The sequence below is a fragment of the Trachurus trachurus genome, assembly GCF_905171665.1.
Source record: "Trachurus trachurus genome assembly, chromosome: 16".
NCBI lineage: Eukaryota > Metazoa > Chordata > Actinopteri > Carangiformes > Carangidae > Trachurus > Trachurus trachurus.
The window spans coordinates 6,332,985-6,552,754 of NC_139902.1; the positions used below are offsets into that span (position 1 = coordinate 6,332,985).

Here is a 219,770-nt window from a genome sequence, read left to right on the forward strand (position 1 = left end):
GGGAACGAACAGTAGCCTATCCTTGTGGATAAAAAGGCTGTGTAGAAGACATTCCTCAGGCACCATTACATTACAGAGCAGAGAGAAAAGCTACATGAGAAGCCTTGATACTGGCATCAAGGGTTTTCATCAGCAATAGCAGTTTTGAACCAATGTACCTGGTCTTGAATGCAATTTTTCTCCTATTACGTGTCGTTTATGGCATTTTTGTGTATTAGTGACAGCTGATGCTGCTGATGTCAACTGTATTCAGAAGCATATGACGTCCCTCAAGGACAGCAGTTATATCCCAGAGAGACTCACATGACAATTGTTTTTCTGTTTAGAGTCACATTGTGTGTCAGCTCTTCCTCTTTATGTGGACAGTGCATGAAGGCGATGGGCTAATCTCACTGATGAAGTAACAACCCCAACAGTCTCTTGTGCTGTTGCATCAGGGGGTCTTGTGAAAATGAACCCTCCCACGTGAACAGGCAAAGTCATCACAAATCAGTTCTTTGGAGATTGACAAGATCATTGAAATGCTGGTTACACGTGGTATGGACATGAGGTTCATAAAGCCAGAGACTACAGCCTAGAGACAGAGAGAGTGAGTGATGAGGCGTGTTGTGATGCTTTTTTTTTCATGAGCCAATTGGTTCAGTCGAAGGCTGAGAAACTAAATATTGTGGGGTGCAGAAGCAGGTGTGATGATTTGTGCAACAGAGCCATCTGCTGGAATACAAATGTTATTGTGCAGCAGAGCTTATTATCTGTTGTTCTGAATGTCCTTCTGTGCTTTTAATACCCAGTGTGACCTGTAATGCTTCTTGTTCCCAGTGCACAGTATGTCTGCAGGTTGTGAAATCATCAACCAAGTAGACAAAAAGAGACATAATTTTCTGTAGCATATAGCTGTGCTTTGTTTGCTTTCTCTGTGGTTCACGTCTTGTTCGCTATAGTGAGCACCCAACCGACGAGTTAGACTGTGACACACACGGTATAGATTAAGAAATACTTTTTACACTGCAGTCTTAACCGGAAATTATTTTAAAAAATGGTGAGGAAACCAGTGTATTTACCCTGCTTTTGTTTATGCGACATTTGAGTATTTTAAACCAATATACGCAAAGGTGCGTGTATACGTGTGTTATACTGTGTAGACAATATCAGCATGTAATATGCAGTATCATAACACAAGTGTTTTTTTGTTGTTGTCAGATTGTACTTCCAATCAGCAGGAACACTGAGCACTCTGAATTTAGAAATTAGGCTGATTTTAAGGGGAAGGTATATGAGCTCCCTATTATAATATTGAAGATGGGACATGGTGCTGTGCGTGTGTGCGTGTGCACGTGTACTCAGGGCCCCAGAAAGACTTGGCTCAGCTCCGGTCGTCACAGAGGACTTGGCACCAAACCTCTGCTGGCAACTGTTATGCAAGTCACTGCACCAAAACAGTTTCCCTCTAAATCTGTATGCTTGAGGATGATGTAACACTAAAACTGGCCCATCTACCTGGAGATTCTCAATGAGCTTTTCTATTGAGAGAGGGTTTGTTTTTTAGTTTTTTTTGTCAGGCTGCACCTGTTCTGGCTGATAGTGTCAGATCAAGGCCACATAGTTGTAACTTACTACTTCATTAAAGCCCCACAGTGTTAATCAATTGACCGTCTGATGAGCTTTATAGCAACAAAGCAGCTTCAACATTAACCATAGGTCAGTGTTCAGTGCTGCAGCAGTAGAAGCCTTTACTGCTGGTGTCCAGGCAGGCACCATAAACACAACATTCACATAACACATGTTAAAGGATAATTACCGTTTTTTACATTCTGAAATACGATCATTTACTCACCCAGATAACTTTGGTGTCATTACAAGTCGCTCCAACGAAATTAGATCCAGCCGAGAGCCGCGTATATCCATATAATGCGAGTACACGGGGCAGCGCAACGCAGCCTCTAAATAACACATTATCAGCAGAGAAACTCTTTCATTTCACCAATATTTTGTTATGATACGCTAGTGCTATTCCCCTCTGAGGCCGGGGTTAGCTGTTATCAACATCCGGGTTCTGTAGGTTGACCTACTGACCTCTGACCTGGATGATGTCATCTCCGACGACAGCGCAGCACGGCTTGTTGCTACCGCTAATGCTACGGTTCGTTTCTGCGTGTTTCCGACTTGTCAGAACAAAATGAGCAGCTGGAACGAAGCTTCCTCTCTACAACCTGGACTAAAGCTCTGACTAGTTGGGCTAAAAATGGACCCGAATGCTGAAGTGGAATCATTATTATCAGAATGAGCCGTGCAGCGGTCGGAGATGACATCATCCAGGTCAGAGGTTAGTAGGCCAACCTACAGACCCCGGATGTTGATAACAGATAACTCCGGACTCAGAGGGGAATAGCACTAGCGTATCATAACAAAATGTTGGTGAATGAACAAGTTTTTACGGCAGATAATGTGTTATTTAGAGGCTGCATTCCGCTGCCCTGTAGACTCGCATTATATGGATATACGCGGCTCTCGGCTGGAGCTAATTTCGTCTGAACGACTTTTAATGACACCAAAGTTATCTGGATGAGTAAATGATCGTATTTAATGCTAGAAATAGGGTCCAGATTGTAAAAAACGGTAATTATCCTTTAACAGGAGTTTAAGTTATGAGTTCAATATAGTAAAAAAAAAAAAATCACTCTACTGTACATGTACCAACCCCTGAGAAAATAACTGTCTGTTAAGCTGCTAAATTCTTGCTAAAAGTGCACACCCTGTTACCCAGTTTCCTCTCTCTGCCACTTGATGCAGTGAAGTCATTGTGGGTTTATTGTGTCTTTTTACCCTGAAAAAGGCGGCTTGCTGTTGCTGGAGAAGTCCTTCAGGGAAGTGGTGACAGAAAGGCAAAGATATTAACGACATAGATCTGTAGAGCAGAGGGAACCTGCACTGTCAGATGATAATCCTGAGCAATTTCTTTCACATTACACCTAGTCACCTGGCACTTTGTTAATATAAGAATATTGATTGGTGCAGCTTTACACACAGGAGAGGTTGATAGTCACTCAGAGCAGCAATTTGTAACATTTACAGTATATACTGTAGCAGCAGGTGGTTTGTCGGATGTTTGAAGTAGATTTTTCTTGTTGCTTTTAGAAAAAATCCCCCAGACCAACATCTCTTACAGTAATGTCGCATCTGCAGCCACGGTTACTTATTTTTCTATTTTACCATTCACAGATGGCTGTAACAAAGACTTAACAGGAATAAAGAAACAACATATGATAATGTTTGCTCTGACTCTGACCATCAGTCACAAGGTCAGGCAGTTCAGAGGAAACCTTTACGTCTCTGAGGTAATAATCCTGCCATATGTGGAGCAAGGTGAGAGGGGTGACATAGAGAGGAGGAATAAAAGAAAGAGAAATACATCATGGCTCATCTGTTCTTTGATTTGTCTTGTTGCCATTCGTATATAAAGCATGGTCATATCAGAGTATGGTCTCATTTATAATATTTTATACAGTATTTTACCACACATGGTTATAGCAATGATACAGTAGAACATATGAATTAAAGACTTACTATAAAGTAAAGAATCTATAGCTCTACATCTTCTTGCATTGATGATGAGTGTGGCTCATATCTTATGTGCTAATAATAATCCCAAAACATCCTCCAAACCCAAGTTTTCCAGTCATATTCTGTGAAGCTTACATGTAACTAGCACCAAATTAGTACCAAAAAAGCATGAAATCTGCAGACTGGAGGGTTTCTCTTTAGGCTATTGGGATGATTTCAGTGGTGCATTGACATTCTGCAGGGCACGAGCCAGCCACCAGCTTGTCTTTGCATCCATGTATGACTTTCAAGGTTGGACAGTTCAGGTACTTGTTTATGTAAGGACACGGGTTGGCTGAAATAAAAGAAAAAACAGACACGGTAATGATGAGGTCAGCCAACTGCCTATTTTCTACTTAAGTAAACAATACTTCTTGTCGTATTGTTGTTTGCCATGCAGAGATTGCACATTGTGTGTTTGTCACGGTGTGTTTCTTACTGCAGAGGTTCTCTTCACAGGCGTCGGGGCAGGAAGCACATGGAGGTCCAGCCTTGTAAGGTGGCCATGTATTGAAGTTTCCTCTGTTAAATAGACAACAGTGATAACAAAACTTACAAACAGCTCCCTTAAGCCACCCACTAATCTACTGGTGGGACACAATGTAAAACAAGTTTATGGCTTTTGAGTGTGTGGAGGATGAATGAGTGGCACATACGCTCGATAGTAGTGGCAGGCATATAAGTAGATGTTGTTTGGACACAGCTTCATCCCACAGCCGACTTTGTAAGAGCTGTTCCACACCACCTGACAGGAGAAACACAATGTTGTTGTTTTATACATATATATAGCTTGAGAAATGCCTTTTGTAACACTTTCCAGACTGGTAGATGTCAGTTTTTTCATCTTTTCGTGAATTTCTTGAGATTGCAGCATGATGTGTTGCTTTTTTTTTTTTTTACAGTAGATCTCTTAGTCTACTTCACCTTGCAGACAGTTTCTATTTCTTGAACCAACAGGTCTGTCAGTGATCAGGCCTGGGTGTGGTAATTGAACTTAGCTTTCCAAAAAGAATAGGTTTATCACAGTTAGTTCATGATTTAACTTTTTCACACAGGGCCAGGTAGGTTTGAATAGCTTTTTTGTTGCATTCAAACTGCATTTTATATTTACTTGGGTTATCTGTGTCTAATATAAAAATCAGTTTGATGATCTTTAACATTTAAGTGTGATAAAATATGCAACAAAAAAAAAGGGGAAGGGGGCAAATACATTGTCATGGTACTGTATCTTTTAATCTATTATTTACAGTTGCTTATTCACAATCAGCCTTTGTTTGGAGTTGTGTTTCTGCCATTCACTCTCATTTTACCTCTGTTTTTGGCCTGGACCATCTCTGACAGAACTAGCTGCCATATTTAGCAGCTGGAATAAAGGGCAACTGGTGTTATAGAGCTTTTTTTGTTAGAAACAGCTGCCAGCCGTGGCCGATAAAACAATGAGACCAACAAAGCAGAGTGTGAATTAAACACCGAAGCTGTCGGCAGTAAAAATCAAAACAAGGGCTTAAAGATGCTAAAATCCACCATGGAGGTCAGATAACTGGAATGACAGGTGATAATTCTCTGTGTCTCTTCATCGCTACAAGCAACACCTTTCTCAAACAAGTGGTGATTTGATCCGTTGTTATTATAGCTGCTTTATTTAAAAGAAGACGCCATGAGAGTATCACTGCGACCAAAAATACAGCATGCCTTTTTGTCATATCTGCCATGACAACATTTCTAAGCCACCACATTTGTCTTTGTCAGCACATTAGGGTTGTCCTTAACACAACAGCTAAGTGTTACCTGTGTGTAGTGGCCGGTGGATTGGCCAGTGGACGATCCTTTGGGATACGTGTAGTGCAACACCTCGCTGTGCCAGCTGCTGATCACATCGGCCCATGAGTAGGGTTCGGATCCATAGAACATATTCTCACCCAATTCATATCCTGCTCGATGGTGAGAAACACATGGCAGCACTGATTAATGGGTGTCTGCAAATACACAGTTTTGTTTTCATGTTTTAGTAGATTAGATTATTTAGATAAAACAGGGTTCTTTAAAATGCCTATTGATGATAATCTCCTTAATGATAACACATCCTACTCTGTGTAATTCCTCATTTAAAAGAAGGTATGATGATTGGAGATAAGATAATGTTCACTGTGACTCTGACCATCAGTCACAAGGTCAGTCGGTTCACAGGGAGCCTTAATGTCTCTGAGGTAATATTCCCACCATCTGTGGAGCAAGGTGAAAGAGAACTAAAGCAATAGTAGGAATAAAGGAGTGAGAAACAGCCCTTTGTACCGTTTAGCATGCGGGTGTCCGGATCTCCATGAGCCAGAACACATTTGTCAACCCAGGCCTGAGCACTGACTGCGACCTCCTCACTGTACGCCTGTAAAAGAAAACTAAATTACACAACAAATTAAAGTTCCCCAGCTCCTATGTTCCCCGCTTTGTATGTGACCAGGGAACATAGGACCCTTTTTTAGAAAAAGGGTTCTACGTTCCCCCCCTATCTCCCCCAAAGGACCTGGGGAACATGCAATTTTTTTCCCATACCTGGAAGTGGAGTTGTGACATTGCAGATTTTTGCCTATTTTTGAGTGAGAAGTTGAGTTGTGACTTTGAGTGAGAAGTGGAATAACTTTTTGTTTATATCTAGTGAGTGAATTGTTATTAACTCATAAGTAAAAAAGTCCTACACAGTGGCCTCCATATAAAACCATTTTTTGTGAAGTCATAAATGACCTTGACTTTTGACCTCTGACCACCAAAATCAGTCAGCAGTCAATCCTTGTCTCAGATGAGGAATCTCTGAGACTGTGGCATCCACAAGAACAGGATGTATGTACCATACAAAATATTCCCCTGGCTTTGACTGTCAATAGTGTGGAGGTAGAGGAAGTTGTTTTATGACTGTCAGGTGTCTTGTGCAGGAAACGTGACCCACTTGCTGTTGTTTCCTTCTAGGACAGGTTAATGCAGGGGATTATGCACAAATATTGTCTCAGAAGCTAAATGTTGCACAAGTATAAACAAACCATTTTCAGCATGTTAGAGGCCGTAGGCTGCACCGCTCTCCTGAAGGCATTGTGCTTGTCAACGATCTCGGCCTGAACCGTTGTGCTCTCTGGGCAAATGTCTGCACACACACAGACACACCCAGACATCCAGACACACACACACACACACACACACACACACACACACACACACACACACACACACACACAGAAAAAACACCAGATTAAAGACATAATCATGGTATTTACTCTGGTGGCTTAATGTCCACAATATGACTCAAACGTATCCTGGTTTAATTACTATGAAATGACTTAACATAATAATAGAACATACAAAGAAGACTGTGCCAAATCCCATAATCTCAGTGGGAGATTTATTGGCATGGTCTCAGGATTGATGCTGGAAAAGAAAATACCTCTGTAAAGTTAAACACACTGATGCATTTCACCTGGTGCTTACCTTTCTGTGTGTTGACACCATGAAGAGCAGCGAAGAACATTTGAAAATGAGAGGAATTTAAAGTAAGTTCTCATCAGTGAAAAATAGGAGTTCATATACAAAACTTCTGCAATAATTTGTACTACTACTTATAATAATAATAACAATAATAATACTTCATGCACAAAATGTATATATATCAAATGTATGTGTTTCATACTTTTCAAAATGCAAGTTTGCAAAAGTCCTCACATACATAAAAAAGCACAACTGCCATCATGAACATGAGAGTAGAAATGAAACACAGTGAAAAAAAAACATTATGTTTAGGCTAACCCTTCATTTGTATGTTTCTAAAACATTTGTTAGCTTGTTTGCCCATACTCTCTACTCACCACATTGCAGGCTGACTGCACTTGATGCAGAGTCAAGATGCAAATCACAAGTGCAAACATTTTCCAGTTAAAAAGCAAAATACCTACAAGGGGGACGGAGGCAAACAGAAGAAGAATCGCCATGATATTTTGAAGTGCAATGTGATTTGATAATAAATCATTCCAGTCTTATTATTAAAATAAAAGTCAGTCCAATAATTAATTTGAACCCATTTTCTTATTGTTGAAATGTAATGTCCTACCAAAGCAAAAAGGGGAAAAATCATTTAATAAAAAAAAAAAAAAAAGTTAAATTCAAGAGTTTTAAGTTCAAGAGCAGTTATTTGTCACATGCAATAATACAAGATCATTGCAGTGACTTGATGTGTGCATACACTCCTGTGCAAGTTAAAAAAACAACAACATTACGATTAAGATTACAAATATATTGTTTTTTCCCTCCTGACTGCTAATTTTTAATTGTATAATAAAATAATTAAAAATAATCAAATTAAATTCAAGGACACCTTTGAAGTAGGAAACATACCTGCACCTGGGTCTTCAGGAGGTGGAGGTGAGCTGGCGCTTCCCTCTCCTTCCTTTTATAGGCTCAGCTCAGCCGTCACTGTGTTAAAAAAACACAGCCCATTCCCTCCGGATAATAGACAGGGGATAACAACAAGTTTATTACACTGTAGTAAAGACGCCTTTTTTTTAAAAGATGGCAACTGACAGGGGAGTAAACAAAGTATTATTAAGCCCAAGGGTGTAGTGACTACCTGTATTAGGTCAAGTTTACACATCATAAAATAAAAAGGGTGACTGAGGAAAAGGTAAATAAAAGAAAAGGAACACTGCAGATTACAAGTCAGAACTGTATAGTTTTGTATGTAAATGGATTAAAGTCATGCAGCAAATGTTGGATAAAGACACACCCAGAAAGGTCACTCACATGATGTGTGTGTGTGTGTAGCATTAGGGCCTGGAAAATGCTTCATAGTCTATTCATCCATTAGATGTTTGTCTGTAAGTAACCAGTGTGGTATGACTGTTGCAGAGAGTTTGTCTCTAACATAGCAGCAGCAGCTTAGAGGTGTAAAATGTAACACCAAGTACAAATAAAGGACTAATGCTGAGAGACAAAATGCATCACTTTAGTGATGCCAGGTTATGAAATCACTGTAGTTGCTCAAATCACCATGTGTGTTATACAGTTGTTTCTACTGGAATTATCACCTGTGTCTCTGTAGCTCATCGCTTCAGACTGCTTTTGTACATTTGTTACGCGCCCCAGAACTTCATTGGCCCGGAGGAGCATAACACTGGACCCAACAATGACCCCAAACACAACACAAAGACGCTAAATTAACTAAAAGGAGATTTAATACAAAACATTAAAGTGATACAAACAAAATAACACAAACTAACGCAAACAAAAGCCAAGATGGGAGGCAGGCAAGCCCAGTAGTCCCCACGCACTGCCCCCCATCTTCCAGTGCCAGCTGCAGGGTTTTAACTCTGTGGACCAAGTGAGCCTCATTTGGCTGATTGAGGCCTGGGTGGAGCTGTGGGGGAGAAGGGAGAGAGAGACAGGTTGTGTCCAAAATCACTCACTCATTCCCTACTCACTATATAGTGAATTCAATATAGTGGACTATATAGTGGACTCACTGGTCAAATAAAAAAACACTTTCGGACACTACTCTGCCGCACAGTTTATGACGTATTACGTCGCGTAATTAAAACGTTCCGACCGCGATCGTAGCGGCCGGCGTAGGTACCATGGATACAACCATGGTAACGGCCGGTGTAGCATAGACCTACGGATGTACCAAGAGGAGTAAAGCAATATATTAAGCGGTAATATATATATTTAAGCACCAAAGATGTTCAATCAAACCCACATAGTTTGAAACAACGTTCACAACGACGTGTCACAACTAAGCATAAAGTCCGCAAGCTTAATGCTAACATATAATGTAAAACACCATAGACGGGCTAACATAAATTAGCCTCGCTATCCAGAACGCTTGTAAATTTGGAAATTTGCTCTGACGTTTGTTTTGGGAGTCTGTGGAAGCTGCGACCAGACAACTCTGGCAGCCTGGACACATTTATTGAGAGGCTGCTGCACTACTTGCATTTATTTGGTAGCTACACCGGTCGCTCTGGGCCGGTGTGGTAACGGCGATCCGTCACCGCAATGCATGATGGGATATCTTGCTCCGGTTAGTGACCATCAGATGTTCACTACATTTCGCGGTGAATTGTGGGATAGATTCAGTGCACTATATAGAGCTCCGGGAGATGACGTCACGCAGCCCCGAAACTGACAGCGCCGCTATTTTGGCAGTAATCATCAGATTTTCGTAGAGTAGATACAGGGGAGAGCCGGGTGCGGAACGAGAGTAACAAAGCGATTTTCTCCGAGCCCATACAAGTTTTACATATATAACTTTGTCAGCATGTAGTATGACCTAACAGAACTGCAAAACATATTGAGGATACGTCTTACTTTGACCGAGTTACGTTCAAGAACCAGCCGTTTTTAGTGACGGAAAAAATTCACTTCAGCGTAATTTTTTTTGATCGATCAGGTGTCATAGTTATGATGGTTAGACAGATAAATTAGTCCTCTAATACACCTAAAGCTTGACATGTCAGAGTTTGTCAGTATAGAAGCAACTAGGTTTATGTGTCGGGAGTCACTGTGGGGAGTAACAGCTGTCAGTTCGTCCCTCTGCACATTAACGAGCCTGTCTGTCACTCTGCCGGTACCACGGTCACACTATGTGTGTTAACAGGATTAATTAAAACACACAACGTACTGTAACGTAAACAATGTGACTGTACATGTACAGTAGATAGTGCGGGAGGAGGGCAGACGTGGATTGGTGGACCAGGAGAACAGCTGCATAACATTTTGGTAGTAAAATGGCCAGCGCTGAAGATTTTAAGCCGTCTGAGTTCACATCTTACTTTAATTCCAACAACAGTGGACTTCATATACTGTATATATATAAAAAAAACGAAATAGATTAAAGCAGAAGTAAGCGAAATATTTGTGTTAATATAAGTCTTAAATAGTTATATCTTCCTTCTATCTTTTTCTCACCTGCAGCACTGTTTTCTATGAAAACCCCCCCGATAAACCCACCGTTGTCTGTGTACTAACTGTCCAGAAGTAACAGCAGATAAAGCTAGAAAGTAGAGAAGTACGATGTAGCCACTAATCAAATTATTTCACTAACTAGCTTGTGGAGCTCAAAACAAGTCTAAAACGGCTGTGAATGTTGCTGTTTCTGCTGGATTCATAAATACAGTGACAAACTTGGTTTCATAATTTCTACATTGTGGTTAATAAAATAAAAAAATAAAATACAGGGTTCACTGTACAGGCCACCCAGTCTAACAATGATCCGTTGCAAACAGACAGCAAACCACACTAAAGATGGAGCGATAGTGTGTCATGTAGAATTATTAACGATCAATCTAAATCACAGAGATGTGTGAGGTAAAGTAACCGGGTTGCTGACAGTGTAAGCAATTTTATCTTGCAGGTTCTCAGCGCAACACATTTATCTCTGTTGATCCTTGATTACGTCTTAATGCACAATAAACATTACTCTGCTATCGCCTCTTTGCTTAATGCATTTTTGTGTTATATGAACAATGGGTGGTTGGAGGCAAACAGTCCCAATGAGAAGTTCTCTCTCAGCCTGCGTCATGGAGAGCACTCAGAGTAAACTCCTATGCATGATACATTATTTCTGTTATCATAGTATATACAAGAAACATGAATGTTTGACATGATGTATCATAGACTTCAGTCCACACAGATATGTTTAAAGGGATACGCCAACATTTTTTTTTTTTACGTGTCTTGCCTCACCCCCGAGTCCATGACAAGCAGATAGACACCATCCTTTTGACTGTGCGTGCAGTAACGAGGGAGAGCCCGTATCGCCCGTAATTAGCTTAGCTCAAACGCTGGAAGTGTATCGGTAGTGTTAGCCTCCCTCCGCCTAAAGTCATCAGAGACACTCTTAAGCAACTTAAATGGACCGATCTCCAGTAAGGCATCTTGAGTGGTCAAATGCCGGTCACAGGACGAGATCGGTCAAAACGGAGGGTTCAAGCAAAGACGGTTTATTTTGGTTCAAGCTAGCTACATCGAGGGTAGGTTAGCTTCCTATTTCAAAGTAAAAACACTTCTGTATGTAAAGGGCAACAGGTGTTTTATTTTGTGGAAGTAACCGGAAGTGCGTTGGTCACAACGGCTAGCTTGAGTAGCGCCGAATCCTTCCGAACAAAATTGTAAACAGCTGGTATTTAGACAAATTAACGACACACTGCTGATCTAAACGGCTACTTTCTCGCCTAAAAATGTTTGAAATGTTGATAAAGTGATATAGTTTAGAGCTAAAATGAAATCAGCTTCTGACTGCTGATTTCGGCTCAGGTAGGAGGCAGGCTAACCCTTCCTATACACCTCCAGCGTTTGAGCTAAGCTAATTACAGGCGATAACGGCTCTATCTCTAAAGGATGGTGTCTATCTGCTTGTCATGGACTCGGGAGTGAAACAAGACACGAAAAAAAAAAGTTTGCGTATCACTTTAAAGAAGCTCTCTAAAAGTTTTTCTTTTGGTTTAGTATAATCTGACAGTCGTTGGTGCCCTTAAGCTCTTGTTTTGTTTGGATTTGAATGCACTTACTGGAAGGTGCTTAGACAAGTGTTTTCATGGCAGCTCAGATATTTCACTTAAAATATCAACTTGGGCGGGCGGTGTTTAGCTCAGTTGGTCACCCGCCCCATGTGTAGAGGCTAGAGTGCTCACTGCAGGCGGCCCCAGTTCAAATCCTGCATCGAGTGGCCCTATCCTGCGTGTCATCCCCCCCTCTGCCTCCCATTTCCTATCTCGCTCTCAACTCTCCTATCCATTAAAGGTGAAAAAGCCCCCCAAAATATATACTGTATATACGTATAAAAAAATCTACTTGGTGGTGTTAAATGAAAAGTTAGGAAATCACTGAACAACCAACACACCAAAAACATTTTTTGATGCAGGAAATGTAGTCTAAAAATGCTTTACAACAAAGAAAGTACGATAATAAAGTATTTTTTTTATCGTATTGTAACCACAGCCACCACAACTGGCACCACCACCAGAGCAACATAATATACTTTATTTGTACATAGCACTTATGATACAAGAAATGTGGCATAAAATGCTTTAAAGAAATTACATGCACCATGCAAAGACATAAAAAGAACATAAAACGTCTTTAAAATGTTATTGTAACAATAGTTACATAATTTTTTTATTATTATTATTATTTTTGCAGAAATCAAAGAACAGAAATAAATGCAAAAAAAAAAGTTAAAAATGATAAAAAGGAATTAATCATCAGGATTTATCTTTATCTTGAGATCTTTTGCGTTGTTTGCCAATCCATCAGGGAGATATGACATTTATCTATGGTGTAGCACATCCCTCCCTGACCTACAGAATTAAACTCTTCCAATAAGGATCATAAGCCACTTTCCAGGGAGGGTAGGTGACAGTCACTAAGATATATACTGTACCTTGTGGTGGTAATCCACCACAAGGTATATATAGCAATGCAGACAAAAAAAAGGGAGATATGACATTTAATGTATAATGTATAGGATAATTAAAAAGAAAAAAACTATTGATGTGATAGTGGAATGTGGTGGTTGGACAGACCAATTGACAAATAGACATCGCCACCTCTAAATATATAGATTGGCGCAAGTCCATAAAGTGATGTCATGTAAATTTTAATTTTCAAGATATCTGATCATGTTCATGAACCCAACTCCAAACTCTCTGAAGCAACACGGTATAAAATGGAATCTACAGCCTCTTTGTTCTCCCGTCAGTGGTAATAAATGTTCTTGATGGATGTCATGGGTGTAACGTTTTATGTACCCATGGCTTTGTATACATTCAGATATGCTTTCCTTTGGAACAGGAGGTAAGAGAAAAGAACGGAGGTGCACCATTTAAAGTAATAGTAGCCATTACAGAACAGAACAGACGAGCACCCTGGGCAGCAAAGTGCCCACCTAATGCAGTGTTTCTAAAAAAATGAAAGGGTAACGTCTTTTGTTGTAAATCTCTCTTCTTGTTCACCCCTGCTGATGAATCAGGCACTTAATCAATAGCAAAAAGAAAAAATACACATATTACCCCAGAGGCCATACAGCCTACAGATTCTGTTTGTGAATAATAAAGCCGTCTCCATAAAATAACACCAGAATCATAAAATAGCTTTTGCAGCTTCATTCTTTCATCATGTCTAAACAAACACTATGTTTGATGTAAGCAACAATACACCGAATAGTTATCAACATCTCGTTAAAGGACCTCTTCTGCTGGTGCTAATGTGCTAATGCTAGTCTGCTAAGTGCCTGAGCTTTGTCCAAAAGCCCTTTCTCAAACATAGTACAATAGATAATTCATTCAGTTGCGTAAGGTGAACACAGGTTTTGGATATCCACATGTTCAGTCATCCTGTGTCATTACTGTCAAAAGTGAAGCTCTGTGCAAACCTTCTGAGCAAACAGAAGCGTGCATGTTGTGAATATTTGTCATTGCATCGTGGGATTATTCTTTAGAATTCAAATTGATACAATTTTTTTTCTCACACTCAAACAAAGGGGAGTGTTACAACCAAAAACGTAATAACTGCCAATAACGTAATAACTGCCAATAATGTAATACTTTTGGCCATTTCAAATGTAATAAAGCCAATAGTGTAATAATGTGCCAATAATGTAATAAAACTTTTGAGCCAATAACGTAATAACTTTTTGCCGATAATGTAATAAGGCATTACATTATTGGCTGGTTATTACGTTATTGGCCTGGTATTAAAAAAAAACTTTCAAAATGTAATAACTGGTGCCGATAATGTAATAATACATAAAAATGACAGCAGCTCTTGGAAATAAAGGGGTTTTTTTTGCAGTTTTTGGGCAGTTAGTGGATGACATATAGTTGTCATACTTATTCATCCAAGATATGCTCTCTCTCTCTCTCTCTCTCTCTCTCTCTCTCTCTCTCATAATTGTGTGGTCTTTCCCCTCTTTAGCCAAATAGATATTCATAGATATTCTTGTCTAAACGGGCAATTTTTCATGTGTACCATGCATATACCATAAAATCAGTGTCTCGTTGAGGGTGTTGAGGTGTCAAATGAATTCACCATATATTTTCCTGGACTAGCATTATTATTTATTTCTAATCCCAAAATCTGAACTGCAGTGTACAATACACAGGATAGAACATGAACAATCAAAATTAAAGCAGATATCAGCTTCACGGCCGTTTCGGCTAATGCTGCGTTCAAGGCAGGCTTTTGAAACCGTAAGTTACAGCTTCAAGTCACAACTACGACTTGGTAGCGTTCCAGGTAACCCGTAGCTCGTGTTTTTACCATCCTGTTGTCTGTGAAAGTTCCCTATAACGGCCACTCGTAACTTCCGACCCGTGAACTCGTACCAGATCGAACTGGTATGACTTCACAGGAAGGAAAAACACAAAGTACGAGTTTCTTTGAACGCACCATGAGTTAGCAGCCCCCGCCCTTGTCAGGCATCAATTGGTCCTCGTGCTACGTCACCACATTCACGCGCATCCCTTGGCTGCACACACAGCCCTTCATGCCGTTCTCTCTCCTCATTGGATAACACTTGTATCCCACAAGGAAAATTTTCTCCTCGGGTTACAGCAGAGCAGAGTGACGGAGAGACTCGTGTTTAGGCTGAAATACTTCATGTAAGTGATTGCTGACGGAAAATAGGACTATTTAGGACTTATATTAACAAAAACATTCCACTGATATCTGCTTTAAATTAAAACTGTTCCTTCTCAAATGAAAAGTAGCTTTCACTCATTCACAAATGTAAAAAAAAATATGGAGCAATACAAACATCTACCTTTAGACTTTCACAGTATATAGAACCTAAAGCTGCTTTATCATTACTGTAAAAAAAACAAAAAAACAACAACAACTTTGAAACGTCACTTATCCAACATGGGGCCTGTATGCTCAATGTGTTGATGTAGTTTTTAATTTTCAAACATGAAAAACAAAGTTAGACATATGAACCCTGCAGAGATTTAATTTTAGATCTCCAACAGCTGGTTTCAGTAGTAATCTATTTGTTGATTGGTTAACAGTTGCAGCAACAGAGGTGTGTTACAAGCGTCCTGAGGCTTCCTCCCTCTTCTTCTTGTTAGGGCCACGGGCAATCGCACCGGGCACTGGTCCCAATAGCTGCAGGGACCAGTGCCCGGGCAAAACTGCGCAAAATTTTGCATTGAAGTCCATGGGACGGACGGGAAAAAAAGAGCGAAAAAGACCAATCATTGGAGTTTAACAAACGTCTACTGCTCAGGCATACTTTCACCTAGAGACTCCATTTAAACTTTAAACAGTAGACACAAGTCTTGTGTATTGGCGTATTACTCCACGTTTTGATAGGTCATATAGTTTTTGATCAATCCCTGTTCAATGACCATGATCATTTTTGGAGAAATTATGAGATTATAATGGGTGTGTATTGGACGGAATGTTCGTGTCAGAGTGCGTGACATCATCGGTTAGAGTGGGAGAGATGCCAGAAAAACTCCAGATTTTTTCTCTTTCCAAACTCGGCCCGGCCACAATTTACACTCTACACACATAATTTTTTCAGAATTTGTAAGACAAACTTGTCCTGTCACTCATCATCTGCTCAAAATATCAGAGAGACTTACAGAATTTAAACTCTGAGCCTCTAAGTGCAGCCACGTCTGTCTCTGCTCCTCATTGAGTCCAATACAAATATTTTCTGAGAGGAGCAGAACGGCCTGATGTTTTAAAACTGCCAGCGTCGCCAAAATATTTACTGTAGAAACACCAAATCGTACCAAAAGTTTCAGTAAGTCCTTAGAGCAACGTTGATCTGTGTTTTGTTTTGTAGATTGTTGTTACCGTACCAGTTTGTCACCCTAAGCCTAAATGTGAGACCGGTGCAGAGGCAGAAAATGGCTCTTTTTCTCCACGTTTCTGTCTGTCTCAGCCTGCGGGGGGCCCTATCGCCGTGGTAACCTCTTTGATCCTCAGGCCAGAGCTCGTTAACTTCATAAACAATCCACCTGGCGCTCGTTTAAATGTTTATAAACACCGACACAGCTAAATCAGACTGACACAGGATGCAGCTACTAACTAACTAACACACACACACAGACTCTAGAGCCAGCTTCATGTGATTACAGTCACACACACACACACACACACAAACCTTCATGTGATTAAAACACAGTTAACGTGCAACAGAATTTAAACTTAAACCATGATTTAATCTGGTTTTAAAGTTAAACCTTGTTGGTGTCAAATGCGTCAAATGCCTCTGGTGGGAGCAGCTGATAGAGTCCCCCCCAGCTGAAAGCAGCCCACCCCACCAGCCAGAGGGTCCAGGACCATAGGGACTGCAGTGGAGGAAGGCTGCCTTAACACCCTGCACAATGGCACCCAGTACACAGAAGTTAGACAGGACCAGTCAGCCCATCACCTGGTCCGTTCAACAAATCAGTTTATGCTACTGTGATTTATGTAGCCTAGTTAAATACTACAGTAATCATCATAGTGTATTGGCAGGAAAGACCATTTAAATCTGTATCAAATATTGATTAATGAATTAATCGATAATTTGCATGTTGGTCTTGGTTAAGTACCACCTTGAAAAAAAAAACAATGTTTTGTTGCTTAAGCTATTCAGTCATTCAATGGTATACTAAAATCCATGTGAAAAAATGCTTCTCACTGTTCTCAGGTCAAATATTTATATGCGATTAAAATGCAATTAATTGCGATTAATTAATTACAAAGCCTCTAATTAATTAGATTAATTGTTTTAATTGAGTCCTGGCCCTATTACACAAGATAAACACACACACACACACACACACACACACACACACACACACACACACACACACACACACACACACACACACACACACACACACACACAGTTAACCTAATGTGATACAGCTCCTCCATATCATTGCTTATAGAAAGATGATCATGTATCTGTCTGATCAGCTCTGTCTTGACCTTAAGATCGTGGGTTTGATTCCCATGTTGACAGAGATGGCAAAATCGGCAGTAGCCGTGGCCCATTCAAAATTTCCCGAGAGGAAATGTTCTAGTTTTTATGTATTATTACATTATCGGCACCAGTTATTACATTTTGAAAGGTTTTTTTTAATACCAGGCCAATAACGTAATAACCAGCCAATAATGTAATGCCTTATTACATTATCGGCAAAAAGTTATTACGTTATTGGCTCAAAAGTTTTATTACATTATTGGCACATTATTACACTATTGGCTTTATTACATTTGAAATGGCCAAAATTATTACATTATTGGCAGTTATTACGTTATTGGCAGTTATTACGTTTTTGGTTGTAACAGGGAGGAAAGTAAATATGATGTGGTAGCAAAGAGGAAGTGGTTTTAAAGATGCACTCAGCTTGTATGCTTGTTTCATCTGAGAGAAATTCTATGAGATGATTTTTAGATATTCTCTTTCCAATTCTGTTCCCAGAGGAGGGAACACATGCATAAAGATAAAAGCATGAATCACTGACGGAAAGATGTTTATATTCTGTTGCATTTGACATTTCAGAGGCGTGGAACATTTTCCACTGTAAACACTAGGGGGCACTGTTACATCTCTAGTGGCAGAGGAGCCTGGGGAAGCAGCCGAGGCCCAACGACACAACACAACTGGGGCCTTTGTGAGAAATCTTGAATACAATAGAGCCAGTGATTGAACAGTGTTATTATTTCGGAGCAGAATGAGGAGACTCGTTTAGGTTTCCCTCAGTGATGTGTCTCTCGTTCCACTCGCTCTCCCGTCCTATCAGCTGTGTGTCGGAGTCCTCAGTCACTCATGTAAGACTGATGCTTCCACAAACACCAGCTTGCACAAACACTATGCTTGGTTGCCCATCTTTATAACTCGTTCCAATGTTGTTTGTCCCATTTCAGTTGTTCTCCAGTGAGAAAATATCTGGATCCAGAGCCGTGCCCTTAGTGGCCGTTTTTTAGCAGTGAGGTCAGGTTTTCTCTATGTTATGGGACATTAAACACAACTAATTTGCAGCCAAACAATAAACCCACTGAGGTGAAGATTTAAAGATGACATCATGTAAATGTCATCCGGCCCCCATGTGTATGTTTTTTTGCACTTTTTGGATTGTTTTTTTTAGCTATTACCTAAAGCTAAAGAATGTTTGCAATTACACCACGGGTGATCATTAGTGTCATTCAAGCCTCAGCGCCAGTCCAGCCCGTTTCAGTGTTTTGGCATCTACTTGATTTCATTCATTTTAAAGGGCTGGAAACCAGTGAAGCATCCACCCAATGTCAACAATTCCACTTTCTTTTGTTCTTAAATTCCAACCTCAGGTCTCTCCACGGGTGTTTCAAAGATATGATTTTCCCAGATTGACTCTTTTCCCTTCCAGCACTGAACGTTTTTTTCATTTGAAGGCGGTTTAATGCAGGAAAAACGTCCTTCCAAATTCGGACTTCGTTGCCCAGATATAGATATGTGCTGGCAGTTTCCATTTGTTCAGGACGGGTGATTAAAGCCTAATGGGGGCTCCTGATGTGACAGCAAACAGAGGCCGGAAATCTTCATCTCTAAAAGAGACATATCATTAATTTGCAGCCTGGAGTTAGATTGTCGTTGTAGCGTCTGAGCGACACAATGAGGACTCCCCTTGAAAAGGCAGCTACAACTGTGGCAAATGAGTGGGTGAAGCCCCTATTAGGCTAAAAATGACTTTGAGAAGAGCCCAATGTCATGATCACATTGAAAAGGACTAGTAAGTCTAATCACAGTACGAGGAGCTCTCACCAGTAATTATGGCAACTCATCAAAAAGCAAGTCATCTTTTGACTTCCTCATTATGAGGTTGGGTTTTTTTTCTTTCCTCTTCTCAGCTTGTCAGTATATTTCTGACAGGCATCATTTTATTTGCATATGATCATTTGAATAATTTCACACATTGCAGATTTTTACCTCATTCAAAGAGGACATGCTGTCAGCTGCATTTTTTCGTTTTCATGTCAGACAGTATTCTTTAAAAGGCTGCTAAACAACAGTTTATATAGATTTTTAAAAATATTTGAACAAGTCTATCATATCCCAATGTATCATAATGTATTTGCTGGCTCACTTAAATGGAAGAATTTGGAAAATGCATAACATCATACGGACTATAGAGATAAACAAAAGAGTCTACAGTTATTATAGCAAATGGAAAGCAGGCACCTAGTATAATGTTCAGCATATTCTCAGTATTTCCCAACACTGATAGGAATGCTATCAATCTTTTTTTGTTTGTTTTTGGTCATACAGCTTGGTTATGTTTTGTTATGTATGGTGCAAGCAGGGATAAATGCACTTATTAAGATTCATGTGTGGGGGATCATGAACAGTTGTCTCAAAGTTTATGGAAATCCGTCAAACAGTTGTCAAAATATTTCTGCCTGAACCAAATGTGTGTGCTCTATGGATAAAAAAAAAACTCTTTGTGTTTTCAGTGGAACAGCTGTGTACTGCTGTCTACACATTTTTTTCTCCAGAGATTTCTCAACATCCTTGAGAAACAGATGCCAAGACCTGCTAAAATAGTCACCCTTGTAAAACTAGAGGGGCACTCAGAGAGCGCAGACCTCCGCCAAGGCCAGCGCCAAACAACGTACACCAGAGGAGAAAACTCAAATGCATGGTAAATGATCCAGATCGGCCCCAATTTAAAAGGCTCTTCTCTGGTACATGGTCCTGCACACATAAACAGACACTGGTGTAAACATAAAGGAAGAACAGAAACTCCAGCGTTTGCCTTCGAAGGTGAAGAATGAACCTTGTTTCATTCTCTGAAAGCCCAACTCGTTCTGCTTCCTCCCTCTGAGGATATAACTGGGACACTGGTCGACCCATTTCACCTACCAGGATCCAGTCCAACATATTTGAGCCTCTTTCCAAAGGGGCAAAGAAGGTTCAGTGTGTCATACGTTCTCTTTTTGTAATATAGATGCATGAAAACAAATGTTACCATCAGTATGCTTTACCTTGGGTGTATTTTACCCATAGACTGTAAAAAAAAAAATTGGATATGCTACATCCGTGACGTCACCCATTGGTTTTGGGGAGTTGTTTTTGTGACTCAAATATGGCGGCCTGAACAGTGCCATGTTGGATTTACCGGCCGAGAACCCGCCCACTAGCCTCGAAGCAGCTGTCTCCGGACCTGTCACTCAACGTTTCCGCGCCCTAATTGGCGAGAATTTTAAACCTAATAATAGTAAAACGGTAGAAATTTTTTTTTCCCCCCTCAGAGTGTGTGCGGGGGTAGAAACTATCGATTGAGACCAAAAAACGTGATGGCACCAGGCTTTGATCATGTTTATTGAGGATGTAAAATCAGGGTCTATGGAGAATGCTGCTTTCTGACACCAGCCCCCAGAGGCAGCTGAGAGGATTGCAGTTTTTTGAACGCGGAAGTGAGCTTCACTTCTCAGACTGACAACTGCCCCCTTGATTTTACCTGATCTTTAAACATGCAGTAGCTTTTTTGTCCATTTGGGGACTGCAGAAACATTAACGCTATTATGACCTTTTAGTTGATGTTACCAAATAGTTCCTTATTTTTTACACCTAATAGATTTGGCTGTATATGTAAGATTTCAACTCTTTTGGTTTGATTTGGCCTCCACCAACTTCTCAGGGAAAGACATGGCTCTTTATTCCAATGTGATCACTGGCCTGTCGCAAACTTTGCTTTCAGTAAGACTTTCAGTTCTTTTGGTTTAAAGCTTCAGCTGGTAACAATTATTCAGTCATATTAGCTGGAACTGTCACTATATTCTGATCGTCGGACATTAAATGGGTAATTTGGGACAAAATCCAACTCCTCTGGCTCCACCTACAGCCTGTAATCATATTTGGCAAAATCCAACGCGACCGACGATTCTCCACCAGTCAGGTAGAGGGAGCAGGAGGAGCAGTCAATTGCAGCTCGTACACGTCGTAGTAAGTTGACGAAAGTGAAAGTGAAGTCCGCGACTTGGTCGGACATTTCAAGACGATACACAGTCAGCTCCCTCTTTTCACCTGTCAACCCCCCCTAAGTTTCATGGTGAGATCGTTGTGGAGTCTCCGGTTGCTGTGGATACGGTACATCTTCTGTCGGTGCGTTTATGGCTACTTTGTGTGCGTGTGCCTGCACGTGTGTGTCTGTGTGTGTGTCTGTGTGGGGCGCTTGGCAGAGGTTCATAAAGGGACCTGACGTAGTATTGTATTGAAATTTCCGACCAAGTCGCAGAGTTTACTTTCATTTTAGTCAATTTACCAACCGGAGCTTTAAAGGTGCAAGTCCTTTGGCTTTTTCGCTGTTTTGCTAACAACCAATGTATTTGTTTTCAACGAAGCCAGCAACAAGGCAATCCATGGAGCGGTGGATAACGTTATATATCATTTTACGCTGTGTAGTTGTGTAGTCAGAAACAAGAGATTACGGATTACGCCGCGTGTTTGAGTCGTGGTGACACTGAGACAAGAGCTGGGACACCGAGTCGGAGGCGCTGATCTTCCAAAGTTGGTTTTTGGCCAAGAGCGCTCGGTGGAAGGGAGAGTACCTCCATTCTCCGTGTAAAGGTGCGTTCACACCGGGCCTTTTTTCGCTGGCGATGAGTTTACGTATTAGGTCAATGCAAACAGGCGATTGAGCGAATAATTTGCTCAGGCTAAAATGGCTGGGGCGCCGAGCGGCAGCGACAGAGCGATAGAGTGAAAATTCGCTCATCGCTTGAGATGAGAAATCCCAAGTCTACGTCATTTTGCTGGTCTTCAGTCGCTTGCCGCTCAACGCTGATTGGCTGATACAGAGAGACATGGCAGTGACACCAACAAAATCGAGACTGTTGAATTGTACCAAACTGACGAGAGATTGCAGCTGAGCGAAACATTGATAAAGGGGTGATACGAACAGCTAAAAAAATAAAAGGCCCGGTGTGAACGCACCTTAACAAGTCAATGAGTGAATGAATGAATTTAACCACCACAATTACTTAGAAACTGTTTAATTAGGGGAAAAAAAATTGCATAGTTCCTCTTTAAACAGTATGCTGTAGCCAAACAAACTACAGCATCAGTGAGAGTGAATCGGAATAGTAAAGAGGGAAGACCAAAACAATAAGCTGAAAAACAAAGCGGCAACCGGAAGCTGCAGTTCCACTGAAGGCCACTGGAGGCCGGCTCCAAAAATGAGTCGATCTCTGCAGACTTCTCATGTAAAACCTGACAGTTTTACAATAGAAATAAACATGTTCACAGACTGGTACTGTGACTTTCACGTCACCTGTATAAATTTAAAGCTCTGGATGATTGTGGGTGCAGCTGCTTTGCCTCTTTGCCCATTTTGAATTATACAGGCAGGTGTCAAATGAACAAGCACTTTCACATACACCCAATCACGTGATCCATAGTTAACTGAAATACATTTCGTGTAGTCAAGTTTCCAGTCAGCACAAAACTTTTGGTGTTAACCCAACCACACGGCTCTTTCCCGTAACCATCAATAGATTTTAAGTGTTGCTGAGAGTTAATGGTACAGACAGACCGTGAGCAGAACTTCCTCCCTGATGTCAGCAGGATTATGGAGTTGTGTTCATCTCTAGCGAGGATGTTCTGATACCAACGTGGATTTACCCTGATGTTGTTGTTGAAGTAGCAGCAGTAGTAGTAGTAGTTGTTGAAGTATCAGCAGTAGTAGTAGTAGTAGTAGTAGTAGTAGTAGTTGTTGTTGTTGTGTTGTTGTTGTGGTGGGAACAGTAAATGTACCAGAGGTCTGGTATTTCTCCAGAGTGGTGGTCCCTCATACAAACTGGCTTTAATAATAAATACAGAGCTATAAGGGGTCCTGACTCTGACATATTAAATATGCATAGAGAGGAGTGAAGTACTGAGGATCTCACACACACACACACACACACACACACACACACACACACACAAACACGCATGCATGTTCAAAACAAACCGAGGACCTTCCTTCCTTTTTTTTAGTCAAATTAATCACCAGCTCATAAAAACACAGCAACCATTTCCCCTGTGTGTGTGTGTGTGTGTGTGTGTGTGTGTGTGTGTGTGTGTGTGTGTGTGTGTGTGTGTGTGTGTGTGTGTGTGTGTGTGTGTGTATTGACTATGTGGCACACCTTTCTACTGCTTTCTGTCCACTTCTTTCTCCCAAACAAACTATTGATTACTATTTCTGTCCACCCATCTTTCTTTATTGCTTCACTCCCCAAACAAAACCCACCACCATTCCTCCTCTGCCTCCTCCTCCTCCTCCTCCTCCTCCCTGTCTCTGTAACTCTGGTATTTCCCAGCGAAGCCCCCTTCCCCTCTTCCTCCTCCTCCTCTCTCCTCCCCCCCTTTACTCTCCTCAGATGGATTCTTCAGTCAGTCGAGTGGAACTGGTGCGGCTGCCGGAGAGATAGACAGTGAGGCAGAGAGGCTGTGCTGAGCAGACGCTGGGTCAGAGCGCTCAGTTGCTTCAGACAATCACAGGGGAGCGAGAGAAAGACACGGGGAGAAAAAAAAAGAAAAGAAAGACAGAAAGAGAGAGAACACCACACAGACAGACAGACAGACAGACAGACTGAAAAGAGAGAAAAAGGAGGGAGAGACAGGGGAGGGGGAGGTAAATATGTGACAGGATGTGGTTTCCCTGAGCTTGCAGAACATCAGTATACAGGCATACTTTGAGCATGACCTAAACACACCAAGCGTACAAGTGTGTTTGAGCTCCGTTCAGTGGCGAGGGGGGAAGACGAAGCAAACCGCTGGAGCTGCTGCTGCCGCTGCCGCCACCACCACCGCCGCTGCTGCTGCTGCTGCTGCCGAGCCTGAAGAGCCGACAGACACTCTGGTTTCTCTGCTGCCTGCCGGAGGATTGTGTTTCCCCTCCAGCCAGCCAGCCAGAGCTCAGTCGGCTGGTTGGACAGGATCTGAACCCTGTCCTCCATCCTCTGTTTGTGCTGGTCTCTCTCCAAGTAGAATGCGATTCTCTGCTGGAAGCTCTGGTCCAGTTGCTGCCTTTGCGTCTAAGCAGTGAACTTCTCAACTAGATTGTGAAACAGGTATGTTTTTTTCTTCTTCTCTCTTTTCCTTCTCTGCTGTCTGTCTGTCTGTCTGTCTGTCTGTCTGTGTGAGAGCTTTTCAACTTCTTAACAAGACGCCTCGCCGCCAGGACTCGCGCTTTTGATTCTCTGGGCAGCAGACCCACTGTAAACTTGGACTGCACGCCGGTGGCAATTGTTTACCACAGGGACTTGATTCATTAGACGGCGCCGCAAGCCACAACTTTGGCTTGACGGGCAGCAGCGTGTTCGACAACAAGCTCCGAATCCACTGCCGCCGCTGCAAACACGTTCACGGATTCACATGCTCGTCCATTCATCACGCACATCAATAGATCTGCTTGTTTTGAAGTCACATGCGTGATGGATGGTACAGAGAGGGGCTGAGAATGCCAAAAATGTCTACCTGGATCCAATCACGGACTGAACCCTGATAGCATTTCAAGATGTGCCTGGCGTTACAGTATCGCAACACTCCCACTATAGTGAGGAGAAAGAAATACAGCGGAGTGTGTGATTTGCGAGCTGCTGGACTGTACATGTGAAGGGTAAAAGTGTGGGTTTCAATGTGTGTGTGTGTTTTCTTCTTCATCTTTTGTGCATGCAGCGTGCGTGCAGATCTTTAGCCATACATGTGGGATGTTTACATGCTTAGGCTGTACATGAGTTCAACCAAGCGTGCGTGAGTGTGCGAGATATGAGAAGAGGGAGGTTTAAAGGGAAAAACAAGTTGAAGGGGATGGCAGGAGGTGAAGGAAGGGCGGGGGGATGTCAGGGAGGAGGAAGACGAGGGCATGAGAGAGAGGAAAAGCCGGGGGGGAGGAGGAGAAAAGAGTGTGTGTGTGTGTGTGTGTGTCTGAGAGAGAGAGAGAAAGTGAGGGAGAGAGCTCAATCTTGACTGAGCTGCCGTTAATTAGTTTCAGCTGGTGAGATGTGGCGCGTCGGGCTGCGTTAACTCTACATTGTTGGTGGGTCAGGAGTTCTCGCTGTCTCAGTCTGTCTCACATGCACACACAACACACCCACGGAGACACATGCATGAAAAAACACACATACAGAGACATCACACAGACACACACACACAAAAAAGGAAAAAAAAATCCCCCAAGAGAAAATCCAGCATGGAGGCAGCACCACAAACGTTGAAATGTGAGATACATAAATTCACACACACACAAAGACGAGAACAAGCACTGACGCAAAAGATGAAAGATGTCAAAAAAACAAAACAAAACAAAAAAAACACACACACACAGAGAACACACATTAAAACACAAGCACGCAGCCTGCATATTATTCACTGACAAAAGCAGACACAGTAAAAATAGCCATGTGCTCTATGTCAAGTGTGCACATCAAAGGGTAAATGTACTGTATGTGTGTAACATGCAGTGAACACATGTCGTACCCACATGCGAGCATGCATGAGCACATAAACATGACCACATACATGGACACACCACCACACACACACAGAGGACACACTTCTCCATAGAGATCCCATATGGCTGTATTACAGACCGGCCACCATGGAGTGCGGTTTGTTAGAAATGTGGAAGCGATTGTGGTTTGGGCTTCATTATGCTCTAATATCACATTGGAAATGGAGTCATTACTCAGGGCAAAAGGTGAGGAAACCAGAACCTCACAACTTCATTAAGAAAAAAACAACAACATCATGCTCTAGTTTAGTTGTCAATGGTCTGTAGCCATGCACTTTGTTTTGTTTTTATTTCCCCAGGTATTAGACATATCTCTTAGATTTTTGCCTCCACAGGGGTGGGGGTTGGGGGTTGGGGGGGTCAGCATTCTCTAATAGGGCGATCATTATAGAGCGTTTCCATTCAGTAATGGCTTTTGTGAAATAATTTCCTAATGCTTTACTCTATGAATCAGTTATAAGCCTGTAATAGAAATAGTGTATGGGTTGCCAGGTTTGGAAATTGCATGATATTTATTGTGTCCCTGCTCCAATGGACTGGTGGCGGTTTGAGCATTATCTGAAAAGGGCTGCAGGGCATCAAACTCCATTTATGAACAAGTTATTAAAGAAGTGATTTGGTTTTCTCATGCAATCATTCCACCTCTCCAAACTGACCGTGAAGAGATGCCTCAGCAGCCTGACTGTCAGACAGTCAGACAGTGGATATCTGCTGAAGTTACAGTCTCTCCTTTTTTTTTCTCAAATATGAAATCAGCATCTTTTTGTTTCTCTGACAGTGTTTCCTTATTGAGCTGCAGCAGAAGGACAGTTAGACAAAGAGAGAACTCAGTGCTTCAAAAACTGTAAGACTGTTTGAAAGATACCCACTTGATTTGGCTCACACAGGCGGCTGAAGTTCCTCCTTTCTTCCTTTGTAGTCAGGAAGGATGACTACAGGCTGTGGGCCGGAGGAATGATTAAAACATCCAATAACTTTTTTTTCCCCATATATGTACATCTCTGCAAGTTTTGTAATGAGTCTGACCTGGTGGAAAAACTCCCCTTTATTATTTACAACATAGCACTTGATGGATTGTTGAAAAACCTTTCACTAATGATTTATTAACATGCAATTTTGAAAATGACTTCATAACCTTTGGCAACGGCTTATTAGAAAGTGAAAAAGCCCAGACTCTTTATAAATGACTTTATTAACATTTGCTCTGCAGGAGTGATGCTTCTTTAGAAAGTTAGAGCCATTAACCTTTATTGATGACTCACTAACATTTAGATTTATGACGTTTATCAATGACTTATTATCATTTGAAAATAAATAATCCGCACAGCTAAATACCACTGTGGCGAGTGAGAAAATATATTTTGTGTAATTTCGACAAACAGCCAATTTTCTTGTGTGTGCCACAGTGAAACACATAAATCTGCATACAGTAGCAGTCGCTGAGAGTGTGTGTTTTTTTTACTCATTGATTCCCTGAATCCTTTTTCAGTTTGTGTGTTTTCTGAGCCTGTGTTGATTTTCTTTTCGCCCCAGTCCTTTAGCAAACATGTATTTTAATCAACTTTTGTTTGCTATCTGATCCGGGCACAGTGAATCCCCCTGTGTGGTGTGAAATTTGATTAAGGTAATTGGCAAGCGTTGGCTATAGTGTAAACCGTGACGTGTGCTCCTCTCCACTCAGCATGTATAGACAAACACCCACAGACAGACGCAACAAAATACCGGAACGTTTCATATTCATAAAATTTAGGGTACATCCGATTGAAATGTGGCTATTTTTAAACTGTCTTAATTTTATTCTACTCCCATCTCATTCCATGCTTGTTAGACACCGGAGAGAGAAACTCGCACAGGCTCCATATTTGGGATGTGGTGAACTGTATATTGAATGAATTTGATTCCAAACAAGAAGCTGCAATGTAACAGAAATTTAAAATTTAAAAAAGCAAATTCAACAGATAGATAATGAGAGGGGAGTTAACAGATATTCAGGCCGTAATCCCAGGTATGTCTTTCAAGGTTTAGTGTGTTTTGGATACAAAGTCTGGTGTCATTTATTGAACGCACATCAGATTTGACATCTTCTCTGGCACCAATATAAACTTCAGGGGGCTGAATGACGGGCTGGCAGATAAGTTGTGAGTTATGCAGCTCTTGTGACAGGGCGTCATCTTGATTGCAGCCTCTGCTGCAAGTCTCACATCTTTCCCCTCAGAAATGTTTGGTTACAAGATCTCGGGCAAAGATTATTTCCCCCCGCGCTCCCCTGCATGGTGACAGTGATCTCGCTTCTGAAGATACTAAGTTATTCAAGCCTCTGGCGTTGCCCTAGACCTGAAATGGCATATTAGGACGAATCCTCCGGGCGAGATGCAAAACACAAGAGCCAATATTCAGACGTAGCTTAGCCTGGAACCAAAGAAAGAGAAAAAACACCCCCCTTGATATTTCTATAAGGAAAATTGACTCCTGTTGGAGTGGGTGGTCAGGAAAATTGCAGCAGTATTGATTGGGTAATGTTCAACATGGACACATCGATAGGGTGTCTGAAAACCTAAGAACTTGGCTTCGGCTGGCTTTAATAAAAAATGACCTGCCTGGAGCAAGTTCACAGAAAGCAATGAGTCACTCACGGGAAATCTCCTCAAACCCCTCCGTGTTTTCCAGAAAAATAGCGAACGACACACAACCAAAGAGTTTTCTATTTTTAAACAAGTATTTCTCTCTCATTCGCTTCTGATATCCTCACTTCAACCGTGTCTGTCTTTGGCTGCGGCTCCGAAAACAACTGACGCAGTGTTTGTGCAGGTTGGGTTGAGCTAATGTTTTGCCTTTCGCTTTGTGAGAACTGTACAAATCCCAGCGTGGCCAGATTATGCATGACAAATCAAACTCACGACTGTCAGAGACACGCAGGGGAGAGAAGGAGTGGAACAGGGGCGACAGCGGGGCGTTTGCTACTGCACACGGAGGAGAGGAAGAGGAGAGAGGGATGTGGGGAAGGGGGCCGGATGCTTGTAGTGACCAGAAAGAGAGAAGAAAGAGAGAAACCGACAATGAAAAGAGAGAGGTTGAGAAAGATTGCTGCCTATTATTCCCCTGAGAAGGGAATAGTCATAGAGGAGTTGGTTCCCATGGCAATAGCTCTCTCAATGAGTGCGTGCGTGTGTGCGTCTGTGCGTGTGTGTGTGAGACTGTAACTGGGCCTTGAAAGACGAGGTTGGCCGAGGCCGCAGCGAGCCGCCGAGCCACCCAGAGCCTTGAAACGGCAGAGAGTCTCAGACAGACACCATTGTTTACTTGTTCTCTCTGCATCACTCATCACTTCTCATCCTCCATTTTTTCTCTTTTCCTCCCGCGAGCCTGCCATTATGTGTCATCCTTGGGCATTCAAAAGCAGATATAACAAATTCAGTGAGTTGAAAAAGCTGTTCTACCCCTGGCATCCATCCACTGCCTCCTCGTTGAGAGAGTGTAGCCTAAATGTGGAGAAAGCTCTGAAATATTTGAAGCTTCCGCGCTGCGTTTTCAACGTCGAAACGTTTGCTTTTGTTACCTCTGGGTGGTAAATTATTGATTTGAAATGTTCGCCAATAGAGAGCAGAAACCATCTGGGTTATAACCTCTGTATCATTAGCTTCTGTAACTCAGCAGATTTTCTGTCATGTCTCTCTGGGTGTGTCCACAGCAGCGTCGGCTTTGAGTGATTTTGATGCTGATTTCTTGGTGAGATCAGGAAAAAAACTACAGGTCACATGAAAATGGCAGCATGGATGCCATTTTTTACATATCCTGTCTAAAATCATGTTTGAACTAACCTTGAGCCCTTGACTTGTCCGTGGACTTCCATGGCGTCCGTTCGCTGTCAGAGTTTACTTGTAATGCTTTAAGGCAGTGGTTCTCAAAGGTTTTTACATCAAGGACCCCTAAATTGACACAAAGTGGACCATGGACCCCCATTAGACAAAATTTTGAAGCAAATGCCAGAAATACAGTACACATATTTGTTCTGAGACTGAAGAATGTTACATTTTTATTAAATGTGCGTTCAAATTAGGGCCAATGGAAGGAAGGGAATTTATGGAAAAAAGTGGTACAATTTCTCCAAAAACATTTAAACATTTCTAGAACAAGTGGTAAAAATTCTCAAAAAATATATATATTTAAAAAAAAGTGATAAAGATTTTCCAGAGAGAAGTGGTAAAATTTCTCAAAAACAATTCTAGAAAAAAAGTGGTAAGATTTCCCCAAAAAAGTTTAAAAAAATTCTAGAAAAAGTGGTAAAAATTTCTCAAAAAACTTTATAAATTCTAGAAAAAAGTGGTAAAATTTCAGAAATAGTTGGGGACCCCTTTGAACCCTCTCAAGGACCCTTGGGGGACCTTGGACCCCACGTTGAGAACCACTGCTTTAAGGCTCAAGGGAACAGATTCCAAAAGTTCAAGTTTCTTTTGACTCTTCACTCCGGCAGCGTGCAACAAAAATTTCTTTTTAAATTAAGACACTAAAAATAATTTCCTTCTCATACTGATGGCACAATGGCTACAACACCACCATTTTTTCTCTTTTCCTCCCGCGAGCCTGCCATTATGTGTCATCCTTGGGCATTCAAAAGCAGATATAACAAATTCAGTGAGTTGAAAAAGCTGTTCTACCCCTGGCATCCATCCACTGCCTCCTCGTTGAGAGAGTGTAGCCTAAATGTGGAGAAAGCTCTGAAATATTTGAAGCTTCCGCGCTGCGTTTTCAACGTCGAAACGTTTGCTTTTGTTACCTCTGGGTGGTAAATTATTGATTTGAAATGTTCGCCAATAGAGAGCAGAAACCATCTGGGTTATAACCTCTGTATCATTAGCTTCTGTAACTCAGCAGATTTTCTGTCATGTCTCTCTGGGTGTGTCCACAGCAGCGTCGGCTTTGAGTGATTTTGATGCTGATTTCTTGGTGAGATCAGGAAAAAAACTACAGGTCACATGAAAATGGCAGCATGGATGCCATTTTTTACATATCCTGTCTAAAATCATGTTTGAACTAACCTTGAGCCCTTGACTTGTCCGTGGACTTCCATGGCGTCCGTTCGCTGTCAGAGTTTACTTGTAATGCTTTAAGGCAGTGGTTCTCAAAGGTTTTTACATCAAGGACCCCTAAATTGACACAAAGTGGACCATGGACCCCCATTAGACAAAATTTTGAAGCAAATGCCAGAAATACAGTACACATATTTGTTCTGAGACTGAAGAATGTTACATTTTTATTAAATGTGCGTTCAAATTAGGGCCAATGGAAGGAAGGGAATTTATGGAAAAAAGTGGTACAATTTCTCCAAAAACATTTAAACATTTCTAGAACAAGTGGTAAAAATTCTCAAAAAATATATATATTTAAAAAAAAGTGATAAAGATTTTCCAGAGAGAAGTGGTAAAATTTCTCAAAAACAATTCTAGAAAAAAAGTGGTAAGATTTCCCCAAAAAAGTTTAAAAAAATTCTAGAAAAAGTGGTAAAAATTTCTCAAAAAACTTTATAAATTCTAGAAAAAAGTGGTAAAATTTCAGAAATAGTTGGGGACCCCTTTGAACCCTCTCAAGGACCCTTGGGGGACCTTGGACCCCACGTTGAGAACCACTGCTTTAAGGCTCAAGGGAACAGATTCCAAAAGTTCAAGTTTCTTTTGACTCTTCACTCCGGCAGCGTGCAACAAAAATTTCTTTTTAAATTAAGACACTAAAAATAATTTCCTTCTCATACTGATGGCACAATGGCTACAACACCACCATTTTTTCTCTTTTCCTCCCGCGAGCCTGCCATTATGTGTCATCCTTGGGCATTCAAAAGCAGATATAACAAATTCAGTGAGTTGAAAAAGCTGTTCTACCCCTGGCATCCATCCACTGCCTCCTCGTTGAGAGAGTGTAGCCTAAATGTGGAGAAAGCTCTGAAATATTTGAAGCTTCCGCGCTGCGTTTTCAACGTCGAAACGTTTGCTTTTGTTACCTCTGGGTGGTAAATTATTGATTTGAAATGTTCGCCAATAGAGAGCAGAAACCATCTGGGTTATAACCTCTGTATCATTAGCTTCTGTAACTCAGCAGATTTTCTGTCATGTCTCTCTGGGTGTGTCCACAGCAGCGTCGGCTTTGAGTGATTTTGATGCTGATTTCTTGGTGAGATCAGGAAAAAAACTACAGGTCACATGAAAATGGCAGCATGGATGCCATTTTTTACATATCCTGTCTAAAATCATGTTTGAACTAACCTTGAGCCCTTGACTTGTCCGTGGACTTCCATGGCGTCCGTTCGCTGTCAGAGTTTACTTGTAATGCTTTAAGGCAGTGGTTCTCAAAGGTTTTTACATCAAGGACCCCTAAATTGACACAAAGTGGACCATGGACCCCCATTAGACAAAATTTTGAAGCAAATGCCAGAAATACAGTACACATATTTGTTCTGAGACTGAAGAATGTTACATTTTTATTAAATGTGCGTTCAAATTAGGGCCAATGGAAGGAAGGGAATTTATGGAAAAAAGTGGTACAATTTCTCCAAAAACATTTAAACATTTCTAGAACAAGTGGTAAAAATTCTCAAAAAATATATATATTTAAAAAAAAGTGATAAAGATTTTCCAGAGAGAAGTGGTAAAATTTCTCAAAAACAATTCTAGAAAAAAAGTGGTAAGATTTCCCCAAAAAAGTTTAAAAAAATTCTAGAAAAAGTGGTAAAAATTTCTCAAAAAACTTTATAAATTCTAGAAAAAAGTGGTAAAATTTCAGAAATAGTTGGGGACCCCTTTGAACCCTCTCAAGGACCCTTGGGGGACCTTGGACCCCACGTTGAGAACCACTGCTTTAAGGCTCAAGGGAACAGATTCCAAAAGTTCAAGTTTCTTTTGACTCTTCACTCCGGCAGCGTGCAACAAAAATTTCTTTTTAAATTAAGACACTAAAAATAATTTCCTTCTCATACTGATGGCACAATGGCTACAACACCAGCATGAAATTGGAGTGCAGTGAAGAGTCTGGTGAATTTGTGTCTTTATAATTAACAAAAATTGAACAATGGTCACACTGTTACAAGTGTGTTTTTCAACAGGCAGCAGAACCCCATCAAAAGTGCAACAAACTCCAGTTAAAACTTCTGAATATCTCTCCAGGGCGTGTCCACCGTCCTCACATAGAGAAATGCACTGCATCGAATCCCTTTAACCCCCTGTATGCGTATAAAACAGAGGCTCTAGGAATTTTTGTACTTGCTCTATTAAAATGGAATCCAACAGTGACAAAATTTCACAGAGAAAATAAGCAGTAAAGCATCAGTTAACTTTTCAAGCTGCTCGTGCAGCATAAACTTCTTCTCCATCAGTCCATTTGGAAACTTTTTTTTATCATCCAAGAAATCATGTGTTTACCACAGGGATCCAAAACATTGCCTAATGCGGAGCTAATGTTTGTTGCAAGCTGAGCTTTTGTCTGTTGTCGTGATGTGCAGGCAGGTATAGAGCGGGTAACAAGAGAAGTAAGTGTGTATTTAATCTCATAGAAGCAACTTTCAGTCCTGCAGACAGGCAGTATCATATTCAAACCATATGGGCTCTCCAGTATCTTTACATCAGTTTGAGTAAAAGGCTCCTGTAAGTACATGTAGCTACACACTGCAGGGTCCTCTCTTAACTGGATTGTCTAATCACTAAAGGTTACAGCAATAACATCCTGCCTCGGTGTCCTCCTCTCTCTCTCTCTCTGCGTGGTCCCTCTTCCATCCTCTCTGTTGTCCAACCTAATTGAGGATTGAAGGTGATAAGGATGGAGGAAAAGGAAAGGAAGGGAGGGGCAGGGGATTTCCAGCTGCAGCGTGTTAACATTTTCAGACATGTAGTTCAAGCTGTCACCTGAAGGACCGAGATGCTGAGGCTGAAGCTCAGAGTGTTAGTGAACGTGGACTTTTTTTTTTCTAAGCTGTGGCCTGTTTGACACGCAGGTTGTGTGTGTCCTGTGACCTTCTTGCCTTTTTTAAGAGCCGGTTCAGCTCACATGAGCATTTTCTGCTTCTCCGCTCCTTTGGTTCAGGTCTGGCAAATTTCAGGTAACTGGCCCCTTTCACACGTAATGTATTTGCTGCTGTTCAATCACACCCCGGTGAGTTTTCCCATTAAGTTCATTCAGATGATGTGAAACCTGTCAGTTGACCCCTGGTGCAGACTGAACAACTGAAATGAGGCGGCCTGAAAAGAAGAGGGAGGGAGGGAGGGAGGGGGGAAGGGGGAGGGCCTCACTCTGGTTTCAAGCGAACTCTGGCGTGATGCATTTGTGGTGTGAAAGCAAAGCAGACGGACCGCGGGGTTTTATGACAGCACACGTTTGATTTTTAGCATGATTTCAAATGCTAAACCGCTGTTAAAATCCATCTGCTGAATCGTTACAAAAGCTCTGCAGGCTGTAAGCGAAGTATAGGCCTATATTTATGCAAGGTAATTTGGTAACAATGGCAACACCTACGCTTGTCAGCACATGAGGGATTTTCCCTGATACAACAGAAAGACCAGAAGTGTGTTGAGCGTTGTGTCCTACTTGCCTATTTTAGCAGATCCACTGCACGAAGCCAGTTAAATGCAGCAGCCACACTGTAGTATAATATGTAATATGAGACTGTGAAATGTGTATGAAGACAGACAGGTCTCTCTGTTACCTATTCCCATGTGTTTGTTGCAACTGATTGACAGCATGATGCATGAGGACCAAGAGAGCTCATAATCACGAGCTCATCAGATGAGATGAGTAAACAAATACGGGTTAGTAAAGAGTAGCGTGACTTGATGTTAGTCTCAATTTTGATTTCCCTTCATTAGTCCATGGTGGACTAACAGCTGGATAACAGCTGGAATGACTGTCTGGTAAATGAGGTACCTGTCAGTCAATGAGAAAAGAAAAAGACAGGATTTCTTTTTTTTCATGGTGGGGTTTAAAGAATAATACATGATGTACTGTAGCAAAAATAATATACAAATAATGAGATTCATTTGCATTTTTAATCTAAATGATATCACATCAGTTATTATGACCATTAGATAAACACTACATGAGTATGGAATTACCAAGTTTAATTCAACTTCTTCTGCCGAACGACGTGCCTCTCTGCACACCACTTGAACAGCAAGGCTGTGGGTTGCCAAGTTGTGGGAACAGATGGTTTGACACATATGCGTGTGGATTGCGTGTGTAACATCTGGAACCTCGGATAACATGGGGCGTGCAGCATGAGGATGCATATCTGACGATTATTTATAATAAAGGTCGAGGGCCGTGCAAATTAGCGCAGTTCCCAGGGAGAAACAGCCAAACAGGAGTACGACGGGAGATTACCGTGATATATGGGAGACTCCTGGGAAAAAATGGAGAGTGTTGGCAGGTATGGTCTGGAAGAAATGAACCAAACTACAGATGTGACAGCGCAGTAAAACATCCTAGACAAAGATTGTCTTCATGCATACAAGAAAGCAATGATGAGTGGAAAAAGAATGTGAACCAAACTCGGATGTGTTTCGGTAGCAGACTTTATAGAGCCACTGATCCACAGTGACTCCTTCCCTCTGCAGTTCCGTAACTCCCTGCTCAGTCTCTGGACTTACACAGATGCCATTTCAAAGAATGACCAATAGTGGGGGTTTTTTCTCAAGAGGACGTGACCACAGGACGATGCTTGTCGAAAACTTGAACATAAACACGAGTCAAATGAAGCAGTTCAGCCAGAAAACCGCAGCTCTTGTTTTCCTCTCTGCCAGGTCAGTCTCGTCCTCTCCGTCACGTGACGGTCTCTCTCTAACCACTTTGCCTTGGAGAGCTCTTGACACTACTCCTCAGAATAAACTATGGATGATGCTGGACCCACACACCACCCACCATCAAATACAGCCCAGTGCTCCACTTTACTTGTCAGATTAAGAAGATCAAAAGTCAGAAAAAGGCAAGGAGGGTGAGGGAGATAAGCGTGAGAGAGAGCGAGAGAGGAAGAGAGCGGGCTTAAAAGAGAGACTACATGGAGAAGAACACAAGAACACAGTGTCCTAATTAATGTCTTCCTCCATTAATCCACTCTGAAGCTTACCATGCTGCTGGGTTTGATCTCAGCAACGTTGCTATCAAAGCCTTGTAACGTGGTCTTGTATTATGGGGAAGATCTCAGTCAGGCAGCATTAAGGAAAGCCAGTTGTTGTAGCTGCTGCCTGCTGCAGATGCTGTGGTGTCTGGAAGTACAGGTGGAGGTTTGTGCGGTCATCCACCATATTGATGTGCCATATGGGACGATAAGAGGCGCAGCTGTAGCACAATTTAAAGCTCCTTTAGTCAGTATTTTTAAATGACGAGTGGATTGAATGAACATGCATGTAAAGCTGTCATTTCTACTGACAATGTTTGGTTTTATGACTTGGAATTCTTTGCTTCAAGGACAAAAACTTGTCCTTGTCGTACGCTGCCAGCTGAACACCAAACACCAGACAGACAAGGTTAACTGACTTTACCAATCAAGGATCTCCTTTTTGTCTTGCACTGAAGGACTCATTTTAAGTCAGTTAAGCTTTTGCACGAAGATCTTTAGTGTCCATTGTAAAGAAAACACAGCTAAAGGTGCCTATGACCCCACCTTAAAAGGATAGTTCAACATTTTGGCAAATTGGCCCATTGCCATTAGGTTAGGTTAGTAGGTTCATACCTTTAGTTGTCGGTGCGAGCTATTTTTAGAATGGCAGAGCAGAACCGCAAGCTGCTCAGAGCTACGCTACGGAGGCTCATGGGATTTCGTGGTTTCCCTCATCAAACTCATCAAATACACAATCCAACAACTCCAAAACGCTCTGGTGGACAAGTTGTGACCTGCACATTCACCACGCTATGAGATAATAACCGAGCAAATCCCATTAGCCTCCGTAGCGTAGCTCTGAGCAGCTCACGGCTCTGCTCCGCCGTTCTAAAAATTGCTTACACCGACAATTAAAGGTAACGAACCTACTCCTACCACTAGGGATAATGGCAATGGGCCAATTTGCCAACATGTTGAACTATCCCTTTAAACTCTCTAAACTCTCTGGCAGCATTGTCTCGGGTGAAAACAGGGGCCTGTTTTCAGTAAATGCTCTGATATGCATATGGAAGCTAGCACGTAAACCGAGTGCAGGATTTAGCATTTCATCAGTTGATAGAAGCTACAACAGAGGTGAAAGGAGAGTAGATATTAGACCTGAATCACTTAAGATTCCATAAATGATTTTCTAAATGACTGCCAATACCTAAACCAGCAACTGTTTGCTCACACAATAGCTATAATAACCTAATATGGTGATCATTTGTCTGGCTTTTGAGTTCTCTGGCTTGCAGCAGAGTTCTTTGGCCCAGAGTGACCGAAAAATCAATTATTTCAGCTTTAACAATGAGCCAAATCAGAAGCAACAGGCAATGACCCCAGTAATCAAACCTTGGACTCAGAAACTGCTGCTATAGCGACGGAAAGAAACTGTGGCAGTGAAAGACAAACACCTCCCTGATGTTGTCTTTCACGTTCAGGCTAACACAAAGAGCTGCAGGATGTTTTGGGTGTAAGGGCCGAAAGCTAAGTGCATCTGAGCTACAACAAAGCACCTGAACGTCAATCTCGGCTTACGCTGAGGGAATCTCATCGAATAAAAACCTCTTATCGAATAAAAACTCAAAATGCCATTAGCAAGAGACAAAAGAACAAAATGGCAAGAGGATCGTTGCTAATTCAGCAAAAGGGAAATCAATGGCCCTCTTCCTGTTTTTCCCATAGCTACCCCCGGTGTCTATCTACCCTGTCAGGCATCCCTGACTCCCCACTTGTCAATCTCAGGAAAGAAACTATAGATGATCTGAGACGTGGGCACGTGGGGGCTGAAACTGCCTGCCTCCTTCTTCCTCTGAGGAGAGGTGCAAGGCAACAAACGGCAAAAAACAAAAAGAACTCATAAACCTCTCACGAATTCTCTGTCAGTTCAGCTCTAAAAATACTCCTGTTCTCCTTCGCCTCACATCGCCTCCTCTCTGGTCTCATGGAGCTATGTAAATACAAGCCCCTCCATTTTTTCGCTCATCTACTTTGTTCTCCTTCCACAACCCTCCCTCAACCCTCCCTCCAGCTCTTATTGTCTTGACTACCTCTTCTCCATCTCTTGCAGACTACATGACAGAGCCTCGCCTTCCCTCTTGTTGTTCCTGCTCTCTCCAGGGTAGGGAGAGAAATGATAAAAAGCTATTTACAAGTAACTGTAGGCAACAGTGGAAAATCCAAGACTTGAAAAAATTCAAGCTTTTTTCTCCCCTCCTGTTTTCTTTGATGCCAGAGCCATATGTGATGCTGTGTGGTGAACTGCAGCACAGTGCAACGCAGTCCTGAGTGACAATTTAAGGGAGGACTGAAGCGCTTTCAGGGACTTTGACTGTACCAGCTCCTGCAGATTGTATTTGACTTTTCTTTTTCTTTTTGTTGTTGTTCTGGAAAACGGAAGCGTCAGTCCTGCTCGGCACGTGCTGCGTGGCAGAGGCACAACTTCCTCGGCACATCCTCACAGGGTGTTACAAACCATTTAGAGATCCTCTGAAGCATTAAAACTGAGGCTCAGAAGCTGGCAAAGACTGGGCTCAGTGTGTTCCGGTGTAATCACAGCGTCCGTCAGCCATGTGGTTCATCTCGGAGAGCGGTTCTGAAGCTTGCAGAGATGTTGTGATGCATGTTGAGATTCATAAAACCAAACAAAGACATCCATGTAAGTGCCACTGGAAATACACGGCTTTCATGACAACCGTAATGAATCTTTTTCATCTCTCACTCGGTCTCCCTCCGAGCTCCCTCATCATACAGTGTGTTCATCACCTCTTTTCTATTCAACGGATTCTAATTGCACGCTCTTTTTTCTCTCCAGACTCTACTTGCCATGCATTACCAGCTGCCCCCCCCCCCTCTCCCTTTTTCCAACGAACAATCACCAACCCGGCCACCCCCATTTCCTCTTTCTCTCTTGATTGATTCTCACCTTTTCCATTCTTGCCATTCACCTCATTAACAGAGCGGCCGTCTGCTCGTTTCCTATTTCGCCTCCCTCTCCTTCCTACATCCCACCCACGCCGCCCCCCCCTCACTTCCTGTCCTGTCGTCTCTGAAGCGACGGCCCTGCTCAGATTCCTTGTCTCCGGCCAAGGCCTTCACGTTCCGTAATTAGAAGGCAGCATAATAGAGAGGGTTCCTCATCAGCCGAGGTGGAAGGGGAGGGGAGGGGAGGGGAGCACGCCGCCGCCGCCATCCATCCGTCCATCCGTCCATCTATCCATCCATCCTTGAGCTTAATCGGTGGGACACAATAGGATGTCACCTGCTCCCGGGCGCAGCCACTGGAGAGAGGCAGCGGTGCTGTCAGAAACCATTTAGGCTGAGGTGGCCTCCATGGCGTCTGCTCTTTAAGGTCCTCCTCTTCCTCTACGGTTGTCTCTGTTAATCTGGTCTCCCTGGGAACGAGGGGCGAGGCAACCCCGTGAAGAATCAAGCTCATTTAGTCCTGTTTATTTATTTATTTGCAGACACTTATCCAGCATGTTCTTCTTTATTGGTTTTCCTTCTGAAATCCCAGAGGAATCATGGATATCTGAATGTTTGCTTGCCTATTATACTGTGTGTATACGTGTGTGTGTGTGGTACACTCTGTCAGAGAGAGAGGTTAATGTGACCCCTCAATCAATGGAAGGAAAGTAAATAAGTGCTTTTAAATACTGGACCACAGCACAGTTTAGAGAAGCATTTTGACTCATGCACTAGTTTGTGTACTTGTGCATGAATTTGACTTTAATTGATTTCTGTTTACAGATTACGATTTTACCTGAAAGCTGCAATATGATGCACTCAAATGGATTCAATAATAAGCATTGCATTTGCATTGCTAATATTAATTTAATAACACAATAATTAACATTCTTTAACCTTTTTCCATGATGAGTACTCTGATTTGAGACAATAGTGTGCATCTGTATACACAATAGCCTTTGTAAGTCTACATGATGTAGCCTACACTATTAAATAGCCAACATTAGCATAAACAGCTGTTTAATTAGCAGTCTACAAAAGATGTTGTCAGTTCAGCATCAAACTTCATTCTTTTACTCACCAACATCTATATATCAGATATGTCCAGAAGTGGAAAGCAACGAAAGTGGCAAGTCTATCATGGGTATGAGTATGAGAGTCAAACACAGTCTCTGTTTGGTGTGGTTGACAGGATCTGTGGACGGAGTCGCTGACAAACTGAGGAGCCATGGGCTGCGGGCTGCGTAAAATGAAACCAACATCGGAGGAGAGTCCGGGGAAGATTTACTCCACCCTGAAGAGACCACAGGTGGAGACCAAAGTGGGCGTGGCCTACACCTACCGCTACCTGGACTTTCTGATTGGAAAAGATGGTAAGACATGGACTTTTTTTGAAAGTTGCAAAACTGTGATTTTTATGTTATTGCTTGTATTGTGATTCTGCAAGCACAAACACACACAAGCCTTTTCTCATCTGTAGGTTTCTGACACAAATGTTGTCGATCAGTAAATCCTCACAGCCCCCTGTTGCATATGTACTAAACATTTTGTGGTTTGGGGTCATAAAAAATCTAAATTATTGCCCCTTCTGCATGCACAGTTGAAATCATATGAATACCTCAAGGACGTTTTTCCATTTTGCTGCATCATGCCTCTGCATGATAAGACAGTAATGTGCCTCACAAATTTTGCAAGTGTCTGAGCTGCACTGCAATCCTCAAATCTGTGCTGTGCGTAGTTTACGGTGGATGCTACCTCCAGTGTGATTAATCTGTCCACTCCCCCCTCTGAAAAAGCCCATTATACCTGCATTGAACATTAAGGATTCAGATGCAGAAGAAATAGATCATTCATATATGGTATAACGGCACGCTGGCTGTAATTTTCATCAGGATTTTCTTGTAATGATGGAGTGTTAATTAGTGCTTGTTCCCTCTATAGCAGCAGCCATTTTAATTTCTTTTCTGACAATTAGTCAGTCATGCTTTCACATTGTGCTAATGATATAGAATTTTCCCGTCCAATCCATGCCAAATATCCTGCTGGCGGCCATCAATTATGTATGGTACCAAGTCCAACCCACTAGAAAGGGGGATGCAAACAAAGTAAAGGGTGGAGACGGTTTTGTTCTAGGTCACAGTTTTGATCTTCACAGAACAATGTTTCAGCTGCTTTCGGTCTGTTCAAGTCGGCGAGACAGTGACCTGGCTGGCGCTGTGCTGTGAACCGGCCCGGTGAGCAGCTGCCCAAACACCTTAACTAGGAAGATGTAGCCCACAGTCAAACAGAAACCGCAGCCCCCCTGTGCTTTGCATGAAAATATGGAAATGAATCAGTTCCTTTTGCAAAGATAGCATCCCTCCACTGATTCTCTCACACACAGATATGCAGACAACCCCCACACACACACACACACACACACACACACACATACACATACAGAGGAGGCCGGTGGAGCCTCTTCCTCTCCTTCCTCTCCTCAGTCTGAGGTGTTTATGAGATGGAAGGTGGGCGTTGCTTCCTGAGACCTTAGCTACGGCTTGGAAGCTTCTTTTTGTGCGTCTGTGTGTGTGTGTGTGAGTGTTGATGTGTATGGAAAAGTGTGTATGTGTGTTTGTGTTAGGAACTTAAAAGAGCCTAATTTTACAACAAAGACAGAGAGTCTGCCCAGAGAGGCCTGTGGCTTGAGTTAAACCTTTTTAACTCAGGACAGTTTTATGATGGGTCAGGTTTGTTTAGATAAATGATATGGAAGAATTTAGGTTAGCTTAATTTAGTAACTTCCTTTACTGTAACGCACTATAAGACTCTTTAGTTTTGGTTCATTCTTATTGTCCTTGTGTCATATCAGCTGACTGTTCACAGTGGCCTAAAACCTCTCTATTCACCACCTGCTCAATGTCAAACATAGTGAACAGGAATGTAATGGGGAATTTAGCAGCTAAAGAGTCATGTTTTAACCAACAGGAGTTGGTAGAGAACAAACACAGAGCTAAAAGAGAGGGTTTTCTAGAATTTAATTATTGCGGGGGGCAGCAACACAAATGAATGATATTTACCCATAACTGCAAATGTGTCAAAAGGTGTTTGCAAGACTGATCGTCAGATTAAAAGTAGACGATGTCGGTGTTCACAACTTATATCAAAGCAGCTAAAAGTAAATAGATACTGTATAAGAAATGTGATTTTTTGTTGTTAAATAGATGCAAGAAATGTGGGTTAATCTTGAACAGTAATAATGTTTATGTATTGACTCCCACTCATTCCGTGCAAATTAGCATGGCTGCATGCTGATACTCATACAGTTATACAACATGTTCTGCTTGTCTGATGAGAAGCCCTCAGTATGTTTACACTCTCAAAAATAGGTTGTTTACCTGGAGTTTCCACATCATGTGTGTGAGTCTAATCAATTCACAGAGGACCTTAAAATAACCAATATTCCTGCTGCTGTTAGTTACAACAGGAGAGTAATTTGGCATACCCCCCCCAACAAACACAAACACAAAAGTAGAGCCCCCAGCTCTCAGCCGCACCACTCATTTTTCAGACACACTGCTTTCAGATTCGCCTCCCTCCCATGACAATCTGCAGCTTGCACACAGGATCAAAACAAAGACACAACACAGGAAAAAGCCAGAATCATTTGAAAGAAAAATCCAACTCCATTATTAGACTTTTATTTAAAAAAAAAAAAAAAAAGAAAGAAAAAGAAAGAAAGAAAGAAAACTGTAAAGGTGACAGTTGTAATAATCAGACATTTTGTGCTTACAGTGATTATAATTAAATTATTAGACTGCCTGTAAACACTGAGCTATGTCATTCTACCAGGAATAAGATATATATATATATTTATTTTTCAAAATAAAGCGCCATCTCATCAGCCAGGTTTATACATTTTAAGCAGCCAATAGCTGATTAGAAGACAGACAAAGCACTGGGATAAAGGTCAAGGTTAGTTTTAGATTAGGTGTAGAATTAGGATTAGATTAAGGTTAAATATATAATGGGGGTCATTAGGGTGAAGGTGAGCAAATGGGAAATTAATATTCTCCAGGAAGACTCTTTGTGTGTGTTTATGTATATACGTGTGTGTCTGTGTGTGTGTGTGTGCGTTCCTCCAGGCCAGGGAGGAGTCATGGAGCTATATATAGCTATCACTTTGTTATTTCTGCTCATGACAGTTATAGCTGAAATGATGATGGTGAGGGAGCTTGGTGGCAGCGGTGGGAGTGGTGGTGGGGGAGGAGGAGGAGAAGAAGGGGTGCGGGTAAGGAGGGGTGGGTGGGGGGGTCGGTGGGGGTGCGGGGAAGCCGGGAGATGTAGTGCGCTGCGTGTTCAGCCTGACAGTTGATTAGTCTCCATTAGTTTGTCAGGCTGACTGGACTGGATGGATGGCGGAGCCGGGGAACGTGGGTGTCTGCGGGGGCCAGGCCGGCTTCTCCATCCTCCGCCGTAAGGGACCTGACACCAAGGCGGGGCTGGGGGTGGGGTGGTGGTGGGGGGGGTTGGACGACGGGTGCCTCCCTTTTGTTGAACTGTGTTAGTGTGTGTGTTTGGCTTGTGGCCACATTATTATCTTAAAGTATATTCTGTAATGACGGGGGTTGGTACTTACTGTAATCATTTTCCTCTTGCTCAGTCGCTCTGTCACTGTCAGTTACACCTCTGCCTTTGTGGATGTGTGTCTTCATCTGTGTGTGTGTAGCACTTAAGATACCAAACAGAATGTATTTAGAAAGATACCAGAATTAACCTGTGGATGGACTAGTGGCAATAAAAGGTACGACTCCGGGAGCTGAGGAGAATTAATGAGACATACACGACAGATTTGCAAAGATAAAGTTGTATTGACAGTATGTACTGTACACCACAAATACTTTAAGGTGAATTAATAAGTAATGAAAATAAACCAAAGAGAAAATATGAGAAAATATTTACAAATGTGCAAGGTACTAAACTATAGTATATTTATTTTATATTTTAGACTACTCACAGTTCAGTTCAGCTGTAAAGCTTGGCTGAAGTTAATCAACTCAGTATTAGCAAAACACACTCACTCAGTTATATTCTCGTGCAACACAATACAGTTCCCAATACCCCATTCATTTAAATAGACAGGGATTAATGCACATGCATGTGTAGTGTACGCATGCGCCGGTCTGGACATAAAGTTTGAGAGATCAGAGTTTCTGAGTGCAGCCCCAGTGGCTGAACCGTTTCACCGCATCAGCAGATTTTCAGGTTGAAGGGTTAGCGTCTTACCCGTGGCTGTAATTACCTTGTACCAGGTATGTAAGTGTAAGGAAGTGATTCATGTGTCTGGCTTTTTACACTGGAAGCCTGTGAAATATTTAAGACAGATTCAAAGATTATGCATATGAAAATAGTCTGTGGTAGAGCTGTAGGGCGAGCACATAAATATAGGTACTACAAGAGCGGCTGATCATTTTTTACATGATCATTTGAGTCATTAATCATCTCTCAATAATAGCCAGTTAACTTCACTAATGGTACCCTGTGGGGATCTCTTCTGAACAAACACATGTTTTGTTCACTCACTGTTATTGCAACATAGGGTGTGATGAATGTGTTTCCTTCCCTATAAAACATCGACCTAGCTGACTTTTAATAAGAATAAGTCAGACTGGGCTGCCTTTGCTCAGATCTATATTTTATAACAGTGATGTGGTCTGTCAAAGATCAACAACGCAAAAACCTCAGCTGTGATTTCACCAAGTTATTTACTTATATAACTGCAGCCACTGTGGTAAAGACAAAGAATAAATAACACATGAAAGTGAAATCTATCTATCTATCTATCTATCTATCTATCTATCTATCTATCTATCTATCTATCTATCTATCTATCTATCTATCTATCTATCTATCTATCTATCTATCTATCTATCTATCTATCTATCTATCTATCTATCTATCTATCTATCTATCTATGATGTGATGAAGGTGAGGCTCAGTGTGTTGGAAGTCCTCCTCCTCTTCCCTGCCTTTCACTAATGGCTCAGTAAATTGCGGCTCCCTACTCCGCTGATCAATGGTGGAAATACCGTCACTCAGTCAGTCACATTTGCAGTAACAGAGTTGCTCTGCTGTTGCACTCGAGACAAAAAAGAAGCTGAAATCTGCAGTGTGTTGCATCACCCACACATCCTCAGACAAACAGCAGGTAAACCCTTCATCAAAGCATTGAACTGTGGAGCGCAGTCAAAGTTTTTGTTGCCGCAGCCTAACTTAGTCTTTTATGACCAGGAGTACATGACTTATATTAGGTAACACTAGCAAAGTGTTAGACATTCCTCTCATGCTTAGGGAACCATATGATTATTTCTGTATGGCTGCAATTCAAAAAGTAATATAATATTTCGTACTGTTATTGGAAAGTAGCAATATGATATGATTGTATTAATGAATTACCTCCAGTGTATCTCAGCACACTACATTAAAAAGATCATCCATGTTTCATTGATTACTTGCGCAAAAACAAGAGCTGCTGAGAAAGGATTACTCTTTTTAATTCAGGAACTGTTATCACTGTTATTTGTGACAACGTTGTGCGTAATGAGTGAAAGCCTCTCTCAGTGAGATAATGTTCCACAAGCAGCATCAATGTGCTCTGAAGCAGCATTTTCAGAAAACGAAGGCAGACCCTTTTCTTCCCCATCGACTCTCTCTTGCCGAGAAGCACAGAATGCCCTCATGCTGTTGAATGTCGAGTTCGCCTCACTCTGACTCTTGCACTGTGAATAATGTTTGAAATAATTCCTCGCCACAGTGTTAGATCATAGCTCTCTACAACTGCCACCACAAAGGCCCTGCAGGCTACAGACCAGCCAGCAAATGTACAAAAATAACACCTTTCACCACAGAAACAGTGATGAAAGGAAGAGTAAATCGGTGGTAAGCTGTTGGTAATAAACCTCCTCCTCTGCGCTAACTATCAGCAGGCCGTCCACCAATGAGCTGCCGCCTCGTGCTGCTGGTATCGTTTTAGCTTCACGGTCACTGTGCTACCATTCATTCACCTCCGAAAGAGCTGCAGAAAAACAAAAGCAGAGTCTGTTTGATATTGAGATCATGACCCCGAAGGGAACAGGGAAAGTGCCACTTGCTGTGTTAGATGGTGTGGAAAGAAACCATTTCATTGTAAACACAAGCGCAGCAGACGCGAGACCGTGTGGCAGGAATCTTATTCCCGAAAGTGCGATTCTGAAACGCTGGAAAAGTGTCGGGGAGGAATGAAAAATTGAAAATATTCTCGATGCGTTGCGATGAATCCTGGAAATATAAAGTTGTCGCCCTTGACATCAAAGCCGGCGAGCAGATATGTGAGGCCTCCACACACACATACACACACACACACACAGGCCCAGGCAGACACACACCGCTTGATATCATCTTTGGGAGCTAGACACATCATTTATATGCAAAACCCCCCAGAGCCCTGAGTCCCCTTGTTAATATGAGCTGTAGCAGTGGCGGCAGGTGAGTGACACACAGGAGCAGCCCCCCCCCACACCTCACTTCACTCAGATATGAGACTGAGCTGCAGGAGAGGTCAGCAGGAACGCCACACGCCGGAGTAGCTTTCCTAGGGGAGATTAGTCCTTGGATGGCGGCGGGGGGTGGGGGGGAGGGCTGGGATTTATCCCCTGGCTCCTCAGCTTGAGAGGTGGAATTGAATCGCAGTTATTGAAGGGGAGAATGACATTGAAGACCGAATTCACGGTCATCTGGTGTTTTTTTTTCTTACATTATATTTCCATTCTATCCGCGGTGCCCAGGGTGTGGCGGCGCGGCTCAAATCAAAAACATGATTGTGAATTAGATGCAGGCCGAGGGGAGCCGAGCGGCCGAGACGTGTTTCTGATGCTGCGAGAAATCAAACCGGGCAAATGTCGGAAAATACTGAATTAATAAAAAAAACCAAGATCCCCCTTCGGAGCTTGCGGGCCCTGCCGCTGCTGCACGCTGAGCGCTTTCTGATGAAGGTATTCAGCACGATTACCATTGCCAAATTGTGGAATCTTCCAGAAATGTGCATGAAATATGCATCAGCTGCCCGTCCACTCCGAGCTGACGGCACAAATTCAGACTCGTGTCGCCGCCTCTTGTCTCTGCCTCCGTTCACAGTTAGTGGCATGCTAAGTGGGGTGCTATACTTTGTATTGTTTGGAGCCGCTCAGGCAGCAAAATGCCAAGCCATCGTTTGCTTGAGACAAAGATGTCAGAGCAGCGTTTTAGGCGTGTGACAGAGCCAGAGCTCCGTTCGTTAAGCTTCAAACGGCTGCATCTGCTGACAAAGTTTTCAGCAACAGGAAACGCAGATTTCTGCTCGGTTCCTTCCTCTTTCTCCCTCCCTCCCTCGCTGCCTCTGTCTCTCAGCGGTGCGTTTAAGATTAGCCCTCCTTGTACTGTAATGTTTCGTATTCTGCGCGGACTGTTTCCTGCGTCTGAGGGGCTTTGTTATTGCAGTTAACTGAACTCGGCTTCCAGTGAAAGTTGTACGGTGTTGCAGCAAATGCAATTTCCCTCGCTCAGAGAAATATTCTCCCTCATGATTCGATTCAAGTTGTCCGAGGCCCCGCGCGATGAGCGTTACAGGTTTCCCCAGCTGGATGCCAGCGCCAGCTCTTGTTGTGTAAGATGAGAGGTGAGGAATAGGAGATGGAGGGTCAGGAGGGGGCGGGGAATAACAGGGAAGCAAAAACAAACAAACATGCATGCAACAGCCAGTAAAACCGAGTGAGACATTTTTAAAGTTTGCTGAATCTTCGGGGGAATTTGGATCTTAATCTTAAATCCCCTGAGATTTCCTGAGATCTCAGTCATGACTGTGCTTCATAAACGACCCATTTTATCATCCTTCCCAGTGCTTCGGCAAAATAACACATCCCGCGGCTCTCTGGGTTTTATTTTTGAGATATGCATGCTGCATGTGGGTGGGGAATGTGCGTGCGTCATTAGCTGAGTAAGTGAGTGTCTTGAGGAGGGAGGAAATGAGGAGAGAGAGATATAAACCGAGATAGAGGCCGCGGTGTGTGTGTGTGTGTGTGTGTGTGTGTGTGTGTATGGTTGGTTTGTGTGTATGTACTCATGTAGTTGGGTGGCATGTCTTTTTCTGACTTTACTGTAGAGTCTGTGTCTGGCTCTGTGTTGGTTTATCTTGCGTTTAGGTGTGTTTGTACACTGCTGTGTTTTTATCCAGCCTGTCTGCTTATTGCCTCTTCCAACGTGGCCTCCGCTGTTTTCCAGCCCGCACCGACAGACAATACGCCTGAGCGCCCCCTCAAAGCTTTATTGGCTCTTATTGCCCTCTCACTCAGATCCAATATGCCAGTATTGATTGTGTTGAAATGCAATCAGGGTCTCCACAGCAGAGGAGCAAACAATCTAAATTTAACAAAACACCTCCGCCGGCCCTCAGCCAGGCCCTGATAGCACCTCCCAAAGAGGAACAAATGTATTTATGTGTGTGGCGAGGAATAGAGGATCCGTCACGTGGTCACGGCTATTGTTAGCCGGCCGCTCTCCCCCATATAGCCGGCGAGGCCGCACAAGCAGAGAGTGCAGGAAGTGTCCTCAGCCTTGACCTCACTTCCCGCTGCGTAGGGTGTTTACAACGTGTCGTCAACGCAAAAGGTTCCAGGGTTCAAAACCAGGTCTCGCATGTCTCTTCGCAGGCAAACTTTTAGGCTTTGAAGCGTCTCCAGAGTAATTCACATTTGCTGACCTGAGATCTAAACAGGCTTCAGAGAAATGCACACTTCTCACATTCCTCCAGAGGTGGTGAAATGATTTTTATGAGCTCAAGGGGTCGGATAATTTTCTCAGCTCATGAAGGAGCCACGTGATCACTCAGCTGAACCGAAAACAAACGATCATCAAAATCCGAGTTATGAGTTTTTTGCCCTGAAGTCGGTATTTGCACAATGACATTACAAAGCACGCTCTCAGCATTTCCACACTTTATCTTGAGAGGAGGAAAAAAAAAACTGTTGTATAATGAAACTCTCTGCTGCCTCCCCGCTGTTCAAAGTTATGAGGTGCTCCCTCTGTAAAACTGTGTCCCTGTCAAATCAATCTACATACAATAAGAGAGGCTGCGTTTTAATATGAAATGTTACAAACATTTGTATAAAAAATGCAATTAATTCTTTCCTTTTTTGCCTGGAATACTGCAGTTGCCAAACAAAACATGATCCAAAGTTAGATTTTGTTGCTAGGGCAAAGAGTGGAGTGACAAGCTGTGTCCCAATCAAGGGGGGAGTTGTGGGTTTTAACAAAGAATACCACTTCTGCGTTCAAAAAAACTGCAGTTCCTCAGCGGCCGCTGGGGGCTGCGACCAGAAGTGAACAATTCTCCATTGGCCCCCATGTTAAAATAGCCGACATATTTACAGCCTGGTACATTTTTTGTTTTTGGTCTCTACCGATAGTTTCCATGAACACTGTGGTGGTTCATGGAGGTACATAAATTGGGGCGTGATTACATTGAGTGACAGGTCTGGTAGTTAGCTGGTTGCTTCGACTTTAGTGGGCGGGTTCTCGGCCGGCTGACCCCCGCATCCCCTCCAAATATGTGGCGCAGTTCAAATTCCCGTTGTAGGATCACAAAACACAGTGTCACGTCAAGGCCTGTCCCAATTTTAAGGCTCCTCCAAATGCAGCCTTCCTTTGCCGGTTCTAGGAGGACGCACCGCACCTATCTTTCGTTGCGGTTGTGTGGTGTTTTTAATCATAATTTTAAAAAGAATAAAAATTAATAAAAAAATATATATATATCAGTAATTTACTAGACATTCCAGGCGACCCCATTTGAATTCCAGGCGACCCCAAATGGGGACCCGACCCCAAGGTTGAATAACATTGCTTTAGATTCATATGAATCAAAGGAGACATTTATATAAAAACGACCTACAGTATGTGGTTATGAATGATCGTTGGAGTAGGCTACTTGTTGGTAGTAGCTAAGACACTGGAGAGATTCCCATGTGAAACCACCGGTTTACAATGTTACCATGACAACAGTGATGGTCTTATGTCAAGGAACCAAATCTTTATTTGAACCAAATATTTTCCTAAACCTAAACTGGATTTTTTGTGTGAAAACCTAAACAAACCGTGACTGTTGTTATAGTAACTATGGCAGCGAAGGTGGTTATGCCACTCAGGGTACAGTTGGCATGTTTAATCTTGCTCCCATGACAACCAAGGTCTGTTACACCTGCAGTCTGCGGGGCATTATTTAAGGAGATGCTCTTATGGGCTGCATCAGACGGCTGAAGAAACGACCTGTATAGAGGACTAGTTGTGGTTCAGACTGGAGACAACACAGCTTATGTGCACTATTGACTTTGTCTGTTGTGGTCATCAGTAAGGACATTTTGAATAAAATTGTAATTAAGATGCATTAGGTTCAGTCTCTACATCTTCAAAACAGGCACTAAATGATGAATCCAGCCAGTAAACGATTCTTGTATTGATTGGAGAGGATGCAGGATGCTCTTAACATCATGGTTCAGTCTGGTCCAGTGAGTGAGGGCTCTCATACATACGTAAGAGCATAAAACAGTGATTTAGAGATATCCAAACTGTCCAATTCCAGACAGTTGTGGTTGCATTTCTCCTTGTGTCCAAAACTATTCCCACTCCCATTAACCAGCTCCAGCTGAGACTTCCAAACCCTCTGAAGTTGTTTGAATCCTTCTCAGTGGACGTGTTAGGAGTTGGAAGCCTGACATTTTTTCAAAAGCATATTTGAAGTTTCCCCTTATTAGCATGAATTGGCAGAAACAGTGTCCCTCTTTCTGCTGCACCGCCCCTCGCTAGGCCGCTCTTTCTCAGAAACCAGCTCCTCTACTGCAGCCCAGAGGACTCACGGCATCAATAAGTGAAAAATACTGCTGTTTTATTTAAGTGTATTTGACAAATGGGGAGAGATATTCATGGAAAATGTTTGTTGAGAAAAGCCGGATCGACTCTTTGCAAAGCCCCACTGATGAGAGCAGTGTCTCTGTGAGCCGTGTTTCAACTAGCTGAGTGTCCACCGGCCTCACACACATTTAATGCGATTTTATTCTCGCAAGCATGGACTGACAATTTGCCCGAAGCCGTTGTCAAACAGGAACGGAAACACTTCAAACCTGCTTGTGTTGTCAACCCATCACACGAAGGGGTGGCATTCAAAAATAGGGTGCTGATTGGGGTCGATTTGCGTGCACGTTACACTTTGATTGCACTTACACCCACATGAGATGCAGGGAGCGATTTGTTGGTGTGATGAATTTGGAGTCACGGAGGAGAGACGAGGGAGAAGCAATCAGGGTTCACCGTCCCCGCTGCACCGATGTATAATTCTCTGTGACGAAAGGCAACAGCACCCTGATTAGGCAGAGTTTACACTGTGTGATGGTATGTGAAATCACAATGTGCACAAGCTTCCACCTGCTGTGAAATGTAAGTGGTCACCTATATTCAGTGCTATAGAGGATTATCAGCATGCGAAGGTAAACTAGTCATGTGCTAGATGCAGACTAGACCACAGTCTCCTCATTCTGAGTTACAGGAGAGGTGTTTGTGCAAAGTATTTTGATTTCACAAGGGTGGCCCTTTGGATATAAAATGTTATTATTCCATTTTATCTTATTTGAGTTAGATTCTCTCATTTAGTGCATGCGATTATTCATTCTCCCAGGTGTTGCCCTCACAGAAATGCTATCGCAGCATCAGGTGCAAGAGCACAAGGCTGCTGAACAGCTTTCTGCCACAAGCTGGGAGACTTTTAAACAAGAACAGGACTCTAATAACTGCTGCACTTTAAATTCCAGACACTGTCTGCTGTAGCTCTTTTATTTTATTTTTCTTCTTACTTATTCATCTATTTTATTCTATTTTCTGTTTTATTGATCTCAGAGAATTTGACTTGGGAAAGAACAAAATTACAATAAAGTTTGATTTGATTTGAGCTTGACCTTTGACTTTCTAATGAGTTCATCTTTGAGTCCAAGTGAATGTTTGTGCCAAAAAATGTTCTCTCAATGTGTTTCTGAGTTTGTTGTGTTAACAAAAAAGGGACAGACAGATGACAGACAGATGAACCAAAATGACTCTAGCTCTGTTGTTGATTCAAAGACATAAAAAGGGTTTTATTACTGTAATGTGGATTTCGTGTCCACACGCACCCAAACGTTTTGTTTATTGCCACAAAAAGTACTGATCACCATGGATTACATCAATCTGTGTTTAGAACAAGTGAGACTTGGAATTTTAAAAGGCAAAAGAAACCAAAAATATTGAGTTCAGAGTATAGCCTGCACATTGCCACTCACCCATTTGCAGCTGCTGTTTTGGCTTTGTTTCACACGTACATCACGATGGCTCGAACTTTCTGAACTGTAGAAAATGCGCAGCAGCCATTTATGAGCGTCTCTTTTGTCAGCCCATTGTTATAATCACAGACAAAAGACAGAGACAGGTGTCACAGAAGCACAGTAGGTGGTTAATTATGAAATAGATATCGCGCTCTTGCACTCACTCTGTCATAATTACATATCCGTCTCATATTTCACTCCGGTGTCTGGCTCTTTGCGTCCACCATTGTTTCCATGGATTCAAATGACAGTGGTGGGATGCAGGTTTGTATGAGGAGAGGCCACCTGTTGCTCAGCAGGGTCCCCATCTGGAGGGAGATTAAGGTGCGGGTGCTGGGGGGGGGCGTATATAATTTAACTTAATTACTTCTGAAGAGACTGGGTGATGGATTAGCACCGTGTTTTTATTAGCATACGCTCAGTTTCTGGTCCCCAATGGCCCTCCAGTGCAGCCCAGTGAAACTCTCAATTGTCAAAACCCATCCATCCGTCCCCCTCCAGTCTGAAGTAGGATTAGATGATATATTGTTTTTATGTGCGCCTGAAATGAACTTCTTTGAGCCACGCTGGCGGTTCTGCTCTAAGGATGAAAAATACTGATTGATCATTCCCCTAGTTTGGTTTTCACATCAATATCTGGATGGATTTGTCATCTGAGTTTTTACAGGACAACCCTCTGACCATTAGCAAGTCTGCACCTGCTGAGAGGTTTCACTGTCATATTTAGTAGCAGCATTAACTTGATTGCCTGATGTACAGTATCTCAAAGTTACCACTGACCAAGGGGGGACCTCATTTTTAAAAGAGATGCTAACCTCAATAGATGAATTAACTTGTTTTTTGAAGGTTTAAATAAGATTAAAGAGCAAAACATCAGCTCATTTCAGCCAGAATTTGGTGCTTTCACTGTCATGTATCTTATGGTGCCGACTTTACATAGGCAAGGTTAAAGGTCCCATATTGAATAAAATGACATTTCCATGTCTTTTTTGATAAAGCAGGTCAAAGCTCAACATTAATACTGTGAAAGTATGAAAGACTCAGTTCACAGAGAAATGCACACAGGCTGTATTCAGCAACTGAGCCTTAAAACCAGTCAGTAGGATTTATGTCCCTTTGTGATGTCACAAAGTCATCAGCGCTCTCAGCCGCACCCCAAACTCTGCCCACCTGCTCCCACCACTTAACCTTGCATGATGTGGTTTATCTGAGCGTCTGCCTGAAATTTGCTGTATTTTTATTCGATCACTCACAGCCAATCAGAAGACAGGCTGATAACCTACTCTCTTCTGACTGGCTCACTATCCTGTTATTGCCAGAGCTCCAGAGAGCAGCATGAGAGAGGAGATGGAAAAACTGGGGGGAAACCCTCATTCCGACATCCCACCAGTCCGACATGGGGCTCTAATTGTCTAAATGGCAACACTTAATTTTCTACCAAATGTCCCATCATTCCGACAGTTTTTGCCTCCTATGGTTGGAATTATGGTATTTTTGTTCTTTTTTTAAACGTCCTGCCTTTCCGACAATTCCTTTAATAGCGTATTTTTTCCCCAAAAAGATTTTGCACTGGTTGGGCTTAGGCAATGAAGAAAGGAGTTGGTTAAGTTTAGTAAAAAGAGGCTAGACAGGCAGACTAGTCCCTGTCTGCGCTCTGCATCAGGGTATTCATCTATCAGCATGTCTTAAAGACAACTTGTTAACCTGTTGAGTAACGCATGTTTCCTTATATTGAAAGCCTTGTTGGAATGGTGGGATGTTTGCATGTAGTAATAGCAATGGTGGTATGTCTAAATGGTGGGATGTCGGAGTGGTGGGATGTCGGAATGACAGCATGTAACCAGAAAAACTACACTGAGGTGGTTTTTGGTTCTTAAAACCAGAAATATATCTTCTATCAACACTTCAAATGGGAAAGTCTAAAACATGGAGCTTTAACACCTGACCAGAGGCTCTGCAGTATAAATGATTTGGTTTCAGCTGCAGTAACAATACACTGTGACAGGTGGCTCATTTATTTTGGCAATACGCTTCTGGACAGCGAATGCACAATCTGACAACATTTGACAAACCAATCAGAAACAGCCATGTTATTCATTGGCACATCAACGGGATAATTCACCTCTGCTTGGACCACACAGCATCTCTATACCTCACACACTCTCCTCCACTGCCGGCGCACATAACAGGAGCATTTGGCTTGTTTTCCTCCAGCACAAAGGGATAGATTGAAGGATTAGGTGTGAAGGTATAGACTGAATAACCGGAGACTCTCCAGATATTTCACAGTCAAACCCTATTCTGAGAGCAAGGCCGATGTGGAATAAAGGAAGATAATCCCGGGGTTCTTCTTGGGATTGTGTTTAGAGACTCCAGGCAGAGAGGCCCAGATACCAACTTTAAACTGCTCTGCTCTGCAACAAACAGGTCACCAGAGCCCTTGTACTGTTTCACAGTCAAGAGCAATTTGCAAGCCTGGAACCATTTCACACTTTGTTGTTATTTTTAGGCTGACTCCTCATCTTGTAAGTGTGGAACAGACTGGAAAGAGAAACATATTTAGTGTTATACTGAGGGTAATGGAGCCTTTGATCTGTTTTTTTCTTTTTTTTTCAGGTGTAGTCTCATGAACCTATAGTAAAGCTGTCTTCATTCTCTGCACTTTACATAGGCTTTTGCATTAATAGTTGACTTTTTGTTGACACTATGGTTTGTGCAGGTCCTGCCTCTCTCAGTGCTGCCAGCATCAATCATCATCAGTATATAACTGTTATTTTTTTTCATCAAAGAACAGAATAGTAGAACCCCCTTATTTCTAATTTCATTACATTTGTTATGCCTGTGGGGCATTTTTACCTGTACAAAAACAACCCTTTTCACTTTTCATTGCCCAAATGCTGAACATTAAAAGCATTGCAGGCAGAGGGGATTTCAGGTAGAGCCCTACAACTCTGTGGTGTAAAAGTCTGGCTTAGATGTCAGAGGAAAAGAGAGAAATGTGACAAGCGAGCTCCCTAATGTACAAGTTCCCAGATGTTTCCTTGAATCCAGATCACAAGACATGCAGCGGTAAATTGTGATGTCCCAGAGCTACCTTTGACACTCCCGCTCGCTCACGCCCACGCTCGCCTCCACTCCAGTCTGTCACTGAACCTCCTTCCAGCCAGGTGTTTGGGACAAGCTCTAGGCTGCTAGAGAATCTGAAGTGACATGTCAGGTTCATCTCCTGACTGTGCTGAGCTGAGCTGAGCTGAGCTGAGTTAGCCTCCTCAATTACTACTAGACGTTTCAACAAGTGAACTGGAGGAATGTCAAGGGCTGCAGGCTGGGTGTAAGAGTGGCTTTAGTCAAGTTTTTTGGAGGGTGCATGTGTGTGCGTGCATGCAAAAGTGTGTTGATTTTCTTTTTTTCTTCTTTTCCCATGTGTTGACTTTAAACACACATGTACATAATTAGATAAGCCCCCACCAACACTCAGTGATCAAGTTCTTCTCCCCAGTATGTAACTTATTTGGCTTTTTATTAGCAAAAATCAAATATTGCTTGTCGAATCACACCCGCATACAAATGAAAGCTTTCTCGTACCTTAGAATGAGTTGTTACAAGTCGTTACAAATACACAAGTGGGCAAGTGTTGCATCGCCATTTTTTACGTTCAGTACTGTGTAGTGTGAGGAAGGACGGAGGCACTGATGTTGCATTCAGGTGCAGTCAGGCACCTGAATGACGCCGTCAGCAAACCAACCGGATGTCATTTTACTCCACGAGAGAAAGGCGGTAAAACGTGGGTCATGTAAACAATACAACATCACCATGACAACATATTGTCACGCCTGTATTGTTTTGCCTCGTGCTGGCGGACCACTTGTTTACATAGACGCTTGTTTATCCTGTTACATGCAGCGTCTGTTGTCTGTCTGACGTCTGCCCCATTTCACGTGAATGCAACATCAAGAATACGTTCAGATATGCAACCGCACAGCTAGATGGGGGGAACTCCTACACATTATACCTTTAAGTAATCTACATTTACATACGTACATGCACAGCTTTTATGCACCTCTTCACTTCAACTTTACTACATTTATTTGCCTGACTGCTGTTGTTTTTTTAGATTTGGTATTTAAAACTATTACCTATTATTTAGTACACAGAAGGATGTCACCCTGCTTCCCTTGACAAAAATCCCTATGATTTGTACACAAACTTTTGAATTAATGCAGAAAATAATAAAAAATAAGATCTGAGACAAACAAAAGTTGATGATATTATGCAACCGATCTTAAATGCTTTCTGGTTGGACTGGTCAGCTGCACCCAGTTATAACTCTGTAGACCAGGACCTGAAGGGAGACACAAAACCCCAGCAGCAGCCAGTCATACAAGATACAACCCTACAGAGGCCATGGTTGCAATACTACACACACATTACTTCATCAGGCTTAATCATCTCTAAATGTAACAGTAATAACACAACACAGAGAGGTGCTGCTCCACCTGCATAATGAGTGTGTAAGTTTGATATGGAGCGGTAAATGGACTGACTCCACTTAATATTCTGCTCCTATCCAAAGTGTCATAATATCCCCATCACACACATACACACTAATGGTGAACCAGTCTGAATGATTACCAAGTTTACTGAGTAATTTAGGGTTCAGTGTTTTGCTCGAGAACACTGGAGATTAAACTGCCATCCCTGCAGGTAGTGCAAGGTGACAGGTGCTGATATTACTTAAGGAGCTTTCAGACAGTGAACAGCTGCTGCAACAGCCTCCATTGTTCCCTCAACCAGAGAGACACCAGCTTCCAGGTCTGACTATCTGGTCTGGGTCAGTAGTCTGTGATGACATGAGCGTAGGACAGCAGAAACCTGTGGTACAGTACAGTGTGTGTGTGTGTTGCTACTAAAGGTCCTGAACCACCATTTCAACTAATCATGGGTAGCATCTGTGTCGAGCCCTCCGAATGTTTCTGAATTCATGAAACACTCTAATCCTTATGGACTAAGTTGTTTTTTTGCCCGCAAGGTGACAATGCCAATGAAAACCGTTTGTTTGCCATGCCTGCAGTCTTCGGAGTATCAGGCAAATTATGCGCCACAATCAACAGCCAGCACAAAGCATCTAATGGCAGACCCCCGGTGCCACCAAAACATCACGAGCCTGTCAGAGAGCTTAATCATGGCAGAACCCCGTGTTTTAAAATTCAAATTTAAACTCTTTTGCAATGCTAATGGCAGAAAACCCCCCCAATCAAGCCAGCACATCTCAGCAGAAAGTGCTTCAAATGTGATTTTCGACAGGAGGCTAATGTCAGGGTGTACAGTACTGGAAAAAAAAAAAAAAAAAAAAAGCACCGCAACTTGTAGTTAGCAGAGAGGACAGGAAGTGAGAGCGGCGTGAGACGCTCTGTTGAAAGCGCAGCAGCGGAGCCGTCGTGGGCTTTGATCAACAACCTGCTCGTTTACCACAGCTTGTCTCTCAAGCTCCGTCTCCAGGCAACTGAGGGCCGACAGTGGAGGAGGTGACGTCGAACGGACAAAACACACTCCGGAGGCCTCCTGTCAGCCTGAGGACCGCTGATGGAGGCATACTTTAATTCCTGAGAGAAAGATACAGAGCCCTTTTTTTCTCTCTATATATAAACCTTTTTACTGGCTGAACAAATTACAGGTAGTTTTCCCCCATCAAGACATCTGGCGCCTTTTCATTTAGCTGCGCGCCTTCAAAATACAGTGTTCTAGTCATTTAGTGAAGGGGAACAGTAGATGACTTCAACTTGCTTTTTTTTTTCCCCCCATCTCCAGTAAAAGCTTCCGCCCGAGCCCTGGACACAGATTGAGAGATGCATATTTATTTAGAAATGTATCCCAGACAGCCTTAAATGTCGCGTCTAGACAAACAGCGAGCAATTACATTAGCATTTAGTTGGCCATCAGGGCTATTTGTTTTTATCTTCATATATCCAGAAAAGCTCTGCAGTGTGCTTTTATTCAGTGACGCCCTTCACACTCACTCAGTTCCGGACATTAAGACCTAGGAGCTGCCCAGTAGAACCACAGCCTGCTGCCTGCCAGTCAGCAGCTCCATCAAAGCAGCCGGCCGTTAAGCACCTTGCTCAAGGGCATCTTAACTGGAGTTGTTGAAGGAGCAAAAAAGCGTGTCTCATTCACTTCCCTGTCCAGAATTTGTTCGCTGCAACGGTCACGAGTTTGCTTTTCTGAATTTTTGCCCGGGGGCAGATGTTCCACCAATTTCCTAGTTACCATTCTCCTCCTGTTTTCTTCCTCTCCAAACCTGTCCTCTGCTGCCCATTACCCTAATGACAGGATTTCCTAAGGGAGCAATATGAATCTTTCAGATGTCAGCATCACACAAAGTGCAGGGAGCAGGATTTGCATGCAGAAAAACTTTACACATTTGATGTAAAAGTCTACATTTATACGGAAGAAAACCAGCTCTAAAACAGACAAAGTGCAGCTAAACTCACACATCTTAGTTTTCATTCTGACTCCGTCAATAGAAGTGTTTCAAAGTGTATTTTCAAAAAGATATGAAAAGCAATATCTCTCTGAAAACATGCTTCAGTTTTGTTTATTTTCTGTCTAACATTCATGGTTGAACTGGTTTAATATGACACTCCATCGCAGTGGGATTCCAGCCCTGACAGCAGTTCAGTCCCACATTAACGACGCGGCAAGTGTCATCATGTCCAAGTGCAGCATCTGGGAAGTGAACGGGAGCAGACTGTTCTGCTCTACATGCAGGTGTGATCCCATCAGTCTGAGCGCTGCTGTGGGAACGCGAGGCGGGAGAGCGCAGGAGGTGTGAAGGCGCAGGGAGAGAGAGTGTGTGTGTCTCCGGTCCGTCTGCATGCGTGTGTGTGTGCGTGCAAGAAATCGTTCTCTATAATATAATGTAATTTCATTTCAATATCAGGGCGCAAATATACAGCGTTATGTTTGTGGATGTGCTGCATCTCATTTGCAGGGAGAGCAGGTGAAGGCTGGCTGTGTGGAGGAATACTCTGCGATTGTCAATGCAGTCAAATATGGTTGTTATTACAGTCTATTTAGGTAACTATAATCAGAAAATGGTGATGTGCTGTACGTAGAGTTAGATCCAAAAGTGGATTCAGACTTTTGGATCATACTGTAACTGCGACAACAGCGGGATTTACTGTTCGCCCGTTGGACAGGAAGCATCTATGAGCTGAGATCACATCACTTTTTTAATGCTTTTTCCACTCAGAACAGAAATAGAAACATATGTACACGAGAACAACAAGTATATTGTTAGGAGGCTGCATTAAAACACAGTTTAGAGCGCACAAGAGGATAGAAGAGAGGCTCTGTCCAGGTCCGTACCATATGTTGGCTGTGATGTAAGGTTTCATTATCAAAGGAAAGAGGATGAAGAGGAATAGATTTATCCAATTTTGCCTCAGTAACTGTTTAGGTGTTTGGGTGTGGATGGAGAGCTTCATGAAAACGATCTGAAAATGAAGTGTGGCTATGTCGTTTTCATACCTAAAAGCCATTGTGAGATGTAAGTGGCTCAGTGTGGCTGAAGGACCAAACAAACAACTGAGTGAGGAAATAAATATATGTGTGTGTGTGTGTTTAAATCAGGGAGCAAATGGTCGAGCAAGGCGAGCGAGTGGGTGAGCGAGTGAGTGACTACAACTGCAGTCATTAGGTGGATGCAGCAAGGGAAAATGTGTGAAAGTGTGTGTGTTTTTGCCATTGAGTGAATGAGTGATTAAGCATATAAGTCAGCAAACACAAGTATGTGTGTGTGAGCAAAAGAGAAAGAGAGAGAGAGCGAGAGAGAGGGAAAGGATAGGGCACCAGCAGGCCCAGTGAGTTTCCCAGTGACTCATTAGGTGGGTAATTAAGGCACAAAGCTTTGGCCCCAGGGCTCCACCGAGCTGCACTCTGAGCCTCGACTGCTAATGACGCCATCCTGGACCTTAGAGAAAGAGAGAGAGATGGCGAAAGAGAGAGAGAGAGAGAGTGCAAGATAGACAGACACACATAGATTGGTTCACACAGTAGGTTCCCCCGACTGCTCCTCACACACAGAGAGGTGAAAAGACGGAGGGGTCGATACTGTTCACACCCTGCAGAGACATAATGCACAGTCAACCAACCTAAACTGTTTTTATCTACGGAATCATCTGCTGTTTACTCACCTTTATAACATTAATAATGAAATGTAACAAATCCGTATTATGTTCAGTTTACCCCCAAGTGTCCCATATGTTGTAGGACGGTTAGGTTCTTTAGAGGTGTCACTTTTGTATCGCACCAGGAAATTACAATAATTGTCATTCGCAGCTTTTGTTGTCGCCGTACCAGAATTATAGAAGAACTTCACAATCTGATCACTCGGCTTCCTCTTGTTCTTCTTGTGCTCCAATCAACACTTTCTGAGGTGAAATCCCATCTTGCAAGACACATTTAGTGGAGATATTGAACATGCAAAACAAAATATGTAGTACTGTTGTAGTTACAGTAAAGCCAGGTAATGAATAATATTATGATTTTTTATTTAATACTGTTTAAGGTTTAGTTTTTAAATCAGGTATACTATAACTAATATTTTTCCAGGCCCTAAAAGGTGCTATAGGGAAGTTTTCTCTATAAGATCAGCCATTGTTGCATCTACAAGACAAGAGGTTATGACATGCCTTCTAAGTAGTGTCACATCTTCATGTTCTCATCGTGGAGGACACTGTGATTCACTGATTCACTATGGCAGACCAGGACTACTGTATGTGACAGGCCCTGCAGGCTCGGGTAAGCTGGTTAGCATGCTTAGTTTGATACAGTAGTAGCATAACAAGTTAGCACTGATGCAGCTTTCCATTGGAGACAACTAGTCTCCTAGTAGATGCTGAGCTATAAAGTTTTCTTTTACACTGGTAACAGCTGGTAATAGCAAAAACCTTTACATTTAGCACCTTTAAAGGCTGTAAAATTTCTCAAGCTTTCATATCATCATTTTACTTCCTTTGGTCATCAAAATATGTCATATGTGTCAAATATTCAAGTTTGTCAGTAGTCCTCAGTGCTTCTTCCCAACTGGTTATTTTTGGTAGAGTGGTTGATAAACAAAGATTGATCAGTTTCTTGTTGTTAGGTTTCTGCTGATGTGTCTCTGTTACCTACAACAGCAAATGAGCTCATCAGTGTGAAGATACGCTATTTCTAAGTAGTCTAATTCTATACCTCTGGAAGGCATGGTCGGGTCGGACCACTGACGAAACGATATGAATAGATACATTAACTCATCCATATGCATGCTGCAGATAGCTGCTAAAAAAAAGTTTTCAAAGTAAGTCTTGTCTTCTTTCTCAAAACCATGAGGTCAGAACTATGAAAATTGGCGTGCTAAACTGAGATGGTGAAATAAATATAGTCTACCTGGTAAACATTTGTCATAAGCATGCTGATGTTTGCATAAAGCACCTGTAAATGTATGTGTATACTATATCTCTCAGAGCTGCATGGCTGTAGACTCAGCTGCTTCTTTATCTCTTGTTTTTTTTTTTAAAGGAACGCATGATTGCTCTTTGGCACAGGAGACGCCGCTGATGTATAATGATTACGAGAAAACCAATTCAAAAATATATACAGGAAATGAGGTCTCAGCTCACTTAGTGTTTTCACTTCACCATCACTCCACTGATACCTCGGCCTGCTGTCTTGACACTGAGGAGGAGAGATGAGAGAAAAATACAGAAAATAGACTCTCAGATGTAGAAGCAGAGGAAGAGGTTAAGAGCAGTAGAGACCCTTCAAAGATTTTGCACTTCTCAACGCACAGCGAAGGGAACGGATGGAGGGGGTTTGGGGAGGTGGGGGTGGGGGGCAGGCAGCAGCAGCAGAAAGCAGCGGAGGAGAGCTGAAGGCAGAAGGGGCAGGTCCCCCGCAGAGAGCAAAGGCTGAAAAAATAGGCTAAATGGGCAGAGGAGCCGAGCAGAGAAACTTCCCCCTCCTGTGGCAGAGGGGTGAGAGAAATCGGAGCTGAGGGAGAGGAGAGAAAAAATAAAGGAGGAGGCGGCAGAGAGAACAGAAGAGTAACTGGCATTTCCATTTTGAGCCTGTATGAAGGCTAATGACTCAAGGCAGGCTGCTGAGACTGAGCGAGGCTTCTGCAGGTGGTCCTCACAGGAGTGGAGAGCTCCTGAGGAGACTAAGGCCATTTTAATTGGACACTGAATAACGATATGACTACTTCACAGAGAGAATAGTGGGGTGGTGCTCTCGGTTCCAAAAGGCCAATTACAGTGTATTCATGTTGTATTGCTTTTATCAAGACTTTATGGAGGTGAACTGGTGCATTCTTGTGTGATATTATTTCTAATTCTGCTAAGGAAATATACATTTGGGGTATTACAGAGAGGTTGCGTTAGAAATGGTAACTATTATTGATTTCTAGTGGGAGCAGTGTTTTCATGAGCCAGTCCCAATGTTGTCTGCATCTTGGGCTCTAATAGCATGTGCATTAGAGCGTACAGTATATTCACTTGTCCAGTCACACAGGTTAAAACAAGCACATTGTTGCTGGAGGCAGCTCTGTGTAGTGAAGGAAAGGATTTAATGTCTTTCAGCTCATTGTTTCTGGTTGGCACCATAAAGGAGACATATTATGCCCCCTTTCCAGAAATTAAAATAGTTCCCAAGACATGTCTATGACATGATTTGGTCAAAATATTCCATGGATCAAACATTACAACTCTTTTCATCCTCTCAAAACAGCCCTGTTCAGAATGGCTGGTTTCAGTGTCTGTCCCTTTAAATGCAAATCAGCCACTGCTTGCCCCGCCCCTTCTACTGGTCCCAGGTAGGGGTGGTATTATGCAAATTTGAATCCTAGTTACATCACTGGAAGACAACTGAGGGAACAGCTTGTAAAACCACATGGATTTCAATCTAGGGAACCTGCACATTACAGATTTTTTTGTCAATTCTCACACTTTTGGGGCCGGAAGGCAAAACAAACACCCAGATATATGTTAAAGAGCCTTTAAATAGTGATATTTCCATAATATGTCCTCTTTGAGAGCGATTATTGAAATCTGCAATAACTGATCCTCCAGCCACATGGAGGGAGCAGAATTAAACTGACCAATTCTAACGTACACTGTATCATCTTCTTAGCAAACTGTTTCCTATAGACATCCTGAAGGAATGGAACAGCATTATAATGCTTGGGGAGTCTTTGGCAGGCTTGTAAGTATAAATCTAAAACTCACTCGCCTTTTATCTCAGTTTTGGTCTCCACCACCACTACCTACAAGGGATGGGCATGTCTTTTTTTTTTTTTTTTTACAATGAAAATATATTTGAATATAATCCGCGAGTTATTAAGTGTGTCTGTTGGTGATGAGCAGGTAGCGGGCAGTGCAGTGTATAATATGGTAACAGTAACGGTAAAGCTTTGAAACCAAAACAATGTGCTGAAAAAAGCTAAAAAAAAAAAATCTTCTGATTCTCTGCTGGTTCATCACTACAAGCTGCAGCTTTCACATATCAGTAGTCTGTTAAGATGGTACATATTATATAACCTGAGGCAAAACAGCGATGCACTTGAAATCTTAAGATTGAGTCAATGTACGTGTTTCAATCCAGTGCTGTCAGGTACTGAAAGTTCTGCTGTGTCGTACCAGAAATACCCCCCCCCCCCACCGTCGCCAGTGGCACAGCAGCGATTTCCTAACTTCTTTTCATTGGAAACTAAATAAAAACACTGTGTCCTCTAAGATGCTGTACACCAGTGTGAGCACATCACCTGCTAATGCAGCCATTATTATTATCAGAAACAAACAATTCTCTAATCATGATTAGACGGGGCTATATCACCGAATGAGCGATGCGGCGGATAGGAGCAGCAGGATCAAAATTTCGGTTGCAGTGGGTGGATAATATATGCCGGGCTATTTTCTCCCCCCCATGCAAATGTGGTCGAACCATTTCTCCCAGAGGTGGTGCATGGCGTGTGTGTGCAGAGGCTCAGCGCTCCAATCTTTCAGCTTATTAATTTCATATTTACTCATTTATTTTTAAATGTGTTGAGTGATGGAAATGCAGCAGGCTGCAGCTCAGAGGTGCTTACATGGCAGATGGATTTAAAAGGGGGAAGTGAGCCAGTGTCAGAGGCAGGATTTCAATTCAAAGTTGAAGGATCTTTTTTCGTTTATTATTCATGGAAAAATGAGAATTATCTACGGGAAGTTGAGTAAGCATACATGATGTGTCACTGTGCTGCCTGTTCAGTACAAAAGCTACACTTTCCCTGTTTTGGGTTTTAAATGCCATGCTCAAGGGCACATGGCTATTGGACAATGGGAAAATGTTTCTAATGTTATGTCTGATGGATTCACATTTGGCAGCTTTGGGGTTGCGAGGTCTTGTCTGCATTAACTTCATATATCTCGGCAAGACCATAAAGCATAAATGCAGGGAAAGAGTATTAGAGACGGTGTAAGAGGATGTTGAGTGATTGAATCTCTTTAAGTCACATACATGATGCTGCTCCCAAGGGCAACAGTGTCTGTAGAATGAGACACTTTAACAGTGATGGCCTGCCAATAAGGGCAGCAAGTATACACACACTTGCATCTAGTGTGGGTAAATTAATTAACAATTGGTCATGTGACTGGAAGCCAAGTGTAAGGCAGCTTTGCTTAACCATAACACAATGTATAACTGCTCACCACAATTAAATACATGTCGATTCTGCATTTCCACCATTCCACCTCATGATGATTTGCCATGAAATGTGACCCAGCTGCTGCTGCGATACCTTCCTGTCCCTGTCTCACAGTGTTGTAAACTGCTGTGTGATGATTTTCAGGGGTCTGTTTCTAACTGGACTTCTCCGACTTTGTTTTTTTTTTGTGGTATTTCCAGCCTGAAGCGCCGTGTCCCCACCACTATAGAGCAGTTAATTCAACCGAGACATTTTGAGGATGCATTGCTATCCAGCTGCTGAAACCACCTAAGGAAGTAGTTTAGGGATGAATACTAACCAGATGCTGAAAACGTCTGAAAGGACACGAGGAGGTCATGTGTAGCAGCAGCCACTCGCCGGGTGATGCCAGTGTAATCATAGCAGATTTTTTATTTTTTTTTATTCTATACACTCAACTTTATCATTTGTGTCCACTTTTATGGTCCATTTATGTGATTTGTCATTGTTTGTGTCAGTTGCTGCTGAGTTCAGTCGTTTTAGCCCGAGTCATTTCCTCCAACTTCTCCTACTTTTTCTTCATTTTCTTATTATCCTCCCCCTCCTCCTCCTTTTCTCTCTCTCTTATTCTTGTGTGTTTCCTCCCTTTTTTATTGTCCTCCCTCTCCTCCTCCTTTCTATTCTGTCATCTTTACATAATTGGCAGACAGCTTCAGTTGCACTCCCACCACCTGGACCGTACTGTTTCTTATAGGATCTAACTATTCGCAGGGCAGGAAAACACAGGCAGATGCGATCAGATTTGTTAGTGTAAATATACATCTATTAAATCATATCTGGACCCGCTCCAGAAATGAGACATGTGAAATGAGGGCTCACTGTTAATTCCAAGTGATGAGTCAGTTAAATATGTTTGGCCATGTGCGGAGGGTCAGCATCACAGGAATAAATGGAACGGGTGTTTATTATTTATTCTGCTCCTTAGATGAACTCTCTCATGCATGCATATTAAAACCTCATGTTTACATATTCACTCTGAACTGAATGTAGAAACAGATTCGTTCACACACTTTCCCCTGGAACAACAAACACACAACCACAACCTGTTTCGCACTGCTCAACTCTTTCTCTGATGTGTTGATATATACTGGATATATTGTGTTTTTGATTTGTATAATCAACTTTATCCTTCTACATTTGTCATCCTGATTTTTTTTTTTTAATTCTGTTTCACCCAATATCACTCATACCTCATTTCCATGTTTTAACAATTGGATAAACAAGTGGTCAATGTGTGAGTGGATTTTCACCACAGCTGCTCCAGAGCTTTCGATCATTTTCCATGATCCTCCTGAGCAGATGTTCAAGTTTTCACAGAACTGCAGATGTTCAACTTTCCAATTTGCCTGACCACTTTCATGTTCTCATCCATTCTGACTCAAAATGTGACGTAACCTTGGAAACGTCACCATTTGCTAATGAAGATCATGTGATATGACAGAAAGCTCCAGAACAGCCTCTAAATGGACCCTGTGGTGGGACTTTTTTTTTCTCATTTGCTATTTCAATGGGCAGGAAAGAATGTAGCTCATTTCAAATGTTAGTATAACAAATAAATCCATGAAGAAACACAATGTTATGTTTGTGATGTGAAGAGATGGCAAGTATTATTCTTTACTCTTTAAAGACATCCCATCCATATGGTGTTTTTTAAATAGGTAATACAAGACATAAGACCAAAGTAAGCAAACAACACCATGGCTACATTTTTCCACCTTAAAATGCAGTTAACAATGACAGTGTCAGTATAACAGATTCAGCCGAGGTTTCATATGTTTCATATGAACCAGTCCCATTAACTTGTAGGGGTGAGATGGGTGCTGCAAAATAATCCTGACACCTTGTCAGTACAGTGAGAACAGGTTTGCATTAGCACAACACGATGTTAGCTATTGCTGGTTTCAAGCGGGAGCGTACCTATGTTCCCCGTTTTTTCCAAAATGGTCCTATGCTCCCCGGTTGCAATACGTACTGGGAAACATTGGACTCTTCTTCTGAAAAAGGGTCCTATCTGGACTCTCCATATGCCTGTCTAGCCTCTACCTGGTCTTTTTCCTAAACTTAACCAACACCTTTCTTCATTGCCTAAACCCAATCAATGGGACAATTCCACTTCTCACTCAAAAATAGGCAAAAATCTGCCAAGTCACAACTCCATTTCCAGGTATGGGACCAAAAATTACATGTTCCTTTTCAGGAAAAGCGGGGAACATAGGACCCTTTTTCTAAGGTCACATACAAAGCGGGGAACATAGGGATGACCCCGTTTCAAGCTAACAAAAGGCATATACAAATATCAGATGCTAACTGTGCTAACCAGTCTGATATAAGTTTGCCAGTTGTTGTTGTTGTTGATTTTAGCAACTACAGACTCGTCATCAGAGTCTGGGTCTGGCTCAGGCTCAAACATGTGAATGAGTCTCTGATGTTTCCTCCGGCCTTGAACCATTCTGATGCTCTTTTTGCCTGTCAGCAAAAGCAGCAGTGGTGGGTGATTCACAATTTCACAATGAGGAAATAAGTGTTGAAGTGCTTTCAGACCCCTTTTTTCACTTTTCTTAAGAAAAACCACATTAAACAACATTAGTCATAGCAGTCAGGGTGTTTTTACAGAGTTTAAACATGAAGAAGAAGCTTGAATGTAACCGGTGCTAGTGTTTGTCCATTGCTCTGTTCAGGTGGGCAATACAAATCTGTAGAGCATTGATTTAAACTGCCGGCGATGTTCTCACAACAGTAAAGTTATTGTAACCCATGACCTGTCATCCAGTACAAACACTGAGCAACAGATCAAACGTCTTTCATTAGCACGGAGGCACAGCTATCAGTCCCTCTTCATACATTCATACATACATTGCCCCTCTTTTGCCTCCTCCTCTGTGTTTAATGTCAGCGTCTCTTTGATGGCTCCGCACTAACACAATTTTCCAGAAAACCAATTTGTTGGTTGTCAGCCAGAAGCCCCCAGTTTTTTTTTCTCTCTCTCTTTCTCTCTCTCTCATTATTTGTCACGAAGCGATTTGTTCCTGTGAGTTTAGGGCTCCTCTGTTGATATGTGCAAGAATTTTCTTCCAGGGTAAACAAAAAGACAAAGTGAAGTAATTGGTTGCCAGTTTGCCATGTAAGGTTTACCAGATTGCCTGTCTGATCGACCACGGGCTCCTTCAAAGGCCTGAATGTTTGCAGTATGATACATCAACGCTGACACTCACACACGGCAGTTATGCGGCGGCTAATTTGCTCTCATCTGCGCAAACAAAGCAATTCTCCTTGGATAACACGATTTTAGGGCAGAGTAAACATCTTTACAACAACAGCAGACCCTCAAAAAGAAAAAGAAAAAAAAAGTCCACACCAGGCGACACTTTGCTCTGGGGGCAGCATGATAAATAAAATTTGGTCTGATAAATAAATGTAGAGCCTGTGTATTTAAAGGCCTCTGGATGAGATTATTAGCAGCTCACACAGCGATTAAAGCCAACTTAAGTCGCCAGCGGCTGTGTTCCCACTGCCTAATTGAAACCATTCCTTATTTACTCATCTCAACTAAGGGGATGAGAGAGCAAGCAAAGACGGTTTCATTTTCCACTTAATATCCACCGCCTCGTGAACCGTGCGCACACGCTCCAGCATCCCTCTGGGGAGAAGGACAGGGTATTCATGTTGCACCGAAATGAAAGGGGAAGGGGAAAAAAAAACCTCTGATCACAGAAGGATTAATTCCAGATCTGAAAGGCAGTCACCGGTGGAGGAAGAGGAGCGAGGAGGCAGGAAGGAGCAGATGAAGGGGGGAGGTGGTAGACGGCTATATTTCACCAGTTTGTGATGGCGACCTATTTCTTTGTGTTAATTCCTCCACGCCTTTTAACTTCTAAAGCTCCTGCATTGTGGCGCAGTAGGACAGAGCGTGATTGAGAAATTTGGAGGAGTATTTTTAGCCAAAGCACTCACTTTCCCTGAGGGGACAGCATTTTTCCTCCCCTACTTCTTCTTCTTCGTTTTCTTCTCCTGCCTCTTTAGTGGTTTCACAATGAACCGCTGGATTTGTGCCTGGAAGGAAGTGCTGGGATCCGAACTGAATCAGCTCTCTATCTACATCTCAGGAGCTGCTTCCTGATTGGCGCTGTGCAGGCTCCTACCAGAAATCCTTTTCTCCTCTGCTGCAGCCCTGATGATGTGGTGTAGCAGGCTGAGAGCACGCTACACCATTGTGTTGCAGCCTGCAGAAAATGATTGGACAATGTCACGCATATGAGCTTCAGTTAAATACGTCTGCCAGGGGGAGAGCAAGGTGTAAAGGGGAAGGGGGAGAGAGCTTCCATGTATAGGGAGGAAAATAGTCTGACAGCACAATTAGAATTACAATCAGTTACAGATATTGCAAAGACACGAATCTCATTAGATATAATCTTATCTTTCCTTTTCAGCAGCTCAAAGATATTTAAAGAAGACGTCCAGAATCTAAGAGGTATAATAACATCAACAGTTTCTGAAAATGAAGTTCTCAGGGTGTATTCAGATTTTCACTTTGTTCATGTTAAACGGAGCATCTTCTGTGGGCTGAAGGTATTGCAAAGTGGGCTGAGAAATCATTAGCAAAACAAGTATAAAAAGATTACATCCATGGCAAAAAAACTGGAGTACCAAAATGGAAAGCTGGTTAGCAACAGGAGGAATTAATAGCGAAGGGAGTCAAGAGACAGATGGTGAATCGACAAGTGATCTCTCCCCTGTTAGACATGAAAGAAAAAAAAATTACCTTCTCCTGCTTTCAGTTCAGCCCTGAGCGTTCAGTCATTATCATTAAAATGAAAACAATGTTTTAGTCTTTTCATTCGGCCTCCATAAGGTTTCTGATGAAGCTAAAAACATCTTCGACTCATGTGGCTGCATTGGGATTGCACTTTATATGTCTGTAATCGTGTCCCATCTGAAATGCTTTAGCACTACAATAAAGCATTAAAGAAAACATATGTAGCGCAAATCAAGCTTTGTAAGTGAAGTTTATGTTCAAGACACCAATTTCCTATTCATATCCTATCCGTCATGTCTCAGAGTTAGAGCAAGTCCAAGTGCAATAAACTGCTGTGATGCTTCCTCTCACTTTATTGTTTAAATATATGAATAATGTATGAAATATAAAGACGCAATATAACATAACAGATGTCACGGTGACGCATGGATCAGTCAACGTCAGACAACAGAAGAGCATGTCAAATGTACACAACGGCAGCAGTAGATCATGCACTAACATATTACGCACGGCGGAACCACATGTTGTTATCACAGGAGCTTGTTATCCAAAAAAGCTTTGTTTGTACCGGACGGCCATATGTAATAAATCACACAGATGTAATGCAGAACAGCACGGACACGTTTCACAAGACTTTACCGCGGCACAGGCAGCAACTCTCCGTTTGTTTGACCGACCAGAATTTGGCTTCCTGATACTCTCATGTTGCACCATGGGAAAAAAAAAAAAAATCCAAAACAAAACATTTCACACAGCTGGAAATGATGTTTATTTATACAGTGATAATAACCTAAAGAGGCTGGACTAAATCAAACAAATATGCTCAGGTTCTGCAGATGCCTATACAAGAGTCTACATGCAACTCCAACTGTATTAAAGAGATAGTTCAAAATTCTGGGCAAATTCGCCTATTGCCATAATCCCTAGGGGTAGGTTCATTACCTTTAATTATCAGTGCATGTTGTTTTGAGATCACAAGATGTGACCTGCACATTCACCACGCTATGAAATAATAATGTAACATTACGAGACGGAGTTGTTCTTAAGGCAAATGCATAGCCGAACTACATTCCAGTCACGGCTGCTGGGTGGAGTGATTTCAAAAGCAGTTCTGAGTATTTGCTTCATGTGTCGTAATTACACAATTATATATGATTATTTCATAGCGTGGTGAATGTGCAGGTCACAAATTGTCCACGAAAGCGTTTTGGAGTTGTCGGATTGTGTATTTGATTTGTTCAATGAGGGACAGGGGACCTGTACCATTCATCTCCATTGTATTAGCTGAGCAGCTCACGCCTCTGACCCGCGTTTCTCAAAACAACACGCACCAATAATTAAAGGTAATGAACCTACTGCTATGACTATAGGGATTATGGCAATAGGCCAATTTGCCAAAATGTTGAACTATCCCTTTAAAGACTATACAGCTATTTATACTGGTGTTCAGTGCTACCACACACACACACACACACACACACACACACACACACACACACACACAACAATGACAGTCTTTTGCCAGTCAGTGCTGCCCTCACTCGCCTCCTGTCTGACCGCCCATTGAACTTCTATACTTTGACTTTTCCCATGGATCTGAACCTTTTACTCTGTATAGTCTCATTGACTCTAATTAGCCATAGCTGCATTTCCCACGTCTTGTGACAGCTCGCACAGACAACTAGACCTCCGCTCCTACCACCCCGCCCACCCCGCCTCCCACCCTCTCCTCAGTCTCTCGTTGTGCATCCAGTTTTTTTTTTTTTTCTTTCTTGGCTCTTTCCCATGCTCCCCAGCTGTTTGGCCTGCAGTAAATGTCGCACGGTACAGTGTGCTGCTGGGATCCCAGCCGTCAGACATCCGGGGCCAAGCGTCAGTCTCAATTGTACTCTCTCTAACTTTCCCCCCTCTTCTTCCTTTTTGTTTTGACCGCACCTTTCTGTTTCTTCCTCCATCCATCCCCCTCTCTTTCTCTCTCTCTCCCCCCTGCTATAGAACTCTCCATTTTCTAATCTAATTGCTCCCACTCCTGAACCTGAACCACTCTCCGCTCCTGTGCTCATTACCATACATCCTGATTGGCTGATGTTGCCTGACAGAAGCTGTGTGTGGCTTGTTGTAACACAGCTGGTTGCTCCCTGAATAGGGCTGTCACCAGCGGCTGTCTGCTGCAGGTTTCATCCCCTCAGGAGGGAGGCCGGGGGAGACTAAAGTCCATCTCTACCTTTCCTTTTTTTTAAGCAGCTGGCCACTCACTGATTGCAGCTCATTAATGTCAGGCCCTTGTCCGCTCTACTTGGACAGTTGAGTTGAGCTGAGAGGGAATCAAAGCAAGTGTCAGAATATGGAGAGCCGCTGTGATACATAGCCTGAGCAATCAACTCTGATTGGATTTTGATCCACTCTTATTAACTCCCAGATTGAGGGGATGGAGTGAAAAGCGTGATTCTAATTGCCAAAACAAACTGGGAATGACTCTAAAATCAGTGTTGGTATCTGAATTGCAAATCTTCACATCGTGTCTCTCTGTTTTTTTTTTTTACCCCCCCTCAGCGATTTTCTTTGTCTTCCAGATTGGTGCCTCTTCATCTCTGTTGTGCTTTATCAATAAAAGTGTGTGAAGTTATCAAGGTCTAGCTGTACCACAGCCTTCCTACAATAATCATCAATCAGGCACATACATGAATTAAACAGAGGAAATCAAAAGGAGGCTACCTGCTGTGAAGTGCGGCTCTAATTTGCATCATTTGTGACAGAAATAGAGACCTGCAGTGGAAACTATTTCTAGTGTGGTTTCCTTTTGTCGCTTTACTTTAGAATCAGTCGAATCAGTTTGCTCCGGATATTACAGAGATGAAATCATTGCTGAACTATTCTTATTAACATTTTTTTTTTTTTTTTTTTTTTTTTTTTTTTTTTTACATAAATGTCACATCACAGGTGCAACACGGGAAATAAGTCCAAGTGCAGACACAGGCAGAAAGATGGTAGAATTTAAAGGACTTACAGTAGATAAAAGTCAAAAAGGCAATGAGGGTCAGGTGCAGAGAGGTTTGGAAAGGTCTGTGAAAATGCTGAGGTCAGGGGAAAAGGTTATGAGGCTGAATTACTCATCATTTCCAGCTGAGCTTTGTTTTTCTTAACACAGGAGACAAATTCTCTGTTATAACAGAAGCTACAGCTTTGGAGACTCAGCAGTGATTTGTTTGGAATAAACAGAAGCGTAAGTGCAGTATCAACATGAACAGCCACCGCCACCATGGCTTCACAGACAACACAGAAACCCAAAAGGAAGCATTCAGAAAGTGGAGGAAAAAAACAACACGACGCAGCAGAAATGTGTCCAGCTAAACCCAACAAACGAGAAACGATCTCAGATTACACTTGAAGTCGGTCCAAATACAAACAGTTTTTTTTGTGTCTCCCTCCCTGTTTGGTGTCTCTCAGGTGGGACGTCCACGCTGCGTCTCTCGTCGGTGCGGGAGCTGCCGGGTCAGCTGCAGGAGCTTTACCAGCAGGGCTTTGTCCTGGCAGCCGTTCACCCCTTCATCCATCCCTGTGGTCCAGAGTCCAACAGCCCACAGCACCAGCTCTACCGGGCCATCCTGGTCCGACTCAATGACGGGTAAGAGCCGGAAGATGAGACAGCCATTTTTGAGTTTATGTTAAATATGCAAATTGGAAAACTGAAATACAACACTGTTGCTGAAAGGGATAGTTCAACATTTTGGCAAATTGGCCCATTGCCATAATCCCTATAGTTTTAGGAGTAGATTCGTTACATTTAATTGTCAGTGCAAGCTTTTAGAATGGCGGAGCAGAGCCGCGAGCTGCTCAGAGCTATGCTATGGAGGCTAATGGGATTTCCCTCATCAAACTCATCAAATACACAATCCAACAACTCCAAAACACTCTCGTGGACAAGTTGTGACCTGCACATTCACCACTATGAAATAATAACGGAACATTATGAGACGGAGCAAAATGTTGAACTGTCCATTTAAAATGTATTGTTTTTGAGTTTAACTGAGCAATACCTCACAGATAGCAAAACAAACATTCTGGCGCAACATATGCCCGAGTCTGGCCCATATACTTCAACATCTGGGCAGATGCTGGCTGTAATCCTTACTGTGTGACAACTGCAGCCTTTTCTGCATCCGTACCAAAATTGGTCCAGATGTGGAAGAAGCATCTGAATATGATGTTGTATATGGATCAGATCCAGGCTGTGGAACCAGGTTTATTCTGGGCCAGAAGATAACAAGCATGTAGCCCAAGAATTGGGCCCGATTTATTTCATTACTGGGTTTTATAAAAGGAGCTCATCAGTAACCCTAACCCAAATGTTTTTATTATTTAAAACAAAAATGCATTTTTTTTCTATTTATAATGTTTATAATTAAACAGATGCATTGCATAAGTTAACATGCAGCTGTTTTTAGTACAAACCCACATCGAGGCTACGGCAAACAATAAAGGAAGGGGTCTGTTATTAAAACAAATGTATTTTACTAAAGAATGACGGGGGCCTGGCCCTGAGGCAGTAATCTTTCAGGGGCCTCAGACGTCTGAGCTGCACCGCTGGGAATAAGACCTTTGTTATCACGAAGAGATGAAGCCATTATCGTCACTTAAGAAAACATGCTGAGATTACTAATGCACTGTAATTGGTGTCATTATGCAGGAAAAAACACTTGGTGGGAATCAGCCGCTGCTTTATCTTCATGTGTTGCAACGGTATGAAAATGATATACTGTCTGCTTGGTAGGCGACATCAGGGTTTATACAATAATTATATCGCTTTATATTCAAAAGATTATTTTTTTATGTGGGGTACATGCAAGCAGAACATTTACCACACACACAAAAAAAAAACAATGACCTGAAGAAAAACAGTGTAGGTTTGTGTAACATTTCCTATCAGTCATTCAACCTTTCCGCATCGCTTCAGAGCATCACAACATCTGCTTGTGGTTCAGCAAGCTGTCATGTGGGCAGCTGCGTTGGATGTGAGTCAGCAATAGTCTCAACCCTCCATCTCCAGGCCTTTCAACAGTCCGGCCAGAACCGGCTGTATGGCCCAAAGTCACTGCCGCCCCCCCGCTACATCTGCCCTCCAGCCCTCCACGCCCCGTGCCCGAGCCCGAGCCCAAGCCCCCCCCCCTGTCCTGGGAACTGTGGGGGTGGGTCTGCACTTGAGTGAGGGCATGACGCCAGGGAGCCGCGCCAAGGGTGGCTGAAGGGCATGGAGTGGCGGTGATGGACAGTGGAGGGTGGAGGTTGCTATTTGTCTGGTCGCTTCCCACTAAAAAAAATCACTTTCAAATTCAGGCCCCAAGCCGGATCTGCTCATTCAGGACCAGGTTCTTTAAAGTCAGCTCGAGTAAAACCATGACAATCAAAAAGATTGAAGCTATACGAGCAGAGACTTTATTTTTTCCTGGTAGCGGTGACATGCAGACAGGCGGAGTGGAGCGGCTGAAGCCCCAGCGGATGCTCTGTCTGACTCTGAAGCCCAGAGAGCATCCAGGCCTGTTTACCAAAACACTGTTCCCTGGCTGCAGGGCATGGATGTGTGTATGTGTGTGTCTGGCCCATTCCTGAAGGCACTTAAAGGGATAGTTCACCCAAAATTGAAATTTCTTCTCTGAGTTACAGGGGGTCTCGGCGTAGCAGTGCATGTCCATATAACGGTTGCAAATGGATACCAACTGTCTTCGTAACAAAAAGACACACCAAAAAACATCCAAATACCTCCATGCTGCTCGTATGTAATGTCCGTCTTGTATTGAAGCCCCGAAATGCGAAATTGTCCTGAAAAAAATTAAATAAGTCTATATCTCAAGCTTGTTTTGTAGCGGAAGCTTCTCGAAGCTCCTCTTCTCGGTTCGTCAAATTTGGACAAACTGGGAAGAGGACAGACCATGGTTCGTCCAAATTTGACAATTTCGGGGCTTCAAGACAAGACGGACGAGCAGCATGGAGGTATTTGGATGTTTTTTGGTGTGTCTTTTTGTTACGAAGACATTTGGTATCCATTTGCAACCGTTATATGGACATGCACTGCTACGCCGAGACCCCCTGTAACTCAGAGAAGCCACGGAGGACTCTGAAACTTCTCCCAGCCCTTAATCGACATGAGGGTGAGTAGATAATGAGTGAAATTTCAATTTTGGGTGAACTATCCCTTTAAACTTTCACCTCATCGTTTTGTGAGCTTCACATTCTGGCTTCGTTTTTGTGTGTGTGTAGTATCTGTGAGTATATGTGAGATTATTCTGGATTCCCACACACCTTCAAAGCCATTTCTGCACGCTGAAGAGCCACGGCTGTAATTTCTTCACAGCTGAGCATAAACACGGCACCGCTGCTACTAATCTACATTGACATTTCAGTCATTTAGCTAACGCTCTCACCCACAGCGACAGTACAATAACAAAAAACCAATACCCGATATTACAAGCAAACCAGAGTAAGGAGTGTAATAATCAGAGCCGCTGTGGCCTGACAGTTTGTGCTGCAACCAAAGAGGGATCATGCCAGAAAACACAACACAAAACATAAAATAAGAACTAAAGAGAGGCTTGCTGTGGAAGGCTTTTGTGCTTGTTATTGTTGTTGTTAGTCTCCCACCCCCCCCCCCCCCCCCAAAAAAAGAAAGGAGGATCAGGCTGCAGTTCGGAAAGGGAGAAGGATGATGACCAGGGGGAATTTAGATGAATTTAAGATGAAATAAAATAAGTTGAAACTTTCTGGGTGCTCGTGTGAGAGTTGTGAGAGAGTTTTCAAAGTAAAAGAAGATAAGTATAATAGGAGCAAAGCAAGGAGTAAACAAAAACCCAAAAGATACGAGTGGTAAAGTGAAAAAAAAAAAAAAAGTCAGAAAGTATTAAATTAGAAGAGAACCAATTAATTGGTTTTGCAAATGTATGCCGATGATAATTTAAATTCCTGTGTAGAGTGCTGCAATTATGTCCTGGGGGAAAATTGTTTTTCAGGTTGGTCCCCACTGCCTCGCTCTCCTCTGTCTTCTCCCTCATCCCTGCTGGTGTTTTGTTGGAGATATCAGAGCTTGTTTTCTTTCCTTCAAAAGAGCCTGTCCGCCGCGCTCCTTGTCTTACAGCATGAGAACGCAAAACCTCCGCAGTTGCGAGATAATTCATCACAGAAAACATGACAACTTAATTTAGGTTTGTCAAACTTCCTGTTTTATCACTATTTACTGTAATTTTTCCAGAGTTGAGCGGCTCAAAGCGTCACAATATTCATTCCCTGCCTCCTGTCAATCATCTGACAGCTGGAGGAAGAAACAGGACAGGAAATAAAAAAAAAGATCTTTTAAAAACTTTTACTCTTCTCATCCAGGTATCTGAGAGATCTTTTTTAACCTGGACAGCATTCGGTTCAAGCTTAAGTTCAAAACATATTGTAGTCTAATTTGAATTCTGTTGCATAATTGAGGGCATGGTTGTTTTGAATGACAGGTGGATATGCACTTAAGTCTCAACTTCACACAAGCTCCGCCTATTTTTGGGATTAGCCAGGAGTTAGGCAGAGCCAAGTGCTAGCAACAACTTCAAAACCACCTTTTAGAAGCCTGTGGGTATCGTTACAAAGGTTTCAGCCATCTTTATTCAGCTTCTATGGTTTGAACAAAAGACCCAAGCTATGTCTGAACCAAAAGTCCAGCAAATAAAACATCAATGTTGCGTTCAAGAGCAAAACTAGAGACTAACATTGAATAATTAATCCTGCCTGATACGTCATAGCGTTTCATTAATGTGCTCTACTTGGTGGTGTTCAAGTTGTTGATTATTTTTCCTGGTTCAGGGTGGCACAATGGTGCAATGGCACTGTCACCTCACAGCAAGAAGGGTTCTGGGTTCGAACCCACCAGCCGGCTGGGGCCCTTCTATGTGGAGTTTGCATGTTCTCCCAGTGCAGCAGTACTCTGGCTTCCTCCCACAAACCAAAAATAATGCAGTTTATGTTAATTGGCCATAGGCGTGAATGGTCTGTATATGTTGGCCCTGTGATTGATTGGCAACCTGTCCAATACCCCGCCTCTGACCCAGAGTCAGCTGAGATAAGCTCCAGCTCCCCCGAGACCCTGGTGAGGATAAGTGGTACAGAAGATGATGATGTTTTTCGTATTTTTGTTCAACTGTCAATTTTAACTATTTTGTAAGTTACAAAATAGTTAAAATTGACAGTTTTGTAACTACAGAGGAGGAGAGCTGTCAGTTTCATCCATCAACTGAACCAAATCTGAAGAGAAGTGTTCTAATCAAGTTCCTGCACAGTGAAATCATCCAGCTCATCATTTGTGACAAATACAGAGTTTAAAGTTTCACTCTCTGTTTCTGATTGAACTGGTAACTTTTGGACTTACAGCTTTACATTATGCAGATAATGATATGAGTTTATACCCACTCAGCTCAATTTCCAGTGGCTGTGCAGACACAGCTTTACTATAAATGTGCATAGAACAGGAGACTGGAACACTCCTATAGCAGGGTGAAATCAGGGTGGTGAGCCACATTTTAGAAGGTCATATAGTTGAAATGCAGGGCACCTTATCTGCTCTGCCCTCCCACAGATTGTGTCCATTAGTAATCCCCTCCCATGCTGTTGTGTAGAACACCTCAGATTCACTTTGAGCACGCAGAGACAATCGTGCAAACAATACAAACACTCCTCAGCTCTTCACTGCTGCAAAACCGGACAACAGAAATATTGATTCAGTATTAAAAAGGTACAGCTGAACGGACTAGAGATCTCGCTTCTTTTCTATTCTCTTTTTTGTAGGTTTTTCTTTTAAAGACGTAGTTGCCTTGCATTAGAGAAAAAGACACCATGAGGGGGTAGAGAGGCAGCAACGGAAATCACAGCTGAGTAGAGAGAGCAGGGAAGACAGAAAGAGTCTGGAGAGAGAGAGAGAGAGAGAGAGAGAGAGAGAGAGAGAGAGAGAGAGAGAGAGAGAGAGAGAGAGAGAGAGAGAGAGAGAGAGAGAGAGAGAGAGAGAGAGAGAGAGAGAGAGAGAGAGAGAGAGAGAAAGATTGAGTGGAAAGGGCAGAGGAGTCTACCATCCTTTGATAGCCCCGGCCGAAAGCGGGGCCAGGGCTTTATCTCCAGCGTCTGTCACCGTGGAGACAGCTGCTCACATCAGCACCAGCCCAGGGGAATCCAAATCTCCCCCAGGGAAAAATGAGGGAAGAGAAATAAGACAAACCAAAGAAAAGCGGCGCATCTCCTCTTCTGCTCCCTTTTTGCTGTCAGACCCGAGAATCACGAGGAGAAAGGGGGAGGGTGGGCGGGGGGTGGGGGGGTGGGGGTTACAGTGAATGGGATTGAAAGCATGACAGTGAGCAGCCATTCATCCGTCCCTCCAAAACCAACTGCTTTTTCACCACTGTACAGAAAACAAAACTGAAGTCAAAGGCAGTGGAGCTGACTGGTGCACACAGCAGCTGTGAAGACGTCTTTATTTAACATGCACGGTGTCGGTGCGCCTGTGGACACGATCCCAGTCACGTCTCTATAGTGTTAGTGAAAGGCTCAGCCAACAAGGCAGCTTACACGGAGGGGGTGACACTGCAGGAGCCTCACAGCCAGGAACTGCACGGAGGTTGTGTACATACAGCGCAGTGTCATCTGCAAATGTTAAGACACTGTCACCCGACTGACACATGTGGTTAGGTGGGTTATGACTTTAGAAACCTTAAAAGGCCATTTGTCCCCGGTATCGGCGGCCGCTTCCCCGGTACAACCTGCTGCTGCCGGAGAGAAGAAGAAGTTAAAAGAAAAACTGCAACGCAGACAGAATGGATTGGACCGTTTGAAAATTTAAAATGTCAACTGTCAAATTTCTCAGTGTTCAATTTGGTTGCGACGGAATAGGGTTACAGTTCAGCAGGCAATGTCTGATGGGATATATTCATCATTATTGGGTAATTGCAAGGAGCTCCCGTGTGCTCAGGCAGAGAAAGAGAGGGATTGAAAGAGGAGAGATGGGTTGAGAGGGAGGAGAAGGGTGGAGAGCTAGAGCGAGGGAGAGGGAGATGGAGAAAGAGGAAAATAAAGAGGTACGGACTAAAAACCATTAGAGGGGATTCGCTCTGGTGGAATTATGCAGGAATGTGTGAAAATGTGACATTAGGAGAGGTGTACTGTATCATTAAAGCCCCACGGTGACAGAGTGCTAAACATGGGCTCGGATGCTCCCTGACTGTGTCGTCATAGCAATAGATGAGAAGTGTGAGAACGAGGTGGGTGAGAGGTCTGACATGACTTTGTTTATGACGCAAAAGGAACAGGAGTGAATTAACAATTTTCACTGATACTCACCGGCTACAGCGTGAAAAGGGTTTCACTCGCATATGAATAAAAGAAAGGTTTTTATCATATACAGTTTACCTCCCCTCAAGCAACTCAATGAAACAGGAGCCGTTACAATAAGTAATGACTGAAGACGTTTTACTGAATGAACACTTGACTATGATTAATTCAAACAGTATAACCTGATATGATGTCTTGTCTCAGGTGTACGCTTTTCTGTGAGAGATGGTAAGAAGAGATGCAGCTTTGATTTGCGCAACAGAAACAGTTGGATAAAGAAGGTGGTCGATGGCAGAGTGAAACCAATATTCACTATCCAGGGTCAATTCACAATTTGTCAGGTTTCTATAAACTATATAAACTTTATCAACATTTGTCTTGATGCTAATGTTGGTCAGTTGTTCAGTCACTTTGTGTCATCCAGACAGAAACATCTCAGTAACTGCATAATGGCTGTACAGACGTTCATGATCTCCAGGATTCAGTTTACGGACTGTGGTGACTCTTCTGGTTTTTGGGGGTTTTCTTTATACTTTTTTGGCTTTTTGTGCCTTTATTAGATTAGGTGCAGTTGAGAGAGACAGGAAATGGGAAAGCAGAGAGAGGGGGAATGACATGCAGGAAAGAGCCGCCCAATGCAGGATTCGAACCAGAGCCTCTACACATGGGGTGCCTGCGCAACCTACTGCGCCACTCCACCCGACTCTTCTGGTTTCTGAGTAAAAACTGGATCAGTCTCAGGTCAGCTATAAGTTTCCTTATAGGCAGGATACCGAACCCCAAATTGCCTCGGATGGTGGCCTGACTTTTCTCTTTAGTGCCACTAACGGACCACAGTTTTCACTTCTGCAGTGAAATTATAAAACATCTATGTGAATTAAATTATTGTAGCGATTGTAGTGATTTAGTAAATGTAAAAGTGACAGACAGACAATGAGAATCCTGAGGCTACTCTGTGTTCATTGTTCTGCCAGAGGAAGCACAGGGAGCTGGGAATCAAACTGCTCTACCTGCTGTAGCGAACCATCTTAGCCACAGCTGCAACCACCATGTTGCCATGCTAACAGTTTAAAGCATGCTGTGCTTAAATACAGTATTATAGATCCACTAGTTTGGCGCTAGACACATTTTGTTTTCATTTTTCTGTCGTTTTAACAGTAATGTTTTGTTTCAAACACTTTAGTAGATCAACTATTGAGTTGTCTACAGCCCTGGTAGTTATAAGCAGCCACCGTAGAAACTCAAATAACAGAAGACCCATAGAATTGATTATTTATTGCCACGTGTTTGTAATAAAGAGAGAAGGTGAAAATGATGTAAATTTCTTCTACATATCAAATTCAGATGGATGAAAAATAAATTTAAAGCAGAAGTGAGTGATCCGGTCGTTTTCGCTAATGCTGCGTTCCAGGCAGGCTTTTGAAATCGTAAATTACAGCTTCAAGTCACAACTTACGACTTTGTAGCGTTCCAGGCAACCCACTCGTGTTTTTCCGACCTGTTTTACCGGTGAAAGTCACTATAACGGCCACTCGTAACTTCCGACCGGTGAACTCGTACCAGATCGAACTGGTACCACTTCACGGTCGGAAAAATACGAGTTTCCTTGAACGCACCATAACAGTCCTCGTCGCTACGTCACCACATTCACGGCGTTCCTTGGCTGCACACACAGCCCTGCATGCCGTTCTCTCTCCTCATTGGATAAAAACTGTAGGATACGATAAATGTTTTCTCTTCGGCTCAGAGCAGAGCAGAGGGACTGAGAGACCCGTGTTTCAGTCCAAACACTCTATGTAAGTGATTGCTGTCGGAAGATATAACTATTTAAGACTTATATTAACACAAATATATCACTCACTTCTGCTTTAAGAAACAAAAGAAATTTTTTTGCAGCATTGTGAAAACACAACCGTTATCATCACAATCTATTTTCATACCTCAGTGACCGCAATGCAATTGGAAACACATTTACAAATGATGTGGCCGCCACGCTGCGAAAGAAAATCCCAAAGGAAGCCATTAACAGGTGATACGCAATTAGTTACCATGTGAACGTTCAGCTCCTGAGGGAGTGATTACTCCAACACAAGATGTTCCACAGCGAAACAAAGCATGTGACCCATCTGTGGGCAGACAAGAGGAGAGGGAGCTGAGCAGGTGTATACTCACCCGGGAGGGGAACTCCAGGTAGGTGGGCGGGCGGGCAAGCAGCCGTTTGACACCCGTCTAACCACGCCAGGCCTCGCAGGGTTGACAGCCAGCGCTGCACACTGCATGAAAAGTCACCGTTTCACACTGAGAAGATGGACTGCAGGTGCTGCAGCTGCTATTTTTAACCCGAGGCCTCGTTCCAGCGCTCAACGCACTTTGAATCTCTCTCTGACGATGAATGAAATCAAATTGTAATGCTTTGTTCCATTTCTTGATTCAAAACTATCTCCCAGAAGGACTGAATCATTTTTATTATATTGGTCGATGATTCTGAATGATGAAATGGAGTTTTAATTTCTATCATTATGAAAAAAAAAAGGCTGCTCATTTTATTATCCTGTGTAGTTGCTTCTTAATTTGCAGAACACTGGAGCACCTCTCTGTACAGTATTACCAAAACATATTGCATAAGGTGCAAGTACAATGATTCATGATGTGAGAAAGGAAATGACGCTCACAAAAGCGGGCGCTGGCTCCCAGCTCCTCTTAATGAATATTTCACAGAGCGTATGAAGTTTGCACTTAACGAGTCACTCAGCCCAGTTTGTGCTCGGCTCGGCTGCCGCTGATATACGCAAAACGACGGGTGTCAGTGACAGCGGAGTAGCAGCGTGGCGGTGTGGGGCTTTCTTCTTTCTGTGAATGGAATGACATGAGTCAGGGACGTTACTTGTGATGTGAATCCTATAACTGAAAGACTTGGCTGTGGTTTCTGAAAGTGAATCACATAACGACTGTTTCAAACTGTGTGATTCTGGTTCATGTGGGGAAAATAGTGTTTTGACTCCAGCAGAGTCAGGGTTTAGGAACATTTATTCAGATAGTGAAATGATGTAAATGAAAAATATAGGTGCGTTTTTGACAAAGACGAAAGGTGAAGAAGCTTTAAGAAGAAGCTTAAAGAAGCTTACTTTGCTGTCACGTCTCTGTGATTACACAGTGGAAGTGTCTTTTGTGCCGACAAACTCTTTTGGGCAAACTTTAAAGGTGCACTCAAGAGGTTTGGAGCCTAGACTCTCTTAGTGAAAGCCTGTGTGACAAACGAGGGGCTTAAAGTTTGAGAGGTGGGTGTTCACCAGGCACTAAGGGCCTAATGAAAGAGACCGTTGAGTTGCATCATGGGAATTGAAGGGTCTAGTTTTCTTGTTTTTTGTTTGTCCTTTTTCAGTTTGATTCGGTCTAAGAGCAAAATGTCAGGATGTCTCAGCCCCAGATTTCTACCATTTCATCTTCAAATGTCTGTTGCAAGCAGCTTAACTCTACAAGAGTACAAACCTAAAAGGTTTCCAATTCACTGATGTAAAATCAGTAAAATGGAGTAAACATCTATTCACTTTCTTGCTCAGAGTTACTAGATGAAAAGATATACTTTCATATCTCTGTGCTTAATATAATTATAGGAGGCTAAAGCTGCTTAGTTATCTCAAATAGTGGGAAAAAAGGGGGTAAAAGCCACCGTCTTTCCACTGCTTGAAAAACAACTCCAACTACTAGCACCTCCAAAGCTCACTAATTGACACATCACACGTTGTTTGTTTAATCTGTGCAAAAGCCAAAATGTAAAAAGGAAAATCTGGGCTTTATTCACGGTTCTGCAGCTCAGCTGGGTGCATATTTCCCCAAAAAACTACTCCTTCAAGCTGTTGTTTTGTTACTAATTTCTCACATGTTGTTCAAAGTCGATACATAATTTGCTCAATCTGCATCCAGTAACAGAGAAATCACTGTAATAATGCATTAGGAACACATACAGACAAACACACACACACACACACACAGGCAGGGACATGAATGTAAACTCGGAGTGAGTCTTTGCGTGAACTGGGAAGCTGTAACAACAAGCCTCTAACACACACACCAGCATGCACACATGCATCTCCTGCCCTCCCTCACATCAGGGGTCCGTGTAAAGTCAGAGCCCACACAGAGCATACACACACACACACACAGATACACACAGCCTTGCACACATACACACACATGCCTACTGCAGTGCACACTGAGGAAAAGGGTGTGTGGGGCTTCCTCGCCTTGTCAACAGGATGAGGAGCAGGGAGATGGAAGCTGGGGCATTAGTCTCCTCAGGGCTAGCTCTGGGATTTCCTCCAGAGGACAGAATAGGAAAATACAACACCATATAAATAGATTCTCCTCACTCAAAATACCGATGGCCTCAACAGAGAGAACTTGGGGTGGGGGGGGGGGTTGTGGGCCAGACGAGATTTTCATTGAATTTCGTGCTCTCCGTGCTCCCCATGTGTTCGCTTTCATCCATGTGGATCTTTGTCAAACTTAAGTGTTTTATTGTATTTTTCTACTGCCTCCCACAGGGCAACAATAACATTAACAGAGCTTCTAGATGCTGTGTAATTTGTTGATAGTGGGTTATTTTTGTGTTATAAATTTGATGCCTGGGCCTATGAATGGGACCGTGTTTGTGGATGTTTTATGAATATAATTTTATAATTCTGGGCTATTTGTGAATGTGTGTGTGGCTGTGTGTGTGAATGCATCATGTATCCTAAGCGTTTGTCCAGCAGGCTGCCTGGCTGCAACTCATTGTCTTCTCTCCCCCACTGTGGTTGCCTGCAGGGTGGAGAGGAGCCAGCCGGTCTGCCCACCGTTCAAACTGCAGCTGGAAGAGTGTCTGTCGGCCGAGCAGGTGCCCACCCCAGAGCTCATCCAGGGCTACGTCAAGAAGGTAGGTCTGCTTCACAAATGCCAGACTGGAGGTTTTGCACAGCTGGAAGGAGTGGATGCAGGAAGGAAGGAAGGTGGGAGGGGGAGGGATGAACCCAGAACAAACAAGCAGAGTAAATGGCTTAGAGGGAGTGTTCAACATTTTGGCAAATTGGCCCATTGCCATAATCCCTATAGTCATAGCAGTAGGTTTGTTACCTTTAATTGTCGGTGCAAGCTATTTTTAGAAAGGCGGAGCAGAGCCGTGAGCTGCTCAGAGCTACGCTACGGAGGCTCATGGAATTTTTTGCTTTCCCTCATCAAACTCATCAAATACACAATCTAACAACTCCAAAACGCTCTAGTGGGCAAGTTGTGACCTGGACATTCACCACGCTATGAGATAATAACGGCACGAGACGCAAATTCATACAAAACTGTTGATGCGTGTTCCTGTTGGGGGCAGTTTTTCAGCAAGCAGTTTCTGCATTTGCCTCGAAAACAACTCTGTCTCAAAACGTGCCGTTATTATCTCATAGCGTGGTGAATGTGCAGGTCACAACTTGTCGACCAGATCGTTTTGGAGTTGTTGGATTGTGTATTTGATGAGTTTGATGAGGGAAACCAAGAAATCCCATTAGCCTCCGTAACGTATCTCTGAGCAGCTCGCGGCTTGGTGGTTCTAAAAATAGCTCACACTGACAATTAAAGGTAACGAACCTACTGCTAAGACTATAGGGATTATGGCAATGGGCCAATTTGCCAAAATGTTGAACTATCCCTTTAATGTTCTAATATCATACACTGAATGAGAGCATCTGAATCAGACCAAGAGGAGCATATATTCTACAGGGCACCATGTCCTCATTGTAGAATATACAGTACAACTTAGTCTGCAGCCAAACTAACATCACTTTGTTCAGAGTGTCACTGTGACGGCTCAGAGAACACGAGGTTTATATGTTTTTAGTGAATCAGCCACATGACTAAACCTGCGAGCACACTGCTGTCAGGCTGAAGGCTTTTAATAGCAGCTTGTCACAGAACGCTCAGAGCGCAGTTGTCAGTGGGGTACGCCATGTTGGAGGAGTGACAACAAAAAGATGTTTTAAAAAACATAATTGCCACTTTAAAACATAATATAGAGAAAACATAGGGGTGGTGACAGAGTGTGTGTATTTCAGGAGATGTCAGGTATAAATTAGTCGTAACTGCACAATTAATTGATAATAAGTAATTTTAACCAGAAAATTTCCTCACAGAAATTTTGAGAGTGCCACGGGGGCCGCTGCTGGGGGTGCCATCTCTGTCAAACCCACGACCTTAAGGTCAAGACAGAGCTGATCAGACAGACACATGATCATCTTTCTTGAGCACTGACATTAAGGAGCTGTTATCACATGACCTACATGTGTGTGTGTATGTTTTTGGTGTTTCTAGAGTAAATATTTTAGAAACACAAGTTAAAAACAGGGATCCCTTCTGCTTGTCTCAGAAAATCTTTGTATTGGAGTCAATGGGCAGCAGGAAGGGACATGACTGCACTCTACAACCATGTGTGTAGAGTGTAATTTGTGGCATGGAGTAGTATATAAAGAGTAACATGTAAGACCGTTTCAGACAACTTCTACCACTCTAGCCGATTATGTCACCCACTCTAAATGGTAAATGGTCTGTATTTATATAGCGCTTTACTATACCTGAACGATACCCAAAGCGCTTTACAGTACATTGCATTCACCCATTCACACACACATTCACACACTGATGGCGGAAGCTCTTGCCTGAACATTCTACACACCCATTATAATCTCAAAATGTATCCAAAAATGATCATGGTAACTGAACAGTGATGAAGTGTCTAAGTGAGAGTATGCCAGAGGAGTTGACATTTGAAAAAGTCTCAGAGTGTTAGCCCTGCAGAGCTACAGTAATAACATGAGTGGAACTGAACACATGACTTTAGCATGTGCAGCTGGAATCCTAATTTGGGGGTTGGGGGGTCAGCCGCACCGCCAAAATCACCAAGTTTGCTGATGACAGTGGGGGGTCTGATCAGCAACAATGATGAGTCTGTATACAGGAAAGAGGTAGAGGATCTAACATACAGTATATCATGGTGCTACATTTGGAAAAAAACAAAAGAGATGGTGGTGGACTTTAGGAGGGCCGGTGAGCACCATCATATGCCGCTGACCATTTGTGCCCCCCCAGTGGAGAGAGTCAACAGCATCGAGTTCCTGGAGATCCACTTTGAGGACGACCTGACCTCCACCACAAACACTACAGGCATTGTTAAAAAAAAAGCCCACCAGCGGCTTCAACCCCGTCGTTGTGTGAAAAAGGCAGGCCGACCCGCATCCCATCTCACCACCTGCTACAGGGGCTGTGGAGTCTGTCCTCATGGCCTCACCTCCTTGTTTGGAAGCTGCAAGGCCCTAAAAAAACATCAGCTGAGCAGGATTGTGTCACTGATGACCAGTGTTGGGTGTAACGCGCTACAAAATAACGCGTTACTGTAATCAGATTACTTTTTCCAGTAACGAGTAGTGTAAGGCATTACTCTTCTGAAAATAGTAATCATATTACAGTTTTCCAAGCTCGTTACTTGCGTTACATTGCTAGCAGCAACTTCACCACAAAGACATCACACAGAACAGAAGGGAGGGGGAGGTGGGCGTGAATGGGTCAGTGATTGGTTGGGGTTTGGCACGAGGAATCATTTACCATCACCGATTGGTCGCCACCCGGCAGCCGGCACCCGCAAGGACAGATGAGAAAAAAATGGAAGCGTCAACAAGGCCAGAACATGCTGCTGCTAGCTCTTTTCAACGTGGTGAAGGATAGCGGTGGACACAGAGAAACCGGGTAAAAGTTGCCAAACTGAGGTCAGAAGGACTCGACAATCCGTACGTTACGTTGTGTGTTTTAATCAGTCCTGTAACACACACACAGTGTGACCGCGGCACCGGCAGAGAGACAGACAGACTGCAGAGGGACGAGATTACTCGCATCCCGACAGTGACTCCCGACACTTAAACCTGACTTGCCCCTCTTCTGAAAAACTCTGACATGTCAAACTGACCCACGGATGTGTTAGAGGACTAATTCATCTGTCTAACCATCAGAACTATGACACATGAAACTGTAAACACAGCTGATCGATCGAAAAAAATTACCGCCCGAGTTAATTTACTTTCCATGATTGAAAGCAGGTTCTTGAATGCAATTTGAGAATTAGGCTAAGTAGAAAAAAAATGTAACGGGTAATATAACGAGTTACTTTCTCTAGGGAGTAATAAAGTAATGTAAGGCATTACTATTTTTGAGAGTAATATGTAATGTGTAATATATTACTTTTTTGAGTAACGAGCCCCAACACTGTTGATGACATCACTAGGTTCAGTGATGTCTTTGATGACATCACTAGGCTCAGTGATGTCATTGATGACATCACTAGGCTCAGTGATGTCTTTGATGACATCATTAGGCTCAGTGATGTCATTGATGACATCACTGCCTTCAAGCCTGAACATAACACTTCTTGTAGAGAGGTTGGACAGCAGCTTGTCACACTAACACAGCCAGTTGGTCTGCACTTACTTCAGTTTGATCATAAATATTCAGTTGCAGTTGCGTCTGCACAATGGAAGATTCAAAATCACATTCATGGATAGACGAGGAAGGCAAAAAATATAATGTCAAGCTCTTAGTGGCGTTAGTTTTAGTCAGGGTAGCAGAAAAAGCAAAAATGGATATCACACTCTTTGTCCTGGATAATATTGCACAACGTATACTCGACAGAATATGGACTGAGGTTAAGGACATAGAGTTTGAGATGTCACAAGAATCCTTTCAAAGGTACAAAGAACTACTGTGTGAGCAGATAGTTAAAGACTTTGGCGGTGCACACAGAGTTCTACAACGTGTGATGATGTCTGACAACTCTGCAACTATTGAGTTAATTGCAGGCTATTTCACGTGTGCCCTGAAACTGTTAGAGCAGCCCAGTGATCTTAAGAGTCCGAGCAAATGCTTTTTAGCAGATAACTGGAAAATACTCCTGCTCACAATTGTCACAATTGCAGTTGCAGCTTGGAATTTTAAGGTTATTTATAGATTTATGCCACCACTATCTAAATTTAGTTTTTTTGTCTGATGATACCAGACACTCGCTGACCTCCAGAAGTCAATCCTTTAACATCATTGTATCAATGCCTTGGGATTAGAATAGAGATCTTAACTCCTGCCCCAAATCCAGTTTACCTTCTGCCCTGGTGCAGTGGGTTACCTGGATATGGGGCAGTGTGGTGGCATGGGGTTTTCTCCGGGTATTTCGGTTTTTTCCCACAGTTCACTTGGTTGGATTCAATAAAGTTCTAATCAAGTGTCAAATTCTATTTTGAAATGTGTCTTATCTTGTAAATGTGTCTTATCTTATCTTTAACTCTGTTAGTTCAAACTTCATTCTGGTTTTATTTATGTAGTGGGTTTTTTTCTTTTTACAATTGACAGACAAACAAAATGAACAATGCACACAAATTACACAATTGAAACAATTGGAAATAAGGACACAAAAAAAGAGAAGAAAAAAGAATTAACATAATGCCCCTATGCTCTTTGCATAACATGTCAGTCGAGAACTCTAATAGCAACCAGAGAGAGAAAGAGAGAGAAAACTTACCTTGGTAAAACTTCACAATACTTGCAGCATATTTGCATTTGACAGGTCATGTCTGAAGAGAACATTTTCAAATTTGTGTGTGTAATTGTTCAAATTATCTATCACATTTTTCAATAGAATGCTGTAAGGTAATATAGTTCAAATACTCACTTATTGGAATATTCAGTAATTAATTCATCAAAAGTTATAAACAACTATTAGATAATATGTGATGAAGCTTAGTTGCTCTATTGTCCTTCCTTCTTTTTTTCAATTAAAGAACTTTTCACTATTATATTTAGATTCTGCCATATTGTCTGGTTTATTGAAGTCTCTCTGTTAATTCTAAGGATCTCTGTACATGACACTTTGTCTCAATGTTTAAGCTTTGTATCATTTAGTTCGATTAGGTTCATAATGTATCCCAGTACATTATCACTTCTCATTATTCTTTTATATAAATATATATGAAAGATTGTGTTGGACTGTGGGGGGAAAAAAACATGTGTAGAGAGTGTAATTTGTGGCTGCAGGAGCAGCGTGTAAGTAAAAAAAAGTAATAATTTCAGACAACTTCACCCACTCTAGCCAGTGATGTCACCCACTCTAGCCCAAACATTCCAAGCAATATATGCCCATTAAGGTCTCAACATTTCTCCAAAAATGATCACAGTCATTAACAGTGATTAATTGATTGATACAAAATGTTGTATTATGTAGTGTAGAGAAAAGTAATAGCACAATAATTCCAATCAAGCTGCAAATTTGTCACGGAAGAGGAAGAAGAAGCATTGAGGATACCTAGTGCGCCAGGGGCTTTTGTCCTGCAGCAGTGACCGGTCATGATTATGGCCACTGAACAGCAATCAAAATCTAAAATACCTATTGAAACATGGAATAATACATCAAAAGACTTGTGTCTACAGTGTTTGGTCACCAGTGTCAAAAGACAACTTGGAAGAAAAAGAGAGACAGTCTGACCCAACCAAAAATAATCATACCCAGTTCCAAAATTTCCAAAATCTACAGACCCAAATAGAGAGACACCACCTGGGGCATGATGCACCAGTAATGAGCAGAAATGTAATTTCCACCTGCACTTCACAGTTCACACTCTCCCTCTCACCTCTAAAGAACACATTTTTCCCCTGCAGTAATTTTAACACTGCGAGGTAATAGCGGGTCCACTTGGATCCATTTGAGTATTATACATATTAACACAGAGATGCCAGACACTCGGCAATACTACAAGACCCCACCTGACCTTATTACACTGGATGAAATCTGGACCTCCAGGGTCAGCTCTTGGATATTAGGACAAGTGAACCTGTGGAAATCCTTAATTACAGCGAGTAGTAATATAACTCTGTTAAAATATTCTATTATTAAGAAAATGTGTTTGCAGCAAATTGTATAAGTGAAATTCTCATTACACACAGTGGCCTATTTGAGAGTGTTAAATCAGTGATACATTAATATTGAAAAGCATGTTAATGTTGTAGTGGACCCAGGTGGAACTAAATCATGCATTATATTTTACAAGATTGGTGTAAGTTTGACATTTCAGATTAACTTGCATATGAAACCTCTGATTGGACAAAAGTAGATCATTCATATACAGTAACTATGTCAGTTGTTGTTTTCAGCTCTATCATCAACCTCAACATCTGTCACCGACAGCACAGTGTGAAAGAAAGCACTTTAGGGTTCATACAGAATTCACATGATTTGCATGATTTCACATTTTACATTGTTGACTTGCAGTGCTTCCCGGTTGTTTGATGTATGTGTGCAATATACTAAAAGCTATACTTCCCAAAAGGGTTCAGGGCTAATGTTAATTAGCAAACCAAATAACGCAGCATATCTGTACTTTCCATAGAGAAGATGAAAGCAGCAAACACGAGCCACAGATGTGAAATCACATTCCCTGATCTGATAATGAATTGGCTCTGCGACATATGTCACTGTTACGACTGCACCGCTGCAGAAAGCCTGTTTTGAAATGACTCTTCAGATGAAATATAGGAACACACCTTCCTCTCTTGTCTCTGGTTATGCTGCATCATCACGATTCAACCCTCCTGCCTAATCTGTATATTACCGAACGCCTTTGAAGCCTCGCTCCCGAACCTTTCTGTACATTTTGCCCTTCGATTAGTCATGCAACCGCAGTCCTGTAGGACCTCATTACTGTTGGTTATCATTTTAATCTACTGAGCTGCTACAGGCCTGCTGCACGAGAAGGAGGGCGAGGAGGAGGAGGCCTTGCTGGAAATCTATTAAAAAGAAAGTGGACATGGATGAGTGGTGGAGGAGTGAGCAGAAGTCCATTCCCTTCAGCCCATCTCTTGGTCTCTGTTTTTCTCTCCCTTCGTCTCATTTTCTTTCCTTTATCTTCCACACCGTCTCGATCTCTGTCGTTATCCCTCTGCCTCTCTTTCTGTCATCTCTGTCCTCCCTCTTTCTGCCTTGCCTAATCTCTCTCTCCGGGGTTTTCATCTTGACCTTCAGACACCTTCTCCTGGTGCCACTTTAATAACTTACGGGGGAAATAGGAAATGTAGTCTCAAGTCAAAATTGAAATGGTTTTTTTTCACTGCGGGCTGTTGATATTCTGGTGGCAGAATAAGAGAAGCAGTTTCTGGAATATTTTTCATTAAATTTGTGCTCTGCATCATTTCAGTTAATGAAGAGAAATTATGTGATGTAAAGTTTCCTTTTTGACCTCGAAACCTCATTTTCTTGACCCGAGGTGGTTTCTTTAGAGCTGTAGCGACCCGCATGTTCATTTAGATTGAGAAGTTCAGAAGAATGCTAATTTTTGATGTTATCTTGCCATTTATTTGATTATTCCCGCTCATGTATATGAGACATTGCTCTTGAAAGGCTGCAGCTAAGAATTATTTTCATTTTCAACAAACCCCTCAACATCCTGTTTTCCCTTTAGATTCTCTTTATTATTAAGAGTTATTAAAACTTGTCTCATTCCACATGACCTGACATTATATAATATCTGTATCCTCTTGTTCCACTTTTAATTTAAAATTGTTGTTGTCTAAATATTGCAACCCAAGGCTTTTGTGGTTTTATTACTGAATTATTACATCAAATATAAATACACCAGATGACTTGTGCATCATTTGGCCTGATTGCACTGTGGCTCTGGGGGTGGGACTGCTGCTTCTACACTTTGGTTCAGGCTGAATACCTCAGCAACAATTAGATGGACTGACATGATATTTTGTGCACATGTTTATTTTCCCATGAGTACGAATCTTAATGACTTGAATGAGCTCCTGATTTCCTCAAATGTCACCAATGGATTTTTTTTTGTATTTTAGTGAAATGTCTCACCAGCTATTAGAATGATTGCCTTGATATTTGCTTCACACATTAATGTTCCCTGAAGATTAACTTTATTAACTTGAACTTGATGATCACTGCACTAATCACGACAAACACTTAATATGTTCAATAGGAAAGTTTGATACCTAAATAGCTGCAAAACTAATGACATCATCCTCAGGCATACTGTCTGTTTAGTGCTAATCAACAAAGTATGTTTTGGATGTATTTAGAGGTCATTTCTCTTTTAGTTGCGTATTTCAAGTTGTAACTTGAGCCAGTTTGCTACAACAAGGTTAACATTGCTTAACCCCAGCATGCTCTCATGTGTACCACATTTTAAAGTGTCTGGGAAAGTGTTTATCGTTTCGTGCATGAAAAAGATGACATGGATTGTTGTGTCATGAAATTAAAGCAGAAGTAAGTGATATATTTGTGTTAATATAAGTCTTAAATAGTTATATCTTCCGACAGCAATCACTTACATAGAGTGTTTGGTCTGAAACACGGGTCTGTCAGTCCCTCTGCTCTGCTCTGAGTCGAGGAGAAAACATTTATCGTATCCTACAGTTTTTATCCAATGAGGAGAGAGAACGGCATGCAGGGCTGTGTGTGCAGCCAAGGAACGCCGTGAATGTGGTGACGTAGGGACGAGGACTGTTATGGTGCGTTCAAGGACACTCGTATTTTTCCGACCGTGAAGTCGTACCAGTTCGATCTGGTACGAGTTCACGGGTCGGAAGTTACGAGTGGCCGTTATAGTGACTTTCACCGGTAAAACAGGTCGGAAAAACACGAGTGGGTTGCCTGGAACGCTACAAAGTCGTAAGTTGTGACTTGAAGCTGTAATTTACGATTTCAAAAGCCTGCCTGGAACGCAGCATTAGCGAAAACGACTGGATCACTCACTTCTGCTTTAAGAAAAGAGAACTTAAACAATATATTGCACTTATTTTTTTTACATTTACTCATTCGAAAATAAATTCATCCAAAGTCACTTAGATGTGAGGGACACCACTAAAGATTAAGAACAAAGGTCTATATTTATCTAATAAGTGTACGCAGAGCAGTAAATGGCATCAAAAATAATTTGACCCTAGGAGGTGGTGTATATTGCAAAGAGGAGGAGTCCCAGTATTCATCCTTGGGGCACTCCTTGTCGGGGCAAAGGGTGTTTCTGACAAGGTATACCTCTGCCTCAGACACACTTCCCCAGAATTCAGCCTGACAAGCATGTGGAAATTTTGAACATTCAATTTACAATGACAAAAATGCGTGAAAAGGAGAATATTATCAAATTTGGGAAAATAAAACCAGCAGTACTGTTCAATAAATGACCAAACAGTTATTAAAACTGTTTGTTTTCAGGTAATTAATTAGGCAACTAATCATTTTAGTGCCAGACTCTTGTCTGTCTGAAGTAATAATCTGCAACTCATCCACAGGAGACTTCGAATTCTTTGTGCTTATTCAACAAAATCAAGGTTAATATGGACATTTTTAGTGATTGACTCATATTGTTTACTATTTTTTGTTCATATAATCATGACATTTGTCACAATGCGGGCCTGTTGGCTAATTATTTGGAAAAACAAATAAAACCTTAATGGTTCTAATGTGTCATACAAGGGATTTGTAATAATGATAATAACAATAATAGTAATAATAATAATAATGGCACTAAAAATGAATTCTGTCATTACAGCCCACCATTTGAGTCCTCTGTGCTATCAACTGCACCAGCATTAGACAGTGGAAGCCATTCATCTCTCTCTCTCTCTGACTGCCTGCATTACCATTAAATGAGATACAACAGTTGCGTTCTTTTATCTCTGCAATTCCATTTCAACATATTGGTATGGGGAATGTGATGTGGAAGCACCCGGAGAGCGTTCACTGATATTAAACAATGTGGCTGGAAACAATGTGACTGTTTTCCAATTTAATTTCATAGTGAATAACCTGCAATTTGATTTGATTTTTATTCTCTTCCCTCACTGTGGCTGGAGATAGAGACGGGCGCCGCCTCGGCTGGTGGGTGGGGCGGGGATGGTTGGGGTGGGAGGCAGAAATGGAGAATGGCATCATTAACATTCTCTGACAGTTAATGTTTCAATTTCGCTCTGTGGCAGAATCCCAATATTGACATAAAATGCCAGATGACAATAAGAAAGAGGGGGGGAAAAAATTAAAGAGTGGACGATGGATTTGGGACGTGGCCCAGGCCTGACGGGGGATGTGGCCACTCCAGTCTAATCAACAGCTGTGTAATTGGAGAAGCTTCTGGGAAGGAATGAGAAAGAAAAAAAAAACTTAGATCCAACAGATGCAGAGGACTTGACGATTCTCCGAAAGTTTGGTTTCAGACTCAGATCACATGGGAATTAACTTGTTTCGTATGTTGTGCTTCACAGGTTCTTATTTTGCATACTCAATTTGCATTTTTGGTATTTTCCTGATGCTCCAAGTCAAAACCCATGGCTGCTTCACATCCAAAATATCCAACAGCATCTGAGGATGCAGCTTACAATTAATTCTATCATTTGATCAGTCACTTTCCTGATGGTGACTAATCCTGAAGTCACAGAGCTCAGGGTGGCATCATCAAGTTTTTTGTTTTGTCTGAGCCCACTGAAGCAAAGCAGCAGTCTGTGTCAGTTTACTGATCATTTCAGCTCCAAACCCAAAATCAGAGAATACAAAGTTGCATTTGTTGTCATCATTTTAGCTTTTGATTAATATTTTCTTGTTCTTGCTCCCAACAGCAGATCCAGGATGCCGCTGACCAGGGAGTGAAGTTTGTGGGATTTGTCCAGGAACCATATGGGGCCCCCTGCACCACCATCAGAGAACCAGACACCCCCTCCCTTTCCCTACACTCCAGCCCCAGCTCATTGCTCGATTCCCTGGGCAGCTGCAGCCCCTCAAACCCCTCGAGCCCCAGAAACCACGCAGATCCCGGAGCTGGAGTTGGCACAGCGGTCAAAGAAGGAGGCGAGGAGGCCGGGGAGGGGGCGCAGAGTGGGGAGAAGAATCAAAGTGAGGATGCTGGGAAGCATTCGGGGAGGAGCGGGGTGGAGGGGGGTCAGGACGAGCTCTCGCCTGCAACATCGCCAATATCAGAGTTAGATCTGGATCACAGCGAGGAGCTGACGGAGGAGAACTCACCATGTCACAATAACAACAAAGACAGCGGCACAGAGACAAAGGAGAGGCCAAGATACCGGCTGCGGAGAGGCGATGGTGAGTGGTCTCCATGGTTACTATCATAAACTGAAACTAAGATGGAAATGATGCCTCGCACAAAAAAACATGGAAATTAGGGATGAGAGTCTTTCATGTGCTGCCTCAGTAGAATGGATGTGGGTATTTATATGTAGCAATTTTATTATTACATTTAGTAAAATTGATAAATCAGATTCTACTATTCCACATTTTACAAAACTCACATGGATTTTCCATATAGATACTTGAAAGGGTGATTTCATCCAAATTTAAAAGAGAAAGTATAGATGTCTCAAGCCTGTTGATGATTCTTGGGTAACACTTTATTTGACGCCTATCTAATGCATTATAACCATACTTATAATGAGTTATAATGCAGTTATAGCACTGTATAACTATAGTTATAAACACTCATAAATTATTATAATGCTTTATAACAATAATCATAACTCACTATAAAGCATTTTATCATGACTTATAAGGTCAGGTATTATAATACGTTATAATTGATAGTAAATCGCTTACATTGCCCACATCGATAATGCATTATAAATATAGTTATTATGTGTTATAATTGTCTTATAAACATGTATAACTGTCATTAAAACACTCATAAATTATCATAAGGCTTTATAACAATAACCATAACACATTATAGAGCATTTTATGGCTTATAGGGTCAATTATTATAATAGAGTTATAATGCTCTATAATGTGTTATGCTTATTGTTATAAAGCCTTAAGGTAATTTATGAGTGTTTATAATGAAAGTTATACACATTTATAAGCCAATTATAACACATTATAACTATATTTATAATGCATTATCGATGTGGGCAATGTCAGCGATTTACTATCAATTATAACGTATTATAATACCTGACCTTAAGTCATGATAAAATGCCTTATAGTGTATTATTGTTATAAATCATTCTGATCATTTATGAGTGTTTATAACTATAGTTATACAGTGCTATAACTCATTATAAGTATGATGAGGGTTAGGGTGATAATGCGTTATAAAGATAGGCATCCAATAAAGTGTTACCGATTCTTGTTTTACTCATCCAGGTTTGAAATATCTGTCTCTCTGTCACCCCAGTCACTCAGAGGAGCAACAGCTCTTTCCAGACACAGTGACCCTGTTCTTATAGCTAATCCCACCACGCATGCTGTCAGCAATTTCCGTCTGTGGTCCCAGTGACCCAACAGCTCACAGTGAGGTCAATGGATTTTTGAAGACTTCACCTCAATTGTACAGTATTGTGCTGGGTGAAATCCCAGCAGCAAATATCCAAAAGCTTTTCTTTTGTTTATTTTTTTTTATTTTTTATTTTTTGTGAAGTGCTTGAACTGAACCTTTAAGAGAAAACGGTACTAATTGGCCCAATGGGTGGGCTGTAATTAAAGGTCAAAATTTCAGACTTTAGAACTTGACAAGACTTTTAAATCCAAATGGCACGAGACCTGCGACTGGTACACAAACCCAGCTAGCCCTACAAATTACACAGAAAGGCCTAATGAGGAATGATAATTAAGATAATTAAAGGTCAAAGCTTCAAACTGTGAAAGGCTGGAGCTGCTACGTTGGGTGAAGAAGATGAAACCCAGGCCGGTGGCAATGGATTAACGTTGCTTTAGAAGAATTGAGCTGAAAATGTGTGTTCTTTTTGTTGTTGTTGTGTGTGTGTGTGTTGCATATTTGTACACATCCACACCTGTGAGTACACACAATCAGCCCCTGATCCCAGAGGAGCGAACGCAGCTGGGGGTGAAATCAAACACTCAAGGGCATCCTCTAAACTGCAGCTTCATGTGTCAAATATTCACAGGGATTCAGAATGACAGCTTCTAATCTTCAGCCAATATCTGTCTACATATCTGTGTCACTGTGGTTTTTATGTGAAGCCATACCTTTTGGCTGTTTAACTAAGAAAACAGCGTGGCACCATAGATCCCTCTTGAAACACTTGGCAACTGCGGAGGTGTCATTTCCTGCTATTGCCTCAATGTTACACAACAATGTGCTGCCTTGGGATATAATCCTCTCTATCCGTTACACAAAAAGAATCATATTATAGCTGCGGTGCATACAAATTCGCACTCGCACTTAGCTGATGAAGCGGGGAGTATGTGAAATTCACCAAACTTTTTTTTTTTTTTTTTTTTTTTTGGAAGCTGCACATTTCATGGCTGGCTTGCTGTTATTCCCAGAAAGTGAGCCGCACGTAGCTGCACCTCCATGCGTTATTCATGGTAGCCTTCCTGCTTGTCTGTGGGAGAGGCTGTTGAAATTAGCACAGACATTTATAGTTTCGCTTTTATTTGAGCATTTTGGATTAACAGATGGAGACACCCCCCACCCGCTACAACTCCCCCCCCATTCCCCTCCCACAGTCCCTCGTCCTCCCACAGAACCTGAATCCATGATACGTTTCGGTGCAAACTGTGCATTAGACGCACGTCCCAGTGGGAGTGTCAGCGTCTGTGCGCTGTACTGTAGGTAGAGTGTGCGGTCTGATTGGGTTCAAAGCACCTAATACTAGGTGGTGCATAATGAATGCGCTCTTTGGTCGTGCATGTTTTCTGCTTTTGTTTGCCGCGTGTCTCCGTGTATATGTGGTGTGCGGTAACACACTCTTGGCACCAGAGCAGACCACAGCCCACTGGTCCATCTGGGCCTCCCTACAGTGCATTTTGCTGCGAGATAATCCCCCCACTGCCTCGTCCTCCACCTCCCTCAGCTTCACGGCTCTCTCTCAACCCCCCACCACCTTCATCACTCCCCCCACCCCCCTGAATTGAATCTCTTCCACAATGCCAGCAGCGCCAGGGAAGCAGCCAGCCGGGGTGGTAAGGGAGCCTGCCAAGCTCCCATGTCCCTCTCTACTAATGCCCAGTCTGCTGAGGAGGCCCCGGAGTCTCAGCTACCGCTGGCTTGTCCACGCTAATCCTCAGATCTCAAGGTGAACATTGTGCAAGCGCTGCCAGTGGAGCTGGTGAAAGTCTGCAGCTTACGGCCGATAGAGGAACCTCCATCCCTGAGACCGGAGCTCCGGAGAGAAACTGAGCCCTTAAGTTTGGAGACTCAGGCGCTGGAGGAGAGGGATTCTGGTGGTACAACATGGCTGTGACAGCTGTAGTAGAGGCCAGTCGATTAGACAACTCGTGTCTCATACAAGTTACTCTCAGATGTGATTAATTCACACGAGCAAAAACATTTAGTAGGAAATGAAATGCCATCTCCATTATGTTTTATGAGGAAACATTTATGCTGAAACCACTTAAGCATCATTAACATTTGAATGGTTATGTTTAGGCACCGCAAAGTGGCAAGCAAGTGATCGGACACATTGACTTTTTGGTATCTAATCTAAAACTGCATATTTCAACAACTCCAGGCTTCTGTGTTGAGGGGTTTAAAAACTTCTTTATAAGAACTACACACTTTTTAGAATTAGTTAAGCATTATTAAATACTAAATTCATAATTTATAAAGCATTCTTACTATATTGTTTCTTATTAATCTGTAATTCATAAACATAGTCATAAATGTTTAACTGTTTATTATTAAGCTCATTTATAATGGGTCTAATGATTCTGTTTTAATTATTAATCATGCATTTTACTTTTAAGTGTTGATAAATTGCAATAATGAAATGGAAAATTAGTATCAGTGTAAGGAATCTGCTTTACAGGTGATGGATTTTAAAGTATTTAATAAAGCTTACCCACAGTTTGATATTACTCATTATGAAGTTGCAGAAAAATATTAAATATAATACTGATCAGTTGCATAAGTGGATTTTGTCAGAAATTCAATTGGGAGCATGTTGGAGACATCATGAAACTGAGATGAAAATTCATAACAAGCTCAAAGACAATCAACATTTAATGGCCTTGAGGTGTCTGTTCTGTTGTCACCGTGTACATTTGCCAACACCACAAGCACCACTGAGCTCTAAATAAACCGAGTGACTTCACGTTATAAAACTACAAAATGAGGAAAAGACTTTTATCGTAGCAGTAATCCTGATGCCCATCACTCTGACATCTTGTGCATAGGAAGTCTTTTCAGCTGCGTGGTCTTATCCCTCAGATCAGTGTTATCTCTGTGCTGATGGGATCAGTGTCCAGCGTCTCAGATTATGGAGATGGACGTTGAAACGACGACATGTCATGTTGGAGAGCTTGCAGTGCTTAGATCACGGCAGGTTCAGTGCTGCTGACCTCGTCGGTCTTGGGACAGCCGCGCTGCGATCAGACGAGCCCTTTGATGCGACATGCTTTCAACAGACTAACGACGCTCATGCGCTCATTTTCTCGTTAGCTGGCCTTGCCAGTGATGAGAGTCAGGTTAGCTGTGAGGACTTTATTCTGAAGGGCGTAGCTGTCATCTGTTAGTGTAATGAATTCATGTGATTATAGGTTCAAAGGAGTCTGTCTTCAATGAGTGTGTGTGTCTATTTGTATACACATCTGTGTGTGTACCAAGAGATATCTTATTATTGGGACAGTAAGAGTTTATTTTTAATCCCTAAAAAGTATTGGTAACACTTAATTTGACGCCAATCTCTATAACGCATTACAACCATATAATGAGTTATAATGCAGTTATAGCACTAAACACTCATAAATGATCATAATGCTTTATAACAATAATCATAACATACTATAAAGCATTGTATCATGACTTATAAGGTCAGGTATTATAATATGTTATAATTGTTAGTAACTTGTTGACAATGCCCACATCGATAATGCATTAACCCCATAAATATAGTTATAATGTGTTATAATTGGCTTATAAACATGTATAACTATCATTATAAACACTCATAAATTATCATAAGGCTTTATAACAATAAGCATAACACATTATAGAGCATTTTATAATGGCTTATTTGATAAAATAGTGTTTATAATGATAGTTATACATGTTTATGAGCCAATTATAACACATTATAACTATATTTATAACACATTATCGATGTGGGCATTGTCAGCGAGTTACTAACAATTATAATGTATTATACTACCTGACCTTATGTCATGATAAAATATTATAAATGCTTTATAATGTGTTATGATTATTGTTATAAAGCATTATGATCATTATGAATGTTTATAACTATAGTTATACAGTGCTATAACTGCATTATAACTCATTATAAGTATGGTTATAATGCATTATAGTGATAGGCTATAGTCAAATAAAGTGTTACCAAAATATTAATAAAGGTATTGATCAGGACCAATTACTTTCTTAAAAGGTTACATTAATGTCTTCCATAGAACACTGTTATGATAGTGTTATGACACGCTTATAAAGCGAATTCAAGTAAAGTGTTACCGTTTGTTCTTCTAACGAAGCCAGCGGTTGAATGACACTGCTCATACTGTTGTCAGTGAAATGACTCCTCTCCTCCAGATCTTGGCTCTGAAAAGAGAGAGCGTTTGCTTGTGTCATTTACAAGGCCTCTTAACCACAAAGGAGCAGGAGAGTGGTGAGGTTGAGCAAGAAGCCTATTGTAGAGATTTATGTCAGCCTCCTAATGGAGTTTGTTAAAGACCTATAATTACTTAACCTTATGTTCCCTCTGACAATAAAGTATCTGCTCCTCCGCAGTTCACACTTAGTTTTTTTTTTAAAGCTTGTCATGGTCATAGTGAGCATGTGTTTGCGGGTCACTGGTTTAAGTTCAGAGCTCTTCATCATCGTCCACTGAATTTTATTATTTCTTTATATCGTTTCGTGAAACGTGGTCCAGCTGTTTGTCGTGTGGGTTTAAGCTACAGAAGCAGGACTTTGATCCGATTTGTATGGAAGGATGCGAGTCAAAGTGCAGCCACCACTGACGCCCATTTGAAATTGAAAAAAAAGCTTACTGTGCAGTGTGGCCTTGCAAAGGTCAGCCACTTTGACATTTACAATGCAACATGCAGTGGGAAACTACTGTAGACCCATGCTGTGTATGTTTTTTCCCCTTTATGTATCACTGCAGCAGTGCAACCAGCCAATCACAGGCCAACACTGAACCAAAACATGTTTATGAAAATTAGATATTTATGAAATTGATGATGCTTTAACTTTTTAGCTTTTCAGGTCATTCAGGTGCATAATGTCTGCACATAAATAAACTGAATTCTGTCAAAAATATTTTCTGAATAGAAATAATTGAGGCAGCCAGATGAAAGCATGGCCCCAGACTTTTTACTATTTCACAGCCCACACTGGTGGACATCAGCCAGACTGTTTATGCCTATGCCTTGTCAGTATCTGAAGGCAATTTTCTTATCTTATCTTCTATGTTGGTTGGTTTCCCTCCCTACTTTCCCCTGCTGAAGTTGCCCCAGGGCCAGGCACTTAATGCTCCGTGTTCTCAGTGCTGTGTATCTCCAGTGAGCAGTACACTGCCGAAGAGATGTTTATAGACAAATAAAGGTTAGAAAATGAGCTACCTACCCTCTGCCTGAATTACAGGCGCCTTGGTGCCATAATCACAGCATAATTAGACTGTAATGAAATATAATGCACAGAGAAACTCTCAGCTATTACACAGAAAACAGCTAATATCATGTAAAGGATAGAGGCCGAGCGGCATGTTTCTTGCTGGTGGCTGTTATTTTACGTGTGGCTGTTATGAATTTGACCACTGTCTATAAAAGCCCCATCAGTAGAGCTGGAATAATCTGTGTCGAATATGGTTTAATGCTGTTACTTATCTAATTACACCACGATTACAGGAATTTTAGAGCCATGTCCCAGAGCCTTCCTGCATTTCTAAATCAGTTAGTGAACATGACACAATTTTTCAAAAGCAGCCTTCCTCACAACCTGCCTGCAGCTCTCTGAGCTACAGAGAGGACGAACCAAACTGATGCATCATCTCAGGCTGGTGCACATGAACAGTAAACCAGTTAATGTGATACAAATAACTACAGAATCAATCACAGTGAGGAAATGTGTCGTTTTGGCAAGTGGAACGAGACATTGTTTCGTTGTCGCCTGTTGCCCAAGATTTGTTTACCATATTGTCCTCGTTGTAACACGGGTAACACAGTGAGGACGACGAGGGGAGGGTGTGTGAATCTTCGGCTGTGATACGACTTTTCTCGGGAGTGACAAACGACAAGATTATGGAATTTGGTGGCCAGCTGTCACATCAGTCAGACGAGCCAGACAAGGTATGGTTTCTATAAATGATTCATTCTTCCGGGGTGTCTGCCGGACGGATGGACGGATGGAGGAACCAAAGCAACTGAGCCATGACTCCCTCCTTTACCACCACCTCCACCACCCCACATCAAAGTGTGTGTGTGTGTGTGTGGGTGGACAGGCGGGTGGCAGTGCTGCACATTCTGCTCATCCATCTGGTTCACTTGGGGAATGACAGTTCGACATTTGCATTCAAAAGAAAAGAGGAAAATGTTACCAAGCTCGATTTGAATTGCTTTCCGCCCGACTCCAACCTCGCTTACATCTCACGTTTGGATTTTTTTTTTCTTTCTTTCTTTTTTCATAGCCAGGCAGAACAAATATTTCACTCGCTCACATCACGACAAATGAAACTCCTTCCACTTTGATTTAGTGTGATTTGAGCGTGGAGAAGTGACATACGTCCTGTGGGCAGATTTCCAAGCCTGTTTCCCTCTCCTGAGGCCCAATGCATTATGTATATTTTTGCTTGATGTAAATAACGGTTAGCTGGGAGAGCTTTGAATGCATCATTCAAGGTTATTCTATTAATTAACTCAGTTACGAAGAAATGGTTCCTTTTTAAGGTCAGCCTCAGTAGAGTTATATCACTCTTACAAAACGTTAAAAGAAATGTGAGGATGACTTGTGGCATGAATATGATCAAATTGCTTCTGATTCACCTCACGTTTGTTGTTGAAAAAGAACCAATTGGAGGGAGAAAAAAAAAGGTAGGCAGCATCCTTGGAAAAAGATTTCCAGCGTTTTTGTGAGTCCAGCTTGGGGCAACACAAATCTCATCTTGTATTACTTTTTCATTTCGCGTCTATTTTGCACCTGCCAGGTGAGAACTTTTGTTCATGATATGATAATGATGCTGAAGGATTTATCCCAGTATCTAGCATACAGATTGGGCCCCGCCAGCAACAAGACTCCAGAAATTAATATGAAACTAATGCAGAATGCAACACAAACGATTGTGTCTGTAAATAAAATAATAAAATAAAAAATAGTGTCCTAGAAGCTACATAATAAGATTCTTAGAAATGTAATACCCACAGGAAAATCAATGCACTGAAGTTTTTACATAAATATTCATACTCACCAATCACTACATGCAAAAAGTAAATCATAAAATGTCCTATATTGTTATTTTTCAGACAAAGTTTGCTAAAGGAAACATAAAGCATCAACCAGACAACTGACACTTTAGAGCCCAATGCATTTAAAATTCTCTGTTTTTATATCTTTATATTTTTGTGTCTCATCTCAATTTCTCAATGGTGCTCAATTTTCCGGTGACCAGTTTCTTGAGATTTTATAATCACATGAAGGTTTCAGCATATAATCTTCATGCCTGAAGGTTTATATCTGACCTCTGGTGACCTTGAGAGCCCATTGATCTCCGTATTGTAATTGTCCTTTTTTTTTTTTTTTTTTTTACTTCATCCGTCTCCATTATGATCATTCTGTCAAAATTGTATCTTTAGGGGCGGCGATTAGCTCACTTGGTAGAGCTGTTGAGGCTACAGTCCTCACTGCAGACGGCCCCGGTTCTTTATCCTAACACAGTATCATTCTGAGCCTTTGACATTAACAAAACATCGCTTCTAACTGTTGCCATAGAAACTATTTTTTGACAACTTCCGTTTTTATTTGGAGCTGCACAGTCATTCACTGGACCTCATTTAAGGAAGAAAGTGGGTGAAATAATTCAGACAGAAGAGATGTTATGGAGAAAAAATTACAGTCACTATTTATGTGGAAAGCTACAAGGACCCATGCAATCTGTCCTCTTTTCTGCTATATAGTATATTCTTTCAAATCTTACAGTACCAGAGTTTTTCACAGCACAAGAAAATCAAATTGGTAGCAACTCTCAAGTAAGTACGCTCACAAATTGGTGTTTTCCTTTATGGCTGATGACCATGAACGCAGTGGCCAACTTTTCTTGGCCAAGAAGTTTGTTGACTGTCCACATATTGGCTGCAATTTCCCTGGTTGCTTATCTCATAGAAAATAAATTTGCTTCCAATTGACCATTACCACGCTGATCACAGTGGGGACGTGTGGTTAGTGTAGAAGAATCCCAAGTTCTCCAAAGAACTAAAAAGTCGAGAGTGAATTAATATAATTTTGCAGCTTGATACTGCAGAGAGTTCTTTGCATTGCATGTAGACGAGAAGAAAGTGCGCCTGTAGATCTGTGGATTGCAACCAGCAGTATTTCAAGTGGGACTTCCACCAAGGCTGCGTTTGTATTGTCTCGCCACACACTGGGTCAAATCTCTGACAAGGTCTTTGTCTTGTGTTGCATCTCTTCAGGAGTGGAGCTGCTGGCTTTGTATAACCATCCACCCGTCCGAGAGGAGCAGGTGAAGTACTACACCGTCAAGGTGCCGCTCCGGGTTCAGAACTGTGACGAGGGAGTGAAAGGCGTGGAGGCCAACTGGCTGGACCATATGACCCAGCACTTCAACAACGGGGCCTCGCTGGTCGATGGATATTTCCATCTGGGCAACATGAAGGGTAAGCCCATGACAAAGATCACAGCTGACCACAAGCTGTTATCACACTCACACAATATTAGAATGAGAGACATGTATAAAACAAATAACACGTTGGCTCTTCCTGGCTTCTTGCTTCAGGACTCTTCCTCTTCTTCTTTCCTATCACACTTTTACCAGTAAAATTGTCAACAACAGGCAGATGCAAAATCCACATCAGCCTTTGTAAAATAAAAGGCCTGTGGCAGGTAATGATGCTCTTTGGCCTGTGTGGCATTAATTATGCATTGGTTGTTTTTGTTTTCTTAGCAGAAAACAATCAGATCATATTTGAATAATACTTACTATAATGTGACTTTGGTTATACTTCCTCTGTTGATGTCAGGCAGTGGAGAAAATGTATAATTCAAATCCGGTGTCAGCTCGTGTTTGCACAGATTTTAGCCAGTGTTTTCTGATAATCTATTAATCAAATACTTTAAAAGAAAACATGGAAAAATGAAGAAGGAACACAACAAACAAGAGTGTAAAGGAACTGCCCATTCCATTTAATAAAAAGTGGATGAAGAGTCGAGCACCTTCCTCTCAGGAGCTTGTGGACCAAACTAGAGCCAGATATAAGATGGATATTAGACATTTTGCATGAGTCACAACAAAATAATAAGATGATGATATATTTGATTAAATATTATTCCTGGTTAATGAGCATGTTATTGAAATGTAGTCTTCCATTGTATTTAAAAAGGCAGCTCAGTGTTTAGACTGTTGTTCTACCACTGCCTCCGCCCGTTAAACTGAATTATTCCACTGCTATCAGCTTGGATGACAGCAACAGGAGGGATGTTCTGCATTGCTAGAAGTGTTGGGCAAAACTGACATACTGCATCTTTTACAAAAGACAGGAGGATGAACTTGATTTCACTGATATGCCTCCTTTGAGTTCAAGAGGCTGTTTGGCATCCTCCTCTAAACTATTTCCTGTTTGGGTTTCCCTCTTCCATCAGACCCCAGCGGCTCTGTGCTTCACTCTGACACTGGAGAAATAAGCCAACCAGAGTAAATAAGAGTCATAATTCATTAATCTGGGAAAGTGAACGCCTCAGCAACTCTGAAACACAGATAATTAACCTGATAACAAATTAGTGCCTCCTTGCATATTTTATGTCCTTAGAATGGAGTAATGAAGTGTATTATTATGATTATATTTTTTCTGCCTATTAGAGTCCTCTAACATATTTTGCATTTTTCATGCACTGCTAAGACTTGGGTCTCATGAACAGTGAAATTACTGGCTAGGATAGGAAGCAGATCAGCTGCATTATGGAAGCGCCTCGCCCCTTCACTGATTTATAGGGCTGAATTCAGCACACGGCTTAAGCTCCACCACTTTAGAAAACAGACAACTTTACAGAGGTGAACGCTGTACTTTGTGGATTTTGGTCTCTGGAGAGCAGCTGGCAGTATGACATCAAAGCGGCATCCCGTTTGTTGTTAGCAGCTAATTACACCAAACAGCCGTGCAGCTCAGGGCTTTAGAATCAGTATCCATTCCTGCCGTCTCCATTTTTAGCAACTTCTTTTCAGACGAGTTTGCTGAATTCGTGATGAGACGCCGAACATGATGCAGGGCCGACGATCGCAGCCCTATAAACATCAAGGACATATCTGACAGCAAAACAACACACTAAAGGACATTGGCTGACAGAGATAGAGACGCATGCAGTAGATGGCAGCGACAGTGACAGTGACAGGCTTGTTTTCAGATATAGCGTGCTTCAGCTTGTCAGGCATTGACAGATACATGTGTGGTCTAATGAGTGTAATTGTGCTTTTTTCCAAGACTGACCTTCTTGGGTTGTATTTATTTATTTATTTGTACCCTTTTCCTGTTGTACTATTGCTGTTTATCACTATCGCTTTTTTTATTGTAGATTTCAACTGTTCCAACACTTTGACACACAATGAAATAGGGGAGACTGGGGATGATTGTAACAAGGGGAAGGTTGTAACAGCATCACATAAGGGATAACATTAGATTTATGTGATCAATATCCACTCACTCCCTGACATTGCATGTGAATTTGCATGGCTGTGTCAATAAGTGTGTAGGTTTTACAGCCAAAAAAAAAAAACTGATATTTTGGACCAAGCCTACATTTTGACTAGTATCGATACCGTTGAAGTTTCAATTATATAACTTGTATAAGATGAAAGAGCAGGTTCTTAGGTAAAATATGAGTCATTTCATCAATGTTTATTTCAAACCACCATGCTGGTACAGCCATAGTCAAACAATGGCTGACAGGGGTGGGGGTGGTTGTTGCACCTTTTAACTTCGTTGTTTTATTACTGTAAGTGTCATTAAGTGTCACCATCTTTCCTGGAATTATACATGGACTATGAGCTGCTTCTGACCTCCTGCTGAAGGTTTCCATTCATACATGTTCACCATTCACTGGTATTATCAGAAACATTTAGCCATCAGTGATGAGTTCTTTTTTGTTCATATTGAACCATAGGAAGATGCTTTAGTGTTGGAACATGCACAATAAACTTACATAGATGCATGTTTTTTTGATTTGGTCTCAGTTTTTAGTTTTTAATCTCACTGAATTGACCCCAGGTTGTGTTACCTCCCACGGTAGCGGGGTATAGGTTCTACCAGTGGTACTCCTTGAATTTGACATCAAATAGTGAATTTTGTGATATAGTTTGAGAAGTTTAAGGCACTGCTATTTGTAGAGGACACATGTGGGTACTCTGTGTCAAAATTTGGGAGCCCTACTATGAACACTCTGCAAGTTATGGTAGCTGAGACAAAAAAGTGTTACGACGACCATCCCCGGTCTCCCCTATCTCAACAGCAGCAAGAGCAGGCCTTGAGTGAAATGACTATCAAATGGATTGCCATGAAATTCACTGTAAATATTCATGTTGGCTTTTGAGAGGAAGTGTAATAACTTTAATAACCCGCCCACTTTTCATATAGTGCCATCGTCAGGTCAAAGTCTCCCATATTTTGATGTATGACCTGTCATGACTCCTGTTCATTCTGGACACTCACCAGCCACCAGATATCCCTGGTCCTCTGTGATCAGACCCCCCACCCCATCCCCCACTCCCACCTGACACCTGTTCCTATTTTCCCTCATCACATCCCTCCATATATACTGTACAGCTCCAGTCCCTTTGTTTCCAGTTGAATTGTCTGCCTGGGTTCCTGCGTTTGTCCTGCTTATGTTCCTGTTGTGTTTCCTGCTACCTGCTATCTACGGTCAAGTCCCTGTTCACTGCTGCCTGGATTCCTGCCTCCTGCCATATTGTCCACCCGTGTTCATCCATGTGGGTCCTTTCTTGTGTCCCTGGCTGAAATGTCCAAATACTTGCTGAAAACTGATGATGATCTTCCATATTAAGTTCTCAGGACCTCGGCTGGTCCTGGTTTGAACTACACACTCTGAGCTCAAAATCCTGCAAACCTGCCTGATTGGAAAGTTTTAAGAAGTTGTAATGCTGCGTAATCTGAGGCAGATTATAAATTCCAATTTGGCGTCTTTGAGAATACAACAGATTTCCCACCAGCCATCCAGCTCCAGATACAATAAAGATGGGATCCTGTGAGCGCTGTGAATCAACGCGAACCACTAGAGATAAACCATAAAATGATAGTTATCTATTATGACACTATTGTTAGTCAGAGACCATAATTCAGTATTAGTTTGAAATTAATTAACCATGCAGCTCTTAGCTTTACTTTATAATCAAGTTGAAAGCTCTCGAAGATATATGCATCTTTCATATAAAGCACTTCAGTGCTCTTCCTGACACACATGGTGTCCCTCCTTTAAATACAATAAGATTAATTAATGTGATTACTATATATTATCTGCTGTTAAGTTAAAACTTTTTAAAACTGAATTTCAGAGTTAAAATCCCCATTGCTTTTATTTCAAGGAACATGAAACTAAAATAAAACCTTCAAATGTGAAAAATAATAAATAGCACATATAACTTATATTGCTACTCGGAGTTCGTAGATTATTTACATTTTGTCTGAATGTATTTTCCTGAACATGCCACCTTTCTATTGTCTCTGATACTCGGCTGTTTGACATGGTCCAGGGGGACACAGATTTAAGTACACCCTAAAACACATGTGGCCCTGATGCTCCATCTTAAAGATGGGTTCCCATGGTGAAGCTGGATGAAATAAAAGCATTAGCTTGCCATGTTTGCATACACTACACATTTGTGTACAACTGAGTGTGTGACTGTGTGTAAGTTTGGTCCAGCGTGGCAACAATGAGCACGCACAGCATCTGAGCCACAGGGTCAGATATTAGAGTGATATTGAATTTTACAGATCCAAAGCTGCAAGGAGGCCCCGATGTCATAAGACACGCATTAAAGATTCATACACACTGTGGCACTGCCAGCAAACACACACACACAGAAGTATCCATAGATATATTTACAAAGGCACACAAATACAGTCATTTATACACATGGTTTCTCTCTACCTGAATGTGATATGAGGTGCAGTGTGGGGGGTGTTGGGTTTGTTTACTAAAGAACTGACAGTAATGGTGTTGACGGGGAGTTTGCCTTTGTTACTTGTATAGCTTAAGCTATCTCTAGAGCCACAATGAGGATTTGTAGCACTGTTGTGAGACATTGAGCTATTCATACGCATGACAGTCAGCCCTCACTGGTTTCTAAATTTGGGCAAAGCCAGTGAAGGGAGACAAAAAGAGAGAGCAAGAAAGACACACAGAGAGAGAGAAGGAGATGCAGGGAATATGAAATTCCAATAAGGTGTTTTTCTTTTCTTTTTTTTTCAAACTGTGAAATGAAATTCAGGGAAGGGAAACGATGTGCAAGCGTTTCTCTGAGACAAAAGTTGACGAGAGGTGGAATTAGAAGTGAGAGCTCTGGGATGTCTGCACATGTCTCTGTAACATGCATGTGTTTGTTGTGTGGTAGCGGTTCTGTGTATGGGGTCTGACAGCACAGCATGGGCTGCAGTCAAGAGACAGGTTGACAGTGTGTTCACTTGAAGAGTATATATTTAGGCTCTTACAAATGCAACCAAGCTTGTATCATAATTTTGTTTAAAGGGATAGTTCAACATCGTTACCTTTAACTGTTGGTGCAAGCTATTTTTAGAACGGCAGAGCAGAGCCGCGAGCTGCTCAGAGTTACGCTACGGAGGCTCATTGGATTCATTGGTTTCCCTCAACAAACTCATCAAATACACAATCCAACAACTCCAAAACATAACGCTCTGTTATTATCCCATAGTGTTATGAATGTGCAGGTCACAACTTGTCCATGAGAGTGTTTTGGAGTTGTTGGATTGTGTATTTGATGAGGATTGTTGAGGGAAACCAAGAAATCCCATCTCTGTAGCGTAGCTCTGAGTAGCTCGCGGCTCTGCTCTGCCATTCTAAAAATATCTTGTACCGACAAATAAAGGTAACTTTATTCTACTACTAAGACTATAGGGATTATGGCAATGGGTCAGTTTGCCAAAATGTTGAACTATCCCTTTAAAATGAGGAAGCATCTGCAGGAATCGCTGCACGTTAGTTCGGCTAAACGCTCACAAAGGTTGTTAAATGGAAGAATATGGTGGAGCTCCAGCGAATGGCAAGACACTCACCTGTTCCCACTGGACGGTGTAAGACAGTGGGCAAAAGTCCAATAACATTGGAGATGATCCTCAAATACTGATGTGGGTTTTGGGGGCAGGCCGTGCACTAATGACAGGGTGGGCAGTTTCATAATGTCAGTTTGACCTTGACCAAGACACTGACCCTCAAATTACTCTCCTCCCGTAGGTCTGCCCATGCAGCACCACCTGGTGAACAAGATATGAGCTCCATTAACTATTTACAACACATTACACTCACAGACTCCCCTCTGGAAGTTATTTTTCCCAACACAAGCTTGACTCTCCCAAATATGTTTATCTTGAAATTGCACCATGCTAAAAAATGTAAAAATCCTGCACGGTGCAGCGTGGATGCAGGATAAATCCCTTCCACGGCTGTAACGGAGCAGATTTCTCACCGTCTATATTTCTGCGTCAGCTGACTCATAAGTGCAGTCGAATGCGTGAATGAACACCTCCTGCTTCACTCTGGCCTGTCACGGCGCTGAGCTCGTGTAGTTTGAGAACCTATCAACTGTAAGTTAGCAGAAAATGGAAATTAATGCATATTAATGCGGATTAAAAATTCATATTTTGGAATTGTATATTAATAGAGCAGACGTACGGTTGCTTACGTGTTTGCACACACGGAGATTTCGCTCCCGGATCCTCTGTATTCAGGCCAGAGCCAGTGGACTATACATTTGCAAACACACCCTGGACTCCAGCGGCCATGCTGTCCATCCTGTGCCCTTTCAGCTGAAGTCTGCCCAGTAACCCACAGGTACCAGCCGGCAGCTGCCAAATCTCTGGCTCCGCTGGGAACGGCCACATTCAGTCCACACACATTAGACGCCCTGGTCTCTTTCCCTCTCTGTCCCTCTCTCTGGATGTCCACTCGTCCTGTTTGAAATATAGATAAGCTGTCAGCAGCCTGTCTCCAGCTCTCTGAGGCAGTTCCTGGCACACATGTTTAAATCATGTCAGCAGACGTGACCTGGGGCAGGGTCACTCTCCAGCTCGGTATAGCGGTCAGCTGGACTCCAAACACAAACCCGCTCATCTGTGCACAGCACTTTGTGAATGCAGTTCCATTGGATTCAATCATAAAGAAAAACAAATTCAAAGCCATACTGTGATATTCATATACAGTATATATCTGGTTTAGTGCGCTTTCCTCTTTCAGTGTGCTCCATTTGCAGAGGACAGCAGCTGTAGTCAGCCTGAATAGATTCACAGCAGTTGCTATGGAGCCCGATGCTGAGACAGTCACAGCAGGGAAAAAAGAGAAAGGAAAAAAAACATGAAAATGTACATGGAAACTTCTCCAACCACTCAAGTGGCATGGGAGGGATTTCTAACACAGCCAAATAGTATAAGATGTTTTCTTTTCAGAGGTATTTTTTCTTTCAGTACTGAGGTTAGGAGGTGCTTTAAAGGGGACATATTATGGATATATCACTTCTTGAAGGCTCTTTAACACATATTTAGGTGTTTGTCTTGCCCTCCGGACCACAAAATGTAGGAATTGACAAAAAATCTGTAATGTGCAGGTTCCCTATTGAAGTCCACGTGGTTTTACGAACTGTTCCCTCAGTTGTTTTCCAGTGATGTAACTAGGATTTGAATTTGCATAATACCACCCCTACCTGGGACCGGTAGAAGGGGCGGGGCAAGCAGTGGCTGATTTGCATTTAAAGGGACAGGCACTGAAACCAGCCGTTCTGAACAGGGCTGTTTAGAGAGGATGAAAAGAGCTGTGATGTTTGATCCTTGGGGTATTTTGACCGAAGCATCTCACAGACATGTCTTTAAGACACCTGGGAACTATTTTAATTTGTGTCAAAGGGGCATAATATGTCTCCTTTAAACTTCCTGTAGTCCATCACAGTGAAATCTCTTCCCATCATGTTGATTCAGTTGTTTGAAGGTACTGCACTGCAAGAATCATTTAACTTTGACGTTCACTCGGGTGGATTACACAAGGTTGGCTGTTGGGAAAATACATGCTGAAAGTCACATACGACCCTTTAATCAGCAGTCACAACTTGTAGATGATATAAATGAAGTCAGACTGTGCAGCGCTGTGTGATGCACAGCTGCAGCCGACAGCCTCGGTCCTGCATGTGTACTCTCCGTGCTCTTTGCTCTTTCACAGCTCTGTGTGCTGGGAGTCCATGTACAGCAGCAGGTTTGCGAACACGTCCATGAATATTAGGGACACACACAACTTCCAGAGGTTGTCAGTCTGTGTGTGTCAGACTCCGGGGTTGTCCGTTGTTGATCCTCTCTTCTGTCACTTGGGTGCTGACTTAAACTGCTGCGTGTCACCCCGGTGTCACTTGCTGTCACCCTGATCTCTGACTCCTTCCCCCCTCCCCCCACTTGCTGCCGAGCCTTTCAGTCCCAGCGCTGTCACTCTCTGTTTTTAGTGCGACTGTATTTGCATGCCTCGCCCTGCGACCTTGAGCATGTGAGTCACGGAGGGATGGAGACCAATTTTACTGAGGGTGCACAGTATTTTTTTTTTTTGCAAGTGTAAACAACTTATTCTCAGTCGGCCTGCCGGCTGCTCTGCTCAGCTCTCAGTCAATAGGCGCAAGATAATGTTTATTTGTGCACGCAACCGGTGCATTCCCCTGACGGACTCGACGCCCCCAGCTACCAAGTCCTTCTCTTCCACTTCCCTCCTTCTCTCTCCTCTGCCGTAGCATCTGTCTGCATTATCACCAGAGACAGACTTGCCCCCCCCCCACCCCTGTAGAGCAGCGACGCAGCCCCATGTCGATCTCACCTGAGCGATCCCTGTTGCTCCGGCGAGGAAACCGATGGAGGGGCCTCGTCCTCGACGCCTAACGTTTTTCCAAAAAGAATTCTTTCCAATTTACACAGCAAGCGAGGAGGCCTGACGAATGAGGTAGTGGAGCGTTGGACTGGAGGAGGGGAAGGAGGGAGGGGGGGAGAAGTGGAAGAGAAAAGGCAAAGGGGCGGGATGGAGGTGAACAACGACAATGTCTGTGTTTGAGAGAGCCAGTAGATGTCTGAGAGATGTCTTCAATTGAGCGCACACGGGCCCTAAATGGGTTTTCAGGGAGGGGGGAAATAAAAGAGCCTGTCATCCCTCCACTCTGTCTCTCCCCGTGTCTCGTTCAACCGCTCCTTCTCTCCCCACCTTCCTCTCTTTCTCTCTCTCCGCAGGCTCTCCAGCCGCCTCTCATCCCCCTATTATTAGGGCCCAGTAATGAAATGTGGAGTGTCTCGTATTGGTGCCTGGGCCCCGGCAAACTGTATTAGTGTGTAAATGGTGTGGGAGTAATGAGAAAGCACTAAGGCCAGCCGGGGAGACCGGACCACGGGGCGTGTATTGTGTGTGCGTAAGTGTGTGTGCGTCTAAATGTAATGTGCATGTGCATCAAAAGGAATAACAAGAGACATTGGGTGCAAAGGGGTCCCAGCTCACGGGGGCCAGATGCCAATCCCGCGATTGTTAGCATCCAACAGAGGAGAAGCTTAGAAAATCTATTTGGTCAGCAGCACACAATCTCACTAGTGGCCTAAAGCATCAACGTCAATGTCTTTATGTGGCTCACTTAATTCAAGTCTTTTTAAGGTGAATTATGCAGGCTTAGCAAAAGGATTTATGCTTTAATGCCTTACGGACTGACTTCATTAAATCAGCGGCTGCATTTTGCCATCGCTAAAATCTGTCCATCTCTTTGAAAGCAATGGTTTTCAGCCGTGATCCCCGGGACACAGAGTACTGCTGGTTTTAAATCCTATCAGCTGCTGCATTCACCTTGCTTCCTAGTTGTAATTAGCCTCTGTTTGGCTGTCAAGCATGAAAACCAGCAGGGCTTTGGGGTCCAGAAAAAACACTGATGTAGCGCATAATGTCTCCTCTCCTTTTTTTTTTTTTTAACATCCCAGAAGGGGAATACCTGCCCCTTTCTTTTACACCGTCTCCCTGCATAATGTATAAAGTGCACATTGCTCACACAAATGGCCCACACCACTGGCTATGTAATAAAGGGTGGTGTGCGAATGTGGCTGACTGATATCATTCCATTTCCTCTGGCCTGGAGGGCCTGACGGAGCGGCAGAGACAAGACAGACACACTCCATCCAGTAAATACTCTTTTTCACGGCTGGGTTTTTTTTTTTTTCCCTGTCCTCCTTCCTTGCAGATTTGCTGCCTAAGTCAGTGGAAAGTGTCTTCATCTTCCAGGAGGCGAGCGAGGGCGAGCAGAACACGGCCACGCCGACATTCGACGCCATCGTAGTGGAGCAGTGGACCATCATTGACGTGAGTGGGGAGGTTTTATCTTTTTGTTCCAGTGTCACAGGTTGTGTTGTCTCTCAGGGAATTTCGGTTTTTCAGGAAAGCCAGGTTTTCTAAACATGACGCTCGTATTAAAAGACACAGTGCCACATTTTAGATATAATAATAGACTGATATCATTTTTCTGTGATTAAAACGGTATCCTACAGGGATTACATCCACTTTGGATTTGGAATTTGGACTTTTGAATTTCCCTTCTTATCAAGCTCCCTGTCTAGATAAGGTGTTATATAAATATATATGTTTCTTTTATAAAGAAGCATTTTATGGAGCTAATTAATTCCTTCATTCTGGGAAAGATGTAGTGGTGTGGGCGGAGTTCATAATATCATAATTCCTGTTACACGCTTGTATTTTTGCTGTTTTTTTTTATTTAACCAAGTGTTAACCTACCCAAGTTTAACCATATAAAACCAAAACCAATCAGTTAATTTACATTTGATATATTGCATCAGTGCATCCAACCATCCATCTTCAGCCACTTAATCTGGGTCAGGCCGTGGTGGCAGCACATCAGTCAAGGTAGCCCAGACAGCCACCCCCTCTCCAGAAACATTTTCCAGACCCTCCAGGGATATACCAAGGAGGTCCCAGGCCAGATTAGTCTCATAATCTCTCTCAGTGTGTTTTGGGGGTTCTATCAGTTGGATGAGTCCAGAAAACCACCACTGGAAAGAGCATCCTGATCAGACGCTTCCTGGGCAACACCTCAATTGACTCCTTTAGACATGAAGGAACGGTGGCTCTACTCTGTGTGGCTTCTTACCCAATCCCTCCAGCTGAGTCCAGCCTCTCTGTACAGGAAACTCAATTTGGTCACTTTAAGTCTCCCAGTCACCACCTATAGATGAGGATCTAGATATAGATGGATTCATAAATCAAAAGCTCAGCCCTCTCTTCACCACAACAGTCCAATATAACCCCAACTTTACCTCTAACACCGCTCTGATCCACCTTTCAATCTCCCCCTCATTAAGAAACAACCTGAATGATCTATCCATCTTTACCGCTTATCCCTGCAGGGTCACAGGGGGCTGGAGACAATCCCAGCTGACATAGGGCGAGGGCGGGGTACAGTCTATCACAGGGCCACGTATAGAAAAGAGCAATGCTCACACACTCACACTTATGCAATATACTGTAGAGACCCCAGTCAACCTAGCGTGCATGTTTTTGACTGTGAGAGGAAGCTGTTGCACCAGGCACAGCGAGACCATGCAAATAAACCCTGGTCTATGAATCAAAACCAAACCCTTCTTGCTGAAACGCAACAGTGCTAACCACAGTAGTACCATGACAATACCTCCCCTAACCACAACCTCCTCAGGCCTCAGATCTCACCTCGATTAAACTCCTGTGGGAGATTTTGAAATCAAGTGTTAAATAACACACCACCGTAACCCTAACCCAAATGAGGGAGTATCATTGTGTACTTAAAGAGCAACTAAACCCCTAAACCACTTTTCTCTGCTGAAAACAAATGTATTTGGGTATGAAGTAGTGTTGTTGATTGATTCTGGTCCAACTTTTGACATTTTAGTAAAAATATTTCAATTTGGTGTATTTTGTTGTAAAAATGTAGAGTGATTGCCCTCTATAGGTTGAAACACGGCTATTACAATCAAATTTTTCTATTGGCTGAGATGGAGGCAGATGACGTTTTGGAGGCAGCTTTCGTCACCGGCCACCAGCTCCCCAGCCAATCAGCACCTGCTGCTTCTTGCCGCTAACGGTTGCTAGGCACTCTAGCTGCTCTGCTGCGGCTAACGGCTGCTAACAGCTGCCTGAATGGGGAGCCGGCGGATCGACTGTAGATGCAGTGTCACGGCTCCGGCGTCCGCTCCTAGTAGTGTCCATGCTACTAGTGCTGTTAGAGTTGCTCGTTAGTAGCTCATGTGTGTTTACAGTATTACTTTTTTTTTCTCCTTTGTGTGATTTCGCGGGTGTGAATGCAGCGCGGGGGAGGGGGACCGGAGAGTGCTCCTGGAGCCCCGCCCATAATCAAGGCATTTTTTGAATTTCCAGCTTATGGGTCGTTCAGACCAAAAGCGTCAAAAGCGTCAAAAGACGCTCTTGACGCTTTTCCGCGACGCTGGTGGTCTGAACACCCTGGCGTTTTTGACACGCGTCAAAGAAGTTGACGTCGGTTATGGTTGGTTGAGTGGGGGACATCTACACTCTGATTGGTTGCCGCTGCTCCGCATCATCGCTCATTAGCATAAAGTTCAGGAGATTTCAACTTTCTCCCGACGCTCTCGACGCTTTCGGTCTGAACGCACAGTTAGAGCACGTCATCCAAAACTGAGGGGTTTAGTTGCTCTTTAAAGGGGAACTATGTAAGTTCGATCACATCACTTTTACGCTGTTTTGCTAACCCTCATCCCAGCCATGTGCATTTGTTTACAACAAAGCTGGCAAGAAATCAATCGATAGAGTGGTACACAATGTTATACGTCATATACTATGTTACGATGTGTATATTTGTGCATAGTCGTATCTGTCATAAACAAAGAAATTACGGGTTACAGGGTGTATTTGTGTCGCAGTGTTGCAGAGCTGGGAGACCGGGCAGCGGCCTTGTTCTTACAAGGTTGGTTTTCAGCCAAGCGGAATGTTTGTGTTAATATAAGTCTTAAATAGTTATATCTTCCGACAGCAATCACTTATATAGAGTGTTTGGTCTGAAACACGGGTCTGTCAGTCACTCTGCTCTGCTGTAAGCCGAGGAGAAAATGTTCCTTGTATCCTACAACCTTTATCCAATGAGGAGAGAGAACGGCAGCCAAGGGATGCGCGTGAATGTGGTGACGTAGGGACGAGGGCGGGGACTGCTCCATCGGCTGACAGGAAGTTAGCCAAAACGACCGGATCGCTTACTTCTGCTTTAAGCTAGAGATCCTGCATCTTTAATGTTGGTTCATCCTATAACTCCTATCATTAATGCTTATCAACATTGCGATATTGAACAAATATATTATCTTACATTGCTCACCCATTTTAGAACACAAATCCTCTGCTCGTCTTGTATTGTCACTCAGATATTGTGCCTTTCCATCCTCTCCCCACTCTGCAGCCAACTATTCTCCCAACAACCAAAAAGCAAATCTGGCAAATCTCAATTTATGGGACATGTGTTGCAGTTGCTTGTCTTATCTGGAGCAAACAAGCCCTTATCTGCCCGCCGATTAGTGTCTCTCCTCAGCACAAGTTCCAAGTTGGAAATTGATTTCTGTCTGACTTGAAGGGTTTGCAGCCATTTCATTGCCTTTCATCTCATGTATGTGTGCGTGTATGTGTCTGTCGTTGTATGTGCATGTGTTTGTGTCCACTGAAGTGTGTGCGGATGGGTTGAGTTTGTGTGTCTGTATGTGTTTGCTGATGCTATCTCAGTAATTGAATTTAGACTTTTTGCGGCCCGTGGCTTTCCAAGTGTGAAAGGAGACTTTTGTCCCCAATATGTGGCTCTCTGATTGTCCAGCCCGGCGCTGATGGCCACATGTGCCAATAAAAAAAGACTCAGTCGCCTGTCGGCTGCAGCAGTAGATCCTCCCCTCTTCTGATATGCATGGTAATGTGGTTACAGCTTAATGGATTTCAGGGCATCCTCAGAAATCGTCCGCAAACGACACCGAACCGGCACCCAGTGTTCCAGGAGATCCAATCAACCGTTCCACCGGGACTTCATCAAAAACTGTCTCACCCGAGCGATCTGCACCATGCCAAATCAGATTGTCAACACACTCTTTCACAAAGGCCGACCAGGGTCTCACATCATCACCATTCATTCATTGTGATAACTGCCGAAAATTGATATGCAAAGTGTCCTCACGGCTCATTATTGTTCCAGTGCTGGGATAATTACAATGAAATATAAGGCTGAATATTGATTGCGGGTATTTCTTTTTCTTCTATCTTCCTCCTCTTCTTCATCTTCTTCTTCTTTTTCTTCACATATGTAATCTTCTTTCCTCCCCAATGCTCTGCACTTTCATTTATCCAAAAGTCTGACAGGTGGTTGGATGTATGAAGCTTACGGATGAGGAGGGAAACAAGCTGTTTCACAGATCATGTGCAATCATTTACACTGTTGCTAAGTGGGAGTGAATCGTCCTGGGGATGGTGTCTGTTCTTTTTCGAGGCCTTTAATTGTTTCTTCTATAAACGAGTTACAACTAATTGGAAGATCTGAATGTGAAAAGTGTCTGAGGTTTGATCAGCAACAGAGCTAGAGATCAGAACATACAGTTAAAGGGCACTGTTTGTACTGTCGCTAAATGGCTTGAGGAAGGATTATACAGAAGTGGACATTTTTAAACTAATCATTGACACAAATGAGCACTGTGGTGTGATAATATCCATGACATCGGTGCATGTGTGACCTGAAGTTCAACTCCAGATCATCTCAAAGCCTTCTTTTCTTTTAATTTTAACACTTGAATGAATGAATGAATGAATTTAATGAATGAAGGCATTATTTCAAACATGTGAGCAATAACATATTTAAAGCACTTTAGTCAATACAGCTTTCAATCAATCAATTAGTGTTTTACGAGTAACTCTTTTTTGTGCTTAAAGGTTAAAGTTTTTGTATTTCTACATAGCCAATATTAGCTGTTTATTAGCAACCTTGTGATTCAGCATCAAATTTTGCTCATTTAGTCACAAGGACTGTCCCGAGCAACGCCAGTGTTAATGGTTTCGGGCACTTCTTTTCTTCCACTAACATTAGCATGCTAACCAGCTAGCCTGGCACATCTCATCACTTTCCAATCACGACTCAGTGTGGCCTGCTATCTGCCTTGAGAATGTATCATTATTATTACATGAAGATAAAACAATGGGTGAAGTTTGATATTTTTCAAAGACTACAGTAAGATGTGAGCTGTTATTGATTACATTCTTTTTTTCAAGTAGCTTTTCCAACACCAGTGAACAGAGGCTGCATAAAGTTCGACATCATTTAAATCATTAAAGAACAATAGTTAGAGTTACAATAGGTTTTCACTTCAGTAGGTATAAATATTTTTAATTTGATAATGGTACTTCGAGGCTCCCATATAGAAATAACATTCTCATACATTATATCACATTGAGTTTATTAGCAATGAGCCAAAAAGTCTAGTTTTATTTTTCTGGACTGTGATAAGACAGAAATGTTTTTATAAGTACTGAAGTATAATGACAAACAGCAAACAACAGTGACAAAATCTAGACGTTGTTACGTGTCAGGAAAACAAAACCCCGTGGGTTACAAATATCTGACTTCAAAACAAATCATTTCATAAAAAGAAAATTTAAGAGGAAGACAAGCAACAAAAATAAATGTCCAACTGACAAACTAAGATGTAAGAGTTACGGGAACAGTTTCTGCTAAATGACAGCAGCACACAGCCAGGAGGAAAACAGCACAAAAACTGAGAAATGCATGCCATTACAAGAAACTGAAAGCATACATATGGTTTGTTCAGCAAGGAAATGGCAGCATATTCTGCACAATAATGCCATCAGTGTTAAAGAGCTTGTGCAGACTTTTCTTGTAACTTTTGTTTCCCACAAGAAACAAAACTATTTTAGACAGATGTCCTAAATACATTAAAAGACTGCAACAGTCACCTGAACATGGCTGGTTTGGGTTTTGGCTGTTGTTGTTTTTCTGAACAAAATGACCTGAATAGGAAACATAGATGCTGATGACGTATAGTACAGTACCTTAGAATGAATAACTCATCATGGGTCTCTGCTATGAAACTCCAATTAGGACCAGCCTCTCATCTTTTTATGTCCTGTGGGGAAATCAATGGAGGAGCTACCATGGAGCTAATGTGCTGAAAGCTTTCACTCCCTATATCTGAGCTTCACATGAGCCACACAACCAAACAAAACACGTCTTCAGACCTCAGCAAGAACTGGTTGAAAAATGTTTGCTCACAATGTGCTGCTGCAGGAGAATTTATTTATCAGGAGGGGACAAAGTGCATTAGCAGGATGGTGTTGTGTTTCAGTCTTTGTGTATCCAGATAAAATAGCAAGAGTGCACTAGAGTCACAAAAAAACCTGTGTGTGTTTGCGTGTGTGAGTGCGCATGCATGTTTTTATTAAAAGATGAACTCACATTCACCTCGGTGCAGCTGACGTGTACGAGGCCTCTGATGTTTCTAAGACTCTTTTGAGCTTCTCTTTCATATCATCTTGAAATGTTGTCTATAGCACCATTACCCACTCCAGCTCTGCCAGGCCGAGGCGGTATAAGTCCATTATGATGCATCCAGCACATGTTGTGCTGTATTATAAATTCTTAAGATCATAACAAAGATTGTGCAAATAGATCTTACACATCCATCTAAAGGGGAAATTTAGAGATGATTAGATTGTGTGCAAACATGTAGAATCGGATCTGCAGCAGTGTGAGCATCATAAGCTTCAAAGAACTGTACATAAAAAGTATTTATTCACTGAATGGCCTCAGTGGAGTAATTAAAGTGGAACTCTAATGGCTCTAGAGGGAGCAGCATGAGACGGATCAGCGGGGCTGAAGACTACAAGTTGGAAAATGATGTGTGGAGTTAGAGAGAAGTGAGTTTACCACATATCTGCAGTCTGCGCCTATAACCTCTGATAGCAGCTCAAGGCTACATTAGCCGCGACGAGCATAAAACACACAAATCTGTGACTGAACCGTCGACAGTCGAGTGGGTAATGTTGGGAACAGATTATGACAAGGAGGGAGAATGAGTGGAATAATAAAGATGATAATATCTCTGAAACCGTTCAGACGCATCTGTGATCACAAGAGGACGGCTTTAAGTTCAGATGTGAATGCACCAAAGACACATTGAGGACACATTTAAGATTTAATCATTTCACCATCAGACACCTCCTGGAGTGGGCTGCAATGCATGTGGCCTTGTTCTTTTAGCAGAACGGACACGTGTGTTGTAAGCCACACTGATGGACAGCTGTAGTTAAAGGTCCCATGTGTGACATTTTCTGGTGTTTGATTAATTAAGTTTTAATCCATAACACGATTTATTTTATGAATCTAAAACCACCTCAGTATAGTTTTACATTTCTCTGAGGTTGCTCTAACAACATGGCACTGATCTGATCACATAGAAATGGAGCAGATTTCTGGTGAACACCAAGAACCAACTAAATCCTGCAAGGTTGGAGGGTGAGCCCAAGTGGGCGGGGCTTGCAGAGGTTTGTTGTGACATCACAGTTGCAGAAGTCCTAATGGCTTTTTTTTTTTTACAGCTCAGTTTCTGAATACAATGTGTTACCGTATTAATATAGAACCTAGACCTTCATAATCAAAGTCTCACTTCATACAAAATGAGACCCTTAACAGACATCCTCTGCCTCAGTCTAATTAGTTTCATTATGAATGCTCATGAGTGAATGTAGGGAAGTGAGATGGGGTGATAAGTGGTCACTCCATGTGCAGATGTATTTTTATATGACCTGACGAACTTGAAGCTGACCACTTATGACGTTAATGCCAGATCTCAACGGGGCCTCTGTTTCTGCTGCATCCCTGTTTGTCTTTTTTTGAAACTAATGTGTTTTGGCCACAGTTACAGGAATGCAATGTTAAATTGGTGCAGCACTCAAGCAATTTAGTATTGCACATTAATAGTTGGGGGACTTGTCAGTGACAGATTAAAGTCAGAGAGCCTCACGTGGAGTGTTTTAATGTCTAAACTTAAAAAACACTAAATGCTTTATTTATTGCAATGTACATGCAGTAACACTAAATGCAGACATAAAACTGTGCAGCGCTGTCCGTGATCGGTTAATTAACTTTTATATATGAGCTCAGTGAAGTGCCCCAGCTCAGGAGGTCAAAAACCCCACTGTATTTCAATGGCTCTGTAAAGAATCACCCAAACAGCAAAAGGGCATATTCTCCCTTGGTGCTGTCCAGCCATGCTCATAATTCTAGGCTTTATGTGCCATGTGTGACTGTGCCGCAACCGTTAGGGTGAGTGGCATCTCAGCAGCACAAACTAAAGTCAATTTACCTCAGTTTCAGACTCAAATCTCTGCATCGCCTAAAACCTCAAGACATAAAACTGGAAAAACAATGCGGCTCGGTCACACACACAGTAATTACTGACCCTTTGAAATATTCTCTCTCAGAGCAATAACACTAGCAGGTGTGTCTGCCGCTCTAATTAGGTGCAGCAGAGATGCAGCATGGCCGGGCTACTGTAATCACAGTTCCTGGAGACAATGATTACTTCTGTGCTGTGGTTACCAGAGCTTTATACATAACTTAGAAAAATGGTTAGAGCAGAAAACAAGATAGATTGCAAACCAGCTCCCTGTTTACCACAAAAAAAAGCTTTGTTTATGGGTTTTATTACTGTGCGACTAGAACATTTTTTTTTTTTTTTGCAAAATGATTTAAAGCTGAAACAGTTTTCCCTTTCTCAGAACTCAGATGGATCTGAATGCAGATTTCATAAATGCTTTGTTTACTGAGATGTGCATCTTTTTGAATGCACAGCACACTGTCTGTATAGTTTTTGATCTTCCTCTTGGAGACTATAGATATCATAGCATGACTGCCAGAGAGTGAAATGTTCTCCCAGCCACTTCCAGCTCCGCACGATCACTCCTTGATCTTGACGACTCAAACCCAAAAGGCAAAAACCAGGAAAAAACCACAGGGGGGAGTTTACAGACAGTGTTCCGCTCCTGCAGGAAAGACGTGCTGAAAGTTCATATCAGCAGAGTTCAAATTGAAGGGATGGCAGTCCAAAGTCAGTGCAAGTGAAAGGAGCTTAACAGAGCTGACATTGTTGTCACTCAGTCCCAGAATTCAACAGCATCCCACCGGCTTTGAAGAGCAGCACTTCACAGTCTTCAGAAACTAAATTATGTCTAAAACGGGATTAGGGCCCCACATCACAGCACTGGTGGTGTGGCAGGGAGGAATCTTTGAAGGAATAGTTTTAAGGCACCGAAGAAGGACACGTCAGATCCACACATGGAGATAGTAAGTGTGTGTGTGTGGTGGCGTGTGTGTCTTCTTGAAATCAGGTTCACACAAAAGCCACCTGCTGCAGGGCGTCTTCCTCCAGTTTCACTAGAACCACTTTAAGCAGCCGGTGCAACGAACACAGGAAGCAGATTGGTACTTTTTTTTTCTTCTGAGACCTCGTGCATCGGCCACAGCGTGCAGCGTATGTCGTGCTGCATGCTCGCCGTCTGTGTGTGCATGCCGTGGCCCGCGCGTCTCGTGCAGAGAGTCGATCATCGACGTCAATTGCCTGTCCACCATATCTCTATCCCCCCTGACTGAGGTGAGACAAGAGGTGACCTAGATAGAAGGAGAGTAATTTGCACTGTCCGTGCAAGTGAGAGATCACGGCCCGCTCTGTCAGACAACGTGACGATGATGCTGATAGCTGTGGAGTGGAGAGGAAGGCTTTGGTTTCATAGGGTGCAGGTGTTCATGTGCAGGTGTTGGTACATCTATATAGAGAAACAAGCAATAACATGAACCTAACAGCTTTGGCAGTTTTGTTATGAATGTTCAAGCATCACTGGGTGAAAACACACAATGTGCATTCCCTCAAGTGCTGTGCTGTATTTCTTAGTGTTTCTACTTTAAGCTGTTACATATATTTCCACGCCTCTGCATTTTGGATTAAAGAATTATCTTCTTTGCACAAAAGCTTATGATAAACCTTGTATATACAGTACGATACTTTTAGCTGTGACCCCTCAGCAGAAAGTAAATGTCCCCAGGGTCTTGTCATGTTTAAGATGTTTATGACACATGAGCAGCTCCACCAAGGAGAGATTTCCCTTTTCCACTTTTGAGGATGGTTTAATTTAAACAACCAAAAAGGAAAAATCATAGTATATTCCTCAACAATGCATAGATTATATAAAAGTGAAAAATAAATGAATGCAAATGAATATCTGTTAAGAGCCTATGACCCCTAGGTTGGGAAAAATTGGACTAACTCAAATAAAGTGATTAAAACAGGCTCCACCTCATTATTCATCGGTAATCTAATGTAATATTGAGTGTAAAGAATATCAGTCTCAGGGCGATTATTCTGCAGAGCAAGTAGTTTAACCTTGGATGCACTGTGCATTTTGCTAATCATACTTACATAACGTAATTAATAGCATTCTAAATGCAAGATTTGTATTCCTGATTCATTCATTTCACTTTTTTTCATGCTTTTTCATAAGTAAAGGATCAGAGAAGGCCTTCTGCTGCCTGGATACAATATCAGCGCCTCAGAAAATGGCTTGTTATAGAGAGGGAATGTGAAAGAAACCACTGTGTTGTTGTTTGCAGGTTTTGTTATGAGTAGAAGTGAACGGTCTGATCAGGCAGAGCTGAGTCTTAAACTTGACAAAGACGCCAACATGTTTTTATCTCTTGCTCTAAAGTAGGTTGTGGTTAAAAGAGTCAGCTCAGTTAACCTAAAAAAAAAAAAAAAAGTAGTCTGGTATTTACCTAACTACCTGGCAGGCAGATTAGAAAAAATACACACACAAAAAACAGTAAACACAGATGCAGAGAGGAACACTGGGCCCCCTTGTCAGAACATTGCTCCTGGCCGTGTCTTTTATTTAAATAAAATAATTAGGCCTGCTGCTTTAAAGTCGATGACTTGTCTGGTGATCCGTCTCTGAACCCTCCCCCTCCTGTTTGAATCATCACTTTCAAACATCAAATGCTCACATTTTTATTCTCCCTGCAAAAGTGCATAATAAAAGCTTTCACTGACACATGATGAGGAGTATAACTCCATCATCCCCTGGCTGAGCCTTTGTTTTTCTAACTGCCTCATCATGTGTTATCAGGCTGCATAGTTTAGTCTTGACTCAAAAGAAGGCTGATGCCTCGTAAACGTCTGAAGTTAGGATGTTCTCTGTATGTCTTCTATTAAGGTTTATTATTACTGCAGGAATGCAGGGTTTAAGCCACAAAAACAACCCCTGATGCTGGTATTCAAGTTTTGGACAAATTAAAATTGTGAGCTGATAATACGTCTAGATGAAAGGTAGATTCATGGTGTGGGCACAATGGATGTCTATATCACATTTTATGGCAGTCTGGTCAATGTTTGTTGAAATGTCTCTCTGAACCAACCACAAATGTAAACCTGTTGGTGGTGCTGGAGGAAAAGTCAGCACAGTACATCTGCTGAGGACCAAGAGTCAAATGTATCGTGGGGCTTCCAAACAATAGTTGTTGAGATCATTTCAGTTTGGACCAAAATGTTGGACCAACAGATGCTACATCACCACTCCAAAAGCTAAAAACACAGAATCAATATAAATAGAAGAATACAAATTAAATGAATAGATAATAAATTGAAGTAAATTACTTTAAATACCCCATATCAACAAGTTGCAAAGGCTATAGGTCTATATAACTCCATGTATAGCTGTATATAATACTGCTATTTTTAGACCTTGTGAGCTATACTGGATAGTGAGATTGCTCCTCTCGCAGGCCGACATGGGCATTAAGTAAATTTAAATATCTATAATGACAAAAATGTGATCTGACTGAAAGCTCCAGAACATTTATTAAAGGGTCCATGTGATGAGTGATGAGTCAGCCTGTCTAAACAAAAGCGAGTGGATGCAACAACAAGAAAATAAATGCCTAAATTGCACAAATATAAAATGGTATTTTAAAATGTTTTTTTTAAAAGAACTTGGAGAGGGATGCTGCACTGCTTTAAAGCACAAAGGATGCTGAATTTTCTGTTGCTGTGACAACGCTCCAGGTTGAGCGAGCCAACCAGGAACAATATCTGATTGACCTTATTCTTTTTTCTCTTTTTTTTAATGGGTATTTGCTTCATCAGTACTGGACTCTGACTGAAAACCGATTGACCCCAAATTACAGCTACATTCAGAACTGGTGAAAAACAAATTATGGTGTGTTATGTCTATCGTGCAGAGCTGGAGGAGGGGCTTTAAATAAAAACAACAGACTTGTGTTTTTGTTGAGCTGACTCTCACAGAGCACTATGAACTTTGCATTGACCTGCAGCTGCACCCTCCTTTGCTGTGGGGCTGAAAATAAATTTCAGTCTCTGTATCTTTTCTGAAAACGATAAAGAGGAGCAGCAGCAGTAAAATGTGTGTGATTTCACCTGATGTTTTAGCCGTCATCATCAGCTGGGAGGATTACGAGAGTGCAAGTGAATAACGGTCTCTCTCCCCCCCTGCTGAGAAGCCTTTTAGCAAAGGGCTTGTCTTTAACTGCGTGTAGATCTTAGAAAAAACACAGATTTAATTTAAAGTAGCTTTGACCGAGGTGGTTCCAGCACAGCTCCGCTCTCTTCTTTTATGGCGGTCCCTCTTTGTAGTCGCTCAGATAACATCGGAGACAAAGATGGCGATGTGATTACTTTGTTTTCAAGGCTCACAGGTTGGTGCTGGAGTGCTGAGGCAGCAAGATGGCCCCCGCATAATAAGTCAGGAAGAGTGGAAAGCCACACTCCAGGGACCGTGATTACCTCTCACCTGCTCCAAAGAACAGCAAGCCATTACAGAAAAATTATTTCTCAATTTACTTTCCGGGAGGGCTCTGGGAGAGCAAATGTTCCTGGGAGTGGTTCCAACATAAACCCTCGAAAAATGTAGATGCGCACCGCTCCCTGTAGGAACTTATAAAGTAATGCTTGTGTAAATAATGTCTGGAGCAGTGTCTTGTGCTCTAACGATTAGGCCTGTGCAACCTACAGCTTAATATGCAACTGCTCAAACTCTCTCTCTCTGCGCTCGCTCTCTCATCTTGGTCGATAAAAAACTGTGGAAGAGAGATGAGGCGTTGTGCAGCAGAGTGGGTATAAGTGTTGTGACTTACAGTGTCTCTCATGGCAATGAGACAAAGGGCACTGAAATGCTGATCAGTCTGTCTCTCTCTGAGACGTTCTCACTCTTTTTTCAGGCTCTCCACTGCAGAATGAGACGCAGTGGTAATCATGGCAGGATGAGCTGGAGTTACAATCACAGACTGTATAAAGATGGTCGTAGCTTTGATGACATCACCCACAGGGTTAAAGCACTTAGAGCTCATAACTCCCAGCTCATCAAAATACCAGTTTGCTGCAACCATACCGTAGCTACATTAATTCACCTGGAACTGAAGCAGCCACGCCCTCAATTATACCCGACTTAAAGCCTTAGCAGAGTGAAACAGGTGACCAGGATGTATAAGTGTTTATTTCTGCTGTAAAGCTGGACATGTTATGGTGCATTCAATTTGTCTCGAAAGTTCAAACCAAGAAGTTGACCACATTCTAGTTTGGAGTTGGTAAGAAATCAGAAAAGTAATCCTTTTGTTACCTATCATTGTTAGCACTGGTTGCTGATACCAGCCAATAACTACACACTATGTTAGTAGTCAGTACAACTAATATATCATCATATAGCCTAAGGCCAAAATATCTAATAAACAGTGTAATGTACAGCCTTTGCTCACCATTGATGAATGGAGCAGCCATCTTGGATAACAAACTCAGGGTTACTGAAGTTTCTCACAGTTTCCAATTTTTTAAATTCTGACTTGAGAAGTTGTTTTTGATGATGCAGCTGACTGGGAACTCTGGAAATCTGACTTCTCAGTGCTAAGGGAATGCAAGATCCCCCGAGGAGTTTGCTTTTGGTTGTAAAAGAGTCTCATATTAATGCATTGTCCCGACTAAATAAACAAATAAAGAAAAGTAAAGTAAAGTTAATGTGGATGAATCTACCTTACCCACACTTGTTAATTGGTCCATTTTCGATAAATATATTGTTTTGTCTTTATAGTTATTTTAATATTATTATTACAGCATTTCCTGGTTTCCAGGTTCCCCGGACACTGCCCAGCAGGTCATGGGAATAACGCCGCCGGATCACTAGTTGCCATCGTTTATGGTCAGAACTACGACGTAGTTCCGAAAGTCCTCGTAGTCATTGACCCACTTTGGGAACCAGCCTCAAGTGGCTGTTCAGGAAACTGCAGCTACTCTGGCGTTTGGTTCAGTGTTCAGTTTTTCAACCCTGGTGGTTGATCTGGTAGTTTTGTGCCTTAAAATAACCAAGCCATGACCGTTATTATAGTAACCTTGATGACAATGGTAAGCACCAGTGTTGGCACAGTTTACATGTGTATTATTGTAACTGTGACAACCAAGGTCCAGTACACCTACCACTGTTGGGGCTGGTCGACCTGTTGTCCTGATTACACTTCATTAGGTCGATGTACCCCACAGGTTGATGGCTATAAATGATCTGGTTGGAGAAGTCAAAGGAACAGGGAGGAGACTAATAGCTGGTCTTTCTTGCCTTGGCTTTGTTATGATGCTATTTCACACTTAAAGTTTTGATGTGGCACCAGATGTTCATAAGTCTGTGTGTGGTGTCTCCTTCGGGGACAACGGGGACACTTGTATAACGCAGCCTCTCTGTGGTAAGAGGCAGATGAAGGTGTTTGTTCAGAACACGCACATGAAACCTTTGGCTGGTGCAGCTTTAATTAGAGGAAATTTTCACACTTGGCAATGCAGGGAAAGCTAATGTAACATGTGTAGGTGTGATGTATTCTCAAGTCTCTGTTCTTGAGCAGTTGATCAGTGCACTATGAATAGGCCCTGTGAAGTTCTGGGGTGTACTTCGTTCATGTCGACTGCCTTGTGTAAAAAAATAACGAACAGCTTCAATGTTGAGACATTTTGTCTTTCAAATAATCTTTATTTTTGCATGGTCCAGAACTTTAGACAAGCTTTTAGGAGTGCAGAGCCGTTCCCTTTATGTCTCTGTGTGTGTGTGTGTGTGTGTGTGTGTGTGTGTGTGTGTGTGTGTGTGTGTGTGTGTGTGTGTGTGTGTGTGTGTGTGTGTGTGTGTGTGTGTGTGTGTGTGTGTGTGTGTGTGTGTGTGTGTGTGTGCGTGCCAATAGAAATGCTGTTGCAACGGCAGTGCGACTGACTCGTGTTGTGGTTTTTCATTTTCGGTAGGTGCCAATAAGATTGGCAAACCACATGCACACACACACACACACACACACACACACACATACTTCCTCTCCAAATGGGTGTGTTTGTGTGTGTGTGTCTATCACTGTCTGTCTTGTCTGAGAGTCCTACATGAAGAAGAATCTGTGTGTATTTCTGTTTGAATAATAAATTGTTGTGCTTCATCCATTCTCCGTTTAAATCCATCACAGAGACAATGCGTGGCTGTGGCTCATTTGACGCAGCTTTAATGGCACTAACCGCATTAAAATGTTTACCACAAAGTGAGCAGTTTATGAGCAGTCTATTTACTCAAGGACTTACTGATCTGACAAATACTTGTCACGAAGAGACGGTTGCCATGTTGACTCACGGCAAACTGGGAGTTTCTGTAACAGTTGATTTGTGTCTGGGTTTACCAGTTACCCGTGTGCACCGCCGTCGAAAACAACCTCTCAGACACCACACGGTACAACAGCCATCATATCTGAGCGTGTTTTGGTCTCTTTTTTTACTGAGATTTGAGTGATGCTGACAGCTCTGATTACATCTCATAGCTGGAGCTGTAATCACAGTGAATGCCCTCTGCAGCATAACATGCGTGCGTATTGCGCTGTGTTTGTAATGTTTAAGGGGAGCATGCGAGCGGGTCTGAGTTGACTATATGTCCTGATGCACGTCTGCTTTTCTCCACAGGGTTTGCAGGTGAAGGCTGATTACGTTCCTCTGCTGCAGTCCCTGGCCACGTATGGATGGAGACTCACCTGTGTGCTGCCAACCCCTATAATCAAGACCAACAGGTAATCAGCCTCAGTCATGTGACTAGTAAAGGGGCATTAGGTAATGTGTAACCTCTAAGGACCTCTGTCGGCAGCCAACAGGAACTACAAGAGCATACAGTACAAGATTCCTCTTACTGATTTTATGAGTGTCCATAAAAAAGTATTGACCAGTGAACACAACACAGAGTGATCTCCATTTCCACCTCTAAAAGCTATTAGCAGCTCCAGTGGGGATTTAAGTGTCTCCTAAACCCTATGGAGAGAACACTTATGCAAAATATACAAATGTATAACTCATCTGTGCAGGTCTGTTTTCACTTTCACAAACTCTTACATTGAAATATTTTTTCTGTTGATCAGGGTAAAAGAAACATCCACAAATCCTTTGATTCAGAGTTCGGTAACACTTTATTTGACACCTACTTAGTTATAATGCAGTCATACAGTAGCACTGTATAACTGTAATTATAAACACTCATAAATGATCATAATGCTTTATAACAAAAATCATAACACACTATAAAGCATTTTATCATGACTTATAAGGTCAGGTATTATAATATGTTATAATTGCTGGTAATTTGCTCACAATGCCCATCGATAATACAAATAAAGTTATGTGTTATAATTGGCTTATAAACATGTATAACTATCATTAATTTATTTAATAATGTATGAGTGTTTATAACTATAGTTATACAGTGGTATAACTGCATTATAACTCATTATTAGTATGGTTATAATGAGTTAAAGAGGCATCAAATAAAGTGTTACCCAGAGTTTCAAAACAACAAACGTTTCATAACTCTTTTTGAGCTTATGTAGGCACTACACATATTATATAAATACTTGAAATTACATCAAAATTGTTTTATTTTTCGTCATAACGGTGTTAAATAGTTTCCCCCTCTATCCTGTAACTATATACTGAAAATAATATGTCATTTATGGTTACTGATTATGATTATGACTATTTATGAATTGAGGATCTGTTCACTTGTTTCTTCTGCTCTTGGTCACAATGAAACTTAGGACATCCTTTGATCCATTAAAATGAAAGCAGTAACATCGTAACATAGTACTTTAGCCTCAAAGCAATGTACACTTTTATGCAGCACCTTGCATGTTCAAGAGTCAAAGTGCTTTTTTATTACAAAAAACGTCTTATTTATTTAGTTATTTGAATAGGATTTCAAAAGAATAAAAAAAAACTGAATATAAGAAGCATTCTGCTACAATAACCTGAAGTAACAGTTCTGCATCACTGCATGTTCAGAGAGACTGCACAGAATATTGATTCTTCTGTTTTTAATTAAAGCCCTTCTGAATAGAAATGAAAATGGAAAATGTCACCGTTGACATCTTTGAGTTTTGTTGTGGAGGGGAAACTTTTGATTAAACCTGAATTCACACAAGTAACGGAGCAAAACTGACAACTGCCTACTGTATATGCTACAGCTACAGTATACCTACAGTACAACCTGGTGTAAATCATAACACACACACTCAGCCTGTCTGTTATTGTTCAAAGAAATATGACAGCTTTTAGAAGGAATTGACCTAAATCTGAGCCAATTTGGACTGGGTGTTGAGCCGACCAGCAGCAGCAGCAGCAGCTGTGAGAGTTTAAAAGCAGCGGCTCTGACTGTTTGGTGGAAAATCTCTTCACAGAAATGTAATGGTTCCTCGGTTAAGCTCGTGCTGACTCATCACTCGTGGCTGCTAGATGAGTGTACATCCGCTTATGGTCAAAGGCCTCGCTTGTTCTCAGACGCACTGAAGAGCTTCACTTCAAAACAGAATTTCTCCTCGACATGCTGATAATGTTAAACCAGTGGAATATTTCACTCCACTATGGTCCAGTAATGTCTGGTATGGCTGTCTGTGACTCTATAAACCACTTCTATATTTTAAGATTTGAAATACAACAGGGGCAAATATAGTAAACAGGTTTTAGGTATCATAATAACGTAGTGTTTCACACTGAGATAATTAGTCGACATGTACAGATGAACACCAAGCTAAAGCTTCCTCAGGGCTGCAGGCAACAATTGGGCCTTTACTTCAAACGACTGTGAAACTTCTATAGTAATTGCAAATTAGAAAAAGATGAGATCTCATAAACAAGAGTTTAGCAATAAATATTGTGACAGTGAAGTAGCAGAGTAATGGGGAAACTGGATTCTAGATTAGCTGTCAGATTAGTTCATTGTCTCCTGGTTAGAGACCAACATTTAGTCCAAAAGTGAAGTGTTAAATATTTATGTAACAGTAAAAGAAAAAAATAATAATAACCTGTCGGATTGCTTTCATAAATCAGCTGTCAGATTCTGTCAAACATGACATTTGCAAAAATCCTCCACACATGTGACATCTCTTGACTTGAACACATATGGAAACAGCAAACAAAGGCTCAGCAGTCTGACAAACAAGCAGCCCTGCAATTTGGAGGGATTAAGTCTAAGGTTCGAGACTGTCTTAAAGCAATACTCACATGCCCCAAATGTATGTTGAAAGTGCTCTTGGTTGCTGTAATTGCCCCTGAAGTGCAGTGCATGATCTGTGGGGAAAATGACTTGTAATATGAGAACAGGAAAGCAAGTGTCTTCCAGACCCACGGTCCCACTTTCTGTCCTTCTGCTGCAACCTGATCCACAGGAGGGAATTCAAAACTAAAACGAAATCTGTAACTACGAAGCATCCAATTAGTAATGTAATATCCAGAGTGATGTTGCCATACATGTCACCTATAGCATTATCACACATAAACATCCTCTGGATATATGAAAATACAGGTTTAAAAAACCATAGTAGAATCTGTTTATTAATATATTGATAATATATTGAAAATATCTATATTGTGATGTCCCTACTGTATACATCTACTGTATACATGTTGGCACTTTGTCATACAGTTCATGTATGCAAGTTTATTAAGACATGTCTTAATGTCTTGGTACTATATGTTTTTATTTACTCATTAATGTTGATGTATATTTACAATCCGAGGAAATGGCTTCAGACCCTAGAACCTACTGTTTAAATAATATCAACATGCAGGATATTAACAGGCTTTGAGATTAGTATTATGTAATGTATGTCTACAATATAAACAAAAGGCCTACATACTGTATGTGCTGATGTTTCAATGTTCCAATTTCCAATAGGTTCCATTCATAATTTTACATACCTGTTATTATTTTATATGTCCATATATGTCATGTATAGAAATTCAATATACAGGATGTATATTACATTTGCATGTTGATCTGAAGTGGTTCTTGCTGCAGTTTTAATCTCCCTTCACTTACATTGAAATCACTTAAGCAGTGACCAGTGACTTTAGCCACCTATGAAATAATAATTTCATTGCTCGTTCAAGCATGTAAATATTGTTTTGAGGTTGACATGATGAAATCCTTTAATAATACATGTTGCCATGTGTCCCTCTGATGGAGTGTGCTTGTAGTGTTTCCGTGCGCTGACCGATTGTTTACTCTGCCCCCACCTCAGCTGGTCATGTCTGCTGCTCTTTGGGAACATAGCTGATTAATTACCTCTCTATTTTCATCCTTTATTTTTCGCCGCACTCCCCCACCCCTCTCCTCTCTTTCAAAATGCCACAACGCAACAGCACAACATGGCTAATTAATCAGACTCAGCCTAGATACAGTACAAGACGGAGCTCATTTCTCCCCCTGCCTGCAAAACATATTTTTTGCGCACCGAAATAATGGTTGATGATCTATTTCAGATTAGCAATACTCATTACACTTGTTTTTGTGGTGTTGACTCCTCCATTTTTAAATAGCAAATTTGTAAATGCACGCTTTTTTGTAGTCTGAGGGTTTGCAGGCTGCACTTCATCTGGAGGGGTCGGATAAGTGTCAGTGATCTCAGCAGCGTCTGAAATTAATGCTAACTGGTGCTCAGCGGCTTCTCCACACAACATTAATTCATGTAGTTGTCTCAGAGCACGCATTCATGTTCGCCGCATTCAATTAATGCGGATGGTAATTACGTTTCAGAGCCATTTACTAGAGCAAATGTGAATTTCTCTGCATTAACTATGATAGGAATGAGCATACAACAAGAAAACAAGAAGGTGGAGAAAAATTAGTTAATTATCTCACATCTCACTTTGCCTTGGACTAAATAATGATCAAAAGATACAACATTATAGAACCTCCATCTTCATTTTTTTTGGAAGGAGGATTGCAGTTGTTAGGTTTTTTTTCTTTTTCTTTATTTCTTCTTTTGTGTGTGGCAATTTTCCTCCAAAGATGAAGCCACCAACAGGTACATTCACCTATGAATAGTTGCAGGCTATTGCTGTACTATATGGCTTCAAGTGATAATAGTGTGGCTGACACTGACAGCCAAGAGCAGGTTCAGTAAAGGCCTGTAATTTTCTAAGCCATCCACCCCTTTCTAGCTTAATGGGCTGGGGCTTTTGCTAGGAAGTTTTCAGCTTTGATTCGCACAGGAAGCCGTCCAGCATTCTTGACAGCCTAGAAAATAGCATATGGGTAAACGGTGGAGGGAAGGGGGGTAATGGAAAAAAATATATAAAAAAGGAAAAGTTGTGGTAGGCTTTGGGTGGACTGTAAGCCCTGTGCTGGAGGAGTCTCAAGTCCATTTGATGTTGAGAAAGGGAAGATTTGTAGCACGCTTTAAGGGTTCTGCTGCCATCATAAACCTGCCATCTTTCCTCATGTGCAAGGTTGAGCGGGCAGCTTAACTTCAGACAGCATGTAACCTTTGTGTGTGTGCATGTGTGTGGGCGCGTGTGTGTGTTATTGGACTTGTGTCAGATAACAGCACAGGAAAACACATCTCCTTTTAAGTCATGTCCAATAATAGCAAAAGAGAAAGAGAAGAAATAAAGAAGAAGCAAACAATAAAACTGTCAGACATCAGGCTGTCGTGCGAGATAAGAGCCGAGAGGTAAAACTCAACGGGTAGGTAGTTAGTGGGAGCACATTGGGTTAAAAAAAAAAAACACATGGGGATGTTTATGAGAAAGATGAGCAGACGAAAGAGTGGGAGTAAGCGTGAGAGACAGGAAGCCCACTCAGAAATGAATCTGCATTTCCTGCCACGATTAATCTGTCAGCGCGAGTAGTTGTGCAGATTATCCCCCTCAGAACACAGGGGTGTGACATGTGCATGGGATGGAGGATTATGTTTGGGGAATTGAGGAGGAAAAAGGGAAGAAATACATGTTCTGAGAAGTGGAAGATGCTCACACATTCAGGCAAACTTCAAAATCAGGGCTCTTAGTATCTTGAACGGTCTGTTTCCCTGCAGGATTCAAAGGAAAAGTGGGGGTGAAATGATACTGATAGACAACAGCAGTAAAGAGGTTGGGCCACAAATGTGAACATACATCCTTAAACTGTCAGATAAGAGCGTGAAGCATGGGCAGTGGCCAGCAATCATCTGACTATCTCGAGGGAAGGTCGGTAGGAGTGGGGATCCCAGTGTGTTATCCTAGGATTTAACTCAAAGAATTGCACACATATATCTTGGAGGGCTGCCGCACAAAAAACAACACTGAATTATAAATAGTCTGTCAGTGTTTCTAAATGTTGAAACCTTGAGAAGCAAATGGGAATAACATATTTCCCTCTCCCATTCCTGTGTTGTTTTAAATCATTTCTAAATAAATGAGTGCCAAAAAAAAAAAGCAAAGGCAATGGATTGGAGGAATACAATTATCTCAGAGTCTTGTTGAATTGCCAACTCAGCTGATGTTGTCTTCTCTTTGCTTTTCTCTCAGTGATGGAAGTCTGTCCACCAAGCAGATTGTTTTCCTGCAAAGACCCGTGTTGGGCCGAAAGAGGAGGGAGTCCAAGGTATTTGACCCCACATTCTTCTCTGTATTTCTTGGCCAGTGTGAGGTCTCCCACCAGCCCCTTCTGTCACCTGCTTGCCATATATCCAAATCCAGCATCACCTCAGCTGGTTTTGTTTTAAGCAGGCAAACACACACAGCGAGGGACAAATGTGAAGACGCTGTTCTCTGTTCTGCGACTGAGAAATGTGTTTGTTTGGGGGAAGCAACGATTTGTAATGCTGTCTTGGCGACTCTGAATCATGGTGATAAACTCTAAAGCTAACCTTTGTCTGTAGTGGAATGAATCCATGTTGATTCTTTATTTGACCCGAATTTAAACAGCCATCACAACAACAAATTTAATAGGCTCCAAGACTCTGGGAATAGCTAACGTTAACAAGATTTTCCTGACCCTTTCTTTGGAGTTTATCTCAGTTTTCTATATCCCTGCAGTGTGGAGAGCCCTGCACAATTTGTTTGAGTTATTAAGGACATATTGCATTAGATTTTGCGTGTTTGTTTGGTCAGACTGAAGGCCTCGAGGCGGCCAATAACTCCTTTCAAAATCGCCTCAATTTCCTTCCCTGCATCAGTGAGACTCATTTGAATTAGCTAGTTATCCCAGCGCAATATTAGATCCACTGTGATCCATTCTTAATTAAGTCTGTGTGTAATGCTTTGTGCCCAAAAGCATATTTAAAGACTTGCAATGCACTAACCACTTAAATCCACTAACAACCTAATCTAAATGTTTCAGAAACTGATCTTCAAGCCCCGAGGCAAGTCCAACAAGAACTGCATCAAAGACACGGCTAAGACAAAGAAGAAGAAGAAAACAAAAACCGAGAAGGACGTGGAGGATCCCAAGATTGTTGGCGACAGACAGAAGGTTGAGAAAGATGAAGACAAGAGTGAAGATGAAAGGGTGAATGCAACAGACATGGAAGCAGTGAGAGAAAGCCAGGCGCCGATGGAGAGGGAAGCAAGGTGCGAGGAAGAAAGAAAGGATGATAATGGGATTGAGATCAGCATAGAGACTGTCGAAGAGAAAGAAGTAGAAGCTGCAACAAAGGACAAAGGAGCAGAAAATGGCACTGAAGATGAAGGAGAAGAGGAGGAAAAAACAGTAACATTGGAAGGAGAGGGATCAGAAGAGAATGGAGAGCCTTTGGAAGACAAAGAAGTCCAGGAAGTTGCAGAAACGGTTGCTACTGTAGAAACAGAGAACGAGACCAAAGAAAAGGAGGGTGAAGGTGTAGCAGAAGTTGAAGCTGTGATCGAAAACGGCGTTGAGACAGATGAGGAGAAAGACGAGGGAGAAGAAAATGCGATCAAACACAAGACAGAAGAACCAGCGAGTGTGGAAGTCATCGCCAAGGAGACAGATTCGCAGGCCGCACTGACCAATCAGAGCCCAGAGGAGACTCAAGAGTAGCCCGGAGTCAAGGTTTTTCCCCACCCTACCTCTCAAATTCCCCATCTTAAAAACTGGTTCACGGTGTTGTCCCTGATCCAAATTACCGGGGCCTGGATCCCCACCGCTGCAGCATTGTCCAAACCTGCCATCTTTTCATGAACAATCCCCCCCCCGACCTGCCACAGTGTAGCTACAGAATGATTTTGTGTAAGTGCATCATATAACCACACATACTGAATGTATATATCCAAAAACGGGCAGTGCTGGTGCGTGATAGTCAATGTGGAGTCACTGGAATAACTGATTGAGGTCCAACAGGAGAGAGTGAACATCTACAAATAGAACGAGTTTTTGTTTTCCATTGGAAAAAAATGCCACAACTTAAAGACCTGGTCACATCAGCACTCAAACTCAGTGCAGTGAGATTAATCCATCAGCATAATTGGCTCTTGGGGACAATAATTCTTTAAATTCAAATTAATTGGCGTTTGACAACCAAATTTGTGCCGTTGATTGAAAAGAGGTTAAAAATGGACAAAGCTATCGTAGTTTCGTTAAACTGTCCTGCTATTGAGAGGGGATATTGGTACAAGTTCTTGAATAAGTTGTGTTATCTTTTGTGAGCTTATTGTTCCATTAGCAATCAGGCTTATTGTCATTGAACAAGCTAGCTTGCTAACTAAGATCTTCACCTCTTCAGTATTTCTTCACTGAATTAAATGAATGAATGAAATGCTAGCGGGAAGAAAATGACCCAGTACAGAGAAAACTAGTAGAAGAGCTACTGAATGATGCTAGCATGTTAGCAGTAAGCTCAAAAGATACAGACATTTATCAACTTGATCATCCCTATGTCACCAAGCTGCTAGAGCTACAAAATTAGCAAAGATATGTAGCCTATATGAATAACACTGTGGTGTGATCAGGCCTTTAAGAAGGGTGAGGAGCATTACATCTTTCTCATTGCAGTCTTACTCAGAGTTTGATGTCAGCTTGCAGTCTGTCTAATTGGGGTTATTTCAATAGCCTAAAAGAACAGTGATGCCCTTGAAAGGTCAGCACTTTCCTCTGAAGAAAACTCTGAGACCATCCACCTGCCCCCTTCACCTCTTCTCCTCTTGTCTGGGAGTTGTACCCAGATATAGCATCTGTTACAAGAGGTACTTTCACCTGACTGCTGAGCAGCTCTCTTTGGGGTCTGAAGCTGAGGAAAGACAAGTCAGCTCCCTAATCCGAGATTCAAGAGAATCCTGACAAGACACAGGCCTGACTCTTTCGAACGACTCACGATATAAGAAGCAGGTAAGCTTCGGAGAGTGTCCTATGTGATCACAGACTATATCACCACTTCCCGTTCCTTCGTTCTGTGCACCGTAGTAAGTTGTGATGTGGAGGGAACTTGGAGGAGAACGCTGGTAGAGGTGATGGGAAAGGCGTTTGTTGCGACAGGCAATCCAAAGTAGGGTGAAGAGATAATTGTTTACGCTGAGCTCTAAGCCGTCAAGTGCTTCAAAGAGAGCCGATAATCACTCTTTGGTGTGGTGTGCTAAGCTCACCTTGCATACAGAATGTCCCACATTCAAAGCCAAGTTAGATAAGGATGTGAAATTCAGCTGAATGTTTGCAGCTCAAGGGCAGCACTCGCATTTTGATTCTCCTACTTAGTTTTTACATACAGGAGTGAGGATTTGTTTCCGCGCAAAAGTTGCATTTTTAATTACATTTCCAGTCAAAGGCCAGGGAGTCGCTTCTCAGTGCGGAAACAAGGTTAAGCCGCATGGTCAGGGCAGAGGCTTGATGTTGTTTACTCGGACCAAAACCGAAGACTGAGAGGGAGGAATGGAGACAAAGGAAGAGGTTGAGAGACACCACAGAGCATAAGAGAGTCAAATAAAAGAAATGAATAGGCTCATTTACAGCAACGTGTGTTTGTGTCCCGCATTCCCCGTTGAGATTTCCATCATTATTTTACCTCCAGCTCTTTAAGCAGGTCTTACCAGACATCCTTTCTGACGATAACCAAGTCATCATGTGTCGTTTCATTACATCGTGTGGCTTTCCATTTGAGACAAGGGGAAGGTGAGGGAGGGAGGTGGCAATGTTCACGGTGCAGAGCTCTCATTAGCTCGCTAATGGGTTTTGTCAGTGGGGTATCTGTCAGGAATCATGCATTTATAATGGGGGTCACTTATTGGGGGATGTATTGACAGCAAAACACCTCAAGAAAATAGCCTTTAGATTTAACGGTGATGTCATATAGGGGATTGTTTGCACTGAAGGGGAAGATGTCGTGTTAAAAATGCAGAATTTGCAGAGCAGTCAGACACACTTTGTCATAAAACACGTCAGAAAGCCTATTTATTAAAACCTTAGCATTTGGATATTCAAGAACTTCAACTACCTGCTGTCTCGCTTTATACAGTCTATAATTTGTCCTAATTTGGATCTTTTGTTTTATGAGAATAGATGATACCTTGGTCACGTCTCCTTTTGGAGATGAAACTCTTCAATTACACACAAGTAAGATTGATTATGCCGAATAAGTGCTCTCCTTTTTGGGGGATTAATCCACCCGCCGCTGAGATTCTTTTCAATGTAAAATGGCAAATGTCTTTGTGTAGAGTAGAATATGAAAAAAACTGTGACCAGTTTAGCCTTATTACTATACTGTAAATGGCCCACAACCTGCTATTAGAAATGTCCTTTAGAGGCACAGTGGTGATTTCAGTGTTATATGTTTGTTATAGTCAGACAGGAGAGTTTTGCTACAGTCAGTGTTGGTATTTTGAAGCTGTTGTTCCCTGTTTTATTACTGGAATTCACAGTGAGGGGATAAAATCTGAAGTGTTTGTCTATATGAAGGTAATATGTTTTGGATTTATTTCTAAGATGTTTGGAACATGTTCTTTTTTAATATTATTATTATTATTGTGAATGTTCGGTTTATGAGTCCAGAGATTTTTATTGTGGGCTTTGTGTTGCCTCTGCTGTTCCGCTAAAGCTTGCTAAAAATGTATTTCTGACTGATGCTTCGAGCTACCTCCCGAGGGCCGTTGTTGGTTTTTACGCCAACAGGGGACGGGGGTCACGGCCTGTGTGTCCCCCCTCCCTAAAACATATGCTCCCTGTCCTCTCGGCCTCCACTTTGACGGAGCCCAGACCCTGTGAGCGTGAGTTCATCACTAATGGCAGACAAGGTTAAGGGTCACATTTGAGCCAGAATGGATTTTCCACAGCTGTACACAGGAGTTTGCACGAGCACAAGACAAATAACCACTCTGATCGAATTGAGATATGAAGTCATATCATAGTATTCTCTGTGGTATTTTCTTTTTGTCAGTTTTTTTTCTATAAGCTTTCGGCTGTTTGAGCTTTAATAAGCACTTATTGTATTCAAGAAATATTTAATGCTGCTGGGGAGCAAATAAGACTCAGTTGTCACTTTCACACTTGTCAAATGTGACAGATAGTCCTATGAATTATGAAAGGCGATACCAAAATATGCCTTTTGATAGCCGACGTGATCACGATGAATATTTGAGCAATTTCCCCATTGAATCCTGGTCAGCTTCTTTAATCAGATTTAATCAATGTCTCCATTCTCCCCAGTGTCAAGATAAACATTTTAACTGTCACCTATCTGTTTCATGAATATGAATATATCGCACTGTTCCTGCCTCTTTCCCTTTTTTTTTTCTTTCGTAATTTTGAATGTGAAACTGTGACATTTATTCCCCTTTGGCATCCTGAAAACAGACACATCATGTTCCACTTTGTCTAGAAGAGAAGAGTTTGGAAAATCAGTTAAAGCAACGAGGTGATGTCATGTGACACGACAGTTTTTTTTTTTTACCAACTCCCACTTCATTCCGGTCGGACATCCACAAACATGATTGTAACCTTGGCAAAAGTTACAAGCGGCCTGTTATCCGGCCCGTCCTACCTGAGGCCGTGCCCTTCGGGGCTCTAACTTTCCCTGATAAGGGCTGATTGGTTACAGTGCAGTCTAACCTCTGGCACGAGTACACTCCAGGGACTGTGGGTAATTGTGTTTTTTCTTTTTTTTTGTCTGCTATTGGAGCGGGGAAAAAAAGAAAAACACAGACAGGGAGGCAGGATCTGACACTTCATCAGTTAAATGATGCTGAACCATGTTAACCTATCCGTCCGTGAAAAGAAGGAGACCTTTGTCTAATGTTTGACTTAAATACATTTGCAGCCCTGTACTCATCTGTGTTAAAAAGAAGAAAAAAAAAGAGGTAATATACAGTTTCCTGTCTTTTATCAGCATAATTGTCTCTGAGCCTCAGTAGTGGCGCTGGTGCAATCGTTCTTGGTAACGCTGTAAAAATTGAACAAAAAAAAGAAAAAAAGAAAAAAAACATAATGGTTCATTTCCTGTGTGCTACTATGATGTGAAATGGGCAGCGTAGAAATGACAGAACATGATACAATAGGATGCCGTCATTTTTATTTTTTTTTCCTTTCTGTATTGTCACTTTAGCTTGCTCACAGCCTCTGGAAAACATATTCTCTTTTTTTTTCTTTTTTGTCTCTGATGTTAGTTTTCTATCACCTCAGCTGCCATCTTGAATGTTGAGTATCTTTGATCATGTGCTGTTGTCACTTGCATAGCAGTGTTTGCTATCGAGGAAGAAGAAATATTCTTTATCTTTGCTATCCTCAGTATGTCCACATTCCTATTGTTCATGACATCTGTACAATTTGTATATTATAAAATGATTTATATTTAATGTGTACACGTGTCCTTGCTTCTTTTGTGTCAAAGGGAATAGAACAGCGTCTTCGTTTGAAGTAACTCAGACGTTCCAGTGAAGTTGTCCTTCAGATCTGTTTTACTCATGACCTTCAGTAATTAAAGGACAAGTATGCAATTTCTCTACCTTGTGTGTAGTCAGATGTCCTTATGTACACTGAAGCATTTCTGCGTGGTGTAATCGTTCCTACCATCCATACATGAGGACATCAACATACACTAGACACTGGAGCCTCGTATTGACTTCACATGTTCAATTCTTATTATTTTTATAAACAATAAGTCGCCTGATTATTTTCTAAATTAAATGATCAATCATTTTTATTTTTTGGTCCAAGGCAAGCAGCAGTTCAAGGTTTTTCAGAGAACAATGATCTAAGACAAAGGAAAGCACATTGTGACACTTGAACCATCAAAAATGTTTGTCTTTTTTTCGTGACAGTGGACTTTCAATTATATACAGTTTCTGATTCATTTTCTGGCGAACGACTACTTAGTAAATTAGTTGTCAATTTGTTACCACTGGCCAGTATAAATAGAAGGAACTATGAATCACATGCATGTGACTTATTGTTTTAAGACAGACTTTTCCAGCCAAATGAAATATGCACCTTCTGCTTCCAGGCCAGTGTCTGAGTCTGAGACAAGTCCAAGAGCCAGCGGTTTTGAGATTAAGTCGAGGTCGATGATGTATATTTTTGATATTGATTTGCTGACAGAGAACACAACAATACAAACAAAATACTCCTCCTCACTGTTGTAAACCACAGCCAGCAGATGAACTCTGTGACTTGATCTGAGGATAACAAACAAGTCTCTACATGGAAAACAACTATTACCTGCACTTGTAAATGACATAAAGGAATTGGTATTAATTTGGTTTCTCTACAACAGAGCTGCCTCTCCAGTCTGCAGATACTTTGGAGATACAAACAAGTTTCAAGTACCAGAGGCTTACCTGCAACCTTGGGAATCAAACAACACTGGTTGTCCCTCATCAGGTGCTGCAGCAAAAACAAGCTCTTAGAAATGCTTTATGTAGTCCTCCAAGGGCAGCGAGGACTGTCCTTACAGTGCTACAAAACAGCAAGTGAAAGATGAAATGAAAAATTCAGTCCAGTGAGCACAGTGGAAATAGAGAAAGAAGCAGGGAGCAGCAGGAAAATGAGACTCGCAGACCCAAACTACTATTTTCTCTTAAGAGGCGAAATAAAAACCCTGCTCCATCTGGTTATTACCTTCATTACTGTGGGAACCTAAGAATAGATCAACTTTATAGTTATTACGCTCCAACACCACAACAACACCATTCATTTCGTCCTTACATCAAAACAGTGCCATTCAGCCCCAAAAAAGGGGACTCGCATCACACGCATCAATATTTCACATGGAGAGCCAGGCAGCCACACATCATAATAACCCTACAGTGTTCATGAACTGAACTATATTTACAGTTGAGTCAACACAGCCGAGCGTGATCTATAAGTCATGAGCCCACAGCCCAGGGGAGCGGAAGGTCATTAAGAAGAGGGCTTTGCCTTCAACCAAGACCAGTAACACCATATCCATTCTGTTCACTACAGGAGGCGTTAATGGCTCTGGAGGCAGAATGGGGACCGCTGGCCGGCCGCTAAGCTGGTCAGAAACACATTGAGCCTGTGGTTTGGATATTAAACTCATGACCCGGGGCGTTACATCCCCGAGGTTCCACTGAAGGGGCTCCGCGGTTAATGCTACACGACAACTTGCTGAGGGCAGCGCGTTTTGAATAATGAACTCCCTTTGTTTTCATAATGATTGCAGAGCGGGATGCTGTTAGCCGCGCTCAGGACAGGACAGGACAGGGCCCAGGTTGATTCAGTGCAGATTTTCAGGCCCGAGTGCCCAGAGGGCTTCTCTTCGATGCACTGAGAGGTGGAGCTGCTCGGCGGTGCCAGCTGTTGAACATTTCTGAACTGATTGATCTAAAATTCATTGCGCTCATAAACCCAGTTTAAGATGTTCATACTGGATGTGTTGCGCCATAAAAAGTCACAGGTTGTGGTGAGAGACGTGGGTTCAAGTTCCACTTGACGCGGCACTGCCATCTAGTGGACCTCCAATGTCCCATGTACACTGAAATAGACTTCATGATAATAGGCTTTATGCACAGCTCCACTACTTCCTGAACTTAATTAAACAAGCTCCTTTATTTCCTGTTTTACATTATTGGACAAACTGATTAATCCAGGTGTGTCTAACCTCACAACAATGGTCAGACACACCTGGATTAATCAGTTTGTCCAATAATGTAAAACAGGAAATAAAGGAGCTTGTTTAAATTCAGGAAGTAGTGGAGCTGTGCATAAAACCTATTGTCCCTGCTGTATTTAGGGCTGATAAGATTGGCCAGTTAAAATAACATTTGATCAAAAGTGATATAAAGCAAAGGCAAGGCAAGGCATCTTTATTCATATAGTGCATTTCATACCAAGGCAACTCAATGTGCTTTAAATACTACTCTTGAATATTCTGCTACTTTCTACTACTTCAAGACACGTTAGAGTAAAATGTTTGTACTTTTTGTACCACAGTTGCAGCTAAACAAGTCTTACTGTTTGAAGCTTGACTCATAGTAAAAGTCAGGATATCTCATCTTTCCTCTTCCTCCTGTCAAATTGGAGGTGAAATAGCTGAGGTAGAGTAAGGTCTTTATAAATAACCTGACTCAACACTGTCTGTATCTGTTACTGTAGTATCATGTGTGATCTGTATCAGCTTGTTTCAACCCTTCATTGAGGTTAGATGATGCTTTTTACTGAGTGAATTATTTAAACCCAGGATGTGAGTGTGTTTTTTTTATGTTTGCATCATTTAATTTCATCAAAATATTCATAAAGTATCTTTGAAAATTGGAATCAACTACAGTACATTCTTGAGTAAAGTTCTGGTTTGAGCTGCAAAGGAAGAGGCTGTAATGACTCACTGTGGTGATTTGAAACATTGATTTGCAATTCCTTTGGGTGATAGAGCTGTTTTTTTTTACAGTACTAACTTGAGCTCCCCACACAGCTGTTTTCCTTGTTGACCCTCTGCCTGCTGATATAAGCATATCCATACTCCAGACAGACCAACAAGTGCACTTGAGAGTCTAGCTCCAGTGAGTCCACTTTGAGCTTGGATATGAGGTCAGGTTGGAGTGTATTTATTACCATGGAGGAGAGGAAGCCTGTAGCCGTGCGCTGAAGACTGTAATCACTTTGCCTTGACTTGCAAAAATCTTCTGAAAACCATTACAGCCGAGTTTGATAACGTCCTCCAGTTCCCTTCACTCCCAAACCAACACGCACACGCTAGAGCAGATTAACTACTCACCGATTAATTAACACAATTACCTCTGTGTGTGCCAATCGGTGTCTTATCAACCTTTGTCAGGCCTTAAACTGTAAATTAATTAATACCCCCCTCTCTTGTCATTTCTTAATTACCTTAGTTCCAACAGGAATTCTGGGAAATGCCTGTGTCAGCGGCTGTGTTCAACGCTCATGACTTTGCTATGAGCTCATTGGTCCGTTAGACAGGATATGAAAACATGCCGCTCTCATGCTGACGGGAGGTGAGGCGGGGACGTCAAGATGCAAAAAGTGGCTCCTCAGATGAAGCCTTGATTTGAAGCAGCGCTCAGTTAAATCGTGTTGTTTTTGCTGCTGAAGGTGACACTCTGCTTTGTCATGAGAGCTTTGTGTGCAGCAGGTACCTGTCAGTTTATAGGAGGCTGCTGGAAGCTCTGATCCCTGAGCATGTTTGTATTTTTAAAAAGGGAAGAACTGAAACTGCATAAGTGACTCCAGGCTCTGGGAAGCATTACAGAGACAGCAGCTACTGAAATGTGAACTTTATTATTTGTTGTCGTTGAGTTCAGAGTCGCAGAGAAGGAGCAGATCAAGCCTCTCACCCGTCAATCACTGTCAATAAGAAAAACATAAAAGCACAACATCAAAAACAGAAAGAACAGTTTCAGAGATTTGAGTCACAAACTTATTCTATGTTCAAATGTACAAAGTGATTTCATCTCCAGGGTTTGTTATTAGTCAGACTGAAGCTAAAATCAATGAAAATCCATAAAGAGGACACATTAATATTACATCTGCTGATGAAGAGCATGTAAAATGTTTAAAGTTCCACCACAGCTACATTGCTTGGTCAACAGTTGTCTGAAGTGAAAAAATAATTTTGAAGCTGTAATTCCCACAATCACACAGGTCTAGTTTTCTAGATTGTTCCTCCTTTGGAATTTTATTTTTAATCAAAATGAATAAATTACAATACAATAATATAAAAGAAAATAACATTACACATTTTTGGTGTTTTCATTCTCTATTCAGAAAGTAGGAAAATAACTCAATAAAAACACAAGACAAAAATCTCTGGTGGGATTGGATTTCTGTTGAGGACGCAGTCAAACCTGAGGTTCGTTTTCTTTGATCAGAACCACAATAAAAATAACAGCCTCTGCTTTGTTGTATTTTTGAGTTTGGTTCAGCATGATCAGAAAATTAGGACTTGAAAAATAAATGTCTGAAAGTAGTTCAGTTAATAGATAGTACTTCATAATAATCTGTCATCTCAGGTTGAAGATGAACATGACTCCAGTCCCAGTAACTGTGATTAAATGTTATATAATGTCCATCAGAACAGAGTGTCCAGATGAAGTGTTGCAAAATTTATTCTGAGTTTTTATTATTAGCATGCATGAGCTAATCACATTTCTTAACCCTGCTGTTCTAGGCATGTTTCTCCATTCTAATCACCAGGATGTCAAATGAATCTGCCTCTGTGTTTCCTGTCTGTCAGTCTAATAGTGATCTCTGAAAGACGCCTGAACAGCTGGCACTTAAGATCCTCACGTAGCCCGGCCGGCATCTTTATCGTCTGGGAACATCTGGAGAAAATCTCATGTCGTCATGAAAAACTCTCAGCGTAATGAGAAATCCACAGGCGCAGCCATTCGATTGGCTGAGAGTTTGACAACACGACGGATATGATTTAGTTTACCAGATGGCCTCTTGTTTTGTGACAGTCTACTTCAAATCTGATTTTGGCTTTTGTTTAGGAGCCCCTAGAGTAGTAGAAACTAGCTACATCTACTCCAGTGCACTTTTGAGGCCTTGAGTACTTTGAGCTTTTAGATTATCGCTGCAACTCTGCGGGAAAAATAGGAATGCAACGATTTTCTTTTGACTCCAATGATGACATCAAAGTGTTAAGACTAGAACAAAGGGCCTCTTTCTCTCAAAAAATCTGTGTTAAGGAATTATTTCTGCACAACACGATCCTTTCACCTGATAGGTGGGACACATCCACACAACAGGCCAAGTTCTGCCTTGTCTTGGCCACAATAAAATACCTAAAATATAGCTACTTTATTTTGAAACATTACTTCAATGTGCTGAAATGTGGATATGACTCGCATATTTCATCTTTGAGGGGGAACAGGGGATTGATCAGAAAAAGGGGTTCCATTTAAGTTTTGCACAAAATAGAAGCAATCTTTTAAGAACAAGGTAACACAACTGCAAACTGTTCAACCATTGTTTTAGGATTATATGATTATTGTGTGAATAAATGGACAAATAAACCTCAACATCATTCCATTTGAACATGATGATGGCTTCCTTAGGTATGATATGGTAGGTACCACCACATTTTTCTTCGCCACATTTGAGAGTATTTTCGAAGTTCTTGTTTTCTATTACATCCAGTGGAATGGAAACACTAATTTTCCATTCCAGACCATTTGTCTTTTTTGTACAAAGTTGACTGGGTTGATGGTTGCACACCATAAGATTTTGGACTGTTCCTTGTGAGTGGCTGAGCAAATTTGCTGGATGTTGGCATTGCAACAAGTTGTCTTACATGCAGATCCAGAGCATGTGAAACAAGCTCAGGGAGTGACACGTCCAGGTCATGGAAACAGAGCTGTGTTTGAAGCTTGTACACATGTGTTGCCTACATTAGTGGTTCTCAAAGTGGGGTCTGGGGACCCCCAGGGTTCCTTGGGTTCAAAGGGGTCCCCAACTTTTCCTTAACATTTTTTACTACCTTTTTTCTAGAATTTTTAACTTTTAGAAATGTTACCACTTTTTCTAAAATTTTTAAAAAAAATTTAACTTTTTTATTCTATTTTTAGAAAACTTTTTTCTAGAATTTTTTTTTTTTTTTAATGTTTAAACATTTTTGGAGAAATTGTACCAGTTATTTACAGACATTTCTCTACAATATTTCCAAAAGTTCACACCATCCGCCCTAATTTGAACGTACAATGACAAAAAAAAGTAACGTTCCTCAGTCTCAGAACAAATATTAGTGTATTTCTGGTCTTTGCTTCAAAATTTTGTCCAATGGGGGTCCGTGGTCTAATTTGTGTCAATTTAGGGGTCCTTGATGTAAAAAAAAGTTTGAGAACCACTGGCCTACATCACATTGCAACATGGCAGCAGAGCAGTGACACAGTAGTGGGCCTAAGGATCCCATCACAGAACCACTCGTCAAATGAGTGTGATCGAAAGTGTTTCCTTATACTGTAGGTGTGTGTGTTCTATTTGAATACTTCTTCCATCACCCTGTAAAACAAGGTGGGCTTTCCATGCATTTTACTTCAGCAAGAGTTGAGGTTATTGTTTTTGGTGTCTGCGTGTTTCAGGCTGTGAACAGTGTGGAATCAATTTGTTTCCACCTACTGTAAATAGCCAAAAAATAACCATCCAAAATTCTAAGCTTTGGGTTTTGGTTCCCACTGCTGAACCCTCCATCTTACCTGCTGACTCTTGGAGCAGCAATGGAAGCGCACATCGTTGAGGGTGGAATCGTCCAGGCCGTACTGGTACTCCTCCATCTTGGTCTCGATGCCACAGATTCCTCCGGCACCGCAGTCCTGGCTCCAGCCGCCGTACTCTCCCCAGTCCATGCCGGGCCCCTCCAGCAAGGGGTTACTGCTGCAGCGGAACTTGATGTTGTTGACGGCCGTGTCGTCGCCAAACATTCCCTGATGGGGCTCCACGCGAATCTGGAAAGAGCTGAGCACCCCGGTGGGGCAGTACTGAGGGTGGGACCATTCACCGAAGCTGGACAGGAGGGGAGTGGAGGGAGGGAGAAATATATCAGGAAAAGATCCAAGGCTTTGGTTGGAAACACTGGAGGGAAGTCAAGACATTTCAACATGTGAACACCTAATTTGCAATCCTGGCAGAAACAGTGTTTTCATTTTTCCTCTGAACATGATGGGAAACTGCCAAACTCCAGATCCCTGCTGCCTTCAGAGTGCATACTCCCCTTTTTTGTATCTAATTCTTGTTTAACCTTTAAAACACAGCCAGGTTAGTCCCACTGAGATCAGGGATCTTTCCCAAGAAGGAGCTGCCCACAGCAACAAACATCTGAACATTTAAAGACGTCAATAAAAAACATTTGTGCGGAAGTGGCAGACGTTCTCAGTGGGTGAAGGAAAGCGTGTCTACTGATATGTTCATTATGGTCCAACATTAGATTTCCTGCTGCTAAGTACCAGTTCTCTGCAAAACAATGGTTGCTTTTTTTAAAAGGAGCAAACCACATGCAGATGTGGCTGAACAGTTTGCCTAATGTTCATTTACTGCCACAACTGAAAAGCAAGAAAAAGCGAGTTCATTTGCATCTGGTAATATTAGATTACAGAATAGTTTCCCCCATATTAAAAAGCAATTTCATCATTTTTGTTCGAGGGGTAAAGCTCTCTGATAAGACGCCCTTTATGAAGCATTTATAAGCTGTAACAATAGTGGCTTTTGAGATGGTTAAAAGGCATTTAGTAAAACTATATAGATCATTCATGAGGTATTTAAAACAAAACCAGATTTTCTAATTTCATTTAATTCAGTTTAGTAATTATTCTCTTCACTCTTATTGTCTGGTGCTAATTTTAGATTTTGGTTTTGCAATAAATTACTTGACACCGGTAACATATCTAAAAAGGTGCTGGGCTCATTTAAATAAGATGTGTTAATTTTATTCTCATTATTAAAAAAGGCTGCAAACAAACTATTTACACCACTTACAACTGTTAATTTGATTATTTAAACTGGTTTTTATAACAGGTGACTTAATGTCTTATTGAAGCGACAAAACCATGAGCATTAAGTATTTATGACTACCACAACCAAAAATAAAGGATAGACAGCAGTCATTTGATGATTATCATTATACAACATTATATAAGGCTCTAATAAATGTGGCCTTATTAAGAGACTGGTACTGCAGATTTACACCTACTAGCCAGTGTGGGACTCGATATAGTACAGGAAGCTTCGGCTCTCGTCTTTGGAGCAGATGAGGCGGATCCCGTTCAGGGCTGTGTCATCAGACATGTACTGGTTGGACTCCACCTGAGGAAACAGAAAACAGTTCCCAGACACAGTTTAGCCACACAGCTTTTGTCTCTATCGCTCTCTCTCTCTCTCTCTCTCTCCCTCCTGGCAAATTCAGTGTGAAAGTTGGTGTGAACAGAGGGTTTCTTGCAATCTGTGTAGACAAGTGTGGGTTTGTATCTGAAACAACAGGGGGTATTTGTCTATTCAGAGAGCATCTCTCTTTCGCTGAGAACTGTTACAATATTCTTGAAAAAAAAAAAAAAAACAGATGGGAAAATGAATCCAAAGATTGTCATGATGATTAATGATTTACAATCAAGACCTCAGGTCACATCTCCACTTGACCAAGATAACAGGCACAAACAAGAAACAAACATGAGGCCATAGTTATTGATAAGAAATGATTCATTGATTAATTCATTCATTAATTCACAGTATGATAACTTTCATTGTTGACAGGAAATCAATTAGTAGCCTATGTACTGATCAGCACATTAAAACCAGTTTAAAACCTTTTAATTTTATGTTGAGTGTAATTTCCAGTTGAATGATTTTTGTTGAAACTCTAAAAATTACTCTTTCTAAAAATGTTTTATGCATAAAGATGATTAAGATTGTACTTAAAAAGTATAATATATTCATCCTGAACTTCAGAAACAGTTGGGACAGAGTTTTATATCAGAAGGTTTATGTTGTGTAGCTAATATGTTGGTGTCTGAGTCTTTACCCTGAGGCTGAAGCCAACAGCAAAGAAGTTATCAGGACACATCTCAGGCCAGGTCCAGTTCCCAAACTTCTCTCCGTTGGTCACAGTGATCACAGAGTCGTACTGTCTGTTGCTGAAGGCCTGACCGGCTCTCTGCAGAAAGACCTTCTCCTCACACAACACGCCAGACAGCACGGCCAGCACGGCCACAGCGGTGAACAGACTCGTCATCTTGTGAGTCAGGGTAGAGTACTGAGGGCTGAGAAACAAGGCTCTTATAGTTTCCCCGTCGATTCCAAAAAAGGGCAACGCGTATCAGTGTGAATCATTCACAGAGCCTCAGAGTGGCCTGGGAATTAACAGCTGGTGTTGGTAAGAGAAAAGGTGAAGTTCAGTGACATAGCTTCTCCACTGCGCTGCTCAGTTCATCCATTCCTATCACTAGAGAGCAGAGAATCCATGGGATCAATAGGATAAGATTAGCAGCAGCAGCAGCAGCAGCACCTTCACAGTCACGATGTCCAATAATAATATGATATAGATTGGTAAGTGCTGGACCTGTTAAGAGATCAGGAGCAATATTGGAAACAGTTAATTTGTTTTTGCTCTGACAACATATGATATGACTGATAAAAACTGAGACTGTCAGTTTTTATTGACCTGATAAGACTGAGTGTAGGTGTGCGTATAGACAAAAGGAACATGTCTTCAGATTGGTATGGACCTACCAATCCATACCAGTGTGATTAAACTCGTTCACACTGTTTGGGGTGAAGTCATGAGCTAATTCCAATGAGCCCTCCCAGAGGCTACAGTAGTCTCTGTAGCAATAGATTAATGCTTCCTGGAATCTGATTGGCTGAAAGGCTTGGGTAATGCACAGATATCAAACCTGCTGCCAGACACAGAGAAGTTATCAACCTCAGTCCAGGCATATTTTTTAGATGACTCCCTCTCCTCTGTTACCTGAACTGCTCAGCTCACAAGACAGGTTTTTTTTTTGGTTGTCTTGAGGGCAGGACATCTGGTAAGTCCATAAGGGAATTGTTTTAGAGCTTTCAGCAGCTGGATGCTTCACTTCCCTGATTGTTAATTGTTAACAGTGCATGTCTGTTGTTTGGTGGTAGTCAAAGAGTGTAAAATAGGTTTGAATGTTTTTGTGACTACTACAGCTGACTGCTGTATCAAAACACAAGCAGACAACTACAGCAGAAATAAGTGATGGTTTTCTGTGTGTTCAAGACTGCAAATATGTAAAATGTGTTGCTCCACTTATAAAATAAAATGTAATGTGAATACTGTACATACCGCACCAAGTAAAAAAAAAAAAAATTGGTCCGCACCAAAGCCCTTAAAATTGAATAAATCTACTTTTTTTGTCAATCTAGTTTCTCAGTTACTCATAATGACCAAGTGAAAATATGTGTGCAAATTCATTAAAGATAAAACAAATCTTGACTCTCCAGTCAGTATTTGGGATGATACAGCCATGATGACAGAGCCTGGTTTGTACCATAGAGTGTTTGGAGTCCTGCCCAAAGACTTCAGTCCTGCAGAGTCCTTAAAAAGCTATTTAGCAAACTCAAAGGTGCCAACTACCAGATGTCTTTAACTCAAAGTGGCTTCTGTCAAAAACAACAACAACGGAGGTCTGATTTTGGTAGCAAATCAAAAGTTTCATAGAGGTGTGGGAATAAATACCAATGCACAGCATCAGTTATCAGTGCATGACCCCAACTTATCTGAGGTGTTTAAACAAACACAATGTTATGTAGCCTCTTATTCCAAGGTGAGAACTACTACAAATGATTGTAACACAATGATGTGTATCAGTTGAGTCCAGCATGTCGCTTTCCCACGATGCTGTTTATCTCCTTCCACTGCAGCTCAGGCAAAAAGAGAGTTTTTGGAGGTGGTGAGTGTGCATGAGGAAAGCTGAGGGTGGTCACCTTGAGTAAAACTTCATTCAAGTCTTCAGCAGACCTTCGTCCCAGCAGCCCTCTGTCAAAGCACCGCAACCAAAAACACACCTGTGAAAGGACATGAAGATGTTTGGCCTTGTCTGTCAACAGAGCTGAATCGTGAAAAAGAAATTGTTATATTTCATAACTAAACCACACCCATTCCCACAGTCTAAGTGAGAGAGACTGTGAAATCTGAGGTCCAATGCTTAATAATTGAAACCCTTGTTCCTATTTATACACACACAATTCCTTACAGAAATAAATTGTGCTGGAAAAATACTGAGAGGATGAAGAAGAAGATTTTCAGACCCAGAGTTTCTCCCTTTTATTTTATCATTTTTGTGCCTCTGCTTCCTCGTACTTGTCAAACATCCTCTCATTCAAGAGACTCACATCCACGCAGCTGACAAACAATTTTTCATTTAAATTTTCACCGTCACGGATTGCATAACAATTCTGGTAATGTTTTGACCTGAGATTGAGCAGGCAAAGATTCACTGAGATTGAATTGTGTTTTAGAGCAGAGGTTGGCAAGAGGCAGCCAATCAGCAAAGGCAAACAAAGTCAAACTGGGACCAAACAGGCAACAGAAAATCAGGTACGCAAACAAGAACAGCAGCTGAAACACTATCTGGAAGCAGAGGCACAACAGACAGCCTGACTGGGAGTAGGTGTGGGTGCTGGGTGGCTGATATCAAATCAAATGGGGGGATGTGCAGCATGTGAGAAGGTGGGAGGAAGTCAGATGTTGTGGAAACATGGGAATACTCCAGAGATAGACAGGGTGAGGACAGCAGGTTTTGGAAAATTACACAAAAATGCAGTTCAACGCGCAGGGGTATTTCCATGGGGATGTGAAATCTGTTTTCCTGTCTGTATGCGTCTCCCCTTGAACGTAACCTTCACCTTAACCCTAATCAGCTCTGTGTTATGATGACTCCAGCCCTCACCAGTCATCTCCACCTACGCTCAAGCTCTGGAATCCAGGGTCAATCCAGAGAATCAAGGGTGGAGGAAGCAAATGTGGAAGAAGCTATACTGTAGGTCCACAGTTCTATTGATTTAATGATTTAATGATTTAATGATTTAATGCCTATACTGTAATCATTTGTCAGAGTCTTTTTGAGTTGTGAGATGCTGTTAGTGTTTGAGAGTCATTAATATTTAAACATTTCCCATATTTACTGCTCATCCCATGTGATGTGAATGCAGCATTATCTTCAGTGTTTCAGCAAATCCAACCAAAGAGGCTCCATCTTTTGTCTGCTCACTCACAATCACACACTAGAGAAAAATCCATTGGAGATCAAAACTCTATTAAATTCTGAAAATATCAATAGTCATTATCATTTTTTTCATATCCTCCCTGAACTGCATCTGAAAAATGGTGAGTAAAAAAAGGCACTCCTCTTTAGTTCCAATCCACCCTGCAGGTGACCTTCTCCCCTCTGTGAGGTGTCAGCTCCGGGTAAGAGTGAGGTTGGAAATCTCCTGGACATCATTGGTGGTGACCTCCACCCCGTCTCTCAGACAGCTCACCCTCACCTCCTGAGGAAAAAAAGCCAGAGCGCAGCACTGAAGAACAGACCGTTCCCTGTAGTTAGCCAGCTTGCTCTGATGGAGCCAGACAGCACTGGAGTAGAGACATGATTACTGCAAAAATAGAAAAAGAAGAGCTAAATGGCCTGCTGGACATAGAGCCTGCTTCAAGGTAGAGGAGTCATGGGCTATACACTTTTCCTCAAGACATTTAATTTAATCTTCTTCTTTTTTTTCTTGATGAAGCAAATTAAGCCAATGAAGTGGCACTGTTAGGAAATTAATAAGGTACATTTCTATCAAATGTGCTCCTTGTGAACAGTGCTGCATTAATCTACACACAGTTACTTCAGCTATTCTCAAGGCTATTTTTTAAGCCTGGTTGTTGTAATGGTCCATGTATATTGTCCAAAGCGAACATATTACCCAATCTGAGAGTGTTAAGCGTCTGGTTAAATATGATTATATTTACCGGTATATGACTATAACTTATATATCATTTGATATTTGTAGCCACCTTTATCAGTAGGAAAATCAGTTAATACAGAAACTGCAATGACAGTAAAGTCAATCATTTTATCAAAGAGAAAGTAGGCTATTTGGCAAATGATTGTAACTTTTCATCAGTTGATCTAACTTACACTTAAAACATAATCTCTGTGATCTTTGTGTCATGTTCAGGGACAGGAAGCTGCAGTGACTCGCTATCGGAAAGTGGCGAGGGCTAGCTGGTTAGCATGCTAACTTTAACACAGGAAAATACGTGATAGAGACAAGCTAAACTGGCATTGCTTTCCACTTCTGGAGACAGCTCATGGTAAGTTATGGAATTAAGTTTGATGTTGAACTCTCTGGACTGTTGAGTAAGTAGCCTATATAGCTTCTAATGCTGGCTATACTATAGTAACAGCTAAACTTGCAAATAGCTCCTTTGAAGGAAACATAGGGCAACTGGCAGTGGCACAAATAGGCCACCTAGTTATACTGCCTGTCAAAAACACACTAGAATTATGTGGTGGTGCAAGTCTCTTTAAAAACAGTGATGACATAATGAGGACAAAATCTGAATCAGTTAGCAGCAAATCGGTTGTACATTATGTGTAACTTTTTTTTCTAAACTTTACACAGCTCATTAAACTATTATATGTATTATATATTATATACTATATAGCTGTCTATACACTTGAGAATAGATTATGTGAAGATACTGAACCTGTTGGTGTACTGTAGGTAATGCAGAGGCAAACAGCAGAGATTGTAAGATTGTACAGAAAATAAAGTTCCATCATCTTTCAAATGCTGAAAACCAATTGTAAAGTTCATGTCTTGCTGTCATGCAAAAGATTACTTAGTGAATCGTGCTCCTAAAAGCTCTCAAGCTCCAAAAACAGCTCTCCACTTGGCTGCACAATAATTAATGATGCAAATGTTTATGCATGCAAACCTGGGTTTCAGGTTTTATCAAGACTCTGTTGTTGTCATGTTCATTATTTAGCAGGGAGGCATTCCCCATAGTTACAGCAATTACATGTAACTGAGCAAAACAAAGATATAGTTTGGTTCTTCCCATGAAAAAGCGCCAAGCCTGCCTGTTACTGAAGCAGTCAAAGCGCACTCCCATGAACTAATTCATCACTCAGTATTTGGTCTCTCTACTCTGTAATTTGAGTCCAGTTGCAGTGTTAATACCCACAGAGTCCACCAAGGCATGAATTATTTCTACACTACTGAATATACTGTTATTACACAATCAGAGCGGCAGCGGTTTCAGTGTTGAGGATCTAAAATACGTCCCCCAGAAGCCCAACACACTTCCATATTAAAATGTGGCAGCTATCTCATCCATCACTGTGAAAATAATTAGATTCAGGCTGGAGACAAATAAACCAGCAGCAGACAACAGAGGCAGTTTGGAGCATCTGCATTTTGTGAGCCAGTATTAAAACACAGGCGAGCAAACATGACAGGCATTATTTCCAGATCATTCATGTCAGGCTGTCACTGCAGGAGCAGCGATTTGCCCAAACGCTTACTCGCTTAGTCAGTGCAGTGATAATTGATGTTGACTTTGTGAACGTGCCAGTGATCAGCATGGGCGATGAAAGGGTTAACAAACCCACAAGCAGGAACTTAATGGATTTGTTCTCTTATATTCTAATGTGTTTTGCATGTACTTTGACATCAAACAGGAACAGACATCAGATTCATGTCTGTTATGGACGTTGAACACAGTGAAGTACAAACCCATTATGGTGCTACATACTGTATACGTATCTCCTCTGCACTTCCTCATGATTTATTATAATATATATTTGCTGATGTAGAATGAAAGAATGTGTGTTTCAATTTTGTCTGGAGCTACAGTCGTTTTATTTATTCAAATAAAAGTTTAAAATTTAGATAACTGCTCTCTGGCATGGCAGAGTTAGATTGGTGGATTGATGCCACTGTCATATCTGTCCATCTGTCTCCAAAGCTATTTAAGCACATGAAAACTCATTTGTTTGATCCAAACAGCAACCACAGTGTTAAAATGTAGATTTGCTGTTTTTGTAAGCGACAATTTCATTCCAATCAGTGAGCTTAAAGCCTGAACCATCAAATAAATGACAGAAAATTCAAATTTTTTGCAACTTTAGTCGTTATTGGACCTTCTAAACAATTGCAAGTTGTATATATTTAATTTCCATTTGTATCGTACTTGATACATCCAGCATTTTTAAAATGTATTGCTCACAGTTGTGTTTAAATGTTATGTTTTATATAAGAAAAGGTATGACGCTGATGATGTAGAGGTCTCAAAGACTATGTGCATCAAATATGATACACTTGTTGTAAAGGGTTAAAAGGTGCTGGCAGGTGGGTTGGATGGAGCTAGGCTAGCAGTTTCCCCCTGTTTCCAGTGTTTGTGCTAAGCTAAGCTAAGTGCTGCCTGAATGTAGCCATGTATTTACATTTCACATGGGAGTGGGATATTTTTATCAAAGTAAGTCAACTCCATGGAAACGGGATATTTGTGCTACAAAGATTCAAAGGCTTATATAATAAACATGTTGCACAGGAGTGTATCAAACTTGTTTGTTTCTCCTCTTTTTTGTATTTTTCACTGTTTTGTGTGAGAGAATATACCTTTAAACCCTGGATTTAAAAGAAAGGTGATCATAACAATTATGATCAAACTGGTTTCAGTGTCCTCCCAGTCACCAGATATGAATCGAGTAGATAATAAGAATAAAATGATATAGATATGATAATAATAGTAATTTAGCCTAATTAAATTCAATTTCTCATTCACTGTGTTATTAGAGCCAGTGTTGAGTATCTGCTGATCAGTTTCCAAATCTGTTAATTAAATGTTCTGGCCACTATAATGTTCTCACATTAGGCCTGCAAAACAAAAAGTAAATAATCAGCTTCATATGGCACTGCTGGACACTGACCATAACTCAACAGCAAATAGTTCTATCTCACCATGAGGGAAGAGCTGTACGGTGCAGCATCTTCATAGTTCTCCTGTTTTACACTGAAAACATCCTTTGACCAACTCGTAAATGTTATTCATATCTGTTATGGCTGACCCATAACTAGCCTGGTTATGGGAACTAACCTGGTGAGAGGCGCCTGCAGGCTGATGTGGTCCAAGCTGCAGGAGTAGATGTCGCCCTCCTGTGGCGTGAATTTCAGGTATAGGGGCACTGAGGCTCGCTCTGGTCCACCAGCTGCCCACTCCTGGTCCAGGTGGTGTTGACTTCAGGAGGATGGAAGTTGCTGACTACGCATGCTGGGGACAAGCAGATCAGTGTTACAATAGTCAAAAGTACATGTGATTGTTCAACTAGGTCTTACTCCTAGTTATGCACAAAGGTGATGTGAATAGGGGCACAACGTTGGAAAAACACACTAATCACATTCTGTATTTGCACATTTTGACCTGTGCTGGAACTATACAGTACATGACCCAAAATGTTAAATTAAAAGCACAAGAACATTGGTGTCTTTTGGCCAGATGAGCCAAAAACTGACTAAAACTGTTAATTATCCTACTTTTGAGAGGTTATACAGGCCACCTCAGAGCCTATTGTGCTCTGTCCTCCACTCCCTGACATTAACCATAATGTCAGGGAGTGGAGGACAGAGCACAATACACAATTACAATGTTTACTGGTGCTTTGATTTTGTTCAATAATATGATATATTTAACATAAAGTTCATTCATTTTTTCAAGTCAAATGGCAAATCATGGGCTGTGACCTTCTGTTGAGTCTGGTTTCAGGTTTCCACTGGAGCTGACTGAGAGGAAGTGATATAAAAGATATCACTGAATTAAGAGATAAAGTGCAAATCACAGCTCGAACAGAGGAAGGCAGACAGACCTGGCGGTATCATGGTATGCATACTAATGACTGGAAACTCCCTTGTGTAGCGCTCCATAATAAACAATGACAGACACCTTAACCTGCACTGACAATACAAGCTGATAATTATACACCCTGAGAGGTTAATTGCAGCTCACGGGGATTTTCCCTGCTGGCACCTGTTCTTTTCTTAAGAGCAATCTTCTCATTAACTTGTGTTTAATAACACGGCTTACACTTGCTCCAATACACCTATAGTTTGACTGACTATTGGTATTGGGAGCAGGCTGTAATCTGTGTTTCAAGAGGATGAAGTCAGGGGAGATATAGCTACTGTTTATCAGTGTTTGCAGTGGTTTTGTCATTTAGCTGCTTTTATCTGCATTGAACAGGGATCTACTGACCATTCATGGATCCTGGTCCAAGACCAAAAGCTACAAAATTAAAGTTAGCTTACTTATAGCTTATAGTCCATTGTAAATTCAGCATCAAACTTAATTCCTTTACTGTCCATGAGCTGCTGCTTGATGGGAGAGAACTTACACATAGCACCTTTAATAAATAGAAGATAAAAAAAAAAAAAAAAAAGTAAACCTCAATTATATAGTTTTCTAATTTAGGGCCCCACAACTCAGAGGTTCACAGATTCAGTTATATTGTTGCTATCAGTCAAAACAAAAATGTAATTCCAAAAGTCCTAAAAAGAGAAACTCAGTAATTCATCTTCCTCCGAGTCCTCACCTATGACCTTTGAAGGACTATCATTCTCCATTTACGGCAGTCAGTGCAGGATCAGGGTTCCAGTCCTCTGCAAACACCGGGAGCTGCCTGACAGGTGAGAGGGTCAACATACAGAAGCTGATCAGCATCATCATTGGAAAAGCAAAGCATTTCTCTGCAAGCAATACATATTGCATGACATATTGGTGTTAAATTGCAACTAGCAGTTGATAAATGGTCAGTTTTGTGTGAAAGTCTGGTGTGAACAGCCTGACATTTCAACTAATGTAGAGAACTGACACCAGAAAGCATCCAAAGTTGCTGCTGAAATTTTGGCTGTGCAGTTTTTTTGGCTCCATCAGACACACTGGCAGGTGACCAGCCATGATGGCTTCTATTGTAAAAGCGTAGTTGTCTGGCAAAATATTTAAATGGAAGGAAACGGTGGCTTTTCAGAATCTAGAGCCACAGAGAAACTCACCTCGACTGTATTTTAAAACCAATAGGAAGCAGCTCTGGGAGCAGGTTCCTCACCGTGCTGCGTTTCAGGTAGCACAACCATTAGTGTGGGCAGGTGTCACTGTCTGTAGCTCCTCCCTCCCAAACATCCTTCATGCATTCATGTACTGATGGGATTTCTTCAATACAGGAACCAGTGAAGGCCTGTACTGTAACTCAACAACAAATTTCCATATTGAAAAAAACAGAGATTGAAGCTGTGACTCAGAGTTTAACACGACTCACTGCTGCCACCTACTGGACAAAGGTGGTAATCACAACGTGTGCAGCCTGTGGAGAAAGGTTGGTTACAGATGTTCATCAAGCTGTTTATTTATAAAGCACCTTTGCAAGTGAAGAACAAAATTCAATTTAGGAAAAATCTGGGTTCCTCTTAATGTTCACTGGTGTTAATGATCAATCTAATCAAATGTCCCAAAAAGAAATGTATTTTAAGTGCTTTTAGCTTTGTGTTTTTGGTTTTATATGACTTAAGAATTTGTCTAGTGCTGCAATTAACGATTGTATTCAACACCCCAACCTTTCTTGTTAAATATTTCATTTTTTTCCAAACAGTATCCTGCATCTTTTACATGTGTTTTTAATTAATGAATTTATAACTAATAAATGAATCTGCTGTTGTTGTTTTTTTTTAAACTACCGTACTCTTTCTTTGCTCACATATAACAGAGGCAGCGTCTTTTGATTTGCTTTTTGAGTCTAAAAACCAGAGAGTTACTGATAGAAAGACATTAAATCCTAAATTGGCTAAGAGTAGAGGCTGTAGAGGCCAACAGTAGTTTAGTAGAAAATGCCTAAAATGCTTATTAAATGGGCTGCTGATGAATCTTCTGCAGAAGATGCCTTGATAAATGATTGGACAACTCCTCGGACTATGAAAACTGTTTCAACTGTCCCTTTATCAATAACTTCAACGCTGCATAGCAAGTTTTAAAAAATAAAGTCAAACCATCAAACAGATCCCAGGCAGCCAGACAGAAGTCAGAGTGTTTCTACAGAAGAGAATAGTTTAATAAACACAGTCTTCAAATGAAAGGTATGTTTCTGAGAGGCAACATCCTGCTTGACCAGGGGCAGAGACGCTGGTGTGAAAGCTCTTCAGGAAACAACTAAGACAGTTAACTGACATTAGAAATAATTATGTGTAAAAAAAAAAAAAAAAAAAGGAAACAAGGTAACTCAAATAAAAAGACAAAAGAAAGAAAGACAGGCAGAAATACAAGTTTGTGCAACAGCAAATACAATTTAAATATATACAAGCATATCTTCTTTCACTGAACATTCAACAACAGCTTTTAACTATGCATGGACTATGAGTATACTTTCTGTCTCTCTGGAGGAAACTCGCAGCGCTCTAGCATCGTCTTCAGTTTATTCAGTCAACTCTTTGTTCCAGTAAGTGTCGAGCAGCTGAAATATTCCTTTTGTGAAACTGTCACTGAGTTTTCAAGTGCTACAGATGTCTTCAAGACTCGGTAATGCAATACTTCACAGGTTAAGGAGATTAATGTGGGAATGAGAAACCTGCATTGTAATCTGATAACATTCAGCAGTCTGTGTTCAGCTCCTCGGAGACTGATGCACACTTAAAGTTACTGTTTGATATGATGAGGAGAAATGTTGAGAACAATGTCAAAGCTGAACCGATTCCAGAGACAGTACTTCCATTAGTGTCGTGTTTTATAAGACTGGTCAGTCTTAAACGGCTGGTGGGCTTTTGGAGGAATAGTGCAGCCATAAAAATTTATACAAAATGAATACGCAAGGTAACAGCAAACTTTGTACTTACAGTACGTTTAGCCATTTCTATACTGTAATGAACCCACCACGTTTTAACGCAGGCTGTGAAACAGGCCGCGGCACGAAGCTCAATGAGAACAATGCGTGTAAACATAACTGTCAATATCCAGAACTCAAACTCAAGTTTAAATTTTTGACCTGAACATGGCAGAGAAACATTTGCTCATTAGACCTGTGAGCTCCTTAACAATATCAGATTCTTTTCTTTTTTTTTTTTGTTCCCCTCCAAATGACCTGGATCATTCAGGCCGACTGGAGGGGCAGGTCTAAAATTAAGCGTGGCAGGAGTCCAGATGTTAGAAAAAGCAAGGCCTGTGACCAAAAGGTTGCTGGTTGAAAGTCCAGTAACATGGGAGGAAATGTGGGTGAGGAAAACTAATAAATAAAGACTCTTCCATTCCCCTCACCACAGAGGACAGCCTAAGGCCAGCCAAAACAGATTTGGAGTTAGGCCCATCTTTCCACATCCTGTATTTTTTTTTTTTTTTTTAGTACTCCACTTCCCTCTTTGGGGGATCACCATAAAATTCTTCTTTATAAAAGAAACATAAATTTGTACAAGTATTTACAAAGGGGGAGGAGGGGGAAACCAAGGCATTTAGTGTTTGGGTTCTACATTTATCCACAGAGACTTTGTTTCACATCCCTCAGTCCCACATTCAAAACATTTTACGAGTCCACGTGTAGTTTTTTTTTTTGTTTGGTTTTGTTTGTTGTTTTGTTTTGCCATGGTGTCTAATATCTCAGCCAACTAACTGTTTCAGGGTGTGTTGCGTCTTGGGCCAGCCCAAGTCCCTGAGTTATTAGTGTTTTCACTCCTAGCCGCTGCTAAGGATCTCAACCCGAGTCTGAATCGCTGGTGTCTGAGGACGAGGACGAGGAGGACGAGGACGATGAGTCGGAGCTGGAGCTGCTGCCGCTGAGGCGTGAGGGCTGAGCCTGAGTCTCCGCGGCGCTGGGCTTCTCCACTGTGGACAAGAAGAGGAGGTTAGAGTGAGCAGGGCTGTGGATGCAGCGTGTCAGACGTCCTCTGCAGTGAGGGTGTGTGAGCTCACCTTTAGGCTTCGCAGGTTTCTTGACAGAGTTGAGTTGTCCACTGACGTCCTGCAGCCTCCTCTCCAGCTCCCTCCGCTTCTCCAGAGTCAGCTCCTCTTTAGACTTGCCAACGCTGCCTTTCTTTCCAGCTGCAGGTGAAAAGACAACACGGCTGTAAATCACCTGGAATCCACATGGCAAAGCAGAGATCTGTATAAGCTGCATGGGTGGAGGGTCTCAAAGCACCAGGGGGTTTTTTTCTCACCTAAGTCATCTTGTGGTATTGTGTCAAATTCATCGATGATGGCATGAAAGTTGACAAAAAAAAAGTGAGAAATGCATGTTATATTGTTGTTATGTTGTCTTGTGGACCTACAATCAGGAATTTAGTTTACTGTTGCATAAAACAAAGAAAAACAACAAATGGTCTTCCAAAATGTTGGAAGAAAGTTAAAAGTTTAGAATTTTTGCTTGAAAAATAATCAGGTTCCCACTCTTCTCTTGAAATCATTTTCTAGAACTTTTCCAGGACATTTTCAGCTGCTACAGTCAGACAGACATGACACCATACCATACACTAATACATCCTCCATCCCATTCATGCTTTGGAGAAATGTTCTTTTCCACAGTTGTATTCTATTTTGTACATTTAACCAGTTTTTTTCTATGTTTATTCTTCTCTCAACCCCATTATTTTGATTTAAAGGTGTGCAATGAAATAATCTCATAAATTGTAAAAATGTAATCTCTTAGATCTTAATCTCTACATGCTTAGAAATGATGACAAATGATGACAAATTTCTAGAACATTGCAAACATGCGGCCTAATACTGAAAACACTCATCAACTCAAAGTTTTCTCACAGGGCAGTTTTTGGGAAAGAAATCCTTGGTGGGGTCTGGAAAGGATCAAATAGCGCTCTGGTAGCTGATGTCACAGTGTGATAAATAATTTTCCAGGACAACTCAAGCTTTTCCAGGACATTTGACTTTTTTTTCTCATTTTCCGTGTGTTTTCCATGACTGGAAAATTGGTCAACCATTTTCCAGGTTTTCCAGGACAAGTGGGACCCCTGATAATGATTGACAATAGTTGCAGATTCATTTTCTGTGTAAAGACAAAAGAACAAGTTGCATCTTCAGTCTGACACTTGGCTTCCTGAGCAGCTGTTTTGCCCATTTACTAAGGTAAATTCATTTAGAAGAAGTATAGCTACAGCTGTCAGTAACAGCTTCATGACACTCATACAGCAAGGCCGGGTAATAAAGAAAGACCCCTACATAAATCATATTCATTCAACTTCCACTTCACATTTTCCCTTGGTCATCCACGCCCACATCTGCAGTGGCTGAGGTTCACCTTGCTTCCCCAGATTTGAGAACCGCTTTATGCATCATGCACAATGTTGCAGCGCAGCGCATACCAACTCTGCAAATTCATAATTCAAACTTCCCCCATTGCTGTACTGAAGCTTATCCAGCAGCGTTTACTCAGGAGGAAAACTAGCCCTTCATTCACTGAGCCACAGAGTGAGGAGAGATGAATAAAAGATACGGCCGCAGTGCCCGAGTCAAGTGTGTTAACTGGCTGAGAAAAGATGACATTACATGCCTGTCAAATTGGTGGAGCTCTCTGGTGACAGTCTTATTACTTTAGTGGTTTTTTCAGAGAAAAAAACAACAACAGTTTAGAACTGCTCCTTTGTATTTAAAGGGATAGTTCAACATTTTGGTAAATTGGCCCATTGCCATAATCCCTATAGTTTTAGGAGTAGGTTCGTTACCTTTAATTGTCGGTGCAAGCTATTTTTAGAACGGCGGAGCAGAGCCGCGAGCTGCTCAGAGCTACGCTACAGAGGCTCACAGGATTTCTTGGTTTCCCTCATCAAATACACAATCCAACGACTCCAAAGCGCTCTGGTGGACAAGTTGTGACCTGCACATTCACCACGTTATGAGATAATAACGGAACGTTACGAGACAGAGTTGTTTTCGAGGTAAATGCAGAGACTGCTTACTGAAAAACTGCCCCCGATGGGAATGCACATCAGCAGTTTTGCATGAATTTACTTTGAAAACAACTCATTCTCGTAACGTTCTGTTATTATCTCATAGCGTGGTGAATGTGCAGGTCACAACTTGTCCATGAGAGCATTTTTGAGTTGTTGGATTGTGTATTTGATGAGTTTGATGAGGGAAATCAAGAAATCCCATGAGCCTCCGTAGCGTAGCTCTGAGCAGCTGACGGCTCTGCTCCGCCGTTCTAAAAATAGCTTGCACCGACAAAAAACTCCTAAAACTATAAGGATTATGGCAATGGGCCAATTTGTCAAAATGTTTCCCTTTAATACTGAACAGTGATTAATAAGCAGCCTGACCGCCTTCATGTTTGGCCTTCCTTCCCCATGTTGTAACTTTATATGTAGTTTGTTTATAGCTCTGTTAATGATTAAGTCAACATCTGGCCAGTGGGGACAAAAGTTGACACTTGGTCTTTTGTGAAATAAAATCTAAATAGAAAAAAAACTGCTTAACAAGGCAGTGTGCTAATCAACACTCACCACAAACTGTAAAAGTCAAGTGCAAAACCTTAAGGCCTGTAATATGAAGAGTAACACAAAAACAAAACAAAGCTCAGCTGCTCAGAGATGGAGAGAGCTGCTGCTTGAGGGCGGGAAACTGAACTGTAATTTTTTCGAGAGATGAGAAAGAGAGAGAGTGATGGAGCCAAACAACCACCAGTGAAATCTAATAGCACTGAAGTAATTGGTGCATTTTTACAGCAAAGGTCTAAACATTAGCAAAGTGGGTGTTATCAAATCTGGCCTACATTAGCTCTATCCCTGTATTATTTAAGTACGTATTATGTGTAAAATGGTGCAAAAGCTCAAAACTGAGTTTTTTTCCATTTACCTTGCTCTGCGTAGGGCTTGCGGGGCTTCTTCCTCAGACAGGTCATGACGTAACGCTCCAGCTCCTTCAGCGTCGACGGTTTGAGCGTTTCGAAGTCGATCTCGATCTCCTCCGGGTTGGTGTCCCGGAGCGAGGGCTCCCGGGACTGGATGATGTGGACCACGCGGCCCAGCTTCTCCCCCGGTAACTTGTTGATGTCGAGGCTCAGCTGGCGTTTCTCGTCGTACGTCATGGGCACGATCTCCTCCTCCTCTTCCGAGTCGTAGTGCGGCAGCATGGAAGGAGCCACTGGGGGGTAGAACGGCTTCTTTGCGGCCCTGAGGAATTGAGAGGAAGCATATTAGAGGCTTGGCATTGAGAAAAACACAGAGACACAACATTATTATTAATCTAAAAAATAAATATGTGGATGATATCGAGCTGAGCAGTAAGTGGTGTGATGACGAACTGTTTTACTACTAACTTGCTGGTCTTGTTGCTCTTCTTCCCCTGGGCTTTCTTTGCCTGGGAGCCACCCACTCTGGCAGACTTGGTCTTGAGTATCTTGCCAGGCATCTTCCATTCCTCAGAGCCAGCTCTGCTTCTGCTGACTCGACTGCTCCTCTTCTCCAGCTTCTTCTTTTTCTTCTTCTCTTTTTTCTCCTTCTTCTCTTTCTTCTTCTTGGGCTTAACAATGGGGCCTTGAGAGAGGGCAGCCAGCTGCTCGTGCATGGCTCGGAGCTGGGAGGAAAATTGCATTTTTTTTATTACAAAAAACAGTCACTGTGAAAATGCTTTTATTGTTTCTATGTTGGATCATAGTCAGCTGGATAAAGAAAGAGAACCGGAGGTGCTTACTTGTGTGCACACCTGGTCCTGTAACTCCGCCAAGCGATGCGCTCGCTCTTCCTCGCTGTCCGAGGTGGGGCTGCTCTCGCTCTCTTCACTCTCGCTGCTGGGTTCACTCTCGGAGGTGGAGGAAGAGGAGGACGAGGAGGAGGAAGAGGAGGACGAGGAGGATGTCGGGTGGCCACTCATTGACAGGGTTGTGTGATCCATGTGCGGTTCATCCGGCATCTTCGCGAAGCGGAACTCAAACACATCCTGGGTACAAAAAAGAAAAAAAAGGTCAAATCAATCAAGTCACACAAATGTTTGTTTTCATCATGTGAAGCAGGAACGGACAGCTGAGCTCACCTGCAGCTTCCGTGCCATGCCAACGACATCGTGGTCAGGCGGGTTGTACTTATAGCAGTTGGAGAACATGAGTCTGACATCACTAGCGAACTGCTGAGCATCCCTGTATTCACGACAGTCCATCTTCCTCTGATGAAGAATTAGCATAGGACAATGTTGGTGCTTCAAACAGACACATTTTAAGATTCTGGGTGTGTTCTTTTTTTTCTTTCTTAAAGAGGAACTATGCAGGATCTTTAGCTTAACTATGCTACATTTTTACCTTAAACCAACACTAAGTAACTTTTCAACCTTCATATAATATTTTCAGAACTTTTGTGATGGTACATCGCCTTGCAACAGGTTGAATGACACCTCTGTCATGGTCTGAGGGGGTCTATATTGCCTTCACTGGCACTAAACAGCTTCCAGGTGGATGGTAGGAACCCCTCCACACAAATGTGCTGACTGCTTTACGGCATACGTCACTTCCCCCTTTCCCCATTCGTTGAAAAGACGGAAGTCGAGGTGAACGCCTATGTGGGATTACCGCTATCATGGCAGAAGCAGCAAGAAAACAAAAGAAATTAAAAGTTTTGTCTGAGGAGACTAAAAAAAAAGAGTTATGCGGAACAGCTGCGGCTCCGGCACGGCGGCAGAGCCAATACGTTTCTATACTGGTCAATGTGTGAAGCTTCCACCAGCTGCTGCTCCGCTGCGTCACGGCTCCAGCATCCGGAGCATGGTGCATAAATTCAGCACATAGTAGCTCATGCGGGACAGGAAATCATAAACAAAATACAAATAAAACACCGGTTAATTTTCAAAATAAAATATACCGTGTTTACAGCAGGTCATATTTCCCGCACTCCACCTTGAAAACGTTGTAAGAGGCCGGCCTTGAGACAGCAGGTCAGAGGACACCATGAACGAGGAGATACTGATTGTAAAATCACAAAATAGGCAGATCAACTGAAATCAATTGAATGTTTCACATGTTGTATTGCTTTAATTAAACAGCTTTGGAGCAGTTATGAGTGTTAAATATATGACTTGTAACTTGTTACAGGAAGAATGGAGGCTTTCCTTCCACTTCTCTTGGCTGAAAAATAACTTTGCAAGATCAGAGCTGCCGCTCCGGTGTCCCAGCACCGCGACACAAACGCGCCCCGTAACCTCTTGTTAATGACAGATAAGACTACACAAATATACACAGCGTAACACGTATGATATAAAAAGTTATGTACGGCTCTATTGATTGATTTCTCGCCAGTTTCGTTGTAAACAAATGCACATGGAGGAGAGGAGGGTTAGCAACCTCCTCAGCCTTGCATAGTTCCCCTTTAATAACAACACAAATCTATAACATTTTACAGTGTACTGAAAATTTCAGCCCCAATATTTGAATCTGTGTGGCTAAACAGGCTCCCAAAAAAGTACCTCATCAGTCAGACTATGTACCATCAAACATAATAAGTCATCTATAGTTATGTTATTTATTGTCTTAGTCTACTCTGTTCTTTCATTTATGCATGTATCTTTATTTTTTACATTATTCATTCTTTCATTTATGCAGTATTCACTGTATAATCACTCAGTTGATTGCTTCTTTTTTCCTACTCATTTGTGTTATTTAATTGTTTCTTATTTTTTGCCTTTGTTTGTAACAAATTTGGTCTTTGATTATTGTCTTCATGGGTGAGGTTTTATATAAGCCCTTTCGGGTTTCATACCTCTCTTTTGCACATTCCAAATATTGTTTATATATATGTATATGTTCGAGCAATTTCCTTTGTCCGTTATTCTTTCCAAGAGTTATAAGAACATGAGAAGTCACCTTGATGGTGTTGAGGTCCATGGGACATTTGATGATATCGTGGTAGTCATGAAGTCCCAGTGCAGCTGCGTCCACAGGTGTGTAGAACGGCCAGGCGTACGCTGCATGTTTCTTTGACAACATGTCCTTGAGCAGCCCGCTGCAGTACCTCAGCTGAGGGCTCAGTTTGCTCTTCTTCGACGGCTGAGTCTGGACAGAGTCGGGTAAGTCCTTCTTGGGGGGTTTGATGGGACGTCCGCTGCCGACCCTGCGTCCGGCGTTGGCCATCATTGGCTGCAGGAGGACGGGGCCTCCGGGGCTCCTGACCAGGCCCATACCGGGCGGAGTGTCTAAGCTCATGCCCCCCATGGAGGAGATGTTGTGCATGGACGTGTCGTGGACTTGGCCCCCGTGTCCTCCTTTCCCCAAGCCCACCATGTGCGTTGGTCCGGACATGCCCACGCCTGATAACCCCACAGTCAAGCCCATGGTGGACGGGGTGGTGGTGTCTGCCTTTCGTTTAACACCTTTCTTCTACGGAGAGAAATAAAGTGGTTAGACGTTACCATGATCACAGTATTGTACCTAAATCTTTCATGGTTTCTTTGCATAAGGTGCAAACTTATTAGGGCTGTCAATCTTCCCCCCAAATCAGATTCAAATTTCTAATGCTTCTCATGTTAAATATTTGAATTACATTTGAATATTTAATGTTCTTTTTTTTTTCTTCAACTCTCATAGGACCAGCTTAATATTACGTCCCACGTCCACTAAAGGTCATTCCAACCAAATCTGTTCTGTAGGCCTAACATTTGCAACACACTTAAGTTTTACCAACTCAATATAAAACTTCAAGAAGGGAAATCGAAATATTTTAAGTAGTGGTGCAATGGCTCACAGTTGATCCGTGGCACATTAGTGGTTCAAGGATCGATCGATAAAAATAAGAAAAAATTTGGTGTGCGTGTAGTGTGGGAACACGTAGGCCACCCACTCCCGTATAGGCAATTAAAAAAACTGGTATATTTGAAGCTGCAGCTACAAGAGTTGCTTTTTCACGCTAATTTGCGCCGTTGCAGAAGGCACATGTTCAAACGGCAGTTTCCACCTTCGAATGTTTAGCAAAGTTCGTTCTGACAGCCCTGAAAATTATATCTCAATTCTACCTTCTAATAGACTGGTACAAGAAAAAAAAACATCAATTGAACAGGTTCAAATCCAAACTAACTACTCAACTAGGGATGTGCACGGTTACCCGGGTACTCGAGTACTCGAGTAGCTATCTGCTACTCGGTTATGAATTTATTACTCGGGTACCCGAGGATTAAAAAAAACGGCACGTCAGAGCGCAATCTAGTGTCGGATCAGACTACATTATCATGCCCTGGTTCGGCTTTTTGTAGTGTTAAACAGTTTCGGATCAAGCAACGTGATTTTCTGCTGTGTAAAAGCGTTTTTGGATCGAGCCTCGGACTTTCAAACCTTTTACAATAATTCTCCCTCCCTCCCTCGGCGACGTACGCCGTCGGGAGGGAGACGACAGGTCTCAAGTCTGGTAGAAAATATACTTTCACTTTACAAACACTCTGAAACCTTCCCTGTTATTTCCTGAAACGATGCGAGGCAAAGAGGACCGAAGGCACCAACATGTAGTGTGGACTAATAAATAAGCACCGCTAATGATTTAAAAAAGAAAAGAAAAAAAAAGTTTTCTCCTCCTCCTCCGAGGCAGCCGCGGCATAAATGCGCTGCACGCAGCGCTGCACTCAGCGCTCAGAGCGCATGCAGCGCATTTATTCCCCGGCATAAAGATGCACATCTGCCTCGTATGTGCATCTTAAACTCCAGTCTCTACTCTTATTATCCACCTGACATTGTGTGTGACGACGCTGTGTGTCAGTAATGTGGACTGTCTGACGACAGAGCGCATTTATGCACCGGCTGCGCTCTGTCCGTCAGACATGACGTCATTTTATTTTTTATTACAGTACTCGATTACCCGATTAGTACCAGCTTCGGTTACTCGATTAGTAAATTAGTCGAAATGCCCATCCCTATACTCAACATCATTTTCCTGCATCTATGTACCTTGGTTGTTGGCTGTGTAGGAGGCAGGCCCATGATGTTTGCTGGGGGCAGGCTTTTGGTCAGCACCGTCTGGGGAGAGTTGGCTAGCATGGACTCCCCAGTGTCCGAGGAAGAAGGAGAGTAGGCTGACTGTGACACTGCTGGCACCTGCTGAGCCCTCGATGCTGAGGGATAAAGCAAAGACAGAGAGTTAGAGGAGGAGGCACCTCGTCACAGGAGACATTCAAATGGAAACATAAGATGAAATGTGAATTCATAGCAGAAAACTCCAGAATACATTTGATTTCCAAGGGTAAAGCGATACATCATCTCCAAAAAACTTCATTCACAAAAGACTTAATTCAGTGACTTTGTTAGCGACTCACAGTTGGATTTTCGGCCTCTCCCCCTGTTGTTTTTGTTTCGAGGAGCTGGAGGAGGAAGCTCGAGCTCATCCTGCGGCATCTGGGCCACCTTCTGAAGAAAGATCTTCTCTAGAGACTGGGCCATCAGTACAATGTCATCATTCGGCTGGGAAACAATTTATAAAACACATTAGTCAAATACAAAATAAAAACATGTTGTTCTTAGGATGTATTTCTACTATTTCAATATTTTAATTGTTATAACTCAGATTACTTGTTTCATTAGTGCTGTAATTCTTATCCCACTATTCCATGTGCCAGCTGATGAAATTATCAATGCATTATCATTTCAGCTGTTGTGAAATAAAAACACCAGACATTCGCTGGTTACAGCCTGAAATTCTTGCAATACTCATGACATTTTATAAATGACACGAATAACAACAAAAAAGAAATGAATAAATGGGATTGATGATGAAAATTATTTTTACTTGCACCCCTAGTTACAGCTGGTCAGCACATCTTGCATTTGTGTGCAAGAGAAGTTGTTTGCAGTGTGATAAAAATCCATTATCAAATGCAGGTACATTATCAAATATGGCAACACTGCAGCACAATGCTTCTAACAGCTGGATGCTGTACACTTGAGATACTTGCTCTGTTATTACATGGGACAGAAGAATGTCTCAGACAGGTTTCTGTTTGAAAAGTGTCATGAAGCTTTTCTCATGGAAATGGAAAGGGGCCCGTACCTGGTCCTGGATCGTAATAGAGGGTTTTGTTAGGTCTGTTCAAAGGTAGACCACATCTACATGTTTGGTTTTCACCACTAAACTGGGTCACTAGAAAGTAGCAGGCACTTACTGTGGTTTGAGAGAAAAATCAAACCTCCAACACATATTTTCAAGGTAAATATAGCTGTTTCCTGTGCTGCCCCAATTGCCTTGAGCTTTATATAACCCTGCAGTTATCCCTGCTGTCACTAAGGTCCACCTGATACCCAATCAAATCATGAGTAGTTGCATTTTACTAGGAAAGAATAAGGGAGAAATCAAAAAGAAAGTGAAAACCGGATGGATAAATCCCTGGTTTTTTATCTTTGTACCGACCTTGTTGTAAATGTAGCAATTGGTGAACATTGTGTTGAAGTCCTGTATGCACTCGCTTGCACTGCGGTAGAAGCTGTTCTCCAGGCGCTTTTTTATGGTCCCCATGTCCATGGGTTGTTTGATTATTTTATGGTAATCCTGACAAAGACAGAATAAGAAACTGTTATTTTTCTATTTTCATCCATGGATTTACAAAAACACCCCAATCCAAATAGGAAATGTTTAAGTCTGAATGTTTCTTTCCAGCGTAGAGCCAAATAGTTAAAAAAAAAAAAATTGTTTAAAGACAGAAAACAGAGACACATGTGGGAATTTAAGAAAACTGTCGACAAGCCAAATAATAAATTGAAAATTTACAAACTCTGTCAGAGATTGAACATCAAATAGAGGGACATTTCTTTCATCATCTGCGCCTTGGCACTACCATGAGTTGCACAAAACATGAGCACAACTCATCAACATGAAAGTGAAAGTAGAAAGTGAAAGTCTCTTTATTTAAACCTCCAGTGTTTAACCTACCGGTAGATTGAGCCTGTAGGCGTCCACGGGCTCATGGAAAGGCCAGGCGAAGTGGTGCCTCCACAGAGACTTCATCAGGGTCTTCTGGAGGTACTGCAGCTGGTTGGTCATGCGGCCTGACCGGCTGGGGTCCTTGACCGCGGGCTGCGGCGGGACAGGGGGACCTTGAGGCAGCGTGTGCGGTAGAGACGGGCTCTCAAAGTCCTCGTACAGCAAGGACGGCTTGCGGATGCGTTTGCCCGAGCTGCTGTGTTGGTCCATCCCGCCGCTGGACAACCCGACCAGGGAGCTGGAGTGAAGGGGACGGACAGAACAGAGGATGGGGGGGAGGGAATATAGCACACACTTATATATATATAAAAAAAGGAGAACAATGATCTATTTATGTGTGGGATTACAAAGACACACAATGTCCACACAAATACACTGCAAGGAGGAGAAGCCTGCTCGTCAAGGAAACGGTCGTTTTATGTTCACTGTGCTGCGTGACTTTTTCCCATCCGTTATAGATCAACTGATCAATTCGGCGATCTGCCGTCCAATGGGAACAATGACACACACTCATGGAAAATCTGCCGAAGTCAGACAGTGCAGTCTATACATGCTTCGTTCACATAACCATATATGACCAGTGTAACCACAGCTCTGCCTCATGGTCAGCTAGGAAACTAGGCCTCTATCAACAGGCTGCTACTTTTAGCACAGACATGGGAACCGGCATCGCATGGGTCCGCACCACCTAAAAAGCAAACATTAACTTATAATAAGGCTGGGTGATAAGACCCTAAAGCTACATACATATGATATACTATCATTTAGCTAGTGGGAAAATGGGAAACAGCTGTATTTTTTAAACCATGGCTCATAAATACATTATGACTCTTGGGCAAAAGGCAGGCTTTGAGTTGTGGCACTCATTCAATACCTGTAACCATGTATTAAATCGAATTGAGTGCACCCTCATAATAAAGCTACAGAATGCTTTAAAAAAACAAAACATAATATTTGTGAGCTGTCACACTCTTTGTCTCAGAGTTAACCTCGCAGTTGCAGGTGGCAGACGGAAGACTATCTAGATCTGAAAATGCTCCCACAATCCTCTCTGCCTTGGCTGTGGTGCAAACAAGACTAGAGGCATGTTGCATGTAACAGAGGTCCCTCGGTGCATGTTGTCAAAGAAAGGCCCTCTAAGCAGAGTGGAGCACATGCACCAGATTTAGAAGAAGTTAAATCTCACCCCAGCGTTCAGGACACACACCTGCCCCACTGACACACAATCTGTGGCAAAGCCTATGAGCTGATTTTCGAAATCAGTCGCAATCCAGGCAACACAAAGAAAGGCTAAATGGTCTGTATTTATATAGCTCTTTTTACTATACCTGCAAAGATACCCAAAGCGCTTTACAGTACATCACACATCGCATTCACCCATTCACACACAAAGAAAAACATGAGCCATTGTGTAGTGAATGCATTCAATATTATAAACTTTCTTTCACTGCATTTTCACTGCACCTGTGTCCAAGTGGGAAAAAAAAAGCCTATTTACAGTCCACTGAATGTGTCATGTGGGTTACATTATCCTTAAGGGATTTCATTCAATAAAATAAAAGTCATACAGTTTTATGAAAATGCAAAATGGAACGACAAACCATCAGAATAACAATAATACTTAGGAACCATTAAAATCCCATTCAGTTTTATTATTATGTGGCCTAGTAATGTATTATTAGAAAACACTGGCACAGCTCCATGTCTGTGACAAATGTGGCTTTGTTTTTGTTTAAAAAAAAAAAAAAAAAAAGCTGCATTGAACCTACTTCTGCTTCCTCTTAAATGCACCAGTCCTGAAACAGCACAGTCTCACACACACATATACACACACCATCTTTATCATTTAATCTGAGCGGTGAAAGAAAAACCAGACCCTTGCGTTTGCAAACCAACAGCTGTGGATCGCGTGGTTCGGACGCCCCGCCCTCCCTGTTTGTAAACACTACCTCTCAATGACAGAAACCAGAGTATGACTGACGATTTTCTGTCAAAAAAGCAACATCGCAAGGCTTTTAATAAACAGTGTGACTTCATAAAAGCCTCAAAACTCAAATCGATAGACCGATCCCTCCCATTTAAAACACCACACAGACAGTCCGATGTTTGCTAGCCGGGTGCTAGCCGCCGTTAACGTTACCGGACCGCAACAATGCCAGACAAAGCTATCCGAGGACCGCCGCCTTTATGGATATTAAGCTCAGCGTGTAGGAGCATACTGGACACTGTATTTACTACCAGTTACCTAATGTGATTGTCACATGAGCTGCAGGATTAGCGCTAGCATGGTGCCTGAGCAATGAATGACAGAGAGCCCCGGCGGGGGAGTAGCCGGCTGACCCGGCCGGTGGGCTGCAACTGTCATTTGTTTCCCCGCTGCGCTACTGGCTCTCTTGTTCAGATAAAAGCTAAAAGAGACAAGTCGGGACATTTGGAGAAAAAAAAACCAGGTGAACAAAGCTCCAGCAGCTAACGCTCCGCCATACTGCTTTAAAACCAAGCAAAAATGGTGCGTGTCCAGACAAGCTAGCGTTGTTATGGGGAGGCTAACGGTAACATCACAGGGAGGCTAACGGTAACGGCAGCGGAGCAGGATGATGACATTTAAATGTTAGTCCGCCTCCACCGCCGCTGCAGGGGAAATAAATCCAGGGGTTAATTTCAGCTGCTGCAGACGTTACCTGTCGTGAGGCGGGTTGACGGCCGCTTCCATTGGGCTGAAGGCGGGGTGTTAGTACGGTCCAATTTTTTTTCCCTCTGTTGACGCTGCACTTCCACAGAAACGCCACTGAGCTGCTCCGCAGTGAAATGGCGCTCCGACGCTTCCGTTTGACGCTATATAAACCCACCACGTGGCAGTTTGGCGTATTTCCTGTCACGTTCTCGCCGACTCCGCTCTCTGATTGGCTGCGGGCAGACGTCCGTCAAACTGTCAAACAGAGCACACACCCCTCATTCTCCGGTCGGTACATCTTGTCCTCTGTCTTGCATTTCTGAATACAATGGGAGCAAGCGTCGCACTACGTTCAGTTGTATTATTTCTTAGATTTTGGCTTCGGAAAATCAATAACGGATTCACTTTTACAGACGGATGTGCTCCTGTCTGCAGGGGATGGTGTTCTCATGTGTTAATGTTGCCTGCAGTATCTGGGCTGCTGATGCTGCTGATGCAGGGCTCCTCTTATGAAATACCTTTGGATTACCTGTTGGTAACTCGTATATTCACGGACTGTAACTATTGACTAGCAGTTCTATTAGTCATTCAGAGCCGAAAACATTCTACGTCACCACGCAGGCAAGGTGGTCAAAGTATTCTTTTTTTTTTATTCCATCACAGGAGAATTAAACCAACAATTACTTGAGTTATCAAGATGTGTGGTAGTTATTTACTTCAAAAATCGAGTCATCGGTGTATAAATTGTCAGAAAACACTCCCATTATCACTGTTATTAAATCACATATTCAAATTTCTTAGCTGTCAGATCAGCAGTCAAAACTATGAAATGTTTGTGTTTATTATCATAAAAAAAGTGGTAGAACTCACAAATGTTCAAATTTGAAAATGTTTTACAAATGAACTTGTTTCTTGGTGCCTGAGACTAAAACACAGTGGTTAGTGTTGTCCCAGGACTCACCAGGGGAATATTATTATTATTATTAATCTTTATTGCAGACACAACAAGCGGTCCATATCAACAATAATCTGACTATGAATGAACATGCTTTTTATGTGAATAGATAATTGAGATTTAAAAATAACAATATTCTGATAACAGGTGCTTTAAAGAGATGCCTCAGAAATAATTTAAAATAATAATAATAATAATGACAATTTTACCAAGAAATTAAAATGTCATTCCAAAGCAACATTTGACATTTGCATGTTACCTTAATGTGTAAAAATGGAGTGCATTAAAAGGATAAATGAAAGCAAAATTAAAAAGTGATGACAGAACCTCAAAATGACTTCTTCCCCTTGTATATTTTTTTTCTAAATCCCATAGAAGCAGAAAGCAACAACTCTCTAGTATAATCTGCAACAATATATATGTAAAATTATTACCATAGCTGCCATGACTGGACAAGAAAACGAAGTTGAATAATTTATCAATTCAAAAGATTTATTGCAGTGTGGACAACAAGTACAAATAGTTTAAGTTATTTACAAAAAGAAAAGCACAATCAATAGAGAGAAACGAAAACCAAAGATAATACTTATGACAAATATGAAAAATATATACAGCCATGGCATTTAGAAAGACCAATCTTTAAATAGTGCAACATGAAAAATCTAAGTCTAGCTGTTTCATCTCTTCTACACCTACATAAGCAACACAGTGCATGACCATCATAAGTTACCATTCTACACGGTACTAATTGCAGGGTTGCTGTTCACATTTCTTGCCCAAGTATCCTTGAGCAACCTTTTATGGTAACTCCCTACCAGTAACTCCCTCTAGATATGATGATGTATTCCACTGGACAATTAATATTTGTCCACCATCTGAAAACCCATTTACACGATGGTAGTTTTACTGTATCCATGGTTGCATCCGACCTTTGTGGGCAGTGATGCAAACTGATGAGTCTGACTGTTTTTGTAAAAAAAATATTGACTTTATATGATTTTTGAAAAATGCATCAGATTAAGCAGAAACTGATTTTGCAATCTGATTATTAAATCCACAAACAGATGAAGATGAGAATGTGTATTATCGTGTGATATACGGTGTCGATATGACAATGTAAATGTAAATGTATTGTTTAAATGTACTGATTGATGATTGTATCTGTATTGGCCTGTCTAAATAGGCTTGCATGTCCTAGAGCAGTTGGGGGTTAGACGCCAAGCTGAGGGGCTGCTGGTTGAAGTGGCGACTTCACCCACTTCCAAGGTGCACTGTGAAGCAAAGGAGGCTTAGGGGAGAGTGGGGTAAGATGAGCCCTTTCACTTTCATGCTAGGTTTACTATCTGATGTTGTACCTCATAGATACCACAACAGATGTATAAAATACATTTATAATTATATCTTTTGGTCTAAACACAATTCTCATGAAACGAATGATCAACTGAATTCACCTTCGAGAGTGAAAAATGTTTTTTTTTGGACATAAATGTCAAACCACACATGTGGTCCTTACAATACCTTCACAGACTCCATGAAATGATGCCTTCCTCCTAAATATTTGGTCACATGCTCAATTTTTCTTATGGTTTCCGGGCAACAAAGGGTGGCTCAACTTACCCCTATGCTCAACTTGCCCCACTCTCTCCTAAAGGGTCTCAACCTCCTCTAGCAATATTCAAGTATAGTTTCATTATTTAGAGCTCAAGTGGAGCTGGAGTTTTGAGTCTTTTTAACCAGCAACCCTTCTGTAACTTGACTTCTAGGCTTGAGGGCAAAGCACCACCTCACTGTGCGTCGTTCCGCTCCTCTTCTTTACGGTGAAAGCTCATGTTCTGCTTCTTCACCAGTTCAGCGTAAAGGCCTTGTTTCTTCAGCAGCTCATGGTGGCCGCCCTCCTCCTTCACCGTCCCCTCGTTGAGGACGATGATATGATCGGCCTTCTCTACGACGCCCATCTTGTTGGATATCAGCAGCACGGTGCAGTTGTTGGACTGGTTCAACAAAGCTTGGTGGACCTGTTGGCGTGCAATCATGACTCAGTGTTACATGTAGAAAAGAGTAGAGAATTAATGAGCGTAAATTTGAGTAACAAAAGATTCCCCCACCTGGTATTCATTCTCGGTGTCCAAGTCGCTGGTGGCGTTGTCCAGAATCAGGATTCTGGGACGTCTGATTAGAGCCCTAGCTATTGCGATGCGCTGTCTCTGGCCTCCAGACACCTGACCTCCCTTCTCCCCAGCATCTATGCAACAGAAGAACATGCGGTATTGTGTTTATGTACATACTTATAGAGCCGTAAGTGTCCTTTGCATTAGGCAAGACCACAAGGCCAAAGTGATGTTAGTTCCGTGTGTGCATTTAATTAAATTCATAAACCCTTCCAGTGGTGTCAGCAGGATTTCTGCAAGGTTCATATAGTTACATTTCAGGCCTTATTCAAGACCCCTTTAATATCACATTGAACACAACTGAATAACCATCAGGGGCAGTATGGTCCTGAATATATTTACTACTAATGGTTTCAACACTTCTCAGCAGTATACTGATAATCTTTAATGACATAATTAGTTTAAGTAAAGTGAGGAAGAAGAAGAAAGGTGACTGATGGGGTAACAACTTAGAAATGAAAAATGCACTTTGCTCATTACGTTTTGCTTATATTTGTTCATTATGGTACAATAGGTGTCCTAGTTATTGTAGCTGGCATTATTCAGTGAGCTTTCAGTGGCTGTGTTAGACTTAAACCTCCTGTGTGTAAGTGTGTAACATCTGCTGACAGCCTGCAAATCTGACACAAACACATTTCATAACAAACATTACTGCCTATGCCCTGGAAGAGAAAATAGAAGATCTTTATAAATAATATATAAGACTTTATGTCCTCTAAATCTTTTCTGACCAAACTAAATTCCAGACTTTTACCCTTGTCAACTAGCCTGACACAATGCATTACCATCAGAGACATACGCGTTATTTTTGTGCAGATATCTACAAATGAAGACAAAATGAAATCCAGATTCCTCCAGAAAGTGAAAAATAAACAACTGCATCACTGTTTTGACTCTTCTAGATGCGAGACAAACCTGTGTCGTATTTATTTGGCAGCTCCATGATGAACTCGTGGGCACTGGCCAGCCTGGCGGCCCTGTGCATGTCCGCGTCAGAAGCATCCTTGCAGCCGTACTTGATGTTCTCGCGCACAGAGCGAGCAAACAGCACACAATCCTGGCTCACCACAGCCATCTATAAACAAACGAGGAGGTTGAGGAGGAGGCGTCAGTGGGAGAGCAGAATTGTCACAGCTGACTCTAAGAGCTGACAATGAGGGGTAGAAGATTTCAGTGAACTACACTGATTCACTTTCCCTATATCGTCATCCTTGTACAGCTCCCGGCCTAATTTTATTTCATTTCTGCGCTCTGGCCTCTACTGCACAATTCACTTACTTATTTGCCATTTTGAATTTCAGTCAATTTCTGCAGTATAAAGAGTGCTCTTTTTTTATACTTTATGGACGTATAAATAAAGCACATAGAGGGATGGTGGTTGAATTAAAAAAAAAACTAATGCTTAAAATGTTTTCCATCCAAAATGCAAAGTACATTAAGCACACACCTTGTCATGTAGGTACTGGTCTGTGTAGCTTTGCAGTGGTTTCCCATCCAGTAAGATCTCCCCTGCTTTCGGCTGGTAAAATCTCTCCAACAGCTTAACACAGGTGGACTTCCCTGATCTGTTAAGTCCCACAAGGGCAGTGATCTGGCCAGGTTTTACCTCTAGAGACACATCCTGGTGGAGGAAAGGAATATGTTTCATTGGTACGGTAATAATTAAAAATGTAAACATAATAAAGGCATGGGAGATCAATATACATACACACCTTGAGAACAAGATTGGTTTCCTCTGTGCTACCAGAATAGGAGAACGTAACATTTTTGAACTGAATGTGTCCCTTAAGATTTTCAGGCGCCAAAGTGCCATCTGGTGGTATTTGAGGTTTGCGATCCAAATATTCAAAGATCTTTTCAGAGCCACCTATTGCCTTCTTCACCTCTGGGTAATAACGCATGACAGCCTGGAAAAGAAGCAAAATTATTATGCAAAATATGGCACATACTGATACACCTGTGGGATCCTTTGAATTAAGCAACTAGCTGAATTCTGATCTGTGGCTCACCTCGACTGCAGAGGCAAACTGCAGCTCAAACAGGACGAACGACACCAGGTCTCCACTAGTAACGGTCCCCCTGGTTACCAGAGTCCCTCCATAGTACAGAATAAACACCTTCAGGGCCAAAGTGGTCATCTGAGGGAAGGGAACACAAAATAGCTTTTATTTACATTAAAGGAAGTGAGGGAAAAGATACTCCAACATTATTCCACTTTGAACATGTGGACCGACTGCATTTTCAAAGTCACTGGTCATGGCAGACGTCTCAGTGAACAGAGGTCAGATCAGCAACCTGCAGACGCTACATGCTCTTGTTTAAAGGGATAGTTCAACATTTTGGCAAATTGGCCCATTGCCATAATCCCTATAGTTTTAGGAGTAGGTTCGTTACCTTTAATTGTCGGTGCAAGCTATTTTTAGAACGGCGGAGCAGAGCCGCGAGCTGCTCAGAGCTACGCTACAGAGGCTAATGGGATTTCTTGGTTTCCCTCATCAAACTCATCAAATACACAATCCAACAACTCCAAAACGCTCTGGTGGACAATTTGTGTCCTGCACATTCACCACGCTATGAGCTAATAACAGAACGTTACGAGACGGAGTTGTTTTCGAGGGATTATGGCAATGGGCCAATTTGCCGAAATGTTGAACTATCCCTTTAACTGTTGCACTACTGTAGTCTGATAAAACAAGCTAAGAAATGGTTGCAAATACTTTACAACGCAGGTCAGTATTCAACTCACGCTGCTGGCCCAGGTAGAGGCCGCATAGCCTGCTGCTTCCTTTTTGTTGAGGGCGTAAGTGTCGTCCAGCCGCCGTCTGTACCGCTCTGTCTCACCGTCCTCGTTGGCGAAGCTCCTCACTGTCTTTATGTTGGAGAAGGTCTCAGTGGCCACCTGGTTGGCCTTAGCCAGTGACTCCTGAACCTTTACAGCAATAGACTGAAAGACAAGGCAACCATGTTTATTTGTATAGTCAATTTTTTAACCGTTTTACCGTTTAAAATTCACTGAAGACAAAAAAAAACATGTTTACTCATTAAACTGGCCATTTAGAATAGGTTAGGTTAATTTTGTGGTGACTTTTGAAAGAATTTACATTTGTTTTTCAAGATCAGGTGATTTAAAGTGGAACTATGCAATATTTTTACCTTTTACCTTAAAGGGATAGTTACGTTTTTTTGAAGTGGGGTTGTATGAGGTACAAATGGCAGCTAAGTATAACATCTGCAGTAGAAAACAGCTGATAGGCAAATTGATCCAGCGCATCGCAAAGCCTATTTGCACAGAGGAGTACTGAGTGAGTTGGTTAGTTCCAGAAAAACTAACCTTTTTCCGACCAGCTGACGTTGTAAATTTTTACTTTATATCGTACTCTTGAACTGGTGTATTATTTTGAGATGGGACTTCTCGTAGGCGGCGAAAATACGCTGATTAATGGTCCCCCATTCACAACAGTTTACTGCCTGTGTCTTGGTGTAGAACGATGCCAGTGTTTCTCAGTGGGGAGGGGGGCAGAGACCTTCCTACTGCAGATATTATACTTAGTGGCCATTTGTACCTCATACAACCCCACTTCAAAAAAACTGAACTATCACTTTAATTAAACAGTTTCGGAGTAATTGTGGTGGTAACAGGGAGAGGAGGAGGCTCTCTGCCCTTTAAAGACCCACTCCCATGAAAATCGTGTTTTTCGTGCTTTTCACATGTTCCTGTGGCATTTTTCTTGTGTTAGAGCACATATCAGCAGAAAAGGACGTGCAAAATTGCATTTCTGAGTTTTTCTGCCTTCAAATTGCTGTGAACCAATGGCAGACACAAACTGGCAGTTTCAGGGAGACTGGAGCTGACGTGTCACAGCTCCAGGGGAGGGCACTAGTGCTACAAGCTCCCGCCCCGCTCTGCATCTGGCTCAGAGGTGAAAGGCTTGGCAGCTCGGTGGAGCTGTCAAGGTATAACAGGTATAGCTGTATAGCTCACCTGGTAGAGCAGCTTGCACCGTGAGCAAGGACTATGTTCCAGTCTGGGATTGAATCCCAGTGTGGAGTTTTACGCTAAACGCGCTGAATCTGTAATTGTACAATGTCCAGCTGTCAGCAAGCGGGGGGTGGGGTGCGAGGAGGTGGCTGGGCGGGTGCAGAGCAGCGCAGTCTCCGCCCACCCTCCAGAGGTGCATTGCTAATGTGCATTGCTAATGAGCTGGTTTTAAAATGACCGAAAAGGGTCGCGGGAGGGGGACTTTAAGGAACTTTTTCTCCTTGAAGAATATGGGAAATTTTATGTGAGCTCATTGTTACCTGGTGGAATTGTCCGGTGAGTTCAGGTATGACCCAGATGATGGGCAGTCCCATGCAAGTGAGCAGCGTCATTTTCGCCGACTGGCTCACCATGAAGAACAAGAGGAAGCCAAAACGTGCCGTGTACCACATCACAAGACTTAGTTTCTCACTAAGTGCCTCGCTCATGTCATTGGTATCCGTGGTAATGCGGGACACCAGTTCACCTGAGATCAAATTTGTGCATTAGTTCTCTCAAATAACATGTAAAAATCCTTTACTATATATAAATCTGTATTTGTTTAATCCATTAAAATTGCATTATGTAAATTACTGTTTATCTGTAAATTCTAAATAATGAAAGAGCTGAGGTTGACCTTAATATAAATAAAACCATGTACCCAAAGTATGAGGAAGAAAAGGCCGAGGATTTATTCTCAACAACCTACTTTATGTTGGCACAGTCATACCCACAGTATGTGTGTGTGTATGTACATGACTCACCTGTAGGGTTGACATCAAAGAAAGCGATCTCCTGTTTCAGCACAGCCTGGAAGACGACTCCCTGCACTGAGGTGTGTATGCGGCTCATGGTGATGTTGTACATGAGGTCACACACAAACTCAAGCACAGCACTGAAACATACAAAAGAGGACACATTACAGTGTTAAGTGCGCAAAGAAGTCAGTAGAAGGATATTATTACACTATCATCTCTGCTTCAAAATTCCAAGTAAAAAACCTGTGTTAATTACAATCTATCATTAAAATGAAATATGCATATTAATATCTGAATTTGTTCCAGAATTGGGTGACTTTTTGTTTATATTTGCATAAACTGAATTCTATGAGAGAAGGTAAAATCCAGGATTAGAACCCACTGCTTACTCACATTTTAAAACAACAACCTGCGCCACTAAGGATGGAGATAATGATATCATAATAATGTTTGTTTGTACTGAAAATATGAAAAAAATAAACATGAATATACGGTAGTGCAATACCCTCATTAGAACTACACTACACAAACTAAGTGTGAAGTTATGCCAGATAAGAATATATATTTGCTATTTAGTGAAACAACCACTTGAAAAATTACAAGAGAGAAGATACAGATTTGAAATGTTGACAATTTGCTGAACAAATTCTGACACTTTACAAACTTAGAAGCAGAAATGTGTGAACTCTTGGGCAAAAAAAATAAAATACCTGGCAACGGTCATTAGTGTCATGATTTTGATGGCCTCTGTGAACGCATCGGGTGCTTCTTCATTCATGATCCAATCAGCCACACGACCAGTGTATTGCGGAATAGCCATCTCACCTGAGATCAGGAGATTACATCATCACAATATTAATCTTTGGGGAAGAATGTAATTGCAGTAAAATTAATTGACCCTAAGAGTTGACAGAGACAAAGGAGTGCACATAACCGGTTGCTGATAGCCTAGACTGGAAGCAAACATTCAGACTTCTGCATGTCCCTAATTGCAAGCTGGTATAATTACATTAATTAATTGCATTAGATTACTGAATTAACTAGCAAGTGTCAACATGTTCCTATCCTCTACTTTAACATAACAGACAACAAGCACGCCACCATGGCTCTTAAAAATGGTTTCATTGAATACTTGTAATAGTGTCCTTGGAAAACACTCTAATCTGGTTGTTCCTACTAATTAATACCAACTTCTAAAGCTTCTGGTGACAGAGCAATAGTAGTTGCGTGCTGGCACTACAAAGGAATAAACACACATACTTCATTGAAATGAAACTGCAGTCTCAGTTACCATAAGAGGAGAGGATGACGAGCAACAGCACAGCAACGAAACGCCAGAAAAAGGGCCGCATGTATCCTAACAGTCTCTGCAGAGAGGCCCCGGTGTCATCTTTGGACTTCACAGAGGACGTCTTCGTGAACAGAGACGACATGTATCGACCCAGGGAGAGCAAGAGAGATGACGCATATCGGCTCCAGTACAGCCAGGACACTGCTGTCACAACATAGCCCTGTGACACCTGCAAAACAAAATCCAGGGAAAAAATACAGAAATCAACAACTGCTTCATGTGACAAACGGACGGATAGAGATAGATTTGTTTTGTGTGTCCACAGAGTAAACAGCGTTTCTGTAATGGCGGATTTCTCGTGCCTTTCAGACTGGTTTAGTTTTGGTTTCTGTTGCAGGCTCAACAGCCTAACTGTAATATATAATGTGACTTTTCTGTGGCTGGCAATAAAGTCAAATCAATGTCATAAATATACAAATGATGTGATCAAATTCCCTGGTCTGTCTTAAACAAAGCCACTGTTTCTAAATATATCTAAATGTGAACTAAATGGAGGAAACTGGAAAATGCAAAAGCTTTAAATTAAATCTTACAAAGACAGCAGTTTAACTGTGTATAGAATAATTTCCAAAATTGAACATGACAAGATCCGTGTATAAAACTCATTAGATACTGGACTGGATGTCTGGCATGTCAGGCTATTTTCACCATGGTTGAAGATCCACAATGAAGTGTTTCACTGTATAAATATGATCTACCCTATGAGGGATTATGGTGTCACGCTAGTTTAACAACCAGGATGCACGTATCCTCTCACCCTCTCCCAGGAGTGCCATCCCCACAGTTCCTCCACAGTCGGCTGCCCCAGTGCCCACAGGAGGGTGATGTACACTGGCAAGTGGAAGCAAAGAACCCCTAAGCTCTGGAGCCCCTTGAAGCTGCTCATCCAGGGCATGCTCCCGGGGTACGTGAAGATGAGGAGGACGAGGAGGGAGGCCCGTATCACACCTCCTCCCCATAGTGTGAGGAAAGGATGGGAGAAGAGGAGAGGGGAGAGCTGGGCCAGGCCGATGGCTTGTAGCACACACACATCCAGGCACACGAGGAGCAGGGGGGAGAAGTAACTCATTTTCTGCATAATGCACAGACTCTGTAAAACAAAAACAGGTGACAGACAAGGTCAGTGGCAGGTTATTCAAATGACTGAGGTTTCAGTGGTGGGAACTAAAAGAAACTGAATAATAAACATGTAAAATCCATCTGAACATTTTCAAATCTACTCTCTCATAGGTATATAAAATAATGCCATGTCTCAAAAACTATAATCCACATACCTTTCTTCTTTGTCAAGTACCAAAAATAACCAGCTGCAGATGGTATTCAGCATTACTTTCGTTTTCACCTACACTGCTGATTTCTTTGAAACGGTCAGGGTAAAACACACACGCGCGTGCACACGGAGGAATTATCTGAACACTTTCACCAACAGTATTACAACTCATTACCAGGTCACAATCCTTGCTAATTTACAGTAAACACAGCAGTGTTAGCTAGCCGTTTAACTAATGTTAGCAGCGATATCAAGTGCAGCTGTGTAAAAATACAACTTACGTCTCCAAGTTTGTCACTGCAGACGGTTAATATTCGCCTCAGAGCATGAAACCACCGATCCCAGCAGGTTAAAACTAGTTTAGTTTAGTGAAATAGACTCCCAACCGGCAACAAGCTCGCACTTCGACGAGCCACGACGGTTAAGAGACTGAAACCGAAAGTACGTTTAACTATTTATCCTCTTTTACGACGGAAAGTCCCTTTTATGGTTCCGTCTGCCTCCATGGCGGCGGAACAATGGCGAGTGACTTGCTGTAACTTTATCTATATTTCATTCAAAACTGTGCTGCGCTGTCATGAAGTTATTATTACACTGATAATGTACGTTTACAGTGCAGATGTAATATGATCTGCGTGTACAGTGTTGTTCACTTGGACCGTCTCCAAATAGTCCAACAGCACCACCATGTGGCCACGAGTCCAAACTGCAGGATCTTTATTATGCTGTCACCTACAGGAGTGTCAAACTCATTTTAGTTCAGGGGCCTCATACAGTGCATTTTAACCGGACCAGAAAAATAATAGCATTATAAACAAAAATAATGAGCACTCTAAATGTATCTCTTTGTTATAGTGCAAAGAAGTACAAATACACTGTAAAGATGTTTAAGTGAACTATCCTTTTACAAAACATTATATTTCTCAATTTCTTGAAAACGGATACATGCAATTTAAACAATATTACGCCTCTTCTGTCTTCTATGTACGGAAGCCGAGAACGGCCAGGTCCGTATACATTTTTTTTATTACCGTTTTCTCGTGATAACGACTTATTATTTCGTTATCTCGAGATAACAAAGTCCGTTTTCTCGTGATAACGAATTAATTTATTTCGTTATCTCGAGATAACAAAGACCGTTTTCTCGTGATAACGAAATAATCATAGAATGTGTCGTTGACATGGTTGCCTAGCAACAGGAGGCTACTGTTCAGCTCGAGCATGGGGCAGTTAACTTCAGTCCAGAGCGATAGATATAACATCTATCTATCACTCTGCTTCAGTCTACTCTACTCACTGGTGTGGTTATTGTCCACACCAGCTGTCAACAATAACTTACCGGTAAGTTACACTTAACGTTAGTTTGTATAACGTCACTGTGCTGGGTTTATTTAAGGGGCTACCGGCCGGTGGTCCCATCTATCCTGTTTCAGCTAAGCTAACGTTAGCTACTGGCTGCTGCTGTCAGAAATCACAATCTTATCTCGAACCATCAGACACCTGTTGCCTGCGACCACTGACATGTAGGCTAATGTTAATTTGGCAAGACAGCAGTGTTCATGAGCTTTATCTGAGCAGCAACTAGCTAACATTACCTTAGCTGAAGCTGCCATAACGTAGTCAACTCTCATGTGTTTATGCTAACCTGTAGCCCCTTAAATAAACCCAGCTCAGTAAACAAACTAACGTTAAAGTGTAACTTACCGGTACTTCATTGTTGACAGCTCCTCAGAGCAGACTACGTTAGTGGCAGCTCTTGAAGGCTGAAGTCAGGATGATGTGATCACATTAATCAGCTCACTGATTTGAGTTCTACACATGGTTCTGGGCAATTATCCCACGAAAAACATCTCTTCTGTTACGTTAGATCTGTAGATGTGTGTTTCCAACAGACTCGCTTTAGTAGCCTCCTGCTACGAACATACAGCGGCTAACCAGCTGCTACTTCCCCGTAAGCAGAAGCGATTGCACCGGGGAAACATGTTGCTAGGCAACCATGTCAACGACACATTCTATGATTATTTCGTTATCACGAGAAAACGGTCTTTGTTATCTCGAGATAACGAAATAATAAGTCGTTATCACGAGAAAACGATAATAAAAAAAATATTATGGACGTGGCCGTTCTCGGCTTCCGTATCTATGTCATTTTGACACTTGGCAAATTCATCCCATAGGCCGGATTGGATCCTCTAGCAGTGCCTGTCCTTTGGCCTGTGGGCTATATGTTTGACACCCCTGACCTATAGACCTAACTCATAATGTAGCATGGGGTACTGTTTTGCATATGCAGACAGGGAATTTAAAACAAATGCCTTTGGAGCACAGCAGGGTTAACCTGTTAGGTTAGCCTGTCAGGGCAAATGTCTGCTGTTTAGATTCTATTTACACCACCATTACCACCAGCTCCCATCTGCCAAGTAGAGCTCACACAGCATGTAGCAAGTAGTTTTGTTAAAGTATGCAATTACACAGTAATTTGACCATGTTACCTATATGTTTTTAAATATATGTACAGCAGGCTATATATATTATGACAATGAAATAATTGAAACATTCATCAGTAATGTAGCCATAGTTGCCATTGGTATGCCAGCTTTGCTTGGCTGGTGATCTGGCCTTGAGTTAGAGACTGACACCCCCAGCAGAATCTTTGAACTCCCTAATAGCTTCCTTCCTTTCCTCCGCTTTCATGTTAGAAGAATAGGATGAGCAAAGTTGTTAAGTCTCTACTATTTTAAGCAGCCTCTCAGCAAGCCACTATATATCACTGTTTCCTGCATTCTTTGAAACCCCAATGCAGTCTGTTGTGAAAAAATATTTTCAATAATTAAATGAGAGGACTTACACTTTGAACTGCTTGCGCTTATTTGTTTCCATCTTATGCTACTGTTCTGTATTTGACACTCACATTTAACATTTTACATCCAAACACATGACAAGGTTTATAGTACAATTCTTATTTCCATTTTTATTTAAACAACAGCTTATATTTGAGTTCATCCTCAGCTGACTACAGCATTGAAATGTTTCTTATCTCTCAGTAATGATCAAGTGTTATTATAAATACTCTGGGCAAAGTATTGCACTAGGCCTACAACACTGTCAAAACACTCAATCAGTGGTAAAGGTTTTGCAGAATAAATATTGTGAAAGGACAGATGTTACTGGCAAAATGTACTAAGAATCAAAAGTAAAAGTATTCAGTGAGTGGACAAAAAAATCCCCTTTGACTTACAAAGTAGGCCTGTTATTGAGGACTCTGAGGTCATGTCCTATTTCTTTGGGAAATCCAGGCGACCTGATGTCAGTTTATAGTATATAATTAGAGCTTACAAGTCATAATACAGTATTTTAAGACTTGACATGTTTAAAGTGAACTAGACCAAACAATATACTGATCAGGACTTTTCTACCAGAAATGCTTTAACCTAATGTATAGAAACTATATGATATATGAGTCAGTCAGCAGACTACTTAAATACTTTACATGGCCACTATAGCATATCTTGCTAACAATACTTCTGTATTTTTAAGTAAGTGGGATTTTGAACACATATAACTTAGTATTGGGGTATTTTAACAATTCGGATTCCTGCAATAACAGCTATGTAGCCTATTTATTCACGCATTAATTCATTCATTTATTTCTGAATGAGTGTCCTTACAGTCGCGCGCCTGTCTACCATAGACTGTAAAAGCTGTCTACCTTCGAGGCCAGTGGCAGTGCGCATGCGCAGACATGGCAGCTCTCTGTGGTGGTCCGCTCACATCATCCAACACTCCTGAAACTGAGCAAAATGAGCAGAGCTGGGCAGTAAACAGAGCTGACACATGCTCGGGCTTCACCGTCCGGGTCGTGATGGACTAACCCACCGGCAGCGGGGGGACGTGTGATCTGATCTGGATGGAACCGACGGGTCTACGAGACGTGTTCAGATGTATAACACTATGTAAGCAAACACCGTCTATCAGTATGTGTCATCATGAGTCAATAAGTGTTGACCGTCGTTCAGAGTGCATGCATGACGCGAAACGGGGCATCGGCCACTAACGGCTAAGTTAACAGTGTAGTGATAACGGTGCATGAAGCTTCCTGACTTTACCTGCTGCTCCGTGGATGTCAGGCCCAGCAACGCCTCCCTCCCTCTGTCAGCTACAGGAACAGCTGGAGGTTTCCACACATGGGTTTGTTGACACTAGAGCAACGAGAGGATGGGCTGCGCTTTGAATCAGCTGAAGGAGCTAACGATGCTGAAGTTAGCTAAACGTCAGCTAACGTGTCTCCAGTGAAGGGAAACGTAGCCTAATTATTCTCCGTTTTCAGTCACTGCTGCGGTCAAGGTTTAGTTCAATTCTCTAAACGGTTTGTCTACTGTCAGATGTGTGAAACCAAGAAATATAGCCAGTCTCACCATCTTTTACCGCCAGATCGGTTAAACACATAACAAAACAAAAAACAAAAATACCCACTTGTTTTAGCTATTTGTAAATCTAGCATAGATAGATAGATAGATAGATAGATAGATAGATAGATAGATAGATAGATATCTTACATACATAGACTTTATTGATCACAAACTGGGAAATTACAGGGCAGCAGCATTATACACAGTGACAATAACAATACAAAGAACAACCTACATAATAAAATAGCTATATAAAATGTAATAAAAATGCATACAACAAATAGGGGGTGTTAGAGAAACTAAATTTGGCTTAAAACACAGTTTTAGACTGTCACAGTTTTGTTCCAGCTTTGAAAACATTGTGGACAATAAAGATATTGAATTGAATGAAAAACAATTTCACAGCCCTGTTGTACATAAAGACCACTTCAGATTATTTCTACATAAAAATAAAAAAAAAACACTGATTTGTCAAATAATGTTGTATTAGTCTTGTACACTCTCCTTAATAATCCGGATCAGTTTGTCAAAGTGCAGTGCAGGTTTTTGGTTGTGCAAAGCTGATACTGTGTTATAAACAGTTACAGGGCTCTACTTTTCAGTCACATCCAGGTTTGAACATGTGAGGTTGTCATGCTTAACCTGGTCTAGACACAGTGAAATCACCATTGTTTGGCTCTTGTTAATGATTTATAATGTGGGTTTGAAGCAGCGTTAAATCTGCAAGAACCTAAACTGCTGAGGCTAAACGGACAAACAGTCTGAATGCTAATCACTGAGTCTAGTAGCTACACATGCTAGAGTTTTACTTGATGCACAAGGCTCCAACAAGCTGTTTCTTATGTTTAGCCATTGCAGCAATGGAGGATATTGGTCTCCATCCCAAAGCCACCAATGACCCCCCTGTTCACAGACCCACAGTCTCTGAGACTCTGGGGCTGCACCACATGCCACCAGGTGGGTAAGAGCTCAGAGCTCATCACTCCATCTTAGTAGCGGCTGCAACCAACTGTTATTTTCATCATGAATAAAAATACATTATCAATCAAGTGATTGTTGAATGTCTAAAATGTTGTGTGTGTAAAATATAAGAATATAGTGAAAATATCCATCAATCATCATCAAGTCAAAACCCCATAAGTTAGTGACAGAATTTTGAAACATTCTTGATATCTGTGTACCAGAGAAAATGGTAAAGTTGTCATCATCCACTGTACAGTGGAGGTCTGGAAGGGCCCAATCACAAAGTTTAAATCCCAATGTAATCCAGCCATATTAACACAGTGAACGTGTGCTGTTCTGTCCAGATCATGTACAAACATCTGATGGGAGCAGGAAATCTGATGTGGATAAAGATGGACCGTCCAAGAAAAGGTCCTACGCAGTGATAACAGCAGAGCAACAGATGGTTCCCCAGCTTCCTTTACAGAGCCCGCTGCCTCTGGGCAGCGACACGAGTAAGTAACAGTGTGGTGAAGTGTTGTCTAACCTGATGGCTGGATTTAACAGCTACACCCAAATTTGAGGAGGGTTGGTCTGAAAATTGGTCTGTCAGGTGGCATGTCTGAAACTGTAACAGAAAATGAACACTAAATAAAAATACTCAAGTATAGTTTAATACTTGCAAGTACAGTGTTTAAGGTAAATGTGCATAGTTCCTTAACCTTTTTTTCCCCATATATGTAACTACAAGTCAATAATCAATCTAATAATAATATGGATATAGATATTCTGTCATAATTTTTAAATCTTATATAAAACTAACTAAGTTAGTCATTTGGAAATGTTGTGTTTGATGAATGAAAAATATTATCTTTGGCACAGTTTTTGTACTTCATGTTGTACTTCAAACCAATCCTCAATCCAGATGTTCGTTTGTTTTTGTGTGTGTTGTTGCTTTCTTACAGCATTTCTTAATACAGCTGTTAAAAATGGAAGCACTCATTTGGATAAGGCAGGGGCCTCCAGAAAAACACCTAAAGCCAAAATCGCTGATCCAGCAAAATGGAAACAAAACAAGCAGAAACAGCTGAGGATGGAGGGGAAAGCATATGCAAGCAAAAGAAAAAGAGATGGCGAGATTGTGGCAAAACAGCCGAGAACAATGGGACCAAGGTGCACCTCGAACGCATGCAGAAAGGCCTCAAACCGGCTCTGCAGCGAAATCAACGAAGAAGCCAGGAAGACGGTGTTCGAGGAGTTCTGGCAGCACATGAACTGGACTCAGAGGAAACTGTACGTAGCAGGACAGGTCGACCGCGACCCCGTGGAGAGATCTCGAGCCGTGGGGTCGCGGTCGAGAAGATCGATTTCGCTCCGTTATCACCTGGTGGTGGAGGGCAAAAGGAAACAAGTGTGTAAAAACATGTTTCTGTCCACTCTGGGGATAGGAGAGTGGTCTGTGATCAGCTGGGTGCAGGGAGGAGCAACAAAAAGGAGCGAATCAATTGAAAACAAATTGGAGAAGAGGCAGGCTGGTGCTCAGTGCCCACAGCTGAGTCCTCCTCGCTCTGCAGTCACTCACACTGTGGAAGTCAATCAGGGTGAGTGGGGTCTTTTCTTTACTCTTTTTCAGCTGCTCTCTAAATTTTGGACGGAATCAATTACCTGGTTTATCGATCAACCCTTCAACACAACACTTTTGTTGTTAACAGATTATACACTGTCATTGATCACTGAAGGCACACTGCCAAGTACACCATGGTTCTACCTCCTGGAATGCTTTGCTCTGTTTTCTTTCACTGTTAATTGAACGACCATTAACTTAAAGGGGAACTATGCAAGTCCGGTCGCTTTTCCGCTGTTTTGCTAACCCTCCCGCTCGGCCATGTGCATTTGTTTACAACCAAGCAACCATTCTCCTCTACAAGTCATTTATTTCACCATCACAATTACTCCGAAGATGTTTAATTAAGGTAAAAATGTAGCATAGTTAAGGTGAAAATCCTGCATAGTTCCTCTTTAATACTGTACCTGCTGGTTGGACAAAACAAGCAATTTCAACATGCAGCCTATGGCTCTGTGGAATTGTAACAGTCATTTTTTCACAGTCATTAATGAGACAGCAGTGTTTGTACTTGCATCATCAGTCTGCTAAGGTCACGTAGAAGCACAGGGTCATATTGTTCTACATAAATGTACCGCAGTAATGCTCCGTGCTTTCTAATTAGAGCCAGACCAATAAATCTGCCAGACTGATGTCAAGTAACAAGACATTCCAGCACAGAAATGTCAAATTAGAGCCGCGTTAATTCAACAGTGTCACCATTACATAGTTTGTTCACCAGAGATCACTGACCTGTTGATTGTTCAATTCTTCATTGTCACTGGAATCCATATTGAGATTGATTGTTTTTTTTGTTTGTTTTTTTAATTACTTTTTATTCTCTGTGTGGCTGTTGGATATTTTATCCCCTCAAATCAATATCACTACTGACCTAAAAAAAAATCCAGTATTAGTGGGGCTATAATGTTAATGTTATTTATCTGTTTTTTAGCAGAACAAGTAAACGCCACAGACAAAAACAGGGCACCAGAACCAGAGGGGTCCGTCAGGAAGAAGTCTCGAGTTGCCAAGCCCCTGACGTGGAAACAGAACCAACAGAAGCAACTCAGAATGGAGGGAAAACCTTACATCAGCAAACGAAAGAAAGACGGACTGCCCGTGACTAAAGCTCAGAGGGCGATGGGACCGGGATGCACGTCCAGTGCTTGCAAAAGAGCCTCCAACCGCTTCTGTGCCGACTTCGGCGAGGAAACGAGGAGCGACCTCTTTACCGGTTTCTGGCAGCGCATGAACTGGACTCAGAGAAGGATGTACGTGGCCGGACTGGTGGACTGCGACCCGGTGGAAAGAACCCGGGCGCCGTGGACTCAGTCGAGGAGGTCGGTCTCGATGCGGTACCACCTGATAGCCGACGGCGACAGGAAGCAAGTTTGCAAAAAGATGTTTCTGTCCACCCTGGGGGTCGGAGAGTGGTCGGTGCTGAACTGGGCGCAGCACGCATCCCAGCAGAGCGACTCGGGGGAAAACGCCAAGAAGCAAACGCAGAGGAAGTCTCGTAAAGCCTCAGAACATGTCGTCCTCAAGGAGTTCCTGGACAGTTTACCTAAAGTGCCTTCTTACTGCTGCGGGACGTCCATCTCCAAGCTGTACCTGGAGCCGGTCTTCTCCAACATGTCCGACGTGTACAGGCACTACTACAACCACTGCTTGGAGAGGAAGACCTCGGCACTTTCTCGGCAGGTTTTCTGCGCTGTGTTCAAAAAGATGGATCTGGGATTGTTTGACCCCAAAAAGGATCAAAGTTGCACTTTCGGTGCCTCTGGAAACTTGTTCAATGAACTCTGGGAGGAATACTGCATGGACAGAGGAGCTCCAGGGTTACAGCTGGAGAAAGCTGCTAACCAGTAGGACAGAAGAAAAAGAAAACGACTGTTTGATGATCTTGATTTTATCCTCTCAAGCAGAGACACTGGTTATGTCTTCCAATCTCACACTGTCTGAATCCAGCTGTCTTTATGCAACTGAATAATTGAGGGATTATTTAAGCACTACATGTACTTTGTGTTTCCAAGTTGTTCTTCACAATCTGAAATTCACTAAAACAATGTGAGAATCTGCTGTATGAAATTTCACTATATGTAAAAGTGTCTGAAAGGACCGACAGCAAAAATCAGCAAAGGAGCCAGTTGGTCCCAAGATGTTTTATTTATTTCTTCTGTAACTTAAATAAGAAAAGCACTTTACAGAGTCGTGTCACACAACACACAGTGTCCACAGTCAAGTCTTTGGACTCAGCAGGAGGACAAAGCCATGTGTGAATGCACTTCTGAATAGAATTCAAATGATGCCGTGCCGTCACACACTACAGAATAACGGTTCCCCAGCTCAGACACCCCATAATGTGTTTTTTTTTTGTTTTTTTTCTACAAGCTGAGCCGCTGTAAGTCTCACATATACACACACACACACCAACACATGCACATACGGTCTTCGCCCTCCTATTCTTCTCCACACAGTGGCAGGAAGTTGTCCAGATATCCGCTGGCCTCTGAAAAAGAAAAAAGAAAAAAAAGTGAACAAAGTGGGCTGGGTGGTGTTAGAAGGTGTCGCCGACGGTGACGACGGTGATGGAATTGGGCGACTTGACTCGGGAGTTAACTGTTCATTGTGCGCAGCAGGGCAGTGGCTGCACCACAGGGCCACGGTGGTCAGGTTGACAGCAGCGTGGGAGCTCCTGCGGGTCAGAGGCAGGGTTTACCAAACAGCTGGACTGGACTGGACTGGACTGATCCAGGAGCAGGGAGAGAGGAAAAAGGCCCCCGGCTGCAGATCACAACAGCCTGAAGATGTTGGCTCTCAACATGTTTCTCCTGCTGGGACTGAGCTGGACATGTCGAGGTGAGTTAGCCACTCTCCTCTCTACACATCTGTTTGTCTTTCACACACATAAAACACATCTTCTGTCTGATGTGTAGCCAAACACCGAGATACCACCACCATGCAAAAAGTTTAAATTAAAAGATGATTTTCAAGGAGTTTTCAAGATAACTTGTTCCTATCTGGTTAACATGTAATATGAATATGTACGTTCACACTGAAGCCCTGTGTATACATTGAATAGGCATACAGTATACTGAATAATGAACTTCTTGTTCCCCCATATATTATATTTGATTATTTTTTAATAGAAAAACATTTTTCTCATTAGAACATGCCTTTTTTAATATTTTTTGTGAAAGTAAAGAAAAAGTGGAAAATCTTTATTTCATCTATGTTAATAGTTTAGCTCCCTTATAGACAGAGTTGGATATTTCAATCAATCTTTATTTAAATTGTAGAATCACGCATCATGCAACATGATGTTACAATTTACAATAAAAATTGTGCATGAGGCAGACGTACCAGGAATAACATGACAAAAAAAAAAAAATATATATATATATATACGTATATATACACACACACACACACACACACACATATATATATACTGTATATGTGTGTGCAGATATTAGACAGACATGTTTAAAGCGCCAACAGTAGAGAAAAGAACAAGTGATGATGATAATAGATAGTAAAGAAAGGTGGGTCTTCTTGATTTAAAAATGTCTACTGAGCGAGCTTCTTCCATTTAAATTATGAACATTTATATAAAACTTTTATTCCCTCTGCTGCAGGAAGTCCCTCTTTGCTGATCAAGTGAAACAAAAGTATAAAACACTTAACAAGTCTAATTTCAGCTCTATTGTCCATGCTTTTTTTCTGCCCTTATTTTATGGTCCCACACACACCTGCCAAACCCCATTGTCCGACTCCATCACATTCCTCATCGCCATGGCGACGACCTTCGACCTTTATCAAGTCCCCGGCCCACTCCATTTCCTGTTGCTATTCGCTTCTCCTGGAAACTTCCTGTTTATGTCAGCCCCCATTTCCTGTTCCCGTTAACGGCCCGTATCAGGACCCACCTTTCATGGCTTGACCTGCATTGTTATGAATAGTTGCTAATGGTCTGAAACAATGAGCGGTTTTGAATATGTGGGTGAGCTGCTCCTGCGATAAAACGTACAGTGAAAACAGTTTGCGTGGTCGGTTTGATTACTGTATAATGTCACATTCAAGGAGCATGAAAAGGAGACATTCCTCGGACACAGAGCACAGCAGGCTCCAGATTAGACTCAATACAACAACAACAACACTTTACAAAGGCCACAATTCAGGTGAATTATATTTTCACTTTTTTTTTGTCTCCACAGCTACCTCTAGTGACGCGTGGGCTCTGTGCTCCAACAGCAGAAAGTGTAAGGAGAAGTTTGCGGACGGGACCTGTGACAGAGCATGTATGGAGCCTGGGTGTCTCAGAGACGGCTTCGACTGCGTGAAGGACAAGGGCCACTGCCAGTAAAACACCTTCCTTTCATTTTCTTGAGGCCGGTCGTGGTTGTCCTTGTGAATTATGTTGGTTTATGCCAAAAATAACAGTGTTACAGCATCTACAAAGAACTTTTAACTGGATATCCAAAAGTCTTTTCGGTCCACCGGACAAAATGATTTACAGTACTCAGACCGGAGGAGACGGAGACGGACAGAGTTGTTGCTACACTAGCCAGTAAAAGCCGAGCTCAATACATTTTCATCGCTATATTTTCTGATACTAGGACAGGATTCGCAAAGAGAAACCCACCGCTTTTGTCCACAGGGGTCGCCAAAATCAACACAAAATGAAAGTTCTTTGCTTTAACTATCACTGTCTAGATCAGGGGTGTCACAGTGTAATATAATCTCAAGTGGGTCAGACCAGTAAAATAATAGCATAATAACCTATAGATAACAAGAACTCTAAATGTTTCCCTTTGTTTTATTGCAAAGAAATACAAGTACATTATTAAAGAGACCCCGAGAAGAGTCTCATATTAATGTGGATGAATCTATGTTACCCACACTTGTTAATGGGTCCATTTCCGATAAATATATAGTTTTGTCTTCATAGTTATTTTGATATTATTATTTAGTGGTCGACTCGCCCAGCATTTCCTGGTTTCCTGGTTTCCCGCCGTCGGATTGCTAGTTGGCATCATTTATGGTCGGAACTACGACGGTATCTGATCGTCTTTGAACCTCCGACTTTCGTTCTTGATTAATGAAAACATTCTTGGTGATGAATGCTTTTGCTTTCGTCTGTCTTGCGCCGGTCCAAGAATTTCACTGTTGCGCACAGAGGCTCATGTGAAAACACTTCCACTTTCCGAAGGTCCTCGTAGTGCCTTTAAGATGTTTACAGTTGATGAACTATCCTTTTCCAAAACATTATGAAAAGTGAAATTTCTTGAGAAAAATTTCAACAATATTATTCCGCTTCTGTCTTCTATGTAATTTTCACACTTGGCAAATTCATCCCGTGGCCAAATTGGACCCTCTGGTGGGTCAGTTGGGTGGGTTGCACATTTGACACCCCTGGTCTAGATAAACAGAGGTTGAAGGGCAAGTTTGGAGAGTCATGTGATAGAGCATGTATAAGCCAATTAGCATACATCATGTTCTTCGCTTAAAGCTCTAAGGGGAAGGAAAGCTAGTCAGTTGACCTTAAGTCAGTGTTATTTAGTCTAATAATCCTGTCTCTTTCTGTTTGATCCATCCCTCCTCATCACTGCTCTCAGTCCGGGCCACATCCAGTACTGCCGCGACCACTACGCCAACTCCCACTGCGAGCAGGGATGCGACAGCGCCCCCTGCGGATGGGACGGCAGCGACTGCTTCACCCACCAGAGCCCCGTGTGGGCTAAAGGCACCCTGGTCCTTCACACCAACACCCCAACGCAGCGCGGCAGCTTCTCCAACAGCTCCCTGCTCTGGGCCCTCAGCATCATCCTCCAGACCTCGCTCAAGCTGAGAGGCTCCGCCCCCCTCGCCACCAATGCAAACCTGTTCGACTATAACCCCGAGCAGCTCACCGACCTGCTGGCTCAGGCAGCGCCGGCCGACTCCAACGGGTGGGTGCTGAGAGGAATGCTGCTGGAGTTATGATGAGGCGTGGTTTATTTATGCAGACTTTGCAGCCAACGTGGCACTTCATTCACACAAAACAATACAAAGTCATATAACAGATACAACAAAAATAGAGATGGCAAAAAGACTTTTAACGATGCAGTTACGTTAGATTTTATGGTGTTTTAGGTTCTTGTGATGTGAGGTAATAATTACAGCCTGCAGATATTCAATTCAATTCAATTCAATTCAAAAAACTTTATTGTCTATCGCAGGGATAGAAAATCGTCATTAGATTGGGCTCCAAAAACAGTCAGACATACAAACACCAACATAAATGTGATGATTGATGACATAAATCAAAATATACCAGTGATTGAGATGGACAGCCGGCTAATTTAGGAATATGGAGCATAAATGATGAATTACTGGTTTTAATTTGGTCACAAATATCAACATTCATTTACAGCCTCAAAAAAAAAAAAAAAAACTAAACCAAGTCTGAGAATTTTCACAAGGTTTTCAAGGTGCTGCTAAAAAGATAACTTCAGTCTGTCATCCTACAGTCAACAGGCTTCCTTCCAGCATTAGAAAATCATCTTACGTAATTGGGAACCCTATTATGGGCTAATTACATTTGTGCAGAAAGTGAAACTTTAAATCAACAAACGTGCCTCCAAAATGACGTACTTGCTCTTCCCTGCTGTTTCCTTCCTCTATCTCTCTCTTTCTCTCTCCCAGCTCCCTCCTTTTCCTCCGAGTGGACAACAGGCCGTGCTCCCGTTTGCCCTCTACCTGTTTCCCCTCTGCCACCGAGGCTGCCAGTTTCCTCCGCGCCGTGAGATCGCTGAAGCCGTCCTCGTTCCCCGCCCTCCCAGAGCTGGAGGCCATCATCGCTGCCGTGGGTGTCCAAAAGGAAATAACAAGCGGAGGGGAGGAAACGGTGAAAGAGGTAGTCAAAGGTAGGCTCGCATGTCCTGTGAGTGACACACGCACACACAGCTTAGAAAGTCATCCAAACAAAACAGTGAAGAACACCTTTCCGTTTCCAGTGTGTAGTCGCTGCAGCACAGACGGGTTCACACAAACCAAAGCAACGACATGTGGTCAAAACAGAAACAGAAACAAGTAAAATTAAGTTGAATCTGTAAACTTTAAGAGTCACATTATTTAAAACACAATAAGTATATGTATATATATGGAGATATTACTGTAATAAAGGAACAAAATTCTCTCCATATATATAGTGTAAGTATATGGCTTTGTTCAAAAAACAACTGAAAAAATCATTCTTTAGCAAAGATTTGTAGCAGGTCTGGATCTGTCAATCTTTATCTTTCATTTTGTATGTAAATTGCTTTTTTTTCTCTCTTATTTTTACAGTAATTTTATGAATTTCTGTGTTCATCTTTTTTTGACCAACACTGTTGTTTTTACATAGGGAGGGTATTTTCACGAGCCTTTTTTTCATCTTCCACCTCTCCTGCGCAATGTTTAATTTCATTATTTTCATTGTTTTTATGTAGGCTATATAATGTGCAAATAAACTAAACTAAAAACTAAAAGTACTGTATATGACTCGGTGTGAGATAGATAGATAGATAGATAGATAGATAGATAGATAGATAGATAGATAGATAGATAGATAGATAGATAGATAGATAGATAGATAGATAGATAGATAGATAGATAGATAGAAAAGAATGTAATAGAGGAGCACGCTGGCAACCACAGACTGATAGAACATCTGCAGCAGCTTTGTGCAGATGTTGTGCAGGATGTTATATATGGCAGGTATCGGATAAATAAAGTTTTACTTTATCCAGAAAAATGTTGTAAAATAAATCTTTTTTTGATTTTTTCTTTCTTTCTCTCAAAGAGTCAAAACCTATGTGGTTGTGGGCCGTGGTTGCCATAGCGATCGGCCTGCTGCTGTTGCTGCCCCTGGTGGTGTTCCTGGTGGTGCGGAGGGTGAGGCAGCGGCGCGCGGAGTGCGAGGCCAACAACAGGGTGAGACACCGGTCGACCGTCACCGACAACGGCGGCAAAGCCAAGTCCTGGGCGCCGCACGCCGCTCCCCAAGAACAACAACAACGGGTCCGAACCAGCCGAGAGAAAGACAAGATCAGCCTGAGGAAAAAGAAGAAAGCCAAGGAAGCGGAGAAAAAGAGGAGGAGGGAGCCGCTGGGCGAGGACGCCATCCGAATGCGGTGAGAGGAGATGTTTGGAGAGGATGTTTTGTCTGCTGGGGGAATGATGTCATGTAGACAAAAGGAGTTCTTTGTGAAACAAGTGAGAGTTCCTGCTGTGTAGTTATTACACAGACTGAATGTCACTATTTGTGCGCTACACATTTCCCGACTTCACTACAGCAGGTGAATAAAAGCAGCTGTGGAGAGGGATTTGTATCGATATAATACTTTCAAGCTGCAACAGTGAGCAATAGACCAACTCCCTCCACTTTATATTGATCAGCTGAACCAGTCGCCTCAGGAATTGTGATTATTGATAACTTTCTGAAAACCTACCACTCGTATTTTAGAAAATACAAATCCTGGTGTTTTGGTGTGTAGCAGAGCTCTGTGGTGACTCATGAGTCAAAACATGAAGGCAAGAAAAGAGGAGGAAATGGCCACAGACAGGACCGTAGCAGTGCTTTCCTAACGTGCAACATGAAAAATCGGTGCTTTTGTTCTCAGGCCTCTCAGAAGGGACCAGGATATAGGAAGCGACACAGACTTTACCCAGAGTTCAATGGAAGACATCAACGCCAGATGCTCCAGACGAGAGGAGGACGCCTCCATCTGTGACCACAGGACCCAGGAGCAAAAACAGTACAGGAACGGACCCTCACAGTCCCGCAGACCCATACAACGTAAGGGCTTTCAGTCATTAGCGCATTCATTCACCCATTCACTCACTCATTCATAGCTGCTAAAGTTTTATTCCTCTGACAATCTGCAATATGTTTGTCTTAAATCTAGAGTTACTGTCATATTTACTGTAGTGGTGCCACAAATTAAATTTGTGATCACATGCTTGATCATTGGTTCAAACTTGTCAACAACAAAATAACTGACAAAATAATTCAGTTTAGTCAATTAATCAGTTTGTCAATCCAAGGAAAGTTAATCAGCAGCTATTTAAAGATTGTTGAAGACGTCAGCTTGGATGTTTTCATGAGAAAATATTCCGTCATTAATGTGCTATCAAGGTGTCATTAGTTGTAGCCCCAGGTTAAATTCACATCATTTTTGGCATAACATTGTGACATTGTGAAACAACTCAACAACCTCAGTAGGAAGGTACCAGTTTAGACCTGAATAACTGCATGCAACCTCTACACATCATTCCATACATACTATAATATTTGTGCTTGTGCCAAAAAGCTTAAAAGGTTCATGCTCTCTCGTAGCTCCACCTAGAGGATGGGAGAGAAACGCCATGCCTCCTCCTCTGCTCAGCCCTCCTCAGCAGGTCTGGCCTCCTATCGCTGCTTTTGTTTCAATGTGAATTCTATTTTATCCCAGTTGTAGAAGAGTGTGTGTTATGAAGGGCGTGTTCTGTTTTGGATGGATGATGTGTTTTAATTTGTATTATATAAATGTGTATGGATTACATCATGTCTTTATTCATTGTGGCTGTGTTGTGTTTGCAGTCGGCGGAGTGGTGCGGCCCAGATGGGTCTGTGGTTCTGATCCGAGCCGTGCGCAGCGGGCTGGACAGAGTGGTGTTGGAGCTGCTGCGAGCAGGAGTACCGGTTAACAACACTGACCACACTGGTAATGTATCTCTGTCAGAGTCACTTCACATCAGTTTGATTTTATCAGCATGAAATTCCTGGTGCTTGTTTTCACCTTTTTTAAGTTTAAATAGAAGTTATAGTAAAATAAACTTTGGTTTGTACAAGAGACTACAACTGCATTAAAGAAGTATGTGCACATGCAGTTCCAAGTTGGCTACATAGTTCCAGAGACTGACCAGTCCTGCTTCCACCCCCTCAGACATGAATTGGTTGCTTTTGTAAATGCTTTTTAATTCTAATCTGCAGCACAGCTAATGGCTTAGTGAAGCCCTATTGAGCTAAATGCTACCTGCTAACTACAGCTCACAGTGACTAACATACTGATATTCTGCAGGAGTTATATTTATCATGTTACTTTAGCATGCTTGCCTTGAAAGACGAATATTTTGCAGTTTTTTTTTGGTTCCCAGGTATTTGGTCCTTAACCAAAATAATATGAGAGAGACTGAAACGCTGAAATGATGATGATGATGATGGAGGAGGAAAACTCATTAAAATTCACCATGAGGGGGAAATGAATGTCAAACCATATTTTCATTACAGTTTTTTTTTCAGAAATGCCACTAACAACAACAAAAAGGCTGAAATTCGTTTTAGCTCCTCTGATTATATCAGTTTATTTATTATTTCATAGCAGTAGTTGAGATATTCCAGGCTGAACTGACCTCATGGATAATGTCTTCATTTTTACCTGTGCCATAGTTGAATACTGTGCATGGACAGGGTGAAGCTCACCTTGGAGAGAAAATAACATGTACAGCTCATGAGCAAAACCATTATTTTCTGACACTGAGGGGATGAGTAACTGGTGTAACTTACCCCGTCTCTCTCACGTCCTCTTTTTGTGTCCCTCCCCTTCCTGTTCTGTCCTCTTCCTCTCCATGGCCTCCATCTGGACCTCCTCCTCCTCCTCCTCCAGATCCCCTGCTGCCCTCCTCTGACTCAGAACAAAGTTAATGTGCTGTAGAGCTCAACCTCTGGTCGATGGACATATTAACTTTGACGCTCATCCTTCTTCCTCTTCTTCTTGCTTCTTGTCTCTTGTCTCTCTTATATTTTCTGTCTGTCTCTCTCCTGTGTTTTTTGTGTTTATGTCCCATCTCCGTCACCTCTCTGTCAACTGGGCTGAAGCGGCTCATCTTCACATCTCCTCCCCTCCGCTCTCCCTCCCTTCACCTCCTGGGCTCGACTCTGTTGTGTAATGGTTGTTCATTGGCTGACTTACTCCCTCCCCTCTTCTCCCTCACCTCCACTCACACTGTCTCTCTCAGGGAGATCAGCCCTGCACTGGGCATGCTCAGTAAATCACCTCTCCCTAACTAGGACCCTCATACGCTATGGGGCCGCCGTGGATCTGCAAGACAACAAGGTAAGATCTGGAAGTTTCTTCATGCCGTTGCTGGGCCACCACAACGTTCGCATCAAACATAATGGATTAAATATCTCTGAAACATCTCAGCTCTATCTTTTTGTCTCTGTTAGGGCGAGACGCCGCTCTTCCTCGCCGCCCTCCACGGTTGCTATGACACGGCCAGACTTCTCCTCCTTCACGGCGCCAACCTTGAGCTGCACGATCGAAGGGGACGGCGACCGATCGACGTGGCCAGAGAGGGCATGCGTCACCAGGTCCTGGAGCTCCTACTGGCTCACCAGATCCAGAGAGGACCGGTTCCCATGGACTCGCCCAACGACATAATGTGGGAGGAGCGAGCTCTGATGTACTCGCCGTGGGCTGGAGCGCAGGGACTGCCCGGAAGAAGTGCCTCTTTCTCTGGGATAGTAGGACATCGAGACATGACCCCGCCACCACAGAAGTATGGCTCTGCAAATACAGTATAATGCATACAAAGAGAGTGTCAGTGCAAAATGTATCCAGAGGAGTTTACAATTTCATCTTAAACTGTTGGTCAATTCATCAATTAGTCTATTGACAGAAAAATTATAAATAATCACAGGGCTACAGACTAATATGTTTTAATAGCAGCATAGTGGCCCCTAACTTTAAAATCCCTATAGTCATAGCAGTAGGTTCGTTACCTTTAATTGTCGGTGCAAGCTATTTTTAGAACGGCGGAGCAGAGCCGTGAGCTGCTCAGAGCTACGCTACGGAGGCTAATGGGATTTCTTGGTTTCCCTCATCATTCACCACACTATGAGATAATAACGGAACATTACGAGACGGAGTTGTTTTCGAGGTAAATGTAGAGACTGCTTGCCGAAAAACCAGTTTTGCATGAATTTACCTTGAAAACAACTCTGTCTCGTAACGTTCCGTTATTATCTCATAGCGTGGTGAATGTGCAGGTCACAACTTGTCCACAACAGCGTTTTGGAGTTGTTGGATTGGGTATTTGATGAGTTTGATGAGAGAAACCAAGAAATCCCATTAGCCTCTGTAGCGTAGCTCTAAGCAGCTTACGGCTCTGCTCCGCCGTTCTAAAAACAGCTTGCACCGACAATTAAAGGTAACAAACCTACTGCTAGGGATTATGGCAATGAGCCAGTTTGCCAAAATGTTGAACTATCCCTTTAACAACTAAACACTGCTGACAGAATTTTACATGTGCTTTTCAACTTGATGCTACATTACATGAAAATTCCTTGACATAAGTAGTTACTCACTTTGACTGACCAACTATTCTCCAGTGGTGCATTCAAACCAACGCTATTACCTGTTTTTGATTGGATAAAACATGTGACTTTTTTCAGTCTCTGTTAAAATAAAATATCATGATGTTTGTCTTGTCTTGCCAGTGACTGGTCGATGAACAGAGTGCAGTACCCCGCCCCTCAGAACTGGCGACCACAGCTCAATCAATCGGCAACAGCGTTGGTCCCCCCGAGAGTCATGGGCCGCTCCCCTCGACCAATCAGCACCCTGCAGGAGGTCACCTCGGAGGACGAGGATCGCGACAGGCATCAGGAGATCCCCAGAGCCGCCACGCCTCACTTCCTGTCACCCCAACCAGCACCCCGGCAGCGTTCCTTCTCCTGCACCCAGCATGCATTGCAGCGGCGCGCCAGTGCCCACCAGCCAGAGCCAAATTATATAATAGTGACAGACAGAACAGCCAATGAGCCCATAGAAAGAATAGTTGTTCCACCTCCCACAGATGCTGCAGCCCAGTCAGATCGCCTGCCAGTTGTTAACGGTGACAATCCTAATAGACATGAACAAGCTGCAGTGAGTTCAACAAATACAGAGCAGAAAGCTAGAAGTGAGAGGTCAAACAACACCAATGACTGCACACAGACAGCCTTGTAGAGCAGAAGAAAAGCAATTAAACCTCTGCTGCCTTTCCACAGGAGGAGGAGGATGGGGGTGGTTAAATAGACCATAGAGGGGCCCTGAGATCAGGTGTATTCTTTTAATCCCAATGATAAACAGAGGAATTATAAGTAGGCCCAGCTGGAAGGAGTTCACCCTTTAATGATTGTCCGATATGCATCTGTTGGATGTCACATGACAGACTTATTTGTTACCTTCTGGTCAAATTAATACACAGCAGCACTTGGAGATGTTCCAGCCCAAGCAGCCCCTCCAGTTTTCTTTCAACCTTGCCTAAATTATTGTTATTATTATTATTATTATTATTATTATTATTATATTTTAACCAGAGGGTTGGGATATTAATTGTAAATTTTCTGTTACATGGCACCGTCAAGTCAGTGATAGAACATGTTGACAGACATGAATACCTGTTAAATGTGATGAATCTGCTCAGTCTGTAGCTGAACTGCAGTGTTTTCACATTGTCTCCTCTTGTAACAGGTTGCACTCTGTTTATTAGAGATAGGCTATTATTGAAGGAGAAAAATGGAATATGTGCACAGTTGCACAAATTGTTGCATGTAATAAAGTGACTTTTCATTTAAATAATCTTTTGTTTCATTTTCACATCCAGTGGTATTTTCATCCAGTGTCAAGAGAAGACAGAAAAGATGAATTCATCTTAACATCAAGTAGCACATTGAAATGTAGCGGTGACAGTCGCATCAGTTTCCAAAGTTACCTGAAAAAAGTAGTGATCTTGTAAAAAGGAGGGGAAAAAAAGTCCAAAGTAAACTAAAGTGTCCACCAATCACAATGTGTCTGTAGAATGTAACATTCAAAGATGTTTTTCATCCCAGCAGTTTAATGACCAGAGGGAAACCGAACCATGGATTTGCACTGAGCTGGAGATCACATGAATTGATTACATGCAGTATGGCTGCCTGTCTCCCTGTATCCTGAGCTTTGATCCACACGCGTGCAAGTGGGTGTCAGGCACGCGCCACGGTGGATCAAAGCTCCACATGCAACCATTTGAAATTCAGCCTGTTCTTCCTTTGAAATTTCACACCTCAATTTCTCCTCCGTGTGAAGACGCGCGCTCAGTGCGGGGGTTCCTGCTCCGTCTCGTGGGAAAAGGGGAAATGACGCTGCATTTACAGCTTTATTACCTGTTAAAACTGATGCGTCAGGGGGAAGGACGACACAGGGGGGTGGGTTGGGGGTTGGGGGGCACTTCCAACGCTCCCACGCGCACTCACCTACGATTGAGGTGCAAATGAGTTGCAGAAGGAGCAAGTATTTCAACTGACGCAACTCGGTGGTAGAGGATAGCGCGACTTACAGTTTTACGCACGCCATAAACGCCACATGCTGCCTTCCTCATACTGACTTTGTCCATAGCAGTGTTTCTTAACTTTAATTAAATCTCTGTTTGAACGGGTTCAACTTTTTTTCTTTTTCTTTTTCTTTTTTTTTACAGCCAGTGCCGATTTCGAAGCAGAAATATGTAACATTACGCACAGGAATGGCACTTTTTACGCACGGCTTTAACTCCTTTATCAATATGAAATTTAGTGTGTTCAATTATAACGACAGATATTTCCTTTAACAGTCGATATGTTATGTAGAAATGCATGTATATATGTAGTGTTGCGGGATGTTTTGACCACCTGGATGCATGTTATACTTTTTACTTTACTTTTTCGTAATGTGTGAAATGCCACGGCGTGGTGCCTATCATCCTCACGTGTCCAGCACAAGTCCACACCTCGCTCCTTGTGACGCGTGCCAGCAAACAATCAATGAACACTCAGACATTGTTAGGTGATTTTACCCTTTTGTTTATTTACAAATGGCAAATAAAAATAAATTAAGGTGCAAAAATACTTAATAAATGACACAGTAGTCATGAACCGGCCCGTGCAGGCAGAAGCAGCGCTAGATACATTTACAATATCTACAAATATATCAGAATTTACAGGAACCCCTGTAGAAGGCCCGTGTTCAATACATTGCACTGAATATGTCCTCGTGGAAAGACGCATGAACAACACACGCTGCTGTTTGCATATGAATCAGCATGTTAGAGTCAGTAAAAGTTCATTTTCTTCAGTCTAGGTCAGGGCCAGGGCCTCCACAGACACTGGCTGAGCGGGTGGCTCTGGGTCGAGCTCTGTGTCATCACTCTACTCGCAGATTTATGGAGCTGTCTGGGAGTCGTGGAAAAACGACGTGGTTGTCCTCGGGCCTGAGCGCAGCTGGTCACATCTGAGGCGGGCGTGCACAGTCTGTGTCCGGACCTGTTTATCAGCATCCGAAGAAAAGATCTGGACGTCTTCCTGAGCAGCAGGGAGCTGGTGGTGGAGGAGGAGGAGCGGGCCTCCGTCCTCCTCTGGACGACGGCTGCAGAGTCAGAGTCTGAACGGGAGAAGCGGGCGGAGAAAGACGCGTCCAGCGCCGTTCCCAGCCACAGGCCTTTCCCCTCGGGTCCCAGGAACTGAGCAGCTCTCTGCAGGCAGGTGGAGAAGCCGTCTTGGAAGGAGGGCTTCTGGCCTCCTCCACCATCACCAACACCACCACCACCACCTCCTCCTCCTCCTCCTCCAGCTCTCGTCTTGTCTTCTTTGGCGGTGTTCTGGAGGAAGACGACCGTGTGCTCCAGGATCTCAGCTTTCTCCACCCTGCGCTGAGTCTCCTCCTAGGACACAAACAAAGAGTTAATAAACGAGTTCTCGCCTTCATTGAAATCTGTCTAATCTTGTAGGTTTGGGCCAGCTGACCACCAGAGCCACGTGGCCTTTACCTGTCTCTGTAGCAGAAGAGTCTTCAGGCTCTCCAGGCTGCGGTTCATTCTCTCTCTCCGGCGTCTCTCCACTTGAGGTTTGAGACTCTATGGGACACAGAGACGAGGTGATAAGATTAATAAATGGAGTGAGGCTGCAAGGTGAAATAATCTAAATCCAAACCACACACATATATGCCTTAAATACATAACGACATTTCCTCAGGACAGCTAACAATAGAAATGTAGAATGAAGACATAAATGATCCACTCACCTTCCTCTGGGCCTTTGCGTCCTGTGCATCTTGAAGTAATTTCATGGTTGTAGTCCAACAACTATCCAGCGGTTCCAGCAGCTGTGTCGCTCTGTCAGTCAAGGATGAAAGTGACCACACTGGCTTCAGTCTGGCGTTTTAAAGCCGGAGGGGGGCGTTGCCTTAGGCTCCTCCCACTACCCTGGTCACACACTGTATTTCACCACAGTCACTAAACTCAATTATACAAAGTTATTAATGTCAGTGAAGCATCATTCTGTATCACAATTGAATCATCTCAGTCATGAATCTTATTTTTCTGCAGTTTGAAAGTTTTTTCAGTTTGCAAGTTGGCCTTATTAGTGGGAAGTGGATTTATATTTTGGACTAATGTTGTTTAAGGTTTATTAACTGAAGAATGTAGAACTAATATTTACTTGTCACTCCTCTCTTTCAAATTCTTCTCCTATATTATCTGTTGTAACATATTTGGCATCAGTCTGAAGATGGACGCACACTGAGTGGCGCACCAACTAAAGACACTTCATTAATCCGCATCCACGTGCAGCTGTCCCGCCGGGTGTCAGCGCCACGCGTCCCTGCGACGTGTTGCCAGCTCGTGTGTGTCGCTTATTTGCAAGTGTGAGAGAAAACAACAGACATCCGCCACCACAGCGTGAAGCGCAGACAAATGACTGCGGGTTGACTCATGCCGTTGTTATGGACGAGACGAGACGTGGCGGGTTTCAGGCTGCCCCAGGCCAAATGTGACAAAAGAAATAAGGAGTGTGGAGGAGGGAAGAAAAGTTTAAATGAAATCGAAAACAGTTTAAGCACGAGCTCATTCAGTGACTCATTGATGTTTTCGTTTGTTTTTTTAAACTTCGGAAGTGAAAACGCGTGCGTAAAATCCTCTCTGTTATAGGAATCCTCCTGTGCTTTTCTTTGGTTGTGATGTAAAACTGAGTCAAGAGGAAACCTACGGCTCAGTTTGGTTAAGCGAATTCCTAATGCGATTCCTAATCTACAAAGTATCTAAAGTCTAAAAATGACAACTAGGTGCCGTGCGTAAAATTACCCTTTACGCGTAAACCTAACCTTTTACGCATGATTCTGCAAATACCTGCGAAATGATGACACTGAAACCAAATGGGGACAGAGATGTGATTTTATGAGACAAACGCGTGGGAACCCGAATCCCACTTATCCCCCCAAAACCCTCCTTTGTTATGATGTATCGATTCTAACAGGTAATAAAGTGTGAATGGAGCTGCCTGCGCGCTGTTCCCATGAGAGAGAGTTGGAAGAGTCGCTCCCACGTTTCTATAATCCAGTGCTAAAGGTTTGATGCAATTTGCAAATACGCATCTCGCACCAAACCCAAAATTAATCACCGTGCTGTTCTCAGATTCTCTTTTATTGTCAATTTCAAGCAGAAAATGAAGCAGCACAGTTTGTCAAATTCTTGGCATTTTCGGGGAGCCAACGCTTTGCGCATAAAACTCATCATTTCACTTTGTTTAGTCAAACTGACCCTTGTCACTAACGTGTAATTATAATTCTCAATGCCCTACGTGTGCGCGTGGGAACCCGAGAGCTCCAGGCAGGCACACTCTGCTGTGTAAATGAAGTATCGGTTTTAACAGGTTATAAAAATGAGGACGAAGCCTCCTGAGAAAGAGCCGGAGGACACAGTCCCACTGTCACACTTTACTCCACATTTGTCTGCGCGTCACTGTGTCACACAGCAAATGTGCACCCACTAAACCCACATTTATTTATTGGCGTTCAGTTTGGAGCTGTGAGGCCATTTGCCTCGCGCCCCAGATGTTTTTAATGCATGTAACCCGTTACCAGACACTTCATTTGAGTATGTAAATAAAGTCCTACATTTAAAATGCGTTAAAAAATAAAAGATTCACATTTTTTCAAGTGTCTTAAAACAATATCTGGGTAATAGGTACACACTATTGAGCATTAGTTAAGCATGAAATACTGAATTCATCATTTATAACACATGAATACACATTAGTATGTAGTTTATAAACACAGTTAAAAATGTAACTCATCATTGATAAGCACTAACTGTACTCATAATCTATTTATTAATGCTTAACTAATGCTTAATAGTGTGTACTTATTGTAGTAGTAGTAGTAAACCTTTATTGAACCAGGCAAGAATTGCTAAGAATACATTCATTAGGGCAATGGCCTGGTAGGAGGTGAAAGACCTCCTAAGGGGCACTTATTATAAAGTGTTACCCAATATCTGTTGTCCATGTGATCATTTTTCTCCTGCTCCCTCTGGGCCCTGCATGAACTCTCTCCCAGTGCCCTGACACTGTCAGTGATGTTTTGCCTTCTCTTACATCCCAAGTGAGTTCCCTGTTTTTGTGACAACATCCTCTTGCTGCAGAGAAACTGTGCAGGGAAACACAATGAGGGATTCTTGTACTAAAAGACTGTAACTATGGAGAATGCCTGTTTGAGTCTGTTAACTCAGACTCTGTTATAAATTGAAGCTCTTGGTAACAGGAAGAAATATTCTGTTACTTGATGGCAGCTGACTGATATTTTACACTAAAATTTAAACTGTGAAACCTTTTGTTAAAAGTACAGAAGGATTAGCTAAATGGTGAAGTGCTCCTGTGCAGAAAGGTTTCCCCTGCATTAGTGGTTTCCAGGTGACATCAGCTCCCTCCAAAGTGTCACTAGTGAAATCTGAGAGGTCATGGAATTATAACAGAATAAATTAGATCTGTTTATTATACATTATTAGATTTAAACACATTCCCCTCTGATTTTAACTGATTTGTGAACAGGTGGTGGATAGTTTAAACCCTTGAAGTCTGAGACAGTCTGAGGAAATAATTCACAGACAGAGACATGGACCTCAACTGGCTTCAACCACTGCTGTCATATGTGCTGTGTTTTATAATCTGATATTTCTAATGATCAGCAGTTGCAACATGTTTTGGACCTCTATGAATCTATAGGATGATGAGCTGGTGGTTGGTCTGCAGCCATTATTTTAATTTATTTTGTTCTATTTTCTTCTTCTTCTTTTGTTTTGATATGTAAATTATCTTATTTGTAAAGGACTTACTGAAAAAAGGGAATGACTACATACATTTACTTCTTTCTGCACCCATTCATTTAGGAGTTGCATTATTTTTTATACTAAACTGATAGAAATAGAATAAATAATTAAAAGAAATAGATGGATTATTGTTTTGAGGACAGAGAGTATTAAAATATAGTGATGGTTTTAACTCTTCGTCTAGCTCCAGAGGCAGGGGGATGGGCAGCTGAGGACGAAGCTACTTGATTATTTTTCTGAGAGCTGGAGAGAGAGGACAGAGGGCAGCTGATACTTTATGGGCTGTCTTGAAGAAGCCACCAGCAGACTGTAATATAGTAAGTTAACCTATCTGCTTTGTCAGCACTCAAACAGTGGGGTCACTGTTTTATGTAAAACCCAAAAGCCTTTGACCGCCTCCGCGGACACACGACGCAGCACGCTCCAGCAGCACGCGACCATTTCACACCTTATGCAAACGCGTAAAGCTTAACAACTGTGAATGACTTCACTAACTAAAGTCACAGAGCTCGAATACTTTTAAATATAAGATGTAATTAAATAAGAGAAACTCCCAGTTGTCAATTCCATCAGAAGAGATTCGTATGCAGCTCAATTCATAAGGTTTACATCATTTTGATGTATTGTTGGAAAGATCCTCAGTGAGCCATAAGAACTCTGGCACGCGCCAAACTTAACCCACAGCACATTAACTGAACTTCTTTCAGGAAAGATTGACTGAGTGTTAATCTTTTTTACAGCAATGTCCTGAGACTGAGATAAGTGAGAGACGTCACTGTCCCTCAGTGGAGGTCAGTGTCCAGTCCGTGCTGGTTCCCACGGATCATTCTCATCGTTTAATCAGCGCCTCTTTAACATCTGCATGAACTGACCCCGGTGAAAGCGTAAACTCACAGTCACCTCAGCTCACACCATCAAAAAGTGACAGTTTTCTCCTCATGCATGTGTTTGAATATAAACCAAAAGAGAGCGACAGGGTCCTGAGAAAGAAATAAAGCGACGGGATAAGTGTGGTGCGTAATTTGCATGAGTGTGTGACAAGTGTGTGTGTGTGGGAACCAGAGAGCCCACTGTCCTCCACACACTTCTTTTCACGATGCACTAATTCTAACAGATAATAAAAGTGCAAATGGAGTTGGGCTTTTTCCTTTTTCCCATGAGAAAGAGTCAGGAGAGAGACTCCCAGGCCGTTTCACTACACTTACATCACTTAGACCCGCTGATGACACACCGCGAGACGCAAATAATTAAACCAATTAATGCGTAATAACCAAATTAATACTGTAGTCTCCTGTAGAGCTCGGCCTTGTGGTGACCTGTGATTCCTGCGCAGCCAAGCAGACAAACAGCCTCTTATTGAGCAAGTCTGCACAATTCATCCATTATATATCCTATATAGCGATCATATAATTCATAAAAATGTGTGTCTGAATCCAGGCTCCAATCATCAGTCTGTTTTGCAGTATAATAATCCCTTATTTAGATATTTATTCATTGAAACCAGTGATCAAACTGCTCTGACAGCACAAACGAGCTCGGACTCTCCAGACTTTCTGTGAAGAACTTCAAAGCGCTGCAGGAGGTGTTAATGTTTCCTGCTCTGACACCGGACACGCGTGGAAAACAAATGGATCACAGAGGGACATGAGCACAGAGGTGATGAGGAAGAGTGTCGAGTTATTCTGACATGTTGCAGGAACAAAGACGATGGAGAAGTTTTAGAAATAAACTTGACAGACTCTGTTTAATCTACAATGATATAATTATTGGCTAATGATATAGGAAATTATTGTAGAGATTGGCAGAGCATCTATTGTCATAAAGTGTTTGTTTTCATTTATTGTCATAAAATGTTTATTTTCAATCACTATAAGACTAGAATATGTGATTTCAGACACAGTTATGCCTAACTTGTGAAATGGTTAAAACAGTTCATAATATAACATTTGTAAGCATCATTTGTTGTGAATCTTCTCTGCTCTGAGCTATATTATCTTTTTTTTTCTTGGTTTAATCCAAAGGCTTTCAAGCTGAGTGAATGAGGTGTGAACGGGGCCATCTTTGATGTCTTTGAAGTGAACTCCTCCACCTCATGGCTAGACTTTACACCTGGAGGATGTAGCTCTGCAGGAAGCCCAGTTTCACACCTCAGACTGACTAAAAAGAGCTGTCAAAGGCTCAGTTCATAGAAAAGGGGCCAGCAGCAGAGGGTTAGTGTTAAGATAAAGGATCACTGACACAATGCATTTTCATTTTAAGAAATGTTTTTATTATTTTCTTATAAAAAAGAGAATACCGCTCACCATAGGGAGACATCCAAAATAAATTAGTGTGCAAAATAGACATGAGGATATATATAATTAAAAAGAACACAAGTTAAAGTGTACACAGAGCCACAGATGTCACTCAGGCCGGCACACAGGTGAATGTGAGATGCTGTATGGGGCTCTCCCAGCCTCAAGCCCTGACCTCCCAACACCTGACACCTGGAAATGTGACGGATGGGACACTCAATCATTATCCACTTCAGTAGCACACTCTTGAATCATTGGCAGCATTGGGTTGGAGCAGTGTGTGTGTGACTCCTTCAGCTCCGTGCAACACTCACCTCTCTCTCTCTCTTTTTCTCTCTGAACTGGTCTCTCTCCAATCACAGCAGCGGTCCCCATGCAGCTCCGCTCGGCTCAGCCAGCCCCGATCCAGCTCGCGTCTGGTCCCAGTCTGCATGGGAGAGTCCCTGTGCCTGTGTCAGCAGAATATAGACGGCTAACCCCCCCACTGTCCCACAGCTCATTCAGAAGCATTAAACAAGAGGAGTGAGTCAAGCCTATCACACATACAGCATGTACAAATGAGATTTTTTCTTTCTTTTTTTAACGTTATTTACAAGCTTTGAGGCTGTATCAAAAACCATTGTTTACAAGACTACAATGTAGATATGCTCTAAAGAACAATACAGGTGGCACCAGTGAATATCATCGTAGTGATAATAATATACATTATATTATTATTCAGATGCAAAAGAGTCAGTGAAAGTTCAGTTTCAGGGGTGAAGGTCAGGGCCAGGGCCTCCACAAAGTCTGGCTGAGCGGGCAGTTCTGGGTCACCGCCCTCAACTCAAGCAGACTCTGGTTCTGAGGCTGCTGGGGAACTCTGGGGAACCCTTTCCGGACCGGACGCTGGTAGGGATGAACTGAAGTGTTGACGCCGCATGCACGTGTGCTCAGTTTGTGCTTAGACCTTTGCCTAAGCAGCCGAAGAATGGACTTTGTCTGTGGCAGGGAGCCGGTGGAGGAGGAGCGGGCCTCCGTCCTCCTCTGGACGACGGCTGCAGAGTCAGAGTCTGAACGGGAGAAGCGGGCGGAGAAAGACGCGTCCAGCGCCGTTCCCAGCCACAGGCCTTTCCCCTCGGGTCCCAGGAACTGAGCAGCTCTCTGCAGGCAGGTGGAGAAGCCGTCTTGGAAGGAGGGCTTCTGGTTTCCGGCATCACCTCCTCCACCTCCTCCTCCTCCTCCTCCTTCTCCACCACCTCCTCCTCCAGCTCTCGTCTTGTCTTCTTTGGGGGTGTTCTGGAGAAAGACGACCGTGTGCTCCAGGATCTCAGCTTTCTCCACCCTGCGCTGAGTCCCACCCTGCAGGAAAGCATCAGAGTGAGTTAATGAAGTCACCTGGCTGCTGAAAGAGGCCTGAGTGGTCCTTGATGATCTGCTGTCTCAATCAGTTTTCATTCAAACCCAATGTATAATATCATAGCATTAAGACTGACATTAAGAACCTCAGAAACCTTATAACAGCATGCAATTAACCCAGATTTCTGATATTTGCTATAACTTCTCTCAAAATATCAACAGTTGAACTCAGTTTGTTGGGTTTTTACCTGTTGTTGTGGCTCCTGCAGCAACATGGTTCTCAGACACTCCAGACTGCGGTTCATCCTCTCCCTACGCCGTTTCTCCACCTGAGATTTTATGAACTGGAAGAAAGACAGAAGAAAGACAACATTGTAAAGTTGGTCTTAATGTACAGTAGTGAGCTTTTCTCACTCAAGTCTATAAAGTGGTATATTTCATTGTAAGTTGGGTGAAATAGTTCCTGACTGAAATCAGCAGTTTTTTGATGATCTTATTTTACCTTTCTGTCGTTTTGTCCATCCTCCGTTTCCTGTAACAGCTTCATTGTAGCCAATGGTCCAACACAGTCTGTCCTCAAGCAGCGGTCACAGTGGCTCCTTCACGGTCTGCAGCTGATCAGGGAATGACGCTCTGATCCCAGGAAGCCTCTTTTACCTCCTCTGTGACAGACCCTCCCAAATGTGACACCCCGCCCACACCCCTCCCAGGCACACCATCCACGCAGACACCCCCACCCCATCGGTCCAATCGTTTTAAATAATATTATTAATAATAATAATACTGAACATTTTAACATATTAAATGTAGGCCTATCTGATGATCAGTCTCGTTGTGAAAAAAGACGCATTACGCACAAAAATACGCGCGTAAAATCCATGCGTAAAATTACAAGAAATACAGGATCTGAAATGTCACACTAAAATATAGACATGAAAAGCATATTTGCCTTTTTTTTTTAAAGAATGAAATCACTGGTGTTTAATGTGAAGTTAACAACAGGCAACGTGTGTGTCGTTTAACGTGGATAACTTTGAATAGATGAGATATTTACAACAACTTTGTAATTTCTTATCATAAAAACAATACACAAAATGGATGTTGTTGTTTTTTTTATGTAAAAAAAAAAAAAAAAAAAAAAAAAAAAAAGGCCTCTATGGCTAATCTGGAATTATCTTTTTTTTCTGTTCTAAAATCAGATTGTGTGTGTGTTGTGTGCACGTTATTGTATTTTTTTTTAACCTTTTATCGTGGACGAGTCCGGGAGGATTTTCAGTTTCCCTGTGATGGACTTGGAGGTTGTAAAACCAGCTGCCTACGTGCGCCTCGGACAACATGAACCATTTGTGCTGCACGTACCGTTTGAGGTGCGAGTTGACACATGGATCCATCTGTTCTGCTGGTTTATTAAAGTGGAGAAACTTGTGTCTCCTCCTCACGTGTGAAACTCCTGCTGCCACATCGAGAAATCAAAACCTCCTTATATCATTGCGTCTGAGTCGTTTATTAGTTGCGGCTGAACAACGTCACTTTTAAATGTTTATTTTTTTTCTGCGTAATGCTCTTTTCTTTCTCGTTTCTAATAAAAATCAACCGCACGCTCCTTTAGGGCCTGCTGCCATCCACGCTTGACACCTTTGCATTTGTTAGTCGCTCTGCAGGCGCTTTGCATTCACACCTCCAAGACACAATAGGCTACACGTGCCATTTGGGGCCGCGCTCTCTCGTGCTGCGGCGCAGTTTAACGCAGCACTTGTT

At 42.1% G+C, this 219,770-nt stretch overlaps 9 protein-coding genes across 13 annotated transcripts; 3 read left to right on the forward strand and 6 right to left on the reverse strand.

Moving 5' to 3' along the window:
* Positions 1-3,758: 3,758 nt before the first annotated feature.
* Positions 3,759-7,508, reverse strand: LOC310999184 (cysteine-rich venom protein latisemin; the record flags this gene model as incomplete). The annotated part of the gene is made up of 7 exons (XM_083989508.1): positions 3,759-3,895; positions 4,040-4,122; positions 4,257-4,345; positions 5,389-5,531; positions 5,893-5,983; positions 6,633-6,733; positions 7,445-7,508. The coding sequence occupies 7 exons, from the start codon at positions 7,506-7,508 to the stop codon at positions 3,759-3,761; spliced, it is 708 nt and encodes a 235-aa protein (XP_083845634.1).
* Positions 7,509-24,366: 16,858 nt separating this feature from the next.
* rftn1b (raftlin, lipid raft linker 1b) lies at positions 24,367-143,935 on the forward strand. The gene is made up of 10 exons (XM_083989189.1): positions 24,367-24,666; positions 40,379-40,559; positions 73,538-73,715; positions 85,238-85,346; positions 96,101-96,578; positions 106,083-106,286; positions 116,102-116,220; positions 131,940-132,043; positions 137,808-137,883; positions 138,622-143,935. Exons 2-10 carry the CDS (start codon positions 40,415-40,417, stop codon positions 139,297-139,299), a joined length of 2,091 nt encoding a protein of 696 aa, XP_083845315.1. The 5' UTR covers positions 24,367-24,666; positions 40,379-40,414; the 3' UTR covers positions 139,300-143,935.
* On the reverse strand, positions 141,063-153,379 carry LOC310999186 (vitelline membrane outer layer protein 1 homolog; the record flags this gene model as incomplete). The annotated part of the gene is made up of 4 exons (XM_083989510.1): positions 141,063-141,107; positions 150,855-151,161; positions 152,345-152,457; positions 153,170-153,379. The coding sequence occupies 4 exons, from the start codon at positions 153,377-153,379 to the stop codon at positions 141,063-141,065; spliced, it is 675 nt and encodes a 224-aa protein (XP_083845636.1).
* A 9,901-nt stretch (positions 153,380-163,280) lies between these two features.
* Positions 163,281-177,869, reverse strand: brd2b (bromodomain containing 2b). The gene is made up of 12 exons (XM_083990591.1): positions 177,756-177,869; positions 175,024-175,312; positions 174,505-174,642; positions 173,417-173,561; positions 173,052-173,215; positions 170,985-171,497; positions 169,169-169,297; positions 168,830-169,075; positions 168,456-168,712; positions 167,993-168,309; positions 165,101-165,229; positions 163,281-165,013 (listed from the first exon to the last, which is right to left on the reverse strand). Exons 1-12 carry the CDS (start codon positions 177,785-177,787, stop codon positions 164,883-164,885), a joined length of 2,490 nt encoding a protein of 829 aa, XP_083846717.1. The 5' UTR covers positions 177,788-177,869; the 3' UTR covers positions 163,281-164,882.
* Positions 177,870-179,174: 1,305 nt separating this feature from the next.
* tap1 (transporter 1, ATP-binding cassette, sub-family B (MDR/TAP)) lies at positions 179,175-188,867 on the reverse strand. Its single transcript, XM_083990509.1, has 13 exons — positions 188,550-188,867; positions 187,756-188,088; positions 186,939-187,167; positions 186,358-186,472; positions 185,654-185,784; positions 185,171-185,376; positions 183,618-183,815; positions 182,881-183,009; positions 182,584-182,778; positions 182,319-182,492; positions 181,787-181,946; positions 180,809-180,945; positions 179,175-180,718 (listed from the first exon to the last, which is right to left on the reverse strand). Exons 2-13 carry the CDS (start codon positions 188,074-188,076, stop codon positions 180,488-180,490), a joined length of 2,226 nt encoding a protein of 741 aa, XP_083846635.1. The 5' UTR covers positions 188,077-188,088; positions 188,550-188,867; the 3' UTR covers positions 179,175-180,487.
* A 3,127-nt stretch (positions 188,868-191,994) lies between these two features.
* On the forward strand, positions 191,995-197,239 carry LOC310999634 (uncharacterized protein). 5 transcript variants are annotated; one of them, XM_083990148.1, is made up of 5 exons: positions 191,995-192,221; positions 193,527-193,634; positions 193,985-194,134; positions 194,600-195,220; positions 196,175-197,239. In XM_083990148.1, the coding sequence occupies exons 1-5, from the start codon at positions 192,176-192,178 to the stop codon at positions 197,089-197,091; spliced, it is 1,842 nt and encodes a 613-aa protein (XP_083846274.1). In that variant the 5' UTR covers positions 191,995-192,175; the 3' UTR covers positions 197,092-197,239. The 5 variants fall into 5 exon arrangements, with proteins under 5 accessions (XP_083846274.1, XP_083846275.1, XP_083846278.1 ...); XM_083990149.1 differs by having other exon boundaries at positions 196,178-197,239; XM_083990150.1 differs by lacking the exon at positions 191,995-192,221 and adding an exon at positions 192,391-192,456.
* On the forward strand, positions 197,240-208,853 carry notchl (notch receptor, like). The gene is made up of 11 exons (XM_083990147.1): positions 197,240-198,081; positions 199,440-199,584; positions 200,841-201,173; positions 201,910-202,130; positions 203,048-203,378; positions 203,868-204,043; positions 204,584-204,645; positions 204,827-204,950; positions 206,245-206,342; positions 206,456-206,787; positions 207,728-208,853. The coding sequence occupies exons 1-11, from the start codon at positions 198,030-198,032 to the stop codon at positions 208,236-208,238; spliced, it is 2,385 nt and encodes a 794-aa protein (XP_083846273.1). The 5' UTR covers positions 197,240-198,029; the 3' UTR covers positions 208,239-208,853.
* A 1,513-nt stretch (positions 208,854-210,366) lies between these two features.
* On the reverse strand, positions 210,367-211,395 carry LOC310999187 (uncharacterized protein; the record flags this gene model as incomplete). Its single annotated transcript, XM_083989511.1, has 3 exons — positions 211,305-211,395; positions 211,051-211,137; positions 210,367-210,945 (listed from the first exon to the last, which is right to left on the reverse strand). Exons 1-3 carry the CDS (start codon positions 211,347-211,349, stop codon positions 210,367-210,369), a joined length of 711 nt encoding a protein of 236 aa, XP_083845637.1. The 5' UTR covers positions 211,350-211,395.
* A 6,044-nt stretch (positions 211,396-217,439) lies between these two features.
* LOC310999188 (uncharacterized protein) lies at positions 217,440-218,559 on the reverse strand (the record flags this gene model as incomplete). The annotated part of the gene is made up of 4 exons (XM_083989512.1): positions 217,440-217,864; positions 217,910-218,015; positions 218,261-218,356; positions 218,515-218,559. The coding sequence occupies 4 exons, from the start codon at positions 218,557-218,559 to the stop codon at positions 217,440-217,442; spliced, it is 672 nt and encodes a 223-aa protein (XP_083845638.1).
* Positions 218,560-219,770: the final 1,211 nt, after the last annotated feature.

Excerpts from the sequence above, each read along its gene's own strand:
- rftn1b (XM_083989189.1), top strand. The coding sequence starts at position 40,415 with ATGGGCTGCGGGCTGCGTAAAATGAAACCAACATCGGAGGAGAGTCCG. Across the intron at positions 116,221-131,939 it reads AGCAGTGGACCATCATTGAC|GGTTTGCAGGTGAAGGCTGA; the intron begins GTGAGTGGGGAG and ends TTTTCTCCACAG. Across the intron at positions 137,884-138,621 it reads GAAAGAGGAGGGAGTCCAAG|AAACTGATCTTCAAGCCCCG; the intron begins GTATTTGACCCC and ends TAAATGTTTCAG.
- brd2b (XM_083990591.1), bottom strand. The coding sequence starts at position 177,787 with ATGGAAGCGGCCGTCAACCCGCCTCACGACAG. Across the intron at positions 169,076-169,168 it reads GCATGGCACGGAAGCTGCAG|GATGTGTTTGAGTTCCGCTT; the intron begins GTGAGCTCAGCT and ends TTTTGTACCCAG. Across the intron at positions 165,014-165,100 it reads GAAACCTGCGAAGCCTAAAG|TGGAGAAGCCCAGCGCCGCG; the intron begins GTGAGCTCACAC and ends TCTTGTCCACAG.
- tap1 (XM_083990509.1), bottom strand. The coding sequence starts at position 188,076 with ATGCAGAAAATGAGTTACTTCTCCCCCCTGCTCCTCGTGTGCCTGGAT. Across the intron at positions 187,168-187,755 it reads GATGGCACTCCTGGGAGAGG|GTGTCACAGGGCTATGTTGT; the intron begins GTGAGAGGATAC and ends TTTGTTTTGCAG. Across the intron at positions 182,779-182,880 it reads AGTTTGCCTCTGCAGTCGAG|GCTGTCATGCGTTATTACCC; the intron begins GTGAGCCACAGA and ends CTTCTTTTCCAG.
- LOC310999634 (XM_083990148.1), top strand. The coding sequence starts at position 192,176 with ATGGAACCGACGGGTCTACGAGACGTGTTCAGATGTATAACACTAT. Across the intron at positions 192,222-193,526 it reads GTTCAGATGTATAACACTAT|CCATTGCAGCAATGGAGGAT; the intron begins GTAAGCAAACAC and ends TCTTATGTTTAG. Across the intron at positions 194,135-194,599 it reads GCCTCTGGGCAGCGACACGA|CTGTTAAAAATGGAAGCACT; the intron begins GTAAGTAACAGT and ends TTCTTAATACAG.
- notchl (XM_083990147.1), top strand. The coding sequence starts at position 198,030 with ATGTTGGCTCTCAACATGTTTCTCCTGCTGGGACTGAGCTGGACATGT. Across the intron at positions 201,174-201,909 it reads GCGCCGGCCGACTCCAACGG|CTCCCTCCTTTTCCTCCGAG; the intron begins GTGGGTGCTGAG and ends TCTCTCTCCCAG. Across the intron at positions 206,788-207,727 it reads ATGACCCCGCCACCACAGAA|TGACTGGTCGATGAACAGAG; the intron begins GTATGGCTCTGC and ends TTGTCTTGCCAG.